The sequence below is a fragment of the Zootoca vivipara genome, chromosome 2 (genome assembly GCF_965207765.1).
Source record: "Zootoca vivipara chromosome 2, rZooViv2.hap1.1, whole genome shotgun sequence".
NCBI lineage: Eukaryota > Metazoa > Chordata > Lepidosauria > Squamata > Lacertidae > Zootoca > Zootoca vivipara.
This window is the reverse complement of record NC_142584.1, coordinates 102676223-102913006: the sequence shown is the minus strand read 5'-3', so window position 1 is coordinate 102913006 and position 236784 is coordinate 102676223. Positions and strand designations below refer to the sequence as shown.

Sequence of the window (236784 nt, the reverse complement as noted above, 5' to 3'; positions counted from 1 at the left end):
GACACAGATGATGCCTTCCTGGAACAGATGGCCAAGCATTCCAAAGGAAGTGAGATAGTAGTAATGGGGGATTTCAACTATCCTGATATTTGTTGGATGTCAAACTCAGCCAAGAGCATAAGGTCGAACAGATTCCTCACTGGCCTTGCAGACAACTTCATTGTCCAGAAAGTGGGAGAAGCAACAAGAGGATCAGCCATTTTAGATCTGGTCCTAACCAATAGTGATGACTTGGTTAGTGGGGTAGAAGTGGCAGGATCATTAGGTGGGAGTGACCATGCTCTTCTGGAGTTTATTATCCAGCGGAAAGGAGCAACCAAGCATACTAAGGTCCAAATTCTAGACTTTAAGAAAGCCAACTTCAGAAAACTTAGGGAAACGCTGGGTGAAATCCCATGGGCAGTAATACTAAAAGGGAAGGGAGTTTATGATGGTTGGGAGTTTGTTAAAAGGGAGATATTAAAAGCACAACTTCAGGCAATACCAATGAGACGGAAACATGGAAGGTGCCTAAAGAAGCCAGGCTGGCTATCTAAAGAACTTTTGACTGAGTTAAGATTTAAAAGGGATATGTACAAAAAATGGAAAAGGGGGGAAATCTCCAGAGAGGAATTCAAACATATAGCCAGCACGTGTAGAGACAAAGTCAGAAAAGCTAAAGCACAGAATGAACTCAGGCTCGCTAGAGAGGTTAAAAGCAACAAAAAGGGCTTTTATGGGTATGTCCGTAGCAAAAGGAAAAACAAGGAAACAGTGGGGTCACTCAGAGGAGAAGATGGTGAAATGCAAACAGGGGACAGAGAAAGGGCAGAACTCCTCAATGCCTTCTTTGCCTCAGTCTTCTCCAAGAAAGAAAACAACGCCCGACCTGAAGAATATGGAGCAGATGATTCATCAGGGGAAACACAGCCCAGAATAAGTAAGGAGGTAGTACAAGAATACTTGGCTAGTTTAGATGTATTCAAGTCTCCAGGGCCAGATGAACTACATCCAAGAGTATTAAAAGAACTGGCAGAGGTGATTTCAGAACCACTGGCAATAATCTTTGAAAATTCCTGGAGAACAGGCGAAGTTCCAGCAGACTGGAGGAGGGCAAATGTTGTCCCTATTTTCAAAAAGGGGAAAAGAGAGGACCCAAACAATTACCGCCCAGTCAGCCTGACATCAATACCAGGAAAGATTCTAGAGCAGATCATTAAGCAAACAGTCTGTGAGCACCTAGAAAGAAACTCTGTGATCACTAAAAGTCAGCATGGGTTCCTGAAAAATAAGTCATGTCAGACTAATCTGATCTCATTTTTTGACAGAATTACAAGCCTGGTAGATGAAGGGAACGCTGTGGATGTAGCCTATCTTGATTTCAGCAAGGCCTTTGACAAGGTGCCCCATGATATTCTTGTAAAGAACCTGGTAAAATGTGGGCTAGACAATGCTACCATTCAGTGGATTTGTAACTGGCTTACTGACCGAACCCAAAGGGTGCTCATCAATGGCTCCTCCTCATCCTGGAGAGTAGTGACTAGTGGGGTGCCACAGGGTTCTGTCTTGGGCCCAGTCTTGTTCAACATCTTTATCAATGACTTGGATGATGGGCTTGAGGGCATCCTGAGCAAGTTTGCAGATGACACCAAATTGGGAGGGGTGGCTAACACCCCAGAGGACAGGATCACACTTCAGAATGACCTTAACAGATTAGACAACTGGGCCAAAGCAAACAAGATGAATTTTAACAAGGAGAAATGTAAAGTACTACACTTGGGCAAAAAAAATGAAAGGCACAAATACAGGATGGGAGACACCTGGCTTGAGAGCAGTACATGTGAAAAGGATCTAGGAGTCTTGGTAGACCACAAACTTGACATGAGTCAGCAGTGTGATGCAGCAGCTAAAAAAGCCAATGCAATTCTGGGCTGCATCAATAGGAGTATAGCATCTAGATCAAGGGAAGTAATAGTACCACTGTATTCTGCTCTGGTCAGACCTCACCTGGAGTACTGTGTCCAGTTCTGGGCACCACAGTTCAAGAAGGATACTGATAAGCTGGAACGTGTCCAGAAGAGGGCAACCAAAATGGTCAAAGGCCTGGAAACGATGCCTTATGAGGAACGGCTTAGGGAGCTGGGTATGTTTAGCCTGGAGAAGAGAAGGTTAAGGGGTGATATGATAACCATGTTCAAATATATAAAAGGATGTCATATAGAGGAGGGAGAAAGGTTGTTTTCTGCTGCTCCAGAGAAGCGGACACGGAGCAACGGATTCAAACTACAAGAAAGAAAATTCCACCTAAACATTAGGAAGAACTTCCTGACAGTAAGAGCTGTTCGGCAGTGGAATTTGCTGCCAATGAGTGTGGTGGAGTCTCCTTCTTTGGAGGTCTTTAAGCAGAGGCTTGACAGCCATCTGTCAGGAATGCTTTGATGGTGTTTCCTGCTTGGCAGGGGGTTGGACTGGATGGCCCTTGTGGTCTCTTCCAACTCTATGATTCTATGATTCTATGACTTCCCAATATTTCATTACAATTTTACAATCCCATCCCATATGCAAAAATGTCTTGCTGATTTACATTTCCAACACTTACTTTCTTTATTTTTATACATCTTTGCTAATTTTACTGGAGTTAGATACCATCTATACATCATTTCCATATAATTTTCTTTGATCGCCACACATGCTGTAAAATTTTATCTCAGTCTTCCATAATTTTTCATTAATTTTTAGAGGAGTCTTACCCAAGCATTTGGGAACTGAAGAATACTGTTGCTGGAAACATCATGATCATCAGATGGAATAATGTTTTTAACTGAAGGTGTTTTAGAATGCTTTAAACCAAAACTGCTTTCAGGTAATTTTAATTGTAATTGGTTTTTGTAATGATGTTTTAACTGATTTAGAATGTTTTTGCTTTTAAATTGTGCATCTGTTTGCCACCCTGGGCTCTTGTTATAAATAATAATAACAATAATAATAATAATAATAATAATAATAACAACAACAATAATATATCTTAGTTTTACTAAATTTATTCATTACGTCCCACAACTAAGAAAGTCCCAAAGTGACTTTCAGATATTTGGAAATGAAATCTATGTTGGGATTGATTGTAGACGACAGTTCTGCATGCTGGATCCCAGATTCCTGTGGGATCTCTCACAAAAAACTTTAACAAAAATCCAGCTTTAACTCTTTCCAAAAGCAAATCTTTTGGTTAGCTGTGTATATAATCTCATTTAATAGAACATTTCCTATTAGGAGTCTTTGACATCTTTTTGCCCAATTGAGGAATTTCAGCCTTCTGGTGCAGAAGCATTGAGCGGCAGCAGCTTTTCTCGTAGAACATTAGCATACAAACAATGAAACCGTGTTTCCAAGATGTTGCCTACGAATTCAAGGACTCTGGATCTTACAGAGTTTCTCATTCTGCAGACAATGGCTCATTACAGCCTCAACATCTGCCTGGTACAATCTGCAGGGGCCGTGACAGTGGGAGCGATTAATGCAGCCGCTTAATCAGGACTCTACGAAAGAAAACTGATAGGCAGGCGTCACAGAATGGAGTCCAAAAGAAAAGAATAGGAACCACAGCAGGCTTCTTAGATGCAGAAGACATCAACTTCTTTTGAAGCTTCTAGGGCAGTCAAATGTTGAAGTAGGACAGGCCTTTCTGAACATTTTAAAGTGGAAAAATAAAAAAATTCCTTCAGTAGCACCTTAAAGACCAACTAAGTTTATATTTTGGTATGAGCTTTCGTGTGCATGCACACTTCTTCAGATACACACATGCACACGAAAGCTCATACCAAAATGTAAGTGTGAATGCACACGAAAGCTCATACCAAAATATAAACTTAGTTGGTCTTTAAGGTGCTACTGAAGGAATTTTTTTATTTTGCTTCGACTCAGACCAACACGGCTACCTACCTGTAATTTTAAAGTGGTGGGTTTTTTTGCAGCAGCTTCTTCTCTCGCTCTCTTCCAGCGCTGCAACACAACGCACTCCACCTGCCAAAATGCCTCCTCCTTCATAGCTGCAAAATCCTTGGCCTTTCCCACATCTGTTTACTTTCTGTGTTCGGGAGTGCACAGAGAATTATCCGAGGGAAGGTCATTGTGTTTCTCATTGGCATTCCACATTCCACAGACTGCAAAGCCCATGCACCCGCAGTTTGTGGACTGGCAGGCAACAGCACAGGAGAAAGCAGATGACCTGTCTGGAGAAAAACAGGCACCAGCAGTTCTGAACACCAGCTTCTGATTCTTGCCAGCTGGATATTGCAGGGTCTGGGGCCGAGCCACCAACAAGGTGGCTTAAAATCAGGCTGCATTTTAAATTTTAATACTGTATTTTAATCAATTGCTTTTTATGTTTTATTGTAATTTTATTGGGGTGAGCCGCCCTGAGCCCGGTTTTGACTGGGGAGGGCGGGGTATAAATAAAAATTTATTATTAATTTATTATTATTATTAAGGCTGCCTGGTGAAGATTTTGAATAGGCTGTGGCTGCTTCCGGATGACCTGTTTACTGAGCATTCCCCCTGGTTTGTTTGCACAAGGTTGCAGGATGGTTAAATGATGTGGGCCATTCATTGAGCATTCGTTCTCACTTGTTTGCAGCCAGGGAGATGCATCAAGCAAGGGCATTTCCCAGTCGTTTTTCCCTCATTGCAAATAAAGTCTGATTTTTTTTGGGGGGGGAAGCAGGTTTAATGCATTCATTATTTATCCAAATAAAAATAAAATAGAAAAATTCCTTCCAGTAGCACCTTAGAGACCAACTTAAGTTGGTATGAGCTTTTGTGTGCATGCACACTTCTATTTACCCAGTTGCCTTTATATGTCCCCTTTCTGCCAAGAAACCCAATTGTGAAGTATGCCGCAAAGTAATTCTCTGATCAGGTTCAGGAGCTGACAGCGCAAGCTCCCTTCCCCAGACTTGACATGAGTCAGCAGTGTGATGCAGCAGCTAAAAAAGCCAATGCAATTCTGGGCTGCATCAATAGGAGTATAGCATCTAGATCTAGGGAAGTAATAGTACCACTGTATTCTGCTCTGGTCAGACCTCACCTGGAGTACTGTGTCCAGTTCTGGGCACCACAGTTCAAGAAGGATACTGACAAGCTGGAACGTGTCCAGAAGAGGGCAACCAAAATGGTCAAAGGCCTGGAAACGATGCCTTATGAGGAACGGCTTAGGGAGCTGGGAATGTTTAGCCTGGAGAAGAGAAGGTTAAGGGGTGATATGATAGCCATGTTCAAATACATAAAAGGATGTCATATGGAGGAGGGAGAAAGATTGTTTTCTGCTGCTCCAGAGAAGCGAACACGGAGCAATGGATTCAAAATTCAAGAAAGAAGATTCCACCTAAACATTAGGAAGAACTTCCTGACAGTAAGAGCTGTTCGGCAGTGGAATTTGCTGCCAAGGAGTGTGGTGGAGTCTCCTTCTTTGGAGGTCTTTAAGCAGAGGCTTGACAGGCATATGTCAAGAATGCTTTGATGGTGTTTCCTGCTTGGCAGGGGGTTGGACTGGATGGCCCTTGTGGTCTCTTCCAACTCTATGATTCTATGATTCTATGACTTCTTCATTGCTGCCTTCCCTCAGGGCAGGAAGGTGGCAAGTAACCCCAGGGAGGGGGGAGGGGGCTGCCCAAATGAATAGGAGCTGGGTACTTATGATGACTATGGTTTGAAAGTCAATAAACAGAAGCACCAAAGCTAAGGCTGAGAACCAGGAATTGTTCACCTGGATTTCCGTTCTGATGAGAGGCTGTCAAAGGAAGACTTTGGTTGGTCATAGTAGCCACTGAGAGCCCCTTGTCTTCTGTTGAATTTGTCTAATTCCCAAAGCCATCCAAGTTGGTGGCCACCACCACGTCTTCTGGGAGTAAGTTACATAGTTAAACTTTGAAATTAACTACTGGAACTGCCCTCTGAGTCTTCAGGTTTTGTTGCTGAAGCACAGTACTTTGCTTATATTATCACGAGAATCTCAGGGGTTTTTGTTTTTGTTTTAAAGCATTGATTAGCTCTCATGGTTGCAGAGGAAAAATTGGAGACGTCACCAATCCATTTCCCGCTATACATTTTTCTCTTCTCCCCCTTTCCTTTACAAAAAAAAACCCAACGGAATTTGCAATCTGGGTCTTGAAGGACGAATAACATTTTCAAATGAAGCAGATTGAGGTTCCTCCAGAGCTGCCACGGTTAAAAGCCAAACGTCTTCCAGTCTTTCTGATATGAAAATTTGTATTTTTCCAGCTGCGGAATTTTGATCAATTTTATTGATGAAATACAGACAAGGGTGACCTTTGACATTTAAGTATGCAAGAAAGGCAGATGCAGTTCCATGCCATTCCTCAAGGGGGCTCTCTGGAAGCTGAGCCACCTAACCTGCTTCACCGGTGTTGTGCATTGAGTCAAAAGATTTTATATCTGTATTACTATTGTCTGTATTTGCATTAGGGTAAAGTAACTGTCTTTTGGTTCCAGAAGGTACAACTACTATTGGTTCATTTAAGCTGCTGTATTTGGATCCTCTGTCTTATTGGTTTCCTCCAAAAGGCATCACTGTGATTGCCTGATATTGTTCCCTCCAAAATGTATCCCTTTCTAGCTAGTCCTCCGTCCCTATAAATGTAGCTTTCCTCTCCTCAGAGCTCAGTCTTGTTTGCTTTAATAAAGAAGTGTTACTAGAGAGCTGTCTCCAGCATATTATGTCAAGAGAGCTGAAATCACGAACCCCATGTCACAACAACCACTACGTTTCCAGCCTGTGAACATGTTTGGACTCTCGCTTGCTCACCTTTGCATGGAGAGAGTTGCATTTTGTGCAAAAGTACATATGTTCCAAGTTATATGTCTCACTACAATCCTGCCAACCTAGCAGTTTGAAAGCACATCAAAGTGCAAGTAGATAAATAGGTACTGCTACAGCGGGAAGGTAAACGATGTTTCCATGTGCTGCTCTGGTTCTCAAGAAGAGGCTTAGTCGTGCTGGCCACATGACCTGGAAGCTGTACGCCAGCTCCCTTGGCCAATAACGTGAGATGAGTGCCGCAACCCCAGAGTCGGTCACAACTGGCCCTAATGGTCAGGGGTACCTTTACCTTTACAATCCTTTTGGAGACATACTGCTTACGGTGGCCCTTAAAAAGTCGCTGTCATGCTTGACCTCCGAGGTAAACATGTTGTTTTTGAGCAAAGTCAAGAAAGGAAGTTGTGGCTGGCGCCTTAAAGGCTACCAGTTTCATTGCGGCATAAGGTTTCATCAGATATAGGGGGTGGGCCATGAAATCTTATGCCACAAATATGTTAGTTGATAAGGTGGTGTTTTTGCGGCAAGAGGCTTAACAGAGCTACCCCTTCTGCAAGATATTTTTTATCAGTAACTCTCAATTTCAGTATACATGGAAGGTGTTTTTTTTTTTAATGCTGCATAAAATGAGTAGCTCAGAGCTGTAGCGCATTCCTATGAAAGGAGATATGCGCAGTCTGGGCCTGTGTAAAAACCACACATTTAAAGCACATCCCCCTCCTGGAAGAACCTTGGGAACTGTAGTTTAAGGGTGCTAGGAATTGTAGTTCTGTGTGAGGGGTAAACTACAGTTCCCAGGAGTCTTTGGAGGGTGTGTGCTTTAAATATGCTTCGAATGTATTGCGTGTCTGCAGCCTGAGATGAGACCTAGTGGGGTGTGTGAGCATTTCACTTCGAATATTGCTATTTGTATTAAATATTATTGATTTGATTTATTATCTACCCTTTCCCTTTAGGTCTCAAGATGGGTCACGTGACAAGTTAAAACACAACAATTCCCAGAGTTCCTTGGGAAGAGAAAATTGTTGTTGAGCTGTTTTTGAGGATCGTTGGCCTCTGAGGGGAATGGGGGAGAGTTTCTCAGCACCCTTAACAAACTTCAGTTCCCAGGAAACTTTGAGGGACCCCATGCTTGTTTAAAGTATCACGATACCGCTTTGAATATATAGGATAGATGGGCCCTAGTGGGGGGGGGGAAGAGGTCCCTTTCACACAAATTGTCACACAGGGAAGAGGAGTGGAAAACCACGCCGAGAGAGAAGGGGTTGGCAGAAGAGACAGAATAAGATGGTGGCCATTTTTTTTGTCTTTGGACCCAACCATTTGTGGCATGTGTGACCCGTCCCTCAAGATTTCCCCCAAGGGAACACATTGACCTTGACGTTAAAAGGAGTTGTGTCCCTGCGACTCTTAACCTGATTTTCTGGCCATAGCTGCACCATTGCCTAGGTAACACGTGAAAATATATCAGTGGGGAACCTGATTTAAATAGTTCATTTAATCTTATTTATTTAATGGTTTGTGAAAACCAGCCTTTTCTCTTGCTGATTTAAATGGACTCGATTTGCATAAGTCAGTTCACACTGGCTCTTTGTGGCCTGTTCCTGTCGCCACCAAGCTAACCCGCTGCCTTCGGAGTCAGTTGCCAGCCAAGCTGGTTTCGTACATGGAATTGTGGGACGGGCACCATCTTGTCTCTGACCCCAGGCAACCAAATATCCTGGGCTGGACCTTCTTGGAGCTGTTACATGATGAATGTGGCAGCCGCCGTTTGTCAGCTTTAATCATTGTGAGTTATGTAAAGAAAGAAACTCTCCTGGCAGTACAGTAGCAAAGAACGCCTTCCTCATACAGGGGAGAGCTGCATCTCAGCGGCAGAGCAGACGCTTTGTATGCAAGAAGGTCCCTGGCATCTCCAGAAAGCCCCAGGTTCAATACATGCCCTCGCCCGGTGGAAATTGTTACAGGTTTCCAAATTGCTTTTGCAGCAATTGCCTGTAACCGGATAATTGTACCTCAGCTTCACAACACACATCCAGTGTACGAGTGGACAGGCTTTCTCGATGACCTGGGGGAATCCTGAAGATTGTCGGACTACAACTCCCATCATCCCTGACCGCTGGTCCTACTACCTTGGGATGATGGGAGTTGTAGTCCGACAACATCTGAGGACCCAAGGTTGAGAAAGGCTGGTCTATAATATGTTTGTGTGTAGGTCAGAGGTTGCCAACCGTTTGGGGCCCATTTCCCAGCCAGAGAAACTGTCCTGTTAAACCAGATTATTATTATTATTATTATTATTATTATTATTTATACCCTGCCCATCTGGCCGGGTTCCCCCAGTCACTCTGGGTGGCTTCCAACAAAATATTAAAATACAGAAATCCATCAAACATTAAAAGCTTCCCTAAACAGGGCTGCCTTGAGATGCCTTCTAAAGGTCTGGTAATTGTTGTTCTCTTTGACCTCTGGTGGGAGGGTGTTCCACAGGGCTGGTGCCACTACCGAGAAGGCCCTCTGCCTGGTTCCCTGTAACCTGGCTTCTCGTAGCGAGGGAACCGCCAGAAGGCCCTCGGCGCTGGACCTCAGTGTCCGGGCAGAACAATGGGGGGGGGGGAGATGCACATGTGAAGCCTGCAAGCAGGGCATGAGCTCAGCCTATGAGCCCTACCTGCTCCGCTCTTCATATCTGTTGCGTTGTTAAGCAAAGTCGCTGTTTTAGGATGCTGGGCAAGCCCACCATGGAGCCCAGTTCAGCTCAGACACCTGCACACCTGCCTCCCAGCAGAGTTCCCTGCAGTGACTACAGCAGCCTGGCCTGGCCTCGCTCGCTTAGGTCACCTCATACTTCTGTGTGGCACGACGCCACTCCCTACCTGGGAGGGGAGCGACTCCACCTGGCCCGTTGCCTTACCTTGGCTGAGCTGCAAAAAGCAGGGCTGAGCCCTCCCCTCCCTCCCTCCCATCGCCTGGCACTGCACGAAGGGAGGAGGAGCTGCCTCAGAGCTTTCTCCAGGGAAGCACAGCCCAGCTCTTGAGGTGTGTGTGTGTGTGTATGTGTGAGAAAGAGAGAGAACGAAACTGAGCACGGAGAGTTTGTGTGCGGGCTGCCCATGTGCCCAAACTGGCCAGGGGTGCAGCACTCCACCAGCTGCGTGGCCAAGGCCCAGAACCACAGCAGGGACACATTAACAGGTAGGAGTCGGTCCCTTCGCTCTCCCTGCCTCTCTCCCAGTTGTTCCCCGGGCCTGGCAAATTGACAAGCAAAGCTCCGGGCTTCCTTCTCCACTCTAAGCCCAACAGACAGCCGTCTGCTGCCAGGCAAGGAGGGGTGGGTGCAGAGGGCATCTAGTTATTTTATTTTATTTTTGTAACGGGGAGGGTGGCTGGAAGGTGACTGACTGAATGCAAAAAAAGGAGCTTATTTGCAAACCATCTGTTTTCTTAGCATAGGCCAAAGGGTGAGAAGCGATTTATGCAGCTGGATCCTGAGATTTCTGCTCAGCTAAGCTGCTTGGAGGACCTCAAGAGCTGAGTTTGACACACACAAAAACAAAAAACAAAAACCCACTTGCTATAATTGGGATGATTCTATTCTGGCATGTTTAATGGTAGAAGGTGGTTGTTGGTTCTTCGCCCCAAAAAGTGGGGAGGGAGAATTAGTGCTCTGTGGAAGATGTGTGTGTTGTGTGTTGTGTGTGTCTGTGTGTTTCTAGCTAAACTTTGCCCTCAGGACTTATTAAGAGTAAGGATCCTAGTCAAGTACCAGGCTGTTCTTTTAGAACAATGCAGGGTTCCAGCGATAACTGGAAATTGGCATGCAATTCAACACTTTAACTCAGCTTTCAGTTTTTTTGTGTGCTTTTTTAAGCAGCAAGTTTCTAGCCCTCAAGGCAATGAAGTTAGACTTGCAAGTGTTTGGGCGGTGCCTGCTCAAATTTTCAGTTGTCAAAAGTTGCGGTGTGAGGAGTCTACATAGTTCTTTTCCATTGCCTGCGGCTCAAAGAATAAATTATGCAAAATAAGCAGATAGAGGCCACTCTTTTATTGTTTCAGACATTGGTCACAACAGAAAATAAGAAAGCAATCATTAACAATAATCACACACCAAAAATGCTCTCTCTCTCTCTCTCTCTCTCTCTCTCTCTCTCTCTCTCTCTCTCTCTCTCTCTCTCTCTCTATATATATATATTGTTCATCACATTATGAAAAAGTAAAGGTGAAAAAAAGACTTTTCGAAGCTGCCAAAGCAAATCTTGTCACTGCTAAAAGAGTCACTCTATCACAAGAGGACAACAGAAAGTCAGTTCTTGCAACTCACACCAGTTGAGTTAGGAAGAACTTAGGAAGAACTTCCTGATAGTAAGAGCTGTTCGGCAGTGAAATTTGCTACCAAGGAGTGTGGTGGAGTCTCCTTCTTTGGAGGTCTTTAAGCAGAGGCTTGACAGGCATATGTCAAGAATGCTTTGATGGTGTTTCCTGCTTGGCAGGGGGTTGGACTGGATGGCCCTTGTGGTCTCTTCCAACTCTATGATTCTATGATTCTATGACTTTTCCCTTGAGTTGGATCTAACATGTTTAGTTGCAATCACAGAGAAGACAGGGCAAATTATGATGATGGTGGTGATGATGATGATGATAATGTGGCATATTCTTCACAAAGCCACTGCTACAAGGACAAAGTCTCAGATCATAGTTTTAAAAATAAAAAACCCTTTTAAAACTACAGTTTTCATTAGTTGCATTCTGAGCCTATTTAACACAGTTCAAAGCGTAGGGCAATTATGTTTAATTTGTATAATTGATGGGAGTCACTGAATTTCATTTCTGTTGGCTCAAGATTCTTTTTGTAGTGCAAAAACATGCACAGCCTCCTGCTTTGAGGTGGGCTTCTTGACTGGGATTACATGAAATCTCTGGCTCTACAACCCAGATCTGACAATTTGGGCTGTGGGTTATAAAAGGGAGATGCCCCTCTGCCCTTTGGCTTTTCATGTCTTTTGTCTATGAAGCCATTTGATTTTTTTTACACTGGGTTGAGAGGATGAAGAGTTGAACTTAGGGGGCTCATCCATACTTCTGCTTGTCCTGAACTTTACCACTCACTAAATTGGAGCAATCGTCAATTGGGATTTCCTGCGGATGGATGTTTGCTCCAGTTCAGCACTAAAGAGCAGGTTTTCCTGGGGCAAGTGGCAAGGGCCAATGGAAAACCTCTCAGACTCATGCTTTCTAGGCAGTGTGGGCTAGTCTAGTCTAGTGTAGTCCCTAGTCTAGCAGCCCGAATGTCTTGTGCTATGTGTGGAATGAAATTTCAGTTGTCTTGTGGGGCCTGGAAATACGTTAACCATATACTTGGAGTCTCCTGTTTGTAGGACAGAACCAAACACCAGACTTCTCTGGTATAAATTTCCCATTATCTAGCTAGTGGGATACACTCTGTTTGGGGGGGAGAAATGTAAAAATGCAGTGTCTGCTGTACGGTATTCAGCATGTCTCAGCTATCAAGATACCCGGCTCAGTGTACCCTAATAATTTTGGTACGCCCATGATTGAGTTGATCAGGACGTGTGTATTTTGTTGGAGTGGCTGGGGAAACCCAGCCAGATGGGCGGGGTATAAATAATAAATTATTATTATTATTATTATTATTATTATTATTATTATTATTAGGGAAGCCCAACAGGACAGGGAGACTAGGCTGCTTGCACATCTTCACAGCTGAGCAGCAACAACTAATGAAAAGATAAAAGGAACTGAGACCCCTCTCATAGGTGTGGCAGTGGAAGGCAGGAGTGCCTGGCGTGCTCTGGTCCATGGGCTCACAAAGAGTCGGACACGACTAAACTACTAAACAACAACCACGTAATTGCTGGCAGAGTTTCTGTTTCATTAAGCGGGGGGATAATCCTGTTGCTACACCTAAAGAAGGCCTATCCATTTAATTTCTGCTGGTGGAGCACATGATGATACAGCTGGCAACCTGATCCCCAGGTATGCTCTCACCTGGTGGAAATGCATAGCCCACACAATGGCTTAGCCTGCTCTCGGTGCTCATTGCCAAACCCCTGTTTTTGTCTTCAGGGGAGGCTATGCTTTCTGGCTCTCTGGCGTTTTGCCCCCATTGCAGGCTTTATACTCCCCATCCTCTGTGCAGAGCAGGAGGAACCCCCCCTGGCAACCCAGTGCCAACGGGGAATATATATTTAAAAAGCCCAGCTTCAGGAATAGCTCTGCTTTCTGCCTGGAGAAGCCATTGATGAAGGCCGTGGCGTAAGGGGGGTGGGTGGGAGCCACTGGCTGTTTCCCACCCTGCCCCCTCTGTGAAAGGGAAGCATCCCATCAAAGCCGAAGGGAGGCTGGGCAGGGAGAGTTGCTTAGAACGGGAGAGGATAAGCTATTCTTGGTGCTTTTATGAGAAAGCCTGGTGCAAGACACAACAAGTGCATTCCTGCCTGGCTGCTGCCAGGCTCCCTGGGAACGGACTGTGGCTGGGCAAGGCATGGGCTTGGCCACCTCCTTTGTCCCCAAGCCAGAGCTGTGTGCTCAGCTTTCTTTTCTCGGCAGGGGCTGCTATGGGCTCCCTTGGCCACCAGGCCATGAACTCTTGTCCCAGCCAGGGGACCGGCAATCTGGGGTGCTGATCTTGTTTAGCATGCCATTCAAGGGGCAGTGAGCTTCTCTACGAACTAGGGATGGGTAAATCTGTCAACCTTCGTTTCTCTCATTTCCTCATTTTTTCCAGCCTTAAGCTCAGTTCTGCAAAACGCTTTGCTGTTTTGTTTTTAAAGGTCGCCGGGAAAATTCATTGGCATCCGAGTGCAAATTTATCCTGATAAAATCGTGCCATTTTTGCAAAGCAATTCCCCCTCATTTTGTATGGATGCATTTTTATCCACATGTTGCCCCAGTCCATGCATTCCCCACCCCCCGTGTATTCCTTGGCTAGACAGCTGCAAAATTTGGAGACGTACGAATTTCAGAGGCGAACATTGTTTCAGTTCGTGAATTGTTTTGGAAACTGCAAATGAAGCAGGTTCTCCTTTAAATGCAAACCGAATCAAGTTTGACCCTCATTCTTACGCTGAGCAGACTGGAGCAGAAATAAGCAATGTCAGGGCCGGCTCTAGGGGTAGTCTGGGTGGCGCGGGGCGCTAGGGCCCTGGCCCGGCAGGGTGGCGCCGCGTGGCGGAGCCGCGCGGAAACCATGCTTGCACCCGCCCACCAGCCACGGAAACCATGTCTTGCACCTGCCCACCAGCCCCGGAAAGAAACGGAGCAGGGCGGGGGCGCCGGAGCGATCTCCGCACCACGGCGCCTGGGCGTCCGACGTGCTTGAGACGGCCCTGAGCAATGGGCACAATTCTAGCCACTCCTGATACCTGCACGTTTCCCTCTGCAGAGCTCTGGTAATTTGCAGGTGCAGTGAGAGACCAAACCCTCGCCCAGAATGCTGTGGGCCACAGAAAAAGTCAGATTTTAGACTAAAGCTACGTATACACCAAACATTTAAAGCACATCCACCTACTCCAAGAACCCTGGGAACCGTGTTTTGTTAAGGGCACTGGGAACTGTAGTTCTCTAAAGGGTAAACCACAGTTTTTGTGGTGTGTATTTTTTTTGCGGAGGGATGTATGGTGTGTGTGTGCAAGCTCCTATATCTAGCTTTCACCTCCCAGACAACCATCTCCCCAAGGCAGGCGAGGCTGGACAGGGGGCTTGTATTTCGGTCCGTCCCCCCGAGCAAGAATCCTCCAGCCCTTTTCACCCCTTCCAGCACAGGGCCTGTGCTTGTAGCAGGGCAGGCTGTGTGTGTGCTGTGGAGCAGAAAGAATAGGCTGTGACATTCCCGTAGCTTAGAGACCGTTAGTCCCTTTCAGAGTCCCGGCTCCATTTGAATAAAAATCAGTCTCCAGCCCCGCTTGCCCACACTGAGAGAGGAGGGGTTGGGGGGAGAGCCGGGTTATTTTTACCCATCGCCAGTTAAGTTCGCACGGCCGGAGTTCTCACGGCGGCTTGGACAGCGGCAGACTCGGGACTCCTGGTCGACGGGGGTTAGGAGCGGACTTTCTTGCAGGGCTGTGGGTGGCTGCTGGGTCGGGGTGAGCGAGGGAGAGCGGAAGACATTGACCCGGCTTCTCGCTCCCCAAATCTCCGGTGCCCCTTATTTGCAGCAGCAGATGCAGCAGCAGGAACACCTGAAGAGGCCAGGGCAGGCCCAGCCTCGAGGTGAGTATTATAAGGGCATCTCTGAGGAGCAGCTCCAGGAAGCTGGCTCTGCCGGGAGGATGGGGGCAGCTGTGTCCGCTTGAACAATATTAACACCCCCCCCCCCGATCAAATCTGCCTCCAGGGCAGGAGGAGCGAGGTTTCTGCTGTCGAGGGTGTCGCAGATGTGACGGCTATGTGCTTTCTACATAACTTGAAAGGGTGTGTTTGTGTGTGTGGTGGAAATTTGGAACTGCCCGCTATGTAGAGTTCTGGAGTGTCTTTTTTCCCCACGAGCTGCAGGGAATTTTGGAGATGGAAGTGGCGGGGTTTGTGTCTAGACTGTTTCCCAACTTTGTCCTTGGCCATGTCCCTCCTAAGCATATCTAAAATCCTGGTGCCCCCCTCCCTGCGACGTATAGTTCTTATTATTCAAAAAGTGAACTCCTATTCACGCGGAGGAAGCCTAAAAGGCCATTCACTGTTAATAACTCATTCTCGAATTGCCCCCCCCCCAAAAAAAAATCAAATTGCCCCACCGTGGGGCATGTGCCCCATGTTGGGAACCATGGGTCTAGAGCAGGCATCCCCAAACTTCGGCCCTCCAGATGTTTTGGACTACAATTCCCATAATCCCTGACCACTGGTCCTGTTATCTAGGGATCATGGGAGTTGTAGGCCAAAACATCTGGAGGGCCGCAGTTTGGGGATGCCTGGTCTAGAGGGACAACTTGCAGCTGCCCCCCCTTTAAGTCCTCACAACTGTGGATACATCATATATTGAAAGCACATGGCATTCCCCTCCTGAGAACGGTGGTTTATCCCTCACAGAGCTTCGGTTCTCAGCACCTCTAACAAACTACAGTTCCCAGGATTCTTGATGTTTTAAATTCTACGTATGCGTCCTTACTCTTCAGTTGTCTCCTCATGATCCAATCTTCTTCTCACATGATTTCTCTTTCCTCAACACCTGCACACACACACACACACACACACACACACACACACACACACACACACCTGCCTTTTTTCCTTTGGCCACTTCTTCTTCTGCTCAGCCCATCCCTGCAAACTCTTCTACTTCTCACACGTAAAATTCCTGCTGAATTTGTTCCCCTGAGGGCACAAACAAACAAGGCCACATGACACAATTTGCAGGTGTCTTTATGTACACATTTTAAAATCACATGTCGACCAGCAGCGAATTACTCTGAACTTGGGGGTTGGAGAGGAAACAGCCACACAAAAACTTAGCCCCCATCTGCACCACACATTTAAAGCACCATAACATCACTTTAAGTGGTCATGGCTTCCCCCAAAGAATCCTGGGAATTCCTCTCACATTAACAATAATTTCCTGAGAAGAGGGATTGACAACTCTCAGAAGCGCCCTTGACAAGCCACAGTTCCCAGGATTCTTTGTGGGGGAAGCCATGACTGTTTAAAGCAGTATGATACTGCTTTAGATTTACAGTGCAGATGGGGCCCAGATTGGCAGGTTGTCCCGCCTGGATCAGGCCTCAAGGCCTTCTAGAAGATATTTCTCTGGGCCACCCTTAGCCCAGTTGGTGCCCTCCAGAAGTTTTGAACACTACAGCACCTGTCTTCCCCAAACACTGCCTGTACTGGGGATGATGTACTTCCAAACATCTGGAGGTGAACCATCTTGGGGGAGGACTGCTTCTGGGCTCTGTGCCTCATACCCTAACACCCCACCCATCCTATACGCAGGCCCAGGGGTCAGCAACCTTTTTCAGCCGTGGGTTGGTCCACGTGATAGCTAAGGATCCAGCGATCTACCAGGATCAGCTGGGGATCTACTGGTAGATCACAATCTACTGGTTGGGCGTGCCTGCACTAAAGCATCCCAAAAAACCTCCACAATTCAGAATAAAACAAATTCAAGCTTCAAGGAAAATATTTCAGACTCTTCTCTAAGTGACATTTTTATTTCCCTATCTTTATTTACCCACTTAATTTATAGAGCTGCCCCATAACAGAAGGACTCTACAAAGGCAGTGTAGTGTAGTGGTTATAGAGCAGAGCTTTCCAAACTTTTCATGCTGGTGACACACTTTTTAGACATGCATCATTTTGCAACCCGGTAATTCAGTTTTGCTAGCAAACCAGTGGTCAAACCAGGGGTCAGCAAACTTTTTCAACAGGGGGCCGGTCCACTGTCCCTCCAACCTTCGGGGGGACACACTATATTTTGAAGGGGGGGAAATTGAACGAACTCCTGTGTCCCACAAATAACCCAGAGATGCATTTTAAATAGAAGCACACATTCTACTCATGTAAAAACATGCTGATTCCCAGACCTTCTGCGGGCTGGATTGAGAAGGCGATTGGGCCGCATCCAGCCCCCGGGCCTTAGGTTGCCTACCCTTGCTCAAGCCATTTGTATGCCTGATATTTCCCCCTCATGAATGAAGCCCTAGCCCTTCAGAGGTCCTTCCCACTAGCATGTAATATACCCCACAATGTTTTTTGAGGGAGGGAGAAAGGGGACGACCCTGTTGAGCTACCAGTTTTCTTTTCTCTCTCTCTCTCTTCAGGTTGAAATTTCCCATGCTGCCCATGGCACTGCTTCTCTACTTGCTTCTCTGGGGTAAGTGCTCAGACTTGGGACACATCCCTGTGGGGATGGACCTTGTTGTTGTTGTTGTTGTTGTTGTTGTTGTTGTTATTCCTGGGTGTGTAACAGCTTGTCCACAGTTCTGCTTTGGCCCTTGCCTGGAAAGTACGGGTCTGAGTGGTTTTCCATTTGCCCCACCGCCTTTCCCCGGGAAAAACGTCTCTTTGCCACTGAATCAGAACAAATGTCATTCTTCAGAAAACCAAATGGATATTTGTTGCGATTTGGCAGTAAAGATCAGCTTTTCCCGGAGGAGAGCAGCAGGACAAGCGGAAGTGTGGGCAAGCCCTCGGTCTCTTTACACGTGGTTGCCTGCTAATCTGAAGGTGGTTTCAGTTCCATTGACTACCTATTGAACAAGAGTTCGACATTTCCAAATACAGTGGTGCTCGCAAGACGAATTTAATTTGTTCCACGAGTCAATTCGTTTTGCGAAAAATTCGTCTTGCGAATCGCGGTTTCCCATAGGAATGCATGGAAATTTCTTTTTTTGCCCATAGGAACGCATTAATTAAATTTCAATGCATTCCTATGGGAAACCGCTATTCGCAAGACGAATTTTTCGCAAAACGAATTCGTCTTGCAAGTCACCATCAGATCGCAAAACGCATTCGTCTTGCGAAAAATTCGTCTTGCAGGGCATTCGTCTTGCGAGGTACCACTGTAAAGGGCTTTCTAGTTGCTCCTTATTTGCTTATAAAGAAGGTTTTATTTTTGCTGGGGCAATTTCTCCTTAAGTTGCAGTGCTACATTCCTAAATTCTGTGGGTGACTCTGGTGCAGGCGGAGTAGTTAAGGGCATACCTGTGCCATGCATTTAAAGCACATCCAATGCAGGTTTGAAACACAAAAGAATTTTAGGAACTGTAGATTGTTACGGGTGCTGGGAACTACAAGGAGGTCACAGTTCCTGATATTCTTTGGGAGAAGTTCTGTGTTCTAAACTTGCAATGGATGTGTTCTAAATGCATGGTGTGCTCTGAGCCAGCTGGGATAGCTCAGTCAGTAGAGCATTAAACTTTTAATCTCAGGGTTGTGGGTTCGAGCCCCATGTTGGGCAAAAGTTTCCTGCATTGCAGGGGGCTTTGACTAAATGACCCTTCTGGTCCCTTCCAGTGCTGGAGTTCTAAGATTCCAGGATCCCACCTGCTTTGCACGTGGAAGGTCCTAGGTTCAAAGCTTGGCATTTCCAAGTTAGAACAACTAGGTAGCAGGTGATGAGAAAGACGTTTACCTGAGACCCTAGAGAGTCTCTGTCAGTCATAGTAGAGCATATATTCAACACAAAAAACAGTGACAATTTGTTGTTGACAGAGGACAGCTGGACATATCAAGGGCCCCATTCCCTTCAGTAGCTTAGGACCTCATCAAACCTAAATCTGGCCCTGGCCATACCCCTTAACCAGCCTTGCCCTGCATCTCCCTTGAGTGTTTTGGCCTGGCTGAAATGTGCCTTTGAACGGGTACCACGTTTCTTGCTTCCTTGGATGGAAAGAAGTGTGTGTATGTATATGGGGGGGGGGAACCCTCTGACTTTTGTGTGGCTGGAAGGTAGCCCATTTTTTAAAGGTGAGAGTTGTTCCTGTTGCTCCTGTCCCTTTTTTCCTCTGGCCCCGCCCCAGCCACCACTGGTATGTGGTTCCTGCAATGCTGTCAATCAGGGAATGCAGCCTTCAGCCTGAAAAAAGCCCTCAGCCCACTCTGACTCATGCAAAAGTAATAATAACATGCTATGCAATTCAAGCAGAGAAAAGTGGGTGACCACATTCTGGGTGACTGTCTGTGAACCCATCTTCAAATGCTTGTGTGGTGTAGTGGTTAAGAGTGTTAGACTCGTAATCTGGGGAACCGGGTTCGCGTCTCTGCTCCTCCACATGGGTGACCTTGGGCTAGTCACACTTCTCTGAAGTCTCTCAGCCCCACTCACCTCACAGAGTGTTTGTTGTGGGGGAGGAAGGAAAAGGAGAATGTTAGCAGCTTTGAGACTCCTTCGGGTAGTGATAAAGCAGGATACCAAATCCAAACTCCTCCTCCTCCTCCTCCTCCTCCTCCTCTTCTTCTTCTTCTTCTTCTTCTTCTTCTTCTTCTTCTTCTTCTATCTAGTTCTTGCAAATGATATTCAGTTATGTACCTCTGTGTTTCTGCCCCATGTATGTAAAGCCCTGTAAAGGGTAATAATAATATGAATAATAATAATATGAATAATGAATAAAAAATAATAATAATAATAATATCATTATTATCGCAGCCACCATCACCACCCTGCCTCTTTGTTAGAAACACCCAAAGCAAGTTACAAGAAAATATAAAATAACACAGCAATAAAATTTTAGAAAAACCAAAAACCACACAAGGCAGAACTAAAATTTGTACACACTCCCATTTATGCTGCATCCAGTGTGCTCCCAACGCTGGTTTATGAAATGGATGCATGACACTAACTACAATCCACATCTTTCCTGTTGTTTTTAAGGAAATGCTATGTTCTTTCCCCCCCCCCCCAAAAAAAAACCCAGCTTCAGTCCAGTTTGCAGGAGGGAGGTAGGGAGAGAAATGACCTGGCTTCATTTTATGCTGGCAATGTATACACAGCCTTATTTATCCATTCATATAGATATAATAACATGCAGGTTGACAATTTAGAAAGAGTTTGGGAGGGGAGGCTTGGAAGTGGATTTTCCTGACTTGCTGCACCCCCCCCCCCGGCCCCAAATCTCACACTGAAGCAAAAGCCATTCACAGTGGGGTAGGTGGAGACCTATAGGGGAAGTACAGCCTTGATGGTACTAGCCAGGGAGCACAGGAGCCAATTCTTGGTGGCCTAGGGGTCTTTGCCACCCCTATAAAATATTTGTGCACTGTGCCATGTGATGGATGATGCAAGACAGGGTTTACTTCCAGTGTTGAGATATGAAAGCTAGGAGCTAAATGGCACCTTAAACCTAGGTTACAGGCGCAACAACGGAATGGCTAGGTGTGCTTTTTTGATATATTACAAGAATACGGCGCTGAAAATGAACGAACTGCAGCTAAAACATTGTATTCATTTTTCACATGGTCTAGTCCTTCCCTTGCCCACTCCACCTCCTAATATTCTTAAGAGGGTCTCTCCTCCAGTCTTCAGAGAGTAGCTGGAAGCGGGGAGGCAGAAAAATGTCCTCCTTTCCTTCCCCTCTGCTGTTTTAATCTGAAATCTTAGGTGCACTACTGCGCCGGAGCTCAGAAACCGTTCGAGCTAATGAAATTCCCTGTCGCAAAATGCGCCTGGAACAATGGGAGTTTCGAACACTGTTTACTTGCCCCCCCCCCAATTTTTTGAATTCAAGTTGGCACCCCTGCCAGGGTGTGTTTATTCTCTAGAGACACTAATTTTTTCCATGTGCCATATAGGCTTTATTGACTGGCTGTGATTGGCGTGTGCATACTCTCTGCCAGTCTTCGGTGAGGGCCTGCGTGTGGCAGCATGCCTAGACGCGTGCTGTGCACAGGTCGTACCCGGAGGCCCGTCGTGAATGAGACACATCAGGGACTGGTAGGAACAAGGCAAGGCCGAACCTGCACCAGCTCGGCAACAAAAGATACTTTCTACCTACTGCAATCTCCGCTCCGCACCTCCCTGTAGCGACCTGTGCCCAGAAATATTCCCAAAAGCCAGTGCATGCGCAAGTGATGGTGGTATAACTCCTATTGATTAGTGACTAATTTCCAAAAAAAGCTTGGGTTCAAACCTTCCATGATCCCAGATGCATGGTGTTAGACTGTGGTTAACATGTGGCAAGGGCACTTTCTATGTTGCAGGGCTAAGTCATGCCCTTCTACAAGATTCCTTGATCATCTATATCTGCAATCTACTAACAGAGTTAAAAACTGGCAGTGATCTACCCCCTTTTGGGGTGTGTTCAGCTCAAATTGTTAAGCTTTTTTAGGGAGGAGGAAACCCCATTTTTAGGGGTTCAGGTCAAAGTTGTTGAGATTTTTTTAGGAAGGAGGAAGCCCCATTTTTTAGGGGTTCAGGTCAGAGTTGTTGAGCTTTTCTGAGGTGGGAAAGCTCTGGTTTTTGGGGGGGTTGAAGGGCTAAAATGTTGAGCATTTTTAGGGTAGCCAAGGTTGTTGAGCTTCTTTGGGGGGAGCCAGTGATCTACCACAGACATCCAGTGATCTACCGGTAGATCACAATCTACCTGTTGGATGTGCCTGATATCTATCTATCTATCTATCTATCTATCTATCTATCTATCTATCTATCTATCTATCTAGTCTGTCTATCTATCTATCTATCTATCTATCTATCTATCTATCTATCTATCTATCTATCTATCTATCTCCCACCTTATCTCATCTTATCTCACAATCCAATATCTCTCTAGTCTAGGAGATCATGATCATGAGGTATCCTTCAGTAATATTTGTCATAATAATCCAGTTTATCTATATGCCCCTTTTCCAAATAACACTCAAGAGAGGCACAGAAGAACAGGATACTCTTGTTTAGTCCCAGGAATGGCTGTCATTAGCAGAGCTTCACTCTGGGACGTGTAAAGCAATAAACTGAAAAGGCAGTCATTGAACATGCGCAGAGTGCCTCCTTAGTCACAGCTAGCTCCATGGTGGACAGCGTTTTTTTACTAGGCTGTTCAGCACTGAAGTTCATGTGCAGAAATGAAACGGGAGACACATCAGCGTCGTTATCAGCAGAAATCTCCCCTGCTTAATATTTACACATATCTATGAACCAGGAGAAAGGCATTCGATGGCAGGAAGTGTGGCTTGCAGACAGTCTTGAAACACACCCCGATACACACACACACACACACACACACACACACACACACAAACACACCTTGTCTCTTTTTAAAGAAATAAGCTACACGGTGTGCCCAGGTGAGGCTCCTTTGGAATGCTTCCAAGACATGCCTTTGGCTGGACAGCCATATTTTGTGGTTAATCATTCACAGGAGTTGTGGGTAGGAGAAGGGGCAGCGCTTGCTGGACTGAACCGGATATGGAGCATGTGGAGGCCAGCCACACACCCTGCATGAGAACGTGTGCATGAGAATATAAACATAAGGAGAGGCCTGCGGGATCAGGCCAAAGGCCCACCTCGCCCGCCATCCTGATATCACAGCAGCAAACCAGATGTCTATGGCTAGTGACCGTTTTGTGTGGCCTTACCCTCCATGTATATTGACACGGGAATGGGCAAAGGCCTGTTCTCCAGAGCTCCTCTGGCTTGGGGGACTGCTTTACACATTACCAAGACATTTTGGTGCCTGAAGGGAAGACATACGTACACACAGGTTAGACTGGTAGTTGAACCTTCCTTCAACACAGGCAAAAGAACAACAGCTTCCGCCACACCTAAGGCAGCAGGCAGCAAAATTGGCACTGGGCAGGCTAGTTTAAGGGGTCTCAAGGAAAATGTTGAAGGGGGAGTGTGCACTGCCGCCGCCCATCCCACATCCCTTGCTCTGCCTAATAGTAGAACAAAAACTGAAATAATGGGCTAATGCTGCCAATTTCTTCAAAAGTCCAATACAATACAAGCAGCACGCAAGGGCACAAGATTCAATCAAGTTTCAATCAAGTATTATTAGTACAAAAAGAAAACAATAAGAGAACCATATACAAGTGCTGACACAGAAGCCAAAACCAAACGTCAAGCAGATAGCATATACAAATAAATACCGAAAGGCAAACCAGTCTTTATGGTCTTTGAGGCTATATAGCGGTCAGCAAAGTGGCAGCAGGTCGAACGAAGTGTCAATGATAGACAGGCTGCCGGCGTTTTTCGCCTGTTTTGCCCATATGACGGGCTTCTTCATATGGTTTATACCACCAGTGAATGCATTAAACATAACTGAAAGCAGAAGGAGAAACTACTGAAGAAGCCCGTCATATGGGCGAAACAGGCGAAAAACGCCGGCAGCCTGTCTATCATTGACACTTCGTTCGACCTGCTGCCACTTTGCTGACCGCTATATAGCCTCAAAGACCATAAAGACTGGTTTGCCTTTCGGTATTTATTTGTATATGCTATCTGCTTAACGTTTGGTTTTGGCTTCTGTGTCAGCACTTGTATATGGTTCTCTTATTGTTTTCTTTTTGTACTAATAATACTTGATTGAAACTTGATTGAATCTTGTGCCCTTGCGTGCTGCTTGTATCGTATTGGACTGCCTAATGGTAGGGCTGGCCCGCTTTACAAAGTTCCTGTATGCAAGTGCTATCGTAGCATCCATTTATCCAGCTTCTTCGTGAACCTAGTTTTGCTTTTTGCTCCCAAGACCGTTCCCAGGAGACGCCGCTGGCCGCTGGGAGAGCTCCCCCCCAGCCTCTTGGACCGGATCAGGGACTCGTAGCTTGCTTCCGCTTTCTCCTTAACAGTATTCCTTTGACAAAGTCCTCCTGACGCTACCATCAGCGCTAGGATCCTGGCACATGCAGACCTTGCTCTCTCTCTCTCTCCCCCCCCCCCAATTTCTGATCCGAAGACTGACAGGGTCGTAGGCAGGTCAACCCCGTGTTCTGCCAGTACTAACAAGCACCCTTTGTGCTCTGGTATTAAAAGCTTCAGCATGTGACAGACGCTTTCTGCTGACGCTGAGGAGGAGGAAGGTGTAGCAAGGAAGGCAAGGGTTCTTATTTCACCAGACTCAAGTGCTGCTTCATGCGACTGGGTGAGCAACAAGAGGGGGTACCATCAAAAAGTGGAAGTACCACTTGCAAGTTTCCATGACATATTTAGGTCAGGTCCTCGGGGTGCAGTGTTACAGACAGTGTTTACACACACACACACAAACACACACACTTCACAAGAGGATGGTATGAACAGGTGCCACTTCTTTCTCTCAACTTGTTTCTGAAATGTAATATTTGGGATCGGAGCTAGGACACACCCAGAACATACCATACCATACCATTATGCCACTATAACACCCATTGCTTTCCCTAAAGAACCCTGGGAGCTGTTGTATATTAAGGGTGCTGGGAATTGTGCCTCAGTACTCTCAACTAAAATACAGAGCCCAGGATTTTTTAGGGGGAAGCCATGAATGTTAAAGCGGTATAAAAAGGTAAAGGACCCCTGACAGTTAAGTCCAGTCGCGAACGACTCTGGGGTTGCGACGCTCATCTTGCTTTACTGGCCAAGGGAGCTGACATTTGTCCGCAGACAGTTTTTCCGGGTCATGTGGCCAGCATGACTAAGCTGCTTCTGGCAAAACCAGAGCAGCGCACGGATATGTCATTTACCTTCCCGCCGGAGCAGTACCTATTTATCTACCTGCACTTTGACGTGCTTTCGAACTGCTAGGTTGGCAGGAGCCGGGACCGAGCAACGGGAGCTCACCCCATCGCGGGTGAGCTCCCGTTGCTCTGTCCCAGCTCCTGCCAACCTAGCAGTTTAAAAGCATGCCAGTGCAAATAGGTACCGCTGCGTCTGGAAGGTAAACAGCATTTCCTTGCGCTCTGGTTTCTGTCACGGTGTCCCGTTGTGCCAGCAGTTTAGCCATGTTGGCCACATGACCCGGAAAGCTGCCTGAAAAGCAAGATGAGCGCCGCAACCCCATAGTTGCTTTTGACTGGACTCAACCGTCCAGGGGTCCTTTACCTTTACCTAGCATAATGAATAGTAGAATTGCAGATTGGAAGGGACCATGAGAGTCAGGTTGAGTATAATACAGGGAGCGTTTGGCTCAAATGTCACAGGATCATAGAATCTTCGAGCTGGAAGTGACCAGAGAGTCATGCATTGCAACAACCTGCAATGCAGAAATCTCAGCTAATGGATCCATGTCACCTCTATGGACTTTGGAAAGTCATGTCTCTCCTGCAATATGGGCATGATAATATTGACCTATCCTAACAGAGCTGTTTCAAGGATTGCTGAGAAAAGGACGAAAGGTGCTTACAGCAATCTAAAATATGATTCAGTTGTGAAATATATCTATGCGATGAATCATAGAATCATAGAGTTGGAAGAGACCACGAGGGCCATCCAGTCCAACCCCCTGCTGAGCAGGAAACACCATCAAAGCATTCCTGACCTATGCCTGTCAAGCCTCTGCTTAAAGACCTCCAAAGAAGGAGACTCCACCACACTCCTTGGTAGCAAATTCCACTGCCGAACAGCTCTTACTGTCAGGAAGTTCTTCCTAATGTTTAGGTGGAATTTTGGATGAACTGGACTAAAAATATGTTGAGTGGTTCTCATTAAACCTATAGCTCACTTGTGGATTTCATATGTATTTGCTGTCATTCCCTAACAGAAAGGCCAGAAACTTTGCACCTAGGATCAATAATAGGATGCCCATTATTCTCTCCATTTAATAATCATAAACAAACTTTATCATTTATTTAAATAAATAAAAGTAACATCCCATGCCAGCCTTAATTTGGTTTGGTTTAGTTTTCATGTGTTTGTCTCATGAAGTTCTTTTTGATATTTGGGTTATATGGATCAAACTCAATAAAAATACTTTAGAAAAAGAAAGAATACGATGCCCATTAGTTTTCCTGATCTCATTATAAACTTGCTCTGTGAGCTCTTGAATAGTGTTCCTATAATCAAAGGGCTTAGTTACCTGCTCATATATCCCAAATGTATTCATGGAGCTCATCTGAGGTGTTTGAATATCAAATTAAAAACAGAGAAGAAAGCTTAGAGGCTCTCGACTGTTTAATCTCAAGATCCACGATCATGTCATTCTGCCATGGGCATTATCTTGAAGACAAAATGATGGTGGAGATTAGAATTTTCACGTAAAGCATGCCACGGCCAGCCTTGGATTCTCCGAAGCATGAGTGGTTTGGAGATGAGAATTTGGGGGGACACTCAGTCCTTCCCAGAGCTGGTTCCCCCACTGCCCCTTTTCATACGGAGACAGCAAGTATCATAGACCATTACTTTATAGACCATGTTCCAGATCTTTGCTTAGACAGGAAAAGTTAGATGGATTGGCTTTTCTTTCCATAAGGAAGACAGGATAACCTTTCTGTGGTGCCTTCGGTGCAGCTTTTACATGCAGCCCTGACACCTATTTTAGGAACTTTTGACAGTGGACAGATCATAAGATCCTAAAACGGTCTCGGGCTTTTTCTTTCTTTCCTGGCCAGTCCGGTTAGCCGATGCTCAGGGCACAGAATCTCCCGACCTGTTGTACCATGGCTGCTCAGAGGGGAGCTGCTACCCAGCCACAGGGAATCTTCTCATCGGGAGGACGCAGAGGTTGAGCGCCACATCCACGTGTGGCCTGGAGGGGCCTCAGGAGTACTGCATCGTCAGCCATTTGCAGGTAATGCCACATGGGGGTTGGCCAAGGGTGAAAGAACGGGGAAGGAGGAGATGATGACAATGAGCTGGCAACTTGCTGGCCAGAGGGTCGTTTGCAGTTCCGGGATGTTTGTGTACAGTACATTCAGAATTGCTACAGAAAAGACATGTTGGGCCCGCTGCAGCAATATGAAAACCTGTGATTTTTTTAACTGCAGGGGGTGGAAAGACTTTTGAGGGATTGTTCCAGTAGCTGTTCATAGCCCTTCTTATCCAGGAAAGCCCAGTGACTCTCCTTGCGTGGACAGGTCCTGTCTAGAGCCTGAGAAGATATTCAACAGCCCAAAGAGCAAAAGGTTTTAGCAGCTCCTAACAATATAGCTCAGCGTTTAACCAACGGAACCTAGTCTCTTTTCAAAGCCTCGTTGCATCAGGGTGTCAGGTCATATCTACGCCATACTTTTAGAACACATTCAAGCTCTGTGAGGAGAAAACTACATTCCCCGAGATTCTTTGGCGGAAGGCATTACTTTCATAGAATCGTAGAGCTGAAAGAGACCACAAGGGCCATCCAGTACAACCCCCTGCCAAGCAGGAAAAACCATCAAAGCATTCCTGACAGCTGTCAAGCCTCTGCTTAAAGACCTCCAAAGAAGGTCTCCTTTAAATGATTGTAGAATATATATTTTTTAATGTAGAGTTGCAGGTGTCTTTCTGACAGTGGGCTTATCCATGCTACTTTTTCCAGGCATGGTCCGCACTTTGAAGCTCTGTGCCTGAGTGCCCTCCCCTCTTTTTTTTTTTTGCTCTGGAGCTTCTCCTGCAGAAGCCTGCTCTTTAAAGCTCAATTGGAGCAAATGGCAATCTGCGCAAAATCCAAATTGACGTTTGCTCCGGTTGAACACTAAAGAGTGTGTTTTCAAAGGAAAGCTTCGGAGTGAGGAAAAAAAACAACCAAGAAATCACTCAGACCCAGAGCTTTTAAGCACAAACCTGTGCCTGGAAACAGTTGGCAAAAGGAAAGTGTGACCACCAAGTGTGGTTTGTGTCTTCCTCTGATTATAGGTGATAATAACTCCATCAGTGAGGGAGGGGGTATTCTCTGAGGATTCCCTCTCCCCAACCAATAGCATTTAGAGTTTTTTTAAAAAAATATTTATTTCATTTTCCTTCTCACTTAAGCTAGTTTACAACTGATAACCAGATTACAAAAAAACACACATGGGAAGAAGCAAACGGAAGTGATAATAAAACAAAACAAAAAGGATGTAACTAACATAGAATCCTTACTGACATATCACCCTTTTAAAACCAAGATTTCCAAATGTTTACAACTATCCTGACAAATAGGTTTAATGCAATCACTGAAAAATATATAGCCGATGACCAAACGGAATTTGTAAAAAACCAAAAAGAAACCAAAAAGAAAAACAATAGTCTCTGAGGATTTACATAGTGCTTCTGTTGATTTTCAATCCACTATGGCTCTCTTGACAGGACTCTGAGAAATGCTTCCTTTGTGACTCGCGCTCCCCATCCCTGCGCGAGAGCCACCACATTGAGAATGTCATCTACCTGAGTGGTCGGGATGGTGAGCAGACCTGGTGGCAGTCTGAGAATGGTAAGTATCAGTATAATAAGAGATTCAGAGTCCTTTCCCTTGGACCTTACCAAATGCACCAGTGGAGACCGAGTTACTTTTCTCCTCTGAAAAAGTTGGACTTCCTGTGGCATGGTAAAAGACAAACCACACAGAAAACACAGGATGACAATGATTTGACAATGGTTTTGTGTGGGGTGCCCTGGAAAAAAGTGAACAACGCATAGCAAAATAAAAATAAAAAAACCTTCCAGTAGCACCTTAGAGACCAACTAAGTTTGTCATAGGTATGAGCTTTCGTGTGCATGCACACTTCTTCAGATACACTGAAACAGAAGTCACCAGACCCTTATGTATAGTCAGAGGGTGGGGGGTGGGGGTTGATGGGAATGGGTGATGGGCTGATAGGAGTGGTAAACCTGTTGATGACTGTTAACACACAAAAGCTCATACCTATGACAAACTTAGTTGGTCTCTAAGGTGCTACTGGAAGGATTTTTTATTTTTATTTTGACTGCGTCAGACCAACACGGCTACCTACCTGTAACTAAAGCATAGCAAGTCCACATTCAGTATCTGGTGTGGAAATACTCAAATATGCTCTAATGTTCATAAGGCCAGAATGTGCCCAGCCCCAATCACTGCAGGCTGGCAGGACGTGGGTGGCGCTGTGGTCTAAACCACTGAGCCTCTTGGGCTTGCCGATCGGAAGGTCGGTGGTTTGAATCCGTGCGACGGGGTGAGCTCTCGTTGCTCTGTCCCAGCTCCTGCCTGCCTAGCAGTTCAAAAGCACGCCAGTGCAAGTAGATAAATAGGTACCACTGCGGCGGGAAGGTAAACGACATTTTTGTGCGCTCTGGCACTCATCACGGTGTTCCGTTGCGCCAGAAGCGGTTTAGTCCTGCTGGCCACATGACCCAGAAAGCTGTCTGCAGACCAACGCCGACTTAAAGCGAGATGAGTGCTGCAACCCCATAGTTGCCTTTGACTGGACTTGACTGTCCAGGAATCCTTTGCCTTTACCATTGCAGGCCAGTACATTTCCGAGCACAATTCAAAGTTTTGGTGTTGAGCTTTCAAGCCCTACATGGCTTCAGTCCTGTATACCTGAAGGATCGTCTCCACCTCCATAGTTTAGCCTGGATGCTGACATTTAATCAGGAAACAGGGTTGAGTGTAAAGGGTTAAGCTCGAAACAAAATAAAAAAATTCCTTCCAGTAGCACCTTAGAGACCAACTACGTAGGTTTGTCATTGGTATGAGCTTTTATTTGCATGCACACTTCTTCAGTTGCACACAGGATTAAGCTCCCGTGCCTCAGTCCCCAACCAGAGATGCATTCATAAATCTCTATTATAACATGCAGTTTTTATCAAGAGATTATGAGCCTAGGTGATGTTGTTTCAGAGTCTTGGAGGTAGCATGGCAGAGCTGTTTTTGTCTGCAGGCACACATAACTCTTTCTTTCTTTCTTTGGTCCTACTATGGTCTCCTCCTAAACAGGTTTTTCAGGATTTGAAGCCCCAGGAAGTAGAACTCAGAAACCAAAGCAGAACAGGAAAAATGAGAGCAGAGAAGCAGGGGGAATAAGCACAAACAATAATAATACTTCTTTTATACCGTTTCCAAGGTTGTGATCAAATGTATCTCAGCCAAGCCTCACTCACTCAAGGCATAGGAGTGAGCGAACCTACAGGGGAAGGTGGGAACATAACTTACCTTACCTGACCTGCCTGGTGGGCCAGTACCCATCATGGCCACATTGGGCAGGTGGGCGGGGCTGCCCACCTGTCCATCGCCTGACACCGCAATGACATCAGTTGAGAATGATTGGGAGTTCAAAGCACCAGGCTGGGTTTGCAAAGAGCCTGTGCTACCGAAGAGCCACTGTTCACCGCTTATCAGCTGACAGGAAGTGACTTCGAAACTGCTTCCTGCAGGGATCAACTACAGGGAGCTCAGTGGTGCAGCTGTGATCCAGCTGTGCCTGTACCTGCTCCACACCTGACGTCACATGGGATGTCAGGTGTGGAGCAGGTGGGTGTGGTACTGTGGTTTAGGGGAAACAGCCTTGCAGGCCAAAATGGGACCTGTGTAAGTCTTGCATCGAGGGAAATTTCCTCTCCCTCAATGTATTTAAATGAGGGGTGCTCCTGGTCTAACTTCTGTCCTTCTCACTCACTACCACCACAGGTGTAGAACAGGTCAGCATCTCCTTGGACCTGGAAGCCGAGTTCCATTTTACTCACCTCATAATGAAGTTTAAGGTATGATAGCCATGTTCAAATATATAAAAGGATGTCATAGAAAGGTTGTTTTCTGCCGCTCCAGAGAAGCGGACACGGAGCAATGGATTCAAACTACAAGAAATAAAAGATTCCACCTAAACATTAGGAAGAACTTCCTGACAGTAAGAGCTGTCCGGCAGTGGAATTTGCTGCCAAGGAGTGTGGTGGAGTCTCCTCCTTTGGAGGTCTTTAAGCAGAGGCTTGACAGGCATATGTCAAGAATGCTTTGATGGTGTTTCCTGCTTGGCAGGGGGTTGGACTGGATGGCCCTTGTGGTCTCTTCCAACTCTATGATTCTATGATTTTAAGGTAGGTACTGAGATCTCTTTCCAAAGGGTGGAAACACTGCAGTGAATAGTGGATGGAACTAACAGGAGCACTGCTGACGAAATGCCCAATAAGCACCGCTACCTCTAATACTAAAACAGCGGTTGCATTCTTTATGTATTTCAGCCTTTCTGCAGGTGACACCGAAGGTGCATGGGTCTCTGTACCTAACTAGGTGTGGCATTAAAATAATGCCAATGGAGGGATTGGCTGCTGATGCAAATAACAGATGAGTGGGGTGATATTCTTTGGGATTGCAGTGGGAAGGGAAGGGTTAGGAACATAGGTAAAGGTAAAGGGACCCCTGGCCATTAGGTCCAGGCGTGACCGACTCTGGAGTTGCGGCGCTCATCTCGCTCTATTGGCCGAGGGAGCCAGTGTACAGTTTTCAGGTCATGTGGCCAGCATGACTAAGCTGCTTCTGGCGAACCAGAGCAGCACACGGAAATGCTGTTTACCTTCCCGCCGGAGTAGTACCTATTTATCTACTTGCACTTTGACATGCTTTCGAACTGCTACCGTAGGTTGGCAGGAGCTGGGACCGAGCAACGGGAGCTCACCCTGTTGCGGGGATTTGAACCACCGACCTTCTGATCGGCAAGCCCTAGGCTCGGTGGTTTAGACCACAGTTCCACCCGCGTCCCTAGGAACATAGGTAGCTGCTTTTTACTGAGTGAGACTGCTGGGCCATCTAGCTCAGTCCTATTAACACACTAATGGGCAGCAGCTTTCCGTGATTTCAAACATAGTTGTCTGCCAGCCCAAAACATGCTCTACCACTGAGTTACAGCCCTTCCTTAAATTCCTTCTTGCTCCCTGAGGCAATCCTGATCATGATCAGTGCCCTCCCCCTTTCACAGCGGCTGCTATTTGCATATTTTGTGTGCTAAATGCAAAGTCACATGCCACAATGTGTCCAGTGTGGTAGTAAACCAACAACAAACCTTGGCTTCCATTGCTGGCTATTTTTGGAGAATAAACAAACACTATGAGCCTGGATCCGGATGACACAACAAGCCTGTCCCAGAATCCTGGAGGAATGCTGGAGGAGTTGAGATGCTAGAAGCAAAAAATTCGCTCACAAGCAAATTAAAATGCAGTCATTCCTCCACTTGCCCGTGTGGAATTTGCAGAGCACCTGAAAACTCTCCGAACCTGCAAAGAGAAAACCCAGTTTCTCCTGTTCACAAGCACCTGACTTGCTTTGCTGAAGTATTTTAGATTTTTACTTTTTTGCGGTTGAGGGGGGCAGATTGGTTGGAGAAGGAACGCTGAAACTCGAACTCTCCACTTTGCCCCCTTTTCTCATGCAGACATTCCGCCCAGCGGCCATGTTGATTGAACGTTCGTCTGATTTCGGGCACAGCTGGAAGGTTTACCGCTACTTTGCCTTCAACTGCTCCAAGCTCTTCCCTGGTGTCCCCATGCAAGTCCCAACACATGTCAACCAGGCGTTCTGTGACCAGCGATACTCTGAGATTGAGCCCTCCAGCCATGGCGAGGTCAGTGCAACCCTGCTAAAGTAGGATTAAGGAGCAGAGCCACTTTACCGCCACCCCCACCCCCAATGAGGTTTAGAATTTCATGGCCAGATACTAATCAAAATTTGTCTATCTTGAAATTTGAATGCAGAAATTCAGATTTTTAATCTGGGGGGTGAATTTGGGAAATGCTCAATTCTGCCATATTCTAACATATAGAATAAGAGAACAAGAAGAGCATACGTTTAAAGAAGATTGGAAAATGTTCATTGAACATATGGGAAATAATTCTGTATGGCTGAAAACACTATCAGCATTAAGATAAATTCGGCAGTGTAAATAAGTTTTGATGGATGCAATAATGGAATAGTCTCTTTCAGTTTTGCTAGATGGGATACACATGCGTTGGGGCCTAACTGGCCAAAAAGCCAGAGATCCATGATCGGATCTTTTGTTTTTAAATTGTAGCAAATATCAGCTGTGGGAGGAGAGGAAGGGTTTAACCCTTTCTTCCCAAACCACTTTCCTGATGAAAATCACCCACCCCCCGCTGCTCTTTATTCCATTAGGGTAAAAATTGCATGTACATCTTTCTCTGTAGGTGATTTTCAAAGTGCTGGATCCGGCGGTGAAAGTTGAGGACCCATACAGCCAGGAAATCCAAGGTATGAATGTGACAAGCAGCAGGGGATGCCATAGTGGGGGGAGAAGCACTTGCCCGACCTCCAGGCAGGTGAATTAATGTTGCTTACTGTGAAGGGGACCGGGACGCAGGTGGTGCTGTGGGTTAAACCATAGAGTCTAGGGCTTGCCAATCAGAAGGTCGGCGGTTCGAATCCCCGCGACGGGATGAGCTCCCGTTGCTCGGTCCCAGCTCCTGCCAACCTAGCAGTTCGAAAGCACGTAAAAGTACAAGTAGATAAATAGGTACCGCTACAGCGGGAAGGTAAACGGTGTTTCTGTGTGCTGCTCTGGTTCGCCAGAAACTGCTTTGTCATGCTGGCCACATGACCTGGAAGCTGTACGCCGGCTCCCTCGGCCAATAATGCGAGATGAGCGCCTGTGATAGGGGGTGGGGCTGGGGCTGAGGCTACAGGGAGTCTAGAAGCTAAAGCTCTGCACCAAAACCATCTCCCTCCCTCCTGACCAGATCTGTTGCGTGTCACCAACCTGCGAGTGAACTTCACAAAGCTGCACACTCTGGGCGACAACCTACTCGATTTTCGGCATCAGGTGCTGCAGAAATACTACTACGCCGTGTACGAGATGGTGCTGCGTGGGAGCTGCTTCTGCTATGGGCACGCCTCGGAGTGTGCCCCCCTGGCTGGAGCGCCAAGCAGAGTGGAAGGCATGGTAAGGACCTTATCAGTGTACTGAGGCTGGGAGTTCAGGTTGCAGCCCTATAGCCAGGAAGACAGGACAAGGGGAGGTACACTTAGAGGTCGGAGCTCCCGTGCTGGGCTTGGATTTTTCATTTGGACTATGTGGACCCCACTGTGCAGGGAGCTTGCGATACAGTTCTCCAACCAAATAACTTATATAATAATGCAGATCTGAGGGGAAAGTATGCCTTTCCAAACGAATACGTTAGTGAAAATAACATGCAAATAATAAACTATCTGACGAAGTGTGCATGCACATGAAAGCTCATACCAAAATAATAACTTAGTTGGTCTCTAAGGTGCTACTGAAGGAATTTTTTTATTATGCAAATAATAATAATAATATGCTTCGTAGTGGGAAAAATCGCTTGCAAAAATTTGCACATTGGGCGAAATGCACACTAAAAATGAATTTTTATGAGGACTTCTTCCTGTAAAAACCAACCCAATAACAACAAACGGATGTGGAAATGTAGAGAACTGAATTTAAGATCGGAAAAAACTGAGGATAAACTGAAATGGACAGATTCATCTCTCCCTACCCAGCAGGTAGTAGAGAGGCTACAGCCTTGGTGGTTCTGCTTATTAAAATCTATCGGGAGAATGCGACACACAGACTCCCAATTGTGTGTAGAGAACCTGCGTTACTGTGCCAAAAGCACAATTTCTGTCAGCCAGAAGTGCAGTTTTTGCAGTTTGAGAAAACCTCATTCTTAAGCTTGCAGAGCTGGGTGTGTTCTGGGAGGGAAAGAGAAGGCATGTACTGCCATACCTCGGTTTGCGACTGCAATTCATTCCGGGGAGCCGCTCTCTCCCCGAGTTTGCCGTAAACCGAGGGGCTCTTCTGTGCGTGCGCGCGCTGCGGAACCCGGATGTAAACACTTCCAGGTCTGCGGCGGTCGCAAACCGATCAGTCGCAAACAGAGGCGGTCGCAAACCGAGGTATGACTGTACACTGTACAGTGTACAGAGGGAAATTTCCAGCCCAGTGGAAATTCCACTTAGACACTTTTTTTAATGGTTTAAGTAATTCTCAAACCTTCTTCAGGGTTATTTGTTCTCCACAAACATCAGACCTAGAAACCTAGGGTTGTATTCGGTGAGGTCATGCTCTTAAGGCAAGGACTTCTGCCAGTGCAATGAGACTTCCTCTTCCATGCTTGCCCCCTGCACTCCTCCCCTATATGCTCTGGAGGGCTGGCAGGGGGCAGGAACTCAGAACAGATCTGTTGGGAGTGGGGAGGCACAGGGGGGCGCACAGAAAGAGGAGAGGGAGAGGAAGTCCCTTTGTGCAGGCAGAAGTCATTGTCCTAACAGGATGACTTGGCTGGGTGCAACCCTCGCTCTTAAAACATTCTTCAAGGGTTATTAGAACCTGTTACAGGATTGTGTTCACATAGCTTCTGAATATATGGCCATCAGCCACGCTTCACCGTCTTGGGCTCCGGGTCACATGGGGCCTACTCAGCAGCACCCAGGCACACGAGGTCCTTCTTATAAATATCTCCATGCTGAGTGGCACTCTGCTTTCATTTCCCTGGGCTGTGCCAAGGCTCTGGATGCCCCTCTCACCAGTCTCCTCTGCCCCAGATCCACGGACGATGCGTGTGCAAGCACCACACCAAGGGCCTCAACTGCGAGCTCTGCAAGGACTTCTTCCAGGAGTTGCCATGGAGACCAGCTGAGGCCCACAACCCACACGCCTGCAAAGGTGAGGGTGTTTTTGCACGTGCCAAAAGGTGTGGGGAATTGGGTGGCGAAGAAGTGGGAGTCAATGGAAGGAGTGGGGGAGTGGGGCCGGTATGTTTGGGAATGGCTGCATCCCCTGGTTTTGGGCAGATAGGTAGCAGAGGCTTGGTAGTGCTGGGGAAGCTAAAGAACTATGGGAGGGCTATGAAACAGTCATGATTCCGTTTATTTACAAGTGGAAGAAATTCTCAAAAGTGTATGTGGAGGCCGGGACAGCCTACTGAACAAGAGTTCCTTGTCCTCTGGTTTTCATCTCCTTTTGCTAAAGCTTCTTTATGCAGGCATTGCATAGCTGCCAAGTCTCCCGTTGTTGTTGTTGTTGTTGTTGTTGTTTAGTCGTTTAGTCGTGTCCGACTCTTCGTGACCCCATGGACCATAGCACGCCAGGCACTCCTGTCTTCCACTGCCTCCCGCAGTTTGGTCAAACTCATGTTCGTAGCTTCGAGAACACTGTCCAACCATCTTGTCCTCTGTCGTCCCCTTCTCCTAGTGCCCTCAAGTCTCCCGTATTCCCCGGGAAACCCCTGTTTTTCCGGCTGTCCCCAGCCGAAAAAACAGATTTTTTTGTTTCCCCCCGGTTTATTCTGGTGCGCCGGCCATTTTGGAACTGGGCGGAGCATGCTCAGAAGCGACTTTTGATGCTGCTTTGCCCAGTTCCAAAATGGCTGCAGTGCGACTTCTGGTGCGGCGGCCATTTTGGAACAGGGCAGAGCAGCATCAAAAGTCGCTTCTGAGCATGCTCCGCCCAGTTCCAAAATGGCGACAGTGCTACTTCCGGTCTGGTCCCTTATTTCTCAGGCCGGAACTTGGCAGGTATGGCATTGGTGGTTCCTTAGCCTTGCCTACCATTTTTTTAAAATGATAAAAATGTGCAGGCTCTTATGGAGTCCTGCTGGGGCAGTCCAATGGCCCATGTAATCCAGCATCCTGTTCTCACAGTGGCCAACCGGATGCCTATGGTAAGCCTGCTTCAGCGGCAGCAGCCACCACATATAGCATGCACATGGGGCAGATGAGAGCCTCAGCAAAGGTGGCCTAGCCCATGGGTTTATGGTACTGTTACATGGGTGCAGTTCAGGTCACAGGAGAGGAGGAGCGAGCGGAATAAGCAGGAGTTTGCGGCGCCCATTAACATTGCCCCTGGCTTCTCGACAGAGTGCAACTGCAACGAGCACTCCCACAAGTGCCACTTCGACATGGCCGTGTACCTGGCCACGGGAAACACCAGCGGCGGGGTCTGCGACGAGTGCGAACACAACACCATGGGCCGCCACTGCCAGCTCTGCAAGCCCTTCTACTACCGCAACCCTCTGGCTGACATCCGTGCCAGCACGGCCTGTATCCGTGAGTGTCCTTCTATCGTCCCAGTCACTGTCTTTTTGTTATGACCATGATGAATCGTGATGCGAATCGAGCAGGGTTTACTGTGGGGAGACAGCATACAGATAAATGGTGGCTGTGATCCCCACATCTATTTGCAGTATTGGTTTTTATTGTTTCACGCCATTTTTGAGTGGTGTGAGATTCCGGGCATTCCAGGCGCTCACCCCGGGTTCGTGTTTCCTTTGCAACGAGGCACAGTGGAGACTGTGGTGTCTTTATGATAGATGGCTTATTTACACATATACACAACCTGAGTCCTGCGACAGAGGGGTTCACCGTGTTAATGTCCCAAGATGGTCTTGCTTCTCCCATAGCCACAGACTTGGATCCCAGCAGAAATCAGGCATGGCTCTGTGCCGGATGTTTTGCCGTAATAAACGTTGATTGAGTTGCTTGGCTCTATCTCTAGCTTGCTGTTTTACTTCTAGGTCACATCATTCAATTCTCCACTCTGGCCTTTTACCTTTTTAACTAATAGACAGTTGAAGGAGGGAGGCCCATCCATTTGACCTCTGGCACTTTCTTTGTTCCATTAGCAACCCATACTTATTAAGCCGTTACCAGTCTGCCCTGGCTATTCCAATGATTGAATCTGTGCAGGATCCAGAAATTAGAAGTGGGGCTCAGGCATACAGCCTACCCCCTACCCCCCAAAAAACCCACTTATGACAGTACATAATTGAGAACAGTGGCAGACTTTTGCCTGTCAAATTTCAGCGGCACCTTCTTGATAATTTTTTTAAAAAACCTATACATGAAACAAGTAACAAAAGGAGCACATATTGTGAAATACTTCACAACTAATAGACAGTGCTCAACCTGCTGGCAGAAAAAAAAAGAATGAAAAAAAGCAAAGGCAAAAGTTTTTAAAGTCATGTATTCTTCTTGTTTCTCCTTAATGAAACTTGTGTGATTGGAAGGGAACATAAAGATAAAGTCCTATTAACATAAGTTGTAAAAGGGACCCGAACAGTATCCAATTTCTTTTGTCCCACAGCATGTGACTGCGACCCAGTGGGCTCCTTGGATGGTGGCGTTTGTGACAGCCATACAGATGCGATGCTGGGCATGATCGCTGGGCAGTGCCGCTGCAAAGAGAACGTCAAAGGCGTGCGTTGCGACAGCTGCAAAGAGGCCTTTTACGGACTGAGCCGCAATGACCCTCTTGGGTGCCAGCGTTAGTATTGGTGACTGTCTTTGTGGGGGCAGGTGTGGAATCAAGTCGTGCCAGTATGGATACCGGGTGTGTGTGGGAAAGGGCTTGGTGATATCTGGGTTGTTCCTGAGGCAGAGGCCGGTGCAAAATGCGGCAGCTAGGTTGCTTGTGGTGGCAAAACACCCCCAGCATATAACCCCTAAGCTATCGGGATTTGCCCTGGCAGCAATCTGTGGATAGGCCAAGTTCAAGGTGTTGTCATTAATGTATAAGAGCTGCCTATGCAGCTCTGAACCAGGCTACTTGAAACACCCCCTTACAAACCCAGTATATTTGTGTGTTCTGTGGGAGGGTGTCTCCTGCCACTGGCGGAGGAAGAGGAGTGCGGGGGGAGCGCACTGCCCCGGGCAGCGCGATCCCGGTGGGGTGCCATCACAGTTGTTCCCCCGCCCGCGCTGGGCGCCACGCCCCCAGGGCGCACGCCACGCCCCCAGGGCGCACGCCACGCCCCTTGGCACGCGCCAGCCCCACCTGCTCTCCGCCCCCCCCCGCCCCCGTGCTGGAGCATGAAGCTCCACCACTGTCTCCTGCAAGTTCCAAAAGTCTCAGAAGCCTACTTCACAGTAACTTAGAGCAGGGGTTTTAGGGTGGCTGCCCCTGATCTGTGGAACAACATTTCTCACGAGATACAACAGGGGCTCACTCTCTGCACTTTCCAGAAACAAATGAAGATATTTTTTGTTCCAGCCAGATGGATGGGGTTTTGCCATGACGGTCTATTCATATTAAAAAGGGACGTGGGTGGCGCTGTGGTCGAAACCATAGCTGCCAAGTTATCCCTTATTTTAAGGGATTTTCCCTTATGCTGAATAGGCTTCCTCGCGAGAAAAGGGAAAACTTGGCAGCTATGGTCGAAACCACCGAGCCACTTGGGCTTGCTGATCAGAAGGTTGGCGATTCAAAACTGCGTGACGGGGTGAGCTCCTGTTGCTCTGTCCCAGCTCCTGCCAACCTAGCAATTCGAAAGCATGCCAGAGCAAGTACAGTGGTGCCTCGCTAGACAAATTTAATGCGTTCCACGGGTCTTTTCGTATAACGAAAAATTCATCTAGCGAATCCCATAGGAATGCATTGAATTTTTTTTGAATTTTTTTTTTTTGCCCATAGGAACACATTAATTGAATTTCAATGCATTCCTATGGGAAACCGCAATTCGCTAGACGAATTTTTCATAAAACGAATTCGTCTAGCGAGTCAACCTCCACTCGAAAAATCCTTTCGTTAAGCAGAAATTTCATTAAGCGAGGCACCACTGTACCTAGATAAATAGGTACTGCTGCCATGGAAAGGTAACTGGAGTTTCCGTGCGCTCTGGCTTCCGTCACCGTGTTCTGCTGTGCCAGAAGCAATTTAGTCATGCTGGCCACATGACCCAGAAAGCTGTCTGTGGACAAACACTGGCTCCCTCAGCCTGAAAGTGAAATGAGCGCTCTAACCCCATAGTTGCCTTTGACTGAATTTAACCGTCCAGGGGTCCTTTGCCTTTAACCTTTATTCATTTTGTTATCATTTTGTTTTAAATGCATTGGCTGTTTTAAAAATAATTTATTGCACATGGCCTTGAAATGATTGCATAGAGGACGATGGATAAATTATTATTCTTAGGAGCAACAGTAGTAACACTTATACCACAATTTGGATTTTTTTTTTCTGTTTGGCTTCAGGCACCAGCATGTCTGGAATCTGAATGGCACTTCTATTTCATTGCTTCGTACAGTTTCCAGCCTTTCCCCAAGCCCCCTACTTCTTGCTCTCCTATAACCAGTGTTTCGTGAGTTCTAGCCATCTATCCCGCAGCCGAGACAATGGGATTAAAAATTCTAAATTATTTAAAAAGTTGTTCCTTTTGGCTCCAAAGCAATACAACCTGTGCATTCAGGAGACACACCTGATTTGATTTAATGTGTTCTGCTTGCAGAATCTGGGTATTTGCAGTTGCAGGGAGGAAAGGGTGGATCAATGGGTAGGGAAGTTGCCTCAAATTCTGGAGCCCTGCTGAGCTGGGCCAGGAGATGAAGAAGGCTTAGCCTTGTGTGCCTGGCATAGCTGGATGAAAACCCATGGAAAGTGCTAGTTATGTGTGTTCTCAGCCTGCAGGTGTGACCCTCGTGGGATTATCCCAGGTAGCCTCCCCTGCGACCACATCAGCGGCGACTGCTACTGCAAGCGATTTGTCGCTGGGCGATACTGCAACCAATGTTTGGTGAGTGGGTGCCGCGGAACCGTTAAAAGGCGTGATGCGGGTGCTCCAGGCCTGAGTATCCTTTAGTTGAACTCTTGGTCTTTTTCCTCCACAGCCTGAATACTGGGGTTTGAGCAATGATATGGCTGGCTGCCGGAGCTGTGCTTGTGATTTTGGAGGTGCCTACAGCAACAGGTTGGAATGGAAAGGACATGGGCTGCGCTGGGCTGGGCGAGGGGAGGGGAGGGGAGGGAGGGAGGGAGGGAGGGAATGGCGCTCCGTGGCTGGCAAGGGGAGGGAAGAGTGCAGGGATGGCCAACTTCTATATTCTCAGGGGACACTCAGGTGTCCAGGGGATGGAATTAGCGCTCCAGTTGGAGTAACAGCCTTTACCAAAGGTGTCATGGGCTTTGAAGACACTCAAACTCAGGATGCAAGAGGAAAACGTGCTAAGAGGAAGGCACGCTTGGTAACTCCACACCGTGAGCAACTCCTGCCCGGAAACCAATGTCCCCACTGGGGAAGGACGTGTGGATCCAGAACTGGCCTCCACAATCAGGGCAGTCTCGAGCAGGTCAGGCGCCCCTGGCGCTGAGGGGCGGAGATCGCTCCGGCGCCCCACCTACCGTCCCGGCGCCCTGGCGCACCGCGCCACCGGGAGTCTACCTAGAGCCGGCCCTGTCCACAGTCACTTATGGACTCATTGTTACTCGGCTACGAGTGATTGCCAAAGAAGAAAGAAGAAGAGTGGTCAGGCTCTGTAATACATCTGGCGCCATCTCTCACTTCGCAGCACTGCACAGAAGCATGGAAAATAACTAAAAGTGTTGCTTTTGCAGTGAAGGGAATGGCAAGCATATTTTAAACTTCTTAACTGCACATTGTATTAATTGTAAGCGATTCTGTGAGGCCCCATCTGAGCAATATATTTAAAGCAGTATCATATCATTTTAAACACTCATGGCTTCCCCCACAGCCAAAAACTGCAGATGATGATGATGCAAGATCTTAGGTGACCTGTATTCCCCTCAGAGAGCCACAATTCCCATAGTTCCCTCCCTGGAAGAGGGATGAATTGTGAAACCGCTTTGAGAACTGTAGCTCCACGAGAGGAAAATAGAGGGTCTCTTAAAAATTCTCAACGCCCTTGACAAACTACTTTCCCCTGGATTCTTTGGAGGAAGCTTTGACTTTTAAAAAATGGCACGAGTCTGCTTTAAATGTGTAGTGCAGAGCTGTGGTTGCAAAAAAAGCTGAACTTGCTATACTTGCGCATTGCTGCCCATGGTGGCTGTTTTTTATATCTAGGACAGTGGTAAGGAAACTCCAATCCACAGGCCTAGTTAGACCCACCAGGCCTCCCCATTTTGACTGCCATGTGGTTTGGCCCCAAACCATACCCAGCTCTCCATTACCTGAGGCCAAGCACTGGACAGGTAAACACATGGGGTCAAATGGATAAGGAAGAATTCGGAGCACACTCTTTAAGTGCCCTCCTCAATTCTTTCTTTCCAGCTGTGAGTTAAAGCAAATCAAGAGACAGTTTACTTGAGTGTGCAACCTCCCTCTCTCTTTTGCACCCCTTTTGCCGAACCTACTCCAACGGCAGGGCTCAAATATTTTGCCATTGTTCTCATTCTCTGTCTGTCTGTCTGTCTCTCTCTCTATCCAGGTGTTCCATGGATGATGGGCAATGCCCCTGTCGGCCCCACCTCATCGGGCGTCAGTGTGATGAAGTGCAGCCAGGGTTTTTCTGCATGCCCCTGGACTATTATATGTATGAAGCAGAGCATGCCACAGGTCTTGCACCAACCCATCAGGGCCTGCCAGTGAGTGCACTGGGACAGAGGAAGGGAAAGGGGAGCGCGAGAACCCGGGACATAGAGCGAGGGGGGCTGTGTCTGGAAAACTGCTAGTGAATGCGGGTTACTTGTCCAAAGGCAAAGGAGATGGCTCCTGCATTTCTTCTGGGTGTTGTCCAAGAGACCTTGTTGTCTCTGGGGCACGCACACCTTCATGGGGACTGAAAAGTTCCCAGCCCAGCTTACTGGCCTAAATCAGAACCTTGCATACACTGACCCACTTGCCTGCCACAAATTCATTCATGAATTCAGAATGTTTTGTATGTGGAAGCGCATGAGCATGTAAGGCATATCACCACTGAGGTATCTGCAGGCAAGGAGAAAATTCATTAAAACTGTTCTGGTGGCTCAATCAGTCAATCATGGGCTGGTAGGATGGAAGGCAAGGAGGGCCAATGATAGGTGGAGTGGCAGGCAGAACCAACTAATTCTAGTTTTATCCCCATTCTCCTCCCTGCTGACTTCTAGAAGGACAACACTTTTAAGTAAAAAGCCAAGCAAGTGTGGACCGGATGAGACTGGTGGGGCAACTCCCCATTTGCCCATATGGGGCAACCTCCACTGGCCAAACCATACAGTATGGGGTAGTTCCATGGGCTCCCTGTTTGCCTTGGCAGCCTCAGTGCCTTTCAGAGCCGCTTGGTTGCTGAATAGCTGAGGATGGAAACAGAAGGAACAACCAATGGTGTTGGAAATAAATATGTTTTCCCGCTTTGTTGTAGGGTGCCTTGCGGCCCGAGGCCCCTGTGGACTGTGTGGAATATTACAACGGGGTCCAGAATGGGCGCAAAGTGAGGCTGCGACGACAGCACAGCACGATTAGACTCTTGCAGCAGCGAGCGGCGCTCCGAAGAGCCAGGCAACTTCAGCAGAAGGTGACCGAAATAGGGTGGGGGAGCGAGGATGCTGGGGGAAACCAGGGAAGGAAGTCTAGGGTGGTTTGGACCAGAGCCCCAGGCCACTCAGTAGAGGTGTTCTTGGTCCATAAAGCTGAGCTGAGGAGCAGCCACTTGGGTCTTCTTGGTCAACTATGTTAATTCTTTGCCTTGCACTTAGCCAGAAGGTAAAAGATACACTTGAATGGACACGATACACTTGAATAGACACTATGCACTTTGTCCTTCAGTCTGTTGAAGGCATCCTCCGTGAGCTTTGCATGCCCGTGATTTTACACGAGTAGAATTCAGGTGCTTTGCTGTTGGTCAATGTCAGGGGATTGTTGCGGCTACTCTCGAGTAAAGACGCTCCAGTCTGCTCTGTCTTTCAGAGTTTTATTGTGCATATTATTTACAGTGCAGAGATATCAGAAAACATGACTGCCTGGTCCGATTCAGAACCCGGCAATGGCTTCCTTCATGTCTTGGACCAGCATAAATGCCTAGGCACCCCAAAGCGCCTCCCCCTAGCCCTGCGTGTGGCCGCGCGCCTCAAATCGGGCGCCGGAAGAGGCTGTGTTCCTTCTCCCGTCCTTTGCAGAGGCTCCGGCACTCGCTGCGCTGTCCTTCCTCCTCTGGCCAGCTGGGTCGGTGCCTAAGCGCTGACACGTCTGAGCCCCCTCTCCACCCCACTCCATTCCTCATTCCCTCCTCCTGACCCGCTGCTAGTGCTGCCACTGTGCGAAGTGCTGGTCAGGATGACTGGGGGAGGGTCCCTGTAAGGAGTCCCCCTGACAGTCAGGAATGTCCTGCAGTGACTTAAGTGGTGTCGTGTGGGAGCACTTCAAAAACCAGGATGATTCTGCTCACAGCTCAGGTTCTCGAAAGCACCCAGCCTGCCTCTAGGAGTGTCAGATGGGTGGGAGCTGTGAATGCTGGAGGGAATGTAGGGACCACAGCCACAGCTCAGCGGTAGAGCATCTGCTTTGCATGCAGGAGGTACCAGGTTCAATCCCCAGCATCTCCAATGTAGGGCTGGGAGAGACTCCTGCCTGAAACCCTAGGGAGCCACATCTAGATGGAGTAATGGTCTGACTCAGCACAATGCAGTGCCCTATGTCCCTGTGGCTTCGCTGATGTAATGTTTTCACCCGCAGCCTGATGTGGAAGTCCTGCAACGTGAGCATACAGGTCACATGATTACATGGACCGGCCCCGGCTTTGCACGCGTGAGGGATGGGGCTGGTTTATCCTTCCACATCGACAACATTCCCTACCCCATGGAATATGACATCCTGTTGCGCTATGAGCCTGAGGTGCGTGGAAGGAACTGGAGTGGGTGTGGCAAGTGCTTGTTGTCGGGGGGGGGGGGAGTTCTGGCATTTTCCTGAATGCTTGCATTATTGGATCAGAAATTGAACAATGTGGGGGGGGGGAAGCTGTAGCTTAGAGAACGAGAATATTTTCATGATGCTTATGCTTAATCTTTACACAATAACTATGTTCTCAGAGCGCTTCACATGAAATTAGCTCAATAACAGTGACAACAACCTTGCAAGGTAGGCCATCCCCCATATTACAGACAGACGGATGAGACTAAGGGATAGATTTGAAGCAGGGACTTGCCAACTTATAACTCAAACTCTTTCTGGAGCTGGAGAGTGGTTAAATAGCAGTAGAAAGGAGGATTTGCCCCAGTTCATTTAATCCAGGCATCCCCAAACTGCGGCCCTCCAGATGTTTTGGCCTACAACTCCCATGATCCCTAGCTAACAGGACCAGTGGTCGGGGAAGTTGGGAATTGTAGTCCAAAACATCTGGAGGGCCGAAGTTTGGGGATGCCTGATTTAATCTATGCCCATCAACTGGGGATTTGATCCATATTACACATTGTGAAAAGTGTGTGGCCATTCAAATGCTGTTGGATTCCAATCCCCACCAGCCATAGTCAGTATAGTCATGTCAGGAGTCCAGTTCCCAGCTTGATAACACAGTGAGTGTAGTTAATTAAAAAGGATGCTTTATTGTCAAAACAAATAGATAGTTCTTCAGTTGGCAGTAACCCTTCCCTGGGAGCTGGCTCATTCATGACAAGCCAAGAATCAGGAACATCTGGGCGGGGGCGGGGAACAAGTTCCCCACCTTTGGCACAGGGATGGAGTTGTCACTGGTAGGGCAAGGGATAAGAGCTGGCGGGTTTGGAAAGCTGCTAAACATGATGAGCTGCTTCAGTGGGAAAGCGCTCCAAAAGCAAATGTTTCCTCTAGCCTTATAGCGAATGTCCACTGCTGGGTTTCTTTTGCCGTATTACGTTTTGCAGCAAGGCCATCTCTGAGGATGTCCACCCGGTGGGCCTGATGGGGATTGTATTCTCTAGGACAGCTGCTTTAAACCTGCTGTGTCTCCTTCTCAGTCCACAGAGGATTGGGAAGCTGTCGTCAGTGTCAGCTCGCGGGCGTTACCCATGAGCCCACGCTGCGGCAACGTGCTGCCCTCGGAGCAGATGTATCGGGAGAGCCTGCCCCATAGTTCCAGGTAAGAATGAGAGGAGGAGGAGGAGGAGGAGGAGGAGGAGGAGAGGCAGCCTCACCGGGCACAGTGTGGAAAGGGGGCTGCAGTGACTTAAGAGAGACAGACCCACAGCATGTTAGTGAGAAGTTTTATTGGAAATCAAGTCCTCATGGATTATGTCCTCTTTTTATAAAAGAAAATCAATTCCAAATTGTTTACCGCACTGGAGTCTGCTATTGCTGGTTTTTATAATAATGTGTGGCTGACAGCCTAAAATGGGGTTGGCCACTTTGTTCCCAGAACAGGAGCCAGGAGCCAGAAGTGTATTTTGCTATGCAACTTGCTTGGCCTTTTCCCTGAAAATGTAACATGAGGGGCTAGATAAAATTTCATATGCAGGTGTGTGTATGTATCTATATACCTGTTAGCAGGCTTATAAAGAGTTTTATCTGCAGGTGTTTGCTTTTCCTACAGGCCCGCAAACAGTGCAGATTTACTCTTCTCCACAGACACAAAAAACACACACCAAAATTACAAAACACTTCCCAGCACCAGTCCAAGTACACTTGTAGTTTCTATGTTACAGCTGTAAGAAATAAATAAATCATACTTATTGTTTTAACATCCTGTGCTTTGGCACAACTGACGGCGCACGTAGTTTTTCTGTTATCTGAGTATTTGCTGATGGATTGACTGAGTCTTTGCCATAATTAACTAGAGAGCTCATGGGTTTGTGGTTAGGAAATAGTTGGTATTTTGGTTTGGCTACGGGCCCTCTACACGTACTGGTGGATTTTGGTACTACAAGATGCAACAGAAACAGCACAATTAACTATTCCCTTCTCTGATCTCATTCCAAGCTTCTTATGCTGGAGTTTCCTTTTTGGAGCCTGCTATTGTCTGTCTATTTGCATTACATTATTATAACTAATAGCCAGTTTCATTCACGTAAGTGTAACAGCTAGTATTTGCGGGGATCTTACTAATCACCAGTTCCATTCACCCAAGTACATAGCATATTGTATTTAGGGATCCATTCACCCAAGTACATAGCATATTGTATTTAGGGATCTGACTGTTTTATGTAGGATTTCCTATCCTCTGGCTTTTTGGTGTTTTTTGTTTTGTTTAATTTTTTTGCCATGTTATTATTTCTTTTAACTTTGCCGCTCTTTTTTTGTATGATCTGTAGAGAAGTAGTATACCCAGCTTTTCAAAGTACCGGTATATCCTTCTCTTGTCTCAGGGATTTGTGGAATGGGTTTTCAGGTGCGATGGGCTTGTGAGGGTATGGATTGTGTGAGGTCATTGCACTACAAAAAAAACCAACCAAACCCTGCCCTATTGTTGTGTACTTTATTCAAGTATATCTAAGCATCCCAGTAAAGAGGGGACATTTTCTATAAAAATTAGCATTAGTTCTCATCTGCTCAGTTGGAACATAAAAAGTCCCATGGAACCTGGTCGATTGACACTAGCAATTGTGTATCAGATTTATAATTAACAGACAATTCTATATTACAATTATTTGGGGGTAGAAGGGAGACACCTTATGTATGCTCGGGAAATCATATCATTTGTGCAGTTAGCCCAGGAAGGGAGGGGCAAAATGCACAGCTAGAAAATTTTAAATGGCTGACACAATCTTTGAATTTGAACAAACAACCTGTTAACTGTACGATTTGTTTGTGAGGAAGGTGATGCTGTGTCAGGCAAATATTATTCCACACTTTCCAGAACATTTTCCCTGTTACTTTTAATATCACAAAAGCCTGGTGTTGTTTTTCTTTTTGCGGGGAGGGGAAGCTAGTTAGTTGCACAAGAGCTCCAAATTAACTTTAATTGTGAAACCTGAATTTGCCAGTATGTGATTGAATCCTACCTCAAAATAGTCACAGCCTGGAAGCACTTTTTGGGGAGGGGGAGAGCAGATTGTTGTGCTCCATGATTCTTCGGTTGCAGGTAAGATGGAAAACTTCCCTTTGGGCTGTAGTCCATCTCTGGGTAAAAACTAGTTTTATGCAACCCATTCCACCTTCCCCTGACCCACACTTCTTGCATAGCTCTTAGTGGAGTGTAGAAGGCGTTTGTGCTGCTGTTCTCAACACGGGCTTACGTGTAGCGATTAGGGCGCTAGACAAGCGTTAGGGCGACCCCGTCTCAAATCTCCACTCAGGCCACAATCTCACTGAGTGGCCTACCTCGTAGGGATGTTGTGATCATAACATGGAGGGCAGGACAAATGTACACATCTCTGAGCTCTCTAGAGCAGGCATCTCCAAACTTCGGCCCTCCAGATGTTTTGGACTACAATTCCCATCATCCCTGACCACTGGTCCTATTAGCTAGGGATCATGGGAGTTGTAGGCCAAAACATCTGGAGGGCCGTAGTTTGGGGATGCCTGCTCTAGAGGAAGGCTGGGATAAGATGTTAACAAATAGGCGAACGAATTATGAGAGATGAACTCCTTATCTGACATGCCTGTGCAATTTCAAAACCTCAGAAGTTGTTTCTTTCCAGGGTTGCCACATTTGTATTCTAGCAGCCCTATTGTGGGGTGGGGGTGGGGGGAAGCAAGAAAACAAGAAACCCTCAGCCCCAAAATCTGAAAGGCCACCCCTTTTCCAGTACCCTTTCATCTTCTTTGAAACTTCCCCCTCTTCACTAATGGCTCGGAACATTTCCTGGGTTTTAAAAAGAAAAGGAAGGAAGGAAAAACGGGGCATACAAGTGTTTCCCCTGAAGCAGTTTGATGGTTTGAATCTCTGCCACCCTCTTTTATCGCTGGCAGGCAGGTTGGTGAAATGAAAGAAGCGGCTCTCATTGTTCCATCGGAAAAAGATTATCTAAGGCAGGGGAACAAAGCAGAGCCACTGCAGTCTGCAGCAAAGGGTCCCCCCTCCTCCCTATGGCTATTACTGTAGAGGTGGGCTGGTTATTGTTATGCCCTGGCAGAGACAGTTATTCAGGTTCAGATAAAAAGGTGAGGTAAAATTTATAATTTAGACTCGTGGCAGAGGCAGAGAGCACACAAAAAAACCTCAAAAGCCTTGCCGATATTTTTAAAAGAATGGCACAAAGCAGGACTCTATACACAAAATATTGGGGGGGGCGGGGGTGGGGGAGAGAAATATCGCATATTAGAGAATGGTATATGTGGGAAATGCCCGCTTTGAGTAAAATGAACCAAGATAATGTGGGTTAAATATGGGGGAAAGAAGATAAATTTGAACGAGGCTAGTGAAAGTTTAAGGAACTTCAGAGTAGTAAAGCAGGGGGAAAGTAATTATAACCCTCTTACAATACCGTGGCTAAGTAGGGTTTCGTTCAAAGTGGCCCTCCTAATCGGTAATGATAACTACCAGAGGCTCGGATTAGCACTGCATGCTTTGTTGCTTTATTTAATTATTATTCAATTGTGTTTGGGGGGGGGGGCTTGCCGTAACTGTTAAGAAAGGATTTCGTTTGGAAAAGAATTTGTGGTTAGGTTATTATTTTGTATTATTATTATTGTTGGGGGAGGCAGGCTTTTTTCGGAGGGCAGAACCTCAGATTCGAATTGATTTTTATTGACGGGGGGTGCAGCTACCCCTCGCCCCCCCGGCTATGCCCATGAGTTGTTCTTTAATTTTTTTAAAAAAAGAATTGCACCGACAGTTGTTGTCTCTGTAAGCAACCCACTCTGTAACTTAACTTCTAATATTATATATAGAGGACTTTTAACTAATATACACCCTGAGGCTATAAATAACAGCCACCAGCCTCTCTCTCCATCTTGTGTTTTGCTTCTCTTTCTCAGTCTACCTGCTCTGACTCTCCTCTCTCCTTCCTTGATCTGCCAACTGCCTCTCTAGTCCCTTCTAATGGCCTGGGAATTCTGCCGTCAGTCTCTTCTGAAGGGCTAAGGCAGCCTGCACCAATCTAGTGCCTTCCGGATGTTTTGAACTACAGCTCCCATCATCCTCAGGCAGTATCCTTGTCATGGCTGGGGACGATGAGATTCTGTTATGCATGCAAGGCCAAGTGCAAGGCCCTAAACGGCCATGGCCCAGTATACCTGAAGAAGCATCTCCACCCCCATCGTTCTGCCCGGACACTGAGATCCAGCTCCGAGGGCCTTCTGGCGGTTCCCTCACTGTGAGAAGCCAAGTTGCAGGGAACCAGGCAGAGGGCCTTCTTGGTAGTGGCACCCACCCTGTAGAACGCCCTCCCATCAGATGTCAAAGAGAAAAACAACTACCTGACGTTTAGAAAACATCTGAAGGCAGCCCTGTTTAGGGAAGTTTTTAATGACTGATGTTTTAATGTATTTTTTATCTCTGTGGAAGCTGCCCAGAGTGGCTGGGGAAACCCAGCCAGATGGGCGGGGTACAAATATTATTATTATTATTATTTGGATGTGGGCCTCAGATGTGATCCAGGCACAACTTACATGGCAGAGGCTGGCGGATGTGCCAGGTCCTCAGCATCAAACTTTGGAAGTGAGCCGGGTTTCCCCCCTTAAGGCAGATGAGAACGATCCCAGCAACTCTCTCCAAGTTCCTCAACCCTCTTGCGCCTAGTCTTACCGCTTGTGTGCTCTTCGCTTTCCCCGTCTCTCACCTTTGTCTTCCCTCCCCCCAGGTATGTGCTGCTGCCGCGGCCCTTCTGTTTCGAGCCCAGGAACCATTATGAGATCACTGTGCGATTCCAGCGGGCAGGGGTGGCACAGCGCCATCCTGCAGCCTTCATCCTCGTTGACTCGGTGAGAAAGAACCAGGTTTTAAATCTTCACACACACACACTCAAAAAACAATGGCATGCCAATGTCCAGCCCCACTCAAGCAAAGGAGATTCTGCAGAAGCTGCCACAGTCTTTCTAGGAATGCATCTCAGAGCACTCTGCGGTAGATTTCTGGGCCTGCTGCACACATTCCCAGTTAGCAAGTCCCCTCTTGTGTGCTACGTAAGCAGCTGGGCCAACTGTAGTCCTTGTCCTAACCAGGCCAGACTTTTCCTCCTCTTATCCTCCACCAGGGCCAGGGCCTTTTCAGTGATGGCACCGACCTGGTGGAATGCTCTGTCCCATGAGACTAGGGCCCTGCAGGACTTGATCTCCCTTCCGCAGGGCCTGTAAGACAGAGCTCTTCCGCCTGGCCTTCAATTTAGCCTGATCCTCCATTCCTTTTTCCCTTCCCGTTTTCTATGAAGAAACCTTTCTGGGTCCCCACATTTAAATACTTCCCTGGTCTCCTTGCTGGCCTTAGCAGGACTAACTTGGCTAGTTAGGCCTGGCGATGCTATATTTATGTTGTACATTACTGTATGTTGTTTTTAAGTCGTTTTTAATCAATGTTTTATATTTGCGGTTAGCCACCCTGAGCCCGGTTTCTGGACCGGGAAGGGTGGGGTATAAATAAAAATTTATTATTATTATTATTATTATTATTATTATTATTATTATTATTACTATTATTATGTCTCCTTCCTTGTTACAGCTGGTCCTTCTGCCCCGTGTGACGGAGCTGCCTGGGCTCCATGGTAGTAGTCCTGCAGCGGTGGAGCGCCGGGAAGCATTGGAGCGCTACACCTGCCTAGAGGTTTTCCGCATGGCCACCATGCCCGACCTGGCCGAGACCTGTGCCCGCCTGCTGTGCAGCATCTCTGCCCTGATGCATGATGGGGCTATGTGTGAGTGATTCTTTCTTACACCTGAGAAAGAAAGCCACTTTGCATAATTTTCTACCATTGTGTGTGTATGTGTGTGTGTGTGTGTGTTGGTGGTTGCCATTTCCACCAACACGCAAAGTATTGGGGGGGGGAGGGGCGGATAGGGTTGCCAAACCCTACACGTGGAGGAATGCAAAATGGCGGACAGGTTGCTAATGTTGTTGTTGCTGCTGCTGCTACTACTTGCAGTGCCCTTAAAGCAACTTAAGAAAAAAGGAGGCAGCTGTGCTGTTGCTAATGGGGAGCCCCACCTGCAATGAATTGTTGGATAATTTATCCTCCCTTTGGGAAAAAATTATGATGATGAAATGGTCTCATTTCTCTGCCCACAGATTTTGAGAATCTGCTTGTGCGTAGCTACAGCCTTCTTGAACTAGATGGTTCAGTTTTGCGGCCAGGGCCTAGGTCGGATAATGGTTTGCAGAAGGGCTGTAGCTAGGGTGGCCAGATTCAATAGAGGACAGGACTTCTGTGCCTTTAATTGCCCTGCTCTCCTTTGAGTCTGGAAACCTTAAAGAGAAACCAGCAGACCCTTTGTTTAATTTCCAAGCAAAGGGTCTGCTGGTTTCTCTTTAAGGTTTCCAGACTCAAAAGAGAGCAGGGCAATTAAAGGCACAGAAGTCCTGTCCTCTATTGAGTCTGGCCGCCCTAGCTGTAGCTCAATGGCTGAGCGTCTGCTTTACACGCAGAAGATTCCAGATTCCAGCATTTGCCAGCCAGTGTATAGACAGTACTGAGCTAGATGAACCAATGGTCTGACTCAGGATAAGGCAGCCTTCTATGTTCCTAAGCCAGGGCTGTGACTTAAAGGCCCAAATGTTGGTGAGGTGCCGCCTAGAATCAGCAAACCCAGCATTGGTATGGGAGAGGAGATTTCCTCAGGTTTAACTCACCTTTATGTAAAAAGACTATGGGGAAACACGAGAAGAAGAATCTACAGTCCAGAGGTGGACAACTTTTCCCCTGAATTCTCCAGCGGGAATTGCGCAGTGCCTCTGTTTTACAAGTTTTTAGCACCGTTGTGAAATATTTCCAGGTACCATGGGGCCTAGAAACACGCTAATTCTAGAGATAACGAAAGCTGAGGTTCTCAGGATTTGGGCAGCACCTGTGTGTCTGATGGATGTTCTAGACCAGGCATAGGCAACCTAGGCTCTCCAGATGTTTTGGAACTACAACTCCCATGATCCCTGACAACTGGCCCTGTTAGCTAGGGATCATGGGAGTTGTAGTTCCAAAACATCTGGAGAGCCAAGGTTGCCTATGCCTGGTCTAGACTGTAACCTGCACGATTTCACCACCTGCGGCCTCAACCTATGGACTTGTATATTGCATTTTACCACATTACTACAGGCAGGAATATTCTGCTCTAGAGTGATGTGCTTGTGTTCAGTGTGTTGGAGCGCATCTCCACTTGTCGCTCTCCCCAGTCTCCTTGGCATTGGGGTGGGGAGGCGACTGCCTCTCGTCTTTCCACCTGCCTAGCTTACTTCCCTAACTGTTGTGGTTTCTTCCGCCTTCAGCCTGCCAGTGTGACCCCCAGGGCTCCACCAGCAGCGTTTGCCACAAACTGGGAGGGCAATGCCAGTGTAAGCCCAATGTGATGGGTCGGCGCTGCGACCAGTGTGTCCCGGGCACCTACGGATTCGGACCCTATGGCTGCAGCCGTGAGTAATCAAAGCAGGGCCTGCATGTACTGCTTCCCTCATGGTCATCCTTGTCTTTTCCTCAACTGTTGATTAAGCCTAGTTTTTTACTGAGAGTGGAGGGGGAAAACTTGTGGCTGGGGTATATTACTGATCCTCAGAGTAGCAAATGGAATCCTGACAGGGTGGGGGGGGGGAGAAGATCCCGCTCTGACTAGGCCTGACCCAGAGACAGCACCCCTGAGCTAGATCCCCTTGAGGAACCAGCCCCCTTTACAAAAGCAGTCTCAGCTCCCCAGTGACCAAGTGCTAAGGTCCAGGACAGATTCTCTGTGGTTTGAGAGACCCCATCCAGGCCTCAGTTGAGCAACAGAACTGGACTGGAGCAGATTGTCTTCTTTGGGATTATCATTATTATATATTTAGGTATTATTCAAGCTCCTACAACTCCAGGCAGAGGTTAAACCTGACTAATTTAAGCCACATCCAAATCATACATATATGATACCACTTTTAAGCAGTCGCGACTTCCCCCAAAGAATTGTGGGAAATGTAGTTTTGTTAAGGGTGCTGAGAGTTGTGAAGAGACACCCCCCCCCCCATTTCCCTCACAGAGCAGCAACAATTTCCAAGCTCCTTGATTGTTGAACCACTATGGGAATTGTAGCTCCATGAGGGGAATGGAGGTGGCGCATGGGGGGGGGGCTCCTAACAACTCTCAGCACCTATAACAAACTACAGCTCCCAGGATTCTTTAACGGAAGGCAGGAATGTTTATCATAGTGCTTCAAAAGCATGGTGTGAATTTGAGTCGCTTTCTGGCAACTCTGCCTTAATGTATGGCTCCTTCAAAAAAGGAGAACCTCTTCGGAGTGAGATGAGGGGATGGGATTAAGTGACCATCTTCATATTTATTATTATTAATGTCCCAACTTTTCTCCAAGGAGCTCAGGGCGGCCTTCATGGTTCTCTTTTTCCTCTCCAGTTTTACCCTAACAGCCACCCTGTGAGGTAGATATTTCCGAAGGGGCAGCCTTGTCTAGTCCCTTGCAGCTGAAACAATCAAAGGCCTTGTCCATATTTCCTCATGTAAAAATACCTAGAAATTGTTAATCTTTAGGTAAAGGTAAAGGGTCCCCTGACCATGATTGTGACCAACTCTGGGGTTGCGGCGCTCGTCTTGCGTTATTGGCCGAGGCAGCCGGCATACAGCTTCCAGGTCATGTGGCCAGCATGACAAAGCCGCTTCTGGCGAACCAGAGCAGCACACGGAAACACCATTTACCTTCCCGCTGGAGTAGTACCTATCAATCTACTTGCACTTTTACGTGCTTTCGAACTGCTAGGTTGGCTGGAGCTGGGACCGAGCAACGGGAGCTCACCCCGTTGCGGGGATTCGAACCGCCGACCTTCTGATCGGCAAGGCCTAGGCTCTGGTTTAACCCACAGCACCACCCACATCCCTTTTGTTAATCTTTAAGTTGCCACAAAACTCTCTAGTGTTCCAGCCCCCCCCCCGGGTCTGTGTGAGGATTTGAACCCAGGGATTCTGGGTCCTGGGTCAACATGACCACTGCTAGACCCACTTAATGTTGCTGCCACACACCCCTATTATCCTTTCACCTTGTCAGCTTGGGTGGTTACTACGTACTAGAGGTTAAGGAGCTGTGTTTCGGAAGAGCTTTCTGTCTTGTGGATTTGGCAATAGCTGCCACATTGAACTCTCTGAAAATACCCTGTGCCAGGAAGTTGGGCACCATCGCCATATTAGGGACTTTCCAGAGAACTGTACCGTAATTTCTAATGGTTAATGCACCCTCACCTGTCACACTGAAAGCATTGGCCCTTGTCCCCACAGCTTGTGCCTGTTCCCCCGAAGGCTCCGTCTCCAGGATCTGCGAACCAGTAAGCGGGCAGTGCCGGTGCCAACATGGTGCCATAGGACGCCAGTGTGACCAGTGCCCACCAGGCCAGTGGGGCTTCCCGACCTGCCGGCCTTGCCACTGCAACGGGCACTCGGAAGAGTGCGACTTGCACACGGGGGCCTGCCACCGGTGCCGCGATTACACGGCTGGCCGCCATTGTGAGAGGTACGCATGTGGGATTCGTGGAAAAATGTGACGGGAGGGATCCCAACTGCAATAAAATGTTGCAGTGTGGAGTGCTGGGTTTGTTATGGCTGGCCGACTCTTGATTGGAAAATGGGATGGAGGGGGTGGACAAGCATCAACTGACAGAGTCCCTTTCCTTAGGAAGATTGGTGCTGCTTTTTGAGAAGAAACACTAAATATTCCTCTTTTTAAAGAGTTTCATTGCAGCAGGTTGGAAAAAAGACAACAGTCTTTTTTTTGTCAGAGTTAAACAGCCCCTCTTCCTACATTTTTCCATCTCAAACATGGATGTTCTGCACAGACACAGACAGACACACAGGCAGAGAGGAGATATCTTTTTTTTTCCTGAATCCAGCAGCACAGCTTTGTCCCCTGATACCAGGCTTCAAGGAAGAGATTAGAGCAGGCACTGTTAGCTTGTTTTAGGAAGAAACTGAGAGATTCCACAGGAAGATTACTGGAGGAGAGGGGCACTGTGAGGAGGATTGGAGGAGGAGGAAGCCTTAGCCCAGGAGTATATTGTGAAGAGGCTAAGGCTGTGGGATGGAGCGTCAGATTATACTAATAAGGCTTATACCGGGGCAAAAACTCGTTGTGATGAAGAGTGGCCAGGAAGAACGGGTGGTAATTTGACATTTGAGGTGCATATTTTTAGGACGCACCCTACTTTTGTGGTTGTAAGTAGTTTTGAATTGTTTTTAATATTGTGTTTTAAATTGCTGGACATTAGGATGAAGGGCATGTAATAAATTATTACTACTACTACTACTAATAATAATAATAATAAAAGCAACAACCAAAGTTTGCTCTTACTGCCTCTGTTCTCCTTTTTTACCCCATCACAGGTGCTTGGATGGTTACTATGGAGACCCTGTCTTGGGCTCAGGGCAACAGTGCCGTCCCTGCCCTTGCCCTGGATATCCGGGGTCTCGGCACTATCACGGCATCTCCTGCCATACCGACAGGGAAACCAATCAGATTGTTTGCCTTTGTGCTCCAGGCTATACAGGTAAGGCAAGGGATGCAGTTACCGTACATAAGTTGCAATTTTGAGGACACAGCCTCTGCAAGACTGTCCTCTAGCACAGTGGTCCTCAACCTTGGGCCTCCAGATGTTTTGAGACTACAATTCCCATCATCCCTGACCACTGGTCCTGATAGCTAGGGATCATGGGAGTTGTAGGCCAAAAACATCTGGAGGCCCAAGGTTGAGGACCACTGCTCTAGCACACCTCCACTGCCCTTTCAGGCTACTGCTCCATGAAGGGCCGTGACTCAATTGCACAGCATCTTCTTTGCATGTAGGTCCCGGGTTCAAACCCTGCCATTTTTCCACGTAATGCTGTGAAACACCCCTGCCTGAAACTCTGCAGAACTTACTGCCACTGGGAGTAAACAGTACTGAACTAGATGGACTCAGTCTTATGATCCTGCTATTAAGTGACCTGTTCAACCAATGACTTACAGGAAAAATAACACCCACCACCCAGGTGTCATAATCTGCTAGATGATGGGCATTCCGCATGTTAGGCTGGTGACACAACCAGCGAATTTACCAAGTCCCTGGTAGACTTTCGTATTTGTGACTAGTTGACTGCATTCAGCTTGGTGGGTTGTAAGTTGTGCAGGCCTGCCCTGCACCCTGGATCGATCTCCCCTTCTCTTGATTCTCTGCACATGTAAACACATGCCCCACTGAGCCCCTAAACCAAACTAGCAGTACAGTATTCCTCTTAGAATTTTGAAGTGTCAGGCATAGCTCTAGTGGATTTAGCCCAAACGTAGCAGAGTTTTCCTGCACAGAGCAGAAGCTAATTGAGGTGGAAATGACTAGTCGGCTAGACGCAGAATAACTATTTACAGGATTTATTAAAAGAAAACAAAACCAGCAGAGTTTCTGCATACAAAGCAAAGCAAAATAAATCCTCTCTGTCTCTCTCTCTCTCCAACCATACGCAGCACTCCTACTCCTAACACCCAACAAGAAACAACTGTGCTAGCATTCCTAGATAACAGAGTTCAGTGCTGGTCATTAACCAATCAGAGAGCTGTTGCCAGGCCAGTCAGACCTTGGCTTTCTGCCAAGAGTAAATTGACACTGCCTTGAGTTAACTGTGTGAAGCAAGAATCTAAGTTTCCCATGAGAACCAATTAACAGAAACCGAACAATTCCTTCTTGCCTTGAATTCTAGCGTCTCCATGGCCCTTCCCTTCCCAACCCCACCTCTACCCCTTGCCAGAAACACAATAGAATTGGTTGATTGTGAAGAGGTACACAAAAGGAGGTGAAAGAGCCAGGGGCTACGAAGTGGGGGGCGGAGGGGGCAGTCCGCCCCGGGTGCCACTCTGGGGTGTGTGTGACAAGATGGCCCCTGCCTCCCCCCCCCCAGTTGTAGAGCGGTTGAGGGTGCGCGGTGTCCGTACGGGCTGCCGCTCTTGCACGCTGTCCATACGGGCTGCCTCTCGCACGGCGATCGTATGGGCTGCCGCGCATGCGCACTCCATACGGGATGCCGCACATGTGCAGTCCATACAGGATGCTTCACATGCCACTCACACAGCAGCCTGTACGGTCACCGGGCAAGCGGCAGCCTGTACGGATGTTGCATGTGCATCACTGGGCGGTTCGGCCCACCCCTCGGCGTCCTGCCCCGGGTGCTGGAGAGGGTTCCTCCGCCACTGGAAAGAGCTCCCAGTTTTTCTGATCTGGCAACAATCTCTTTAGTTGTCGTGATAAAGGTCGGCGAAAACAGTTCAACTGAGTTCCACTTCCCATTGTGCCATAGTGAGAAAAGAGGAGAAATGGCTATCACTAAGTAACTATGTTTCTGTAGGAATGGATTTAGGCACTAGGAGAGGATATATTGTTTAGCTGTTGCCCTTCCTTGCTCTTGTGAGTGAAATCAGCAGAATGCCATCGTTTGCAGCTTAAACTTGGAAGCTAAAACAATGTTGATTTAACCTTCTAGGAACAATAATCCAGAATGCTGTTGTAAGGCATACTGAATTTCCCTGGTGTTACCCCTTTTCTTACCCTTAAAAACAACAATCACACATTGTTTTGTGAAGGGGAAAAAAGTAGCATATACATACATAATCCAGCTCTTGAAGCGGCCGTTACGGAAGCATAATGAAGGCAGGTTTAGAACTATGATCTAAGTTACAAAAGTACAAAATGTAAGTTCAGAAATGGTGTCTGAGCTGCAGCGCTCAGACACGTACATGTGGTCAGCTTGAAAGCATGGCGAGGAAAGAAAGGGCTTTCCAGGCAGGAAGGAAATATGTAGTGTTACAGCTTCCTGCCAAGGGAGACAAAGGAAGTGATTTCACCCGAGTTCTCTCTTGCAAAAGCCCTGTGAGCCACAAACCCTTCGTGTGCCCATCTGGAAAAGCATGTATTGTTGGTTTGACTGCAGTGACGGTCTACATGTTCTGCTCCCATCCCTCAATAACATCCCATGTCTCTGGCAGGACCACGGTGTGACCACTGCTCACCTGGCTATTTTGGAGCCCCTGAGCAGGAAGGTGGAGCCTGCCGCCCCTGCCAGTGCAACAACAACATTGACCCCAGCGACCCCGAAGCCTGCGATCCACACAGCGGCCGGTGCCTCCGCTGCCTTTACCACACTGGTGGGCCCCACTGTTCTGAGTGCCAGCCTGGCTACTATGGCAATGCCTTCCAGCGAAGCTGCCGACGTGAGTAGGGTGGCCGGGCCTGGATTGTGAGGATGACTGGGAGGAACTTGTGATTTGAGAATGAGAAGTGGTGTTCGGCAGGTTTTGTTGTGGCTGGGGGACCCATGAAGGCTAGAGGAAGGAGGGTGTGGCAGGCTTGAGTAGATCTTCAGTCCGTAGAATAGGGCTGACCCTGTTCATTAGGTAGAGTGAGGTAGTCACTTTAGGCAGCAAATGTTGGGGTAGTAGTGAAGACAGCAGCCACAAGATGTTGGAGAACAGAGAACAAATAAGAGTTTGCTAGTGAAGATAAGCAGGGTTGATGGAAATTGAAAATGTTATTCTTTGAAGGAGAACTACCTGAAAATGATTTACAGGTGGTATTTAACACCGAGTAGTCAATCAATCAATCAATCAATCAATCAAATTTGCACATTTATTTGTTCTTGTTTTTGTTTGTCTATGAGCTTAAAGCTGAAATAAAGTGATTGATTGATAACACCGAGTAGTCTTGCTAAGATGTATAAGACTGAATTAGATAAGTGCTGGAGATGCAAAGAAGTTGAGGGAATATTCTTTCACAAGTGGTGGGCTTGTAAAAGGGTAAACGAGTACCGGGAAATAATCCATAATGAATGGGGGGGGAATGTTTAAAAGTACTTTCCCCCCCAAAACAGAGTCCTTTTTCTTGGGGATAATTCAGACTGAAATTCCCAGGTGTAAAAAAAAAAAGGTTATTTATGTATGCCACTACTGCAGCCCGTGTTTTGTTAGGCCAAAAATGGAAAATGAGTGAGGTCCCAACTAAAGAAGAACGTCAGATTAAGCTGAATATGCGCAGCTTGCAGACTTAACATATAGAATAAGAGAACAATAAGAACATACATTTAGAAAAGATGGGGAAACGTTTATTGAATACGGTATATCTGGAAAAACTTTGTGCACTTGAAAACGCTGGCAGCATTAAGATAAATTCTCTTTCCCCAAGGCTGTACCTGCAACGAGCAGGGCACGCTGCCCTCGCACTGCTCCAAAGGCACCTGCCACTGCGATCGAACTACAGGCAATTGCCCCTGCCGCTCCAACGTGGTAGATAAGAACTGCGACAGGTGCGCCTCCAACTTCTGGGGCTTCGGCAGTGACGTGGGGTGTGAGCCGTGCAACTGTGACCCTGCCCATTCGTTACGGTCGGACTGCAACATGGTAAAGTGGCCAAGCGCTTGAGAGCGTTAGCCGAAGAGGGGAGGCACCTGGGCGGCTCGTGCGCCAGCGTTGCAACCCTACCACCGCCTCACCTTTCACTTCTCTTCAGTTCACAGGGCAATGCCACTGCCAGCCGGGCTTTGGGGGCCGTGTTTGCTCCCACTGTCAAGAAGATCACTGGGGTGACCCGGAACGGGAATGTCTAGGTGAGTACGAGTGCACAGTGCAAGCGAGAATCTTCCGCTCCAGACATTGTGCGCGGGTGCTGCATTGTGAGGTTAGGTGATTGACAGGTGGCTAACCCCACCCACTGGTCAAATTTGGCCCGTGAGGGTTAGGGGATCTGGATGAGGTTCCCCACCTCCCAGCATTACAAGCTCAGGTTCTCTGATAATGCCTTACTTGAGCACCCTGTGACTCTGCTAATGGTGGTTGCCCCAATATTGTTGGCCCTAAAGAAATGCCTCCCCTGTGCAAGCTGATCCTTCTTCGCAAGCAAGTTATGGGATAACCGCTGCTTTTGCCAAGTCTTCCCAAAAAAACACATGTGGGCTGTATAACTTTAGCATATTGAACTGTTATGCTTGCTGCGTTGTTTTAGAGTGATGGTGTGTGTGTGTGTGTGTGTGTGTGTGTGTGTGTGTGTGTGTTTAAACATCTTTAGCAAAAGTTCAAAAAGTACATAGTTATATCTGCACTAAACATAAACATCTTTATCGAAAGTTCAAAAAGTACATAGTTATATGTGCACTAAACATGGTGAGATGTAAATAAAAGAGAGAGAAAGAAAAAGAGAAACAGAACCCGTGTAGAAGGGGAAATTCAGCCTGGGGGAAACCCAAAACTGTATACTTTGCAAGGTTGTTATTGTACTTCATCAGATCTTAACCTATTACAGTATTTGTAAGAATGGATTCCAAATATCATTGAATCTGTCCATGGCAAGTCTGCATTTATATGCAAGTTGTTCATATGTTGCAAGTTTATAGAAGTCTTCAATGCAATCATAGAAGGGAGCCCCATTGTTATTTTTCCAGTTACAGGTAGGTAGCCGTGTTGGTCTGAGTCGAAGCAAAATAATAAAATTCCTTCAGTAGCACCTTAAAGACCAACTAAGTTTTTATTTTGGTATGAGCTTTCGTGTGCATGCACACTTCTTCAGATACAAGCTTTACCAAGCTTAAAACCATGGAGCCACCTGGGATGAACAAAGACATTGGATTCTTATCTCATTATGCATGATCAAGCTTTCTTTAGCGCCTCAGCCCTTGTTTTTCCCCCGCAGGACCAATTGCAGTCATCAGCAGTTGTTAACAGCCATCTACAGGTTTACCACTCCCATCAGCCCATCACCCATTCCCACCCACCCACCCTCTGTATATACATAAGGGACTGACTTCTGTTTCAAGTGTATCTGAAGAAGTGTGCATGCACACGAAAGCTCATACCAAAATAAAAACTTAGTTGTTATTTTTCCAGTTCATCAATATCAGTCTTTTTGCTGTGGTAAGGACACGGAGAGTCCACTCGTATTGTCCTTTTGTAAGGTTTGTAAGGTGTGTTTTAATGGTGCGTGCTTATATTTAAATGTGGTGCAACTGGCTTTTGTTTTGGTTCGGAATGAAATGGTACGTAAACAAACTAAAGCCAAAGCTTGCTTGTGGAATGACCTCTGGTTTTTGCCCCCTGCAGCTTGTGAGTGTGACCCCACGGGGTCCGAGAGCCTGCAGTGTGACCGTCTCACGGGGCGCTGCCCATGCCGAGGTGGCTTCACGGGGCCGCGCTGCGACCAGTGCCGGCGGGGCTTCCGGCAGAACTTCCCCCGTTGCTCCCCCTGCCACCCTTGCTTCGGCCAGTGGGACGCGGTTCTGGCACAGCTCTGGGAACAGCTGCGGCGGCTGCAGGGCACAGTGCAGGCCCTGAAGGAAGGGGGGCCCATCCCTGCGGCCAGCAGCAGCCGCATGCGCAACCTGGAGGACAGGCTGGGTGACGTAGAGCGGCTCCTTGGGGACGGCAGCAGTCCAAGCACTCCCCTGTTGCAGCAGCTCAGTGCCCTTCTGGAAGATACCAGGTAAGAAGATGTGAGAGCTAAGGCAGGTAGAATTGGAGGGAAGCAGAAAAGGGGGGAATTCGGTTTGTGCATGCCAGAAATTGACGGATATGATAACCTTCATTTTGTGCTTCAAGTTTTTCCTCTGTGGGCACATCCAGACTGAAAAAACGATTAGCAACCATCCATCCCTGGACATCTTAATTTGGGGCGTGGGGATAAAGGAGCTAGAAGTTATAGAATCACAGAATCATGGGATTGTAGAGCTAGAAGGGACCCGAGTGTTGTTTGGTCCTACAGTGCAGGAATCTCAACTAAAGCATCCCTGTCAGATGACCCTCCAGCCTCTGTTGAAAAAAACCTCCCAGGAAGAAGAGTCCACCGCCTCCCGAAGGAGTCTGTTCCTCTGCCGAGCCGAACAGCTCTTACTGTCAGAAAGTTCTTCCTGATGGTTAGCTGGAATCTCCTTTCTTGTAACTTGAAGCCATTGGTTTGGGTCCTGGCCTCCTGAGCAGAACAAAACGTGCTTGCTCCATCTTCCATGTGACAGTTCCTTTAGATCAGGCATGTCAAACATGCGGCCCTCCAGATGTTTTGGCCTACAACTCCCATGATCCCTAGCTAGCAGGACCAGTGGTTGGGGAAGATGGGAATTGTAGTCCAAAACATCTGGAGGGCCGCAAGTTTGACATGCCTGCTTTAGATAGTTGAACACGGCTATCCTATCTCCTCTCAGTCTCCTCTTTCCCAAGCTAAACATACCCAGCTCCTTCGACTGTTCCTCATACGGCTTGGTTTCCAGACCCTTGACCATCTTCGTCACCCTCCTCTGCGCACATTCCAGCTTAGAGAGTTATCAGCACTGCAGTTCCCAAAACCATTGGGCAAAAGGTGTGGTGGTGAAAGAGCTCTATAAACCAATAAAATTTGGTACAGTGGTACCTCGGTTTATGAACACAATTGGTTCCGGAAGTCTGTTCATAAACTGAAGCGTTCATAAACTGAAGCGAACTTTCCCATTGAAAGTAATGGAAAGTGGATGAATCTGTTCCAGACGGTCCGCGGAGTACTTAAACTGAAGCGTTCATAAACTGAAGTGAACTTTCCCATTGAAAGTAATGGAAAGTGGATTACTCCATTCCAGGCGGGTCCGCGGAGTACTCAACCTGAAGCGTACTTAACCCGAAGCATGGGTGTAATTGGTTCCGGAAGTCTGTTCATAAACTGAAGCGTTCATAAACTGAAGCGAACTTTCCCACTGAAAGTAATGGAAAGTGAATTGATGGGTCCGCGGCGTTCGTAAACCGAAAATTCATAAACCGAGGTGTTCGTAAACCGAGGTTCCACTGTAATGCAGTCCTATCCACCTTGTATTCTCCCTTGCCCCCCAGCTGTGTGGATGTGCGGCACTTGAATCATTTTGCATGCCTTATTTATATCCTGCTTTTCCCACTCCCGACAACCCTGCGAGGTAGGCCTACGAGATAGCACTTTGCCCAACAAGCGCCACAGCTGAGTTGGACATACACGCCGTATTCCTTCCCACTGCTAGGGTGGACACAGATGAGCTCTGGCAACAGCTGCAGGCTACAGACTCACACCTGGACGGCACCGAGAAGGAAGCTTCCGGGCAAAAGAGGCGCCTGAACGCACTGAGCCAAGAGCTAGGGGAGCTCAACCGCACTGTCAGCTACCTCAGCAGCCAGCTACAGAGGATGACAAACGCCAGCTTCAACAGTAAGACACGTGGGGGGGCGGTATCTGGGCAGAAGGAGGATCTAGGCACGGGTGACGGAGCCACCCCTGAAATGTACCTGTTTTGTGCCGGCAGAGTCTTTCCACAGCATCCTGGGATTCTTCCAGGAGTCACAGCAGGCCCAGCAGCAAGCAAACAGCTCCGTCCACGGCCCTCGGAGCCCGGTGGGTCAATCCAAGCTCACGCATCAGGCCACCGTTGAGCTCCTGAGACGCAGGGGAGATGCTTTCCGCAGGACGGCAGCTGCTCAGCGGAAGTCTTTGCGCGACCTCCAGAAAAAGGCTGGCAGCCTCAGTCTGAGCAGGGTCAACCAGAAGGTGAGCTATTATTATTCAGGGCGAGGGTACGGGGAAAGAGAACGGAGGGGAGCAGAGAGGTGTTTGTTAGAGAAGAGAGCTGTGGCCTGGGTGATAGGGATGGGGTGGAAATTCTGGATCAAAGGGCTAATTTGCGCTTTCTGAAATACTATGCAACCCGGGGTGGTGGTGGGGTGGTAGCCATGGTTTGGAATTCGTCCTTCTCATAATTTTGCAGTACGATTCTCCAGCCAAGTCATATGTACAAAGATGCATATGCTAGGATAAAATGTGCATATTATTAGTGAGGGAAAAGATACAAAAACACATTATATTAGGGAGCGGCGCTTTGTAAAGATGTGCATACAGTAAGCCCCCAACTTAACACACATTTAACTAGTGCGCTTTTAGCTTTACATAAAATGGAAAGGGGGGCAGGGTTCCAGGAAAAATGATTTTGGTCATCCCGCCTGCGCTTGAACCCAATTTATTTTGACTTTATGCCATTTGGCTTTAGGCACGATCCCTGGAACATAACACTTGCATAATGTTATGTTTTTAATGTTTGATGTTTTATCACATTATTATTATTATTATTATTATTATTATTATTATTATTATTATTATGTTGGGAGCCACCAAGAGTGGCTGGGGAAACCAGATGGGTGGGGTAATAATAATAATAATAATAGTAATAGTAATAATAATAATAATAATAATTCCTTCCAGCAGCACCTTAAAGACCAACTAAGTTTTTATTTTGTTATGAGCTTTTGTGTGCATGCACACTTCTTCAGATACACTGAAGCAGAAGTCCCCAGGCGCTTATGTAGGGAAAGGGTGGGGGGGGTATCACTCAGAAGGGTGGTGGAAATGGGTGATTGGCTGACTGATAGCTGTTGACGACTGTGAACGACTGTAAATGGTCTTGTATGAAAAAGCAAGGGTTGGTCTTTAAGGTGCTGCTGGAAGGAATTTTTTTATTTTGTTTCGACTACGTCAGACCAACATGGCTACCTACCTGTAAATAATAACAATAACAATAATTTATATGTTGCTCTGGGGCTTTCTGCATTGGGGGGAACAGAATACAAAACGCTGTATATAAGGGTAAATTTGCATCAAAATTTGCTGGTGAATCTTTATGGGGGATTGTTTGAAAAATATTTGCAGGCTAACATGGAAATGTGTAGAGCTTAGCTTAAGATGGGGGAAAATGAGAACCTCACTTTCTCCTGCCCCCAGTTCTGGCCCTCCTTTCTCCCGTTCCATTTTTCCATGCAAGGGATGGGGGCTTTCACCAGACTCCTGTTTCCCTGCACTGATCTTGGACTCCTGTTGCTCTAGATCTGTGGTGCTTCTGGAGAAGAGGGCTGTGAGCAGACCCCATGTGGAGGGGCTTCCTGCCGGGACAGCCTAGGTCAGCGGCACTGCGGGGGCCCCGGCTGCACCGGAGCACTCCCTGTGTCCATGAAGGCCCTCTCTACAGCTCAGAACATCTCTCGCCAGCTGGAGAGCAGCGCAAGGCACCTGGGCACCATTGCTAGCAAGGTACAGTACAGTGGCAGCAGAAGAGTATGTAAATAGGTTAAGAAGAAATGCCATTCATGTTGAAGCAAAGACTTCACTGCAGATTTATTCAGGGGTTGGGCTCCAGTCAGCTTGTGCCTCTCTTTAGGATGGAAAGTTTCAGGAGGGTGAAAGAAAAAGTGAGGCCTTTTTTTCTTTCCCACCCTCCTGGGATCTTCTCTTGCTCAGCTACTTTAAAGGGTTTGGCGCTGACTCCCAGCTGCACACCTGAGCTGTCTAGCAGAATGGTGAATTTTCCAGAGGGTGGGAAAAGGCAAAGGTGTTTTGCTTTTCTCCCTTTCCCTCCCTGAAATCTGCCTGCATAATGCAGGTAGGGGATTTTCTTTAACTTCATGGCACACATCCTCTCCAAACCTCTCCCCTTCCTCCTTTTCCACTCCACCCCACTCCCCACAGTTGACATAGCTCATTGCCTGGCTGTTTGGAGTTTGGGCCATTGAGTTCATCTGGGGCTTCCCACAGGATGCTTAGGTACTTCAAATGGGGGTTAGGACAAAAGCAGCCTTGAAAATAACTCAGCAAAAAAACTGCTAGCCCACAAAACTGTTTACTAACTTCATACTAGCTTATATTGGATAGTTGTGGTCCAAAAATGGACAACTTATAAATAATAATAATAATAATCCTCTGCTTACTCAGCCTCTGTAGATAGTGGACTGGTACAAGGTGGTGAATAGAGCAGAATATCATTGACCCTCAAAAAGCCACATTTTGAGAATCATAGGAGCAATAATCATTCTGAGCTCCCATCTTCCTGAATTACATTGGAGTGATGAAGCAGTAAAATCGCAAACACACTCATGCCCTGACTGATGAATGGAGTGAGAGGAGGGCCCCGTCTTTCTCAGGGTAGTATCCCTCCCTGGAAGTTTGTGTTCTGCCCTCCAGACACCCCATTCCTTGCACAAGAAGTGGTCCACCCCACATTTGAGAATCACTGAGCTAAGCCAAAGATGCTGTGGTGGTGGTGGGGGGTGTGGATTTGCAGAGAGATTAGCTAATAACAAGCTTATAAAGTGGATAAATAATGGGAATGAAATATTGGGAAAGTAACTGTTTTCACTCCCAGAGCCTGCCTGTCACCAGGTTGATGGGGGCAGACAGGGGTTTTTAAACTCTGTTCTGGGTAAACCTTTGGAAACCTATCAGGGCAATTCAAGTGGGAATTTGTAGTGTCTGGCCAACTTCCTTGAAAGCCATATTGCTGCTAATGCATAGTGTGAAACCGCAGAGAAGTGTGTTTTCTAGGCAATATGGGAATTGAGCATGTCCTCTAAAACATGGATGCGCTGTGGTCTAAACCACTGAGCCTCTTGGGCTTGCCGATCGGAAGGTTGGCAGTTCAAATCTCTGCGACGGAGCGAGCTCCTGTTGCTGTTTCCCAGCTTCTGCCAACATAGCATTTCGAAAGCACCCCAGTGCAAGTAGATAAATAGGTACCACTGCGGAGGGAAGGAAAATGGTGTTTCTGTGCGCTCTGGTTTCCATCACAGTGTCCCATTGCGCCAGAAGCGGTTTAGTCATGCTGGCCACGTGACTCCTGGGAAGCTGTCTGCGGACAAACACTGGCTCCCTTGGCCTGAAAGTGAGATGAGTGCCACAACCCCAGTCGCCTTTGACTGGACTTGACCGTCCAGGGGTCCTTTACCTAAAACATGTCCCAGTATACTCTGCAATGCACATGTTCCACAACAAACTGATGTGGGAGGAAATCACTCCTCAAAGGTAAGACGTTTGAAGACTTCAGGCTTGGTCACGCATGATACAACCTTTGCGACCGGTGGTTGGTTTGGCAGGATCCCCAAGCCCTTTCCTATCCTTTCAGCTTAGCACCAAAAAACAACTAAAACATCTGCAGTGTTGAATATGTAACAGCCAGGGAGTCTTCATTCCCATACCTACAATCCCTGCAATGGGCAAGAGCTGTCTTGCTGAATGCCCATCACCACCCTCCCACCTTTCCATTTCATGCCGGCTTTAAGGTACTAAGCTGCGGTGTTCACTCTTAGGTGCAAGAAATTCAGGACCTGGCGCAGAATGCCAGGAGCCATGCTCAGGACACTCTGGACCGTGCACAAGGGGCCCGGAACCGTGTGGAGAAGTCGACAGCCAAGCTGCGGGAATTTATCCAGAGGATAAAGGACTTCTTAGCAGGTAGCAGAACATCAGGCTTGCTCTGAACATCAATCCAATGTGACATGCAAAGGGATGGATACGGTGATGTTGTTAATCACCTGCCTTTTGCCCTAAGGTCCCAGGGCAGCTTACAATGATTAAAACACAATATTTAAAACATTTTTAAAACAGCTTGCAAAGGGGGCGGGCGGGGGGGAGAAACGTGCAGGTTATATAGGCAAACATATTTGTACCAAGTCATGCTGTGACATCTAGATTTAGGGCCATGTGTGTATGCCAAGGCAGGGCCATCTTTAGCATATGCGCCGCCGGGATGCAAAGATCCGCCCAGAGCCCCCAAATTTAGTTTAGTCACCCCCAAGGAAGGAAGCCAAAGTTGTTGATCTGGTTTTTTTGGGGGGGGGGAACTCAAAGTTGTTAAGCTTTTTTGGGGGGGGATTGCTCACCTGTAACAACGACGCAGCAAAAAAAAAAAATGCTTCTGTTTCCTGACTCGTTCGGAGTATTTGATGCTACGAGTAACAGAGCGTCAGGGGCGGGCGGGGCGGGGACCTCCACTCCACTGCTTTTCACTGCCGCCGATCGAGAGGGACTGGTATATAGTAGGTATACATTTGGCACCCCCAGATTCCGGTGCCCGAGTGCACCGCACCCCTTGCATCCCCGGGTAAAGACGGCCCTGTGCCAAGGCCTACATGGGTGGATGGGAAACAAGGATGGATAGTTCCAGGCCTGTTCTTGTCTCCATAGAGGAAGGTGCTGATCCTGAGAGCATTGAGCTTGTGGCTCAGCAGGTCCTGAACATCTCCCTACCCAGCAGCCCTGATCAGATCAGCAACCTGATTAAGGACATCCGAGATAGAATCAGTCAGCTGGACGGGGTGGACATTATCCTGAACGACACGGTGCACAGCCTGAACCATGCCAGGGAACTCCTGGCAAAAGCGGAACTAGCTAAGTGAGTCTCTATGTCGGTGGGGGGGGGCATAGATTTTATTTTTGCTAATTGAGCTTTTTATGTTAATCGAGTTGCAAATTGCATATTTCACAATGTCCTAATTTGTTCAAGTCTTGATATCATAGCAATATGCACCAGCTTCTGGTCATTATTGGTAAAAAATGGCTGGGCAGTGGGGCCAGTTTTTAGCAGTGTTATAAACTGTATCCTGGAAAAGCTAAAACAAGCCCCAAGAACTGTGGCCAGCTCCTTTACAGTGCATGTGAATGTGTTTTGGCATGACTTGTGAGCAAAACCCGAAACAATAGGTGTTTGGGTATGAATTTGTCCGTGGTATTGTGTATTTATTTTTATGTTTTTAAAATATGTTGCAAATTGCTTGGAAAACTTTGGGTAATGAGTGACTTATGACTTTAATAAATAAATAGTATTAATATTAATAGTAGCATGGCTTGTTAGGGTGTGCCATGTTAGGAGGATGAAGCTTACTTTTTGCTAATTTATTCCGTGAGGGGGTCTTTAAAATAGGGGTGGGTGGGTGGGTGTGGGTGGGTGTGAGGAATTCCAATCTGCTATTTTTTGTGATTGGACAACACTTAGCTTGGTAAGTCAACGTTTGACGAAGAAGCATATAAACTGCTTTTGTTCTTAAGCCACAAAAACTTGTGTTGCAGTAAGATTGCTAGTCTTTTCAGTGCTCCCAACTCTCGTGCTATGCTTTATGCCCAGAGGGCGAGCGGAGGGTGTGCAAGAAACCATCGCAGAAACACGTGCGGCACTCAATGGAACGAAGGTCAAACTGGAGGCAGCAGAGCAAGCTATGAACAAAACCAAGGAAGCCATCCAGGCTGTGACTGGCCGCGTCAGACAGGTGAGATGAACTGAACCCCTTGGTGGCCAACCTGGTGGTCAGAAAAGCTCCTTTAAACATTTCCTCTACTCTTTCAACGGGCAGCTCCAGAGCAGCAGCTGCGCACTGCTCATCCACGTTAAACCACGGTTTATTTCAACCAGTGCAATGCCCACACTGTGGCCACCATGACAGAGACATGCCAGGCCAGTCAAAGACCAGACACAGGGTATAAAACTAGATATAAAACAACTGATTAAAATACAACTTAAGAACAAGATTAAATAAAAAATTTAAATTAAAATGCGCCTCATACAGCGGTGCCTCGCTAGACAAATTTAATTCGTTCCACGGGTCTTTTCTTATAACGAAAAATTCGTCTAGCGAATCCCATAGGAATGCATTGAATTTTTTTTTGAATTTTTTTTTTTTGCCCATAGGAACGCATTAATTGAATTTCAATGCATTCCTATGGGAAACCGCGATTTGCTAGACAAATTTTTCATAAAACGAATTCGTCTAGCGAGGCAACCTCCGCTCGAAAAATCCTTTTTGTTAAGCGGAAATTTCGTTAAGCAGGACATTCGTTAAGCGAGGCACCACTGTACAGAGGGGAAAGGGAAAGGGAAAATGGGGGAGGGGATCAGGTTGGCTCCAGGCCAAAAGCCAGGCGGAACAACTCTTACAGGCCTTACAGGGTCTTACAGGCCATGCGGAAAGAAATCAAGTCCCGCAGGGCCCTGGTCTCAGGAGACAGAGCATTCCACCAGGTCGGAGCCAATGTTGAGAAGGCCCTGGTTCTAGTTGAGGCTAATCTTATTTCCTTCGGGCCTGGGACCTCTAAGGTGTTACTGTTTATGGACCTTAAGGTCCTCCGCGGGGCATACCGGGAGAGACGGTCCCGTAAGTACGAGGGTCCTAGGCCGTAAAGGGCTTTAAAGGTCAAAACCAGCACCTTAAATCTGACCCTGTACTCCACCGGGAGCCAGAGCAGCTGGTTTGCAACAACTTCCTTGCTATATTAAAAAGCTGATGGTGCAAATGTGCCCTGAGATTGTCCCTTCCTTTTTTATATATATATAAAAAGAACTTTATTGGTTATTACAAATCATTACACAAAACCTACAAATTTACAAAAAGAAAAAAGATGAAAGAAAAAAAACAACAAAGAAAAACAACAACAACAAATAAGAACAAAAACAACGAAATGCACATATGTGTCCATTCAATTAATCAACATCTAAAATACATCAACTGATTGTCCCTTCCTTCATGATGCTACCCAGTGATGGGCTGGGGACCAGGTGTGGGGCTGCCTTGCTCTCAGGTCTCCCCAAGGCAGCAGGGAACTGGTAATGAGGCAGGCCCAGCAGCAGAGCCAATCCGAGGCTCCAAACTCTGCATCCACACTGTGCCAAGCCCCACCCCCCTGTTATTGCCCCTCCCCCTATAACTGGCTGCAACACATGGGTGCTGAGTAGGGTTGCCAGACTCAATAGTGGAGAGGACTTCTGTGCCTTTAATTGCCCTGCTCTCATTTTGAGTCTGGAAACCTTAAAGAGAAACCAGCAAACCCTTTGCTTGGAAATTAAACAAAGGGTCTGCTGGTTTCTCTTTAAGGTTTCCAGACTCAAAAAGAGAGCAGGGCAATTAAAGGCACAGAGGTCCTGTCCACTATTGAGTCTGGAAACCCTAGTGCTGAGTAAACAGGAGAGCAATGCAGCCGCGCTTTTCCACAGCCCCACCAGCTGCCACTGATGAAAAGTTCTGCCTAGGTAGGCTTTCCTCTCTTTTCTCAGCAGTCAGCGTTTTGACTGCGCCTTGTGGTTTTTCTTTCTCTCAGGCCGGGCGCAAGCTCGAGAAACTGGTCGACGCAGAGTCGAAACTGGAAAGCCGCCTCAGAGGTCTGGCACAGAATGTGAGCGCATTGCAGAACAAGTCCCAGAACAATCGGAAACTCGCCCAGGAGGCCAAGGACAAAGCGGAGCGTGCCACCACTGCTGCGGGGAGGCTGGAAAACGTGAGCGTCCCTCTTCCCTCTGATCACCACCACTGCCAGTGGCTACTGTGTCAACTTGCCCACACATCTCTGGCCATTGACATAGATGCCAACACTCTCCGTGGCTCAGATGGGCATTTTTCCTGCCTGCCATCAGCATTAATTCCTTCCGCCTTCTTCCATGGCAACTCTTCCCTCGTAACCACTATTTTTTTAAGCAACCCCCCCCAACCAAATTAGAAACCCAAATTCAATATAATAATAATAATAATAATAATAATAATAATAATAATAATGTTATTTATTATGCTACCCCTCTGACTGGGTTGCCGCAGCCACTCTGGGCAGCTTCCAACAATTTATAAAACCACAGTACAACATCAAATATTAAAAACTTGCCTATACAGGGCTGCCTTCAGATATGTTCTAAAAGTCAGGTAGTTGTTTACTTCCTTAATGTCTGACAAGAGGGTGTTCCACAGGGTGGACACAAATGCTGAGAAGGCCCTCTGCCAGGTTCCCTGTAACCTCACTTCACACAATCAGGGAACCACCAGAAGGGCCTCGGAGCTGGACCTCAGTGTCCAGGCTGAACGATGGGGGTATATAGGGCCGAAGCCATTTAAGGCACCAACATTTTGAACTGTGCTCAGAAATGTACTGGGAGCCAATACAGATTTCAATACAGTAGAGATCTTTTATGACTGGTGTTATATGGTCCTGGCAGCTGCTCCCAGTCACCAGTTTGGCAGCCACAGTCACCTTCAAAGGCAGCCCCACGTAGAACGCATCACAGTAGTCCAAGCAGGAGATAACCAAAGCAAACAATGTTAAACCAAACATTGGCCTTCAACAGGTGGGTTGTGTCATGGCCTGATCTAAGGTGAGTCTTCAACTGCAGCTCTACTACTGTACATGGTAGTAAAAAATATATTAAGGAATGGATCCGCAAGTGCATGCTTAAACTGAAAGTGGATCCTGGGCTGGCATAGCCTACTAAACCAAGTTGAAGTGAATCTCATGTGAACTAGAAGCATCCAGCCAAATAATTGGCTAGAGAGTTAGCACCTCTCATTAGCATCCCTCCAAGCCTTTGCTGTAGTGGTGAGCTTCAATCTCTGTGTCCCCAGGAGGTGGAGAAAGTGATGAAGAGGTACCAGAAGTTGCAGGAAGAAGTGGACAAGCAGCCTCAAGATGCAATGCTCAGGCTGAAAAACCTCAGGGAGGAAGCCCAGAATCTCTTGGACAAGGCTACAGGCAGCAAGAGAAAGCTGGAAGGTATGCAAAATAAGGGAGAGGAGAAGCAGAGCTCCAGTTGAGCCATAGGCATTCTGAGCTGGGAAAGGGATGGTGTGATGCTTCAGCAGGTGGCATGTGTGTTTTTGGGGAGGTGGGGCCTGTATAGCAGGGTGTCCGGAGGTTTTCAGGAAGTTGCAACTGAGTGCATTGGGCGCAGGTTTGGCATCAAAGCAAGACAATACAGGCAACCCCATTTAGACAGGAGTTACTTTCCGAGGCACTGCACCTCCAAGTGAAATTGTGTGTATTTGAAACACCATTGGAAAAGCTTGCAGGCACCCTCTAACCCTCTGGAAACCCCTTTGGAAAGCCAGCAGACACCAAACTCCACCACTGTCGCCCCCTCCGAACCTCCTTGCTCAAGCCCCAACTCTCCTTAGGCCTCAGCGGTCAGTGCAAGGGCTCATGGGATTGCTAGGCGCTTTTTCGCCCCTTCTGGGCTGGTTTAGGGCCCTTTTTGCCATTTTAAAAGTCACTTCTGGGTTCAGCGCGCATGCATGGTCGCGCATTGGTTGTTGCCTGTAACAGTAAGTTGGAATTGGTACAGCGGTTTGGAGTTTTCACACGTAATTACTACCCCCCCCCCAGATGTTTTGCGACTGAGACTGAGAGATGGTGACCTGTCAGGGCTGAGACTGAACCCAGTACATAGCTCAGCTTCATGGGTACTCTCTCTTGTGGCACAGCCCCTTCCGCTCCCTCTCCATTGAAAAACTGTTGTCACCAGGGCATTGCTCCGTCTTCAGAAAAAAAACCCTGCCTCTTCTTTTCAGAGCTGGAAGGGCGCTTCGAGGCCAACGAGAAACAAATGAAGGAGAAAGCAACCGTGCTGCAGAAGCTGGAGGGACAAGTCACCGAACTCCTGCAGTACATCCGGGACAAAGCCACGGCCTATGCTACATGCTAGGGGCCCTGATTCCTGCCAGCTCTGGACTCTGCCACAATGGGGACCTCCCATACATGTCTCTGGCCGTCTCCTCTCTCTGAGACCCTAGCTGTAGATTTGGGGGCCTTCGTGTAACCCTTTTCTTTTTTCATCTCCGCCTGATTGTACCAGTTAGGCCTGCCTGGGATCAGGCATATCAGGGCGATTTCAATGCCAGCATCTCATAGACACGCAGTTACGTTGCGGTGGTGCCGTTAGGTAACTTAAGACTCATGGGGTTAATGGGGGAAGGGCGGTAACCGTAGAACCTCTGCTTTGCATGCAGAAGGTCCCGGGTTCACAATCCCCAGCATTCTCCAGGTAGGGCGGGAACACGCGTCTGAAATCCTGGCAAGCCGCTGCCAGTCCGTGTCGACATTACTGTGCCAGATGGGCCCGACGGTCTCGCTCAATACAAGGCAGCTTTCTGTATTTTGTAATTGTCTTACAGGGCCGCTCTCTTTAGAGGGCAACGGGTGTTGCCTGAATCGTAACGGTTACCATTTTGAGGTTCCTTCTAACTCTGTGATTCCACTTCAGATTCATTATGATAAGCCCATCTTTCTTATTCTCCCTAGATTTCTTCTCCTTAAGTCTCGCCCTGACGGCATCTGTTCGGTCCACAGGCTGTCCCAGAACGGGGTGGGTGGGTGGGGGTAGAAAGATTATCTGCCCCAATATGTCCACACCAGCTCAATGAATGGATGAGTTCCCCTCTGGGCGACTTCTTGTTGCCCTTGGGCTCTTTTGCTGTTGCTGTGGAAACAAAGCACTTCTTGAAGTAACCAGCCGCTGAAGTACCCAGGGACGCAGAGTTCTACCTGTTTTATCAAGGGTATGGTGGAAAGTTGCCTGTGGCTTTCAGTTGCCTCCTGCCCTTCTCTCTTGTTTCTTTAACCTCAGAAAAGAAATATATTTAGTCCTGGACCTGAAGCCCCACAGCTGCCCCCCCCCCATTCTTGTTAAATGGATGAAGTCACACGGAGCGCTTCCCCTCCCGCCGAAAAAATGGCCAATGACTTTCTAATCAAAAGCGGTATGATGTTCAGCACTTCCTCCGAGAGTTCCCTCCTATTCCACTCAAAATTGGGAGGTTCCTTCTTCCCACTTCCTTTCCCCTATGTGAATTGCCTCAGGATACTTATGATTGCACAAATAGCTTTAAATAGTTGTTTGTTTGTTTTCTAAAATGACCCAGATTCATAGAAGGTGTCTGCCAACTGCTATTAGTCAACTCTTTCGAGCAAGTGAAGGTGCGCAGCACCCAAGACACACCATATTATTTTGGCAACTGAGAATTAAATTTTTTTAAAAAAAAAATCCCACAAGCACAACTCTTTCCCCAGCCTGGCAGTAAAAATATAATAAATTAACAATTTTCTGTCTTTTCATTATACCTCAATGAATTTGTGTGGGACTCCTCACAACATGGTAGGGTTGATCGTGACTCTTTCTTCCTGACCTGCTCCTCCCATCCTATTGATCCAGAAGGTATATGGGGAAGTATTGCGTATCAGGGGATGACATTGATGCCCAACCACAGATATTCCCTCCTGACCATCATCTCTTAAGAGAGGAGTGTTTAGCCAACCCTTCATTTTAGTAATAAACCCCTTGACCCTCCTGGTTTTCTGGTGTGTGTTTGCATCTCTGTGACTGATGAAGGTGGTGGTATCGTGTCCTCAGAACAGCGCTAACAAAAGACAATTATTGCTATACCTTTTGGTCCCAACAAAGGGCATTTGGGAGCCCCTGTTTCTGCCTAGCCCAAAAACGGGCTCCTGTTCCTTCCATAGCGGTATGTGTGTATGAGACTCAACATCAAACTTCTCCCAGCCACTGATCAGAGCTGGGGGATTAAGGGTGGATGAATAGTAGAAGCCAGATGAGGTCCCCGGTGATGGCATGGGGTGGTGGGGTGGGGAATTATTTCCTTGTGCCTAGCTGCTAGCAGAAAGAGGAAAACAATGTGTCACGTATGTTCTCTTCTGACCGTTCCTTCCAGGCTCTAAAGCTGGGAAGTTAAGAAGAAAGGGGCATGACAACCTCCACATTCCTTTATCATTGGCACAGCTGAGTTGTCAACTGTTGGCAAGGCCATGATGGGTGGTGACACACTCAGGCACCCATCTGTGCACAGCTTCCTAAATTTTATTAGGCACACGCTGTTTTTTCTCAAAGCACTGCTGTGGGAACTGGGCAAACATCCAGAGATGCTCTATATACCATAAGGACACTGGGAAAACGCTGCTTTTATCAACTTCTACTCGACACTATTACTTTCAATAATATGCCATTTGATAAGATAGCAAAATACCGAATTCCTGTTGTTGTTTTTCCAGATGAGAACCAGCTATCTTCCACATATAATAACACCAAAGAGGAGAAGCAGTTTGCCAATGTGATGCTTTTAACACCTTTTCCCTTGCACAAAGGCCAACAAGGCATGTGCATAGTTACCCTGGCTGGGATTGACTTGTCCAACATCACACATTGGCTGGTTGGCAAATGTGGGATTTACGCCCAGGACCACACACACACACACAAATGAGTTTATCATGTCCTGTGGCTTTGTGATGCCTGAGAATTGACCTCTTAAAATGGCAAGGCATCTTGTGACACTTTAAAGACTAACACATTTATTGTGGCAAAAACTTTCCTAAGGCACAGCCCACACTTCAGCATGATGCATCGCCTGTAATCGGAACGGGGACATACAGTAGTGAATATACCTACGTTTGCCAATTCAAGATTCACTTTGTGCATCTGATGGCTGTGCCCCCCCCCCCCCGCCTGAAAGCTTATGCCATAATAAACCGTAAGGTGCCGCAAGACTCCTCATTGTTTTTTGCTATGACAACTCGTTTTTGCCCATCCTACCCATCTGGAAATGTTTAAAATGTGAGTCAGCACTTAAAAACAGGAGCATTTTGGGGGCCCCTGGACTGCTTGGACATTGATCTGCGTGTTCTATGAGGGCAGCCTTTTGAACTGGGTGGGGATTTCTGGCTTCCTGTAACATCATTGTAATTGGCATCTGAACTACTTGATCCTGTCTCTCTGTCCTGCAACTGAGAAAGGTTTTCCTCTGAACCTCCTCCCCCCCCCCCAAGGTTTGCACAATGGTTTGATGGGATCTCTTGCAAAGAGCAGTGAATAAAGGAAGTTCTTATGGTGGGCGGGGTAGCAGCAGCACAGATAATTCAGGTCAGTGTGGGATAATTCAGGTCAGTGTGCTGTGCAGTTGGGCTCTCACTGCATGGAAGGGAGAGCAAGCTAGGAAAGGCACATTCCAGCCTTGCTACAGGACCAGCCCACTCTGCACAGGAGAAAAGCTGGAGCATGCTCAGTCCTCGCAGGAATGGGAGCCTTCATTCACCCACCACCGATGTGAATCCAAACATCGAAAACATGATGCTGCCCGTCCATCTCTCTCTCTCTGATTTTACTCTTCTTCCAACAACTTTGAAAGCGGTATTGTGCCATGGAGCAGCAATGACTTAATGTTGGGCCTGGCGATCCCCGAGTCTTGGCAAATGTTGGAGATAAAACATTGCAAACATTGAATGCAAACACATTGCCCATTTAGAATGATCAAGAAATATCCGCACAGCTTTGAAGGAACTGCAGGGCTCTCTCTCTCAAGAGAGACAGAACGTGGCAGAAGAGCATGTTGAATTTTCAACTTTCAAATTCCCAAAATGAGGGGTGCCAAAATGCTGTAACATAACCTGGGAATTCAGAAGATATTTGGGTTAAATTAATATGATTTAGTTTTGATTGGTAAGTAACAGGTGTGTAGAATTACATAGAAATCATTAATGGTTGCCAAGTACTTGCAGTTGTTGTTGTTGTTTGTTGTTAAGCATTACTTGACTTTTTCAGAGGGTAAAATTAAAAACTTACTTGGTTTTCCAAAACAGTTCATGTGCTTCTTCATCAAATGTAAACTTACCAAGCTAAATGTTGTCCGATCACAGCAATAATAGCAGATTTGAATTCCTTACACTCAAAAACATATTTTTAAGACCCCCTCACTGAAGAAATTTGCAGAAATTTAAGTTTCACCTTCCTAAAATGAAATGCCCTAATGTGGCAGTTCACTTCTGGGTTTCGAAAGCTAAACTCTGGGGGTAGGAGAGAAGTTTGCTCCAGCTGCTATAGAGTCCATGGCGACCAGAACAGACTTCTTCCTTTTCCCTAGCTTTCAGTCTTCTGAAAGTGGACCCCAGAAGCAGATTGCCACATTCTAGGCATATTGATTCACTCAGCTTTAAAAGTGTTCTAAAAATAATTTGAATATATAAAACATTTCAAATTAATAAACAGTATACTCTTTTTGTAATGCAGGGTGAGGTTGGTTTGTGTGTGTGTGTGTGTGTGTGTGTGTGTGTGTGTGTGTGTGTGTGTGTGTGTGAAACCCTGTTCCTGTAAGCATGCATCAGAAAAGAGGGAGTGGGTGGCGCTGTGGTTTAAACCACTGAGCCTCTTGGGCTTGCCAATCAGAAGGTTGGTGGTTTGAATCCACGCGACGGCCAACCTAGCAGTTCAAAAGCACAGCAATGCAAATAGGTACTGCTGTGGCGGGAAGGTAAACGGCATTTCCGTATGTTCTGGTTTCCATCCCGTTGCGCCAGAAGCGGTTTAGTCCTGCTGGCCACATGCCCTGGAAACCTGTCTGTGGACAAACTCTGGCTCCCTCGGCCTGAAAGCGAGATGAGCACCGCAACCGCATAGCTGCCTTTGACTGGACTTAACCATCCAGGGGTCCTTTTACTGCATCAGAAAAGAGGTGAAGGGAATCCACCCTTTTAATCACCTTTGATTCTCAATTGGTAAGTGATCGTGAATATGTCCAGAGTTTTGGAGGAGATATATATGGTTGTCAGCTCCAGACCTGAAGACACCTGAGTTTTAAAGAGACAACGTACAACTCTACATTTATAAGACGAGAAGAAGAGTTTGGATTTGATATCCCGCTTTATCACTACCCGAAGGAGTCTCAAAGCAGCTAACAATCTCCTTTCCCCTCCTCCCCCACAACAGACACCCTGTGAGGTGAGTGGGGCTGAGAGACTTCAAAGAAATGTGACTAGAATCATAGAATCATAGAGTTGGAAGAGACCACAAGGGCCATTCAGTCCAACCCCCTGCCAAGTAGGAAACACCATCAAAGCATTCTTGACATATGCCTGTCAAGCCTCCATTGCTCCGTGTCCGCTTCTCTGGAGCAGCAGAAGAAAACAACCTTTCACCCTCCTCTATATGACATCCTTTTATATATTTGAACATGGCTATCATATCACCCCTTAACCTTCTCTTCTCCAGGCTAAACATACCCAGCTCCCTAAGACGTTCCTCATAAGGCATCGTTTCCAGGCCTTTGACCATTTTGGTTGCCCTCCTCTGGACACGTTCCAGCTTGTCAGTATCCTTCTTGAACTGTGGTGCCCAGAACTGGACACAGTACTCCAGGTGAGGTCTGACCAGAGCAGAATACAGTGGTACTATTACTTCCCTTGATCTTGATCTTGACTAGCCCAAGGCCACCCAGCAGCTGCATGTGGTTTGGGCTTCCTATGTGCTTAACAGCCATGTGATACCGTGTTTCTCATATTATAAGACATGTCTTATATTTATTTTTTCCTCAAAAAAACACACTATGGCTTATTTTCAAGGGATGTCTTATTTTTTTCCTCCTCCTCCTGCCGCGGCCGGCATTGCTGCTGCGCCTATCACTATGTCTTATTTTCGGGGTATGGCTTATATTCCTTGAATGCTAAAAAATCCTGCTATGGCTTATTTTATGGGTATGTCTTAAAATATGAGAAACAGGGTAGACAGAAAGTCAACAGGTAAAGCTTCCTATTCACTGTATCTTTATGCTGTGGAAAGCTGCGCCTGATTAATTTCTGTATGTCATCATGGCAAAGTGATATAATCTATTTCTATTTGAAAATACCTCCACAGGTGAAAGTCTGTTTAATACCTCCTTGAACGTTGTTATTAATATGTTTACAGTACACACACACACACACATGTGCACATACAAACCATATTGTTTACAGTGGAAATATTTCACAAGAACATAGGTAAAGGGGCCCCTGACCATCAGGTCCAGTCGTGTCCGACTCTGGGGTTGCGGCGCTCATCTCGCTTTACTGGCCGAGGGAGCCAGTGTACAGCTTCCAGGTCATGTGGCCAGCATGACAAAGCCGCTTCTGGCAAACCAGAGCAGCACACGGAAACGCCATTTACCTTCCCGCTGGAGCGGTCCCTATTTATCTACTTGCACTTTGATGTGCTTTTGAACTGCTAGGTGGGCAGGAGCTGGGACCAAGCAACGGGAGCTCACCCCGTTGCAGGGATTCGAACCGCCGACCTTCTGATCAGCAAGCCCTAGACTCTGTGGTTTAACCCACAGCGCCACCTGGGTCCCATACAAACCATATTGTTTACAGTGGAAATATTTCACAAGAACCTATCTCAGTGCAACTGCACTATCACTTTTTAGTGATCGTTCCTAAAGAGAGCCTCACTTTTAAGTTACGTCTCAAAACAATGGCAAGTCAGACTCACACAAAGACCAACATCTCAAAACAAACGGGAATGCCATATTTTCCAGCTCTTGAAAACCAGATGATGCTTGTTGCCTGATGTTGAGGCTATCATCATGTCTCTTGCTATCTCCTGAGAGCAGGCAAATTTTTTCCTCATGACTGTTTTAAGAAATGACTCCTACGGTCATTGCAATTACTTCTCCCTCCCTGCAAGAAAATAACACTCTGTTCCGAAGACTAGTTGGCCTGAAACTACAGAACCAAAAGAGAGCCAGACTCCATTAATCAGTCACAGAAAACCCAAGGCCTGCTCTGTTGTGCATGTTTGTGTGAACAGGTTCCCTCAGAGATTAAAAAGATATCAAGCTAATAATAATAATAATAATAATAATATGATGATGATGATGATGATGATGTTGATGATGACAAAAATAGAAAGAAAAACACCAAAAAATAGTGGACATAATATGACTATTTTTTTTATTTTACAAATGCTTTCCTAGTCTTTTCCTGTGGAAATGTACTAATTATTGTGGGGGAATCTAGCTTTCAGGCAATGTCACATTTGACCTTAATTATGGCACTCTTGTCTCATAGCTGAATGGTGATCATTCTTTACCTGCTTTATGAAAATTGTAACTTTTTAATATGAAAAAAGCTATAGCTGTCGTTTTAAAAAAGTATTTCACCAGCTCACATCTCTTTGCTTAAATATACAACTACGAGCCGAGGGTTTGTGTCACATTCTGATCCGATGTGTATAAAAATCATGCTGTGAAACTTATCAAATGCCAAAAAATTTTTACCCAGTGTCTAAATCTGGGGCCTCTTTTGAGCTTGAGACCCGGGCCAAATGCCTCCCCACTCCACTAATGGGCCCTAACATTAGAAAGAGTGAATTGGATGCCTCCTCAGGTAGCAGCTGCTTGGGGTTGGGCAGTGGCAACTGGTGACAACTGAATATTTTGATTGGAAGGTGGAGTATAAACCTTCAAAAAGAAAAACCCAAAGAATAAATGTGACATAGCAGAGCCTTTAGGATTCAGCTACAAATAGCCCAACTCTGTGCCATGTGCCTAGCCTTAAAGAAGACAGGCTATTTTTGTGTGTCACTTTTTTAAAGGTTCATTTTGTGTGAATAAAATAAGGCTATGAAATAGCCCATTCTGAATATCTCTGGGCTGAGGCAACAACTGTATACACAGTTATGTAAATGAGGAATGCCACTATGACTGTGTATACACCATACAATGAGTGCACACACACACAAATCCTAAGAGTTCACCCCACATAGAGCTACAATTCCCAACGCCCTTAACAAACTACAGTTCCCAGGATTCCATGCAGGGACGGGCTTTAGATATATAGTGTATATGGTGTATGGTGTCTGCCTCTCAGCACAGCCTTGTTATGCGGATAATAAAACAGTTTGGCTGGATCCCTTCTCAAAGCTCAGCAGATCTACTGAAATATACCGTAAGCTGCCAGTTGAAAAATACACTGAAATGGGACTAATCTACGGATATTTGGCTTTATAATACATACATATATAATTATGTTGTGCAAGATAATAAATATAATAAAGCCAAATACCCGTAAGATTTGCCACATTTGAGAGGGTTTTCCAAGCAAAGTGAGGTTTGCTATACAGTATAGCGAGGACAGGATCCTCCTAAACAAATAAATCCATGCATGTTAAGGCTTTAGTTTTGTTTAATTTGCTGCAAGACCTGGCACTGAACCTCAGCTAAAAATGCGCACACACACACACCTCCCAAATAAACATCGGTCACCTCATTTATTTTTATTTTCAAAAGAGAGAAAAGTTCACCTCTTCTGAACGTGCGTGTGGGTCTGGCTGCTGGCTTTACGCAGCAGCACCAGATCCCGGCGGAATCCGCCCCGCGCTTTCCCTCTGGCCTTTTCGCTGCTAACTTTTTCCAACTAAGTTTAGCTTTTGGATCAAGCCGAGGAACGGCGCGAGGCGACTTCTTCTTCTTCTTTCTTTATTTTCCTAAGGGGTGGGGGACGGGGGCGAGGAGGGTTTTCTTGGGACGGAGGCGCCGGGGCTCGGGTTAGGAAAGGCGCAGAGGCATCCAGCGGGGAGGAGGCGGAGGCGGGAACGGCCTGCGTTTGGAAAGGGGTCCTCCCCATCCGGAGCGACCCACAGGCCGCCCACGCCGCCAGGGTCCTCTTCGCCATCCCTTTGGCTTTGCCTCCAGGTCAGCAGAAGTAGAGCCTCCCGGTGCGCGCCATCCACCGAGCTGCGATGAGGCTGTGGGGTTTGCTGCTCGCAGGTGAGTCTCCGCCAAGGATCGGGGTCGGCGCAGCACCTGCCTGTCAAAATCCTGGCAGGATGGCCAGGAAGGAGGGAGGGAGGCAGAGAATAGGGAGCCTCGTGCTGAAAGCAGGGAGAACTTCACTTTTGAAATTGTTTTGTGTGTGTGTCTACTAGGATAGTGACTTTTAAAACTATTTTTAAAATCGAGGAGGGCTTGTGGGCTTCTTAAATATTGCATCTCAAGACCACTGCCTCCGTGCCACCCTTGCCCTTCCCTCAGGGTGGGGGTGGGGGTGAGGGCTTCTTAACAGCCCAAACCAGAGAAATCTCCTTTTCTTCTCACACAAACACCTTGATGGTTGTCCTCAGTGTGGCTGCTCATCCTGGTGGGGCACTGCCAGGCTTCTGCTTGGCCTGATGTGGCTCTGGAGGGGTGAATGCCCTGTTTGAGGGTTGGGGGCACCTCTATGAGACTCCCCAAAGGACAGGCTTCAAGATGGTATAAATAGCATCTTTGCAGGGTGTATATTCTAAACTCCTACTTTCTACTTGGGGCATACGGTGGTCTAGATTATATTGGCTAAAGTGGGTGTGTGTGTGCGCTGATGTTGGGGTCCTATCTGCCCCATTCTGGAATGCCTCACTGCTTGAGGGTTGCCAGCAATTGCTGCAGATGCTCAGCGGGTGCCGTGTCCCCCCAGCAACAAGATGCTATGGTGGAGAAAGCGGCACCTGTTGATTTGCCACTTACCAGCCCTACCTCCCCTTCTCTCAGACAAGCGGCCCAATCCTATGCACGTCTGCATGGAATAAACTTTCAGAGGTTGCGGAGGAACCCCCTGTGAGCAGCAGCTGCGTAGGATTGCACCTTAGATGTGTCTCATACGGAGGCTATAAGGATGTGGGTGATGCCTGGATGGTCCGTCTGCTGCCAGTGGACACCTGTTTTTCCCTCGTTCACAAGATCACACTGACATACTCTTGTGTTAAGGAATCGGAAGTCAGTGCCTTCCATTTGCACACTCGACAATCGCTTATGCAGGTTGAAACCTCCACTTTGCCGACAGATGTTGTTGTTGTTGTTTAGTCGTTTAGTCGTGTCCGACTCTTCGTGACCCCATGGACCAGAGCACGCCAGGCACTCCTGTCTTCCACTGCCTCCTGCAGTTTGGTCAAACTCATGTTCGTAGCTTCGAGAACACTGTCCAACCATCTCGTCCTCTGTCGTCCCCTTCTCCTAGTGCCCTCCATCTTTCCCAACATCAAGGTCTTTTCCAAGGATTCTTCTCTTCTCATGAGGTGGCCAAAGTATTGGAGCCTCAGCTTCACGATCTGTCCTTCCAGTGAGCACTCAGGGCTGATTTCCTTAAGAATGAATAGGTTTGATCTTGCCAACAGATATGTAATGGGAAAGAACCCATCCCAATTCTGGGTGTGCAACCACAAGCATTCATTTGAACGACACCGAGGAGTCGCTAATCCGCGTCAAGTGTTCCTGAGTGGTACTCTGAGAGCTGATGTAACAAGTTAAACATTTGTAGAGGAAAGAGCCTAGGCTTTGGCTGAAACCAACCATATGGGTTCGTGGCAGTAAGCAAAGACAAAATTAGAAGGAGAGTAAAAATAGGTGTTTGTGTGTGTGAGAGTGAATAATGTCTGTGTGTGTGTGCATGGAAGAGAGGCATCTCTATATTTGGCTTTGGCGAAGTGTTTCAGCCTCTGAGAAGTCGCTGCGTCTCCGTTCCCCTTGGTTCTTGAACTGGGGTTTATCAGCAGTAGGCTGGTGATTTAATTCTGGGCTAAGTGGTTTGGGATAATTATTATTGCCCCCCCCCCCAGAACAGCTTTCACCAGCCTGGTGCCCTCTGGATGTTTTGGATGGCAGTGCTGGCGGGGGGGGGGGGTCATAGGGCCGACGTCAAAAATATCTGGAGGTCGAAAGCAGCCCTCGATTCATTCTTACCATCACTAACTCCTGTTTCACTTGGCAGTAGCTGTGCATTGAAAGAATAGCAGGGAGGGAAACCCACCTTTGGGTCTGAGATGTTAAGGCAGGGGTCCCCAAACTAAGGCCTGGGGGCCGAATGCAGCCCAATCGCCTTCTCAATCCGGCCCGCGGACGGTCCGGGAATCAGCATGTTTTTACATGAGTAGAATGTGTCCTTTTATTTAAAATGCATCTCTGGGTTATAGTGGAGCCTGCCTGGTGTTTTTACATGAGTAGAGTGTGTCCTTATATTTAAAATACATCTCTGGGTTATTTGTGGGGCATAGGAATTCATTCATATATTTTTTTCAAAATATAGTCCGCCCCCCCCCCCCACAAGGTCTGAGGGACAGTGGACCGGCCACCCTGCTGAAAAAGTTTGCTGACCCCTGTGTTAAGGGGTAGTTGTAGATCAGGCATCCCCAAACTTCGGCCCTCCAGATGTTTTGGACTGCAATTCCCATCATCCCCGACCACTGTTCTGTTAGCTAGGGATCATGGGAGTTGTAGGCCAAAACATCTGGAGGGCCGCAGTTTGGGGGGTGCCTGTTGTAGATGTTCATTCTCAGGGCTACTTTGATGCTTGGCACACTGCAGTCGCCTCATCACTTTAGCAAGTAGGATGGCTAAAGACTATATATAAACGATGGCTTCTTCCTGCCCTTTCAGGGCTCGCGTAATGAGTTGGGTTGGGACCCTAAACCGTGCTTGCAAAGTTTGTTCAACTTAAAACAGTGCGATAGTCTATATGTGGGGTAAGGAATTTCAAACATGCATCTTCGGGGGCAGCTTTTCACCCACCCCACCTGCTTCGTTTTGTCTCTCCATGCCCCTTTCCTGCCTCCAGAGTAGGGTGGGTGCCTGGTCTGCATACCCCCCACCCTCCATTCCCACCCGACCTTGGGCTGGGGGAAGCTGCACACCCAGCCCCACCAGCTGGAGTCTTTGTCCCTGGCTCCCTTTGAAGCTCTGGCTCCAGGGGATTTGAGGCTCAGAGAGCTGGCATGGAGCCTGGGAGCAGCCTTGCAATGTGAGAAGGTTTGGATGTCGGTGGGGGGGGGGGGCGCTAACAGGAAGGACCCACACTTGCCCCACCTCAGCAGCTGTAGAAGGAGTTCCCAAGTGCTGCAGTGTTGGGAATGTGCTGGCAAAGGAAGGAATGGTCCTTGAAGTTTTCTTCAGCTGCAGGGCCACCATCTCCCCACCCCACCCCACCCGCCCCATGTTTCCCTTGCCAGTTTGCAGTGAAGTGGAGGGGCAGGTTTGTGTGTAAAGACCGCTTGGCATCCAGAGGGACCCAAACTTATCCGAGCTACGATCGCAGCTTGGTGCTGTGCCACCGCCTCCCTCGTTTTAGCAGTGCGAGTTCTTATAAAGCCATCGTTTCACGGCTTTCGGCCCCCAGCCCCCACGTTCCTTGGCGCGGGGCCAAGCTGGCCGGACAACAGAGCCAATCCCTGCCATGGTTATTTTTGGCAGGGCTGTGGCTTCCGCTCCCAGGCCCCATGCAGTTGCTGAAGGCAGAGGAGGCGACCAGAGGCATTTTTCATGGGCCCCCCAGCCCCACCCTTGAAGGGTGAGCAGCAGAAACAGGTGGAAGCGTCTGGTGGCGGATGTCTGCAGGGTGGAAGCCCGGCTGCATGTGAAAGGAGATGCCAGGGAACCTCCGTCTCCAGCACTGCAGTTATCTATCTGCACTGGGCTGGGATTGTTGCACTGTCAAGTCCTGGGTGTGTGGCTGGATCAAAATGGCAAAACAGACCCATCGTACTGGGGGCGCCCCTTTAATCTGAATAGGGTTGGGCAACCTTCATTGCCAGTGTGGTGTAGTGGTTAAGAGCGGTGGACTCGTAATCTGGTGAATCGGGTTCGCTTCCCTGCTCCTCCACATGCTGGGTGACCTTGGGCTAGTCACACTTCTCTGAAGTCTCTCAGCCCCACTCACCTTACAGAGTGTTTGTTGTGGGGAGAGGAAGGGAAAGGAGAATGTTAGCCGCTTTGAGACTCCTTCGGGTAGTGATAAAGCAGGATATCAAATCCAAATGCTTCTTCTTTATGGTGAACTGACTAAATAGGTTGCTGCTATTCCTGTTTTCTCAAGGAGGAATGGAGCAACAGAGAGAGCAGGATCATAGCTGCCAAGTTTTCCCTTTTCTCGCGAGGAAGCCTATTCAGCATAAGGGAATTTCCCTTAAAAAAAGGGAGAACTTGGCAGCTATGAGCAGGATCCGAACCCAGACTTTAACAACTGTGGGTGATTACTGAAATATGTAATGTAGTGATTTCATGCTCTTTATTGCAGCTTGTAGAACAGAAGTTGAATTCCCCCCCCCCAAAAAAAACTTCAGGCTTTATATACATTATTTACACAATGGGTCCCATCTGATTAGCTGGTTCTGCTTCCCTCCTGGAGCCTGATTGGGCTGCTACGGCAGGCCAATCAGTTGTTGCATTCTAGGATCCTACCTGCCCATTGTTCAAGGATCCGAGCTTAGTACATAACAATTACCATTTTGTTTCATGGATTCTTCCCCTTCCTATGAATGGTTCTATGGGGCTCCGGTGGTCTGCCATCCAAGGCAGCGATTTGGTCCACATATCTGCAGCATCACCAATTAAGTGGTACTTCTAGCACAGTCCCTGGAGGGTCGGATCCCAGTGGCCTTCCCCTCCCCTCCTATGATTAAAAGCACTTTGGTAACTGAAGAACCGGCATTCGCCTGTCTCCCAAATCCCATATACAGGTATATCCACCTAGCCTTTTATTCAGGGCTAAACAAATGGCTCAGCCACACTTCCATAGGTGTGCCAGGCTTTCTAGGTTTCTGGGTCCGTGTCTGAGTAGTATCTAATTTTCGCCCTGGGAAAGCCTGCATTTTACTTGCTGAATTGGAGCAAACAGCAACCATTTGCTCCGATTCAGCAGTAAAATGTGCCTAGAGAGCATGGAGTAAATGTTAAGTGTGGATGAGCCCTAAGTGTGGCGCGAGAACTCTGCAAATAGGAATAGCTTTCAAAAGATTTAATAGTAGCCATCTGGACTGGGTGGCTTCAACAGGAATAATGGAAGTTGGTAGAGCCCATTTGCCCCATAGGGCAAAATATACAGGTACCGGTCTGCTTAAATGAATTTCACATCAAGAGGGGCAGCAATGCAAAAAAAAAAGCCGCTATACAGTGGTACCTTGGTTCTCAAACTTAATCCATTCCAGAAGTCCGTTCCAAAACCAAAGCGTTCCAAAACCAAGGCGCGCTTTCCCATCGAAAGTAATGCAAAATGGATTGATCTGTTCCAGACTTTTAAAAACAACCCCTAGAACAGCAATTTAACATGAATTTTACTATGGTATCTAACGAGACCATTGATCCATAAAATGATAGCAATAAACAATGTACTCCATTCACACAATCAATCCATCAGTAGTTGAACTGGGTTCCACACAGTCACAAAAACAAAACAAAAAGAGCCGCAGAAACAAAAACACAAAATGAATAGCAAAAACAGGCAGACCTCAGTGTAACACTGAAAACGGAAGGGTGGCACTCAAATTGGAAGCATAGCACTGAAAACGGAGCATGTTCGGCTTCCAAAAAAAGTTAACAAACCGGAACATTGACTTGTGGGTTTGCAGTGTTTGGGTATTTAGTTGTTTGAATCCCAAGTCATTTGAGAACCAAGGCACCACTGTAATTCAGGATGTTTATAGACTGCTGCTGTTTTGGGGTGGAATTCAATCACATATCGGCAATTTCAGGTTGCACCATTATGTTTGACTGGGAGGTCTTCTTGTGAAACAAACCCAACTTTCCCAAAGGCTCAGATTTTTGTGATAAGGAAAGTGGCTGGGGGAAGTGTGGGACGACACTTGCTTGGCATTGTCTGACCTGCCCATGAACAAATCAGAACGAATGCTCAATAAGTAGAAGGAGCGTCTGAACCCCCATCGTTCTGCCCGGACACTGAGGTCCAGCGCCGAGGGCCTTCTGACAGTTCCCTCATTGCAAGAAGCCAAGTTGCAGGGAACCAGGCAGAGGGCCTTCTTGGTGGTGGCGCCTGTCCTGTGGAACGCCCTCCCATCAGATGTCAAAGAGAAAAACAACTACCAGACTTTTAGAAGACATCTGAAGGCAGCCCTGTTCAGGGAAGCTTTTAATGTTTAATAGATTATTGTATTTTAATATTCTGTTGGAAGCCGCCCAGAGTGCGGTTTTTATTATTATTATTATTTTAGTATTATTTCTTTCTAATCTCCCTGCAAACAGATCAAGATGACTGCCCAGTAAACAGGTCATCTGGAAGCAACCTTGGTGTGTTGACTCATAAACCAAAGAACAAAAATAATATTTTGGTGCCAAAGAAACCTAGATTCTCTGTTCAAAACAAGTGACGCTGAGAGGCAAGAGTATAACAGGGTTGGTTAAATCTGAACGAATGCTCAAGCTTTGCAGCGGGCTAAAGAGTGCAAGTTGTCCCTTTCCCCTCTCTGAATGTAAAGGTTTGTTTTGGGGTGGAAAAGTAAATAGTGATGGTCGGGGTAAGCGGCGGTGTCTGTGAACGGGTGTGCATGAAGGGGCTTGGCTGGAGGCCAAGTGAAACGAGCAAGAGCCCTGGAATGCACAAGAGTTTGGTGCATTTGCCAATCACCGCCTTTATATTGTCAAGAAAAAGAAAATAAGGCGGTCAAGGCAGCAGATCAAATGGGAACACCCATAAACTGCCCTTAACAGGAAAACCTTTATTGTAAAAAAAAAAAAATCACCTCAAATGGAGTAAATCGGATATAGTTTTGCATAAACTGTATCCTCAGGAATCTGGAGGGGGGGATCCAATTCTTAATCAGAGTGCCTTGATGACATTGTTTCATTAAATTTGGGCATTGTTGTTGTTGTTTAGTCGTTCTGTCGTGTCCGACTCTTCGTGACCCCATGGACCAGAGCACGCCAGGCACTCCTGTCTTCCACTGCCTCCCGCAGTTTGGTCAGACTCATGTTGGTGCCTTCGAGAACGCTGTCCAACCATCTCATCCTCTGTCATCCCCTTCTCCTTGTGTCCTCAATCTTTCCCAACATCAGAGTCTTTTCCAGGGAGTATTCTCTTCTCATGAGGTGGCCAAAGTATTGGAGCCTCAGCTTCACGATCTGTCCTTCCAGTGAGCACTCAGGGCTGATTTCCTTCAGAATGGATAGGTTTTATCTTCTTGCAGTCCATGGGACTCTCAAGAGTCTCCTCCAGCACCCTAATTCAAAAGCATCAATTCTTCGGCGATCAGCCTTCTTTATGGTCCAGCTCTCACTTCCATACATCACTACTGGGAAAACCATAGCTTTAACTATACGGACCTTTGTAGGCAAGATGATGTCTCTGCTTTTTAAGATGCTGTCTAGGTTTGGCATTGCTTTTCTCCCAGGAAGCAGGCGTCTTTTAATTTCGTGACTGCTGTCACCATCTGCAGTGATCATGGAGCCCAAGAAAGTAAAATCTCTCACTGCCTCCATTTCTTCCCCTTCTATTTGCCAGGAGGTGATGGGACCAGTGGCCATGATCTTGGTGTTTTTTTTGATGTTGAGCTTCAGACCATATTTTGCACTCTCCTCTTTCACCCAATTTGGGCATTATCCAGCCAAATTAAGCACTTGGGAACGCTCCTGATTTCAGTGTCAGTGCTGTGGGCTTATTTCTGAGTAAACATGCATAAGACTGGGCTGTAAATCTCTCTCCCTGAAATTAGTGGGACTTTAAAAGTGCTCGCCAGTGAGTGGACTGTGCCCTTTGATTCCAATCCGCCTGCTTGCTTTCAAAGATATCTCATGATAGCTCAAACCTTGGTTGTTGTTTTTAAATGGGCGAAAGCTGGGATTGTCAATAATTATATGTCCTCTCCTTATTGGCGCCATCTTTCTCTCTGTTATGACCTCAGATGCAGAAGTTATATCTTTCTAATATTTGGAAGTCCTATCATAATCCTCTGGACTGTGGAGTTTCCTTGTCTTGCCTTTCTGTGGATGCTAAATCTTCCGCCACCCAGCCACTGACAGCAGTCTAGCTAGTGGGTCTGATTTGCACTTGAACTCCAGTTAATGCATAAGTACCATGCCTCTACCATGCCAAGTTGAAGGAACTCTTCCAGAGGACTTTTTAAAATTCAGTATTCATCTGGATTTGCTCGCACAAACTTTACACTATGGTTGGACTATGCCTGGTTTTAATTGAGCATTCATTCTGATTTGTTTACAAGGGACGTGGGTGGCGCTGTGGCCTCTTGGGCTTGCCGATCAGAAGGTTGGCGGTTCGAATCCCCGCGACGGGGCGAGCTCTCGTTGCTTGGTCCCAGCTCCTGTCAACCTAGCAGTTTGAAAGCACGTCAAAGTGCAAGCAGATAATTAGGTACCGCTCCGGCAGGAAGGTAAATGGCGTTTCCATGCGCTGCTCTGGTTTCGCCAGAAGTGGCTTTGTCATGCTGGCCACATGACCCGGAAAACCTGTCTGCGGACAAATGCCGGCTCCCTCGGCCTCTAAAGTGAGATGAGCACCGCAACCCCAGAGTTGTCTGCGACTGGACTTAACTGTCAGGGGTCCTTTACCTTTACCTTTATATCACAAGTGACATTTGCCCAGAGATCGCCAACGTGGTGCTCTGCAGATGTTGCCGGACTCCAACTCCCATTAGCCCCAGCTATCATGATCAGTGGTCAGGGATCATAGGACCTGTAGTCTGTATGTCCCTGTTGGCTTATGGGCTGTTTGCATGCCTTTAGTCATCCCACACTTTCTGAGACAGTTCCCTTCCACTTTCCAAACTGCAAAAAGTCAGGTTTGTTTATTTTGTTTAAAGGGGTGGGTTTGTTGTACCAGGACGGTGGAGTTTTGGCATGCACTGGGATCCCCCCTGGCAGTCTGGAACCAGTCAAAGACTCCTCATATCTATTGCAATTAAGCATTTAAAAGTGTAATTGCACCCGTCACCCATAAGATGAGCCCAACCTGGTGGACCCAGCCTCAGTTTCCCTTGTTCTGTACTCTCTGTTCTTCTCTCTACCTTCTCTGTCTCCACAGTGCTGGGGGCAGCTCTGTGCCAAGAGCCTGAGCCCCCCCACGGCTGTTCCCAAGGCAGCTGCTACCCAAACACAGGAGACCTGCTGGTCGGACGGGCCGACCGCCTCTTCGCCACCTCCACCTGCGGCCTGCGCCGTCCCCAGCCCTACTGCATTGTCAGCCATTTGCAGGTGAGTATTGCAGAGCAAAGGGACGCGGGTGGCGCTGTGGTCTAAACCACAGAGCCTAGGGCTTGCCGATCAGAAGGTCGGCGGTTCAAATCCCCGCGACGGGGTGAGCTCGGTCCCTGCTCCTGCCAACCTAGCAGTTCAAAAGCACGTCAAAGTGCAAGTAGATAAATAGGTACCACTCTGGCGGGGAGGTTTCCGTGCACTGCTCTGGTTCGCCAGAAGAAGCAGCTTTGTCATGCTGGCCACATGACCCAGAAGCTGTATGCCGGCTCCCATCGGCCAAAAAAGCGAGATGAGCGCCACAACCCCAGAGTCGTTCGCGACTGGACCCCTAACAGTCAGGGGTCCCTTTACCTTTATTGCAAAGCAAAGGTCGGAGTGAGCAAATTGCCTGGTGCTCAGAGGACCTCTAACTCCGAGCCCGAGAGACTCGATAAGGGAAAAGCGAATGCTAGAAAACTGAGCGCCCACCAAACTGGCAACTGATGCTTACTTCAGCACTGGTAACAGGACAGCATCCTCTGCTCCACCTGGAAGCAGCAGGTTAGCTTAGGGAGCGTAGGCCAGGTCTGTTTCTTGCTAGCCTTGGGAGAACTGCGAATAGGAAGACCCCAATTCAACCTTGGGCTGGTCACACCCTCTCTCAGCCTAACTCAGGAGGCAGAGGTAACTAACCATGCATGCCACTCTTGAGTTCCTCAGAGAAAAGGCTGGATTGTTTTTTAAAAAAAGTAAATAAATAACTAAAACAAATAACAACCAACTTTCTTAAGAAGGTAGGTCCAACCCAATGGACTTAAATGACAAGAAAGGGAGTTTTAACTGCACATTAGGAAGACGCTACTGACAGCGCGAGCTGTTGGATAGTGGAACAAGACTAACTTGGGAACTGCCGGACTCTCCTTCCTTAAGAGTGTGGACGGCTCTTGAATCAGGTATGCTAAAACAGCAGATCTCCTTCTGCTGTTGGACTAGATTGCTTTTGAGGTCCCTTCCTGCTCTTTGATTCTATGGAAGTTTGCATGTGCACACAAACACACAGATCGTTGGCATCGTGTATCACTAGCTTCTGAGATTTCACCCGGCTCTGCTCACATGTGCTCAAAGCTTTTCCTTGCAACCATAATGGCTAAAGGAGAGAGAGAGAGAGAGAGATGAAAGTTGAGTTTCTTTGGATGCTGTTTTCTGTGCCAAACTCCTCTTTCGCCTGAAGAGTGTGATCATGTGGCACATGCACAGCACCACATATGGATGTCTCTTTTGCAGGACGAGAAAAAGTGCTTCGTGTGCGACTCACGCCGGCCCTATCAGGCCTTGTCCAATCCTAACAGCCACCGCATTGAGAACGTGATCACTGCCTTTGCACTCAAACGCAAGAAGTCCTGGTGGCAGTCGGAGAATGGTAAGGAGTGGGGGTTTCATCTCTGCGAGGTTGCCACATGATTCGATTTTTACAAAGCGTGTGTTTACTTGCATACGTGTATATATATTTTTGCTTACTTGTATAGCAGGTTCTTTCAGCTACTTTAATAAACCTTTTCGACCTGAGCCATGAGGGCTAAAAACTTGGGCTTGGGTCCAAAGGTTCTCTTCCTCCACCAGAAAGCGTCTTCCTCTGTCGGAAGAAGAGCACCTTTGAGTCCGACGTTGTTTTTTCAGAAATGAGAAAAAATTGATCCTTGACATCACGCACTGGACTCCGCCATGTTGGAAACAGAAGTCCACAATTTGGGCTGTGAGGATGTTTCCTCCTCCCCGCTCTACATTTGCACCGTTTCTCATCAAAGTCTGCACACCCCACCCTATATGGTACATGTGTGTCATGCCAGGGACATTAAATGCCATGTTACACCAGGCAATCCTTCTTTGGAGGGACGTGAGTGTGTGTGTGTGTGTGTGTCCTTTCCTGCTCTAGGGGTTGTGTGTTGCCCTGTGACAAGCCTTGTCGCCTCACAGCTGGGTGAACTCGCTGTGCCCCGGTTACGTGAGCCTGCAGAGAGTGCTCTTTGTCTGGGACATGGCACGGCCGAGAGAGTGTCCCCAGAGCCCTGTTTCTTTCCTTTCTCTCCTACGCAGAGGAAATGCTGAATCATACCCAGCAGAGTCCCTTCTTTCCTGGACCTGGGCCAGGCGGGGGCGGCAGGCAACAGAGGGGCCTGCTACTTGCAAACTCGGTGCTGCTGGCAGTTGTGGGAGCCTTGGCTCTATCTAGCAGCCGGACCGTTTCCGTCCTGGGTCATTAGCATGGCGCTATGGACCCCCTTCCTAAAATCCGGTACCACCTGCACGAGGATTTTCTGCATTAATCTAGAACAGTCTTCAGCAACCTGGTTCTCTCCAGACGTTGTTGGACTGCAACCACCAGCAGCCCCAAACCAGCAATATATACTGTATATTCCTGCGTATAAGACTTTAACCCAGGAAAATCTTCTCAAAAGTGGGTAATTAAAACGGAGGTTCCCAGAGCTGAGTGCTATTGGATTGGCGAGGCCTGAAGCTGCCACATACTTACACTAGGCCTAACAGGGTGTTGGCTAGACTTCTTGGGTTTCCCCCGTTTTCCTGCATGAGGCAAGCTTGCTCCTTAGAAATGCACCTGCCACATACTACATAGCGAGGTCAGCAGTGGTGAGCAAACTTGTGCCCCGTCGGCTGAGAAACAAGCCCCTGAGAAGCATCTGAGAAACTCCTGAGCACAGTTTGAAAGCTGCTTCCTCGTGGAATGGAGTTTTGCTGGGGCCTCTAGCCCCGACCCCTCTCCTTATGTGTCTGTCTCTCCATTTTATTTTATTTTACAAAATTTTATTAGTTTTTCCAATTATTTTTAACAATCTCTATCACATGTAATTAACTATAAAAAAGACAGATACAAGATTCCCTGGGACCTTGGACTTCCATCCACCCTTACATGGTTTCCATATTTAACATTTCTTGCTGCACATTTTATAACCTCCATTCCACTTAACGTTCATCTCCTAAGTCTCTTGTTATCTTACAAGTGTCATTTAACTCCCGTTAAAGAGCTCAGCTGTTTACAGTGGTCTGTGTCTGTCTCTCCAGGTGTGGAGCAGGTGAGCATCCGCTTGGACCTGGAGGCCGAGTTCCACTTCACTCACCTCATCATGACATTCAAGGTACATCCCAGTTGGGAAGGGGTGGGCTTCTTCTCCAGTGGAGGGATCCACACTTCCTCAAGGACATCAGAAGAACCTTGTTGGCTCGGACCAAACGACCGTCAAGTCCAGAATTGCGTTCTTGCAGAGATTCTGACGAAAAGCCCACAAGCGGGATGTGAGAGCAAGAACGCCCTCTTGCCCGTGATCCTCAGCAACCGTAATAGTGCCTCTGATCATGGAGGTAATGTTGCGTAGAAGCCATAACCTGTTGGGTTAAACCCACAGCCTGTGCCAGGGCCTGTTGTGAGTAGGCACCTGGTCTTGGTCCGGGAATTGCAATGGCGTCAAGCAGGCTTCCGATACGCTGCTCTGCTTCGCCTCTCTGCTTCTTCCTGGCTTCAGCAGAGTATCTTTCAGCTGCATGGCAGTAAATCTCTCAGAGACGGCTTCTTCTAATCTAAGAAGCTTTATTATACAGCAGGGAGACAATAACTCAAGCCTGGAGAAAGCGACACATGTCAAATCTCCAAACGAAAGTAAAAAAACAGTTCACATACATCCGTACATGAACACACCCCAGTGATAGGGCGTCATTTTCCTGAGCTACTAACGCTGTAAGCTCTGGGTCTCCTCACAGGTATTGCAGCCATCATAACGGGTCAGCATCCTGAACATTAGCCACCATCCCCCGCAAAGCACGAGATCCTCGGGGAGCACGAGTGACCACCTGTTTCTGTGCTTCTCTGCCATCCTGTTCATTTCCTAACGGGGGGAGGAGCCATATAGCTCAGCGGTGGAGCACATCCTTTGCAAGGAAGCAGATGTCATCGTGGGGCTACACCACTCGCCCAATCTCTGTCTGGCTGAGTCTCCGCAGCACACGGGGATGGAGGGGGGGACGGGGACGAGCACAGCAAGGTTGCCTTGGTGCAAACGCCCTAGCAGGAGCTAGCTAGATTGTGTTTGCACCACACCAACCTTGCCGCCGACACATCCCTCCTGGTCTGCTGCAACAACTTAGCCAGGCAGAGGTCAGGTGAGCAGCAAACCCCCCACTATGCTGCTGGGCTTGTAGGCAGAAGGTCTCAGGTTCAATTCCCAGGTGAAAGGATCAGGTAGGAGGAGGTGGGAAAGGTCTCTGCCTGAGACCTGTAAGAGCTAGTGGTAGTCAGAGTGAGCATCAGTGGGCTAGGTGGAACGCTGCTCTGACTCTATATATTTTTATGTTCACATCAGAGAACATCTGCTGCCCTTGTTAGGTTCAGGCCAGATAGGACATTAGTCATGCGGTTTGTCCTTGCACGGGCAATTAAAAAGAAACGTATGACTTGCTGGGTCCGTTTGCAGCTGTGGTGTGGGAAGAAGGGTCTTTAACCTTTTCCCCTTGCCACAGTCCCAGTTGGAATTCCAGCCCCCACCAGCACCACATGCCTGCTGTTCGCAATGGAAAGAGAAGCTGCGGAGGAACGGGGGCGGATTTTTATGTTCGATTATATCCTGATGCCCCCAAACGGGGGGAGAAAATCAGAGGACGTTGTTGTGAAACTTTTTTGTCCCCCTGCGGGAATCAGCCGTGTTTAAATTAAACGAGGGGATGATTAAACCGGCATTTCCAAGAACATGCTCATAAACGCTTTGCTGTGTAACAAGTGATTTGTAGGGCGGCTCGCTCTTTTAATTTCAACTTCGCATGCAGCTGCGACTTCGTTTTGCCCGTGATTATTGCTCTCGTTTGTCCTCGCTTAAAAGATACAGGGCGGTAGCCAACCACTGCGTCCTGTTGGCGTGAGGATGAATGCTTGTGCAATGGGGTCCCCGCTCCTGCCTGCGCCCTCCCCAAATCTGCACCAGGTCGTTGGGAACCCTTCCCTATGCTATTGGAACCCACCCAATCCCATGGATGGATTCCTTGGAGTTTTTTCAGCAGAGAAGGGATGGCCATCTGCCATCGATGCTTTAGCTGAGATCCCTGCATTGCATTGCAGGGGGTCGGACTAGATGACTCCGGGGTCCCTTTCAACTTTCTATGGTTCTATGAGCCCCAGCCAGCAAGGCCATTGGTCAGAGATGATGGGAGATCTAGTCCAACCCATAGCATTGGAGGAGTTCCCAACCTTGGTCTAGGGGGCCATGTGTGCTCATCACATGGCAACTGGTGCATCAAGTGATGACCACGTATGAACGGGTTGCGTCATAGCTCTATCCTATTCCACCCCGACTTACTAGGTGATAGTTCTGGACGCATGCAAGGATCCCCATTTTCCTCTATGCCTTGCAGACCTTCCGGCCAGCAGCCATGTTGGTGGAGCGTTCGGCAGATTTTGGCCGCACCTGGCAGGTGTACCGCTACTTTGCCTACGACTGCGCTGCCTCCTTCCCCTCCGCCTCCCGGGGACCATTGCGGCGTGTGGACGATGTTGTCTGTGAGTCACGCTACTCGGACATTGAGCCCTCTACCGAGGGGGAGGTAGGTGAAAAAAGCAGGGCGTCTGGAGCAGTAGGATTACCTGTGGGGATGTCAGGGATGGGCTTGATGATGAGGAGTGGTGGGAGGTAGCAGTCCGGGAACCCCCAAGCTGAAGCCTCAGAGGAGGAAGGCTCAGAGCCCAGGAACTGGTGGTGGAACACCGAGGAGAGGTAAGGGGGAGAGAGGAATTGTTGGATGCTAAAGAAGCAACAGGCTTTAGTGAGCAACAGGAGCCTGTGACAGGGAGCAGCTCAGACACAGAGGCTGAAGCAGAGGAGGGGAGGGCAAGCCGCTGGTGGAAAATCCCAGGAATCTGCCTCTCCTGCTGCAACAAGCTCCTCTCCCTCGTTTTCTCCAAGGACACACAGGGTGATGCATAGGGTGGAACAGAGATTACAGGTGCCCTGTAGTTTGAGGCTGCTTGGGCAACATCCAGCAGAAAAGGAGACCGCCAATCCTGGACACTGCTCTATGGAGGCAAAACCTGTCTGGATGTGTTGCTGAGCAGTATGCCATTTTCTTGAATAAAAAAATAAACTACTGTACATTGCCAAACTTTGCATCTTGTGTGCTGACCTGCACCTGACCCAGCTCTGATGGGAGATGTTAGGGGGTTTGGGGTGGAGAGATGGGTTCAGCACCAAAAACACCATGTATGTTAGGACTGCCTCCTCCTTGTTGTAGAGGCCCAGGCCAAGGGCTGCAGGATGATGCTCTCATAAACTGGCTGTTGCCCCTTGCCTCTTTGCTGTTCTTCCTTGCTCCAGGTAATCTACAGAGTGCTGGATCCAGCTATCCACATCCGCGACCCCTACAGCCCCAAAATCCAGAGTGAGTCTCTCTCTGTGGTGTAGTGCCAGTGTGGTGTAGTGGTTAAGAGCGGTAGACTAGTAATCTGGGGAACTGGGTTCGCGTCTCCGCTCCTCCACATGGGTGACCTTGGGCTAGTCACACTTCTCTGAAGTCTCTCAGCCCCACTCACCTCACAGAGTGTTTGTTGTGGGGGAGGAAGGGAAAGGAGAATGTTAGCCGCTTTGAGACTCCTTCGGGTAGTGATAAAGCGGGATATCAAATCCAAACTCCTCCTGCTCCCCCTCCTCCTCCTCTCCTCCTCCTCCTCCTCCTCCTCCTCCTCTTCTTCTTCTTCTTCTTCTTCTTCTTCTTCTTCTTCTTCTTCTTCTTCTTCTTCTTCTTCTGTAAGAGGTGGTCCTGAGTGAGTCTCTCTGCAGGAGGGAGCCAGAGGAGGGAGGAGCTGGCTTAGGGCAGGGAGAGGCTGGGCATACCGTGTATTTGCCCCCCCCCCCAGGAGGAGTTGGATTCCCGGTGGACAAACGAGATTCTGACCTCCGAATGAGAGTAGAATCTTGGAAGGTTTCTGCTGCACCAAATATTTTCATCTTAATATGACTATAAATAAAAAGGTAAAGGGACCCCTGACTCTGGGGTTGTGCGCTCATCTCGCATTATTGGCCAAGGGAGCCGGCATATAGCTTCCAGGTCAATAAATAAATGATATATATATTACGGAGGCAGAACCCAGGCCCCAAAATTGCAGCAGTAATGTGTCACAACATTGTTTGGGCAAACCAAGCAAGAAACTTGTGATCGACTGCCGTAAAAACGGCACTACATGTGCACCCTGGGCTATTTGGTCCATTCCAGGAGCTCCCCTGCCATGAGCATACCAATGACCCTCCTTATAAACCCAGAGGTGTTTATAAACCGAGGTTCCACTGTATTGTGTTTGTCCTGCTGTGTATAATGTGTGTAGGTTTAATATATATTTTGCATGGTACGGTATGGGATGTTTTATATTATATATATATATATATATATATATATATATATATATATATATATATAGTATTTGTGAAGAATAAGCAATAAAGAATCAAACTATAAATAAAATAAAATACCCAGCAAAGATTCCCAGTCCCTAAGCAAGAGAAACATATACACAAATACCGTAGTTAACAGTTCCCTGGGATCCTAGTGTGGACGGCAGCTGGCCCTGCCTTTAATTCTATTTGGGGGCTGGTTAAATTTGGCCCTAGACAGATTTCTGCTTGGGCTGCTGCTACATTTAGCTGTGGTCTCTGATCTGTGTCTGTCTCTCTCTTTTTCTCTTTCTGTGTGTGGCTGGGAATCTGTTCCCGCTCCCCTCTCCCCTTGTCGTGGTGCGCATATTTCTGACCGGTCCTGGCCGATAGCTTGCAGGGGGCTTGCAACTCTTGATATTTATAGCGCACCAAGTAGCCCAACTTTTGAACCCCCAGCCGCAGCCGGCAAAGCTGTTTCCCAGTGAGGATGCTTCTCTCTCTGCCTGCCTTCTCACCCACTTCAACCTCTCTGCCCGCCAGATCTCCTGAAGGTCACCAACTTGCGGGTGAACTTGACCAAACTACACACGCTGGGAGATGACCTGCTGGATTCGCGGCGGGAGATCAAGGAGAAGTACTACTACGCCGTGTACGAGATGGTGCTGCGTGGGAACTGCTTCTGCTACGGGCACGCCTCGGAGTGTGCCCCCCTCGCCCGTAGCCCTGCTGACGTGGGGGGCATGGTAAGGCGCTATAAACACTCATGGCGCACACCGCACTTGATTAGGTGTGCCGACTCCCCCCTCCCCCCAACTTACTTGTTTGGTTTATTTATCGCCCTCCATCAAAAGATCTCGGGGCGGTTCACAAGATAAAAATAGCAAATAAATCATTGAAACAGAATTAAACAAAACAATAACCCCCTTCCCACAAACTCATTTTAAAGGCTGTAGGATAATCATCATCCAAAGGCCTGGTTGAAGTGGAATGTTTTCACCTAAAGATATGTAACGAAGGTGCTAGGTGAATCTCCCTGGGGAGAGCATTCCAGAAGCAAGGGAGCCACCACAGAAAAGGCCCACTCATCCCTTCAGTTTTTAAAGGCACTGAAGGGAGTTCCGCATTCTTGGGGCTGTCACTGAGTAGGCCCTCTCATGAGCCCCTGCCACTTGAATTTCCGAGAGCGGCGAAGCCATCGGGAGGGCCTTCTCTGCTGATCTTAATTCCCAGGCTGGTCTGTAGAGAAGGGTGGCGCTGTGGTCCAAACCACTGAGCCTCTTGGGCTTGCTGATCCAGGATGATGGGAGTTGGAGTCCAACGAGGGTACCAGGCTAAGGAAGCCTGCTTTAGCATTTCTCCTTCTGCTAGCTAAAGGCAGAGATGAGGAACTGTGCAGAGCTCTGAGTTTTTAGCCTCTGAGCACTGGAACATACTCATAATTTCCCCTAGCCTTTTGCGATTCCATCGAGCACATGCATGTTCAAGTTTATCTTAAGGACTAGAATCATAACCCAACTATTTATTGGGGCACCAACGTCGTGAAAAATATACATAAGCCAATGTGGCCTTTGTCCCCTGCATGGGGTGCAAGCATAACTTCTGTGGATGCATACCTGGGAAGGGTGCGGCATGCCCATGATGATGTAGGGTAGGGATGTCATGTGCAGTCTGGACGCAGGAGAGCAGGCAAAGACCCGCCCTCTTCCATTCACTGTGGGCGTGGCCTGGGTCTCCCTCTTTCTCCGCTCGTAGGTGCACGGCCGCTGCGTCTGCAAGCACAACACCAACGGGCTCAACTGTGAACAGTGCGACAACTTCTACCACGAGCTACCCTGGCGCCCGGCTGAGGGGCGGCGCACCAACGCATGCAAGAGTGAGTATCCAAGGAGGGAAGAGGGAAGCCAGGAGGAGCTTTGAGGCCTCCACAGGCAAAGCTGGAGTGAAGGGTTGCCGTGTGAGAAGGCAGTCATGGCTGGGAATGAGAGCCACCCTCCCGAAAAACCCATGAGGCGGATTTTTTCTACCGCCAGTCCCAATAGAAGGTGTCGCTTGAAAGACTGTACACCATCATATATTGGTGGAATTGCCGCTGCTACAGGTGCCACATAATGCCCGTTCCACATTTGTAAGAGCTCGGTTGTTTAGTGTGGCAGCACGTATACTTTGGAACTCCCTGCCTATTGAGGTCATTGCAGGGGTTGGACTAGATGACCCTTGGGTCCCTTCCAACTCTTAAATTCTATGGTTCTATGATAATATGATCAAGCAGGCCCCTTCACTGTATCCTTTTTGGCCCTGCTAGAAACAGTATTGTTTTGACAAGCCTACCCAGATGCTTAGAAAGTTGAAGTAATTTTAATCTGTTTATTACTATTATTTCAGTAGTAGTAGTAGTAATAATAATAATAATGATAATAATGATAATAATTTATATATCACCCGCCATCCAAAGATCACAGGGCAGTTTACAATATGAAAATACAAAAATACATAGCACAGTAACAAACAAAATAATACCAACCCCCAGTTTAAAATTGTTTAAAATTAGCCAAAGGCGTGGGAGAAGATGAATGTTTTTGCCTGGTGCCTAAAGATCTATCTGACAAAGGTGCCAGGCGAGCCACCCTGGGGAGAGCATTCCACAGGCAGGGAGCCACCACAGAAAAGGCCTGCTCATCCTTTCAGTTTTGAAAGGCTGCAAAGATATGGCGCTAGGCTTACATCCGTGGCAAGGGAGTTCCGCATTCTTGGGGCCATCACTGAGAAGGCCCTCTCACAAGCCACTGCCCCATGAATTTCCATCCGGAGGGTCTTCTCCGCTGATCTTAATTCCCAAGCTGGTCTGTAGAGAAGGAGATGCTCTTTCAGATACCTGGGGCTGAGGTCATTTAGGGATTCAGGTGGATTTGGGCGACGGGGGTTGGTGAGGCCAGGGCTTTGGACGTTGATTGCCGTCTCTCGACAGAGTGCAACTGCAACGAGCACTCCCACAAGTGCCACTTCGACATGGCCGTGTACCTGGCCACGGGCAACAGCAGCGGCGGGGTCTGCGACGACTGTCAGCACAACACCATGGGCCGCCACTGCCAGCTCTGCAAGCCCTTCTACTACAAGGACCCCACCAAAGACATCCGGGACCCCAGCGTGTGCCGCGGTGAGAGCCTGCCGACTGTATTGGGGCAGGTGGCTGGGTGGAAAGGTGGCTGGGGTCTGCATGTTTGCAGGGATGAAGGGATGCATGTTTCTTATGGAAAGGCTCCCTCTTTCAGTGCTAGGAAAGTAAGTGTGTGTGCTTCATAGGGTGCAAGTGCCTGGATCAGCTGATGGCTGTCCTGGCTCCCCATTCCCAGAACTGGACACAGTACTCCAGGTGAGGTCTGACCAGAGCAGAATACAGTGGTACTATCAAGGGAAGTAACGGTACCACTGTATTCTGCTCTGGTCAGACCTCACCTGGAGTACTGTGTCCAGTTCTGGGCACCACAGTTCAAGAAGGATACTGACAAGCTGGAACGTGTCCAGAGGAGGGCAACCAAAATGGGTCAAAGGCCTGGAAACGATGCCTTATGAGGAACGGCTTAGGGAGCTGGGTATGTTTAGCCTGGAGAAGAGAAGGTTAAGGGGTGATATGATAGCCATGTTCAAATATATCAAAGGATGCCATATAGAGGAGGGAGAAAGGTTGTTTTCTGCTGCTCCAGAGAAGCGGACACGGAGCAATGGATTCAAACTACAAGAAAGAAGATTCCACCTAAACATTAGGAAGAACTTCCTGACAGTAAGAGCTGTTCGGCAGTGCAATTTGCTGCCAAGGAGTGTGGTGGAGTCTCCTTCTTTGGAGGTCTTTAAGCAAAGGCTTGACAGGCATATGTCAAGAATGCTTTGATGGTGTTTCCTGCTTGGCAGGGGGTTGGACTGGATGGCCCTTGTGGTCTCTTCCAACTCTATGATTCTATGATTCCTGCAGAACAGGAACTTGAAGGAGGAGCCTTCCTGAGGGCTTTAAATGTTTAGGTTGCTGCGATGGATAATTTAAAACAATTCAGTTTATTGTATATAGCCAAAGTCCTTCACAATGAATAAGAGAGGGTCTAAGCATGGCATTCCTCTAAAATCAGACAGCGTAAGCTGTGGGTTAAACCACAGAGCCTAGCGCTTGCCGATCAGAAGTTTGGCGGTTCGAATCCTGCGACGGGATGAGCTCCCATTGCTCAGTCCCTGCTCCTGCCCACTAAGGAATGCGGCCCTTGGGTTGATAAAGGTTCCTCACTCCCTGCCTTCATCTCCTTACCTGGGCACATTTGAGCCAGGCCCCTTGACTCTACTTAACTGCTTAACTTTGCCCTCTGCGTAATTCCCACAGCTTCCAAAGACTATTGGCAAGTGGGTTTTGCTAGCAGAGCCTTTTTTAAAAACTCCTGTGCCTGGCCTTGGCATGTTCCCTCGAAAGCTCAAGGCTCCACTGTTCAGCAGCGGTGCGGAGCGTGAGAATCTGCAAAGGTGGCAAGCCTGGTGTCTGGTTTCGGAAGCAAATGTGGAGTTGCCAAAGCCGAAAGTTTCTATTTTGCATCAGCAGGAAGCCGTTTCCCCCTGCACCTGCGGGTTGGGTGCCTCCAAACAAAGTGCTCTTTCTTTGCTGCCGAGTTAGCAGAGGCTGTCTTTGCGCAGACACCACCGTGTGGTTTGCAGCAGAGCTTGCTGAGATTGAATGAGGGCGAGGTTTCTGGGCAGGCTTGAGGACTAGCACCCCTCTCTTCTCCTGCTTGGCAGGGGGTTGGACTGGAAGGCCCTTGTGGTCTCTTCCAGCTCTATGATTCTATGATTCAAGAGCGAAAACCAGGCACCCCCAAACTTCGGCCCTCCAGAAGTTTTGGACTACAATTCCCATCATCCCTGACCACTGGTCCCCTTAGCTAGGGATCATGGGAGTTGTAGGCCCAAACATCTGGAGGGCCGCAGTTTGGGGATGCCTGGCGAAAACGATTTAAGAACCTCAGCTCAGCACAGCAGACCCGCTTTCCCAAGAAGGGAACAGATCTCTTTCCAAGGGAGTGGGGTGGTTTCCCTTTCTTACTAGTTCAGATAGACAGGCTAGGGATTAGCGGCTTCCCTTTGCGCCTTTAATTGTGGGGTTTGCTCTGCGCCCGCCCCTGACAGCCTGCGACTGCGACCCCGACGGCACCCTCGACGGGGGGGTCTGCGACACCCACGACGACCCGGCGCTGGGGCTGATTGCTGGGCAGTGTCGCTGCAAGGAGCATGTGCAGGGAGTCCGCTGTGACAAGTGCAAGACTGGCTTCTTTGGACTCAACGCGGAGAACCCCCAAGGCTGCCAGCGTAGGTATCCCCAATGGGGTTTCCCTGGGCATATCCAGCTCCTTTTCTGAGCCATTTTGATGTGGTTGTGGGTGGGCTTGCTTAGCCAGGGCAGTGCACCGCGTAGACCACTGGTTCTCAAAGGGTGCGGTGCGCCACACCGGTCAAAGAAACATTTCAGTGTAACGTAACCCTACTCACTATGGGCCCTACCGAAGCAAACAGTCTAATTGCCCAACGTCTAAAAGATATCGAGCATCAGAACAACCTGGCCACTGCAAGGGAATTCTGCCCTTGGTATGTTCATTTCCCACCTTTCCATTTTGATTCTCTGGGCCCCATATCTGCACAAACTTATTATCCCGAAATACAGACGTGCTTTTACACTTGCAAGAGTGGATGTTTTGCCATCTGCCTGTACTTGAGGGTCGATTCCAAAAGATCCCCGCCTGAGAAACGTCTTTGCCCCGGTGGAGACGGCAGCACCGAAACAGTGGCGCCCGTCCTCCTGTCTTGCACTCTCTACAAGAGACCTGAGGAACGAGATCATCACCCCCACTCGTACTAACCATCCCAGGGCGCTGAACCACTGCCACAATGTCCTTTCTTCTATCAGATCAAAACGAGCAGATAACAGCAAAGGTTGCTAGGTTCATAGCAGGGGCAATCAGAATAAGGGCCACTAACTGACTGCTGATTCAGGACTTTAAATTGTGCTCTTATATCAAATTTCCTTTTCTGTGTACACTGTAATGTTTTATTGTTGCTATGGCCATTGGCTAATGCGAATAAAGTTTTATCTATCTTTCAGTGTAGTGTAATATAGTATTTTTAAAAAATAGTTTGCAGGGTATTTATTTATTTGTTCATTTATTTTATTGAATTTACAGGTGTATATGCCACCCTATACCCGGAGGTCTCAGGGCGGTTCACAGAACAAAATCAAAAATACAAAACCACAAAATGCATAAATAAAAATAAAAGCAACCCAATAGCCCCTCCCCCAAATATATATATATAGTTCTGATATCACCAATAACGGTTTGTCATCTTTGGGGTGAATTATAAGGGCTAAATGTTTTGCATTGTTTTAAAATCAAACAGATAGGGCATTCCAGTATTTCTGAAAGGAATGTCCTCTATAATGTATTTCTTCAAAACCTTGTGATAATTCATTATTACCACAAGACAAAGCTACCTGCTGAATATCTAACTGTTGAATATCTCAGTAAAGCAATCCTTGTGTTTTCACTGGCAATCAGTATAGAACAGTGATTATCTGCAAATCTTTTCAAAATCTTCCGTATCTTTTCAAAATTAGAGCATCAAGTGATACTGAGGACGATCGCAGGGTACATTTCCCAATGTATTTCCAATGTATTTCTTATCAATAAAAGTTTGGTGTGACGTGAGCAAGTTTTTATTCTGAAAATGTGGCCCAGAGAACCACGGGCATAGAGTGCAAGACAGGCTAACCACAAGCTGGCTAGACTTCAGCTCCCATCATTCTTGACTCTTGGGGCTGATGGGTCCAAAAATCTGGAAGGCACCAGGTTGGGGAAAGCTGGCACAAGGCTTTGACTGGGGAGACGTGTGCTCAAATCCCTGCACATTCCTGTAGCTCACTCTCAGGACAAAAGTCTATAAAAGTGTTAAAGACGTGATCTCATTTTTTTTAATCTGTTGGTTGCGGGCAACCCTGAACTCCTGTTTGAAGGAGGCGTGGGATGAAACCAGTGCTATTTTTCCAGAAAAGGAGGTGCCGGAATTCACCATGAACTCTTGTTCTCTTATCATCGCAATGACACCTACCTCAGAGGTGCCGGAACTGAGTTCCGGCGAGTTCCGGCCGAAAAAAAGCCCTGGGTGTAGCAAATCTGAGTGAGTGCATAAGTAATTCTGCAGATTGATGTTTGTTCCAGTTCAGCAGTAAAGAGCAGGATTTCTCTGATCTGTGCCTAGGAATAACAGGACAAGTGTGGATGAGCCCAGAGTCAAGTGGATCATCTCTCTCTGCTGGCTGGCACTTTCAACTCTTAATAGGTTCACGAGAGAAGGCTTGCCCTTGCAGAAGCCATGGCGCTGCTTCAGCAAGGCTTGTTCTTCTATGCACTTGGTTATTTTTGTCTTTAACCCACCAGGCTGCCAGTGTGACCCCCGGGGCACAGTGCAGGACGGGCCCCAATGCGACGCCATCGCAGGCGACTGCTTCTGCAAACGTTTGGTGACCGGGCGCAGCTGCAACCAATGCCTGGTGAGTAACAGGCTGCCCTGCTCCCCCCCCCCACACACTTGCCTTTGCTTGTGTCTCCTCCCCCCCCCCCGGCTGATACATACTTGTGTCTCTTTTTTTTCAGCCGGAACACTGGGCTCTGAGCCCTGACATTCATGGCTGCCGGCCTTGCGACTGTGACGTAGGGGGTGCCCACGACAACCAGTAAGGGGGCCCTGGAGAGAGCGTCCTGGGTGGGTGGGGGAGGCTGAGGAAGGTAGGATTGGGAGCACGATCCCAACAAGGGGCCCTTGAGGAGGGAGGGTGGGATAGAAACCCAATAAGCAATACCATAGACCAAAGTTCTAGTTGTAGGTAGGTAGCCGTGTTGGTCTGATGTAGTCGAAACAAAATAAAAAAAATCCTTCCAGCAGCACCTTAAAGACCAACTAAGTTTTTTTTTTGTATGAGCTTTCGTGTGCATGCACACTTCTTCAGATACACTGAAATAGAAGTCCCCAGGCGCTTATATGTAGAGAAAGGGTGGGGAGGGGTATCACTCAGAAGGGTAGTGGAAATGGGTGATTGACTGACTGATAGCTGTTGACGACTGTAAACGACTGCAAATGGTCTTGCATGAAAAAGCAAGGGGTGAGATGGCTGAAGATCGCTTTATCACAGGCATCCCCAAACTTCGGCCCTCCAGATGTTTTGGACTACAATTCCCATCTTCCCCGACCACTGGTCCTGTTAGCTAGGGATCATGGGTGTTGTAGGCCAAAACATCTGGAGGGCCGCAGTTTGGAGATGCCTGCTTTATCATGTATAATGAGATAAGAATCCAACGTCTCTGTTCAAGCCAGGTCTCTCCATGGTTTTAAGCTTGGTGATAAGTTGCAATTCAGCAACTTCTCTTTCCAGTCTATTTCTGAAATTCTTTTGTAGTAAGACAGCTACTTTGAGATCTTGTATAGAATGTCCTGGGAGATTGAAGTGTTCTCCTACTGTTTTCTCTGTCTTGTAATTCCTGATGTCAGATTTATAGACCAAAATGTGGCCTTTGCAAATCAGCTGAGGAGCAATCTCTTTATTGAATTTCTACCTCCCCCTCTTTGCTGGAGAACTCGAGGCAGCAAGCAATGGGGTTCCCAGGCAGCCCACCATATAGACACTGGCCCAAACTGAACTTGCTTAGCTTTACTTAGCAAGGGAGCAACCCCCAGCGCCTTCCATTGAAAACCCTTTAGCTTGGTACCAGAGGAGATGGGGGGAAATGATTTGGGGCTGTATTTCGAGGTGGACCTAGTTAATTTGCACTTTCCAAAACAATAGCGGACTGAAACGCAGGCACCTTTCAAAATCTGCATTTCTCCAAACTCTACGCCGCAGTTCTCCGAGCGAGTAATGTGTGTAAAAACGTACATGCTGTGGGGGAATTGTGCCTAATGAACGCGTTTAAGGAGGGGGGTGGGAATTGCTTTTCAAAAATGTGTCTATTGGCCAAAAGTGTATGTTGGGAGAAATTCATCAATGAATTTTCACGAGGACTTGAAAAAAGCCGATTTGGAAATGTGGAGAACGGAACGTAAACGTAAGTGAAATAGAAAAATTTGCCCATCCCTGTGCAGTAGGCGGGCGAGCATGCTCTCATAGGCTAGAACCGCCTTCCCCGTTTGAGCCTCCCGCGCTACCTTGCTGCAGGTGTGCCATGGAGACGGGGCAGTGCCGCTGCCGCGGCCACATGGTGGGCAGGCAATGCAGCCAAGTGCAGACCGGCTACTACCACACCGCATTGGACCATTATACATATGAAGCGGAAGAGGCACGGCTTCTCCAGGTGAGGACGTGGGCCTGCAGTTGCTCAATTGTAGGGGTGTAGGAAAGTGTTCTCTGCTGAGTACCGACAGTAGTGTCTAACCTGACCAGCAGCGGCTCTCCAGGGTTTCGTAGAGTTGGAGGGTCATCTAGTCCAACCCCGTCTGGATGGCTGGGGCTGATGGGAGTTGTAGTCCAACAGCATTAGCACCAAGTCATCAACAACAAACTAACTAACTAACTAACTAACTAACTAAGAGAAGCACAAAGTCTTACTGATCTTTCTCTTGGCAGGGAGCTGAAGTAATAGAGCGCGTGCACCTCACGGGCCACCCAGCTACATGGACAGGGCTGGGGTTTGCCCGGGTGCTGGAGGGCGCTGTCGTGGAGTTCCAGGTCAACAATGTGCCCTTCTCCATGGAGTATGACATTCTGCTGCGCTATGAGCCTCAGGTGCCTCTGCTATTGCCTACCGTCCTACTATTCTGCTGCTCCATTCATAAACAAACGGGGTGTGGGGGTGTGTGCAGTTTGGGCTTCACATATATGAATCCAGATATCAAACTCTTTAACGAAGCACTCAGAGCTTTACATGAAATTCAGAGCAAGTATTTCTCAGGGGAATAAATAAAGTTTCGCCTCTGCCCCGCTGCTTTCCCCTGTAAAACCTGCTCCTTAGCACTAAACCGTGGGTTTTCCTGGGGAAAAGTGGCAGGCAAAAGGACATGTGGATGAGGCCTCAGTCATATCCATCCATTTCAATGGGTCTACTCTGAGTAAAGCTTAGCTGAATATCACCCAATAGGTCAGCGACATACGAAGCTTTAGCAATAAATACTATATTCCAGTTAAGAAGTCCAATCCCAGAATTCGGCTTTCCGGAGTTCAGAATGTTCTGAGCTTCAGCTTGAAGAAATGTAAACTTTGAAATTGTTCGGAATTCCCTGAGTTCCCAAATCTTCCAGGTCTGTTCTGGATTTCAAGGCTCTTGAGGATTTCAAGGCAGGTTTCTCTCCCCACCCGGCCTGGAGATTCCCGGGATGGAAGCTGAGACCTTCTGCACTCAGCTATGGCTGTTCTCCCTAAAACTAAAACTAAAACAAAACACACCTTAAAGGCTGTTTCTGAGGGGGTGCCATCTTAGTCTTGGCCTGCCTCCACATCTCATGCAGCCACACTGTAAGTCCTCCTTTTCCCTCAGCTTCCAGGAAAGTGGGAAGAGGTGAAAGTGTCTGTGGTCCGGCCTGGACCCATCCCCACCAGCAGCCCCTGTGGAAACACCATCCCTACGGACGATGTCATGACAACGGCTCTGCCACCCTCATCCCGGTGAGTGATGAAAAACAAACAATGCTCCCCTCTCCCCCCTTCTCTTTCCCCACCTCTCTTTCCCTCTCCCCCCCCCCACCAGCCTTATACTGTATACAACCATAGCTGCCAAGTCTCCCGTTTTCCCTGGGAAATCCCCGTTTTTCCAGCTGTTCCTTGCTGAAAAAACGGATTTTTTTGTTTTTCCCCGGTTTATTCTGGTGCGGCGGCCATTTTGGAACTGGGCGGAGCATGCTCAGAAGCGACTTTTGATGCTGCTCTGCCCAGTTCCAAAATGGCTGCAGTGCGACTTCTGGCGCGGCGGCCATTTTGGTACTGGGCAAAGCAGCATCAAAAGTCACTTCTGAGCATGCTCCGCCCAGTTCCAAAATGGCGGCAGCGCTACCTCTGGTCTGCTATTTCCGGCCCGGTCCCTTATTTCTCTGACAGCAACTTGGCAGGTATGTATACAACATTCATGTATCCCATTTAATATAACTGATCTGTAGAAATGACTTTATAATCTGAAAACAGAGACGATGTACACTGGTACCTCGGTTCTCGAGCGCAATCCATTCCGGAAGACCGTTCAAGTTCCGAAATGTTCAAAAACCGAGGTGCAAAGGGTGGTCTGCAAATTTCATTGAGAAAATTGAGAAACACGTTCGACTTCCGGGGCGTGTTCAAAAACGGAAGCATTTACTTCTGGGTTTTCGGCGTTCAAGTCTCGAAACATCCGTCAACAGAAACGTTCGAGAATCGAGGTCCCACTTGTATGTTCTTTCGTAAACCCAATAAAATCTTTAATAAAAGCAATTTTAAAAACCAACCAACCAGGAATTAGTGGTCTCACCCTAGGAGAACTTCCCTTCCCTGCCTCTCACACAGGCTCCTTCCAGAGCTCTGCTGAAATCAGAAGCACCTTCCCATCCGTCACAGGGGACAAAGCAGGCTACCTAGATGTCCCAGTCACTGGGGCAGACGCCATTTAGTTCTATTTGGGGGCTGGTTAAATTTGGCCCTAGACAGATTTCTGCTTGGGCTGCTGCTAAATCTAGCAGCCGCCATAGGATCAATTCAATTACAATTTTATTTACGGTCACAGACCAGCTCACATACAGAATCAAAAATCATAAAACTCAATGATGTAGCCTTAAAATTGACACAGCAGGGGCGGTACACGTGTATATATTACAGCATTTAGAATATGTAAATTAAAACTGGGTCGCTAAAATATAGCCTAAAATTGCCGTTGGGGGGCCTTGATCATTGTGGTGACACCGCTTGTTCCCTGAGTTTTATGGCAGTCGCACAAAATTTGGCTACTTTTATCGTAATCTCAGGGTCATTATCTTCTACAAGGAATTTTAGGCATTGGGATTCGGATTCATTTGAGAATTTTTGCGTAACAGGAGAAATTAAAACCCGGCGTATGTAACTGTAGAAACGGCAGCATAATAATAATAATAATAATAATAATAATAATAATAATAATAATTTTATTTATACCCCGCCCATCTGGCTGGGTTTCCCCAGCCACTCTGGGCGGCTTCCAACAGAAAAATAAAACACAGTAATCTATTAAACATTAAAAGCCTCCCTGAAGCGTAATAAAACGTGGGAGGCAGTTTCTACCTCGGAAATACCGCAGGGGCAGACTCGTTACACATATGGTTTACCTGTGAATCTTCCCTGCAGTAAAGCAGATGGCAGTACATTAAATCTATCAAGGGTAAATGCCCGTCTGTATTTAGGTATTTGACAAATACTTTGCTGGGGGAAATCCTCTCCCATTATCTTTTATGGCAGGGTGTTTATTCATCTCGCTCACATGGCATTGCGCTTCCACACCCCAAACTCGTTGGCAGATTCTTGCTCTTGCTTCCTCGTAGCCTGCAGCTATCAAGGCCTGTGAGGAGGATCCCAAGTCTCTTAGCTTTTCGTACTTTCCATTTGGATCGGTAGGAAATCCAGAAGGGTTAATTAAGGGTGCCAACCCAACAAGGGAAAAAATAAGTGGTTCAGTGAATCATAGAATCATAGAGTTGGAAGAGACCACAAGGGCCATCCAGTCCAACCCCCTGCCAAGCAGGAAACACCATCAAAGCATTCTTGACATATGCCTGTCAAGCCTCTGCTTAAAGACCTCCAAAGAAGGAGACTCCACCACACTCCTTGGTAGCAAATTCCACTGCCGAACAGCTCTTACTGTCAGGAAGTTCTTCCTAATGTTTAGGTGGAAGCTTCTTTCTTGTAGTTTGAATCCATTGCTCCGTGCCCGCTTCTCTGGAGCAGCAGAAAACAACCTTTCTCCCTCCTCCATATGACATCCTTTCATATATTTGAACATGGCTATCATATCACCCCTTAACCTTCTCTTCTCCAGGCTAAACATACCCAGCTCCCTAAGCCGTTCCTCATAAGGCATCATTTCCAGGCCTTTGACCATTTTGGTTGCCCTCTTCTGGACACGTTCCAGCTTGTCAGTATCCTTCTTGATGTGGTAGAATTGGTGGTTCAGTGGTAGAATTCTCGCCTGCCATAGGATCATCACACACAGCAAAAAATAATAATGCCGGCCCCTCCGCTCCTCTTTGCTGTAAACGGGCCCTTTCTTGTTCTGTAGGCTTGTGGTGCTGCCCCAGCCAGTCTGTCTGGAGCAAGGGCTCAGCTACACCATCCGGGTAGAGTTCACCCGCTACGGAGGACGTGACCATTTGCAAGGGGCTGCGGTGCTGCTGGACTCTGTAAGTACTGAGACTCCGGTTGCATCTTCTGTAGGGGGAACCGTGGCCTGCTGCAAATAACACCTCCTCTCTGCCTCCCTCTCGCTCCCCTCCCTGCTCAGCTGGTCCTGATGCCGCGCTATTCCTCCCTGGAGATGTTCATCGCCGGGGACGCCGCCTCCATCGCCCGCAAGGAGACCTTTGAGCGCTACCGCTGCACCCAGCAGGCTCAGCCCGTGGTTAAGGCGCCGACGCCGGAGCCTTGCATCACCTTGCTCACCAGCATGTCGGCCATCATCCACCAGGGGGCGCTGCGTGAGTGTTAAAAACAAGCAACTACAGTGGTACCTTGGTTTACAAACTTAATCCGTTCCGGAATTCCATTCCTAAACCAAAGCGTTCTTAAACCATAGCAGCGGGGGACTCAATTTACAAATGGAACACACTCAACAGGAAGCGGAACATGTTCTGCTTCCAAGGCAAAGTTCACAAACCAAAACACCTACTTCTGGGATTGCATCATTCTTAATCCAAGTTGTTCGTAAACTAAAGGTAAAGGGACCCCTGACCATTAGGTCCAGTCGCAAACGACTCTGGTGTTGCGGCGCTCATCTCATGTTGTTGGCCGAGGGAGCCGGCGTACAGCTTCCACGTCATGTGGCCAGCATGACTAAGCCGCTTCTGGCAAACCAGAGCAGCACACGGAAACGCCGTTTACCTTCCCGCCGGAGTGGTACCTATTTATCTACTTGCACTTTGACGTGCTTTCAAACTGCTAGGACCGAGCAACAGGAGCTCACCCCAACGCGGGGATTTGAACCGCCGACCTTCTGATCGGCAAGCCCTAGGCTCTGTGGTTTAACCCACAGGAAAGCTGTTCTTAAACCAAGGTACCACTGTACGACCAAGTCACCATGCAATACATCCTTACTGCACAGGTAGACCAGGAATGGGGTACCTGTGGCCCTTCAGACTCAAACTCCCATCAGCCCCAGCCAGTGTAGCCAGTGGCCAGGGGTAAGGGGAGCTATAGTCCACAGGTTGCAGTAGAGGCTTTCTCTCGCCCTAGCAAGCAATGGAAATGTTTCCAAGTGCTACAGGGGGTTGAGGGTGAGCTGAGAGAGGTGGTACCCAAAAGGCCCACACTAAGAGGGAGCAATGCTGCTCCACATCCTTGCTAGGTTGCATGCATGTTGCCTGTGCCACATAGATAGTGCTTCTCGGCATCTGATACTGGAGTGGGCAAGCTGGGGAAGAAGAAGAAGAAGAGTTTGGATTTGATATCCCGCTTTATCACTACCCTAAGGAGTCTCAAAGCGGCTAACATTCTCCTTTCCCTTCCTCCCCACAACAAACACTCTGTGAGGTGAGTGGGGCTGAGAGACTTCAAAGAAGTGTGACTAGCCCAAGGTCACCCAGCAGCTGCATGTGGAGGAGCGGAGAGGTGAACCCGGTTCCCCAGATTATGAGTCTACCGCTCTTAACCACTACACCACACTGGGGACGTGTAGGCAGCTACCTTTGGCCAAACCAGATGACTGGTCTTTCTCGTTCGTGGAACTGTAGAGCTGGAAGGGACCACAAGGGTCGTCTAGCCCAACCGCCTGCAACGCTGGAATCTTTTGCTCAGCATGGGGCTTGAACTCATGACCCTGAAATCAAGAGTCTTATACTCTACCACCTGAGCCATGTAGGACTTTGGTTTTGCCTACACTGACTTGCAGCAGCTCTCCAGGGTTTTGGGCAAGATACATTTGCAGCCCTGCCTGGAGATTCCAGGGATTGAACCAGCAACCTTCTGCACGCAAAGCAGAGGCTCTGCCGCTGAGCTACTGCCGTTGCAACCTCTCTCAGTGTCTTTCACAGGCCCTTTTATGTATATCAGAGGAAGGGAGGCTCCTGCTGGCTTGTAGCGGAAGGGTGCCTCTTTCCTTTCGTCCCCCTGCCTCCTACTCACTCTCCCTTTGCCCCCAGCCTGCCTGTGCAGCCCCCAGGGATCGCTGAGCTCCGAGTGCCGTCCGGATGGGGGGCAGTGCCAATGCAAGCCTCACGTCGTGGGCCGCCGCTGTGAACGTTGCTCCCCCGGCACCTACGGCTTTGGGCCTGGTGGCTGCAAAGGTGAGTATAATTCAGGTTCCGACCTTTCTTCCCCAAACCCTTTCGCCTTCCCTTTTGAAAGCATAGGCCAATCCTCGCTGGGCTCCTGCATTTCAGCCAGTGCTGATGTAAACACTCTGCTAGGACGGAACCGCTGGGAACATAGAGCTGTCCGGTCTCCTCTTGCTCCTGCCGTTGCACCAAAGTGCAAACCCGCATTTGAAACTCCTCCTTGGGCTGTAGAAGAGGAGCTGCTTGCAGAGTTGGAGATGGAGGAGCAATATGGGGGGAGGAAATGATAACATGCCCCCTGCCTCCCTCTTGCTCCTCCACCCACTATTAACCCCCCTCCCCCAGTAGCAGCTGACAGGGCAGGGGTGCTTGCCTGACCTCCTGTCACCTGAGTCACCACGACTCACCCAGAAGTGAGGTCAGTGCAGTGCAAGCGCACCAACAGAACCAATCCTCCACTTGCACCGTGCTGACCTCCCCACCACCTTGCCTCTCTCTCCCAGTAAGTTGCAGTGATGCAGGTGGCAGGAGGTCAGGTAAAGTGCTCCTGCCCTGCCAACTGCTACTAGGAGGGCAGAGGAACAAGAAGAGACTGAGTGAGACAAACCATGAACCCAGGTTTGGTCAGCATGCTAAGCCAAACCATCGTTTAGCTCACAACAACCCAGCTGCAACAGGACCAGAGGAGAAGCAAAGTGACTCAATCTCCCCACCTCATGTTTGCACCTTCACAGAATTCGCGGTGTGTCTTAGTGTTACGTGCAAACGAGCTCGCTCTGCTTTTTACTTTCCTCAAGGCACCTCCCCTATTACAGATATTGTAGCACTTGCACTCAAATGACAGGTTTGTTTGTTTTTTTACAAAACTGAAGCAGCTGTGCATTTCCTGTAGATGGTCTCTTTATTTTTCTCTCTGTCCTTCGATGTACCTTTTCGTCCTGCCATTAGCTGATGGACGCTGCAAAAATCTTAAATGATCGGGTTCAGGGAAAGATGGTGCGAGTGCATTAATTTTCATGCAAAGCAAGCACGTTTCCATTCTGTGATTTGCATAATTGGATGTTGAAACTTCTCGGCACAGACTGCGAAGCACCCTAGCAGACACGGGTGAAGGGGGTTTGCATATATGGGGGGGGGGGGCGGCGGCACATGATGAGCAGGTCAGGAGGCATCCACAGATCATTACCTTGTGTGTCGAGAGGAGCAGCAGGCAGCGTGTGTGTGACTTCTGCTCCCCTCCCCTTGCAGTGTGCCAATGCAACAGCGAAGGCTCTCTGAGCGGTTTCTGCGACAACTTCAACGGGCAGTGCCCGTGCCGGCCTGGCGCCTTTGGGCCGCGCTGTGACCACTGCCAGCCCGGCCACTGGGGCTTCCCCAGCTGCCGCCCATGCCACTGCAACGGGCGCTCGGAGGAATGCGACCCACGGACGGGCAGCTGTTTGCATTGCCGGGGCCACACAGAAGGAGATCGATGCCAAAGGTGAGCATCCTGGGACCCCCCCCCCGGTGGAAATAGGGGGTGCACACAATCTGGTGTCCCAGGTGTACGAAGTCCAGAGGGAAAGGCCTCCTGGCGAGGCCTAACTTCCACTATTTGCAAACCACGATCTGCAAACAGCCCTGGGGATGAGCCCCCACACCAATGGCAACAAATATGTTCATCAAACCCTTTTTGTTCCCCCAAATTGCAGTTGCGTGTCCGGATTCTATGGGAACCCATCGCTGGCCTCTGGGGGCCACTGCCGGCCCTGCCCCTGCCCTGAGGCACCTGGCTCTGGACGCCATTTTGCCGCTGCTTGCCGCCAAGATGGCCGCTCTGGGACAGTAGTTTGTAGCTGCCTCCCAGGCTATACAGGCAAGTCCACCTTTCTGGCGCCCTGTAGCCCTAGGATTGGGGGCTTGAGAGGAGATGAGAGGAAGGGGCGCAACGGAGACAGAAGCCCAACCTTGTGACTTCCTTGTTAAGTCACGGTATTCTGGGAACATGAGTGGGTTGATAGACCTGTGGTCGTGGTTTATGTGTGTGTTGCAGCGGAGGTGGGGGCTAGGCGCCTTTTACCTCACACGGTGCCTTTTGCCTCACACAGGCCCGCGCTGTGACGAGTGCGCTCCTGGTTATTACGGCAACCCTTGGCAGGCTAGGGGGCGGTGCCAGCCCTGCGCATGCAACAACAACATTGACGTGGCAGATCCGGGATCTTGTGACCGACGCACAGGCCGCTGCCTCCGCTGCCTCTACCACACCGAGGGCGACCAGTGCCAACACTGCCAGGGAGGCTATTATGGGGATGCCACGCGACGCACCTGCCGCCGTAAGTGTCTCTTGTGCAGAGAGATGCGTTTTCCATCCGGCGCACGTTGCTCCCATCGCTACCTGCCTAACCCTGACTCTTGGTGGTCCTTCAGTAAACTAAAGAGGATCAGGCCTCAGGCTCCCTGATTATTTGTCAACAGCCGGCCTGTAAATTTTATGGGGGAAGGAGGTCGCCCTGAGCACTCTGGGTTTATGGTCCGGGACGACCAGCTGCACCTTAAATCTTAACCACATATCATTTTGTTATTCCTAAGTTCGGATCCCAACAAAATCGTTAACTGTGAATGAAACCCCCTAAGGCACCCATGTCCCCTTCCTGTAAGATAGGTCAGTTATATTGAGACCCAAGAGGAAAGCTTGTCTTCAAAATGCTGTGGGGAACTTGGTGTTTTAATTCAGTATCTGGCATATTTTAGAGGACCAAGAATGTGAGCTTCTTGTTTCTTTTTTTTAAAAAAAACTAGGAAAGTGGGGGGGGGGGGACAAAACACAAAAATCCAGTTTCTAGTCCTCAGGATTGCTAATAAATGGGACTAGTAATATTGCTGGGGCTAAGGTGCAGTGGTAAGAAGGCAGGCTTCTTTGCCTTCCACACAGAACAAGGATGGCTGCTTTATCACACACAAATGCTTGTGGGGAACAATTTAGGAGTCTGATTATCTGCAATGCCCTTTCATGCCCCATATCCACCCCCATCGTTCTGCCCGGACACTGAGGTCCAGCTCCGAGGTCCTTCTTGCGGTTCCCTCATTGCGAGAAGCCAAGTCGCAGGGAACCAGGCAGAGGGCCTTCTCGGTGGTGGCGCCTGCCCTGTGGAACGCCCTCCCATCAGATGTCAAAAAGGAAAACAGCTACCAGATTTTTAGAAGACATCTGAAGGCAGCCCTGTTTAGGGAGGCTTTTAATGTTTAAGAAATTAGTGTATTTTAATGTTTCTGTTGGAAGCCGCCCAGAGTGGCTGGGGAAACCCAGCCAGATGGGTAGGGTATAAATTATTATTATTATTATTATTATTATTATTATTATTATTATTATATATCCCCCCCACCGCACTACCTTGCTGAAGTGTGAAAGCTGCCTAGGTTTCTTATGCCCAAATGAGGCATGGTTTCTTTTTAAATCTACATGACTGCATATTTAATGTTCGTGCCGATCCATTGCTTAGCCCTCCAAGCGGAGGCTCTTTCTTCGACCTGCCATTTTGAAAGCACCACTATTTCTCTTGTGTGTGGTTCCCTCCCTGCAGGTTGCTCCTGTAACTTCCTGGGCACGGTTCGCAGCCAGTGCCCGTCGCAGGACCAGTGCCAGTGTGAGCGGTACAGTGGGCAATGCCAGTGCCTGCCCAACGTCCAGGGGCAGAACTGTGACCGCTGCGCTCCCAACTTCTGGAACCTGGCCAGCGGTCAAGGCTGCCAGCCCTGTGACTGCCACCCGCAGTACTCCCTGAGCTCGGCTTGCAATCAGGTTAGGGTGGGAAGCTGTGTGCCAGGCGAGGCTGGGAGCCTCTAGGGCAGGAGGGGGAGGGAAGCATTTTCTTCTAGGGAACCTTCTGAGGGCCACATGCCAGGGATCAGAAGAAACAAAGGTGGTTGGAGTGGAGAGCATAGGAACACAGGGAGCTGCCTTATCCTGAGCCAGCCCATTGGTCCATCCAGCTCAGTAGCGTCTACACTGACTGGCAGCAGCATTGCAGGGCCTCGGACAGGGGATGTTGCCAGCCCTACCTGGAAATGCCAGAGATTGAACCTGGGACTTCCCGCATGCTAAGCTCATCTTCCATGGCAACTTCCTTAGACCCAGCTAAAGCTAGGGGCTGAGAGGTAGTGTGAAGCAGTGGTTAGGGTGCCTGATTAGGATCCAGATCTTTGCTTTTGTACCCTGACAACGCCTTCCGTGTCTCAGTTTTCCATGGGGCAGGGTACAAAGGGCTCGCTTTGGGGAGTTCTTGAAGTTGTAATACAAACTGTGCCTGCCTTGTAGTTTACAGGGCAATGCCAATGTCGGCCAGGTTTCGGGGGGCGCACCTGCTCGGAATGCCAGGAGAACCATTGGGGGGAGCCTAGCCAGCAGTGCAGAGGTGAGTGCTGCGTATTCTGAGATACACACTGATCTCCACAAACTCAGACACAATATTTGAAAAACATAGAATTCTATTTCACATGTCAACACGACCTCATAAATTAGCTGACGAAGATGTCCATATCGAAACAGGGCCCTGTCTGGGTTCTCTGACTGAATCTACTCGGCATTCTGGTTCTATATAAAACAACCCTTTTAACACTTTTAGAATCGGACTGATATTTATGGATATTATTAGTTGATAGCTTTTGTGTCTTTACACTGTAATGTACTACTATTTTCTAAGTTGTAACATTTATTTTAAACTATTTATACTCTAGTGAACTTGAAGCTCATTTCTTGTTTGTATTCATTTGTTCTGTTCAAGACTGTTAGTCTTACCAGAATACATACCTTAGTTGACTGTAACTCGCGAGTAGGATTTATTCCTAACATTGAAATTTCTGGCCAGAGTTCTTGGTGTAAAAAAACCTTCTTTTCGGTGTATCTACAATTTATTTAACATTTGCACTGGGCCAGGCAGGGATTCTGTTGGAAGCCGCCCAGAGTGGCTGGGGAAACCCAGCCAGATGGGCGGGGTATAAATAAATTATTACTATTACTATTACTATTATTTCATTTAAGCGAGTTTCTAGTGTTGATGCCCGTGAAGGTGATGGTTTGGATTCCAAGAACTATGAATTAAATTATGTTTCCTCAAAGCAGTTTACCCCTATTTCACATCTCAGCCCCATTCACCTCTCTCCCCCAAAACGACACTTCCTAAGGGTCAAGAGATGCTCCAGAATTGGGTTCCTTCTGCTTGCACAGGAGGAACTCTTGAGTCCAAGCTGCTGTTTAAGAAAGGGGAATCCCCCTACTTCATTGAGAGTTTCCTTGTAAAGTACAATGCACTGGAGACTTCCTGTGCCTTTTGTAATAGTTATTTGATCATGTACAAGGAGAGCCTGCTGGAAGCAAACTGGCTCCTGAAGCAGGCAGCACAACCAATTAATCCAGCATTAGATTCTCAAAGGCTGACATTTGCGTCCCAGTTTCGGCAAACTCGCCAGCTAAACATCCAGCACTTAATCTGACACTCACTTCCTGCCCAAATGGACGTTTTTCTGCCTAGTCCACTCGCTGAAGGACATGACTCACTAAAAGGCTGGGTGTCCAATCTCATAACAATATGCTTGAAAGTGCGAGGGTAATCAAGATGGGGGAAATCCTAGAAGCCAGTTAGTATTCCAAGCAATGACGATTGAGATCAACTCAGCTTCTTGATTCTGTTATGAAGCCGTTTGGAGTGGGCGATTAAATACTAGATAGCAGTCTACTGGCACACACGGTGAAATAATATGAACGGCATTTAAATAGGCAGAGCTACCGGTCGGAGACTGTGTTCTACAAAGAGCAATTTGGAGACCCTTGGTTCAGACTATTATGGGATTTGTTTCTTTTGTCATGCTTTCTGGACTTTGGCACCTTCAAGAGGTGCCTGGAAAGGTGTGAGGGTGTATCCCTAGTTGGCAAAGAAGCAGGGTTGTTGGTTGGACACACACAGCATATTGTTGTAGGAGAACTCTGCTAGAGGAAGGAGGGACACCCAGTTGTGGTGCTAGTAGCTGACATAACAGCACAAATATTGCTGTAAAGTCATATCAGTTTTCTCCAACTCGGCATTCATAGCAGGATGGTGGGTGGACAAAATGCACAGTTCTACTCCCAGCATGGAGTTTGTTGTTTTATCGAAGCCACTAACATGAGTCTGACCAAACTGCGGGAGGCAGTGGAAGACAGGAGTGCCTGGTGTGCTCTGGTCCATTGGGTCACGAAGAGTCGGACACGACTAACCGACTAAACAACAACTCGCAGCATCTGCATGAACTGGGCTGTGAACTGGGTACCTTTGTCGGAGACAATCCCCTGCGGTAGTCCATGCAGCTTGAAAATGTGGTCTACAAAGAGCTGGGTGGTTTCCTAGGAGGTGGGGGAGCCCTTTACGTGGGATGAGGTGCTTGGAAGATGCCACATGTGAAGGAATAACTCTCTCTCTCTCTCCTTTACGGTGTTTTATGTTGCGGGCAGCCTGTGACTGTGACCCGCGTGGGATCGAGAAGCCGCAATGCCACCGCATCTCTGGGCACTGCTCGTGCCTCCCGGGGGTCTCGGGCGTGCGCTGTGACCAGTGTTCCCGAGGTTTTGCCGGCGAGTTCCCCGCCTGCCAGCCGTGCCACCAGTGCTTTGGGGACTGGGACCGCATTGTGCAGGATTTGGCCGCACGCACCCGCAGCCTTGCGCAGCGTGCCCGACAGCTTCAGCAGACGGGCCTCACCGGGGCATTTGAGGGCACCTTCCGTCGACTCCAGGACAAGCTGAGTGCAGTCCAGGCCATTGTCAATGCTCGCAATGCCACCGCCACTGCAATCACCAACCTCTTGCAGAATATGGATTCGCTGCGGTGAGTGAAAGGTGGCCTTGGTACCCGTATATGTGCAGAGGAAATGGGCTTGGCTGGAGCCTTGGAGCAGTGGGTAGGCAGGGTAGGAACTGAGCTGCTGCATTCAATTTTTGTTTGGCTTCTCCCAAAGAATCCCAGGTACAGTAGTATCTCGCAAGACGAATGCCCTGCAAGATGAATTTTTCGCAAGACGAATTTGTCTAGCAAAAAATTCGTATTGCGAATCGCGGTTTCCCATAGGAATGCATTTAAATTTAATTAATGCGTTCCTATGGGCAAAAAAAAGAAATTCCAATGCAATCCTATGGGAAACTGCGATTCGCAAGACGAATTTTTTGCAAAACGAATTGACTTGCGGAACGAATTAAATTCGTCTTGCGAGGCACCACTGTACCATAGTTTGTTTGGGGAGCTGGGATTCTCCCTCTCCCTCTCTCTCTTTTTACATTTTTTAATTTGCAAGTTTCTCAGATTAAAACTTTACATTCATATATCGAACGAACAACATAGACTCCAAAGAATTTCTAGGACTTCCCTCCTCCCCTTTGTGGGTCCTATTGTTAATCATTTCCTCCTGCATTTTTTATGATAACCCACATCTTTTACATCTCCATTGTGTCCAAAACTCACCATTAAACTGGAAGTGCTATTACAATCCTACTAAAGATTTTAACTGTTTGCAATGGTTTTTAAGATAGGTTACAAATTTCCCCCATTCCTTATTAAAATTTTGGTCTTCCTGATTTCTGATTCTTCTGTGCCTTTAGCCATTTCGGCATCATCCACCAACTTGATCTGCCATTCTTCTCTGGTAGGGACTTTATCTTCTTTCTATCTCTGGGCCAATAACATCCGTGCAGCTGTGGCGGCATACATAAATAGTTCTTTTCCTGCTCCCTTGGGGTTTCGGCACCTAGAATTCCTAAAAGAAAGGCTTCAGGGTTGTTGTTGTTTTTTAGAAAAGGCTATTTATTTCATTTCTCCGAAGAGGAACAGTGGGTGGTTCAATCCTGGGTGGCAGTGCACCTCCCTCCCTCCCTCCCGCTTCTCACTTACGTCCTCTTACCAGGCAAGAGATTGCCGATGTCACGGAAACGCTGACCAGCCTGGAAGGGTTGCTGACGGCCACCCAGGACAGGAACTTCAATGCCAACCATGCTCTAGGCACGCTGGAACGTGCCGCTCGGGCCCTGAACCTCAGCCTCGCAGACCTCACGCGCCAGCTGGAGGCGCTCAAGAATGCCAATGTGCTGGGTAAGTGCGTGTCCAAAGTGACCCAAGAAACATACTCCCCCCTCCCCATTTTTACCCAGCCCTTTTGTCAAACGTAGAATTGCAGTTCTTCTCCCCCTGGCCCCACAACCCTTTTGACTTGCAGCCTCTGCTCATGAGCCAGGGTGGAGGCCAGGCTTGTTCTTTCCAGTCATGTCCTGCTTCCAAATTTCCTCTGAGCGTTTAGCTCCCAAAAGAGAAAGTAAATGATGCTTCACCTGTTTTCAAACCAGAAACTGTATTTGTTTAGGGAAGTTTTAATGTGCGATATTTTAATGTATTTTAATCTTTGTTGGAAGCCGCCCAGAGTGGCTAGGGAAACCCAGCCTGATGGGCGGGGTACAAATAAAAAATTTATTATTATTATTATTATTATTAGTGGGGAAACACAAGTGCATTCCTTTCCAGTCTTTTGCATTGCCTTGTTAAGTCTGCTCCCATACGCCAGGCTCCTTTTTGTGTGTGTGCTTTTTTTTTGTTTTTTTCAAATCACTTTTATTGGTTTTCCTGTAAATACAAGAACAACATAGAGTTGTACCTTGGTTGACGAACGCGCTGCGAGTCAAACGTTTTGGCTCTTGAATGCCGTAAACCCAGAAGCAAGTGTTCTGGTTTGCGAACATTCTTTGGAACCCGAACGTCTGGCGCGGCTTCCGATTGGCTGCAGCGGCTTCCTGCAGCCAATCGGAAGCCGCACCTTGGTTTTCAAACGTTTTGGAAGACGAACGGACTTCCAGAACAGATTTCGTTCAGCTTCCAAGTTACAACTGTATAACCACAGCAAGTTGTCCAGTGGTACATTAAGTTTAATATGCAGTACACAAGCAGTATGCTTATTTATGCATTATCAATTCCAGTATCCTCTCCACAGAGATTCTTGAGGCTCCCAATTTGTTTGACAAGGGGGCTGTTTTGGAGCACATTGGACCCCTATTGTGAGGGACTTCTCAGTAGTGGCACCTGCCCTGTGGAACACCCTCCTGTCAAATATCAAAGACGTAAACAACTATATGACTTTTAGAATACATCTGAAGGCAGCAGCCCCATGTAGGGAAGTTTTTAATGTTTCATGCTGTTTTTATATTTCACTGGAAGCCGCCCAGAGTGGCTGGGCAACCCAGTCAGGTGGGCGACATACAAATTATTATTATGGGGGTTTCCCATAGGTCTAGCACAGGGGTCCCCAAACTAAGGCCCGGGGGCTGGATGCGGCCCAATTGCCTTCTAAATCCGGCCCGCGGATGGTCCGGGAATCAGCATGTTTTTACGTGAATAGAATGTGTCCTTTTATTTAAAATGCATCTCTGGGTTATTTGTGGGGCCTGTCTGGTGTTTTTACATGAGTAGAATGTGTGCTTTTATTTAAAATGCATCTCTGGATTATTTGTGGGGCCTGCCTGGTGTTTTTACATGAGCAGAATGTGTGCTTTTATTTAAAATGCATCTCTGTGTTATTTGTGGGGCATAGGAATTCATTCATATATTTTTTTCAAAATATAGTCCGGCCCCCCACAAGGTCTGAGGGAAGGTGGACCGGCCCCCTGCTGAAAAAGTTTGCTGACCCCTAGCAGGACAGAATACATGGGCTTCAGACCTTACAGCTGAACTGCTATTGTCACTAGTATTAATATTCCTGGCTGAATCCCTCCAGAGACTTTCTAAGACACATCTTGCTTTCAAGTGCCTTTGGGAACAATGAAAAGAACCTCTGTCCTCAAGTTTCAAAGTAAATGTATTGGGTGCACATTGAAAGGCCCATTCAGATGTTAGTTTCTGGATGCAGCAAAAGGCTCGTTTGCCCCACCCCTAAGCAATATTTTTTCTCTCTCTCCAAGACCTCACTGATCTTGGTAGTGAGAAAAAGAAAAAAGACCCAAAGCAGTCCTGTTCTTTAATCCCACCCCGACTCCCCCTGGCAGGTGCCTATGACAGCGTCCGCCAGTCCTTTATCCAATCGCGGGAAGCTGAGCACCGGGCCAACGCTTCCACGGTGGGTTTCGCCAGCCCTGTCGGCCAATCGGCCGCATCCCGGCGACGCACAGAGCACCTGATGGCAGCCCGGAGAGACGCTTTCAATCGGCAGAATGCAGCCAACCGGCGAGCCCTGACCGACCTGTCGACACGCGTTCGAGGGCTGAGCCTGCATCGGATCAATGAGAAGGTGGGTGGGGAAGCTGCGAAGGAAACACCACAAGGTAAAGCGTGTGAGAGCCAGATACTGACAGGCTTCCAGCTCCCTGAGGTAGCCAGTCATGTCTTGGTTGAGGGGGAAAGGCTAGCTCAAGAACTTTTCAGACCGCGCTGCTAAGTTTCTTCTCTGTGAACCGCACGGAGCAAAGGCAAGGAACCTTTTCCCGCCTCTTGGGGGCCACATTCTCTTCTGGGCAAGCACCTCAAGGCCACATGCTGGTGGTTGGGCAGAGCCAGAGGCAAAAGTGGCCGGAGCGAAGAAGGAAACCTTTTGACAGCAGGCGAGTGTCAGGGACCGGTTGGACGCAGAGGAATAGTGAGGGAGGGGAACCATCTGGGGAACTCCCAAGGGAAGAAGGCTCAAAGCCCAGGGACTGGTGGTGAGATGACAACGAGTGGTCAGAGGGAGAAGACTGGGAGGAGGTTTTCAGAAGCTGAAGAGGTAACAGGGTTCAGCAAGTGGAGGGAGTCTGTAGCAGAGAGAAGTCCAGAATCAGAGGCAGAAGCGGGAGCAGGACTGTGGGATGAGGGAGGCCAAGAGGCAGAGAAGAGTCTGGCTGGTGAAGAGGCACGGGTGTGGTGGTCCCAGGGGTTACCCAAGAGGGGAAGTCCAAGTGCGGTCCGTGGTTCGTAGGTTCAGGGTAGAGACAGTCCAAAGAAGCCAAGGCTGGGAGCAGGGCAGGGCGTCAGGTGAGGTCAGGAACAGGTACGAAGTCCGGGAACTAAGGCAGGTCAGGATCGCAGGCAGGGAAGCGAGGCAGGAACACTGGCAGGATCTAGCAACCAACAATGTCACTCCCGCAACCTGGAGCAGGGTTTGGCTGCCTTTTATCTTGAACGGGGTAACGGATGGCCCCGATCCCCTGGCGACTCACTCCCTCGCCTTGCCTGGAGGCAAGCACTCCTCCTGCGAGTACTCAGGTCCATACCTGCCAAGTTGCTGTCGGAGAAATAAGGGACCGGGCCGGAAGTAGCAGGCCGGAAGTAGCGCTGCCGCCATTTTAGAACTGGGCGGAGCATGCTCAGAAGTGACTTTTGATGCTGCTTTGCCCAGTTCCAAAATGGCCACCGCGCCAGAATAAACCGGGAAAAAACAAAAAAATCCGTCTTTTCAGCTGGAAAAACGGGGATTTCCCGGGGAATACAGGAGACTTGGCAGCTATGCTCAGGTCCCTCCTTCTATCAGCCCTGAGTCTCTGCAGCTCAGGAGACGCCGGTGGGTCACTGGACTCAGGAGCCGCCTCAGCAGGGGGCCAGCTGCTGGTGACAACCCGGCTGATGGCAACGAGGTATCTCCTGCATCTGGCACCAAGTTAGGCTCAGGCCCCAGACTCGGCTCAGCTGATGCTTGTTGCAGGGGAGGCTGAGCAGACTGAGGCTCCTCAGAATCAGGCCTCAACCTCAGTTCAGCCGACGTCTCAGGCAAAGGGTCTGCTGCAGGCTGCGATTCCTCCGGCTCTGAGTCTGAGCCAGAGTCCCAGGCCATCACAACAGGTACCTCTCCTTCCTGCTGTGACAAGCTCCCCTCCCCTCCTGGTCTTCCAGAACTAGGAGAGGCCTGAAGAGGGCGGAGGAGAAATCAGCGTCACATAGTCTCACACAAGCGGAGACTCAGATTGCTTGGGGGAAACCCTGGAGGACCTAGGCAGCTGTGGGGAGGCAGGGCCCTTCATCTCTGCAACTGCTTCATAGGGGCAAGACCTACTGAGGAAGAGCTGCTGTGCTCATTGGGCCACTCCTGTGCCAATCCTGTTTTGTTTTTGTTTTAAACTTATTTCATGTGATTTACAGCTGGCGAGTTTCTTCATGCTTCCTCCAGCGCTCTCTCCTCTAGGTGTGCGGCGCTCCAGGGGACGCCCCCTGCTCCAGCAGCCCCTGCGGAGGGGCTGGTTGCCGTGACGAAGACGGCAGGCGTCACTGCGGGGGCCTCAACTGCAACGGGGCTGTGGCCACGGCCGACAACGCACTGGATCGAGCCCGCCACGCCGAAGGGGAGCTGCGCCGTGCTGTGGCTGACGTGGATGTCCTGCTGCGTCAGGTAAGCCATCAGAGGGGAGCAGCAGGCAAGGTAACCCGTGAGAGCCTTTCCGTTTTGCACCTATTTCGTTTCATCGGAAAGACCAGCAGCACAAAGGCCTGGACGTAGTTCTCAAGGCAGTAAACCGAGTTAGCTCTGGCTCTATTCCTGGAATGCAATGCTCCCTGCATCCTTAGGCCTCTGCTTCCCCCTGCTGGCTGACTAGGGGACCTGGTGTGTCCTTTGCAGGTGGCCGAGGCAAAGGCACGGGCAGGTGAGGCAAAGCAGAGGGCACAGGCCGCGTTGGACAACGCTAATGCCACCAAAGCCCGGCTGGAGCGCTCCAACAAGGAACTGCGGGACCTCATCCAGCAAATCAAGGGGTTCCTGAATCGTAAGTGTGGGATTGGGCTGCCCCCTACACCAGTCCCTAATTGTATTTTGTCCATTGCTGTCTCAAAAAGACAGCTCATGTAACGTACGGTACATCACGTGCCACTAAACAATCCAATAAAATGACACTTTTAAACAGCTCCCCCCCCCCAAAAAAACCCCACTATAGTTTGTTAAGGCTGCTGAGAGCTGTAAAGAGACCCCATTATTCACCCTCACAGATCAACAATTCCTAAAGTAGTTGGACAGTCGACCCCTCCTCACAAGGAGCTCTCGCAGAGAATAAACAGAATGCAATCTTAATGTTGAAAAGAATAAAACAAAAGCCAATTACATTCATGTTCCTGCCAAAAAGGGAAGGGCAAATTTCCATACCAAAAAGTGAAGGATGTCGCTGCACCTCCTTATACAAGTTCCAGGCAGGGCTGTGGGGCAAGGCAGGTGGACATATTTACCCCTTGATGGTTCCAGCAGAGTGCGTGCGTGCGTGTCGGGGGATATTCAGACAGGGATGAAAGAAAGCAGGGAAGAGGGGACATTTGCAGTGGGTCTTCCGAGAAGCAGGGGCCTGTTGTTCTACCCGTCCACGGTGCTGACTGACCCCATCCCTCACACAGTTGAGGGGGCCGACCCTGACAGCATTGCTCTGGTGGCCTCCCGCGTGCTGGAACTCTCCATCCCAGCGTCCCCTGCGCAGATCCACCACCTTGCTGAGGAAATCAAGGAGCGCGTCAGCAGCCTGGCCAATGTGGACGCCATCTTGGACCAAACGGCGGGAGACGTGCGTGTGGCGGGGCAGCTGCTGCAAGACGCACGCCGCGCCAAGTGAGTGTGCGAGGGGGCCGGAGAGGGCGTGGGGCGGAGGCTGCTCCTGTCAGACCCAGAGGAGAGGCCATAGGGACAGAAGTGTGCTCCCCTTAGTCATTCTCCCTTCGTGAGCAGCAACTAGTTATTCAGCAAAGGGAAAGGAAGTTGGGGGAGCGTAGGAGTTTGCAGTTCGGGACCAGCACCCTGTCAGAACTCTCCACAGCTGCTGTTAAAACCTGAACTGATGGTGGGCTTATTATTCGGTTTGGACATGGGTTCAAATCCCCTCTCCTCCATGAAGCTCACCATTGGGCCTTAGGCTGAGAGAAAAGAACCTCCTTTGTTGGGTGTATTGCCAAGTTAAATGAGGAGAATTGTGAAGCATTGTGCATACCAGATACTGCTAGAAACATGATTGTACTGGTGATGGGAGTACCCCGTTTTCCCCGGGAAACCCCCGTTTTTTACTTACCTTTTCCCGGTGGTCCCTCGTATCACTTCATCTCCCGTTTTTCTCCATTATTTTCTCCTGCCGGCGGCCATTTTTTTCTTTCTGATTTGCCCTTCTATGGGCACCAAAAATGGCCGCAGCCGGCTTCAAAATTCGCATCTATGCATGTCCAGAAGTGCATAGACGCGACTTCCGGTGTTGGCGGCGGCCATTTTTGGTGCCCATAGATGGGCAGAGCGACACCGGAAGTTGCATCGACGCACTTCATGACATGCGTAGAAGCGACTTTTGAAGCCGGCGGCGGCCATTTTTGGTGCCCATAGAAGGGCAAAACGACACCGGAAGTTACGGTGATGCAACTTCCGGTGTCACGCGGCTGCCGGTCCCGGATTCTGCAGTCCGGGACTTGGAAGGTAAGGATGGGAGGGCCTTCTACTAGGCTTTCGTGTGGCTGCGTTTCAGCAACCGAACAGAGTACAGTGATACCTCGGGTTAAGAACTTAATTCGTTCCGGAGGTCCGTTCTTAACCTGAAACTGTTCTTAACCTGAGGTTAAGCTAATGGGGCCTCCTGCTGCCGCCGTGCGATTTCTGTTCTCATCCTAAAGCAATGTTCTTAATCCAAGGTACTATTTCTGGGTTAGTGGAGTCCTGTAACTTGAAGTGTCTGTAACCTGAAGCACCTGTAACCCGAGGTACCACTGTACAAGGGTGGGGCAGTCACTGTTTGGGCTAGTTTGCCATCTAGGCTCAAATACAGGAGTGGTTTAGATGCAAAGAGGGCCAAACTTTCACTGATGTGGGGAAACATGGAGGCAGCTATACAATTAGCCATTCAAAAGCGGCTTAGTACAAAACAAATTAACTATGCAGAGCTAAAAACCAAACAGCAGGTCGAAATGGCAAAACAGGACCAGAAAGCTCAGGAACCAAGAAGACCAAAACTTTCAATAAAGAACGGGGGGAAATTACAACTTACCTTGAGAGACCACGGTAAGCAGGTGAAAACATTAGCAGGATTGTCATAACACTTGTAGTGCAGAAATTACTATGGAGAAAATGGAGAGACATAAAACTTGGATGGTGAAATAATATGCATTTGAAAAGGTTGATAATAGGACCCATGGACGGGGGGGAGGGGGGAAGTCTAGAGATTTGGAGAAATCTCTAAATATGGATCTGTATTTGGCAATGTCATAATTCTACACTTGTGAAATCAAATATATATATTTTCAAAAAATAAAAACTGAGCAGCGGGGAACACAAATGGTCAGCACGAAAACATTCAGGGAGCAGATAAGTCAGCCAGATTCGTTTTCAGGGCTCTGTTTCACCCAGAGAGAGGGCTTGGCACGGATCTCGGAGGAGGGGGGGGAAGTAAACGACACCTGTACACAGAGATCCCACCTGACAAATGGCCATGGATTTGTCATCCCGGCCATCGCAGCAGCAGTGGGGACACTAGTGCACATAGCGCTTGTGCTCACACTTGCTGCACGTTTTTCCCGTCTCCAGCGCTCGAGCAGAGAGCGTAAAGACTGCAGCCGAAGCAGTGAAGAAGGCTCTGGACGACGCCAAACGGGCTCAAAGCGCCGCCGAGAAAGCCATCCGCAACGCGGCCAGCGACATCTACAACACCGAGAATGTCGTTAATAGGGTAAGCCCCGCCGCTGTGCGCAGCCCTCCCCTGAAAGTGCATCATAATCGAACATTGAGAAGGACTTGGAACATAATCAGCTGCCCTTATGCCCTCGACAATTTAGCATCAAGCTCTGCTATCTCACTGCTCACCCCTCATTCTGGATTGTTTATGAGCCAAGTTGAAAAGCACAGGTCCCAATCGTGACTTACTTCCTACTTCTCTCCATTCGGAGAACTGCCCTTTCGTTCTTGCTCTTGGCTTCCTGCAACTTCACCAATTCCTGATCCACAAGAGGACCTCTCCTCTTATTCCTTGACTGCCACGCTTACTCAGGAGTCTTTGGTGAGGTACTTTGCTGAAAGCTTTCTGAAGATCCAAGTCCAAAGAAGCAAGGTGACTAGCACCCTGGAGAGCTCCAAGAAGCAACAAGGCTGAGTGCTTGTCTACACTTCCACTTGTCTAGAAACCACGGGTCCGAGTGCTTTTTCCACTTGGCCCACTTTTTCTAGGCATGGAACCAAGCAGTTTTGCCTTTGCCCCACTGCTTCCCTCCCAGAAAACCTGCTCTTTAGTGCTAAATCTGAACAAACAGCAATCCGCAAGAAAACAAAACAAAAAAACCCCAGTTGTTTGTTCCAATCCAATGCTAACAATTGGGTTTCCCTGGGGGGAAGCAGTGGGGCAAATGGAGATGTGGGCGAGCCCTCAGCCTTAATTAGGCCTACAGCAGGCATCCCCAAACTCGGCCCTCCAGCTGTTTTGGGACTACAACTCCCATCATTCCTAGCTAACAGGATCAGTGGTCGGGGATGATGGGAGTTGTAGTCCCAAAACATCTGGAGGGCCAAGTTTGGGGATGCCTGGCCTACAGCATCCTTGGAGCAGTCAGCCCTACCCCCGAGGAATGGAGCCTTTGCTTTTAAAGGGGAGGTGTCAATTTAATGAGTTGTGGATTCTGTTGAAACAGGGGAGGCCACGGTTCTGTTACGGTCTGCGAGCTGGAGCCCTCCATGCCTCAAAATGGTAATGCCATTGAGCCGTTGGCACTGAGGGCACCTCTGGCTGCAGAACTTCCAAAGATGGAAGGGCACCAGAGGCTGGTCCAAGATGCCCTCTAAATCCCATGCCTGCCAAGTTCCGGCCTGAGAAATAAGGGACTGGACCGGAAGTAGCGCTGCTGCCATTTTGGAACTGGGCGGAGCATGCTCAGAAGCGACTTTTGATGCTGCTCTGCCCTGTTCCAAAATGGCCGCCGCACCAGAAGTCGCGCTGCAGCCATTTTGGAACTGGTCAAAGCAGCATCAAAAGTCGCTTCTGAGCATGCTCCGCCCAGTTCCAAAATGGCTGCCGCGCCAAAATAAACCAGGAAAAAACAAAAAAAATCCGTTTTTTTCGGCTGGGAACAGCTGGAAAAACAGGGGTTTCCCGGGGAATACGGGAGACTTGGCGGCTATGTCTAAATCCCCCGAGTCGTAACATCTCCTCAGTGAGGTCAGGGCTCTTGTGTAGGATGGGGGAGACCCTCCCACAACGGTGAGAAGCAGCAGACCTTCCTGGTTATTCTCCAGCTTCCCATCTTGCCTCCCTTCTCCCTTCAGATCCAGCAGCAGACCGCAAGCGCCGAAGGTCAGCTGGCTGAAGCCATGGAGCGTGTGGGTCACCTCGACAAGCAGGTGGATGCGCTCAAAATGAAACGGGCCAACAACAGCCTGGCTGCCTCGCGAGCTGAGGAGACAGCCAGTGCTGCCAGGGACCGAGCTGGCGAAGCCGAACAGGTATGTGAGGCTGGGCTTGAGAAGGTCCAGGAGTCTGGCAAAGACAGATAAGTAGCTGTCTCTTGGGTTAGGATTGAGAGGACAGGCGAAGGAAGCATCCTTGCTGCATTGTGTACACACAGGGTGCGAATGGGTGGCTGCCCACGCAGCAGTATAAGTTCGAGTTTCATTTTATTTCTATTTTGGAAGGTTTCCTACCATGTTTCGTCATACAAGCTCTAGGCAGCTTGCAGTGAATAATGCAAAACAAGTATTTCTGGTGCAAACTGGTACTTGGAAATGCTTCACATTCTTTAGCTGGTACTTCGTGTATCCTCTTCGCCGTATAATTTTGGGGACGCTGCTGCCCACTCCATTTGCTTTTTCCTTCGTTTGGCTCCAGGAATTCAGTCTTGCCAGTTTCGTCCTAATGTCTTATAGGTTATTAGAAACTACCAGGTGCGCCAACAAACTCCCGTTGCTGTAATACTGAGCTGCAGCACGCAATTGAAATGTGCTTCCTCCAATGAGCTCATCTTCACCCCTGGAATATCTTCTCCCCGCTTCACCTAACAGGGTTATTAGGAGGGTAGTTAAAGCTGAGTGATGGTGACTGGCTGTCAGTTTCTCTGGGTGTTTGTGATTCCTGCGAAATTATTCAAAGGGTGAAATTGACTGTTTGGAGGCAATCAGGCAAAAAAACAAATGAAGATGGCGTCAGAGATGCTCCTTCACCCAAATGCTCTGCCAACCACCGTGGCCAAGAGGCTTCAGCCCACTTTTCGAGACACGTTACATAAAACAGGTGGAAAATAATCCTTACCTGTCAGAAAAGCATCAGAGGAGATTTTGCTAATGTCTCTCCCTTCTATCTTTTGGTATATTGGCAGTTTGTTTATTTTGATTGTTAAGATACCAATTAAATTATTATTTATTTTATAAAAGAAGAGAAAATAAACAGTGGGATCAACTCACCAGTCCCATCAGCAACAAGGTTCTAACTCCCCACCCCACTCCTCTAATTGGCTTGGGGGCCCGGGTGCTCGGAGAACCCCTGGAACAGCATGCGGGGCAAAGGTAGGGGTGTGTCTTTCCATCTGACAAGCTGAAATGCTTGCCCTGATGGAATGATCACCTTAGTACAACATTTATTGCCTCCCAAGGCTATGTGGCTAGGTACCCACTGAAGCCTCTGGCCGACAGAGCCAGGCTGATAGCCTCCTGCCTTCCTTCAGCCACCAGGCCCTGCCAGTTTCACCTCTCTGTGCTTTCCTTTGGAGTCAGGAAGTTGGGAGGCATTTAAAAGGCCAACCCCAAAGTCCAAGAACTAGGGCTGACCATCCCTCAATTCCTATTTTGGATCCATCCATGCAGCCTAGCCCTATAATGTGCCACAAGCAGAGGCATGGGACCTTGAGAAGAAATAGCTGATGATGATTCCAGAAATTAGAAGAGTTGGGAGGGGGAGAGCTTGGCACCCTGTTTCTTACAGTGGTCAGAGGGCACCACCCTCGGGAGATAGCGAAAAGCAACAACTCTGCCTTCATTGTCTGCTCTCATCTAGGATGGCATTCCTTCCTGGCCTCATTTACAAGATTTTAGGATTCTTGTCCCCTTGCACCCTGTAAAGCAGTGGTCCTCAACCTTGGGCCTCCAGATGTTTTTGGCCTACAACTCCCATGATCCCTAGCTAGCAGGATCAGTGGTCAGGGATGATGGGAATTGTAGTCTCAAAACATCTGGAAGCCCAAGGTTGAGGACCACTGCTGTAAAGTACTAATACACATTGATGTTGCAATTGAATGAATGAATGAATGAATGAATGAAAACTGGGCTCAGCAAGATTGGCATGAACTAAAGTCATCCACTAAGTCAGGGATCACCCTGTTCAGATATTGTTTGGACTCCAGTACCTTATTAGCCCCAGTGAGCATGACCAATGGTCAGGGGTGGGTGGGAGGTTGTAGTCTGACAACCTCTGGAGGGCCACACGTTCCCCCCCCCCCACACCCCTGCACTAAAGTCATTCCAGAGGAGGCCCATTTCCTGCCTTTTCTTCCGGCCATCTTCCTTGCAACGCTCCAAGGATGGTGGGAAGCATAACTCTGCTCACCGCTTGCACCTTGTTTCCTGCTGCGTCTCAGTTGCTGGACGGGACACTGGGTGACCAGTACCGCACCATGAAGGACCTAGTGGAACGCAAGGCGCAGCACGTGGTCCGGGCCCGGCAGAAAGCAGAGCGCCTGCGGGATGAGGCCAAGGGCCTGCTGCGCGATGCTCATGACAAGCTGCAGCGGCTGAGTGGTAAGTTACCAGGAGAAGGGGGGAAATATATTCTCTGGGGTGGTGTGTGACATTTCTCCCCCCCCCAAAAAAAAAACTAGGTTTCACACAATTCTGTGCCTTCTGGACTCTCAGTAAACTGTACATAATTATTATTATTATTATTATTATTATTATTATTATTATTATTATTTATACCCCAGCCACTCTGGGCAGCTCCCATCATCATCATCATCATCATCATAAAGTGACAAAACATGAAACATTAAAAGCTTCCCTAAACAGGGCTGCTTTCAGGTGTCTTCTAAAAGTCACATAGTTGTTTATTTCCTTGACATCTGATGGGAGGGTGTTCCACAGGGCGGGCATCACTACCGAGAAGGCCCTCTGCCTGGTTCCCTGTAACTTGGCTTTTCGCAGGGAGGGAACTGCCAGAAGGCCCTCGCAGCTGGAACTCCGTGTCCGGGCTGAACGGTGGGGGTGGAGACGCTCCTTCAGGTATACAATGGAACCTCAGGTTAAGTACTTAATTAGTTCTGGAAGTCCGCACTTAACCTGAAGCATACTTAACCTGAAGCGAACTTTCCCATTGAAAGTAATGGAAAGTGGATTAATCCGTTCCAGACGGGTCCGCGGAATACTTAAATTGAAAGTACTCAACCTGAAGTGTACTTAACCTGAGGTATGACTGTACTGGACTGAGGCCACGTGAACTTGTTGCATTTGGTTTGTACACCGCTTCCAAAATCCAGATTTCGAAAGATTCTCTCTGTCACCATCACACACAAATAGATTGAGGTGATGGAACCAAGGAAAGGAAGACCATAAATTTTGAGAGTAGGCAGGACAGGGAGCTACATGAGATGCCGAAACTGCTCTTTGATTGTGGGAAGCCCTGCCCTGCCCTTCGGTGTCTTCAGTTTGCTTAATTACTTATTTTATGTATGCATAAATTTCCATACTGCTAAACCAAGAAGGGGGCGGAGAGATCTTCTCAAAGCAGTGTGCATAAAATCAAAATTAAAAACCTAAAAAGACAAAGCTCGGAATAACATAAAACCGAGTCATGTGGCAGGGCAAGTTTATGTAAATAAAAATGTTCTAAACTGGAATCTGAAAACAAAACACTGAAGCTGCCTGCCTAATATACAGAGAATTCCACAGTACAAGTGGAATTTCACCAGGCTGCCCACGTGTTTCCATTTCCATCTCTCTTGTTGCGTTGTGGAGGATAGAACCCTAAAGAGCCATTTCCGTTTAGACAGCTGATAAATCCCACAAAGATCTCATTTTGTGACACATGACATGCTGGGGTAGAAAACTTGCAAACAGGCAGAACGCAGAAAGCCCCGGATGTTGCAGGAGAGAGGATCGGAGACACCTGGCTTGAGAGCAGTACATGTGAAAAGGACCTAGGAGTCTTGGTAGACCACAAACTTGACATGAGTCAACAGAGTGATGCAGCAGCTAAAAAAGCCAATGCAATTCTGGGCTGCATCAATAGGAGTATAGCATCTAGATCTAGGGAAGTAATAGTACCACTGTATTCTGCTCTGGTCAGACCTCACCTGGAGTACTGTGTCCAGTTCTGGGCACCACAGTTCAAGAAGGATACTGTCAAGCTGGAACGTGTCCAGAGGAGGGCAACCAAAATGGTCAAAGGCCTGGAAACGATGCCTTATGAGGAACGGCTTAGGGAGCTGGGTATGTTTAGCCTGGAGAAGAGAAGATTAAGGGGTGATATGATAGCCATGTTCAAATATATTAAAGGATGCCATATAGAGGAGGGTGAAAGGTTGTTTTCTGCTGCTCCAGAGAAGTGGACACGGAGCAATGGATTCAAACTACAAGAAAGAAGATTCCACCTAAACATTAGGAAGAACTTCCTGACAGTAAGAGCTGTTCGGCAGTGCAATTTGCTGCCAAGGAGTGTGGTGGAGTCTCCTTCTTTGGAGGTCTTTAAGCAGAGGCTTGACGGGCATATGTCAAGAATGCTTTGATGGTGTTTCCTGCTTGGCAGGGGGGGTTGGATTGGATGGCCCTTGTGGTCTCTTCCAACTCTATGATTCTATGAGATATGGGAAAGCAGAGGGGACTACTGAGGAAGAATGGGAGTCTAGACCAGGGGTCCCCAAACTTCGTCCCTCCAGATGTTTTGGACTACAATTCCCATCTTCCCCGACCACTGGTCCTGTTAGCTAGGGATCATGGGAGTTGTAGGCCAAAACATCTGGAGGGCCGCAGTTTGGGGGTGCCTGGTCTAGACTCTTGCGGGAAGTGGGGCCCTTCCCATAGAAGTAAGATATTAGGAAGGGGAAGGCAGAGCTGTGGGCAATCTCCACAAGCATCTTGTGCAGGATTTAGCATCGTGGGAATCTCAGCACTGCGAGGGGACTTGAATTGTTGCTTTTCTCTATCTAAAACAGCAGGAGATGCCCTGCCCTTGCTCATGCTACCTTCTTGGCAAATGCCACCCTCTGGCAAAGCTAGGCAGCTTGCCCGGGATCTATAGATCACTGCAGCCAAGCCTTGCTACCCAGCACACACACTCCTTAATCCACCTTCTCCATGGCTCTCTGGGCACTGAGTTTCCAGTGGGGAGGCTAACACAAACATTCTTGATGGAGGGTGGCGGGGAATCCTCTTGCCCAAAGGGGCACATGCCTCTACTGTGTCTACATGCCTCTACTCATTACGTCGCCCTCTCTGCATAAAGGGCTTCCACTTGCACAACAGAACTTTCTCTACCCTGCCCTGCCAAATCTGTTCTGTGGATCTGGAGCGGCAGGATTCAGGGAGGGGACGGTTTTAGCAGCCCATCTTTTCCTTAACTTTTCTCCTTTTTAAATAAAAAAATTCCTTCAGTAGCACCTTAAAGACCAACTAAGTTTTTATTTTGGTATGAGCTTTCGTGTGCATGCACACTTCTTCAGATCTGAAGAAGTGTGCATGCACACGAAAGCTCATACCAAAATAAAAACTTAGTTGGTCTTTAAGGTGCTACTGAAGGAATTTTTTTATTTTACTTCGATCCAGACCAACACGGCTACCTACCTGTAACCTTTTCTCCTTTTTGTTGCTGCAATTCTCCTCCTCCCTGTCCCCATTCAGCGCTGGAAGAAACGTATGAAGAAAATGAGAGGCTGCTGCAAGATAAAGCGGCCCAACTGGACGGGCTTGAGGCCAAGATGAGGGTCATCTTGGGGGACATCAATCAGCAGATCCAAATCTACAACACCTGCCAGTGATGTGATGTGGGTTTTTTTCCTCTCTCTCTCTCCCTCCCTTACCCACTCCCATTTTGTAAGTCCTATTCACTGCTCCCAGTCATGTGTTTGAATAAGTCATGGCTACCCCTGCCTAGATCTAGCTTAGTGCCCGGAGCACCGCTTCCTATGGCTGTCCCTTGCCACCATTGCTTGACTCTCACACCAGCCTTTGTGGACGCACACCACTGTGTGCATCAAGGCTTCTTTAGGAAAAGCCCTTCCCTGCCAACGTCCAGCATGTAAGGAAGCACTTAAGATGCCATAGCGGAATGTTCCTGTTCTGATTTTCTGCTGGTCTCTTGCTCAGAGCAATAACAGGACAGAGGAGGGGTTGCCTAAAAGGAAGGTCAGGTGAGGCAGCTGCATTGCCATGCCTGTGTGTGATCTGCCCCAACCAAGGCGGCTTATACCTGTGTGTGAATAAAGGCTCAAAGGCTTTTGCTCTCTGTGCCGTGCTGTCTTATTTCTTTCTCTGCTCAAATCCTGGCTTGCCTTTCAAAACTCACCCCAGAGTGTGTCCACACTTCTGTTTTGAACTGGAGCTGGGCCCTGGTGAAACTGATTTAGCATGGCGTGGAATGTATATAGCAGGGATGGAGAACCTTATCAGACTACAGTTCCTATCATCCTTGAGCAGTAATAATAATAATAATATGTTATTTATACCCTGCCAGTCTGGCTGGGTTTCCCCAGCCACTTTGGGGGGCTTCCAACAAAATATTAAAAATACAATAAAACATCAGCCGTTTTGGATTACAACCACGTCAAACCCAGAAGTGCGTGTCCCTTTTTTTTTTTTTGGATTACAACCCTCTCTTTTTTTGGATTACAACCAATTTTGAGGGGGAGGCCCCATTGGCGAAAGCGCGCCTTGGGTTACAACCTGTTTTGGTTTACAACCGGACCTCTGGAACGGATTATGGTTGTAAACCAAGGTACCACTGTATTAAAACACAATAAAACACCAGTCCTTAAAAACTTCCCTAAACAAGGCTGCCTTCAGATGTCTTCTAAAAGTCAGATAGTTGCTTATTTCCTTGACATCTGATGGGAGGGCGTTACACAGGGCGGGCGCCACAACCGAGGAGGCCCTCTGCCTGGTTCCCTGTAACCTCGCTTCTCACAGTGAGGGAACCTCCAGAAGGCCCTCGAAGCTAGACCTCAGTGTCCAGGTTGAACGATGGGGGTGGAGATGCTCCTTCAGGTATACTGGGCCGAGGCCATTTAGGGCTTTAAAGGTCAGCACCAACACTTTGAATTGTGCTCGGAAACGTACCGGGAGCCAATGTAGGTCTTTCACCCGTGTTACAGTATGTGGTTGGAATTGGAATCCAACAGGTTCCTCATCCCTGCTCTAGGCCTTGGATTCCAGATGTGGTCATCAGTGATGTTTGATGTGGCTACTGAATGAACACAGGTAGACGTGAGGTCAGATAAGTAGAAAAGAGGTGGAGCACAGAGACAGAAAAAGCATCAAGACAGCAACAGAAACCGCAAGAATCTAAGAGGCTTCCTGAATTGTACTAGTTTCTTGGAAGCCCACAAGAAAGCCATGAAGTCCACTACCATTGTTTGTCCCCAAGCTATTGGTATATAGCAGTCTTCCTCAAACTTGGGCCCCCAGTTGTTGAACTACAATTCCAATCATCCTTGACCATTGCCCTTGCTAGCTAAGGGTGATGGGAATTGTAGTCCAACAACAGCTGGGTGCCCTTTCTAAGCCGCCCAGATTGTGGCCGTCACAACCATTGATGGAGACGGGAAAGTTTGCATTTTGGAAACATAACGGTATGGGGTAATAGGGAGACAACTGTATACTCTCATGTTTATGTTTCCATGACCATGGATCCTCCCCCTTTCTCTAAACATGAGTAGTGTTTATTGCACTGGTTTAAAAGAAGTTGCGGTATCTCATGTTCATCGTGCAAAAGAACTCATAGAACAGCGGGTGCCTTTGGTATCACCACAATGCATTGGTTGCACATTGCACTGAAAATACTACTTTTCATAATGCTTACAGTGTCACACTCCCCCCCCCAAAAAGACACCCTCTAATTCTTTTGTGAAGCTCATGCAATGATTTAGCACAAACATAAAAGTTTTTAGTGTTACATTCTGTAATTATCTCCAGTCTAGGTGAAAAACAACCATAATAAACCACTCATATATATAATGGTTTTAACAAGTTAAAAAGCACCATATTAAGAGTTTTTAGAGCTTCACCATACAAATGAGGCAATCTTTTTCTAGGCTGGATGCATCTGAGGATAATAATGGAGCAGTGTAACTTGAGTTTTTCCGGGGTTCTCCAGACGTCTTGGACTACAGTTCCTGGCATTCCCTGCCAACATTGCCAAAGGCCAGGAATGATGGGAATTGTAGCCCACAATCTAGAGGCTGGGGGCAGCTAATGTAACTGCATTGAATTTAGCATTGCCTCTGGGGCAACTCTGCACCATGAGTATGTGTACCTGTGGCAGCACGCAGTGCGGCCAACACCAGTGCTGCCCTACTAGAATAATCTTGTGCAAGGCTAATAGGGCAGGTCTGTCCTGTACTGCAATTTTGTGTTAAAATAGATTTGCTCTGTGGTGGCTGAAATGTCTTTATTTGTTACCCAAGATGAATTGCTCTCAGATACCTCTTCTGCCTTGACGTGTGCAATGTAAGGCACCCACAGCGGCTGAGGAAACACAGCCAGATGGGTGGGGTATAAATAATAAAATGATGGTGATACATTAATCCATGACATTTGAGCCATTAGAATGGGTGAGGAATGGGTGGCTCGTAGATGTGTTTTGGACTCCTAACCCATTGACTGTGGGTTGTAGTTCATTCGCATCTGGAGGGCTACAGGTCACACATACACACTAGAACTTTGCTGCAGTTATCACCAACACTCACTAAAAATGTCTGTTTACCAATATAAAAAATAAAAAATACACAGAATCATATGAGGTGGAGAGAACCTCAAAGGTAACCCAATTCAATACCCTGCAGATGCACAAAATCCACTACTGCAACACCCTTGGGATATGTGGCCAGCCAAAATGGTGTTTTGAGTGATGGTGTTCATAATACTTCAACTGTAATTTCGTAATAGATTCCATGTGTTCATTTCATTGACGCTCCCATTGAAGGGCATGGAGAAGCCTGCCTAAACAGGAGCTTCATGTGTACATTGGGGCTTTGCAAAAAGCAACAATGCCTCCTTTGGAAAAAAGGAAGTGGTACTGCAAGACATTGCCAACCATTACCATCCCATGCTGGCGTTATAGGCGTGATTCGGCTGCTACCGGTTGTACAAAGGCATAGTATGTCTTACGCAAAAGTTCTGGTGCTCATGTACTGTATTTAAATTTGAAGTTGTTGTTCGTCACACCTCTTCATATCATGCTAAGGAGAAACTAGGAATCTTTTGAGCGGCTGACTTAACACGGGTCAAATGACATGGTACAGAATAAGAAAAATATTGAACACCCATACAGATTAGGAGCCACAGAACATCAGTTGTCCAGCCCAACAGAAAAAGCAGCAGAGTAGTCACAGAGAATGCGGCTGTCTGTCAATTCCTCTTTCCCTTTGTAGGCACTGGGTCCATTTGGATGTGAACCAATTTAGTGGCAATGTTGTGCCTCGCTCAAAGCAACACAATTTAACAATTTAAAAAGAATAGGAATGCTGTCAGTCACTAATAGGATATATGACTAGTAGACGTTGGCAGACTGTCAGTAATGTTGCTGTGGTGTCGAGCAAGGTTATCACCAGTTAATAAAAAAATAGTGCTTATGAGGGTAGTAATTAGCCCCAAACCAGCATGGCTGATAGTCAGGGATAATGATGGGTGATGTAGTTCAATATCTGGAGAACACCATGTTGACTATCCCTGGGCCTCTAATATTCGAGGTAAAACAGTCTCAAAGTCTCCCATGGCATTTTGGGGAGTATTTCAGTCTCTCACTTATCAGGTTTCTTCATGGTTGACAGGGCATTGGTGCTAATGGTACAGTACCAGCTCATTTCAATCCCGTTGCCATAGTGCTAATGGCACATAATACCAGGACTGTCAGTGACTGGCATCTATTTGGTTGCCATGGCAGCACCATGGTTGCTATGGTACCCTTCTAGGTGTCAGCATCCTAGCTATTTTGCCACTGTCTTAAGAATGTAGAGGCTGTTGTGATAAAAGCAGATGAAAGATTGCTAAACATGGACTAGTTGTCTATAACCACCATCGGCTAATCTGTTGATCCCACAAGCATGGTGATTTATAAAAGTAGGGCCTTTTTTCCACGCAAGTTATTAGGTAAACAGGAAAATGTGTACAGAAAGTGGTTTTCATTTTACTGAGTACTAATTTTTCTCAAGTTTATTTAGGCAGCCAGTAACACAATTAACCTTAGACAAGACGTTCTCTGAACATTTTCCTAAACTTTCCCCCTTTTCTTTTCTGAACAGGATGCAGTGAGCACACAGGCCTAGAATCAGTTTTTGCACCCTGCCAATTTAATATGTACTACAGACTATGCCTTGTTTGGAACCAAGAAAGTTCACAGTGTCTGGAAGAATTCCACATATAATGAAATAATTGGTGGAAACAAAATGGGGCAGTAAGAGTAAATGTTTGTATGTGAGGGGGCAAAATGTGCAAAATGTTTGTATGTGAGGGGGAACTTGTTTTTCCAATATTGCTTAGAGATAAAACCATTTATGAAGCCCAAAACTTTAGTCCATCTGCTGTGTATTACATACCAACATTTCCTTCCTCTCACCTGCTGTCTGGTACTATATCATAATTGGCCACCTCTCTCTTTAGGTCATGTTTCTGACCACCACCGACAAATTGGCCTTTCAGCAATACTGAATATGTATGTACCCATTTAACTTCACACAAGGTAGATGAGGTATAAATCCACGAGTATCTATAACAATTTGAAGGCAGCCCTGTTTAGGGAGGCTTTTAATGTTTAATCAATTGTTTTATTTTATTTTTCTGTTGGAAGCTGCCCAGAGTGGCTGGGGAAACCCAGCCAGATGTGCGGGGTATAAATAAATAATAATAATAATAATAATAATATATTATTATTATTATTATTATTATTATTATTATTATTACATGATGCAAACTACATAGGAAAACAATATTATTAGTGACAACTACAGGTGACTCTCAACTTATCCCCGGGTTACATTCCAGGGATAATGCATAAAGCCAAAATCACATATAGTCAAAACACACTAGATTCAATTGCAGGTGGGATTGCCATAGTCTGTTTTCATGGACACCCATCCCCTTCACCACCTATTATTATTATAAGTATTAGTATTAGTATTATTAGCCAAGTACATAAAGCTGAATGCGTGCAGGTTAAATGTGTGCAAGTTGCAAGTTTCCTGTACAGAAAAAAATATGCAAAAACTAGTACAGTCTAAAACGGTACATATGCTCAATAGGCTTACAGGTTATGTTTATTACTTCAGCGGAAGTTTGTTTTTATTTCAAGCAAATAGGAACAGCCTGAAATATAGGGGAAATAATAATTATCCAAAGTGCGTACAGTACTACAGCTTCCTATCAATATGCAACTACTGTATTGCTTAGTAATTGGGTGCAAGAGATGCAATGAGGGTGAATTCAAACAACAAACTACTTTCCAGATACAAAGCTTCCCTGACCCCTTATGAGTTGGGTCCACATGACACCCAAGTTCAGCGCTATCTTGTAATGGGGTTCACACACCCCACCCTCACTGCTAACCAACCAGCCCTCCATATTATCCTCCCATGCACAAAAACATCCTGCCTTTTATCAAGGGAAGGACTGCGAACTGGCATTTGCTAGAGACAAGAGAGGCCTGCTTATAGACTTTATCCTCAAGTGGAAATAAAGCTGCTTATCACTGTTAACATGTAAAACCTTGTCATCCAGGAACAGAGGTAAAGTACATGGTAGGTAGGTAGGTAGGTTAGCAGGCCCTAGCTCTATACCCAGGTAGGGTAGCCAAATCCAAAAGAGGGCAAAGTCCCTGCACCTTTAATGCAGAGGGAATTTTACCAGATGTAGCTTTTCATGCAAACTACATCTACTAAAATGCTTTCATCTACACTACTATTAAAGGTGTGTGGGGGGGCTCTGTCCTCTTTTGCATCAGGCCACCCTGTCTCCAAGTAAGGTTGGGGGGAACTCCTGTCTGAAAACTCCTGGAGAGTTACTGTAGACCAGGCATCCCCAAACTGCGGCCCTCCAGATGTTTTAGCCTACAACTCCCATGATCCCTAGCTAACAGGACCAGTGGTCGGGGAAGATGGGAATTGTAGTCCAAAACATCTGGAGGGCCGAAGTTTGGGGATGCCTGCTGTAGACAATGTAGTTTGTGGTCTGAGTCAGTGTTAAAACAGTTGCCTTGATTTAAATAAGCTTTTTCTCATTGTTTTATAGCTCTGAGACTTACAATAATATGACCCTCTTAATATTAAACATTGTCATACCATACAGATGCTATAATAATAATAATAATAATAATAATAATAATAATAATAATAATAATAATACAGTGGTACCTTGTGTTAAGAACTTAATTCGCTCCGGAGGTCTGTTCTTAACCTGAAACTGTTCTTAACCTGAGGTACCACTTTAGCTAATGGGGGCTCCCACTGCCGCCATCGCGCGATTTCTGTTCTCATCCTGAGGTAAAGTTCTTAACCTGAGGTACTATTTCTGGGTTAGCGGAGTCTGTAACCTGAAGCGTCTGTAACCCGAGGTACCACTGTAATAATAATAATAATACATTTTCATCCATTTTTCTACCTAGCCTTATTTTGTTAGAAATTAAGCTTGCCGACAACATCAAAATATGATCTGCAAGTCTCTTGAGAATGTTTTTGCACGGATTGCATTTGTTAATGCTGTTTGTAAGTAATGTTGTCACATAAATAAATTTTGTTCATGATGAAAGCACAGACATTATCTGAAAATATATTACTGTAAATACACATGCATTTCCACACCGTCTTCTGTGCATAGAATAAAACTGGGGTGCTTTTATCTGCAAGGAACCATATTAGTCCTAATAGGCAAAGCAGCGGGGTGGTGAGAAGCATTACTAGACAGATCCGACTGTTTATTATTCAGTGTCTGTTAGCAAGCAAAATATGCAAACTGTGTTTCAATACTTAGTACATCAAAGGCAAGCTAACCCTAACCCAGTCAGTACAGTAGATGGGGCAAAACCTTGGGATCTGTTTTATTCACAAGCAATATCTTTTTTTCCATTTTGCACCGTTTGGGGACATACCGGTACTAGCAAACCTGTAAATGTCCCCGTCCCCCCAGTCATTAGACAAAAAAGGGGAGTTATGGCCCCAAATATCAACACTGGCAGGATGCAAAAAATCGGTTCCGGGTCTGTTCCTCTGACTGCGTCCGGACGAAAAAAAATCCGACCAAAAGAATGGGGGTGGGGGGGAAGCAGCGAAGTCTTGCTTTTATGTCAGCATTCCCACTTTACTAAGCCAACTGAGGAAAAGTCGTCTTAAGACAGGAAGAAAAACAAAACCCTTACAAAGCGCTGAAATTAGAAAGCAAGGGGGTGAAGTATTAAATTTGACGTGAAACACGACTGCAGCTTCGGAAACAACGGAGTTTGTTGCATATGCCCACGCTTCACCCTCAGACTGGCCACCCCAGAGCTCGCCCAGCAGCACATGACGGCCCGGCGTTCCTACCCGGTCTACTTATAGCCCTGTTGCCATGGGCTCGTCCAGTGACGCCACGCGAACCGGGGCAGATTCCTCCGCGCCCCCACCCACCAGAGCGCGCGTGCGCGGAGAGAACGTTCCCCCTCGCCACGTGACACCGCCCCACTTATTTATTTATTTATCGGCTCGCTCTCCCCACGCCTCCCTCCCTCCCCACCCCGCGCGCCGCCTCCTCGTCGTCGTCGTCACGTGGCCCTGAGCGACGCCGGCTTTCCGGAAGTACGTCACGAGAGCTCGGGCCTGGCTCCTCCTGAGTTCTCCCCTTCCCACCCCCACCCCCACGCAGCTCGGAACTTCGGCTCGAAACAAAACAAACCGCGGGGGTGGGAGAGAGTCGCTGCCGCGGCCCTCGTGTGTGTGCGCGCGCGTGCGTGCTGCGGGCGGGGTGGGGGAGGGGGCCGGCGAGTGACTGTTGGGGCGGAGAAGGCGAAGCCGCGGCGGCGGGCGAAGGTGCGCAAGGGCGGGGCCCGTCAGCGGGAGGGTGAGCGGCGGCGGCGGGGGGGGCGGAGTGGTAAGCACTGAGGGAGGGGGAGGGGCCTCCGTCGAGGTGCGGGGGGGTCACTGAGGAGGGAGGGGGTGTATCCGTGTATTTTTTTGTGTGTGTGTAGGGGGGGTGATTTATAAGTGTCTTGAGGGACCGGGTCGTGTCCCATCTCTTGGTCGCGGGGAGAACCCCCCCCTTTGGCTTCCCTCAGGTGTGACCCTTTTCGGCTGGGGGTGGGATCCAGGAGCTGTCACTGTGCAGATGGGTCCCCTTTTGGCCTTCATGGTCTTTCCCCTACAACAGGGACCGAAGAAGTGGCTGCCAAAAGGGCCCGTGGTCTTGGGCCTGGCGCTGCTTCGGGCTGCATGCAGCCTTGTTTCCGTGCGTTGCATGCTGCTGCAGGTGCTGTGTGTGTGTAACCTCAGAGACTGAGAGCTTGTGGCAGCCCCTGTTTCCTGTCGTGTAGGAAGCTGTCAGGTGCCAAAAAGCAGGTGGGCGGAGGCACCTGTATTCAGCAGGGTCCCCAAGTGTGCAAGTCGCACACACGCACACACTCCGGAGACTTTCATACACGTGGAAATAAGGCGTGTATTGTGGGGCTGAAGGATATGGCTTTCTAGGCCATGGGCTGACTCTCTGAAATCAGCTCGGGAGGCGTTGCCGGGATGGGGGGGTGGGTGTTGCGTGCTGCAAAACCCAAGGAGTTGCCTTTGCTCTTCTTTCCAAATAAAGACTCCTAGAAGCAGGCGGTGGAGATTATTGCGGCATGTGGTTCATGCCAACTGGCGAGAAGTAGGGAGAGGTCCGAAAGTGTGGGAAAGAAAGTGGCTTGGTTAGGTCAGTGCAGTGAAAATAGCGTAGCTGCTTTGTTGCTGGTGTCATGAGATGAACAGCTCTCGCAGCCAACCAGATGCCCAGAGGCAATGTTATAGCAACCAACTGTGCCACAACAACTTAGATGAGACCTCAACCTCAGCTGAGGGGCTCAAAAAAGATAGTTATTTTAGGAGTACATTTCAGGTTTTTTTTGGGGGGGGTGTACCATCATAAATACAAGGTTTATTGGTGCCAAAGTTAACCATGTAGTAGCAATTAACAGGTGTTTAATATATTTTCTGGGTGCTTAAAACACTTTACATCTACTAGATTGTGAGCCTGAGAGCAGGAGCCGTCTTCTCACTGATATTTCTAAAGTACTCCGAGAGCCTTTTTGGCGGAAGACTAGAATAAAAATACCTCAAATCTGTAAAGCAATCTAGCCTTCTGCATCAGACCAAGATGGCTACCTACCTGAATCTAGCCTTCTATGGGTCAACATGGGCCTTGAGAAATCCTTTTTTCCATGGGCTATAAAAATGTTTTATCTGCCACTGATATGAGCAAAATTGCAAACAAATGAGAAATTTGAACCAAAAAGCTGATGAATTTTCATGAAGATTTTTTTTAGATAAAAAAAATTAGCAAATGGATAAGGCAATGTGGATAAATGAATTTAAGGTTAGAAACATTAGGAATGGAAAGAATACAAAATCAACATATATGACTATCCTTGGTTTTAGGCAGCATGGGATACCTTTATGAAGGCTCTAAATTTTGTTCTACTGCTTTGGGGATGGGCTCAGTTAAGAAGGCTTGTTCTTCTGCAGTTCCTTCTTTGCTGCTTTCCAAATTTGTTTCTGTTGTGTGTGTGTGTGTGTCACCTGTAACTGTGAATAGTGCTGTTTGTTCCTACTGTAATAAAATTTGCTTTTGAAAGACTCAGTAGCTGAGCTTTGTTCACAGCCTAGGCACACTGTGGTCTGGATCTATGGGACAGTCCTGCTTTGTGGCAGGCTTAACTGCAAAAGATTTTCATATTACTGTATGTAAACATGATTTTATGTGGAGAGGGAAGTGGGTGTGGAAGAGGGTTTTTTTTAAGATGAAATGGGAGTTTATTGGTTATGTTCTAGTGTATTCCAGAAGCTGGATGTTTCTGAGAAGGAAGTATTATTCACAGTGCATAGTTAACACTGGAATTTGCCACCACAAGATGTAGTGATGGCTGACAATTTGGACTTTTAACAGTGGTCTGCCAGGAATCTCAGCAATTTTTAAATAGTCTCTTTGGGGGAGGGGGGAGAGTTTGGGAACCACTGGTCTAACCAGGATCCAGCTGCACTGACTTTGTAACAACTGGATCCCATGGGAGTAGCTTCTACAGGTTAGAATGTACTGTGCCTACTGATGACTGGCTCTCCCAGTAGAAGAGATAAATCCTGGATGAAACTCCAGGCCTTCTTCCCTCTCCACCCATTTCAAAGCAGTTGTTGTTCCTTACACTCAGAACAGATCAGCATTCACATTTAAGAGCCAGATGCTAGTTCTTGGTTCCTTCTGTAATGATGCAGCCCTGTGCAGTGTGTTTTCAGGAAGGGATGTTCCCAGCTGTGGCATATAAGTGCGCTTTGTTGCTCAAACTTGGGGAGCTTTTCACACTTCTCCTATTCTTCTTCATCATAGCTATTGCCTTAGAGCAGGCATCCCCAAACTTCGGCCCTCCAGATGTTTTGGATTACAATTCCCATCATCCCTGACCACTGGTCCTGTTAGCTAGGGATCATGGGAGTTGTAGGCCAAAACATCTGGAGGGCCGCAGTTTGGGGGTGCCTGCCTTAGAGGCTATGATTTTATTTCAGGCTTACACCTGAGTCATGGACTCCTGGCTGGGAGTGGTTTGGGTGTCTTTAAGTTTACAGTGGTACCTCGGGTTAAGAACTTAATTCGTTTTGGAGGTCCGTTCTTAACCTGAAACTGTTCTTAACCTGAGGTACCACTTTAGCTAATGGGGCCTGTCGCTTCACCGCCGCCACGTGATTTCTGTTCTTAACCCGAGGTACTATTTCTGGGTTAGTGGAGTCTGTAACCTGAAGCGTCTGTAACCTAAAGCATCTGTAACCCGAGGTACCACTGTAATGGGAAGGGAGCTCTGACTCATGGAGTGTTCTGTCTTGTTCATACTTGGCTATTGGGAGGATTAAATTGGGCTAGGAGTTGATAGCGTAGAATTCTTGGTGAGGAAAAGCCCTTTGAAATTCTCAAGCATTTCTATGAGTCTATATTTTTATATAAAGTTTATATAAGGTTAACCATGGGCAGTAGTATACTGTCTGTCAGAAAACACATGGAAAGGCAAACTCTTTGAGTATGGCAGGGTCTTTTGTCATTGGTAGGAAAGTTTTGGAGTACTGTAGGAGTTTTCCATCTAAGTTGTGTGGCAGTTTTCACCTGGCGTCTTGGGCCATTTTCCAGGCATACGGTACATTGATGTGTGCCCTGGGGCCTCCTTTAAAAACACACACACACACAGAGAGAGAGATGGCTTATCTGGGCAGCTGGGTCTAGGCTATTCTAATTTCTTACACTGATCAGAATTGGGGATGTTATAGGAAATCAAAATGGTGTCTAGATCCAGCAACTCAGTTGTAAATCAAGCAGACCCATCCATGGAGGAGGAGTGCCACCAGAGGACCACTTTGCCCAGGGCCCCCTAAATCTGGAGGTGTCCATGTTCTCTAAGGTCTGCCACTTGGGACTGTCACTGTTACTGCGTACCTCAGTCCTGACTGCTATGTTTCCTAGTAATACTTCACATTCAGAGTGTAATCCAATTTGCTGGGGCCCGTGAATGGTGGGGAGTACTAAGCTCACCAGGAGCAACAAAATATAGCACGATTATACTGGTGACAGAAGGGCAAAGTAGTGGCTCAGTGAGCTCACTGGAGAATCAGGGGACCTGGTGTTGCGTATGAAGGCTGCCAGTTGTGGACTATTTGTTGTCCCTTTGTGCTCCAGGGTATTTGAAGTAATTGCCTGGTTGCATCTTCAAAAATGTTGTTTCCTGGGTGTGAATTTGTGTGCTTCTTGCAAGGAAAGTCCTGTCTGATCTGTTTCATATTTGATGCTCAGGTCATGCTTCTCTTGAGGTACATACGTAATCTGGCCTTTGTGCAGGTGGTTATCCTTAAAATTTAACTTCTTGAACCTAGGTGGTATTTCCAAGTAAGAGTTCCTAGGCTTCACCTTCACTGTACAGTGCCCAGGAGGCAATAAGTGGGGAATACCATGTTAAGGCTCTCTATAACTGAATTGACAGGTGGTGAATCTGAAAAAGTAAAGCATTCAATTTTGGCTTCCTTCTGACAGCCTAACCTTTTCCTGTTTGTTCATGGCAGGTGCTGGAGAGTGAAACTGGTATTTGACAGCTTAGGTCTCTGAGCTGGCTAACCTGATAGTGGCAGGCAGGCTAGCAGGTAAAGGGAATTGGCCAGTAGCTGTGTGGAGTGCAGTGGCGAGCCTGTATTGCTCACCCTGGCTGGCAGTAACAAGCAGGGGTGTCTCTGATTACCTCTTCAGAGAGCTGCTTTTGCTGTAACGATGTGATGAATATTTAAGTTGTAACCGGCCTCTTAGATGCAAGGCACTCAAATGGACAAGCAAATGGAGGGGCGTTGGTAGATTTTGGGAAGCCCCAGGAACTCCATAACTTAAAGGAAATTTTTACTAGCTTTTGTGCCCATTCAGAGAATCATAATAGTTTCTGAAGCAGCAACAACCCACATGGAAATCAACAGTCCTGTGCTCAGCTGTTTCTATTGCACCCAGTAATGGAAAGGGATCAGATAACAGCACTCTGCCTTTGACAGACTACTGAGCCACCCATTTGTTCTGGCAGAACTAGATCCTCACCAGGATGACTTTTTGTCTTACGGAAATATTGCCTGGTACATTTTGACTGTGGTCATGCAATGTAAAATAAAATCCTCATTTCAAAATGCGTGTAGATAAGACCGTGCCTTGAATGGGCAGTGCTTCCCATTCCGATCAGTAGTACTGTATTCATTTTTCAAAGCAAAGACATTTGTGCTGGCTTTCCCTGTCTTACGTGTGTGTGTCTGTGTGCGTGCATGTGTGTGTGTACACATATAAATATACACAGCACTTCAGTAAGGCTTCTGACAGCACAGGTATTTGCCGTTCCTCTTCTACCACCCTTACCCATTGTGTTCTTCCATATGTCCCCCCCCCCCAGGCATTTGTTCCTTGCCAGAGAGATTGACCACAAAGAATCGCCAAGATAGCTGGCTCGGGAAGAAAACGTCGCACCCCTGACCCAGACTCTGTCACCGACCCCGGCGGGCCGTTTGTCTCATCCAAACGGCTGAAAATGTCCAACAGTGCCAGCATCCCTGGCCAGAGAAGAGCAGCACGGGGTGTGGAAGATGCAACCAGTAAGAAGAAGCAGAAGGACCGAGCCAATCAGGAGAATAAGGAAGGCGAGAGACCAGTTGGCAGTGACTCAAAGAAAGGTATGGTTTTGTGATATAGGTACCTATTACTCTATGTTTAAATTGCAGGTAGGTAGCCATGTTGTTCTATGGTAGTCGAAACAAAATAAATAAAAAATTCCTTCCAGTAGCACCTTAGAGACCAACTAAGTTTGTCATTGGTATGAGCTTCGTGTGCATGCACACTTCTTGTATGTTTAAATCCAGTATAAATACTATGTTTGTATAAGTATGCTGGATCAATTGAAAGGTTGGAAACTACGTGCAAAAGGCTGGTTACTGTAGAGCAAATGGAGGGAGTACCTTAAGTTAAGGCTCAAAAGGACTCAGGACACCTAGTGACCAGGGCTGGAAAAATACTTGTAAAGTTCCTCTATATTACTGTTACATACTTTTTGTTCAGTGCACAAAGTACAGTACACTAAACTTTCCAGAAAGTGCTACACAGAACCCAGCTGTGACACTGTCTCTACGCAAAATGTTTACAGTTGAATTATGCGCACAAGACCATAACTTTACTCTTGGTCAATTAATCAGGAGTAATTGCCACCTGCCAGTTTCCAAAGCCACACCCACACCCACACCATACATTTAAAACACATGGCTTTCCCCAAATAATCGTGGGAACTATTATTTATTAAGGGTAGTGGATGGTATACAAATTTAATTAGTAGTAGTAGTAGTAGTAGTAATAGCTCTGTACAGGGTAAGTACAGTTCCCAGGATTCCTTGGGGAAGAATGTGCTTTAAAGGTGTGTTGTGGATGTCATGGCCACAGTTGTAATAAATTTGAATCCCCACTCTACCTACAACTCACACTGAGGGAATTAAGTCACCCTTCAGCCACTCTTAACAAGCATAATTTTAAGAGTTGCTTAAAGAAGTGAGAAGGACAAAGTATTACATGTTGTGTGATTTTTGAATATACAGCCCAAGTATGATAGGCTGCACTAAATGTGGAAGTAGAGCATGGAGGTGTGGTGTATGTGTGTTGATATTGTCCAAGAAAGACCTTCCTGAAAAGGTGAGAATGGAAGAGAGCTCTAAAAGGTGGGCTCAGTGGGTTTGGCAAATGCAGAAGGGAAAATTGCTCCAGGAATAGAAAGGATCACAGCACCAGAGGCACAGGTGTAAATCAGGAGTAGGCAAACTGCTTCCAGCAGCTACATTTGGGGCAACCCAGTCAGATGGGTAGGGTACAGACAAACAAATAATAATAATAATAATAATAATAATAATAATAATAATAATAATAATAATAATTCATTGGGGATGGGCAGTGGATGAGGGGGCATACACTTTCACATGCACACGCACAAATGCACACAGAGCTCCAAAGGAGGCAAGCAAGAGGACCACAGTGATCCCATTCCTTGTGTCCAGGAAAAGCTCTTTGGCTTTTACCAACAGCAATCAGCTGCTGGGGGTGGGGGAGGGGCAAGCATGTTGTGGGCAGTGATTCCATTTGGCCACTCCCTACACCCCAGCTGACAGACAGGGGCTTACAATCTGGTGGACTGAAGGGAGCACAGCTGCAACCTAGAGAGCCATCCCAGTGCACCTTTCTCATGCAAATCATGCTCTGTGCAGCCTGCCAAATTTGATTGGTGTGCTGAAAGGAGTGTGAATCCAGTGTGTAAGGAAACTTGCAAGTTGCTCACAGCAATGTGAGGTGGAAATTTTTTCAAAAGCAGAAATTGTCCATTTCTTTATTTTTCTATGGGAAAGTATCCATTTCATAAGTTCATTACCAACAATGTATGGGTGCCAGTTTCAAAGGCAATATTAGCCGAGCTTGACAGTTCTGAAATTGTACTTTATGTTTTTTGGGAGATTATCCCTAGCAAACTATGGAAGTCAGCATATCATGCTCAGTTGTTCGGGTTGCTAGACTGTGATGTGAGTCCACAGTTTTCAGTATCTTTGTTTTTTCTTAAATTTAAACAACATAAGGGAAGTGTGCCTGCTAATGACTTTATTTTTTAAAGAAATATTACAATTTAAAAAACTATGTTTTCTACACAATATACATGTAAAGCATGTTAGGTGCTTCAATTTCCGCTTCTAATTAATTTAGGTTGAATAATTTTTCATTGGGACAAAAAAATGTAAATATATTTTGTTTACCAAATACAAATAAACATGCTAGATTGAATCACTCTCTAGGGCAGGCATCCCCAAACTTTGGCCCTCCAGATGTTTTGGCCTACAACTCCCATGATCCTTAGCTAACAGGACCAGTGGTCGGGGAAGATGGGAATTGTAGTCCAAAACATCTGGAGGGCCAAAGTTTGTGGATGCCTGCTCTAGGGGATCAGAATAATTTCTGACACAAAATCACCTTATGCAGGTTTCTGATTCAAAATTTTATGGGAAATCCACATAACTAGTTCCCCACCTGTGGTGTCAGTAGATAAAGGGAGCAAAGATTAAAGATGACTCGTAAAAGATGAGTGTGTCTGGGAGACGGAGGAGAAGAAAAGATGAAGAGCCTTGTGCTATGGTCAGCTGCTATAAATTAAGCTAGAAAGGGTCAGGGAGCCAGTGCAGAGAGAGAAAGTCAAGCTCTTAACAGTGTTGCTCAAGGCAGTTTCTTTTGAAGGATACAATATGACTCAGGCTTTGCCATGCGCTGTTCCAAAACCAGCTGCCTGCTTCTGTGCCCTGAGTTCAGTGCAAAGTTGCAGCCTTAAGGGCTGTTTTTCTTGCTTAATGCTCTCTTGCATATCCAAGTGTTTTGCAAATTGTGGAAGTCTTGGACACTGGCAGCTTGCAAAACGAGTACATCCCTTTCCGTTCACTATCTCCTCCACTCTCTCCAAATATTTATAAGAGAAGGGACTCTCTCCCCCCCCCCACCCGCTCCACCTTTGTTCCTATCCTTGTGATCATGGACAGGTGTCACCAGTGACCATGTACACCAGGGGTCAGCAAACTTTTTCAGCAGGGCGCCGGTCCCCTGTCCCCCAGACCTTGTGGGTGGCCGAACTATATTGGGGGGGGGGGATGAACAAATTCCTATGCCTCACAGATAACCCAGAGATGCATTTTAAATAAAAGCACACATTCTACTCATGTGAAAACACCAGGCTGGCCCCACAAATAACCCAGAGATGCATTTTAAATAAAAAGACTATTCCACTCATGTAAAAACAAGCTGATTCCCAGACTGCGGGCCGGATTTAGAAGGCAATTGGGCTGAATCCGCCCCTCCCCGGGGCCTTAATTTGCCTACCCATGATGTACACAATTTCAGTAAACTTAGTTACGGAATAATCATTATCGTATGTACAACAGTTACATTTCAAGTAATACTGCTGTTGATACTTGGAGCTGCTGTTTTTGAGGAAGCTCTTCCTTAAAGGAGAGGCAGCTTGCCACTAATTGTGGCTGATTGTAGCTGACATTATTCTCTTATCTCTCATGGTGCAACATGCAGCGCACCAACTTATTACTGCTGCTAATTATTGTCCTTCTGTGGTGTAAAGAACAGGTCTTGAGGCTAACAGTTGCCTTTCTTTGGTCTAGATAAAAGCTACCTTACAGCACCACTGTTCTAATAATAAGTTCAGTTAGGGGAAGAGCAGATTAGAACTCATAGCAATGATTCATCTACTCCTCTTGCTGTAAATCTTCTTACTGGGTTATTACGGCAATTGGATGTTCAGCCAGCTTAGGCTGGTTTAGTGACTTCCATCTTAAATTATTATTTCGGTTTGCATCGCTGTTTATATGTAGCTCTCTCTTCCATAAAGAAACAAGCTAGAGTGTTCATTTTTCATGATAAGTGATTAAAAATTAAGTATTTAGAATATAGATAATAGTACCAATGCTGGTTTTGGATGAATATGAAAAATATATTTGGTGCAATGAAATCCTTCATTGAGCCAACTTGTGTTGAAGCATGCAGAGAAGACTCTTAACTTACACAGAATTTTCCACAAGGTAGAATATACAATTGCAAATTACCAAACAGAAGAATTGAGGAGCTTGAAAGTTGGCACGTTTATTTCACCAGCAGTGACTTTGTGCAGTGAGTGATACTTGCCCCTTATTCACACTCTAACCTCCACCTGCAAATTAGTTCTGTAGAAAGTGACATAGTTTAGAAAGGTTCATATGGTTTGTCTAGTCACTGAGTTCAGACTTTTTTTGGCATTCTAATATCTTTTCTCTGCACAGAATCCTGTTGTTGTTGTTTAGTCGTTTAGTCGTGTCCGACTCTTCGTGACCCCATGGACCAGAGCACGCCAGGCACTCCTGTCTTGCACTGCCTCCCGCAGTTTGGTCAAACTCATGTTCGGAGCTTCGATAACACTGTCCAACCATCTCGTCCTCTGTCGTCCCCTTCTCCTAGTGCCCTCAAGCTTTCCCAGCATCAGGGTCTTTTCCAGGGAGTCTTCTCTTCTCATGAGGTGGCCAAAGTATTGGAGCCTCAGCTTCACGATCTGTCCTTCCAGTGAGCACTCAGGGCTGATTTCCTTCAGAATGGATAGGTTTGATCTTCTTGCAGTCCATGGGACTCTCAAGAGTCTCCTCCAGCACCCTAATTCAAAAGCATCAATTCTTCGGCGATCAGCCTTCTTTATGGTCCAGCTCTCACTTCCATACATCACTACTGGGAAAACCATAGCTTTAACTATACGGACCTTTGTCGGCGAGGTGATGTCTCTGCTTTTTAAGATGCTGTCTAGGTTTGTCATTGTTTTTCTCCCAAGAAGCAGGCGTCTTTTAATTTTGTGACTGCTGCCACCATCTGCAGTGATCAAGGAGCCCAAGAAAGTAAAATCTCTCACTGCCTCCATTTCTTCCCCTTCTATTTGCCAGGAGGTGATGGGACCAGTGGCCATGATCTTGGTTTTTTTGATGTTGAGCTTCAGACCATATTTTGCACTCTCATCTTTCACCCTCATTAAAAGGTTCTTTAATTCCTCCTCACTTTCTGCCATCAAAGTTGTGTCATCTGCATATCTGAGGTTGTTGATATTTCTTCCGGCAATCTTAATTCCGTTTTGGGATTCATCTAGTCCAGCCTTTCGCATGATGAATTCTGCATATAAGTTAAAGAAGCAGGGAGACAATATACAACCTTGTCGTACTCCTTTCCCAATTTTGAACCAATCAGTTCTTCCATATCCAGTTCTAACTGTAGCTTCTTGTCCCACATAGAGATTTCTCAGGAGACAGATGAGGTGATCAGGCGCTCCCATTTCTTTAAGAACTTGCCATAGTTTGCTGTGGTCGACACAGTCAAAGGCTTTTGCATAGTCAATGAAGCAGAAGTAGATGTTTTTCTGGAACTCTCTAGCTTTCTCCATAATCCAGCGCGTGTTTGCTATTTGGTCTCTGGTTCCTCTGCCTCTCCACAGAATCCTACCACACCTAATCCAGTGAATCAAGGCTGAACTTAAGGTGGAAGGCACAATGGCCAACTTGCTGTGAAGAAAGGCCTAAGAATTGCCTGTCTCTTTAAATATGGCAATATATCAAGCACGTTCATCTATCTTCCCCACTTACTTAGCAACCTCCCTCTCATGTTTCAAGCCTTCTCCAGCTATGCAGATTTGGTTGTCAGCCAGGAGTAAATAGGGAACCTTTCCCTGTTTTCGCCACTTTCACTTTCCTGGATTGCTGAAATTGCCAGGAAATTTCCACACACAGAGGCATGTCCCAAGTGTCTAAACTCTGCCTCTGTAGATATGTGCCCCTTCTCACAGGCTCATGCTTGACGGAAGGATCCACCTCCAGTCAGCCTCTCCCCTGGTTCTATAGGGTTAAAAATGAGGACTATTCCCCATGAGTATTTATCATTTGCCAAACGTCATGGGGGTGTTGCACTTCACATTCACCTTCCAAAATTCCACATAACCTGAAGCACTAAATTCTGCAAGGTCATGTCCTTGGAATAAAATCATTAGGCCAGTGGAATCTAGGCCAACAATACTGTTTAATCTTGAAAGAAGTCTCTACAGTGAGTCAGGCTGAGACCATAATAAGGCATTTTTTTATTTGCAAACTACTAAAATAGTATATAAGGAAAGGGACTTGTGGGGAAGGAACGGGGGCCTTTATGAAGTTTCTGGTGGGAGAGCAGGTGCACCCAATTTGTGCCGTTCCAGAGGTGGTGGTCTGTTGTTGGTTGTTGTTTTTTGGTAGGAAATGCATTTCCTTTTTTAATCTTATACCTGCAGTTTTGAAGCCCAGAATATCCTTTTGAAAGTGAAAGCTGGGATTCTCAATAATCTAATGCAGTAATTGCTGGTGAGGGAAGCCTTGCTATTTGTATGTAGAGAGCCGGGGTGGGGAACCTCTGATCCACAGAACTAATTGGGCCTGCCAAACCTACCCATTTGGTCCACAAGTCCATTTCAGTCAACCCACACCCACCTACGCTACATCCGATTTCATACAGCACGTCAGGTGTGGGGCAGGTGAAGAACTGACCTGAGCCAAAGGGAAGGGTTTCAGGGGATGCCACCCTGCAAATCCCTGTACAAATATTATACCGACCTCTTTCCTGCATGCATTGACAAAGAGGTGACATGGCACCTGTTGCTGCAGGCCAGGCAAACCACAACAATGGACAATTTCACAAGCCTTGTTTGGTTTGTTACCGTCCTCTGCGTGTTGCTGCCGTTGGCCTTCGTCTTTGTTGTGTGCAAGTTCCTTATCCAGGAAGCAGGACTGTGGTGATTAAAAAACAAGAAGTAAGCTCTAACCTGTGGAGGACCTATTCCAAAGTGAGGAGCGGCAGAGAGGTACATTGTGCAGATGCAGTGAGCAGCGGCTCATGGCAAAGCAACACTCCTCTCCTATGTTTCTTTGATCACTAGAGCCTTTCCCTGGCCTGGCGCTGGTAGAGCCCAATTGGCAGAGGGAGTCAGAGGAGGGTAAGTCGCAGGGGTGCATGACTTCAGGGGCACAAGTACTGAGCCACCTTATTTATCCTTGATCCGCCTGTCTGCATTGTGTGGCTGCCCCACTCCTTTTTAGGCCTGAGGGTTGCTTTTTTAACAAGCGATCTTAACAAAGCTGTGTAAATCTAACAGCCTAACAAGCTGCCAAGGTAGAAGCGGGACCTTGACTGCCATAAAGAACAAAAGGAGGGAACGACCTTGATGCTGGCCCATTTGAGGTATGAGAAGCACACAGTAAGATCAGCCCTTCGCCAGCAGAGGGCATGGTAGTTACGTCACAGGAGAGCATCAGCTACCGCTGCCTCAAGCATGTCTGTGTCTTTCTGTTCCCATGGAAGGGATGGGTGTTCAGCCATATTCCCCTCCGCTTTTGAGTGGGGAGTGCAGGAGAGCTCAAGAATTGCCAGACAGGGTCGTGCCAGTGAGCCTGCCACCTCAGCACCCTGTCGTCCTGAGAACCGCCACGGACATTTGCAAGGGAAGAGGGCACCTGCATCTCACAACATGCCCCAAGTGAGGATTCTTGGAAGAGAACAGACTCTCCTCCAATGAGGGTGTTGCTCCTCAAGACACCCAGAACTGGCATGGATAATCAGGCCTAAGGGGAGGGAGTCTGGTCCTTAGTTCAAGGCCTATGTGTGAAAGCCCATCCCTGCTGAGACAACTTTATTGAAACTCATTTTTAAGCCACGTCTCCCTATGTGAACCACCTTGAGAACTTTTTGTTTAAAAGTGTAAATAAATAATAACTGACAGTTGCTATAGGGTAGGTTGCAGTCAGGGCAGATTACAAATGGGGCGTACTGGTGATAATTCATCTCATTAATTTCCAGCATCTCATACGCACGTACGTGAAATATATATATAGCACTTTAGAGTGTTCAAAGTGATTCACATACATGTTTTCCATAACCCTCATAACTGTCCTGCACAGTGTTAGCCAGTATTGCTTTTCCTGTGCTACAGACCTGAGGTTCAGAGATAATGGCTTACCTAGGGCCACCTGGTCACTTCATGGCTGACGTGAACCGTGAACAGCTTATTGACTCACAGCTTATGCTTAAGTTACTGTATTCCACCAGCTGCTAATACAATGCAGTAACACACTATTTTTCAATACTGAGAATGTACCTTTGGCTGCGATGGCTTGTTGCCACTGTTGAATATCCTCCACATTTTCATGTGATCTGTTTAAGAAGAGTTTTGGTCGCTGTCTTCCTACCATCCTGCGTGGCAACGATTTCTGTGTTGGTTATGATAGTGTAGGAGTGCTGCAAACTTACACTCTGTTACTAACTCTGCTTCAAGTCATGGACTCTCATATTCATGAGCTAGCAGGTCACTCTGGCACTTTGCACTTCTGGATCAGCAAGTGAGAGACTGACATCTTGTGTTTACCCTCCAACCACCCTTTTGTTTCCTAGACCTGCTGCTGGACTGGAAGCAGAATGCTCATGAAATTATTGTGAAGCTGAACGTGGGCAGCGAAGTCCTGAAGGGAGAGGAGGTGGATACATCTTTCACAGACACCAGTTGTGTTGTCAAGTTACCTGGTGTGTGATACAGACATTCTTTCTTTTTCCTGTAGCTCTTAGTTGGCTGGGCATCTCTCTCTCTCTTTCTGTTTGCTCCTTTTCTTTTCCTCTTGGTGAACAGTAGCAGCAGTTGCCCTCTTTAAAGCAAAATTCCAATACTACCTTGTGATGAGTAGCAGTGACTTCCCAAGGTTTCGGACAGAGGTCATTCCTGATCTCTTGAGGGACTTTTATTAGAGAAGTCAGAGGTTGCACCTAGGACCTTCTGCCTTCAATGCACTATTCACTGTTGCCTCTCTGTTGTCATATTGGCCGGGTGCGTGTGTGTGTGTGAAATGCAGCCGAAAAACACTTATATGTGCCGTATCTCCACACCCCTCCCTAGATGGCCGCGAGTGGAGCTGCCAGTTATTTGCAGAGATTGAGAGCTCCTGCAGCAAAGTCCAGTACAAGAAGGGCAATATCCTACAGCTGGTGCTACAAAAGAAGATCCCGTTGCACACTTGGGCTTCACTTTTGGTAAGATTCAGCCTTATTCTGAAGATGCAGGTGGGGTTTTGTTCCGTAGCTCAGCCTTTTCTGAAACCAGCAAGGGTAGGTAGAATGAGAGCCGGGCTACCCTTTCATAGAATCTTAGAGTTGGAAGGGACCCCTGTGGGTTGGCTCAGCAGTGATACACTGCAAGGAGCCACAACAGCTGCTGTGACTCTGGGCAAACAGTCCTCAACCTGTTACCCATGGCCAGCCTAAATCTGTTTCCTGTAAGCAAAGGGGCCACATTTATTACCATTTTTATTACTTACTAAACACATTTATTACCTGCCCTTTAACAAAGGTTCTAGGTGGCTTACGTCATAATACAACAGTAAGATGCATACATAAATAATGTATCACTGGTAAAATCCTTAACAGCAATCAAACAGTTCCACAAGTGTGGCCCAAACCTTGTGCCTTTGTGTGTCTTCTTAATACCTGCAAAGCTGGGGCTAGGTGCGCATCCAGAGGGAGGGAGTTCCACAGTCACATGTCAGTTCCTGTGGCGCCAAGCAGGGGATCCTCATTGCCGCCCCCCCTGGACATGCCTCTGTAGGTAGAAGTGGAACCACTGCAACACAGTGCCTCCAGCTCCTGACCCTCCGAGTCAGTCCTAAAGAGTACCGTGGTCAAAAGAGACCAAGCGCTAAAGAAAAATTAAGAGTTGCACCCGCACCCTCAACACTTTTCTAACAACCAGGGTGACTAATGCTGTTCCAGTCCCAATCCCAGGCCTGAAACCAGATTGAAATGGCTCTGGGTAACCCATTTCTCCCAAGCATGCCTGCAGTTGAATCTCCCCACCCCTTTCGAGCAACTGGCCCCCAAAGGGGATATTTTCAACTGGGGCATAGCTATTCAATACTTAAGGAACTGGGGAGCTTCTCTTAAAGTGTCAGTGGTATACCTCCTCCTTAAGGGCATTCCTCCTTGGCTAGTTTTTATAAGCCATTACAGGGAAGGTGGAGAGAATAGCAGATCACTCAAACCCTTACAAGCACCCTGCCCCCATCATTGGGCTGCAATAATTGAAATTGATCTGATACAATTGGACCAGGCAACGCTCAGGACACCACCTCAGGATTTGCTCTGTGGTGTCCTGTTCCATTCTAATCTGAGTGATGTTATCCTCAGAGCGCCTTTTCAAAAATGTCACAGCAGGCTTCCAATAACTCAAACAACTACAAGCCCCACCTCCTTAATGGAATTGATCCAGCATGCAAAAAGCAGATCAAATGTATGTCTGGCTACATCCATTAAGCTCAGTCTAAAAGGAGCCCGCTCCTTTCCCTAACTCAATATTGTAATTTTTAGCCTTTAATATTTTTTTTCCAGAAACGCTGCAAGGATGGCTCAAGAGATCAGACGAAGAAGCCTGCATGTAAGGAGAATGGCAAGGAAAAATCCCCTTCTGTGGTGGAGGTGCCTGAGGAGCCCCAGGCTGACAGCACAGCGGAGCCATCCAGGGGCAAACGGGAGCCCTCCAACCCAAAACGAGGCTTCGGGAGGAACGAGGCTGCAGGAGGGAAGAGCCCAGCCAGTCCGGGACTGCCAGCTGACCCTAGTGCCAAAAGGGCAGTGGGTGTCAAAGCTAGGCTGTCCGAGGAGGAAGGAAACAGCTGCAGCTTGGGGAGCCCAGGACTCAGTGGGAAAGCCAGCAACCTGAAGAATGACAAGGGAGCCCAAGGCGATGCCCTGCCAGACCTAAAGGTGAGAAGCAGGGGGGGAGAGGGGTGTGAATGGCTCAAGGCTGGGAGGTGCTGTTTTTTTTGTCGTTGAGCCCTATGACAAAGGGAATAGTAGGCCACATCCTTCCTCCCATCAAATGACTGTCAGTCAAAGAAAGGGCAGACTTGGCTTCGTGGTCTGTTCCTGTGGGGAGGAGACTCTGGGATGCATAACAGAAATGCAGGTGTGCCATCCTTGCTTCCACTTGTAGACACATTACTGGAATTCTTCCTCAATTATTGCCAAAGGCCTTGTTCTAAAATTCACTGCCTGGTCTAAACATAGATGCAGGTACACATGTCTGGAGTTCAGAACATAGAACTCCCGAGATACAAGGCTGGGCACATCAACATATGATACGCCCCCTTGGCTCTTCATTTGTGGGCACTGTTTGTGTGGCCAATGCCGTATCCCTGGAAAACGGGTGCAGGGTTGGCGCGGCCTGCTCAACTGTCTCACCTAGGTTCAGACACACACACACACACACACACACACACACACACACACACACCAGAGTAGGGAAGCACTAGCTGAAGGCAGAGTGGAGGCCGAATCCAATGGTATTGGGGTGGTGCTTCTTCCCAGCAAACAACTTGCCACCTCTCCCCACCATGCAGCTGAACACTCTCAAGACTGCTTGGCCCCTCTCCAGCATCAGGCTCCAAACCCTCTTCCCATTCTTCCTCCCCCTCAGACCAGTCCTCCCAAGATGTCTCCATGGAGTTCGTGACACTTGGCCCCAGTTTTGTGGCTTGCTATCCTCCTTGCTTTTCAAGAACAGGGATTTCACTTGAGCCTTCCAAGTTTTAACAGCTTTCCCACCCAAGAGGCTCACTTGTCCTGTTGCTGAAGGGACTTGAAATGACCAGTTTGCCTGTAGATAAACTGAGCTGGTGCTTGCTCTTTCCCACCCTTTCTGATTGCTACAATTACTAAATTAAGATGCAGTATTCCCTTGCTGTAGTGCAAGAAGTGGTGGTGCAGCAATGGTTACGAGTACTGAACTGCATCCTACTGTGCAGTAAGTCTCTTTCAGGTGTTTAATGAAGCAAAAGGGCAGAAAATGAATAAATGCATTCATTCCTACCACCATATTATTATTACTATTATTACTATTACTATTATTACCGTATTGGCCCGAATATAAGCAGCACTTTTTTTCCCAAATTCCGATTCGGAAAAGTTAAAGTGTGGCTTATATCGCTGCTGAAACAGCTGCCCAGGAGGGCAATCGGGAGTGCCGGACAATGGTGCGCAGCCTGCCGCCACTCCCAAGCCTCCCCCAGCGCCAGCTTGGTGAGGTAGTGCCGGGAGGCAGGCGTGCAGCGCGCTCAGAACAGAGCGCCCCTTGTCCAGGGCAGTAGAGCCAGGAGGCGGGCCACACCCACAAATAAGCCTTGAATTTTAAAGGTGTGGCTTATTTGCAGGTGTGTCTTATATTCAGGAAAATACGGTACTATTTTATACCCCTGACGGGATTCAAATGAAAGTTAAGGTATGGCTATGCCCCAGGAATGGCAGTCTTCACTAAAGGCAGTGTCTATTTCCTTGAATTTGTTTAGTTCTTCTATGCCAGGCATCCCCAAACTGCGGCCCTCCAGATGTTTTGGCCTACAACTCCCATGATCCCTAGCTAACAGGACCAGTGGTCAGGGATGATGGGAATTGTAGTCCAAAACATCTGGAGGGCTGAAGTTTGGGGATGCCTGTTCTATGCTACTTTCCTCATCGCTGCTTTTGGTGGTAATAAGAGTCTCCCAGTTCAACTGTATCTCGTGTTCCTTAGCATGCTACATTGGTGTCCTGCCCTTAAGCATTGCAGTCCACCCCTCAGGTGCCTGTTGCAGACTGGTGATACTGACCCATAGAGGCTCCATGGACTACAGCCGCAATCTTTGTTCATTTCTATTAGTCATGCGTCACATAATTTTATAGGAGAACGTCCCTGTGGCATACCTTGGAGTTACATGTTTTGTAGTGGCTGTAACAGCATTTGATTGTGCCTTCTCTTCTCCTTACATTGCCAGGCTGACAGCTTGGAGAGGGTGTCGGTGCCCGTGGAAACGCAGCTGCCTACAGTCTCTGCAGACTCATTGCCCCGCCAGCTTCGGCCCTGCCCAGAGAAGAGGGCTCCACAGCCAGCCAGTTCCTCTGAGACTCCACAGGGGCCAGAAGTTGCTTCTGCCTTCAGCGAAGGCCTCTCCTCCTCTCCGCCATCCAGTAACACTGAGAAAAGAGACTGGTCTGAAGACAACGATGCCCTTGAGGCTGTTGCTAATGGTGAGGGAGGGGATGGGGGTCCTGCATGCTCACTCATTTAAGAAATAGTTTGAATCGGTCTATGAAATAGCAGCGGGGCCTACCTTGTGTAGAGTGGCTGGGGAAACCTAGTCAGATGGGCAGAGTATAAATAATAAAATCGTTGAAACAAAATAATAAAATTCCTTCCAGTAGCACCTTAGAGACCAACTAAGTTTGTCACTGGATGTGGACAAGGGCTATGTCTCATACACACACACACACACACACACACACACACACACATATTTTCTTTTTTTCTCATAACAAATATCCAATGTCAAGTAACATTTGACAGGGGCTATATTTTGAGCTGCTTACAAGAAGTACCACATCAGAATTGGGTGGAGAATTCAGCATTCTGAAAAGCTCTGTTTTTATTTTTAAAACAAGTTGTTAGCCTAGGCTTGAAATTGTTCAGGCAGCAAGAAAGGCCATGGCTGGGAAAGCCTCTGCCTGAGATTGACTTTTGGTCACAGTGGACAGTACCAGCCTAGATGGACTTGTAATCCAGCTTGGTATATGATCTGTCCACTGGGCATTATGTAGCCAATCTCAGAAACTGATATAGGAGTGGAACAGTGTAATTGTTTGCAATGGCCAGGGAGATGTGGGTCTTGTGCTCTGCATAACTCTTTGCTGCTCTTTGTGATTGGCAGAAGCCTAAACAATTTATGTAAATTTGCATAAGGTATATAAGTTGCATAATTTAATTTTTGGACGCTGGATTTTAACGTTTCAAGTGCACGCTGCTCCGGTGCATTCTGCAGACTAATGTCTGGTTGATCTATTTCCATCTCCTCCTACCTGACCCCAAGAGACAAACCCTATTTGAGAATTTAGGTCACATGCTGGGCTCTCTAGCTCCTCGGTCACATTTCTCTGGCTTTCTGTTGCTAAGGATGGTGCAGAGGTGCTATTCAGAGCACCTCTATTACTGTCATAGCCTTTGCTTTTCCCCCTCCCAGAACCAGAGCCCACAGTGAATCTGACGTTTGTGAAGAACGACTCATATGAGAAAGGGAACGATTCTATGGTGGTGCACGTTTACGTGAAGGAGATTCACAAGGAGATGTCCAGGGTGCTCTTTCGGGAGCAGGACTTCACACTGTTGTTCCAGACAAGGTATGGCGACTCCTGGTGCAGAGGCCAAGTGCTTTTCCTTCCCAGTACTGGACTTTGCCAGTAAGCTGGGATCGACAGTGGGGAAGGGGTGGCTCCTGTCTGTCTCCTTTGCCTGAGCTTCTTTCTCTATTTGCAGTGATGTCAACTTCCTGCGACTGCATCCAGATTGTGGCTCTCATACAGTATTCAGGTGGCAAGTGAAACTCAGGTATAAGACCTTCCTTCTCTGTATTAATAGTATAGACAGCTTTTCTGTTGCTCCTCTCCACCTGCACATCCAGCACCAATCTGACACAGCTCTTCTCCCTTCTGAATTAAGGTCTATGAATTAGTATATTAGAAATCAATGTACATTACTTTACACTGGGGGCTCGGGCCTGGGACACTGGACAGAAGAGCTGCTCAGGTGTCTCTTCCCTTCATAGTGATGATACTGTAGATTTTTTTAAATGGGGTTCTTTGTCGTCGGTTGCTATGGCTTTGTTTTGCTAATACACACCAGCAATCAGACATAACACAGCCTAGCTGTCCCTGCATCATAATCTGAATAAGCCTCCTACCCATTTTTCTGTTCTGTGGCACAAGAAGCAACCTTCGTATTGATCACACACTGCTGGACAGCCCAGTCTAAAGTGTGTGAACTTGTGTGCAAGCTGGATTGCTATTTCCCATTTTCACTTCGGTGCTGGAGAAGTGGGTACACTCTCCTGTCCCCTCTTTTCTTACTGTGCCACGTGGACACAACTGCCAGTAGCCTGAGCCCAGTTTGCCAGAAATTGTAATAAGGTGGGCAACCTTTAGCATGGGATCCCTTTTGGAGAAAGTTTTTCCCCTCCCACCTTCCTATGTAATGGGATGTGCAGAGTACTTTGGGTGTTACGCTCTTCTGTGATGCCTCCTGTTCTCTGATCCCTGGTTGGTTGCCTTGTTTTGCAGGAACCTCATAGAGCCAGACCAATGTACGTACAACTTCACCCCCGCTCGCATCGACATCTGCTTGAAGAAGCGGCACAGCCAGCGCTGGGGGGGCCTCGAGGCTCCTGCCGCACGAGGTCTGCACCTTGACTTTTGTGAGCTCGCCTTGTTGGGATTCTTGAGGTTTGGCAAGGATGCTGGGGCTTCAGCGTCAGATATTCTTATTAGTATTACTACTTGTTACTATTTGTGAACTGCCCTGTGATTGTAAACCACTCTCTATGATCCCCTGATGAAGGGAGTTATAGAAATGGTATGAAATGAATGCTGTTGTATGAAATGAATGCTGGGGATGTTGAGATCAGCAATTACTTGGGGAGAGGACCAGCTCTAGATTGAGGGTGTGAAAGACCATTGATGCTCTGGTGTCTGCTTGGAAACCAGAACAGGTTCCCCACCGTTTCTTTTTAAGCAAGGAAGGGCAGCAGGCTCAGTGCACATGTGCTGCTAACCGCAAGCCCACTTTTCCCCCTTTTTAAGGTGCAGTGGGTGGTGCGAAGGTTGCCATGCCAACAGGCCCTACTCCCCTGGATAAAAGCCAACCTGGAAGTAACCAGCACCCGCTGTCCACTAAGGAGGAGGCACGAGTGGGAGAGAAGGAGAAGCCACGAGCAGAGGAGAGCAGCCTGGATGGCGTAGCCGCTCGGACGGTGACGGAGCATGTGCCAGTGAAGCAAGAACCACTCGTCCCCTCGGTGAGAACTCCTGGCCTGCGCTGGGAGTTTCGAATCCCAGTCTCTAGGGCTCAGGCAGACATGTTGTCGGGGGAGGTTGTGGGCTGAAGGCAGGAGCTACTTGGATTATAACGGGTTCGAACCTTGCGCGGATTATTACAACGGCCAATGAGTTAGGAGTGAGGAGCTACAACAAAATGTTGCTGCTTGTGTGTGGGACAATGTGTTCCTGCTGTTTGGATGGAAATAGTCCTATGGCTGTTTTTTTCTATTTGGTGCCTGAAGGTGGAGATCTGGCTGGCTGTTAGCCAGCTGAATCTGCACCTTCCACACTTGTTTTCCAGCATAAGGGGAGCCATTCAGGGAAGGACCATTTCCTGCACTGCCTCTGAACCAGGGGGAGTGCAAGGAAATTTCCTGACCTTGTGTCAAGTTGAGGCACGGAGCTTGTCACCAGCAAAGGACGCTCTACTACTACTACTACTACTACTACTACTACACACACACACCTCTAACCTACCTACCTCTTCCCCTTCCTAGCCAGGAGGGATATGGGAAAAGTCAAACTTCTGAAGATGGAGGCAGGGAGGCAGTGCTGGAACTAAGGCTTTTAATAACTTCCTTGGACATGTGAATGGACATGTGAGCAGTCATTAGGGGGGGACAGGGGGGGAAGGAATGTTGCCATCAAGTTAAAAGCACTTTCTGCGCTTCTGCAAATCTCAGGGTTCCCCTAAATCTCAGGGTGCCTTCATGCTTTGCATGGTTGTTGCTGTTTTGGACACATAAGGATCGGCATTCAGAGATTGCATTTGCTTTTAGCATGTAGGAAGTGCACTGGGTGGCATAAGTTAAAGGAAAATCAAAAGTAATGCAGAATATGCACTTAAGAATTGCTGGGCTGGGTCCAGCATTTTATCTCAGCAGTTTTGTTCTGACAGTAGGCAGGTAAAGTCCATTGGGGAAGTTTCTGCAGAAAAACAAGAGGGTGGTACCTCCAGCAGCAGGTAATTGGGGGTATGCAACTGATAAGGCTGAAGTCCGTCCCCCCCCCCAATATGGGTGTGATTCTTGCTGTCCAGGCCAGTGAATAAAGAGCATATATGTGATCTTCTAATTAGGGTGGATTGGCCATTTTTGGGAATTGCTCTGTGTATGAATAATGAATGATTTTTTTAAAAAAAGTTAAATGTGAGCAAGGACTGGGTTTCTGTGCAGGAGAGAGAGGGGGGGGGAAGTAGGGTGGTGACCATAGAAATCCAGCATGCAGAGCCTGGAAACTCTGGGCAGGACAGAGAGCCTGGCAACCAATGGAAGCTGCCTCCTTGACTGTGTTAGCATCTTCCCCTCCAGCCCAAGCCAACATGCATGGTCCCACCCATGACTCACAGCCCCGTCAGCAGCGAAAGCGTGGAGGAAGAGGAGGAGGAGGAGGACAAGAAGGTGTGCCTGCCAGGTTTCACAGGGCTGGTGAACCTGGGCAACACCTGCTTCATGAACAGTGTTATCCAGTCTCTCTCCAACACCCGGGAGTTGCGGGACTTCTTTCATGGTAAGCTGTATCTCAGAGTGGGACCGGGGCTGGCCCTGTCACCTTCCGCCTTCCATCACCTTTTCTCTCTCTTTCGCTTACACTCCTGTAGATCACTCCTTCGAGTCCGAAATCAACTACAACAATCCCCTGGGAACTGGGGGGCGCCTGGCTATCGGCTTTGCAGTGCTGCTGAGGGCGCTTTGGAAAGGCACACACCACGCCTTCCAGCCCTCCAAGCTGAAGGTGAGGTATTCCCGCAGAAGCATATATAGGCTGAGAGGATGAGCTGCCCAAGTGGGCAACAGGAGGCTGTGTGTGTGTGTCCGTCCACGCATGCCTATGTAGTTTTGCTGTGCAGAGGCAGGTTCCCAGTGCTTGTGACCAAGAAGCTGCTTAGAGTTGGGCTGTGCAGTTTGTAGCAAGCTTGATTCTCAGGGAGCTGCTGGGGAGTCATTAGGGGGCAGGGAACAACTTTAATCCCCTTCGAATAGTTTCCGCTAGAGCGTCACTTGCTTTCTTCCGTGTGTATTTATAATTACTATATGCTCCAAGCAAAGTGCTGTTCTGGGGAGCACTGTTGGCAGTGAAAGCAAAATTTATCTGCTCTCTCTGCTACAGGGTGGGCCAGCGCTCCCCAGGGGGATCCTTTATGGGTTGCAGTGTATAAAAACTACACACACACACACCCTTATGTGTTAGAATAAAGGGCATTTTATTACTTGGGAGCTTAATAATGATAAATTATGCAAGCACAAACCATTTTTGTGCCTTCTGGCTGGAAATTAATTTTGGATCGCTGGATGCCACCAGCAACCATTTAGAGTCTCAAGCAGGAAGCCTCTGGGCTTTAGGAAACCTTAATCCGTACTCTGCACACTTCTGAAGCTACTTGTTCTGGTAGTTATTGTTTTTTCATATAGCTCTTGAGCCCATTCACATCTCACTTGGCACTTGCCCCTCTTTCCAGTCCTGAGAGGACAAGGGAAACACCATTTGCTGAGAACTGCAAGTGGAGAGCGTGCCGCCGTCCTAAAGTTTTGCTTGTGGGCTTCCCTTGGGCACCTGGTTGGCCACTGTGAAAAGAGGAGATTGTATCCGATCCTAGTAGACCCATAATTTTACTGGGTCTGTTCTGAGCAGAGCTTAGCTGGATACGACCCAGGATGCTGGACTAGATGGCCGCTTGCCCTGATCCGGCAGAACGTTCCTTCCGGTCATGCCGTACAGGCGTCTGGCTGTTCATGACCCTCCTTTCTTCCTGCAGGCGATTGTGGCCAGCAAGGCCAGCCAGTTTACAGGCTATGCTCAACATGATGCCCAGGAATTTATGGCTTTTCTGCTGGATGGGCTCCATGAGGACCTGAACCGCATTCACAGCAAGCCCTACACTGAAACGGTAGATTCAGATGGACGACCTGATGAGGCAAGTCTTTATATATACATATATAATATATGCGATGGCCCAATGGAAGTTGTGAGGCCTTGGCTAGGCTGAGCCTGAAGGACCTTTGCTCACCCTTGCTTTTGTTCCCTCACTGCTATTTACTTGTTTTTGACTGCTAGATTGTTGCTGAAGAGGCCTGGAAACGGCACAAGATGAGGAACGACTCCTTCATCGTGGACCTGTTCCAGGGCCAGTACAAGTCCAAGCTAGTGTGCCCTGTGTGTTCAAAGGTAGTGTGCCAACTTGTTGGGTTCCCTGGTTGCTTCACAGCTCTGAGCATGCTGGGGGCAACACTGCCTGCATCTAAAGTTGTTTTTCCTCCACTAGCTTGGCGGGAGGTAGTTTTTGCTCATTTTACGGCGATTATTCGCTAGCTTGGACCATATCCTCCGCTCCACGGTCCATGTGTCCTGCTGTCAAGGACTTTGGTGATCCTTTGCTACTGACACCTTTACCAGGCTGCCTCCTTCCTTTGGTTGCTGCCCTCTGACCCCGGACTCGCCATTTCTGTATGGGGTTTGCCAGTGCCTCCAGCACAATGCATTATGTCCAGGGGGTGCTGATTGACGGCCAAATCCTATTGCTTGCAGGTGTCCATCACGTTTGATCCCTTCCTCTATTTGCCAGTCCCCCTACCCCAAAAGCAGAAAGTGCTGACGGTCTATTACTTTGCAAAGGAACCGCACAAGAAACCTGTCAAGGTAAGAGCAGCAGCATCCCAGCTGCCCAGGATGGGCCTCTTTTTCTTGTGCTCTAAACGCCTTCAGTGTCTATGTTATGAGTGGCCTTGAGCTTTAGAGATTTCTGAAACTCAGTGGGACATACCAGTGGAAATAACATCTGCTTTGAGAGGCAAAGCATTATGTGTCAGGGGCAGGTTCCCCGTGCTTCAACTCAAAATATGTCTAAATTGCATAGAGAGCATGTGAAAGTGGGCACATCATGGGTACAGCTTTGATTGGTTGGCTGATCCAATGAGGTAAGCCTGGTGCAGTTCAGGAATTACATTGTCGAAGGAGTAATTGTTAATGAGACCAGGGAGTGGGAGGGAAGATTGTCAGGGATACACGCCCTGATATTCCCACCCCAGCACATGCTCTCTTCCAACAGTTCCTGGTGAGCATCAGCAAGGAGAATTCCACTGCCATGGAGGTGCTAGACTCTGTGTCCCACAGCGTGCGAGTGACTCCTGATAACCTGCGCCTGGCTGAGGTGAGGCATGGTCCGGCTGATTTCTTGTGTCTGAATGCTGCTGACGTTGTGGTTCCAAGGATCCTTAGCAGCAGTGTGGCTTGTTCGCTGAATGGAAGCTTCTTGGCATGGGGATCACCTCTGGAGCTTTTTCTTTCTGTGCATGCAGCGTCCTTTTCACAACACAAGGCTTGGCTGATCTCCCCTGGCTGTGGCTGCCCAGGTACCAGAGAGCCATTATGTATACAGGAGACCTAGTATCCCAGCAGCCAAGGTTTTTGGCAGAAAATTTCCAATCAATATGCAAAATTTGGCTCCTTTCCTTTGCTCTTGCGTCTGGACACTTCATTGGGATCTCTTACCTGTAACCTCCAGAATTTTGCTTGAGTGTCATCAACACAGAACCCTACCTTTCACTAAACTGTATACACACACGCGCGCGCACACACACACCCTTACCCCTCAGTAGCCATGACATGCATTACACTGGGACTGCACACATATTTTTTGCTTACAAATAAATGAGCAAATGGTGCTGCACGCAAGATTTAATCTATACTGTTGTTGTTGTTTAGTCGTTTAGTCGTGTCCGACTCTTCGTGACCCCATGGACCATAGCACGCCAGGCACTCCTGTCTTGCACTGCCTCCCGCAGTTTGGTCAAACTCATGTTCGTAGCTTCGAGAACACTGTCCAACCATCTTGTCCTCTGTCGTCCCCTTCTCCTTGTGCCCTCCATCTTTCCCAGCATCAAGGTCTTTTCCAAGGATTCTTCTCTTCTCATGAGGTGGCCAAAGTATTGGAGCCTCAGCTTCACGATCTGTCCTTCCAGGGAGCACTCAGGGCTGATTTCCTTAAGAATGGAGAGGTTTGATCTTCTAGCAGTCCATGGGACTCTCAAGAGTCTCCTCCAGCACCATAATTCAAAAGCATCAATTCTTCGGCGATCAGCCTTCTTTATGGTCCAGCTCTCACTATACTAGGCACCACCAAGAATAAACTCTGGAGTGTCTTAACAAGGAAAAGACCTGGACCAAAATCTTGTTTGTTGGATGGAGCAGGGGCGGGGGGGGGGGAATTGTCATGAGCATATGGTGGGTGCATATGGAGACGGTGGTGGTCTATCCACTCCTCATTCCTTCCATATGCTTACACTTAGGGAATTAGACTAAAATGGATCCTTGCAGCATATGTATCTACCGTTGCATGAACCTGAGCTGCAGATACCTCCCGCTTCTTAGAAAAGTGCCACAAATTCATCTCCTTTTTCCTCCTCCTTCCTCCCACCAGCAAGTTCTCAATTCTCCCTACTCCCCAAATCTAATTGTTCCAGGCTAAGCTAGGACTCTAAAGACTGAACCCAGAGAGTCCCTCCTATTCTGTTCACACACAAAAGGATCTGGTTCCTTCCCCGCCACCTCCTTTTTTGCAGCTCTGTCTGTCTCTCCTCACCCCATCCTGTCCTCATCCTGACACAGTGCTGTTGTAATGAGGTTTTTTCTGCCACTAGCACAAACCTATATACTGTATATTCCTGCGTATAAGACTACTTTTTAGCCCAGGAAAATTTTCTCAAAAGTCGGGGGTCGTCTTATACGCCGGGTCGTATTTCTTATACAGCGAGTATATCCCAAACTCTATATTTTAACTGGAAAAGTTGGGGGTTGTCTTATACGTCCAGTTGTCTTATACGCCGGAATCCAATGGGATCCAAGTGGATCTTTGTGTAGCCAAAACAGCACCATATGTGTGTGTGTGTGTAGAAACATGCACATGGTATCAGCAGAGTTGGGGGAATTTTACTGAAATGGGGAGGGGAGGACTTTAGGGCATGCACACAGAACTGCTCTGAGGATTTGCCATTCCCGGTGGGCATGGCAAGGCTGATCAGCTGTTGGAGGAGAAAGGGAAACTGGAGGAAGAATAGAAAATGGAGTATCCTGGAGTGGGGCCTGATTGACCAGCTGGAAATCCAGAACAGGCGCGCCATTCACCGCAACATTTTGTTGCAGCGTTTGTTGCATACCCTGCTTGTTCAGTATTTGATTTATTTATTAGATCTAGGCCAAGCTTATCGTTCCATCTTGGACAGTCCACATGCCCCTGGGAAGCTCAGAAGCAGAGCAAATTGCTTTTCCCCTGGTTAGCTCTCTGCCCCACACCCCAACCCAAGCACCTGGTGGTCAGACGTACATTGTACCTGAACCTGAAGTTTGCCTTTATGTGTGACACTAGAGGGAGGAAAGGGCATCTTTTGAGCAGGACTTCACCTCCCTTTTTTCCGTTGGTTAGGTAATCAAGAACCGCTTCCACCGCATGTTCTTGCCTTCACAATCGTTGGACACGGTCTCCCCCACAGACCTCCTCCTGTGCTTTGAAGTGCTTTCTCCAGACCTGGCCAAGGAGCGTGTGGTGGAGCTGCAGGTCCAACAGGTAGGTGCCAGGAGCTGCCATTACACCCTCCACACAGGTGTATGAGAAGGAGATGGAAAGAAAGCTCTTAGGCTTTCAAGGTGAAACCTACACATTCTGTCCTGCCACCTTCCCAGTCCAGGTACCCACCACTTCCATATCACCCTAAGTGGACAATTTCTCTCCCTTAAGCGTCCTCAGGTGCCCAGTGTGCCCATCACCAAATGTGCCGCCTGTCAGAAGAAGCAGCAGACAGAAGAGGAGAAGCTGAAGCGCTGCACTCGGTGCTACCGTGTCGGCTATTGCAACGTGTAAGTTGCCTCTTCTTTTTTTCACCCTCTCCATAGCCGAGAGCCATCTCTTGCTCCCAGACTGGGCGGGTTGGCTGTGTCGAGCCCCTGTGGCCCTCTGCATGAGACTGTTTTTGTGTGTGTTTCAGAGTGTGCCAGAAAACACACTGGCCCGACCACAAAGCTTTGTGCCTCCCCGAGAACATTGGCTTCCCCTTCCTCATCAGCGTGCCGGAGTCACGCCTCACCTATGCACGGCTGGCCCAGCTTCTGGAAGGTTACGCGAGGTAAGGTAGACGGAGTATTGGCACTTCTCTTGGGCACTTGGCCAGCTGCCACTGTTTGGCTCGTTTTGTAGGCTTTGGCCAAGGCAGCAAGGAAGCCTCCATTTCCTTCCTCAGTGCCAGCAACACATTCCCTCTTCCCTCAACACATGACCTCTTAGCAGACGGCTTTTCCTCTCCCTGCTCAGGTACTCGGTCAGCGTGTTCCAGCCGCCATTCCAGGTGGGCAGGATGTCGCCAGAGCAAGGCTTGCAGCACCAGCCTCCCGAGAAGCCAGAGGCGCTGGCCCGGAGCAGCAGCGCCACAGTCGCGTCTGCCGCCGCGGCAGCTTCTGCTGCCGATGACACCTCCACCGCCATGGAGTCGGGAGACGGGGCCAGGGCCCCACACCTGCCGCAGGAACCCCAGCCATCTCTCTTGGCCCCTGAGCTGCAGCCAGAACTGGGGGATGCCAGTGCTGTGAGAAGCAAGGTCCCTGCAGGAAGAGGCTCAGGGCTGAGCTTGGATTCGGGCTTCTCTGAGCCCTCCTTGGACACACGGGCTGACAGCTTTGTGGAAAGGGAGGGGCCCTTTGAGAGACTCCCCAAGCCGGAAGGTAGGCAAATCTGAACGGGCCTTATTCAAAGCCCACCACCCCACCCTACACTGGCTGCTGCTTTGGGCGCCTGCATTTCCAAGGGGTTTCTCACCACTTTTCGGTACGGCTGTTACACCAGCATTCCTTGGGGCTGCTTGTTGCACGAGGAGCTCTGTAGGCAGCAGGCAAATTTCCCAACAGCCTCTGCTCTCAGATACCAGAAGCCAAATAATAATAAGAAGGAGAATCAAAATAATAAAATCAAGCAACTTTATTTTAAATGTTGTTGTCCCCGTTATTCCCCAAAAGCCAAAAGTGGGATTAGGAAAACAATTTATTCCATATGCCTCATGCTGTGTAGGGTGGAGGCTTCTAAGCAGCAGAACATAACACAGCTGACAATAAGCAAATATTAATATCCCGAAGCAGGGCCGTTTCCTGTGTTTTGTGCGGTTCCTGAAGACCCCAGCCATCTCTAAGGCTTTGTAGCTTAAATGCTATCCAAGCTGTGGAAAGGGGGATAGGGTGGCTGAGCAGAGGAAAGAAGGGGCTGCCGGCTGAGCTGCTGCCACTCACCATCCCTCCCTTGCTTGCCTACAGCTGCCATCCCAGGTTACCAGCATCCGGCTGAGGGGCTGAGTTCCCACGCTACCCAGTTCTACATCAACAAAATTGATGCCGCTAACAAAGAGCAGAAGCTGGAGGACAAAGGTGAGGATTAAAATCTCAGGGTTTTGAAAGCAGTGCCATCTTGGAACATTTGACTGGGCGTTTTGAGAGGGCCCCACCCTTGCTTAGGGAGATCTTCTGTGGTGATAGAGACTGGATCTAATCTGTTTACCCAATGCAAGGTGCTGTTGAGCCCCTAAAGGCATGCATGTATGCTTCTGACCAGCTCTAGCTGGGCTAAAATTATGCGCACTCTGCGCAAAAGGTTGAAGTCTGCAATCTGTATGAATCATACAGACCTGTATTGATTATTCCACATCTTTCTGGTAGCTATGGGGAACGGGTAAGGAGCTATGCAAGGCACTTAAGAACCTGGCTGCTGGGACTCTTAGTTGGGCGCCTTGTCCCATAGGTGACTTCTCTTAGAATTCAGCGGCCCTTGCCAGTCCCAATTCTCAGGATGCTGATTTAAGGTCCCCACTACCACATTTGTGTGGGATACAAGCAACCCACCCGAAGGAGTGCCAAACGAGCACAAGTTCTGGGGAGGAAAGCACAGTCCTTGGCGCTGGAATTCCTGGCTTTTGCTCCTCCAGCATAGTTGACGTTGCCCTATGCTAAAGAGTTGCAAAAACAGACAATGGGGCCTGCAGTTGTTCCTTTTCTGCTTTGTCTTGGATATCTATCCCCACACTCCTACACCCAGTCTTTCATTTTAAGCGGCCTTGGTGGCTTTCCCATCCGTTTCTTGGAGGGCCAGCATGCGATCTAGTGGAATGTTTGGCTGCAAGCTCTGCTTGGGTGACTTTAGAGTGGAGTAATCTCCTTGGCCTGACCCCAGTTCCATCCGTGTGAAATTTGGGCTTAGTAGCAACTTGCTTTGCAGGATCACAGTGAGCTACGAACAAGCTTGCAAATCTTCCTGCTCACTAAGGATTGAAACTAGCTTTGATAAGGAATTGCCTCCCTCATCTCTCATGTTTCTTGCTCCATACACCCTTTCTCTGTTCTTAAACAGGAGAAAGGCGGACTGCCCCTAGTTTGGTGGTAGTCAATATGACCACCCTCTAGAAGTTATGGCTTACAACTCCCCCAATTCCAGGCCATTGACCTTGCTGGGCTGGAGCTGATTATGGTTTTAGTCCACAACTGCTGGAGGACCCACTACATTAGATACCCCTGCTCTTGTTCTTATTTCTTGGGTGTTTGTTTTTGGCCTGGTGTGTTTAGATGGGTAGCACCATCTGTAAACTTCCATATCCTTGCAGGAGATGTCCCTCTTGACCTGACAGATGATTGTTCTCTGGCCCTGGTTTGGAAGAACAATGAGAGGATGAAGGAGTTTGTTCTGGTAGAGTCCAAGGAGCTGGAGTGCATAGAGGATCCCGGCTCTGCGAGTGAGGCAGCCAGGGCAGGACACTTCACCCTTGAGCAGTGCCTCAACCTCTTCACCAAGCCAGAGGTGTTAGCCCCAGAGGAGGCCTGGTAAGAAAGGGTTCTCTGTGGGCAGGGACAACCCCATATGCGGGATCCAAAAGTGTGTGCATAAACGTATACATTGTGCAGCTAGTTTTTGGGTTCAGATGTGCGGCATTTGTAGGCTGGGAAATGGTTACTGCTTCCAAACACTGAAGTGATAATAGGATCATAGGTTCATAGAGTTGGAGGGGACCACCAAGGGTCACCTGATTCAGCCCTCTGCAATGCAATAATCTCAGCTAAAGCATCCAAGACAGATGGTCGTCAAGTGCTGCTCAGTAGGGACTATTGGGAGTTTGTGGAGGGCCTGAAGAGGTCTGAGAGATCTGTTGAATTCCTGGGCTCCTCAGGCATGCTTCAGCATGTCCCACATACAGTCACGTTCTTCCCTGAAATCATATCAGGTGAAAGCCCCCTTCTTTCAATTAAAGAGCTCACATTCTCCCATCAGCTGAATACTGCTTACTGCAGTTGTGATCAAAGCCTGTTTCTAAACCCTTTGATCTCAGAAACACAAACAGGATGCCTTGGTCTTCCGTAGTGCAGCAAAACGGGTTGGTAAAGAGCAGAGCTGGCAGCAGCGGAAGCTAACAGACCCGCCCCTTTTCCCCGCACAGGTACTGCCCGAAATGTAAGCAGCACCGTGAGGCATCCAAGCAGCTCATGCTGTGGCGCCTGCCCAACGTCCTCATCATACAGCTCAAGCGCTTCTCCTTCCGCAGCTTTATTTGGAGAGACAAGATCAACGACATGGTGGATTTCCCAGTGCGGTGAGGAGATGCTGCTGTGCTTTGTGTTCCTTTGCTCCCACTTGGACTTCACTCAGGAAAGTCCAAGGAAAGCATCTCCCTCCACTCCAAGCCTGGATCAGACGTGGCTGCAGTTCTGGGCCCTGTCTTAGCACCAAGGGTGTTTAGCGCTCTGTATGCTCAGGCTATCCTTGTGAACCCTTTTGCCTGCATTTACGTCCAGCGTGGCAAGGAGGCAGCCTAATTGGCCACCCCGTTGTTTGGAAGGGAGGGCGGAACTGAAGTTGGGCTAAATCTTTTGGGAGGGGCAGGAAACATAGGCTTGGTTGTGCCTTCATGTTGAGGCTGCAGCACATTCCTCTTTCACAGGTGAGAGCCTGCTTCATCCGATGTGTGTGGTAGTCAAGTGTGCATCCTTAGGTCCTCAGTTGTGGTGCATGTATCTCCACCATGTGTCTGATGAAAGTAGGCTCAAGCTACTGCTAAGTAAACTTGATCCATCTTAAAAGTGCCACAAATTTTTCTTCCTTCTTGCTGCAACCAATTCTAGCGGCTGCTCTTCTGAAATCTGTCCATTTTGAACAGAGCAAGCTATGCTTAGCATCCTCTGAACATCTCACCCCGAGTCTTTTATATTGTTGGGATAGGGAGCTCAGCCTGCTTCTCAAAGCAATCTGCAGACTTCTTGTATTACCTGCCTTGAAACACTCACGTACATATAGGACAAGTTAAGACAGCTGTTTACCTTATTCCTATCTCTGCCCCCAGGAGCTTGGACCTGAGCAAGTTCTGCATTGGCCAGAAGGATGAGCAGCAGCTGCCCATGTATGACCTGTATGCAGTTATCAACCACTACGGGGGCATGATTGGCGGACACTACACAGCCTATGCGCGGCTGCCCAGTGACAAGAACAGCCAACGCAGTGATGTGGGTGAGTTGCCGAGGGGGGGGGACTTTGTGTGGTCTGGTAGCCATCAATTATCTAGCCAAGTTCCAGCCATTGAGGTAGAGTCTTCTCAGAGACCTACACAAGGAGAAAGATCTTAAATAGGGCACTCATTGCTGCTTTGCAATGGGGGAATTGATAAGGAATGAGCAGGGTCTTCCTCCATTATCAGTGCTGAAAGTTTCAGGTGCAAGGGAGGAGAAGGCTTACTTCACATTTTAAGCAGGTTTTAGGGCAAGAAAAGGCTTTCTTCTCAGCACAGCTTGGCCTCCACCACTCATTTACAAAGAAAAATCACTGCCCTTCCTCCTTTATGATGGGAGAGGTCTTGATGCAGTGGTGCACATGCACAGTCAAAAAGAGCTAGACCCCTCTGTACTAGTAAGCTCCAGGGAGATTGTTCTAAATACTTGTTATCACTTCCTCAGCCTTTCAGGATTGAATTTAGAGCCAGGTCCTCACATGGTAAAATTTTGGACGACTCTGGGAAGCGGGTCTAATTTGAGTGTTTTAAGGATATACAGTGGTACCTTGGAAGTCAAACGGAATCCGTTCCGGAAGTCCGTTTGACTTCCAAAACATTCAGAAACCAAGGCGTAGCTTTCAGTTGGCTGCAGGAAGCTCCTGCAGCCGATCAGAAGCCGCGTCGGACGTTCGGGTTCCAAAGAATGTTCGCAAACCAGAACACTCACTTCCGGGTTTGCAGCATTCAGGAGCTGGAACATTCAACTTGCAAGGCGTTCAGGATTCAAGGTACAACTGTATTGCTTATTTTATTTTGAGTAACATTATATAGGAGTGTTTTCTAAGCATAATCTTTTTCTTCTCTGTTCTGCATGTGAGCAATCTTGACCAGTCGGGTCGGTAGCTGGTTACTTTTTACTTCAAGAAATGAAATACCGTTCTGGAACTCATGGCTTGTAGACATGTAGGCATTGTGGGCCAACGACCTTGTCATTCATGGGAATAGGGCTGCCATGCCATGCCCTGCTACTCCCTCCTCCCTCCTCCCTCCTAACTTCCAGTCAGTTTGTTCTTCCCATTGCTGTGGGATTTGGTGGAAGGGAATCTGATGAACCCCCAATACATGCTGCCCTCGACAATTAAATACACCGAAGAATAAATAGTCGTTTAAGGACTTGTGAATATGACAGTAGTATTAGAGAGTGTCCATGTAGGTGGGGAATCATTTCATAGGTTCACATAGTGACAGGATCCCACTTGCCGGCTTCATCACTCTCAGTTAATTCTGGGGTGCCCTGGCATCTTTGCAAAATCCCCCACAAGTCTGCTAACCTCTGTCAGGGAAGCAGCACCCACGAATGCACATTGGACAACAAGGCAAAGCTGTGGGGGCTACCGCATTGGTAGGTTGCGGGCTAAATTCAGGTGAGTGCACTGGGTAGGTCTTTCCTGATGCATGGGAGACTTGGAGACTGTGCTTGTCTTCCTGCAGGAGTGAAGGACAGGTGAGGATCAGGCAGGTCTGGCCTCATCAGTGGGTCACAGAGCTTGGTGTGCTTACCCTTTGCCTATCCCCTTTCACAGGATGGCGGCTCTTTGATGACAGCACTGTCACCACAGTGGATGAAAGCCAGGTGGTGACGCGATATGCCTACGTGCTCTTCTACCGCCGACGAAACTCTCCAGTGGAGAGACCCCCACGGGGGCCAGCGCATCCCTCAGACCCTCGGGCCGACATGGCCCCATCTGCCGAGGCAGCAGCCAATCAGGTGAGGGCTTTGGGGGGGGGAGCTGCCTGTCTTCCCCGCCTCGATGTGTTGCCTTGGCCTGCTAGCGGGCCTCGCTGCTGCTGATAGAGGAGCCAAGGGACTGCTGGCTCCCCCTCACGGCTCTGGCTGGGCTGTGGGCCTCCTTCCAACAGTTGTATCCTGGAAAAATGACAAACATTCAAGGCTGTCAGGGGAAGGTCTTGATAGAAACCGAGAGGCCCTTCTCAAGAACAGGAAGGCTACCTTGAGTCGAAGGGGCCTGCGGGTGGGTGGGGAATTGGCTGGGGGGAAAGATCCCTTCAATATGGAGGGTGCCGGCTTCAGAGTTGTGGGTGACAGCAGCAAGTTCCGTGCAAAATAAGCTGATGAGGGAAAGATGCCAGAGAAACGGCAATGCCATGGTTCCTGAGCAGCCAAGGTGTTGTACTTTAAGGGGCCTGATTCCAGCACTGTGGACTGCTGTTGGCTTGGGAGTCCCTCCTTTCTCTTTCTCCTCCACTCTGTTCCCAGCCATTAACATGGTAGGGACCAGGGAGACAGAAGGCCAGCACTGTGCTTTCTGAGGCAATGCCAGCCAGCCTGGCATAGTCTAGGACGAGAGCCTCCCAGGTGCACTTGGGTTGAGGGCACTGGCATCTCCTGGGGTTCTGCCATGTGGTTTGGTGGCATCCTGCCCAGGAAAGCTTCCTGGGCAGGGGTTAAGCTCTTATTGCCCTTTCTTGCTGGAGCTGGGCGGTGTGTTTTGCCCCTGGCCACCTGCCCAGCAAGCCGATTGGAACCACATGGCCTACTCAGGAAGAGAGGACACAGACAGATCCATTCAGAGAAGCTGCCAGAGGGGCCTGTATGCTTTAAGCCAAGATTCCCTTTGTGCCTGTGGACTCTGGCAGCTGACCCCTGCAGTGAGACTGGCGCCTCAAACCAGCTATAAAACATCACCCTCCCCAACCAGCTTTAGACTATGGGAGGTCTGGAAGCAGCAGGAACCCCCTGTGCACAGATTCCAAGGGATGGAGTGGGGAAGATAAGACTGATTCTGCCCGCCTTTAAACCTCTATCTAGAAAATCACAGTGATTGGCTGACTGGTCTGAATGATCTTTCTGTACATGGAAGAGCTGGTCTGTGACTGGTTACTCTGCAACTAACTCCTGTGCAACTGTGTCGTTGTTATTGTCGTGGTGTTTTTTTTTAAAAAAAAGAAACAAGAGTGATTATGATTGGCTGCCATCTCTGAATGTTCCTCATGGTTTTTTTCACTTGCCAAAGCTGAGCTGTTGATTAGCTACCATCCTTACGAAAGATCCTCATGTTCCCACCTGCAAGCGCTTGGATGTGACTGCCTGCCATAAGATCCTCATGTTGTCACCAGCAAAAGCTCAACTACGATTGGCTGTTTATGAATGATCCTCGTGTTCTCACCCAGTGTGGCTGAATGGTCCAGTGCATTTGCGCATACAAGGAAGTCTGGGCTGTGATGACTTTGGTGACTGGGTCTTTTGAAATGATTGAGCTGGTGCTGACGCTTGCAGACGGGGGGGAAGAACTCTGACCCGTGCCAGCCGACATGGATCTGACAAGCTGGGGCTTGCTTGCCCTCCATCCTTTTGTGGCTTGTGCTGCTCACTCTGTCCCTGGGAGGCCCCTGTATCTGAACTGCTGGAGCTGTATAGCAAGGTGGTGGGGGGGCAGAAAATCTGTGGGGCCACAGCAGAGAGATCTGCTATGGGAAAGGTGCGCTTGCAGGCAGGCTCTTCCGGGCAGGGGCAGGGCAGCGTGTGGGTGACTGAGGGGTTTGCCGCTGTGTTCTCACCAAGTGCTGACGCAGGTTTCCACATCGCAGGCTTCTCTGCTCTGGCAGGAACTGGAGGCTGAAGAGGAAGCTGCCAGGAGGCTGATGAGGAGCCCTTGGAGGTCTTGCAGCCGAAGAACAAGGCACCTCACCCCAGACTGTCCCGATGAAGGCCGTGTCCGATACTTTGTCCTGGGCACCATGGCAGCTATTGTGGCACTCTTCCTGAATGTTTTCTACCCACTCATCTATCAGACCCGCTGGAGGTAGTAGCAGCAGCAGAAACGGCACCCAGGAGGAGGGTAGCTCACTCGCCTCAGCCTTGGCTCTCCTCCCATTACACCTTTGGGACAAAGGCCTTGGATGCTCCTTGCCAGGGTGGGTGCAAGAAGAAGCCCTAGTGCCAATGCCTCCCCATCAAGAAGCCCTCAAGTCTAGGACCTGCTCTCTCCTGCTTGGCCAGTGTCCCACATGGATTGGCAACTGGGAAAAGGCTCTTTATAGCGCTGCGGCCTTGTAAGACTTTGGCCCGCGCGAATCAAATCTGTGAACTCCAGCAGAGGCTGCAGAGCTACAAACATTAGTCTCTCTAACTGGATGGGAATATGTTGGTCTTGGCCACTCCCTGCCTTGGGATTGCTCCTCTGTATTGGGTCGACAGCTGTCCCTTGCCCTATGTGCCTAGTAGTTGAAGGTCGTGACCTCTTATCCAGTTGGGCACCAGCCCCTTGCTTGGAGGCAGGGTGGAAAAGAAGTATCCGGGCATCTGTTCCCTCATTGTTTGAGGGAGTGAGAATGTATTGCTGACGCTTCCGAATATTGATGGATTAGGTCCCCTCACCAGGATAGTGTTGGCTTTCAGCCAACTGCATCATCATCTTTTTGTTTTGTTTTATGGCATCTTACAAATCTTTCTGTCGAGGCGTGAGACCACAGTTGAGCTAAATGTTCTTTAGCACAGGGCCCCAGCCAAAGAGAAGACAGTACTTTGACTTGCCTCACAGCTCCTGTACCTGTTTCTGAATGCTTAGGCCATGTCTGTGTGCACACAAGGAAGCAGAAGTGTGTCTCTGGCGTCAGAGTCATGTGGCCTCATGTTCTTTTAATCTGGCCCTGCAGGCTGTATGGCTTTTTCAGTGCAGCGCAGGATACCTCTGGTGCCTCTTTGACCACAGATTCAATCCTGAGTACCCCAATCTAGACTCTTGGCTGTGGCCAGATAAGTAAGAGTCGTCTTGAGAGCTTGTGATCCTAGAGCCAACGTCTTATTCTTCGCGACACCCCTTCCTTGGTTTCTGCATCATTATTGTTTGTTGTTAATATTATACCCATAAACATTACGCAACTCTAACATCATCTTGCACATTCTTCCCAGCACTTTTCAGAGAGGCTTCCCCAACCCAACCCCTTCCCTTTCGTTGCAGGGAGGGAAAGGGATATGGCCTTGTCTCCAGACCCCAGTTTTCAGGTTGTCTGGTGCTGGTACTCCTGCTGTGCCCCAGGAAGTGGGCAGTCTCTATCTGCACCAGTGCCAAATAGCACAGCCTGATCCATGTGCAATTCTGGTGAGGACGTCCCGAACCTAAGGAAATCATCCTCTGTCAGCTGGGTGGATAAAGGCATTGCAATGTGCTGTGGGAAAGCTTTCACTGTGTATTTATTTATTGTATTTAATAAACCTAAGCTGTTCTAAAGAGATATGGATAGGCTCCTTTCTTTCCCCAGCCGCTCCTTTCCTTCAGCACCTGCTTTCTAAATTTAACAGGGGGGGTTCTGCGCGTCCACACATATATCTTCCCACTGGCTCCCAAGCCTGTCCAGTCTTAGCTGCTGTTGCTACTGGATCACAAGGGGAACCAAGGAATTGGTTGGGCCGCTCGTTGAATTGTAGCGAAATAGTACTGGATAAAATTTTTTGGTGGTGATAACTCTGTAGCTTTGTGTGTTCTGTAGTTTGGTGCAAAGCTCACTTTGCTGTTTGAGCATTTCAGTGTTTGTACAAAATAAGAAACAAGTTATTGGCCTGGATATCTTCAAAGAAGAGTTCCAGAAGCGCATGGGCAATGTCTAGTGAAATCTGTAGAAGAGGAGCTCAGTGAGATTTCGAGTCGCTGGTTAGGGTAGCTTTTTTGCCCTTCCCCATTGTTTGCAGAAGCAGAATGCACTAGCTACATGCCCTTTTGCAAACTATATATTTATTATTAGTAGTATTGTTAGTGGGTCACAGAGTGTAGGTTACCTTGGCACACGATTCTTGGGGTGGTGGGGCAGTTTTGTGTAAAGGAGGATAGCTGACTCTAGGAGGATAGCTGACTCTTCAAGCCTGGAGCAGGAGAGAATTATGAGTAAGGCTTGGTATGTATTACACTCAGAAATACTGATTTCTTCCTAAAATTTCCTAAGATTTGACTGCTCAATAACACTAGTTCGTATTTAGGTGCCTGCCTACCAGACACCATTATTATTTGTGCCACTTAATTGAACAATACACTGATGAGACTAGCTGTAACTGCTCACACTGAAGGGACTGATCTGGCTTGCATTACTGAAACTTGGGTGAGTTAGCTGGATGGGCCCTTCTGGTTAATAGTACTGCACCAGGCTAGACTGGGGGCATTGAGGGTGGTAGTGGTTTTACTGTACATAAAAGCACCATCTCCTTTGCCATAAAACTTACTGGTGTTGGGAAAGGTTTAGAGGGTTTGCCCCCAGTATTGGGCCAGAGAGGCAGATTGGGATGCTGCTGGTCTCTAGAATGCCTCTCTTTCCCCCCACCCCCGCCCTGATTCCCAGCAGCGTCCCTGATCAGGCTGGTTGAGGTGTTGGAATGACTAAAATATCCATACAGAGGCTGCTGCTGAGCTGGCTCAAGACTTCATGACCTCTGACGGCCATGGCTCTCTCACGCATGGTCATTGGCCCAACACATCAGGCAGGGCACACTCTTGATGTAGTCTTTGCTCCAAGTGGTAAGAGGCATGGACCAAGGAGGTGGGCAATGATGCAATCCTTTGTCGTGGTTGGACCATTATCTGGTATATAAAGCGCTTAACAGCTTGGCACCAGGTTACTTGTGAGATTGCCTTACCTCATATGTGTCCACTTGACTGCTTTGACTTGCAGATCTGGCACTGTTAACAGGTGCCACATAATACTCGTTCCGCATTTGTAGGAAATCAATCTTGTAGCGTGGCAGTAGCCACAGTTTGGAACTCCCTGCCTATTGACATCAGTCCTGTACCTTCGCCATACTTTTTCTGGTGCCTGCTAAAAACATTTCTGTTTAGGCAAGCCTATCCAGACATGTGGAAATCTGACATGCTTTTTCAACTGGGTTTTACCTTATTTTATATTTTGATTATTTTTGAATGCTTTAAACAGCTGTTTGGCAACCATTTTTAAATATAATTTTAACGTTTTGCTTTTGTAAACTGATCTGAGGTTTTTTTGTTGCAATCAAGCAGGATATAAAACTCGTGAATGAAGTCAATAGGTTTATATTTATATAAACTCTTTCCCTCAAATCTGTTTCCGGACCTTCAAACAATGTGTTTATAGGGATTTCATATTGGAAACAGACAAGCTTTTTCCACAGCAGGGAGACGTTTGCACCCTTTGTGGCTGCTCTCTAACGCTTTGTTCTATTTGCAGGGAATTAGCTCACCACCCTTTGGAACCAACCTGGCCCCTGAAGTTGCTCCCGCACTGGCACCAGAGGGGGTCGCGGAGCACCCCGCTCCATCCTACAGCAACATGGAGGAAGTTGACTAAGTCGTTCTGCACTGGGGGTGGGTGGCGGGTGGGGTGTACATAAAGAAGGCTTTGTTTTGTGGCTTCCCACCCTACCCCCCCACCCCGGCGTCCCCCCTGCAGTGGGAAGGAGGAGGAGCTGCTGTGACCTTTTCTCAAGCACACAAGCACTTTCTGCTCCACCCCCTTCCTCCTCCCCTGCAAGCTGGAAAGGTTTCCCTTCGTGTCCCCCTACTAGAGGCTGCCCTGTGCTGGGGGAAAACCCACTGAGTGCCCCCAGTGCGGCAGTTCCTCCTGCATCTCCTGCCCCAAAGGTTCTGGTTTGGCCACCTTGCATAGAGGCAGGGGAGCCGTGGCGAGCCCTGCACTCCTTGTCTTGCATACCCAGCCTGTTCTACTGGGGGTGGTGGGTGGGGGTGGGTGTCATTGCTGTCTGCCCCTAAGGGGCCTTCTCCCAATTTGCCATACCATGGGTGCCTGCTTCACAATATTCCACAGCCCCCACCCCCTTTTTTTGCCTGCCTGTTCACTTTCCCATCTGTTCCTTCTTGGTATCCCAAGCTCAGGACACCATGGCTGTAAAATGGGCCTTCATGACAGAAGTATGCATCTCCCATTTTCCTTGATTTCTGCACCCGCCCACCCCTTTCACCAGCATTGCTTAGTTTGGCAGTTTGGGTAAAGAAGGCTGTTGGGAGGCACCTGCTGCTATGCCTTCTCATCCTACGTGGAAGGCATGGAACTGTGGCTTGGCCTACTACTTGGCTGCCTTGCCCCAGAGTCGTTTTGGAATTCTTGGCCCCTTGTGACACATCCTTGGGGTGAGAAACCACTGCCAGTACCATCTCCTATTTAAATGTTTGGCTCCCTGTTCCCTTTTATCCATGCTTGGAATTGCTGTAACCAAATGAGGCTGTCCTGGGCCCATTCCCAGGGAGGCCTCAGTCTTGCTCTGTCTTTGTATAAAGTTGGTGTTTGTCTTGGGTCCCGAGTCATTAAATTCTACTCAACGCCGCTTGTTCCTGTGTCTGTGTGCTATTCTGTCTGCTGCCACGCCACCCTGGCATGGGCTTTCAGCCTGGGCAACACTGTAGAGATAAAATTGCAACCTGAATTAGAAACTTCATTCTGTCTCCTTGGCGAACACATTCTGGGAGCTGGGAAAGAAAGGAACAGTGGCACGATTTAAACTTCTGTATAAAATGACTGTTGAATGTATAGGAAAGGGCCTGTAGATCAGGAATTCTTAGAAGTATGTTATGCTCCATGTGCAGCCTTATGTTCATATACCAGGAATTTAGCTTTTCCTTTTCCCTGTGATTAGCGGAAGGAGTCTTAAAAAACGCAGAGTCCTTAGCGTAACACAATTAACTATAACCAAATATAGTCATCACAAGAGTAATATACGTAGTGCTAAGTGTAACAGACAACTGACTGATTTCTCGTGTCTCTAATTGAAATGATAAGTCTGTATGTGATGATAAAGCCTTCCATATGAGAAACTCAGAAGCTGCCATGTCAGATAAAATATTCTGCAAATGAGCGTCTCTTCTGATGTGGTAATGAATAAGCTGTCATACAGAGAGGCTGTTGGTAGGAAAAGACCGCATTATCCTTACAGGTGGGATGGGAAGGATACTAGATTGCAGGAATTTCCACTTGAAAAACAAGACGACTGAAAAAACAGTTCAAAAGCGGAGAGATAGTGTAAGTAGCAATGGTCACAGTTGCATTGTGTTTTTTAAAAAGAAAAGAACACACAGAAGCTTCTAGAACAGGGGGTGGCCTATCAGACGCTGTTGGATTTCAACCCCCATCTGTCTGGCAATCGTGACCCCCCAATGGCCAGAGATTCAATAGTAGCTGTATCCTGGCAACAGGCGGGGGCTGCAGGTTCCTTACCCCCTGCCATAGAGCTCTGAATATTTGTCAGAATAAAAATCCATTGGTTTCCTGGCATGCTTTCACTTCCTACACTGAAATTATGCCCCTCCTGCCAACTTTCCTCCTAGTGAACCCCACTTGATTCTAATGCACGTGAGCCACAGAAATGCTGAGGCCGGATGTCAGGAGTGGCTTTGCTTCAGAGTGAATAAAAGGGGTGCTATATAGCCCAAAGGGAGAACATATTTAATATTGGGAGCACATAATTCAAGAAAAGGGTGGGGCAGGACCTGGAAAGTAGCAGAGATCCAGCTATTAGTAACCACTGCCAGGTTAATGTAAAAAGAACTGGACCAATGGCCTTCAAAGATGGCTGACAGGCTTCCACTGCCGGACACAGGTGGTCTGCTATTGCCAATCATGCTTCAGTTGGGGAACTGGAGGGCAGTTTACATGGAGCAGGAAGCAGTCCTGAACCACCACCTTATATGAACTGAGGGCCAATCGAGATGAAATGGTGGGATCGGAAACTTAGTACGAAAAGGGGCATATGGCTGAGGAGAATCAAATCCCCTCTGCCAGCTTCTCCCCCCCCCCACATAGCCTCAATCCACAAATGCCCTTTGCCCTAGCCTCCTCAGGGAAGGGAGCCCATCAGAAGAGCAAAGCACCTTGGGGGGGGGAGTGAACAGATGAGGGAAGTGAACCATATGGGGATGGGGATTTTAAAAACCACCTTCCCCCTTGTGCTTCTATGCATAATTGGACAAATGGATTTGTCACCGCTGCGAATAGTTTTTTTTCTGGATTGCCTGCACCAGAACTTTTCCCAGAATGGTCTGTGCAAGAGGAGGTTCCTCCGCAGGGAAGCCCTTTTTTATTTTATTTTTTTAAAGGTTCTCTGCAGCCGGAGGGTTTGAAAACTGCTGAACCACACTGTCTCCACGGTGGTGTGAAGCCCTTCGGCCTTGCCTTTGATTCTCACACTTTCCTATCTGGCCCGGGGAAGATACAATGTGCTTCCTATTGGCGAGGAGGCCCCAGAAATATCCTTGGCCTCTTTTCACATCACAAAGGGAGCAGCAGGCGGAGGCTGTGCCTCAGCCTATTTTTCTAAGGCATTAACCCTCACTCCTCGGCTTGAGAAAAGGGGCCTCCAGTGTATGTGTGCTTGCCCTGTGAGCCTGTTTGCTGCCTGCTATATAGGGAGACTTAGCCACGCCGTGGAATTGTTTGCTCACAGGGCGCCATGGCAACCGGGCAAGCCGTCCATGGGAATGTGCTCCCAGTGCCGATTCTCATGGGCGGCATGGGGGTGGGGGGTGGGAGGAAGCGTTAGCCGGGCTGGCGAGAAAAGGAGGGAAGAAATGGGCATTATCTCGTATGGGCAGGAAGCTATAGTAATCTCCATCCTGCACATAGCGCTTCCCCGCTTCAAATGGTCAAAATGCTCTGCGTCGCCGTTTCCTGAGTCATCTTCACGGCTGCCTGAAGACATTTTTGCTGCTTGAGGCAGAGCAGCAAATGGCACCCATCCAGCAAATAAACTATTTTGTCCTCAGGTGGTCTAAACGGCTTTCCCCTGGCAGCGGGAAGGGGTTTGTTTTGTTTTTGTCTGAACTATTTATTTTTGTGTTTTTATCCTGTACAGTATTTTTATCTCGCGAACCGCCCCGAGATCTTCGGATTGAGGGTGGCATATAAAGAAAGAATTTTTTTGCTGTGAGGCGAAGGCCAGAAGCGGTCGCTTATCGTTACTGAATTTATTAACGGTAAACGACAGCTTCAGGCCTCCGCCTCACAGCAAAAGTAGCTGCCTGAGGTGGCACCGGCTGCCTCACTCTCCCCAACGGCAGAGCCGGCCTTGCTTGGAGGGTAGGCCCATATTCTCTCAATGTAACAAGAGTGAAGGAGAGGCAAAGCTGAGCAACAATGGCTTCTCCAAGTCCGCCCAAAAAACTCATAGCTGTGTTGACACCAGAGACGTGTACAGGCCTTCCAGAAGAGGCGTTTTGGTTCATTCTCACTTTCAAATTCTTCCTGCCCCAGCTTATCTGTTCTTAGGAATACCACCTCCCTTCACCACCCCAAGGCCGCATGTGTTTTGTACAACATGGAGCAATCTTTTGAGAAACACAGCTTCCCTTTAATGAAACACAAGTTTCTCAACCTCAGGAAGAAGTTTGACACAGCCTGGTGCTATATAAACAACACGGACACCACTCGGTCTAGTGGGTAGTACATTTAAAACTTGTTTGGGTAATCTTAATATTTTAATTTTTTTTCTATTTTCTTTTTTTGATATCTAGGCAGTATCATATCTTCCCTATGAGATGTACATCCACAGCATTCTGCTTTCTCTAGAGGCATTAATTTTATCCTCAACGGAGCCATATAGCAACTTGCTATGGCTTTAATAAGCATTTTCCAATATATCGGGGCAGGCAGCCTTTTTCAGCCTGAGCCTTAGAGATGCAGTCCAGTGGTGGGGCATGGCCAGAGGCTAATGTAAGGTTACCAGATGTCCCCATTTCCTGGGGACAGTCCCCAGATTTACAAATCAGTCCCCTGACAAAATCCATTGAAGTTGAAAAGTGTCCCTGGATTCATGGGGGGGGGGGGGAATCTGGTAACCTTAGGCTAATGTGGGCCAAGAAGTGAGTGTCAATCATAACCTTTGTACAGTCAGTTCCTGAACACACACCTCCATAAACCCCTTCCAGATAAGCAAGAGATATAATAAAATTTAAGGACACATTTCAGCCATGTAAAAACATGGAGGGTGTGACACAAGTCTGAGGAAGTGGTGTGCCCCTTCACCAAAGTTTTTATATTCTTGTCAGATCAACTGTGTTGATATATTATACCTTATATAATTTTTTCTGTTTTCTCTTTGTTAATAATACTTCTAATTCACTTTCCTTCCTTAACATATTCCCTCTAGATTTATTTTGGACCCAAAATTTGGTAGGCAGACATCATTACTTTGATTCAGTTGTTTTAATGTTGCCTTTTCCTAACCATTCCCATTCTTTTCCCCAAATTAATTCACAATACTTCTGCACAAATCCCTTCCCACAGGGTCACCGTAAGGCTAAACTCCTTTTTAAATTTGCATGTTGAAAACAGATTGCACTATAGGATGAGAAGCCCCAGCCACCTTCTTTCCTCTTCCTTCCACCACGAAGATACTTTAGATTCCTATTATTCATATTTTGTTAAGGTATTTTCCTAAATCAAACCAATCGAACATTTCATTAATTGTGTTATGTTTGAGAGCCAGTGTGGTATAGCAGTCAGAATATTGGAGTAGGAGCTAGGAGACCAGGGTCAAATCCCCATTTGGACATGAAACTCACTGGGTGGCCTTGGGCCGGTCACTGCCTCTCAGCCTAACCTCACAGCATTGTTGTGAGGTTTAAATAAGGAGCAAGGGAACCACTACCTTGAGCTTCTTGGAGAAAAGGAGGGCTCTAAATGTAATGAATCAATAATACGGTATACTTAGTAATGGTAATCCCTTTATTATTTCACTAAGTTCCCTTTGCTACTCTCTGTCCATTAGAACATTTATATAAACTTTCCCACTCCATCAATTGCTTTTCTGACATTTTGAAAGAATCATAGAATTGTAGACTTGGAGGGTCGGTTTGGTCATCTAGTCCAACCCCCTGCAATGCAGGAATATTTTGCCCAACCTGGGGCCAAACCCACGACCCTGAGATTAACAGCCTCATGGTCTACTGATTAGAGTTATCCCAGCTTCCTCAATATAGACATATTCTGTTGTTATACAAACCCAGGAGATATTTAAATAAGCCTTTCTGGATTGCCCTTTACCAGTGTATTACAAATTAATGTTCTCTCTCAATAGACGGTAACCCTATTTCCAAATACCTCACTGCGCAGCGTCGGCTGCTTGGCAAGGTTCATCTGCCTTCCTGATGGCCTGTGGGCTTCTCTTACGTGGCCGTCTGAAACCTTAACATTGGCCGCTTCATCATAGCTGCCAAGTTATCCCTTTTTTTAAGGGATTTTCCCTTATGCTGAATAGGCTTCCTCGCGAGAAAAGGGAAAACTTGGCAGCTATGCGCTTCATTTTAAGCAACCGCGGATTTTAGCCACAGGAAGGTAGATTTAGGTAAACAAACTCCCTTGGCCGCAAAGCTAAGATGATGCTTGCGAAAAAGCCTGGGTGGGGTGGGAGGAGGGGAAGGACTTCCCCAGAAAGTTTAGGCATAAATCTACCCGGGAGGAGCCTGTGTAGTTGCACAAACTATTCTGCCCCCCACAAGGAAAGGGTTGCAAAAAATGGTTGATTATTGAGCGAGTCTTGTTTTCGCTCAACTCGGATCCCCGACTAGAAAGAGGAACCAAACCTCTGCGCCTGCTTTGCGCGCCTTTCGCTCCTGCGCTTGCAGAATCCAGGCCCTGCTCTCTCTCTCTCTTCTTTCTTTCTTTCTTTCTCTCTCTCTCTCTGGCTCCACCCTGCCCACTGGTGCACCTGCTCGCCTCCATCATCTCCCAGTCCCAGCATTTCCATGGTACCCAAGCGCCACCCCGGACTCCATCTCCCGGCATGCAAGCGGCAGGCCTGATGCCAGCAGCGCCGGGCCAATGAGGCGCGAGCGGGGCGGGAGCCAAACCCGAGTCGCAGCTGCTGCCTTTCTCTGCTGCGCCTCTGCTGCGAGGAACCACAAGCCTCGCTGCCGGAGCTGAGCGATGGAGAGTCGTCTCAGCGCTGCCCGCGCCGCCTGGTTCTGAGCTCCAGGCCCTGCCCAGACCGTCGCCCGCCCCAGACCGTTTCCCTGGTGTAAATCCCCATCAATGAGGTTCTTCCGTCTCACCTTCAAGTGCTTTGTGGATTGCTTCTGAGACCGCACCGAGATCCCCAACCAAGACCCGGAGCCAGCTTTCCCGACACCCGACACCCGTCTCAGCCTCCTGCCCGCTAGCCCAGTGTGCCAATGGCTCCAGTGCCCACCGAGACCTGCTCAGGTAAACGCCGGCTTCGGAAGTAGGGCCGGGTTGCATTCCGGGGTGTGGGGTTTCAGGGAGTCCTCGTTTCTCCTACCTTGCTTCCTGCTGTGGATGGGCTCAGGTAACCGGTGGCATGCCACCTGCGAAGCATCACTGGCGACCCATCCGTGGCCACCCAGTGGACCCAGGTGAACAAAGCAGTGCCCCGTCCCGGCTCGGGTGGGAGACTTAATACAATAGCCTCCCCACTCTGCTTTCTAATGCTGCCATCACCAAGCCTCCTGAGATGGATGGGCTCAAGCAGCCGGGCTGTATCCGCCTTTTGCCTCGCCGGCATCTCTCCCCGCCTTGTGCCAGAAGTACGTCCTGTCTCTGCCAAGGTGTTCCTGCTCATTGCCTCTCCCCTCTCTCTGCCAGGATGCCCTGTGCTTTGCAGCTTTCCATGCTGTGCCCGGGGCACATACTTTACTTACTTTATGACTCTCCCTCGCTGTGGCCGCATCCATTATTTCCCCCTCTCCTTTTGAAGGCAGGAGTGGTGGCACTGGCAGGAGGTTTAATCAGAGTTGGGGGTTCTTTTGAATACAGAACCGGGAGGGTGAGTATTCTAGGGGAACTCATGTGGAGTCAATGGGCTATGAACTCAGGGTGTGTAGTCTAAATCAGCAGCAGCCTCCAGCTTTTTCAGATCCAGGGCCCACCTTTAACCGAAATGTGCATTTGGAAACAGATTTCTTACTGTTATTTATCTATGGTGGTGGAGCTGCTGCCCTTTGACCCACCTTTAATCAGCAGTGCACTACGGTTGCCATTTGGCACTGGATGCCCACATGTCCGAGTCCGAAGCAGTTATCCTGTTTGCGGGTTCCCCATAGTTCATATAGGCTGGTTCTCCAAGACGAGGGCAGCTGGCAAAAAGAAGAACTTGGAGGTTTCTGTGCATCAGTCCCTTATAAGGCAGCAACTCAGCTGGAGCAGAAGGTGTGTGTGTGTACATTTGTGTGAGAGAAAACAAGATTGTTTTGTGTGCAACCATCAACCTCCAATCACCTCCTCCCTGCCCTCATTCCTTTTTATTGAGAAAGCATGTGCTCTTCACAGCATTGCCCAAAAGAATGCCCGTGAGTGGTGCCAACTAAGTGGCTGATCTGTACCCAGGCGAGGGAGGGGGGGTAGGCAAGGGTGTCCGGCAGCCTCAGCCCCACAAGTGGGGAGGATTAGCTCCGTCACATGCCAGGGCCTTGGATGCATGTTGGCTGTGGGGGGAGGGAAGCCAGACGACAAGGAAAAGGGGCTTTGTGTCTGGGCTGTTGTTTGCTGCTTTGCTCTGCTCACAACTATTGTCTCTTCTGGGGGCTTTTTTGTTGTTGCTCCTGTTGCTGTTGAAAACAGGTCATTCCCACCCTCCACCCTGGTTTTGCAGAGGCTGCTCAACACAAAAGGAGATTTTCAGGGCTTTCCCCAGAGTAAGGTTGTTTTCTTTGAGGAATTTGGGTTGTCCGTTGAACGGGGCTGGCGAGAGGCTGGGCTCTCAGGTTCCGCTGTGAGTTAGGATGGTGCTGGAATGGAAAACACCCTTTCCAGTGCAGACCCCCACGTTTCTCCTATGAGCTTTGTCTCTGGCATGCCACTTCTTTGCTGGCTAGAAGGAAGGGGAGAGGAGCCGGCTAATTCTCTCTTCGGCTGCGTACACGCCACACATTCAAAGCGCAGTCCCCCCAAATCCTGGGAACTGCAGTGGGCCCTGGGAATTATATGCCCAAGAGGTAAATTGCGGTTCCCACAATTATATGAGGTGAGATAGTGTGCTTTAAATGTGCTTCGCGTGTATGGAGCATACGCAGCCTTTATTTCCATCGCTTCAGAAAGAAAGAATTAAAAAGGGATCCCGCAGCTCATTGGGAGTGGGGGAAATGGAAACCACCATGTGCAACAACCCCAATAAGCACTTCAGTGTGTGTGTGTGTGTGTGTGTGTGTGTGTGTGTGTGTGTGTGTAAACCCACTGTGAGTGTGATTCCTGATGTGCGGGTTCCTGTGACTCCCTCCGCATGTGTATGAATGTGTGGATTCAGCATCGCTGCCTAGTGGGTGACTCACCACCCTGCATTGTGACGTCGAAACTCGGACTCCAGAATGAGAGAGGGTGGGTTGTGTGTGTGTTTCCCCCTCCCCTTTAAAAGGGTTTTGCTCATTATGTAAAAGGTAGGCCTGGAAAATTCCTGCCTTCTTTAAGCTGCTCAAGTGTTTCTGAAGTACTTGGCGCTTGAAGAAACGAGAAAGCAGAGATGGGCCTCAAAGGGCAGGCCGTGATGCCAAGCTAGCTCCTTGGCACAGTCTGAGGCAGATTTTCAACCTGGGAAACGAGTGCCACTCCTGCCCTGCCCAGGCCAGGGAAGCAATAGGCTCCAGAGCAAAGCCATAGCATTAGGGGGAGTAATTTAACCCACTGCTGGAACCCGCAGGAGAAGGCGAGAGCTCTTGTGCTCTGGTCCTGCTTGCGGGTTTCCCACAGGTACCTGGTTGGCCACTGTGGCAACTATTAACTGTGGCAACTATTAACACTGATTAGAATCCTTACACCACCTGTAACTTGATATGAAAAGGATTGGGGCAGGGGTTAGGGCAGCACCCCGATGTTCTAAGGCAGCAGCTAGAGGCACCAAAATGTCACAAGATGTAGACTCAGATGAGACCTCAGAGATCGCCTAGTTCAGCTCCACGCGGGACCTGCAATACCTGGATGCAACCACTGCGTCCCTAACAGGTGGGTGTCCAGCCTCTGCTTCATTGCCTCCATCGGAGAGCCCACCCACCTCCCAAGGTGGAATGTTCCATTGTTGAACAGCTTTCGCCAGTTCGTTGCTCCTAACCCTTTTAGCTGAATTCTGCTTCCTGGCAATTAACACTGGTTGGTTCTGGTCCTGCCCTCTGGAGCGACAGAGAGCAAATTCCTCCCATCTTCAGTGGGGCAGCCTTTTAGATATTCGAAGATGGCCATCATGTCTTGTGGAGTCTTCTCTTCTCCAGGTTATAAACTTACCCAACTTTTTTTCAGTCGTTCTTCTTTGTTTCCAGGACCCCTTGTATTTTTCTTGGTCACCCTTTCAACTGATCAATGTCTGTCTTACAATGTGGCACCCAGAACTGTATTTTAGGCACAGTTGGACTAGTGCAGACTAAGAGTAGAACTTTTGCTGCTCGTGATCTGTTAATACAGTCTGTGCATTCGTTTTTTACGCTGCTGTGTTTCACCGCTGGCTCATCCTTAGCTGACAATAACCTAAGATTCTTAAATCCTTTCCAGCTGCATTAATACAAAGCTAGGTCTCTTTTCTCAAACCTACCAACCTCACCCAGCTCCAATCCTGTATTTTTGCTTATTGATTCTTAGTACCTATTTCTATTGAATTTCTATTGCATTTCATCTTGCTGGATTTGGCCCGGCATTCCAGCCTGTTGAGGTCTTTTTAAGACTTGGTTCTGACTTTTATGGCATTAGCTTCTCCTCTGTGCTTTGTGCCATACCCTGATTTGATAAGCTACTCTTTCGCCCAAGCCGTTTATAAAGATGTTTAGCAGCACAGGACCTTAAGACGGAGAGCTGTGTGGCATTCAAGACCTTGCTCCAGGCTGATGCAGTGGCATTCATGAGCAAGTTGCTCGGTATGGCTGAAGGTTGCTAAGGTATAACTAACCCATAGTAAGTGATCTTGCAAATGACACTCAGGAAAGGGTGAGTTTCCGTCGATCATTAGGTTTCCTCCCTAAAGTATCTCTCCCAGGGTAAAAGCAAGCGCTGCTGTCCATTTGTATAATTAATAAAAACTAGGCAATTTACAGCCTGTGAAGGAAATAACTACTAAACAAGGACAAGCCACAAAAATGTTACTTTCTTTGATACTAAATTTTGACCGATGCTCATGTCTTTTGTTTCTTTGTCATGTGTTACGTACTGTTTTACTGGTATTTGTATGCCGAAAATGAAACAATACAAGTGGAAGAGTAAATTCTTTCAGATGACTTCTGAACATTCCGGTTCTGTTTCTTGCTGAAATTTAAGTTTCTAGTCCTGTTGGTGGCAAAGATAAATGTGAAAGTTGGGTGGCAAAACGTAGAAGAGACGCGTTCAAAAGGAGGAAGCCCAGGCTAATTATCCTTTTCAGCTCTCGTGCAGCCATACATTGCGATTGTTCAAAAACTGGCTTGATCCCCTGCACCTATTGGTTGATTTGACTAATCCTTTGTTCTTTGCCTTGACAGAGGGCAGTGGGTGCTCAGAGCTGGCTGAGGCAGAGGGTGCCGAGCCGACTAGTGGCACAGCAGAGTCCACCCATGAAGGGAGAGCCATCACTGCCCCTCTGGTGGTACCCGTGGGCCCCGGGAAGCTGCCCGTTCCTGAGCGGGAGACCTGGACCCGGCAAATGGATTTCATCATGTCCTGTGTTGGCTTTGCTGTGGGGCTGGGCAACGTCTGGCGCTTCCCATACCTGTGCTACAAGAATGGAGGAGGTGAGGAGCTGGCTGCGGGGGGGGGGACCAGGTTTGGTGGGTGAGAGCAGGTGTCTAAACTGAGTGTGAGAAGACTCCTCTCTGAAAATGGACACTCTTTTTTTGGAGGAAGTAAATCATTTGATCTGGGAAGAGGTAGCTTCTAGTAACTTGCAAGGAGCAAAATCATCCTGGTGCCCTGTAGTACCTAACCCATTTTTTTGTTGTTCCTATGGCTATAACGTGGACCCAGGTGGCGCTGTGGTTAAACCACTGAGCCTGGGGCTTGCTGATCAGAAGGTCGGCGGTTTGAATCCCTGTGACGGGGTGAGCTCCCGTTGCTTGGTCCCAGCTCCTGCCAACCTAGCAGTTATAAGCACGTCAAAATGCAAGTAGATAAATAGGAACCGCTACAGCGGGAAGGTAAACGGCATTTCCATGTGCTGCTCTGGTTTGCCAGAAGCAGCTTTGTCATGCTGGCCACATGACCTGGAAGCTATACGCCGGCTCCCTTGGCCAATAATGTGAGATGAAGCGCGCAACCCCAGAGTCGGTCACGACTGGACCTAATGGTCAGGGGTCCCTTTACCTTTTTATGACTATAACATCAGCTTCCCTATTCCGTGTCCTGACACATTGTGGGCAGCTTCTTCTGTTCGCTTCTGGTTAGCCTGGGTCAATGCAGATGAGAATTTTTTTTTTCATCCCTAAGTGGTAGAAGACTACCGCGAGTATACAAATAGGTGTGGGGTCTGTTGGTAGCAAGTGATGTATGGGATTTTACCATGTGCTTGAACTTGACACGGAAGCAGCATGGAATCATAGAAATGTAGAGTTGGAAGGGACCCCCAAGGGGCATCTAGTCCAACCCTCTGCCATGCAGGAATCTCAGCTAAGGCATCCATGACATATGGCCGTCTAACCTCTGCTTAAAATCCTCCAAGTAAGGAGAGCCCACAACCTCCCGAGGGAGACTGCGAGGAGCATGACAACATTCTCTCTGCTGCCTGTGAATATGCTCACAGCCTAACTAGTCCCATGCACGTTTAGCTGTGTGCTAAGTTACCACTTGGTAAAGAATCATGGGGCTATATCCAGCCAAGTACTGTTCAGAGTAGACCCGTTTAAATTAACAAACCAAAGTTGGTCACGTCCATTAACTCCAGTGGATCTACTCTGGGTAGGACGAGCATCGGCTGCAGCCCCACCTGACCAGTCAAGCTATACCCTCGGATTGTGACTTTTGCAGCTGCAAAATTTTGCACCGTCCCTAAAATGTGCCTAATCCCTGACCATGCATTATTTCTAATTGGGACCTGGTTAAGTAAGTAAGGCTGGAGACAAACAGTTGTTTTTAAGAGGCAAGAAAGTGACTCAATTTTCTTTGTCCCACTGTCAGATTTGGAACCTTTATTTTTTTAACCCACTCTACAGAATCCTTTTATCAGAGAAGAAAAAAGTGGGACACATGGTGTTTCCTGCTTGGCAGGGGGTTGGACTGGATGGTCCTTGTGGTCTCTTCCAACTCTATGATTCTATGATTCTACATGCATATACTTTTGAGCAAAACTCTTTCTTTCAAATTGCTTCTAACTATGGCGCTGTGGTTAAACCACTGAGCCTAGGGCTTGCTGATCAGAAGGTCGGCGGTTCGAATCCCTGTGACGGGGTGAGCTCCTGTTGCTTTGTCCCAGCTCCTGCCAACCTAGCAGTTCGAAAGCACGTCAAAATGCAAGTAGATAAATAGGAACCGCTACAGCGGGAAGGTAAACGGCGTTTCCATGTGCTGCTCTGCTTCGCCATGCTGGCCACATGACCTGGAAGCTATACGCTGGCTCCCTCGGCCAATAATGCGAGATGAGCGCGCAACCCCAGAGTCGGTCACGACTGGACCTCATGGTCAGGGGTCCCTTTACCTTTACCTTATCCAAGGATTGCCAGGCTCTGGCCCAGGGATGGGAAACCTCTGCCTCTCCAGTTGTTACTGCACTCAAGCAGCCCTGACCAGCATGACCAGTAGTCAAAGATGTTGGGAGCAGTAGTGGTTCCTCGAGCCTGACATCCCTGTTTCCTGAAAACCTTAGTTTTCATTCCACATGGACAGGGGCTGGTCCAAGGAAAAACTGGGATAGCTCTGCACGTGCTCAGAGGCATCGTTCTGTATTGTTGCTCTGCTTCTCTTAGACCCAGCGCTGAAATCAGATTCCTTAGCTGAGCCTTCTGATTCAGTCCTGGGTTCTGAATCGCAATACTCCTGCTCCTTTCTGCCCTTATCCCTCCATGTGGGACCTTAATGGCTTTCCTTCTGCCCTGTATTCATCTCTCGTGGCCACTGGGAAAAGCATAACCCACATACCCAGCTGAGGAAGTGTGTGTGCAGCATCACATGATGTTCCAGAGGGGTGGGAAGGCGGGGAGAGCGAAGGAGCCGCTGTGGGTACTTTGCTCATTGGCTTCTCAAACCTTAGCAGGGTGGGAAGATTAGTCTCAGTTCAATGAGACCAGATGAGTGAACCTGAATCCTCTGACTGGCACTGGTAGATTTTGCAAGCGGATTCTGTGCTGCCGAGCCGAACGGTCTGGGATGCTTTTCTTTCAAAGGGTTTTGTAACACAAGAAAGAGAGGGGCGGCGGACAACGCTTCGTCTCCGGCAGTGTCTGAAAGTACAGCAGGCATCCCTACCCACAGATGCAAAACCACTATGGAAATCATCAGATGAATCATTCTGTGCCCCCGCTGATTTATTCGATCCACGTAGTGAGCAACACAATTCAAACTGGGTTTATGTATAACCTGCTTCTAAAATAGCCAATTTGGGGGCCAGACGGCGGACACAGAGGAGATTAAATCAAGGCCATGTGACTCCAGAACTAGCAGAGTGAAACAAACCACCTTTAAAGGCCACTGGGTCCATGGATGTTAGCCAGGTGGAATTCACTTGAAAACAGAGTAGGTCCTAGGCCTTGTCCATTGGTTTGTGTCCATAGGATTCAGTTTCTAGGACACAGCAGCAGATGCTCAAGAAAGCATTGCTTGCAGTGGCCTGCACCGCATGCCAGGGAATGCCTTCAGTGCAGTGGAGGGGGAGGCTAGAAGCTCACATGCAAACAGGGCTCCTCCTGTCAACTTGTTTGTTGAGCATTCATCCGCATTTTGCTTGCGGAAAGCTTACCCGGAGGGAGGTGATTGGATGATGTCTGGTCCTTGCTGAGACTTTGTTCTGGCGGGTTGGTTGATTTGAAGTATTTGTAACACGATCTTCATTGAATATTTTCAATCCCAGAGCAGGGAAGAAGCAAAAAAAAACAAAAAACAAGTAAGTATATATACAGTGGGGAAACAACAATATACAAAATTACATATATGTTTTTAAAAATTCTTGACATTGTTTTTAGAATTGGTAAAGCAGGTTTTACTGTTTTTAGAGTTTAAGGAAATGATTTCTTTGTTTTCAGAACCCGAGGTTGTGTGTCTTCTGATGGCTTTGTGCTATGAAACTCTGAGCCTCACTTAGCTTGAGGACAGGGAATCTGCTTTGCCTGCAGAAGGTCTCAGATGCAATCTTTTGTGTATCCGCGTAGGACATTTCCCTTTAGTCTGTAAATGCTGGAGAACTGCTGCCAATTAGTGTTGACAGTGCTGGGCTAGATGCTCCTAAATGTACAAGAACCCATTGCAGAAGTAAACAGGAGCTAGGGATCAACATCCCCACCCCACCTTGAATAGCAGGTTGGTGAACAACAAGGGAGAGAAAGACGTGATTCCTGCATTACAGGGTTTGGACTAGATGACCCTTGGGGTACCTCCCTACCGTGTAATTCTATGAAAATGGGGAAGACACTCAGGATCTGACTCCTAGCATCCATATGAAACTGCTGAGCCAGGCCAACGGCTTTTTATTTAATTTATTCATTTAATTGGGTTGTTTCCCTTCACTGTTCTGTACAATTTATACTCAAACCAGCTCACCAAAAATAAACCCTCTAAAAATATCTTAACAATGAAATGATTTAAAAGTTGGGGGGGGGGGAATGGCACAGTTTATGTGCAATTAAGATGAGAGCAGCACAGAGCGAAAGATTCCAAACAGAGCAGAAGACTAACCATGTCTACTCGGAAGGAGGCTTACCCCTAGGTAAGTGGGGTTAGGAGTATAGTCTAAGCGGGCATCAAATGCTTGCTTAAACACACACAAAAAGAGAGTGAGGATGACAGGACTCTCCTGGGAGGGGTTTCCAGAGTTTTAAGGGGTCACCACCGAAAAGGCCCCGTGTCTCATGCCCCTCTGCAGTGCTTCTAACAGCGACAGGGCTGACTCCCGATTTCTGCACAGGTGTGTTCCTGATTCCGTATCTACTAATCGTCTTTGTCGGGGGGATCCCCGTCTTCTTCCTGGAGGTGGCCCTGGGGCAGTTTATGAAGCAAGGTGGGATCTCTGCCTGGAACATCGCCCCACTCTTCAAAGGTAAAAGGCTTGGAATGTGAACCGCATAATAAGCAGGCTGCGCTTAGGAGCCACAGGAGTTGCTGCCAGGGAAAAAGCATATTCTCAGGGCCAGCTTTAAGCTTTTGGGTGCACTAGGCCCAAGAGATACCTGCAGTGTGCCTGCCTCCTTGCTTCTGGGCCCAATCCATACAGCCCTGCAGAGGGAGAGAGCCCATGGGAAGCAGTGGGGCCCCTTGAAGTGGTGTGGGCCTTTGCAGGGGCCCAACACTGGCCTTAGGTAGCTCCAGAGAGTCTCCTAGCAGAACAGAGGTTTTTCCATTTGTGTTCTGTGGGTCCCCAGCGCGACATAGAGGCGTATTAGGGGTTCAGCAACAATAGACATGTTTGCTTGAAATAATGACGTCCTTCCTGAACAACTTATCCCCTCCCCCCAAGTACATTCAGATTTAGGAAAATGTCAAGGGCTCTAAGAATGCGCTCTCATGTAACCTGGGGCAGGGCTTGAATTATATAGGGGCTGGGTGGAAGGCTGCCCCCTTTTGTGGCTGCCCGCCCCTCAGCCAGGCCCATGCAGAGTGCGGGGCGCCCCGGGCCTTAGAGAGCTAAGCTGGCTGGGGGGACTCTTGCAGGGACCAGCTGCTTTTTTGAGTTTATAACAAGACTCCCACGCCGGGCCTCAAGCAAGCTCCTGTCTTTCGAAGGTTATGAGGCAGTTACAGTTTGCAGAGGGAGTCTGTGAAGTGTGGATTTCAGCAAGCCTTCCTGTGCTTCATTTGAGCCCTGCTGAGCAGCTCAAACAAGGCTTGCCCTTCAGGGAAGAAGAGCCCACATCAACTTGTCTGCCAAGGAACCTTGCACGGGGATTCCATGGTGGATGCCTGGCCGGGGGTGGGGGCTCGTTGATTCAATATGGAAACTCCTCCCTGGAAGGCCTGACAACCATTTCGACAGACCAAGGATGAGGAAACATGAGTGGCGCTCCCAATGTTGCACTACACTTCCCTCCAACTCTGAACATGGGCCGTGGGCTGATGGGGGGTGGAGTGCAACCAGACTACCTCCGCCCTTGCTGTAGACCAGGCATCCCCAAACTTCGGCCCTCCGGATGCTTTGGACTACAATTCCCATCTTCCCCAACCACTGGTCCTGTTAGCTAGGGATCATGGGAGTTGTAGGCCAAAACATCTGGAGGGCCGCAGTTTGGGGATGCCTACTGGAAAAGAACTAGCACAGCCCTGAAAAGGAGCAGCAGAGAGGGCTCCCTGAGGCCCTTTACTAAACAGCTGCTTGGAGGATGAGGACATGGGAGTCGCGCCTTTGAGTTAATGGAGAGCGTGGGGTGGGTGGGGTCTGCGAATGTAGACCCAGGACTGAGTCTGCCTGTGAGTGGAGAATCCCCTTTCACTACCACCGATTTTGTCACTTCTCAGTACTAGCCACCAGCGATTCCCCACCCCTGCAACTAGGGTTGCCAGACTCAATAGTGGACAGGACTTCTGTGCCTTTAATTGCCCTGCTCTCTTTTGAGTCTGGAAACCTTAAAGAGAAACCAGCAGACCCTTTGTTTAATTTCCAAGCAAAGGGTCTGCTGGTTTCTCTTTAAGGTTTCCAGACTCAAAAGAGAGCAGGGCAATTAAAGGCACAGAAGTCCTGTCCTCTATTAAGTCTGGCAACCCTAGCTGCATTATGCATTCTCCTTCCAACAGAGCTGGGCCTACACCAGCAAGCGAGACAGCTTCCCAGGCATATGGATAAGGCTACACTAGCACACCGGGGTGGGAGACAGACATGGCAGATTAGGTGAAAGGGCTGGCAGCAACAGCCGTGCAATCGGTAAATGCGTTTTGACGTATGGCCTGAAATGCCCCGTAACCATACCCCTATGTACATTAGCAGTCAGGGTAACGTGGGGCTATGAGGATTCTGCCAACACGTTGAATAATGTATTGGATGAAGAATTCAGAGCAAGTTTTAAAGTCCTTAAGGTTATTTCAGGACGTGGTGGCGGGAAGCTTGAAAGCGTGTGGGCCATGTCTCTTGTGATGGCTCAGAATTTGGACTGGGGGGCTGAATGAGGAGGCGGGGCTTTGACAGAGACTTGGCTTTCCCCTTGCCTTGCAGAATAAAGTGTGCAGATTAGGTAAACGGATGCTTCATTTGTATATGAAGACACACCTCTTGGTCCTGGCTTTTGACACATGAGATAATTTATTTTCAGGACCCGCCTTATTTCTGTGAGCGATAGAAAGTTGCTTTAAACTGTTTTTAAAAGTTGTGTTTTATTTGTAGTAACACCCTGGGACCTTAGTGCGAAGGGCAGGCAATGAATAATAATAGTAACAGCAACATGTAGGCTATAGAATTGAGCTTCCCGTGATGTAGACTCTAGGTTTCCCTGGCGCAGCTCCCCCCCCCTGCCCCCCAGGAGAGTCTACGCCTCCTTCGCTATCAGCTATGCAGCTCAGACGGAAAGTTGTCATGGAAGAAGAAGCTGGTGGAGTTAGGCAGGGCTTAGGCCTAGTCTGCGCACGCAGCAGAGTGAGGTCATGGGGTGTTGGAAGTGCCAGAACGGACTGTAGCTCAGTGGCACCCAAAAGGTGCCAGGTTCAATCCCTGACGTATCCAAGGATGATACCTGGGGATGTGGCCTGCCTGAAATTCTGCAGAGCTGCTGCCAGTCAGTGTGGACAGTACTGAGGTAGATGGACCAATGACCTGAATTTGGTGTAAGGCAGCTTTCAATGGATCTCAGGCTGTCAGTGAGGGGCCGCCCCACTTCCTTATTTTTTTTTTTAAAAAAACAAAAAAACCAGGAGATGGAAAACAGTGCTTATTTTCTATTTGCAGGGAGGTCTTCCCTTTCCTTTCACGTAAGGGAGCATTCAAGATATGATCTCTCACCTGGAAGGTAAAGTGGTACATTCTGCTCTACCACGCTGGGACTCTACCACTTCATTCTCACTGCATGCCCAAGCCAGGCCTTGGTGGGAATTGAACATGCTGCCCTTCCCTCAGGAAGAACCGCATGCCTCCTCCGCTTTCCCCTGGGCCAACCTCTGACCATCTCGTTTCTCCCTAGGCCTGGGCCTGGCCTCTATGGTCATTGTCTTCTTCTGCAACTCTTACTACATCATGATTCTCGTCTGGGCCCTTTTCTACCTGGTGCACTCGCTGACGGAAACCCTGCCCTGGGCCACCTGCGGCCACTCCTGGAACACCCCCCAGTGCACTGAGCTCTTTGGCCTGGGCGGCTGCTACAACAACAGCACCAACAACAGCAGCAGCACTGCCAGAAACTGCAGCAACCTGGCTGACCAGCGTTCGCCCATCATAGAGTTCTGGGAGTGAGTGGGTACTAGTTCCCTAGAGGGATACCTGGATGTCCGTCTCTTTGGGGGGGCGGTATGGGGCCTGCAGTAAAGGTTCGTGAATTCACAGGGTCAAGTGGGGAAGAATGAGGGGAGACTGGAACGTGAGGGAGAGGAATGGTTCAGACAAGGAGGGGGTCCTACACATTTTTGTGCCTGAGGCAGAAAATTCAAAGGGTGCTTTCCATGGGGATAAAAAAAAAGACAGTATATAATTTATATACATTAATTATTTACTAACATTGTTTATTAATCGCCTTCCACACACGTTTCTAGGTGATTGTAATGGTGTTGTTGAGGCCACTCTCGAGTAAAGACCATGCTTGTCTTTAACGGTTTTATTGTGCATAATATTTACAGTGCAGAGATAGTAGAAAACATGACCTCCTGGTCACTTGCAGAATCCGGGAGTGGACGTTTCCTGTTGCGTGGCCAGCATAAGAGCTTAGGCACCCCAAAACACCTCCCCCCGACCTTACATTTAGTGGCGCGCCTTAATCCGGGCGCCGGAAGGGGCTGCCTGTTCCCATCCACCTGCTGGTCAAGGCGTTGCAAGGGCTCTCCAACATCACTGAGCCTTGCCTCCTCCATCCCGCTAACTTCCACCTGACCCGCTGCTGCTGCTGCTGCTGCTCTCACTGGGCGAAGTGCTGGTCAGAAGGAGGGAGGGGGAGGTTCCCTGTAGGAAGGTCCCCTGACAGTGATGTACAAAATATAATTAAAAAACAGCTTTAAAAATAGCCCAGAAAATAACAGCGGATAAATTTAAAAACAACACAAAGGAGAAACCCATTGCAGAGACCCGTTTTTAAATATTATATCAATTATATTAACGAAAGTGATTGACTATTTGCTGCCTTTTAATGGTACCCGAAATCTGTCATCTGAAGTGAGGTGCTACATTTAGTTAGTTAGTTAGTTAGTTACTGTAGTTAGTTGTTTAAATCATTTATAACTCACTTAATATTTTGAATATCTCTAAAGCAATGCCTAATGGTAGGATCAGCACTAGATAAGGACAGAGGCAAATGGTTTTTCTTCTTGTCCTCCTCATGCTCAAGCTGCAGCCCCTGCTAAATTCCCTCTCCACTTCCTCACCCACCTCTTAGGAACAAGGTGCTGCGGATTTCAGGGGGTCTGTCTGAACCAGGAGACCTTAGCTGGCAGCTGATTCTCTGCCTGCTCACGACTTGGGTCATTGTCTATTTCTGCATCTGGAAGGGGGTCAAGTCAACTGGGAAGGTAACAGGTCTTTCTTTAAAAGTGTGTGTGCAATGTTACTGTGGGGGAAGCTTATGAGGAAGTATAAAACAGTCGGTTATGGCAGCAGGGCAGGATTTTAGGGCAAATGCTCAAGATTATGCTCATCAGGACAGCAACCCCCCGCCCAAATGTAGCAAGGCTGCCATAACACATTTTGAAGTAAACTATACACAATACCACCTAAAGCAGCCTCAGGTGGGGAGCCTCAGCCACCTGGGGGGGGGGGTTGAACCTCAATCTGACACCTCAATTTGACACATCCAGGCACCTCAATCTGACCATCAAGACTCACCAGCCATGAAGTCTGCCCTCTGTGGGTGCTTTTGGCTGCCCTTGAATAGTGCTAATGCCTCTTTGGGTTGTTTTTTTTATAAAAAAATAAGATTTCATTACAGTTTTTTCATTATACAATAAGATAAAAGAAAATAATGTAAATAAAAACAAAAACAGAGAAAGAGAAAATAAAACACCAAAGGGAAAAAAACAGAATTAAAGGGGGGGGAGGGAAAGACTTCCGATTTTCCACCTGTCAGTTACATAAAAAGAAATTATTCAAAATATCCACTCTAGAATGACATCCAGCGAGTCTACTTTCTGTTAGGCAATATTTCCCCAATCTTCCCAGCCAAATGTCTCAGACTAATCCATTTTCCTTTTATACAAACAAAAAAAAAGTCCAAAGGGGCTTCTCTATTTATTAATAATTTCAGCAATAGCTTTTCTCTAACCAAACCTATCCACTTTGTCTCCAACAATTTCAACTACCATTCCTCCGTATTAAGCAATGCTATGACGAAAACGCCTCTTGTCTGATGGATGGTGAGATGGGTGTGTCCGACTTTTGCAGGGCTGCCATGTAGCCTGGGATGTATGCAGTTGTTGCCCCACCCACTTTCCATGGCTGCCAAGTCTCCCGCTGAAAAATGCGGGAGCAGCACCAGCACCGGAAGTCGCTTCTATGCATGTCCGGACATGCGTAGAAGCAACTTCCGGTGCCACGCTACCTATGTCTGGGCAACAGAAATCGGGCGGCGCCAGGACCCAAAATGGAGCCTCCCTGGCAGGTAGGAAATCCAGGGGATTTACGGGATTTTTCCCAATCCGGGCTGCCAGCGGGAAACGGTTTAAAATACGGGGGTTTCCCGTGAAAAACAGGAGACTTGGCAGCTATGCCCACTTTCCCACCTGGCTCCACCCACCACTGCTATGTGGCCCCACTAAAGGTTCCCTATGAGGCCATGTGGGCCTCAAGCTGAAAAGGGTTTCCCCCCCCCCCACTTCTTAAATAGCACCCTTTCTCTCCCTAATAAGTCTAAAGCCTAAAATTACATAACTGCTCCACTGATAACAAGTGTATATTGGCAATAATAACACACAGGGAGCGCAATGTGGTCAGTAATGACAGATCCATCAGCATCTTAATGCTGAAATTTGTTCTTTGTAGTTCAGAAACTGTAATAAAAAAAACTCCCAGCGAAGATAGAATCTGAGAACACGCTGTCACTTCCTCCTTCCGATGTAGCACTCGGATCTGTAATAATTTTCTGATGGTGGTTGCACCGCTGGTGTTTGCTGAAAGGCCAACCCCCGCCTAGGCACACATGACGTCAGCTAGTAATTGTCATTATACAATTGCTGTGGTGAATGGAAAAACGTTGCGTAAGCAGTGGTAAGAAAATACCCTCATCGCTGTTAAATACGAGCAAATGCAACTGGCGTCCTATCACATCTGGCGTTAATTCTTTATGTGGATGGGAGTGAGAGGTTATACGGCCAGTACTCTTGTATCAGGTGACACCACAGTTGCCCTTATTTCTCCTGTGTGTGTGTGTGTGTGTGTGTGTGTGTGTGTTGCTTTTTGGGGTGGGCGTTCTGAGCATCACAAGTGTTTCTTCTGTGGCGCCCAACAAATAATTTCCTGGTGTGTCTCTGAGCCCAAAAAGACACATTTTAAAAAATAAGTAAAGTACTTACACTTTTCAAATATATACATTTCACTGATTTTACATTCATTTTGACATTTTAAAACTTGACTTCCTTCTCCCTCTTTCTGCAGTTCTTTAAATTTATTATCTTCTGCATATCTGAATTAACTTAACTTGCTCATTTATTTATCTTCTTTATATATATATACTCTTACATAGCTGCAGGTTATTACAATAATCCTGCCAGTGTTATTATCTGCTTACAATTTATCTGTAAATATTCAATAAACCATTTCCATTCTTTTATTTTTAAAAAAAGTTTGTCTCTTGATTTCTTATTCTTCCAGTAAGTTTTGCCATTTCTGCATATTCCATAAGTTTTTGTATCCATTCTTCCTTTGCTGGGACTTCTTCTTCTTTCCATTTTTGGGCAAGTACCATTCTTGCCGCTGTAGTCGCTCACATAAATAAATTTCTATACAATTTAGGTAGTTCTATCCCTATAATTCGCAGAAGAAAGGCTTCTGGGTTTTTTAAACATATGTTATTTTAAACATCCGTTTCATTTCATTACATATCATTCCCCAGTAAAAAAGACACATTTTTTAACATGAGCCCCATCCTTTCCTCCTACAGACCAGGCATCCTCACCTTGCAACCCACCAATCTGATTGCAGCCACTCAGCACCAGTGTGGTGTTGGCAATGTCCTAATAATATCCTTGTTTGGCAGGTGGTCTATTTCACTGCACTCTTCCCCTACGTGGTTCTCATCTTGCTGCTCTTGCATGGCATGACGTTGCCCGGTGCGCTTGATGGCATCATCTACTACCTGAAACCGGACTGGACCAAGCTTGCTGTCGCTCAGGTAAGAACTGGGATGCCACATTTGCCAAGATAGGGGACGTGGAAGGTTTCAAACAGGGAAGCAGCTGGGGAAACGGAGGCCGCAGCCAATATCTGTGCGCAGGGAGGCAGGCCTTTGCATCTAACTGCACCTTTGCCCTCTGGCCAGGCCAGGCCTGGTCATGCAAACAAGAGTTCTGCCCGCCCACTCGGTGGGGTTTATACCACGGCTGTTCCCCTCACCCCAGGTATGGATTGATGCTGGTACCCAGATCTTCTTCTCATATGCTATCGGGCTGGGAGCCCTGACCGCACTTGGCAGCTACAACCGCTTCCACAACAACTGCTACAGGTGAGGCCCCACAGCGCAAACGGGTAATCTTAAAAAGAGATCTGCATGGCTTTCAGTCCCCAAGTGTAGAATCTGCTGGCTTTGTCTGAATCCTGATAGAGACACTGCTGTTATTTAAACAAGAGTTTAAATAAAAGCCTTGAAAATGTTACTACCGCAGGACTTCTTCAAATAGTGGCATCTATACCCCCCACCCACTAGGTCCTCATCTCTCTCCTGTCCCCAACCACACCCCATTCCGCAACCTGCATGTCATCTTCCAACACATTTATTTCTCCCCCTTTTCTATTCTGCACAAGTACAGAATTTGGTGGAGTGCAGAGAATTCAGCAGCCTGACCATCTCCATTCCCTCTCTCCCTCCACTTTAAAAGCAAGTTTACAGCTAAGGCGACAAATACAGGGCTGAAATTGTGTGGGCAATGCTTGGTGAAACATCAGGAACTATGTGTGTGTGTGTGTGTGTGTGTGTGTGTGTGTGTGTATACACATGTGTGCTCGCAGTGTTGAGTGGGGGGGAATACAGTATCATTTTTTATGACTGGCAGAAGTTGAATGAATTATGCAAGATGAAAATGTCTGCAAATGTGCTTGATTTGATCATTTATGTTGGTCACAGAATTCAACTTTTCTTGGTGCAGATTTTAGGTTGCATTTAGCATAGAAGTCTGGGTTGCTGTTTGTTTGTTCTTTAAGTGCAGAGTATGCACAGATATAGGGACGCGGGTGGCGCTGTGGGTTAAACCACAGAGCCTAGGGCTTGCCGATCAGAAGGTCAGCGGTTCGAATCCCCGCAACAGGGTGAGCTCCCATTGCTCGGTCCCAGCTCCTGCCAACCTAGCAGTTCGAAAGCACATCAAAGTGCAAGTCGATAAATAGGTACTGCTCCGGCGGGAAGGGAAGGTAAACAGCGTTTCTGTGCGCTGTTCTGGTTCGCCAGAAGCGGCTTTGTCATGCTGGCCATATGACCTGGAAGCTGTACGCCAGCTCCCTCGGCCAGTAAAGTGAGATGAGCGCCGCAACCCCAGAGTCGGTCACGACTGGACCTAATGGTCAGGGGTCCCTTTACCTTTACCTTTATGCACAGATATGCATATTTCCTTCCATAAAACTTCTCTGTTTTCTCTATGTTGGGCGAACCCATGGGCTAGATTCAACCCACACCCTTGTCATCAGTTATTATTAATTTATATACTACTCTGTGCCAAAGTGTCTTCTAAGCAGCTTACAACTTTAATACATAGTGAAAATACTCAAAAACCGATTCCATTAAAACTACTAGTTCAGTTTAGGGGAGAGCTTGCCTGAATAGGTGTGCCTTCAGGAGCGGGCAGAATACCAACACTGATGGAGGGCATTCTGCAGCACTGATGCCACAAGCTGATAATCATCAGGCCATGATAAAACCGGCATGTTCCATTTGCAGATCGTAGTACCAGGCGCCAGAGGGCAATATGGTTTTTCATGCCATGTGTGGTCTGCTAGTTACCTCCATGGTTGCCCCCAACTAATTTGCTGCTAATGCAGGTGAAAGCTGCACACACACACACACACACACACACACACACACACACACCCCTGGCAACGTCAGCTGCCAGGAAGCCAGAAATGGCAGGAAACAAACCTTTGAGCCACTGTTTGCATGTGTCCCTCAAGATCGAACAGGTTGCCAAGTCCTGCTCTATGACATATTCCGCACTCATACAAATTCGCAAATCTGGATAAAATAAGGAAATTCGTAATTTAAATGGAGACACAATTTGTCTCGAATGCAACATTCGGGGAAGTGTGTGGAGTTGGAGAGTTAATATGGGAGTGGGGTGCGGCAAAAGCTTCTACCCCACATACCTTGAAGCCTTTGATGCACCACCACTGTCCTAAGATGCCCTTTGTGCAGGGTGTTGGGCTAAATGACCCTCAGGGGTCCCTTAGAGCTCTACAATTCTATTATTCTAACTTGGTGGCAGCAGCAAGAGGTTAGCACAGTACAGCTGAGCTCCAGGAATCATAGAATCATAGAGTTGGAAGAGCCTACAAGGGCCACCCAGTCCAACCCCCTTCCAGCAGAAGATTGGATAGTGCCTATATTGTGCACTGCTTGACGCAGCTGCTTGTTGCCATCTGCGATGCAGAATCTTACCCATGCTGGGGGGGGGGAACCTCGCCCCCCCAAAAAAAGAACCCTTTAGCATCTAATGCTAGCCAACTCTGGTTTAATTTGAACCCCTCAACCTATACTTAGCAGCGAGATTCAGTCCTAGAACATGTGACAAGAGTACATTTTAACATGTGCAGAGTGTCTTTCTGTCATTGCAGGGGGCAATTGGGTTTATTAGAGGGAAGGAAGGGTGATTTCCAGCCAGGCTGGTGTCCTGGGCGCCTCTAACATGGTACAAGCATTGTAACCTCTTGTAAGGGAGGTGAACTGAGAGGGCACTGGGCACCCAATGGGTCCGAGTGGAGGGTGAGCTTGTGGCTATTGACTTGCCTGATCCTCTCCCTATAGGGATGCCTACGTCTTGGCTGTGATCAACAGCTCAACCAGCTTCTTTGCTGGCTTTGTGGTGTTTTCAGTCCTGGGCTTCATGGCATCGGAGCAGGGCGTGGACATCTCCCAGGTGGCAGAGTCAGGTGAGCTCCAGCTGTGGGGATTTCCTCTGATTCCATTCCCCCCTTTCCCCAAGAAAAGGCAGGTTCTTTGGGGTGTGGCGCATGGGTGCAAAATAGCTGGGAGGCAGAGCACCAAGCCTACCTGTAACCTCCAGGTAGCACCAGCAAATAGCTCTTGCCTGAAGCCCTGGAGAGCCACTGCCAGCCAGCGTAGACAGTACTGAACTAGATGGAGCTATGATCCGATTTAGAAGAAGGCAGCTCCCCTGTGTCCCTGTGCTGAAGGCGCCAGGCACAATGGCATCTCCATTGAAAAGAACCTCAAGCACAGCAGCACAGGAGAGAACATTGACTAGACCACGGAGAACTGCAGCCAATCAGAGTAGGAAGAACAGGACTGGCCAGGCCAATGGTGTGTTCTTGCATGCTAAGTTTAGGTAACTTCTTAGAATTTTGGGAGAATGTAATAAGAGCCTGTTAGATCTGGCCAATGGTCCACCTTCATGCAGCGTCCTATATAGGAAGCCTGCAAGCTGGACCTGAGCACAGCATCACCCTGCCCACCTGTGTTTCCCAGTAACTGGTGTTCAGAGGCACAATGCCTGTGGCAGTGGAGGTAGAACAGAGCCACAGGTGCAGCTAGTAGACATGGGTAGCCTCGTCCTCCCTGAATTTGTTCAATCCCCAAGCTGGTGGCTATCGCTGCAGCCGGCACCCCTCTTAACTCACGCTGTCTCTTGCAGGTCCAGGCCTGGCCTTCATTGCCTACCCCAAAGCTGTGACGCTCATGCCGCTCTCCCCGCTCTGGGCGACACTTTTTTTCTTCATGCTTCTGGTCCTGGGGCTGGACAGCCAGGTAAGCCACTCGTGGGGAGCGTGTGTTTATTGAGCAGAGCAACTTGGGAGGGGGAGGCACAATGTAGAAATGGCGTAGAGGGAAAGTGGCTTCTTTTACTTGCAGAAATCGGTGCGTGGTGTTTGTGCTACGGTTTGCTAACACAGCCGCAGACAGGAAGGTGTTGCTGTTGGAAGCATGGGAGGAGGAGGAGGAGGTGTTTAAGAAGTTGGCAGTTGGGAGGGAGGGGGGAAGGGGGGAAGGGAGGGAGGGCATGCCACCCATAGCAAGGATGATAGGGAGCAGGTTACAATGGCATGATGAAAATGGGAGCGTAATGCTGTGCCCACAGGGCAAGTAAAGAGGAACCCAAGAGACCGAACCAGCACTCGCCAGTTGACCTGAATGCAAACAGAGCTCATGTGTTTGCACTGCTGAGGGGGCACAGGATGTGTGCAGAGTGCAAAGCAGGGCCAGAGAGAGTCCCGGGGGCCAGGTTGAGAGGCCTGGAGGGCCACGTCTCATAGCTGTCAACCCTCCCTTTTTTTGGTGGGAAACTCCCTTATTCCAAGCCACAGCTGTCAACTTTCCCCTTTTTTTTACTGGAAATTCCCTTATTCCAGCGCCTTTCCCGCTGCTATCCTGGATTGTTAGATATACCGTAGACTGTCCCTGGGACAGGTGAGGCTGCAGATCCCTTATTTTCAAACCCGAAAGTTGACAGCTATGCCACATCTTGACCTCAGTCCTGAGGTTCCACACCTCTGTGTTAAGCAGAGCGTAGACCAGGACCTCATGCCAAGTTTACCTCTCTCTCTCTCTCATATGTTATTTCATCCTGCCAGTTTGTGGGAGTGGAGGGTTTCATCACTGGCATCCTAGACCTGTTTCCGCAGCCAGCAGCAGGCTCCCCGCGCAGAGAGATCACCGCTGCGATTTGCTGCCTTGTCTGCTGTATCATTGACCTCTCCATGGTGACTCAGGTGAGGCCGATGTGTGGGAGAAACCATTTCTATACGAAACGTGAGTGCTACATGGGCTTGCCTGGGAGGGGCTGGCTAGGGCAGAACTCATTTTCTGGGTGGGCCACCAGAAGCTCCTGGGCACAGTCCAAACTCCTGGGTAATAAGAATTACTCGGAAGGTGTAGTCAGTTAAAAATGCCTCTCCGCACCACCAGCACCCATGGCTTCATGAGCTGTAGCCTCCCTGTGTCTTCCCAAAGAGCAAAGCCATCACACTGCATGAAAGAGATGCTCTGGCTAGGACTCCAGCCGACCTTCAGGCCACAGTGTTTCTCAAACATGGGTCTCCCATTGTTATTGGACTACGACTCCCATCATCCCTGACCACTAGTTCTGCTAGCCAGGGATGATGGGAGTTGTAGTCCAACAACAATGGGAGACCTGTGTTTGAGAATTACTGTTCCAGGGGAGGGGAATTCCACTGACATGGGGTAACTACCGCGTTGTCACCTTCCCCATGTCCCCTCACAATCCTTAGGATCTACCTGTCGAAAGAAGTATCCGTGTATCAGGTTCCAACCATTAATGCAGCCATTAATGGATAGGACCATTTCAGTTCCTTGGCAAAGTCCCACCCTGAATGGCCGGAGCTAGAAGCTCAAGGCTTGCCCATTTGGCTGTGCTTGGGACACGCTGTTTGCCGAGAGGGGCCAGTGTCTCTTTCTGTGTGTGACATGTCTCTCTGTGATACACTGTCTACACAAGCCCCCGTAGCCCTGTCTCCATAGCCCCACTCCTCATCATGGCTGGCATTTCTCTACTTGGAATAATAATAAGCAACACGGATAATGCGCGTATTCGGTAATCAGTTCTTTTCCTGTGCCATGTGACCCTAGGGCGGCATGTACGTCTTTCAGCTGTTTGACAATTATTCGGCCAGCGGGATCACGCTTCTGTGGCAGGCCTTCTGGGAGTGTGTGGTGATTGCCTGGGTCTATGGTAAGTGGCAAGGGAGACACAGGGGCAAGGAGATTTCAGGAAAAGCAAACACTTTCCCTCCCTGCACAGTCCTCTGCTTGACTCTTGCTTTGGCTCCCCCCCACCCAAGGCTGCCGGAGATCTGGGTGCTGTGAATGGGGTCCTTTTCAGATTGGTGCGGGAGGGGACGGCCTGGCTCGAGGTTCAAAACTGATTCGCTCTTCCGCGCAGGAGCTGACCGCTTCATGGACGATGTTGCCCATATGATTGGCTACCGACCGCTGCCCTACATGAAGTGGTGCTGGTCTCTCATCACCCCAGTGGTGTGTGTGGTGAGTTGAAAGCAGTGGGGCAGAAGGAGAAGGGCCCCCATACAAATCTGGGCTAACTCAGCCTGGCTTTTCACACATTTGTTTTGACTTGTTGCCAGAATATTTGACTGCTGTGACTATGTTTGAGCAGCCCCGTACTGGTGTATGCGTGGTGGTGCTGATGGTGTTTTTAGATTACCTCATTCCCAGCTGCAAGAAACTTGTAGTTTGCCTACATTTAAATAGTACAGCACATGCTAAGAGACACTGGTCGTTTTTGCCTCTCCCCTACGCTGTCCGACTTTACTCAAATGTGATGGCCCTTCTTCTTCACGCTGGATTTGTCTAACCTGCTTCAGGGGCAGGACAGCAGGGTTATCCCATTCTCCGTAGTTAGAGTTGGAAGGGACCAAGGGCCATTTAGTGCAACCCCCTGCAATGCAGGAATCTCAACTAAAGCATATTTGACAGATCTCCTAGTTCTCCTCAGTCTTGTAGCCAGGTATATTGATATTTGAGAAGGTGTTTTGTTGAGCACAAGAGAACTAGGACTGGGTTTTGGCTGCCTCTATTCCCCCTACCCAAGACTAAAAAGAATAATTATCATCTCTGGTATCTCCTCCCTCCTTCCCCCTCCATTCATCACTAGGGCATCTTCCTGTTCCATGTGGTGAACTACCAACCACTGACTTACAACAAGACCTACATCTACCCATGGTGGGGTGAGGCTATTGGCTGGGCTCTGGCCCTTTCCTCCATGCTCTGCATCCCCTGCACGGTCGCTTACAAGCTTCTGCGAAGCAAGGGCTCCTTCCAACAGGTGAGTCATCAGTCTCTCGTCTCTGGCCAGTCCCAGCCCATTAGGATGGAGTTGCCAAGCACCTTGCTCTGCTGGCAAGCTGAGCCTTGTCCCATCTGGCCTTCCTGGCTATGGCGCAGTTTGCTGTAGTCTAAGTGTTGCTATGAGGCTGCAGTGGTACCCTCACATCCACACGCCGTACCTTTACAGCACCGTGACAGTCATGGCTTTCCCCACACAGAATCATGGGAACTGTAGTTTAAGGGTGCCAGCAGCTGTTGATCTGTGATAAACTAGGGTTTCCTAGGATTCTTGGGGGGGGGGGGAGTCATGCGGTATAGGAGTGCTTTAAGTGTACGGTGTGGATGCTTATTCCAGCATAGTTATCCTTCCCTTGTTGCAGCATGTGGTCATTCAGTGTGACCTTAGAGATGCCCTAAGGCAGGCATCCCCAAACTTCGGCCCTCCAGATGTTTTGGCCTACAACTCCCGTGACCCCTAGCTAACAGGACCAGTGGTCGGGGAAGATGGGAATTGTAGTCCAAAACATCTGGAGGGCCGAGGTTTGGGGGTGCCTGCCCTAAGGAATTTGCACAGCACAGACTTGACTCCAAGCTGGATGCCTCTGCTGATGAAGGTGGCTGTGAGAGGGGCCGGCCCTCTTGTTTTACAGATGAGACATGCAAGCCTCCTCTGCACACTGTGCAGCCAGCTATCAGGCACAGCCATGACTGCTACGCTGAATTGTAGGCTGCTAGCCAGCCATGGTAATAGACCTGGGGAGGAGAATGGCTTTTGGAGCTGAATAGCATCCGTATGGTATAATCTCCTGCCACCCAAATAGAAAGTTCAGAAGCGGGTTCTGTGGTTGCTAAAGCAGCTGTTATATACTTCCCTCTTTCCAGGCAAGCAGCTTGCAGTGGTGCGAAGGCTTCAAAAGCGCAGGGAAGATGCAAGCATAGATTCGGGGAGGCAGGTGCCAGATGGGCTTCTGTGCCTATTTAAGATCCTGTTCCAAGGTTCTCAAGGATCTGGGGTTTTCCATGCCTTGGCTTCAATGCCATTCTCCACTTTAGAATCACAGCGTAAGGTTTGAGGGAGGCTTTTCTGCCATTGAAGCAGGAGGAACTTCCACTTCTCTCAACACTCTCACGCCACCTGAAGAGCTGTTCACACTTCCTCCAAGCAGACTGAATCTGGGGCCCATCCTGCTGGTGGGAAGGAGTCCTCTGTAACAGGCTTTTTAATTTTGTGGCTCCCCATGTTTGGAACGCCCTCCCTACAGATGCCCGCTTGGCTCACTCTCTGCTGCTTTTTAGAAAAGGTATAGAGACCTTCCTGTTTACAGAGGCCTTTGAGTCCTCAGAAGGGCTGTGTGTGATTGATTGATTGATTGATTGATTGATCGATTGATCTGCGCATTTAAGAGGTTTCTAGGCCATCCTTCAGCCATTGAGGGCAGGCTACAACAAAATGCTAAGTATAAAAAATTGCATGAAAACGTTCAAAAGCGCAGGACAAAATCATGACAGGTGCAATAAAACTCAGCAGAGCGGCAAAGCCAAAAACTATTGTTAAAACCATTTTGTCCTCCATGTTGAAAATGCCTGGACAGATTGTTTAAAAAAACAGAAATGGTCTTTACGTGCCACCAGACTGATGTTGGTTGGTTGGTTTCGGTGTACCATTCATTTGGCCTTGGTTGCTGGTTTTAATGTATGCTAGGGCAGGGCCATAGTTAGGGAGTGGCAAGGTGGGTCCCCGGCAGGGGATGGAGTACGCGCACAAAATAGGATAAAAAACATGTCCATAAATATAAATATTGATTATTGCCCTATAATCAATGGTTTTAAATAGAGGGCAAATTGAATGGGTGGAGGGGGGTGGGTTGGAGGAGAGGCAGAAAGAAGAGCTAATTTGTCCATGGCTAGGGGGGCACAATCTGAACAGTTCTGCCAGGGGCGCAAGATCACCTAGCTACGGTTCTGCGCTAGGGTAACATTTTAGGCTTTTCCTTTAAAGTCCCTCTAACGGATGTAAGCCACTTCAAGGACCCCTGACTGCGCTAGTTTTTAAGTGAGATTTTTAAAAAATCCTCTATGTAAATAAACAAATAGTGAACAAACGGACACGCTTGTACTTTGAGTTGCTCACTGACTCCCCTGCCTCACCCTGGTATGCAGGCTGAGACCCTACCTGCCCGCAGACTGTCTCGCCAGAGTGGTGCATGCTCTGGTTATCTCCCGCTTGGACTACTGCAATGCGCTCTATGTGGGGGCTACCTTTGAAGGTGACCAGGAAACTGCAATTAATCCAGAATGCGGCAGCTAGACTAGTGACTGGGAGTGGCTGCTGGGACCACATAACACCGGTCCTGAGAGATCTACACTGGCTCCCAGTACGTTTCCGAGCACAATTCAAAGTGTTGGTACTGACCTTTACAGCCCTAAACAGCCTCGCTCCTGTATACCTGAAGGAGCGTCTCCACCCCCATCATTCAGCCCGGACACTGAGATCCAGCACTGAGGGCCTTCTGGCGGTTCCCTCATTGCGAGAAGTGAGGTTACAGGGAACCAGACAGGGCCTTCTCGATAGTGGCACCCGCCCTGAGGAACGCCCTTCCATCAGATGTCAAGGCAATAAGCAACTATTTTACTTTTAGAGGACAACTGAAGGCGACCCTGTTTAGGGAAGTTTTTAATGTTTGATGCTGTACTGTTTTTCATATTCGGTTGGAAGCTGCCCAGAGTGGGCGGGGTATAAATAATAAATTATTATTATATTATTATTATTTCTCCCCCAGCGCTGGCAATTGCTGACCACCCCCGTCTGGGGCCACCACCACCTGGAATACATGACACCCGAAGCGGAGACAAAACTGCTGCCACCGCCAGACAGTCTCACTGCAGCCCCCCTGGAGAAGGCTACGCTTTTTGAGACTGTGATTTGATTTTCTTGTACTCTCTTCCTCTAGCAATAACACCGCGCACCAAGGTCAGCTGTTTGGGGGTAGCGGGGAAAGTTGGCAGTATTGGAGACTCAGCCCTTCACGTAGTCAGGAGGCTCCCAGTGCGAGATGTCAATAAAGACCCCTGGTGGTTGGTGGCAGCGGCTGCCGCAAGCTTTTTTCCGCTTTGTCAGCGGCCTCACTTGCCACCATCCACCACGGCCCTAGACATGACTCCGCCGCAGAGGGGCTTGGGGGCGGGGGCTAATCCTGGCTCCCATGTGTGGTGGCCAATCGCAAATCTGTGAAGTCAATGAATGCCACAAATCTTTGGGATGTGGCATTGCATTCTAGGTCAAATGGCATGTGGCCACTCCAGATGGGAGCTGAGCTTGGCTCTCATTCAAAAGCACCCCTATCCCCCACCCCCTTAAAATGCATCTGGGGGGCCATTGGGGCAAGTGGTGCATGGCGGTGTGGCTGGTGCTGGTGTGGGTCCCTCAGCCAGTGCCTGACTCGGCCAACTGCTAGCACTGTACTTGCCTGCTTGCAATTTGGCTGTGTACCTTAGGCAGCCGCCTTCATGCCATTAATGGGAAAGCTGTGAAATCAGGTTGGGTTGGTCTGACATCGGTAAGACGGAGGTGCTGCTAGCAGCAGGGGACAAGGGCTCCATGCACACACATACCCGTCCAAGCACATGCAGACTTCCACATTTCCTCCAAGATCACCTTGTCCAATAGTGTCAGTATTAGCTTTCAAACCTCAGGCGAGGAGCGCATTCACTTCCTCCTACCAGATAGGCTGGGCCACCCCATTGCCAGTCATCAGAGCATCTGGGACTGGCTCCATCCCACCTTTCATTACTATCACCAGTACAGAGACCCCAGTACAGCTCTACTAGGTTTCATCCCCAAACCCACCCAGCACCCAAACCTTCTGTGGGGTGCTTTTAATCCTCGGGGGCTGTTTGCCCAATCCCAATCCCCAGCCTGTTCTTACCTGGTTAAGGTACACTAATGACATCCTGTCTCTCAGGTTCTAATCCTTCCCCAATGCTGCAAGAGAAAGCAGAAAAAGACTGTCGCATTTCCAGTACTCTGTGTGGCCTATTCTCTTTTGTACCTTATTCCCCAATCCACCTGCCACAAATCATGCCCCTTCCACATTTTCAGTTGCACTGATGTGATCTTGATCACGCAGCAGTTGCCTTTTAATATCCTGGATAGCATTTCTTGCCCCTGCCATTATAAATGTACCTTATACACTCTGCTGCCTTCCCCACGCCTTCCTCCCCCCTGGAGGAAGATGCCTGCCCTCCATTTTTTTGGCTTTTACCAGTGGCTTCTTTGTAGGCTGTGACTGAGGCCACTCCAGCTGGAATTGGGAGGTCAGAACTCCTGAAACTTCCTCTCACTGGAGAGGGGAAAGGGAACCTCCCCAAATGAATAAGAGAGAGGGGAACGGGAGTGCCAGAGAAATGGAGTATGTGGGTGTTGTCTTGAACAAGCAGACCAGCAGCTGTCCCGTTCCCCCTTCGCAAGCAAGCATGGAGAAAATTATTAGGGGAACAGCACATCAATCGCACACAGAGACACCTTAATAGAGTTGGAAGCTTTATTTCTGTAGCTTTAACATCTGTCTGACAAGCATAAATTCAAAAGATGCAGCCTGGAGGTGTTACAACGGAGACTACCATGATGATAAATTCTAGGTGCTAGTCTGTTGCCGGGGAGGGGGGGGGGACACAAGACAAAAACCAGCAAAGAGTCTGGTGGCACCTCAAACTCCAGTACATTTATTGAGGCCATGAGAAAGCTCATAATCAAAATAGAGATTTGTTTTGTCTTAAAGCTACCACTAGACTTTTAGGGCATGAACGGTTTAATGGGCGTTCAACTTTGTTTGTTTGCAGGGAGCTTAGAGCAAGTGTTACCCCTCCACATTTTCTATTGCTTTCCCCCCCGTCACTTTCCTTACTGCAAAAAGTCCAATCTTTTGGAGAAGTGAGTTCAGTGCGCAAGACTTCCCCATCAAACGTAACCACACAACCTGCATTTGCCAGTGTGTGATTGAATCCCTCCTGAAAATAGAGGCCGTCTGGAAGCGTCCATAGTTGTTCATGATGAGAAAGGCTACATCGGCTGAATTTATTCCTGTCATACAACTGTTGCAGCAATCCTCCTGCTGCTTCTTGCCCAGGTGTGCTTAGCCCCTTCCCCACTCCACCTCCACATTGTAGTGCCCAGCCACGCTGCTGCATCTCCCCATTGTATGTATTTGTAATATATGAGTGTTTGTGCCAAATTGGGCTGAGCCCATTTTCCTCTGCACACCAAGCTGTAATCACTACCACCACCCCATGCTATCCTAATTCTCAGCTCCCTGGTTTTTTGGTTTGGTTTTCTCTCTCTCTCGTTTTTGCAATCACCTACCCAATTGTGGTACAGATCCAACCTCTGACAATAAATATGGGAGAGATTCCGCCTGTGTCAATTGCATCTTTGTCAAAGCTGCCTCACCTCTGGTCAGTCCATTTGGGTAAGTGGGGCACTGCCCCCCACCAACCTCAATCTGCTCTCTCTCTCCCTCCCCCCGCCTACCTGCTTATAACCAGTCCAGGGGGTGGCACTGTCCGCTTCCTTCTCCTCGGTCTCCATGTTGCCCTTGTACATCTCAGCAGGGAGGAAGGGGTTAAAAATTAGCATGAGTCGGCTCTCCCCACCATTGGCTCTGGATCAACCTGCTCTTAGGGGGTCCCTGCCTTCTGCCCCTCAAGTCCCAATGGGGCAGCAGCCACCACTGCTTTTGGTATGGCTCGCTGATAATGGCGACAATGGGGTCCATCACTAACAAGGCAGTGATTGCTATCTAATCTTATGGCAATTGCATGCATGCGGGAAAAAAGGGGGTAAAGGGATTGGAGGGGGGAAGCACATTAAAAATGGCAGGCCACACAGCAGGGTGATAACAAGAAACAGGTTGCCAGGTAGATTTGCAATCTGGGCCAGGTGTTTGAAAGCCAGGCAAAAGCAGGCCAGAAGAAAATTGACCAAGGTGAAAGAATTAAAAAGGGGGGAAATGATCTGAGTTGGGAAAATTGAGACAGGAATGAGGGATGACAGCCCAGAGTTATTGATGAGTCAGAGTGCTTTGGTGACCTACTTAGGAAGGAAATATCTTCCCCACCACTTGCATATTTGGATTCTGGTGGCAGAAGTCCCATCCCTTCTGTCAAATAGAGGGAACGTCCCTCTGGACAATGTTTTTATTTGGCGTGAATTGATGATGATTTGTGCTCGTGATGGCATCAGAGCTGTCATACACAATCCTGCTTCCAGTACTAGTTGTTTATGCAAAGGTTTTGGGGGCAGACATAGGATCATAGAATTGCCGTGTTGGAAGAGACCACAAGAGTCATCTAGTCCAACTCCCTGCAATGCAGGGGAAATCTTTCACCCAACATGGGACTTGCACCCACGAACCTGAGATTAAGGGTCTCACGCTCTACCAACTGAGCTATCCCAACGCTCGGCACCAATTGTTTTGTTTCCTATCGGGGCATGTCCTGCAACTTCTGGTTGAAGCCCTGTAACTTTTCACACCACAAATGCTCTAGGTGGGGTTTGCTTGGGGGTTGGTTTTGTTTTTGTTTTTGTTCCCACATCTGTTGCTCTAGAGTGCAAAAGTCCCTCTCCGGATAGCAATGATTGAATCACACTGAGGGAAGCATTGCAGAACAGCTGATGAAGCAGAATGATATGATGGTGGTCCATTACGATTCCACCACTAGTACAACTATTATCACGCCAATGGCATTTTTGCAGAATTCTCTCTCTCTCTCTCTCTCTCTCTCTCTCTCTCTCTCTCTCTCTCTCTCTCTCTCACACACACACACACACACACACACACATACACCAAATAAAATCCGGAGGGGTGCAGGCAGTGCTATGCAGTGCGTAGCCTTCAAATATTGTTCTCACAGAGCACGAGCACAAGGTGGCAGCAGAAACGCTATTACAATCCCTTCCTTGCCGGGCAAAGGCACTGCTAGCTGAATTCTCCCAGCGGCATATCTTGGCACATTGTATTGCCATGAATGGGATAAGCATCTTTATGAAAGGATGGCAACTCTGGAAGCTGCCTTACACTGTGTCAGCCCATTGGTCCATCTAGTTCAGTATTGCCTACACTGACTGGCAGCAGCACTTCAGGGTTTCAGATAGGGGTCCCTCCCATGCCTAGCTGGAGATGCCAGGGATTGAACTTGGGACCTTCTGCATACAAAGCAGGTGCTCTGCCACTGAGCTACAGCTCATAGGAAGCTGCCTATCACTGGTCCATCTAGCTTAGTATTGTCTACACTGACTGGCAGCAGCTCTCCGGGGTTTCAAATGGGGACACTCCCAATTTTCAATGTTTTTGGTATCCTGTGTTGCATTCTCTCCCCAAGCCTAGACTACAATGACTCGATGCCTATAAAGAATTGTAGAGTTGGAAGGGACCTTGAGGGACATCTAGTCGAACCCCCTGCAATGCAGGAATCAGCTGTGAGCAAACCTATTTCCTGATTGGCTGAACCAGGTTCCCCGAGTCAGATTAACTACACACCACCACTGGGAAATTGTCCAACCCACTGCTCGTTCTGAGATTATTTTATTTATTTTTAAAATCATTTTTATTAATAAGGGTTGTGTCCAGTTAAGTCATGCTCAGACTAACCCAATGAAATGAATGGACATGACTAATTAGGTACAGAGAAGAGAAGACTCCCTGGAAAAGACCCTGATGTTGGGAAAGATTGAGGGCACAAGGAGAAGGGGACGGCAGAGGATGAGATGGTTGGACAGTGTTCTCGAAGCTACCAACATGAGTTTGACCAAACTGCGGGAGGCAGTGGAAGACAGGAGTGCCTGGCATGCTCTGGTCCATGGGGTCACAAAGAGTCAGACACAACTAAACAACAAAAACAACAAAATTAGGTACAACCCTAAGCCATGAACACTACCTAGAAATGGACGTGAAACACAAACAAGAGAGGTGTTAAGTCATTCTTCAGAGTGCTGTACACGATGTACTCATTTTATTTACTAAACCCCCTCGCTTTACATGGAGCTGCCCTTGAAGCTGACCCAGAAACTCCAAATTTGTATCTGAAGAAGTGTGCATGCACACGAAAGCTCATACCAAAATATAAACTTAGTTGGTCTTTAAGGTGCTACTGAAGGAATTTTTTTATTTTGCTTCGACTCAGACCAACACGGCTACCTACCTGTAACCAGAAACTCCAGCGGGTGCAGAATGTCAGAGCGAGGCTCCTTATGGGGTGCTGGCAGCGGGACCATATTCACCCAGTGCTTTACCAGTTGCACTGGCTCCCAGTGGAGTACAGGATCTAGGACCCTCATACCTACGGACCGCCTCTCCTGGTATGCCCCGCGGAGGACCTTAAGGTCCACAAATAACAACATGTTGGAGATCCCAAGCCATACGGCAGTTAGACTGGTCTCAACTAGGGCCAGGGCCTTCTCAGTACTGGCCCCAACTTGGCGGAACGCTCTCTCACAGGAGACTAGGGCCCTGCGGGATTTGACATCTTTCCGCAGGGCCTGCAAGAAGGAGCTGTTCCGCCTGGCCTTTGGCGTGGACTCAGTCTGGCCCCTTATGGTTTTTGACTTGGGCCTTTTTTAAAAAATGAGGCTGCATTTAAAATTTAAAATCTAATTTGTTTTTTAACCTGTATTTTTAACTAATTGTTTTCTTTTTATGTCTTATTGTAATTTTATTGGTGTCAGCCGTCCTGAGCCCAGTTTTGGCTGTGGAGGGCGGGCTATAAATAAATTATTGTTATTATTATTAAATTTATATCCCACTGTCTTCTCCAAGCAGCTCAAGGTGGTGCTCATGGTTCTCCCCCCCCCATCATTTAATCCCCCTAACAACCCTGTGAGGTAGTCTTGGCTGAGAGGCAGTGACTGGCCCCACCCAGAGAGCCTCACCGCCGAGTAGGGATGGATTTGAACCCCTCATCTCCCCAGGTCCTTGTCCAACGCTCTAGCCACTAAACCACACCAGCTCTCTACATCTTAAAACAGTCTCAAGTTCTGCATGGATATTTATTTCCCTTCCCCATCCTGAGTTTGCCCAGGGGGCGGGGGCGGGGCTCACCTTTACAGTACACAGTTCATGCCAGCAATATACAGCTGGGCCATTACTCTTAAAGACTGGTAGCCAAAGCAATCCATAATAGTCCAGTCTTTTTTCCGCAGCCGGACAAAGGGTTGAGAAAGGAGTCCTCTTTTTATAAAGCCATGCCGTACAGCGCCAAAATGACCCACGCCTCAGCAGAGCTCTCGCTCCATTAATAACCATAGTGTCCTTCCAAGAGAGCTGCAGCCGGCAACTTCTCCATCTGCTGAGCAGTTCGACTAAGCAGGCAACGCACATTATGGCACCTTACTGGCCTAAGTAAGATCGGCTTTATCATCGGCTTACTGACCGAACCCAAAGGGTGCTCATCAATGGCTCCTCCTCATCCTGGAGAGTAGTGACTAGTGGGGTGCTACAGGGTTCTGTCTTGGGCCCAGTCTTGTTCAACATCTTTATCAATGACTTGGATGATGGGCTTGAGGGCATCCTGAGCAAGTTTGCAGATGACACCAAATTGGGAGGGGTGGCTAACACCCCAGAGGACAGGATCACACTTCAGAATGACCTTAACAGATTAGACAACTGGGCCAAAGCAAACAAGATGAATTTTAACAAGGAGAAATGTAAAGTACTACACTTGGGCAAAAAAAATGAAAGGCACAAATACAGGATGGGAGACACCTGGCTTGAGAGCAGTACATGTGAAAAGGATCTAGGAGTCTTGGTAGACCACAAACTTGACATGAGTCAGCAGTGTGATGCAGCAGCTTAAAAAGCCAGTGCAATTCTGTGCTGCATCAATAGGAGTATAGCGTCTAGATCAAGGGAAGTAATAGTACCACTGTATTCTGCTCTGGTCAGACCTCACCTGGAGTACTGTGTCCAGTTCTGGGCACCACAGTTCAAGAAGGATACTGATAAGCTGGAACGTGTCCAGAAGAGGGCAACCAAAATGGTCAAAGGCCTGGAAACGATGCCTTATGAGGAACGGCTTAGGGAGCTGGGTATGTTTAGCCTGGAGAAGAGAAGGTTAAGGGGTGATATGATAGCCATGTTCAAATATATAAAAGGATGTCATATAGAGGAAGGAGAAAGGTTGTTTTCTGCTGCTCCAGAGAAGCGGACACGGAGCAACGGATTCAAACTACAAGAAAGAAAATTCCACCTAAACATTAGGAAGAACTTCCTGACAGTAAGAGCTGTTCGGCAGTGGAATTTGCTGCCAAGGAGTGTGGTGGAGTCTTCTTCTTTGGAGGTCTTTAAGCAGAGGCTTGACAGCCATATGTCAAGAATGCTTTGATGGTGTTTCCTGCTTGGCAGGGGGTTGGACTGGATGGCCCTTGTGGTCTCTTCCAACTCTATGATTCTATGATTCTATGATCTATTCACCTCTCAAATCTTCACTCACTTGCCAATAAAATGGATGAACTGCACCTTATTAATCAAGAAAACTCAAGAAACTCCAATATGCTAAAGAGGAGTGGAATTTTCTGCCAAGGAGTGTGGTGGAGTCTCCTTCTTTGGAGGTCTTTAAGCAGAGGCTTGACAGGCATATGTCAGGAATGCTTTGATGGTGTTTCCTGCTTGGCAGGGGGTTGGACTGGATGGCCCTTGTGGTCTCTTCCAACTCTATGATTCTAAGAACACAAAAGGTGCCCTGCAGGATCAGGCCCAAGGCCTGACCTATAAAGCCTTAAACGGCTCAGGACTGCAATACCTCGAGGACCCGCTCTTTCCATATGAACCTACCTGGACCCTAAGATCATCTTCTGAGGCCCTCCTTCGTGTGCCTCCTCCTTAAGAGGTCTGGAGGGTGGCAACACAAGAACGGGCCTTCTCTGCAGTGGCTCCCCATCTGCAGAATGCGCTCACCAATTCCCCTGGCGCCTTCATTATACACATTTAGGCGCCAGGCAAAAAAATGTTCCCTTTTTAACCAGGCCTTTGGCTAATCCGATTTATGCCCTTTTAAAATGTGGGTGTGGTTTTTATTGGGGGGGTTGCTATTGGGTTGTTGTTTTTGTTTTTATTAGGTATTTTGTGGTTTTATATCTTGATTTTATTCTGTGAACCACCCTGAGACTCCTGGGTATAGGATGGTATATAAATTCAATAAATGATAATAATGAGAATAGTCCAGCGTCCTGTACTCACAGCGGCCAGCCACCAGATGCCAGTGGCAAACTTGCAAGCAGGACCCAAGTGCAATAGCACTCTCCACTTGTGTGGCTTCCAGTAACTGGTATTCAGAAGCATTGCTGCCTCCAACCGTGCAGGAAAACATTGTGTGTGTGTGTGTGTGTGTGTGTGTGTGTGTGTGTGTGTGTGTGTGTGTGTGTAGGGCAGGAGCACCACAAAAGGACAAAAAAAGACGGAGCAAGCTTTGGTGCTCACTGAAGCAAGGTTCTTTATTATACCTCTGTGTGTTTCAGGGAAGAAGCAGAAGCTAAAAATACCTTCTTCAGGAGATCTATCCATCTATCTATCTATATCTATCTATCATCTGACAACCTTTGTACCATGATTCTCAAGAATATGACGTGTTACATATACAGTATATACACTTCAAAATAACAGATTAGAGAACTGGGCCAAAGCAAACAAGATGAATTTTAACAGGGAGAAATGTAAAGTACTACACTTGGGCAAAAAAAATGAAAGGCACAAATACAGGATGGGAGACACCTGGCTTGAGAGCAGTACATGTGAAAAGGATCTAGGAGTCTTGGTAGACCACAAACTTGACATGAGTCAACAGTGCGATGTAGCAGCTTAAAAAGCCAATGCAATTCTGGGCTGCATCAATAGGAGTACGGCTTAGGAAGCTGGGTATGTTTAGCCTGGAGAAGAGAAGGTTAAGGGGTGATATGATAGCCATGTTCAAATACATAAAAGGATGTCATATAGAGGAGGGAGAAAGGTTGTTTTCTGCTGCTCCAGAGAAGCGGACACGGAGCAATGGATTCAAACTACAAGAAAGAAGATTCTACCTAAACATTAGGAAGAACTTCCTGACAGTAAGAGCTGTTCGGCAGTGGAATTTGCTGCCAAGGAGTGTAGTGGAGTCTCCTTCTTTGGAGGTTTTTAAGCAGATGCTTGACAGCCATCTGTCAGGAATGCTTTGATGGTGTTTCCTGCTTGGCAGGGGGTTGGACTGGATGGCCCTTGTGGTCTCTTCCAACTCTATGATTCTATAAGTAAAACCCACCAGAGCTGGAACTCCAGGTCCAGCGGACCCAGACTTAGTTCCCCAAGAGTCTCCCCACCACTGGCACGGTTGCCCAAGGGGGAAGGAATGTGACCCTCAGGCTGCAGAACGGCTCCCCACCTCCTGCATCGCAATTTGAAAGGTATCGCAGCCTCCTTCTTCCCTCCCCTCAACCTACCACCAGAGTGGGAAGGGTGCTGATCTAAGCTTTGGGTGTGTGATGAAACTGCTGTTTTGGAGACAAAGAAACAGGGCCGGCTCACCCTTGAGGCATGGTGAGGCTACTGCCTCGGGCGGCAGGTTCCACAGGGGCAGCAGATCCTGCCTTCAGATAATGCATTACGCTTTGCTGCTGTGGCAGCAACAGCTGCAGCATGCTCCTTAGAGGCTGGGTCTGCCAGCCCTGGAGGGAGATCTGTGAGCTGGGGTGTATGCAGCCCTCATGTAAAAGACAGTGGGTCTGCTGCCAGGAAGGCATGCACACAGAGAGAGGGGGTCATATAAAGCTGCCTTATACTGAGGCAGACCATTGGCCCATCTGACTCAGTATTGTCAACACTGACTGGCAGCAGCTCTCCAGGTTTCGGGCAGTCGTCTCCCCTATCCCTACCTGGATTTGCGAGGGATTGAACCTGGTACTTTCTGCATGCAATGCATGCGTCCTGCCAGCTGAACTGCAGCCCTTCCTATGTACCTTATACATATCCCCCCCTTCATGCCCTGCTTGTGTATATTTTTAAATACAGCAAATATTGAAAGAACACCGCGAGTGATCTCCAGCATTCTCTCCTCGAACCCAAATAGCGCTGCTCCCGAATTTCTCACGGTTCAGAGGAGCAGAAGGATCTTAGGCGTACAAAAGCCCCCGAACTGCTTTAAAAATACATCTGCTGGAAGTTTTTGTCTTGGGTTTTAATCTCTGCCATGATGAATTCGCTTGGTGGCTTTAGGATGACAGGGTTGCCTAAGGGGGGGCCACCCCCAGCCCCCGTCTGTGAAAACGGAGAGAGAATAATACTCACCTGACACAGCTGTCATAAAGATTACAAGATAATGCATTTGAAGGACTTTGAACACTTGAAAACCCTTATACAAACGCCGCTTCTGATTAATAAATATGCAGTGCAATATTTATTACAATGTAATGGGTAAATATGTGTTTGAATATAAATTTCTATCCGTCTGTGTCATGTTACGGCACTTAAAATGTAAGCAATCTTTACTGGAAGGATACGCTTATTAGGCACTGTCAGTGGCTTGTGGGGCCTGTAAATCAAGCTTACGTTGGAGCTGGAATTCAGGAACTGGGGTGCAGGTTTAAGAGCGCCACAGATCAGGGGTGCATGGTGGGAGAGCACAGAATCCAGAGGGATAAAGATCTAGTGCTTTCATAAGGTTGTGGATGGTACGCCACCCCTGCAAGGGTCAGGGGTGGCATGGAATTACTGTGCTAGTAGGGACGCGGGTGGCGCTGTGGGTTAAACCACAGAGCCTAGGGCTTGCCGATCAGGAGGTTGGCAGTTCGAATCCCCGCAACAGGATGAGCTCCCGTTGCTCGGTCCCAGCTCCTGCCAACCTAGCAGTTCGAAAGCACATCAAAGTGCAAGTACCGGTAGATAAATAGCTACCACTGCAGCGGGAAGGTAAACAGCGTTTCCGCGTGCTGCTCTGGTTTCGGCAGAAGCGGCTTTGTCATGCTGGCCACATGACCCGGAAGCTGTACGCCGGCTCCCTCGGCCAGTAAAGCGAGATGAGCGCCACAACCCCAGAATCGTCCACGACTGGACCTAATGGTCAGGGGTCCCTTTACCTTTAACTGTGCTAGTGTGGTGCGGTGGTTCAAGCACTGGACTGGGGCCTGGGAAACCAGGGTTTGAATCCCTGCTCAGCCATGAAGCCCGATTGTCGGGCCAGCCACTGCCGCTTAGTCTAGCCTACCTCCAAAGGTTGTTGTGAGGATAAAATTGGGGGACGCGGGAAAACTTGTCTGCCACCTTGAGTTCGTTGGAGGAAAGGCAGGAGGAGATATACCGGTAAGTAACAAAAAAACCCTAGCATATATTTATTAACATTTATCCCAGTATATGTAGGCACATATGTAGGCTGAGTCAAATTACTAGTCTGTCTAGCCTAGTATTGTCTACACTGGCTGGCAGCAGCTCCCCATGGTTTCAGGAAGTTTATGGTCCCAATTCTACCTGGAGATGCTGGGGATCGAACAGTCAAGCAAATGGTCTATGACTGATCTTTCTCCCTTCCCCTGAAAGTGTCTATGTGTCCCCGGGTGTACCCCAGTATAACATGAAGCTCACTAAATGACCTTCAGCTTCTCATGATCTCTCAGCTTAACCTACATTACAGGATTGTTATGATAAAGTGGGGAAGAACCAGGTTCTGGGGTCTTTGGAGGAATAATGAGATTAAATGTAATGAATAATCCTTACTGCGTTCCCAGCAAGCCTCCGGGATAATCACACCGTAGCAAGCAATTGCAGGTAGCCGTCTCAGTCCATGAAAACAAAACAACCCAACCGTAAAGTAGAACCCTCTTTTTAATAATTAGAAACGACTAAAAAGTCACAGTGAAAGTGATGGATGAAGTTATCAGAATTCTTGGCCAGCAAGATCTTGTTTAATCTCCCATCCCTTTGGATTGCTAATTTTTGCCTGATTAGCTCTAAAATTAATATCCTTTCTATGCCACTGAGAGCGAGCTGCTGGTGATTAGCAGTGACGCAACAAGCCTTGAACGCGGGTCTCAGAGATGCAACTAGGGCTGCACACAGACCAGGCATTTAACGTGCATTTAAAGCACTTAGGTGTTCCTCAGAAGAATCCTGGGGGCTGAGTTTGCTAAGGGTGCTGTGGACTGTAGTTTGTGACAGGTGAACTACAGTTCCCAGGATTCCTACCCTGTTTCTCATATTTTAAGACATACCCAAAAAATAAGTCATAGCAGGATTTTTAAGCATTCAAGGAATATAAGCCATACCCCAAAAATAAGACATAGTGATAGGCGCAGCAGCAATGCCGGCCGCGGCAGGAGGAGGAGGAAAAAAATAAGACATCCCTTGAAAATAAGCCATAGTGTTGTTGTTTTTTGAGGAAAAAATAAATATAAGACGTGTCTTATAATATGAGAAACACGGTAGGAGAAAGCCACCTGCTTTAAACATATGGTACGTTTTCAGCCTTAATCTCTTATTTTCTTGAGCACTGAATACTGGTTCTGGGTGGGCATCTAGTTTTTGGAATGTCTTAAAGGGAGAGACAGTAAAGGAAGAGCAAACTGGTGCTCAGTGAAGCCAGATTGCTTATTACAGCTCTACGTGTTTCAGAATTAAGAAAACAGATAAGAGGCTTCTTTACAAATACTATATAAGCAGCTTCTGTGCCTTTAACACCTACCTGGCAGGTGGTATTTAACAGGAAATTCTCTTGCTGGCATGGATATGAAGGAATATGTTGTGTTTCAAACCATGCATTTTCTGTGTTTTAACAATTTTGCTTGAATAGTTGCAACCCCACCCCCACCGCAGGGAGCCTAGGGTGAAGGGCAGGTAATAAATTAAAACAAATAATAGTAATCTCACCTGCTTCAGGAGCTGTTGGCAGAAAACGGCCATTAGTACCATGATTCTTAAAACCCATAAACTTTAAAAAGATTCTGTGATAGGCTTAAGCGTTCAGAGTACCCTAAAGATTTTTGGACAATGTGAACTTTCTATAGAGCTAACTCATGAATCATAGAATCATAGAGTTGGAAGAGACCACAAGGGCCATCCAGTCCTACCCCCTGCCAAGCAGGAAACACCATCAAAGCATTCCTGACAGATGGCTGTCAAGCGTCTGTTTAAAGTTGTCTAATCTGTTAAGGTCATTTTGAAGTGTGATCCTGTCCTCTGGGGTATTAGCTACCCCTCCCAATTTGGTGTCATCTGCAAACTTGCTCAACTTCCCTAACATTCCAAGCATGCAATTCTCCCATGAACGTAAAAAGGTACCGGAACCCTTTCTGGGCCATGAACTAGGTTGTTCACTCACCGCAGCATCACAAAGCATCCAGTTTTTGCCATCTGTCTGTCTCGGGGGACAATGGAGGAGTGTGCCTTTGCGGGTGAAGTCAAACTGTTTGAAGGTTGCGGTAGCTGCTGTGGCTGTAGAGGCCGATATGGGAGAGACATGTTTTGTTGCAGCTAGGTCAGATGAAGGCGTCTGGTTGTGCTGCTGCAGATGCACCATGGCGTTTCTTCTCTCTGCGCTTCTCCCCAGGAAGCATTCCTCCTCTGGCCACTGCTATGGATGCATGACCTGCAGCACAGGGTGGGGTGGATATTGTCAGCCTTTATGCCATGCTTACTGATGTCTTCGTAACGCAGAGTTGGACTGCCCACAGGCCGGGTGCCTGAAGCCAGCTCCTCATAGAGCAAGTCCTTGGGGATCCTGCCATCTTCCATTCTGTGGACAAGACCAGGCCTGTGTAGATGTCGGTAAGACAGGAGAGCAAACATGCTGGGAATGTGGGCTTGGAAAAGCGCATCTTTGTTTGAAACCGCCTGTGCAATGCCCAAAACCTTCCTGACGCAGCGCATGTGGAAGGCATTGAGGCGTCGCTCCTGGCAACTGTAAGTTGCTCACAACTCACTTCCATAAAGCAGCATGCTCAAAACGCAGGCCTGGTAGACCTTTGTCTTGGTATTGGATGTTGGCATCACATTCTCCCATATACTTTTGGAGAGGCGAACCATTGCCATAGCTGCTGGCTCTCGCAAATCAGCATTCTGAATAGGGTTGTAGCCAGTGTGGTGTAGTGGTTAAGAGCGGTAAACTCGTAATCTGGGGAACTGGGTTCGCGTCTCCACTCCTCCACCTGCAGCTGCTGGGTGACCTTGGGCTAGTCACACTTCTTTGAAGTCTCTCAGCCCCTCTCACCTCACAGAGTGCTTGTTGTGGGGGAGGAAGGGAAAGGAGAATGTGAGCTGCTTTGAGAATCCTTTGGGTAGTGATAAAGTGGGATATCAAATCCAAACTACTCTTCTTCTTCTTCTTCTTCTTCTTCTTCTTCTTCTTCTTCTTCTTCTTCTTCTTCTTCTTCTTCTTCTTCTTCTTCTTCTTCTTCTTCTTCTAGCAAGCTAGTGGTGATCTCCGAAAAGCCACACAAATTCGTACCCACGCCTAGTAATTTTAATAGGCATGTAGTGCATGTACAGTCCGCCTCTTCTCCAAGGATAGGTAGCCGTGTTGGTCTGATGTAGTCGAACCAAAATAGAAAAATTCCTTCCAGTAGCACCTTAAGAGACCAACTGAGTTTGTCATTGGCATGAGCATGCACACGAAGGCTCACATCAATGACAAACTTAGTTGGTCTCTAAGGTGCTACTGGAAGTAATTTTTTTTATTTTGTTTCTTCTCAAAGGAGTTCCAGACCAGGTTCTCAACCACCCTGTGAGGTAGGCTCCGGGAGCAACAAGTTAAGCGGCCAAAGGTTCCCCAGGGAGGAGCTGCAGAGCTCTCCACTCCATGGAGCGTTGAATTGCTTCAGGGAAAGAAGAGCGGGGGCTTTTCTGCTGAGTTGCTCAGGGAACTTCCTGCACTTCCTCTCGCTCCCTACCGGAAGAGAAGGTCTTAGGGTCTGCGGTCAAGCGCCCCACAGAGCAGCGTTAAGAATGCCTACCTCTACCTGTCCAGGGCGAAAGAATGGGGTCAGTTTCATATATCCCCGAGCGCCCCCTGCAGGTGGAGCGGGCGGGGCAGCGGCGCCATTGGGCCTTCCCTCGCCTTATAGCTGTCCGGAGAAGGCTGGAGCTCGCGAGCAGCAGCAGCAGCAGCACGTGCCAAGCCCCTCCTTCCCTCGCGCAGCTGCGCGCCATCCAGGCCGGGCCGTGGGAGCTGCCGGCTGTTGGCAAGAGAGGCGCGAGGCTCTCTGCGGCTGCGACGGCGCACCCAGGTTCGTCCTGCTGCGAAGCGGGGTTTGCGCGCGCGCGTTTTTTAATGTTTTGCGCTCTCTCTCGCGCAGCTTTCCAGATGTGCAGGCGGCGCGCGGCGCGGCCACGAGCCCGTCGCCGGCTGCACAGGCTGGGCCAGGAGGGAGAGAAGGCAGCGGAGCCCGCCGAGCTGGAGGGTGGCGCTGGGGAGGAGGAGGAGGAGGAGGAGGAGGAGGCGAAGCGGCAGTGCTGCTGACGGGGATGATGGCGAGCAGCAGCAGCTCCTGGGCAGCCGCACGGAGATGCCGCAGCCGGGCTTGCGCCTCCGCCGCTGAGATACGAGCCGTCGGCCCCAGGTGAGCGCCCCCCGCCTCGGCGCCCCGCTGCTGCGGGGACGGGCGCGGGAGGCAGCAGGGATGGCCGCGGCTGCAAAGGCGGGCCAGGCTGGGGCTGCAAATCCCCAAGAGTTCCAGACGGGATAACGAGCCCAGTTGCGAGGGAGGGGGGGAGAGAAAGGGAGGCACGCTCCCCCCCGGGCTGGCTTAGGAGGCTGCTTTCTTGGGGGGGGGGACGACACATGCCTAGGCGGGAGGAGAACGGTGCCCGTTGGAGAGAAACGCCTTCTGCACATGCTCCGAGGCACCGTGGCCTCGGGGCGAGCCTCGCGTTTGTAAACAGGTGCCCGAGCTCAGGCGAAGTCTTGCCCTTGCGCAAAGAGCGGGGGGGGGCAGACGCCGCTGCCACCTCTGCTCGCTGGCTGCCCGCTTCCGTCCGCCACCCACCCACCTGCTGTCCCCCCTTTTCGCACCAAGGTGGCCTCGTCGTCGGGGCTTCCCAGCAGAGCTCTGGCTTTCCTCCGTCGCGGAGGGTCGAGGGAGTAGCCTGGGAAGCGAGAAGGCGAGGAGCTGCGGGCCGGCTGGCAGCAGTCCTGGCCGGGAAGCAGCTCTGGGCTTCTTCCCCGCTGACCTTGGGAAGCGACCTGCGGCAGCGGCAGCTGCGGCTTTCTGCGCGAGCGGGGAGGGCAGCCGGGCAGGTTGGGCAGCAGTAGCGGGGGCGGCGGCGGCGCGTTGCCCTCTAAGGTGGACGTGGCTCCGTCCGGGCTGGGTCGGCGACGGGTACTCGGGAGTTTTGAGGGAGGGTAGAGGAAAGGGGGGAGCCCGCGCTTTTTGCTTGTTTGTTTGCCTGGACGGGGTAGGGGGTGGGTTAAAAGCCGAGACCGAGGAGAGAGGGGAGGCGGTGGGGGTGTCGTGACTTGAGGGCAGTCGAGGGGGCGGAGTGGCAGCGTAGGTTGGGATTCCTGGGCCTTCTCCGGAAGGGATGGGAGAAGGTAGGTTTTGGAGCGAACCGGGTCTCCTTGGAAGGAAGTAGCAGCCTGGATTCTTGCGGAGATGCTGTCGGTCCTCCCCTATAACATTGATGGGCATTGCCCTAAAGTTGATGGGCATTGCCATTCAAACGGTGTGCATGCACCCCATCCTGTGGTCAGTTACGCAGGGCGGGGGGGCTGTGGGGCAATCTCAGAAGCAAGGTGGAAAGATTTCCACTCTTTGAGGGAGGAGGACTCCTTCATCCTCTGAAGGGAGCAGATGAGGATTGGGTTGGAGGTGCCAAACTAGCTGGAAACCCCTTGGCAAACCTCTGCTGGCCTGCCACCTTATGGGTGCCAGCAACTCTCTGCCCCGTTGTCCTTGCCATTCCACCCTCCATGCAGGGGCCAAGATTCTGCCCAGCAGGGGTTGTGCCACGTAGAACAGGGAAGGGTGGGCAAATGAACCAGGGACAGACATCAGCTGTGCTTCCACCCCACCATTGCAAGCTAGGTCACAGAATCATAGGGTTGGGAGGTGACCACAAGGGCCATCTAGTCCAACCCCCTGCAATGCAGGAATCTTTTGCCCAAGGTGGGACTCGAACCCATGATCCTGGCTTTAAGAGTCTCATGCTGTACCAACTGAGCTATCCCAGTTCCTCTTCAACCATTACATATTTATGCTTCTCATCAAAGGTGCTTCTCTGGGTCCCAAAAGGCCTGCCATCCCAGGGTGGGTGGGAGGTAACCGGGGTGGGGTGGGGTGGAGAGCACCTTTTGGGTTGTGGCTCCCAGTCTATAAATTTCCCAGTCTATAAATTTCCAGTCCAGGACCAAGCAAAGATTGCCCACCACCACCAAATTGCCTGAACATTTCAGCATGTTCTATATTTTTGTTCTATGGTATAGTTTTGCTGGATTGTGTTGGGTTTATGGCTGCTTATCTCTGTGCTTTAATATTCATCATTTCTTTGTTTTGTAATCTTAATTGGTTGTGTGGCACAGAGGGAGTTCTATATACCGAAGCCGCCTCTAGCTTCTTACGATTTAGGTGCATGGTGTACACTCTGAGCGGCTTAAAAGTCAGCACCTAAATTGCAAGGTGTGAACGCAATAGACATGTTTGCAAACAGGCATATGCTAGTCAGGG

General features: G+C 48.2%; 4 protein-coding genes across 24 annotated transcripts; all 4 read left to right on the top strand.

The window, feature by feature from the left end:
• Positions 1-9816: 9816 nt before the first annotated feature.
• LOC118080882 (laminin subunit beta-1) lies at positions 9817-75610 on the top strand. 3 transcript variants are annotated; one of them, XM_035106867.3, is made up of 36 exons: positions 9817-10006; positions 14986-15040; positions 17578-17630; positions 26771-26949; positions 28425-28548; positions 30721-30794; positions 32456-32644; positions 33225-33288; positions 33774-33976; positions 35596-35716; positions 36910-37098; positions 38135-38314; positions 40444-40556; positions 40651-40730; positions 42208-42364; positions 43120-43272; positions 44430-44588; positions 45686-45807; positions 50408-50528; positions 51262-51454; positions 53017-53160; positions 54998-55229; positions 56096-56259; positions 58722-58946; positions 59914-60128; positions 60238-60334; positions 61821-62199; positions 63731-63915; positions 64010-64251; positions 65578-65781; positions 67830-67974; positions 68707-68914; positions 69644-69785; positions 71608-71784; positions 72894-73041; positions 73836-75610. In XM_035106867.3, exons 1-36 carry the CDS (start codon positions 9925-9927, stop codon positions 73967-73969), a joined length of 5652 nt encoding a protein of 1883 aa, XP_034962758.1. In that variant the 5' UTR covers positions 9817-9924; the 3' UTR covers positions 73970-75610. The 3 variants fall into 3 exon arrangements, with proteins under 3 accessions (XP_034962758.1, XP_034962760.1, XP_034962759.1); XM_035106869.3 differs by lacking the exon at positions 14986-15040 and having other exon boundaries at positions 9830-9850; XM_035106868.3 differs by lacking the exon at positions 14986-15040 and having other exon boundaries at positions 9841-10006.
• A 6869-nt stretch (positions 75611-82479) lies between these two features.
• Positions 82480-138289, top strand: LAMB2 (laminin subunit beta 2). Its single transcript, XM_035106866.3, has 33 exons — positions 82480-82844; positions 91870-92039; positions 93306-93441; positions 95100-95173; positions 97434-97622; positions 98390-98453; positions 99983-100185; positions 101195-101315; positions 102408-102596; positions 104600-104779; positions 106900-107012; positions 107116-107195; positions 108672-108807; positions 109080-109238; positions 109987-110114; positions 112720-112840; positions 112942-113134; positions 114794-114937; positions 116177-116408; positions 116620-116783; positions 117016-117240; positions 118489-118706; positions 119223-119319; positions 121392-121764; positions 122834-123018; positions 124956-125197; positions 127061-127264; positions 127493-127637; positions 128254-128461; positions 130409-130550; positions 132134-132310; positions 134434-134593; positions 137684-138289. Exons 1-33 carry the CDS (start codon positions 82817-82819, stop codon positions 137818-137820), a joined length of 5337 nt encoding a protein of 1778 aa, XP_034962757.1. The 5' UTR covers positions 82480-82816; the 3' UTR covers positions 137821-138289.
• A 7523-nt stretch (positions 138290-145812) lies between these two features.
• USP19 (ubiquitin specific peptidase 19) lies at positions 145813-187060 on the top strand. Of its 19 annotated transcripts, none has more exons than XM_088662610.1 (27): positions 145824-146049; positions 151155-151431; positions 158244-158300; positions 159752-159880; positions 160248-160381; positions 161732-162106; positions 164152-164404; positions 165391-165547; positions 165684-165755; positions 166484-166599; positions 167009-167217; positions 168550-168748; positions 168840-168973; positions 169995-170153; positions 170294-170404; positions 170765-170875; positions 171285-171386; positions 173658-173798; positions 173970-174088; positions 174217-174354; positions 174540-174946; positions 175529-175639; positions 176866-177082; positions 177694-177846; positions 178594-178757; positions 180321-180505; positions 185947-187060. In XM_088662610.1, the coding sequence occupies exons 2-27, from the start codon at positions 151290-151292 to the stop codon at positions 186064-186066; spliced, it is 4215 nt and encodes a 1404-aa protein (XP_088518736.1). In that variant the 5' UTR covers positions 145824-146049; positions 151155-151289; the 3' UTR covers positions 186067-187060. The 19 variants fall into 19 exon arrangements, with proteins under 19 accessions (XP_060127248.2, XP_088518736.1, XP_088518735.1 ...); XM_088662609.1 differs by having other exon boundaries at positions 167003-167217; XM_088662608.1 differs by having other exon boundaries at positions 166484-166617.
• Positions 187061-192555: 5495 nt separating this feature from the next.
• LOC118080878 (sodium- and chloride-dependent creatine transporter 1) lies at positions 192556-221527 on the top strand. Its single transcript, XM_060271267.2, has 14 exons — positions 192556-192927; positions 197172-197420; positions 201734-201865; positions 204927-205191; positions 206325-206457; positions 209136-209270; positions 209497-209600; positions 212106-212230; positions 212953-213065; positions 213890-214027; positions 214905-215007; positions 215218-215318; positions 215947-216117; positions 218900-221527. Exons 1-14 carry the CDS (start codon positions 192897-192899, stop codon positions 219044-219046), a joined length of 1947 nt encoding a protein of 648 aa, XP_060127250.1. The 5' UTR covers positions 192556-192896; the 3' UTR covers positions 219047-221527.
• The last annotated feature ends 15257 nt before the right edge of the window (positions 221528-236784 follow it).

Excerpts from the sequence above, each read along its gene's own strand:
- USP19 (XM_088662603.1), top strand. The coding sequence starts at position 151,290 with ATGTCCAACAGTGCCAGCATCCCTGGCCAGAGAAGAGCAGCACGGGGT. Across the intron at positions 174,355-174,539 it reads CTTCTGGAAGGTTACGCGAG|GTACTCGGTCAGCGTGTTCC; the intron begins GTAAGGTAGACG and ends CTCCCTGCTCAG. Across the intron at positions 175,640-176,865 it reads GCAGAAGCTGGAGGACAAAG|GAGATGTCCCTCTTGACCTG; the intron begins GTGAGGATTAAA and ends ATATCCTTGCAG.
- LOC118080882 (XM_035106867.3), top strand. The coding sequence starts at position 9,925 with ATGTGCCCAAACTGGCCAGGGGTGCAGCACTCCACCAGCTGCGTGGCC. Across the intron at positions 45,808-50,407 it reads AGCCTGCCCCATAGTTCCAG|GTATGTGCTGCTGCCGCGGC; the intron begins GTAAGAATGAGA and ends CCCTCCCCCCAG. Across the intron at positions 51,455-53,016 it reads GATGCATGATGGGGCTATGT|CCTGCCAGTGTGACCCCCAG; the intron begins GTGAGTGATTCT and ends TTCCGCCTTCAG.
- LOC118080878 (XM_060271267.2), top strand. The coding sequence starts at position 192,897 with ATGGCTCCAGTGCCCACCGAGACCTGCTCAG. Across the intron at positions 206,458-209,135 it reads GGGTCAAGTCAACTGGGAAG|GTGGTCTATTTCACTGCACT; the intron begins GTAACAGGTCTT and ends CTTGTTTGGCAG. Across the intron at positions 212,231-212,952 it reads CTCCCAGGTGGCAGAGTCAG|GTCCAGGCCTGGCCTTCATT; the intron begins GTGAGCTCCAGC and ends TGTCTCTTGCAG.
- LAMB2 (XM_035106866.3), top strand. The coding sequence starts at position 82,817 with ATGAGGCTGTGGGGTTTGCTGCTCGCAG. Across the intron at positions 104,780-106,899 it reads GAACCCCCAAGGCTGCCAGC|GCTGCCAGTGTGACCCCCGG; the intron begins GTAGGTATCCCC and ends TTAACCCACCAG. Across the intron at positions 123,019-124,955 it reads CAAGAATGCCAATGTGCTGG|GTGCCTATGACAGCGTCCGC; the intron begins GTAAGTGCGTGT and ends TCCCCCTGGCAG.